The sequence below is a fragment of the Rhinolophus hipposideros genome (assembly GCF_964194185.1).
Source record: "Rhinolophus hipposideros genome assembly, chromosome: 22".
Lineage (NCBI taxonomy): Eukaryota > Metazoa > Chordata > Mammalia > Chiroptera > Rhinolophidae > Rhinolophus > Rhinolophus hipposideros.
Genome location: NC_138068.1, coordinates 6,108,144 through 6,396,501, shown reverse-complemented (window position 1 = coordinate 6,396,501; position 288,358 = coordinate 6,108,144). Strand labels below are relative to the sequence as shown.

At 40.8% G+C, this 288,358-nt stretch overlaps 1 protein-coding gene across 2 annotated transcripts; it reads left to right on the top strand.

The window, feature by feature from the left end:
- The first annotated feature begins 91,703 nt into the window (after nucleotides 1–91,703).
- DOK5 (docking protein 5) lies at nucleotides 91,704–214,580 on the top strand. 2 transcript variants are annotated; one of them, XM_081033671.1, is made up of 8 exons: nucleotides 91,704–92,231; nucleotides 151,289–151,396; nucleotides 172,904–173,018; nucleotides 173,103–173,222; nucleotides 176,002–176,191; nucleotides 186,647–186,782; nucleotides 206,271–206,391; nucleotides 214,087–214,580. In XM_081033671.1, the coding sequence occupies exons 1-8, from the start codon at nucleotides 92,166–92,168 to the stop codon at nucleotides 214,149–214,151; spliced, it is 921 nt and encodes a 306-aa protein (XP_080889797.1). In that variant the 5' UTR covers nucleotides 91,704–92,165; the 3' UTR covers nucleotides 214,152–214,580. The 2 variants fall into 2 exon arrangements, with proteins under 2 accessions (XP_080889797.1, XP_080889798.1); XM_081033672.1 differs by lacking the exon at nucleotides 91,704–92,231 and adding an exon at nucleotides 92,523–92,651.
- The last annotated feature ends 73,778 nt before the right edge of the window (nucleotides 214,581–288,358 follow it).

The following is a 288,358-nucleotide window of genomic DNA, read 5'->3' as shown; positions in this document are numbered from 1 at the left end:
AGTGCCTACTGCTTACCTGCTTTTTCCCAGATGGATGAAGCAGAGGATATCCCCGACCTTACAGAGCTTCCCTTACAGTGGTAAGGGGAAGACTAGAAAACAAGCATGCCTATAAATAACAGAATTTCAGGCAGTAATCAATGAGAGGGAGAAAAACAAAATAGCTTAAAGGGATTACATGGACCCAGGGCAGGACTTGGGGGAGCTCCTCTGGACACAGGGGGTTAGGGAGGATCTTTTTAAGGAGATGCCTTTAGAGCCAAGACCTCATGGTATGCTGGAAAGACCCAGTGGATCCTATGGAGGCAACATTCTTCTCAGCATAGGGAGCCAAAGTGAAAACAGGTTTGGAAAATTGGGGTGTCTCTCATTCATAATCATAGCCAGAATATCTGCAGCAACATAGGCTCATGGGTGTAATGGGTCGATTTAATATATATCTCTTGGGTCTCTTACAGTGCACAAAAAACTGTACTGAATGAGGAGATACAAAATGCATCCATAATGGTCACAATCAGAGGAACTGGCAATTTAACTGAGGTGATGAATATATGAGGTCAGACAATTAAGTTGGTAAACTCATCCTAGAGAATGTGCTACATACCTCATTGCTGAATATCACTATGGTCACCTTCGAAGTACTCCCCTTGGGAAGCTATTCATCCACGCTAGTGCCTAGTCCACACTTCAAAGCCATTTTGGAACTCTTTTTCTAGAATGGCCATCAGAACTGTCATCATATTACTCTTAATGTCCTGAATGTCATCCAAATGTCTTCCTTCCAATATTTCCTTTATCTTCCGGTAAAGACAGAAGTCATTGGGGGCCAGATCAGGTGAGTAGGGAGGGTGTTCCAATATAGTTATTTGTTTCCTGGCTCAAATCTCCCTCACAGGCAGTGCCATGTGAGCTGGTGCATTGTCGTGATGCAAGAGCCATGAATTGTTGGTGATAAGTTCAGGTCGTCTAACTTTTTCATATAACCTTTTCAGCACTTCCAAATAGTAAACTTGGTAAACTGTATGTCCAGTTGGTACAAATTCATAATGAATAATCCCTCTGATATCAAAAAAGGTTAGCAACATCATTGCAACAAGTTCGCAAAGTTGTCAGACCTTGTATATAGGTAATTGCAGTGAACTAATAAAGAGGTAGTTTGGGAAGAGTGAAATACACAGTATTTATTAATGTCAGGATTTCAAATACGAATGTTGTTTTCATGGAGTGAAAAAGTCACTTTTAAATCCTGTCCTGGGATGAGGTGGATGAAATAAGTTGCTCAAGGGTTTGAGGCCAACAAACTGGGTAGAGACAACCCTTTAAATACACTGTCCTCTCAGCACCCTCATGCATACATTAGGAATGGCTGGAAGGAGACAAAAGATTAATGTATTCCCCAAATGTAAATGCAAATATGTATGACCCAGACCTCAGTGGAACTCACTCTGTTTCTTAAAATAATTGTAAGATTGGTTGCAACATACCACATGACCATTCTGTGTCCTGGGGGCTGTCTATGGTGCTGCAATATTTCTGTAAATGAGGGGTCTTGTATTCTATGTTCACATCTGCATTTGACTACTTTTCCTCCTAAAGTTCCCAGCAGGACTTGTTTTTTTCAATACTTAAATCAGTCAGCATTCTCCAAAGAAATAGAACTAACAGGATGTATTTCTACTCCAACTGGTAGATATTTTCTAAATCCTGTGAATTATTTCTCCTTCTTCTTTTCCCTCCTACTCTCTGTTTATACATCTTCCTATGTATAATTTGTCACTCATCATTTGTAATAGAATAGCTAGCATTGTTTTTTGTGAAATTCAGAAAAACATGCGAAAAGTTGATTTTATAATAAAACCAGGGTGTTTGTGTTGCTGATTTTTATAAAATTACATAATATATATTAAAAGACAAAAACTTGAATATATCTGTACAGTCATACGTTGATTTATCTTTCATTTAAAAAAAATTTGGTGATCTGATGGCCTTTAGATTTTTTTATTTATTGAAGAAAACTGGATCATCCCAATATTAAAACTTGCATTTTCATCTTTTTGGTAAAACAAACAAAATGCAAATGCCATTCTTTGTTGAACTACAGATATAAATCTCAACTCCTATAAGATTCTGGAATTGGAGATGAATTTCAGAGGTTATTTGCTCCAGTAAACTTTTTTTGGAAATGCTATATGTAAATTTCTCCTCACCACAGATTCAAAAATTTACTGCTCCAAGAAATAAATAGGCTAGTTTTAAAAAGAAGATATAGCCCCCATAGTCAATAAGATTAGCAAATGAATTTACAGTTATCTTCTCAGAAAATTAATCAGAATGACTTTGCATTACCACACAGAACCTTCCTATTTGTAGGATCTAGACTCATTTTCAAATAAACATAATAAAAACATCGTCCCTTAGCCACACATTTTATTTTAAAGTAGCAGTTGCCAAGCACTGTATTTCTTTTTATACATATGTTTACTGCTGAAGGAGCCTAAACATCTTGTGTAATAACCTTTTTTTTAAAGGGGAAGTTCAATTATTACAGATCCTTCATCTCACTCCAAAACTTATCAGCATGGTAAGATCGATGTGTAGCAAAAATTTCTTCGACAGTCCCTGCATTGATTTTATTATTGTGTACTACATGTTTCTGAATATTTGCTCTAATTTGTGATAACAGAATTTAATTGTTAGACGTAGTGAGATATTTAATAGCTATAGTTACCTGCATTTAATGGCAAGAGACCATGTCTGTAAATGAGAAAACTCACTATTGTAAGTATGCTAATTCCCACAAATTAATCTATAAATTGACATTTTTGTTGGAATCACACTGAACAGGATTTTTCAATGAACCTGAAACCTGTAGTCTAAAATTCATTTGGAAGAATAAAAAGAAGGTCCCAAACTATTTAACACAAAACAAGATATCAATACTCATTAAAAGGTATAGTAATCAAATGCTTAAACCTGATAGCTTAATGGTTAAACTTTCCCAAATAGTTCTTGCATCTGATTTATGCCTTGGGTGTTATAGGAATAGGAAGAGCTGTATGAGGAATTGTGGACATGGAGAGAGCAGGAAGTGTCTAAAGGGAGCGGGCATTGACACATCCATTACCCTTCCGGTACCCATGGCATGAGTTCCTGGGTGTAACCTAAGCCTCTCAACATGGAGGAGTAGTGTTGATAGCACTTAGATTTGCTGTGAGTTGTCGGAAGTAGGGAAAAGACCCTGTTTCTTCCATTAGTCATTATTCCTGGTTTTGAACAGATAGGGATGTCCTTGTGCAAATGCTTACACCAGTGCGCCCCTTACCATTATCAATAGAAAATGACCCTTATTTGGCATCAGAGGTTTTTTTTCCCCCTAGGAGGGAGGCCGGCCTCCAAAAGTCCTCCAGGAGCTAAAGTACCCAACTGTGCGAGGCTTCTCAGACCCAGATCAGCAGCAGCCCTAACAGGTCTAGCATTTGAATTTGGCTGACAAGTCTGACGATGATGTGTTGTCGAGCAGAATGCAGTCCGGCGTGTTCCTGTACCGTTTTTATTGGCTCTGCAATTTTTAAAACTCATAAAAAATGTTTTGTCAGTAAAGAAGCCGGCACATGGGGAACAGATAATTGTGTAATAAGGCATTATTTCCCATGGTTGAGTAGCCATAATCTGTTTTAACGATTACACATTATAACATCAATAAAGCTTTGGTTATTTATTATCTATTTTTCAAATCTTCTTCTCCCAGTAAAGGTATTAGGAAAGGTCAGAGCTGCTGTCAGACCCCAGTGATAAAGAGTAGGGTGGCGCTTTGGAAAACGGCAGTTCTCACAGCGTTAAGGACGATAAACTTCTTAAATTAGATTGTAAAAGTTTATAACTAATAAAAAAAACTCTTTTAGATGATTTTAATGTTATTTGGTCGTTTGAAATATTCCACAGATAGAAACAGATGGTAAGGTCATGAAGTGGGTGTGTATTCAGCATCATCAAATGTAAAGGCATTTTCTCCATGTTTGAGACGCAGCAATGGAGTCACGAGAACATTATAGATCACTATCTAATTTCAATGAAGATCAGATACTTTAACATGACAATAAATAAGGAAGGGGCTGAGGCTTCTATGTGCAGAAAAGGGGCCGAGACCAGCCAACAGATCTCCTTTTGGTAAAATAAATATGTTATTTCTCATTTTCTTTTTCAGAAAATCTTACCAGTTCCATTCTTGTGATGGGTAAGGGACAGTTCACCCGAGAATTGACAATCATTATTAGCAAAGGGTAATTTTTAATAAAAGCATCCATTTCTAGGAGGACAAATGTATTAGACTGCAAATTTCTTGAAGGCAGACTCTTGGTCTTTCATTTTACAGTCATTTCTTCAGTCATTCAACCTATAGTTAGTCAATACCTACTGTGCGCCAGGCATTTTTCCAGACACTTAGCATGTATCAGTTAATAAAATTCAAAAAAATAGTCCTTTTTCTTATAGAATTGTCATTGAAGTAAGATAAGTCAGGCAAAGACCAATGAATACAATACATAAATAAATTAGTGTGTTATTGTAAGTAAAACGGTATGTTTAAAAATGACAGGTGCAACAGGAAAAAGAAAAGAAAACAGGTTAAGTGTGATCAAGAGTGCTGAGCTGAGCAGTGAAGTCCTCTAGAAAATAACTCCCATTATTTTAACATGAATCCTACAGATCTTTATTTTATGTTGCATACACATACACGTATTTTGAATAACGACAGAGTTGATGAATGCACAGTATTATTTACTTTCTTTTATTCAATTAGCAATATGCCATGAAAATGGTCTACGTCAATAACTGTGTTGCTAAAGTGTAAATAAATAAACACAGGGACGTCCTCATGGAGAAGCGGATGTTTGAGTAGTGACTTGAAGGGGATGAGCAATAGACGGGCATATCTGGATGAAGAGAATTCCCGGGAGAAGGAAGTTCCGGTGCAAAGACATGCAGATGGGTGGGCGTGTGCCTAGTGTATTTGAGGAGCAGCAAGGAGGCCGGGATGTCTGCAGAGGTGTGAGCAAGCCAGGAAGGAGGAGAGGAACGCAGAGAGCAAATGGGTGGGTGGTGCTGGCTCACGTAGGGCACTGAAGGTCATTGTCAGAGCTTTAGATTTTACTTTGAATGAAACGGGGTGCCTTGGAGGGTTTTACATAGAGAAGTGACATAATATGACTTATGATTCAAATGGAATCCTCTCGAAGAGATATCTGCACCCCACGTTCATTGCAACATTATTTGCAAAAGCTAAGATGTGGAAACAACCTAAATGTCCATCGACAGATGAATGGATGAAGAAGATGTGATAAATATATATATATATATATATATATATATATATATATAATATTTATGTGATATATGTATGTGTGTGTTATGCTTAGTGAAATAAGTCAGACAGAGACAAATGCTATATGGTGCTCTTACTTATATGTGAAATCTAAAAAATAGAACTCATAGAAACAGAGCAGATTGGTGGTTGCCAGAAAGCGGGGACTTGCAGGTGGGTGAAATGGGTGAAGGTGGTAGCAGGTACAGACTTGTAGTTATTAGATAAGTATGTTCTGGGGATGTAATGTACAGCATGGTTTCTGTAGTTAATGGCACTGTACAGTCAGCCCTCCATATCTGTGGGTTCTGCATCCACAGACTCAACTAACTGTGGATTGAAAATATTCAAAGAAGAAAATGTTACACTCTTACTACGTAGTTAGGCCTAGGATGGTTGCGTCTGGACTGAACATGTACAAACTTTTTTTTTTGTCCTTATTCCCTAAGCAATATGGTGTAACAGCTATTCACACAGCATTTACATTGTATTAGATATTATAAGTAATCTAGAGATGATTTAGATTGTATGCAAATACTACACCATTTTATACAAGGGACTCAAGCATCTGCAGATTTTAGTATCCACTGGGGGTCCTGGAACCAGTCCCCCTCGGATACCAATGAATGACTATGTCGTATATTTGAAAGTTGCTCAAAGAGTAGATCTTAAAAGCTTTCGTCACAAGAAAAAAAATTGTTAACTGTAAGGTGATGGATGTTAACTAATCTTTTGTGGTAATCATTTTGCTCTCTCTATATTTATCATGTCATTATGTTGCACATCTAAAACTTATACAGCTTTGTATGTCAGTTATATCTCAATAAAGCCAAGGGGAAAAGGAACCCCCTGGAAGCTGGTTAAACCTACACTGTTAGCAGACAAGTACCAAAGCAGAAAGACCCATTAGGAAACTGTTACAGCAATTCTGGAGAAACAAGGGTGCTTGGACAAAGCTGGGTATTGGAGATGGTGATAAGTGCTCACACTCGAGATATGTTTGACTATAGAGCCAACACAATTTTCTGCAGATTATATGTGGACTGTCACAGAAAGGAGGAGTCAGGAGTGACTCTAGGGTTTGGGGCCTGACCAATTGAAAGGTGAAGCCATCATTTCCTGAGATGGGGAAAGCTGCAGCAGGAAGTGGGTTCAGTTCCATTTGGGACAAGTCGAGTTTGAAATGTCTGTTAGCCATCCAGCTGGAGATGTCAAGTAGGAGTTGGATATTTGGGAGAGCCTAGAATTTGAGCGAGAGGTCTAGATTAGACATACAAATTTGGAAGTTATCAACACCTATGATATTTAAATCTAAATATCACGTGCTATATGGTATTTAAAGCTATGAAACTAGATAAGATCATTAAAGGTGTGAGTAGAGATAGAGAAGAGGTCTCAGAATTGACTTTGTGACTAGCTCCATAAAAGTTGAATTACTACACAAAATGAATGAGTCATAGTAGCAATTAGGTCACTCCTCCACGAAATGATAACTCAGATAAATAGCATTAACACGTACTTGATGAAAGCAGTAACATGGAGTTATTTATCATGTAAAATGTGTCTTCTTCTAGGTCCAGGATGGAAGTGGGGGACCTAATGAAGAAGGGTACAGTGAGAGGAGAACGTGATAATTGTGTCATGTTTGTTCATTTATTTATTCATTTCAACAGATACATTTTAAATGCCTCCACTAGTCTTTATATTGAACAGTTAACATCTTTTTTGCCACCCAGCATCAGCGTGTCCCTTCTGATCACCTCAGTTTTCTTGCAGGCATTGCTTGTCCCCAGTTGTATGCAAGTCTGGAGGGGTAATAAACCCAGAAACCAGTACTGCCTGGGTACTGCCAGGAGATCAGACACGTTTCCTAAGCTTGGCCAGCTGGATTCTTTATAACTGGGCTATTCAGCTTTATCGATGGGCTATTCAGCAAGGAAAGAAGAAATCGTTAGTGCACATGGTCCAATAGAGTATAATTCAAGTCACCAATGCAAGCTCCACATACCATTTAAAATTTCCTAATAGCCCCCCCCCAAAAAAAAGTTAAAAGAAGTAGGTTGAACTCATTTAAATTATATATTTTATTTAGCCCCAAATAAAAATATTATCCTTTCAACATGTAATCATTATCAGAATTATTCACGAAGCGTTTTACATTATTTTTCTTGCACTAATTCTTTGAAATCTGGTGTGTATCATATGCTTCGAGCACCTCTGTCTTTGGACTAGCCACATTTCAATGCTTAGTCGCCACATGTGGCTAGTGTTACTGTATGGAAGAGCAAACGATTGAGTTTATTCATTTCCACATCAGCTCCCGGATCAAACAATACCTTCTAAAGGGTCGTTTCAGCAGTTCCTGCCTTATGGGCCTTCGGATCTCCCTCAGTTCTCGCAAAATCCTATCCAAGGTGTCCAGACTGCTGAGAGGAGTGAGTCAGTAAGATTCCAATAGCTTTGAATATAGCATCTTTTCTTAGGTTGCCAGACTAATTTCCTGTTACTTGTACTCCAGAAACCTGTTACTCAACATGCTGTTGTCAAAAGGGAATCCTAAAGAAGAAAACTAACGTGAAATTTCTCTTAGATGGTAACTGATTTGTTTATTCCACAGTGTAAAAGTTATCTGACCAGTGGCAGTGTTCTCTAAGAAAATCATGCGTCGTGATCTTCTTAAGGGCAGAGTTGGATTTATAGTTTTCTTGTATGGCATCCAAGATGACGAGTAATTAATAGGTGCCTAGAGCTCTAGCGCAAAATAAATTCCATTACATTTTGCCTGGAAAGCTTTCTTTTTACTGGTTATATCAGCCCCTTCCAAGGTTTTGCTTCTTACTGTAAATTTGGCCTACTTTTTTAAAATGGTGGTTACGGTGTTGATCAGATTTTGCTTTATTCCCCAGGTAATTGAAAAACCTAACACCCTCATCAGTGGAAAAAATAGATTGTTAGAATCCCTTTCTCCCATCTATGTATTTATAGACCCACAGAAGGTTTGTGGTAATACCGTTATAATGTAAACTTTAGAAACAAATGTCTTAAAGTTTAAAATTAAGTTATCCAAAGGTATATATAGTTATGGCCCAGACACTTGATTTTATTGACTCCAATGGAGTATTCCACTGATGGTCATGAAATTACTAGTTGGTTTTTACCTAATGAAAATAGAAAATGAAAACGTTGAAGCGAGGGTCTGGATTTTAGTTCTATTCCTCAAAAGCGACTTTGGTTGAGATTTGATAATGTAGTAAAAAGAATGTGAGCTTCTGGAGTCCTGCAGATCTGTGTATCCTCATTATAAAATCAGTTACCATTCCAGGTGTGAAATAGGCATCAGATGAGGACTGATGTGTGCAAACCTTCTGGCAGAGAACAGATAGCAAGCATTAAACACATGGCAGTCCCCTGTCATCCATGCCCTCCATGTGAATGTCTGTGGTTGGCACAAGAGAATGGCAAGACAGTTGCAAGAGTATGATTTAAACGGAGACCTGACTTCAAACCTGAAATCTGCCACATCCTAGCTATGTGATTGCAGGCAAATTGCTTGAATTCTCAAAGAGTCTCAGGTTCTTCATCTATCAAACAGGACTAAAAATATCAATTTCTTACTGTTACCCTTAGGATCAGATAAGACACTTGATATGTCTATTTCCTGCACATAGTACTCAGTAAATGGTAACTATTATGATTTGGCAACTAACATGTTTACATGACTCTGACTCATTTCTATTCATGAGAGCAAATACTCGATAACACATTTAAAACAGAGTAATAATTATCTGTTTGTTTAATCTGTCCTGATCTATTCAGTTCATATGAATACAGTAGTTGTGATCTGAAACCAGAGCAAATCACGTAACCCATAATTTCCTAAAATGTTTCTAGAGCACACTCCTGCCATAAACTATAACAAGATGGGTCATCAGGAAAATATTTTGTGTTCCAACAGGATTGGGGAAATCTTGATTAACAAGAGTCAAATTACTGTCATATTTATTGCAGGACTTTTCAGAGCCTTTAACAGATAAGCATGCATTGTGGCTTTCCAGAGGCAAACAGTGTAGTAGGGAGAGTTTTCTAACTTATTTGATCGATAAACAAACACGTTATCAGAGGGTTAGATTTATTCAGAAAACATGTGACGATGTGTTTACCAACCACTTGCCAAATGGCACAAGAAGTGATCACAGCAGACAATCCAACTTGCCCAGGGCAGCGATGATGAATTCAATCTGACCATGTGCACTAACCTTTTGAAAGCTGGACTTCCCTCCCCCGCCCAAATTGAGTTGCAGCCTATGAAGGAGAAACAAATTGCATCCCCACTGTTCACACTTCTGCTCTGTCTGTAAATGTTAGGAAATACCATAAAAGAATTTGAATTCCTGCAGTAATAAATATGCAAATACACATTCTCTCTAAATATGGCTAGGGTATCATTCCCCCTTTTACCACCTCAGAGTCCCTAAACAGGTTTGAATCTGTTGACAAAGCTTTTTAAAGCCATCTAGCTGAGTTTTCTTTTTGTACGCTAGCAATCTGTTAACCGTATTCCCAGGGAAGATGGATAAAGAGCACTCTCCTCTCTTCCTTCCCCCTCCTCTTGCACACACACACACACACACACACACACACACCCTCTCTCCCTCCCTCCTTCTCTACTTCCCTGGCTCCTTACTCTCTCTCCTTTTCCCTATTTCTTACTGCTTGGCAGTCTTGCCACTGGATGGGCAAATCGAAACTTACACAGTTGTCTGCCTTCTAAGCAGCAGAGGTTAGTCAACCACATTCTGTGCCATTGGCTAAGTCATTACTTGAAATTTGTTATGTACAGTTTATTCCTTTGTTCTCAGCCTACCACTGATATCAAAGGAGGTGCACACAGAGGAACAAGGTCCACCTGTTTGTGTATGAAATGCTCGAGTTCACTCCAGGCTTCTGTCTCCTAGTGAAGCAGGCAAAACACATTCCGGACGTTCACCGTCATTCAGAAGTGCAGCGGTGTTCCCGTCCAAAGCTGTGCCTGGAGGCCGGACAGCACAAAAAAGACTTATGGAGTATAGACAAACTTATTGCTCAAAGCTTTCACTTCAGGTCAGAGAGGACCTTTTCCTAAGGTTTGCATGATGCTACTTGGGTAAAATTTTCTTTAGACTCTGGTACACTCATGAGGTGAAATGATCATAAGCAGATTTGCAGGATCTGAATGGTGATGGTTATTAAGGCGACATGTCCTGTCTTCATGCGTATGGGAATAATGTGAGGTTTGCAACACTGAGGCAGAGTTGAGGTACAGAGTAGACAAGGGAGCCAATAGGAAAAAACTGCACCGTAGCTGGTGCTTCCCTTGGCATTGCCTAGCCCCCCCCCCCGCCCCCACCCCCCAGGGACTTCCCGTGTCTATGAGAGTGGCTGGCACATAGGAAGTCCTCCATAACTACTTGCATAAGGAACAAATAGATATCTTCAGAGAGGCTGCTTCCACGATGAACACTTGTCCCCTCTGTCTGGAGTTCCATGTCATGGCTGAGTTGTGTGATGGCTCAGGAGCATAGCATAGTAGCTTACATTGGTCTTGGAGGCAGAGAGTCTCGAGGGTTCGGCTCACGGCCCATCTGTATGTGTGGCTTTGTGTAAGTTACTGAATTGCTCTAAGCCTCACGTTCCTCATCTCTGCAGTGGAGATGGCGAGAGCGATGACAGATTCAATACAATAATGGAGTAAGATGATGTGTGTAAAATACCTTTGCACAGTACCTGGGATACAGCAAGACTTCAGTACATGTGCATATGACCAATGACCAATTTGACTCACATTGATTCAAATTGGATAACTCCCAGGTAGGACAGTATATAACAGGATGCTATGTAATTCAGATGTTGTATAAAAAATTGATAAATGCAGGTATTGGGTCCAAAATGAAAATGTACCACTGCATTATGTTGGCAATAACTCACCATCCCTCACCCTCACTCCCACGCCCACCCATCATCAGGGTAATAGTTGATAGCTTGTCTCATAGAATGCCTTATAAATAATTATTTCAAAACATGGCTCTGGGTTCATAGTTCTCAACCAGGGACAATCCCCAGGTCCCCAGGACATTCAATAGTATCTGGAATTATTTTTGGTGGTCCACCTGAGTGTGGGGGGATGCTGCTGGCATCATGTGGGTCGGGGCCAGGAATGCTGGTAAATATCCTGCAGTGCACAGGACGCCCCCCCACCCCCCGCCCCACAGACAATGATCAATAGTGCCCAAATCGAGAAACCCTGCTCTGGATTTTTGGTTTTAAAAATATGTAACTTTTTTTAGACTCAGAGTCAGAGTCAACAATTCTCAAAGATAAGTGATTTATAAAATTATTTTCAGTGTTTGAAAAGGGGTTAAGTGGGTCAGTTTGGCTGTGAGGACTGGGTAACGAGATCATTTGGGGGTGACCCGAACCTGTTTCCTTTCCTGGAGTGCACTTGCTGGTCTGCAGGATCAGTCTGCTGAAAATGCCTAAAGCAAATCTCCTGCTTTGGAATGTTTTTAATGAGTGGTTTTCAAAAACTCGAAGACACTGGCTAGCGACAAAGATCCTAATTAACCCAGATTCCACTAAAAATAGGAAGAGCTCATTGCATTTATGCAGAATTTTTTCATTAGGTGGTAAAAGAATGTGGCGAGGTAGGCAGGTCGAAAAGATAAACTCCGAATAATAGGAACTGTTGTTTAGTGAGCAGGGGTACTGTATTAAGTACCACTGTAGAGCAAAGTGAAGTTAGGTCACAAGTACCGTTCCTAGCCCTGTCACTTAGCACGTAGTTGTGAGTCTGGGCACTTGTTTTCTGCATCTTATGTTTTACTATAAGATAATGTGATGAATATAATTATGTAACGTAATAGTATCTGTCTCATGGCATTGTTGTGAGAATTCAAAAGGAGAAAACCTGCAAAACACCCAGCACAGTGACCAGTGCGTGTGCTTCCAGCAAATGTGATTATAACTAGAATAATCCTCACAACACTGTGTGGAAGGGAGACGTTTAAAGATGAGAACACTTCGAAATGAGAAAACTGTGTCAGAAAGAGCTGAAGCAAGTTGTCCGAATTCCCACAGGTAGGGAGTAGCTAAACTGGGTCGAGTGCCAAAGCCCATGTGGTAACCCAGGCCCCGAGAAGAGGTCTGACACGTCCTAGGACACAATACCTGTCCGCTGAATGAAGAAAGCTCTCCTTGCCGCGTCTTAGGTAATCCAGGTGTTCCGCTGGTGGGGCCCCATTTATTGCACTTCCAGTCTTGCTGACATCACAAGAATGGGTTCTCGGGTCTCCAGTGGGTGCATTAGATTGTTCAGATAACACACATGGCCCATACCACGCTGGGAAAAAGGCCCAGGGAGCAACAGTGAAAAGTGTGTCAATGTTTTCACCAGGCACTAACTCTCACAGAAGACAGGACATCATCCTAAGAAACCCCTCTGCTCAGATCACACTGCCCAGATGTTATCATTGCAGCTTTTTTCGCATGTTCACTAGAAGAGGCCTTGGGAGAGATGCAAATTGTAGGCTGTCCAGGGAGTTTATATGTGTGTGCGTGTGCTCATATATGTGTGTATGTGTGTGACCCCTCCTGGTGGTTTGTGTGTGTGTGTGTGTGTGTGTGTGTGTGTGTGTGTGTGTCCACCGTGGGTCTATGTGAGTGTATGTGTGTCCTGTGTGGGTATATATAAATGTGTGTGTGTATATATATGTGCCCTCCATGGGTGTGTGTGGGGGGGTCCTCTCTGGGTATATGTATGTGTGTGTCCTCTGTGGGTATATGTAAATGTGTGTGTGTTCTCCGTGTGTGTGTGTGTGTGCTCCATGGGTGTATGTGATTGTGTGTGTATGCCTATGTGTGAGTGCTTGTACCTGTCTGTGGGTGTGTGCTTTGGTCGTAGGCCCGAAGCACCCTTCGTTATGTAATTACACTGACAAATGCAATGGTATCTGATGAGTTTGACATTGGCATTGCGGGAATGGCTTGGGGTTGAGCTCCTCCTGATTATGTTTAATTGCATGGCCCTGTATTTGACACTGAGTCCAGTTTGAAATGGATGGTGTGATGCTTTTTCTCAGCTTGACGGGACTGAGATGGAAACAGTGGCCAATGAGCCTGGCCTCCCCCACAGCCATGAGGACTTTCTGTTAAACCGCCCTGAGTACTTCAGGGTCAAAAATTACAGCAACCCTGGGCTGTGAGAGCTCTGGACTCAGGACCATGCAGACCTGTGTTTCCCTCACTGCTTACACTGTTGTTCCCATTTGATTGCTTCTGGTTTATTTTTTGGCCCAGCCATCTGATGATGTATGAATCGAGGGACATAAACAGCTGAAATGACTCCAGTTGTTAAATTAATCAGTGTCCTCATTGTGGCACAAATTCTGCTGCTTCATTGGATGCAATTGCCTAACACTGAATATAGCTCAGAGCCCTCCCAACAACCATTCTTCACGTTGTCTAATACTAAAACCATTTTCTACATTCACCTTATTTTAAATATTTTAGCTACCTCTGAAATTGAGTCCTTCATAGTCTATAAACATGTAACTGCCCTTTGAACTAATAATTCCTTTCCTGAGAATCTATTTTACAGATTTATTTTTGCCTGAGTAGGACTGTAAAAATGTCCATATCGCACTTATTGGTAGCTTTTGAATTCATTCCATACATAGTTTTGAGTACTCACTATGTTCAAGACTTTAGGGAATTTAAACAAACATTTAAATTTGTTTTTCTTTCTCTTATAGAACTTGTGTTTTTTTGGCGGGGGGAGAGGAGGAGCACAATAAACAGAATAAATAATGTAAATAGACAATATTAAATTGTGAGAAGGAACTGGGACATTTGCATGGGTATATGTGTGATTTTTAAATGTGGTTGCAGGAAAGGCCTTACTGAGAATTGTCGTTTGAGTCAAGACCAGAAGGAGGTGGGGGAGGGATCACGTGGACGTCTGGAGGGAAAGTGATCGTGGCAGAGGGAATGTGATCGTAGCAGGTAGGGCAATGCCTGGCACGTTCTAGGAACAGCAGGGGGGCACATGTGGCTGGAACAGAGAAAACGAGGGAAAACTGGGAAGGAGGTGAGGTCAGAAGAGTGACAGGTGTGGGAGCAGGAACAGAGAGCATGGGGACTGGTGGCCATTGGGAAGACCTGAGCTTTTACTTGGAGTGAGATGCGAGGGAACGAGAGGGTTCTGAGCAGAGGAGTGACAAGATCTGACTTACATTTAATCAGATCCCTTTGGCTGCTGCGTGGAGATTACATGGCATGGAGGTAACAGTCACAGCTTGGAGGCCATGGAGGAGGCCATCGTACACGTCCGGCAGAGACAGAATGGAGGATTGCACCAGGACAGAAGAAGTGGTCAGAACTAGATATACCTGCAGGAAGAGACAACAGGATGTACAAGGTACCTAAATATCTATCAGGAGGGTAATAGTTTCACAAATATTACTGCGTACCCATTCGGTAAAATAATGAGAGAGAGCTATAAGAATATTTCTATGTTATATAGTTGCATGAAAGCATCAGGAGGAATAGCAATAGGATAGTAAAATTCCTGGGCTATAAAAATGCATATGTGCTATTTTTATTTTTTAAAAAATCTGAATACACCAAACTTGAATAGTGGTTTCCTATGAAAAGGGTAACAGCAGTTGGTGTGTGAAAGGTAAGTTTCAAACTTTACTATGGTTAGTGGTTAGTTTTTACAGATCCCCCCCCTCACACCCCCCGGAGCATTCCACTCATTGCCTTTTATTACTATTTTTTATATAAATGGAAAAAATATTCAGGAGAGGAAGCTTCACTTTTTAAAGATCATAAAGACATTTTTATAAAGAACCTTAACAAACCCCATGAACCATAAAGCAGGCATATGTTTTCAGAAGGGTCATGCCAAGGTTTGGTTCAAAATTGGGTTTACTGTTGCCAATTATAAAATGCTTAGGTGGATGTAATCTTTTATCTCTGGATTTGATCCCCAAATTTTCCCTTTTCTGTGGCCACTGAGAATAAAATGGGGTGCTGTTGATTTGCAGTTCGTCTAGTTGTTCAGGGGAGGAAATCCTAGTAACTCCCCAGCTCTTCTGCAGTTGGAACTGAGGTGGAAATACTTTCAGGAACTCGGCACTGCTCTCCAATTCAGAAATTGCTTTTCTAGTATATATTGGAGGCCCTGTGAAATGAAACTAGTTTTTCCAATGTATTTAAACCTTCTGGTTTACACATTTCATCTCTTTTAAGGATTTGGGGAGACCCAGTGACAGCACTGTCAATGGAGTGATGAAATGTGACTAAGAATAAATGGCGGGGTCAGAGGTCCAATCTCATCTAATCTGATCAAATCTATAAAATCTCCCCCATATCAAGAAGATAGGCATTTGACAATAAAGAGAGTTTTATAATTTCAGGGAAATCTGTAAGGTCCAACTACCAAAGCCCAATTCTGGGCTTTATCTTTGACTTTTTCTAAATGTGAAATCGACAAAAATAGCCACCATCCTACTCTATGTAGTTCTTAAGTAGTCAAAGATAAGCCACATAATGGAAGTTGTCATATTTTTCAGGAGTAGCAACAGTTACCATATAATTATTGGCTCACGCTGTATCCACTGTGACGGAATCATTTTTTAAAATACATGAACTCAAACATGCTAGAGGCTGTCACCAAATGCCACCAGTCTAAATTTTCTTTTGCTTAAGGGCACTAGTGACGAGGCATGGCACAACATATGGATTTCTTTGGAAGTCTGCCACGAGCAAGGACAGGGCTACCCGTGGTCTTGCTGTACTTGGTTGGAAAAAATTGAATTATAAAGAACAATCGTTCTCAAGTTGCACCTTCCATTGAAATGGGGACAGCTCAAAACTTGTCATAGCTGTCAGTCCTTTAATTTTTTAAAAAAAGTCATTTGCAAATTTTATAGGTTGGCATATCAAAGAGCATGAGTTAGCTCCAAGAACTGATGTTCCCCAAATGAGTGGTACCAGGAAAGCTTCTAGATTAGAGTCTCAACCCAGGACAATTTTTACCACCCAAGGGACATATGGCAATGGATGGGGACATTGTTGTTTGTCACAACGTGGGGAGGGTGTATTACTGGTATATAATAGTGAGAGACCATGGGTGCTGCTAAATATCCTACAATGCACAAGGCAGCCCTCTCCCTTGCCCCCAACAAAGCGGTATCCTTCCCCTAGTATCAGTGGTGCCGAGGTTGAGAAACCTTGATTTAGAGTAAACTTGGGCAGCTTCTTAATCCTTTTGATCCTTAATTAACCATACATACCAGAAATGCCAATAGTGATCCGTATTCACGTAGCTAACTTAAGATCAAATAAAATAATGTAAGGTGCCTTAGTCAGCTTGGGGCTGCTATAACAAAATACCATACACTGGGTGGCTTAAACCACAGGCATTTATTTCTCTCACAGTTCTGGAAGCTGGAAATCTGAGATCAGAGTATCAGTATGGTCTCATGCTGTTGAAAGCTCTCTTCCTGGCTTGTAGATGGTCATCTTCTCTCTGTGTATTCCCATAGCCTTTCCTAGGTGTGCGCATTCAGAGAAAGAGAAAGAGAGAGAGAGAGAGACTCTTCCTATAAGGGCACTAATCTCATCATAAGGACTGCACCCTGTGAACTCATCTAACTCTGCCACCCAAAGGTCTCCATCTCCAAATATCATCATACTAGGGATCATGTTTTCCCGAAAATAAAACCTAGCTGGACAATCAGCTCTAATGTCTCTTTTGGAGCAAAAATTAATACCCAGCCTTATTTTATTATAATATAAGACCAGGTCTTATATAATGTAATACAATACAGTACAATACAATACAATACAATACAATACAATACAATATAATTAATATAATGTAATACTGGGTCTTATATTAATTTTTGCTCCAAAAGACGCATTAGAGCTGATTGTCTGGCTAGGTCTTATTTTCGGGGAAACATGGGATTAAGGCTTTGCTATGGTCTGAATGCTTGTGTCCCTTCAAGATTTGTATGTTGAAATCCCAACCCCCAAAATGATGGTATTAGGACCTGGGGCCTTTGGAGAGTGATTAGGTCATGAGGGTGGAGCCCTCATGAATAGGATTAGTGCCCTTATAAAAGGGACCCCGGAGAGCTGTCTAGTGCCTCCCATCCTGTTAGGACACAGCGAGAAGGTGCCAGCTATGAAGCAGGAAGATGCCTCACCAGAGAATGTGACTCTGCAGGTGCCTTGGTCTTGGACTTTCAGCATTGTGAGCAGTAAGTTTCTGTGGTTTATTAGCTACTAAGTCTGTGAGATTTTGTTACAGCCGCTTGAAAGGACTAAGACAGGCTTTAACATATGAATTTGATTCAGTCCACAGCATACAGGAAATCTACACAAATGCTGATTATCATTATTGTCAGTCTCGTGATTGTCACTGTATGATGACCACTCAGGGGTATGATGAGAACACTTCACAGTAAACAGAGAAAGATTGCAGGGGTCTGTTGAGAGTGACCTCTGTGATCAGAACATCAGCAAGTGGTGGATGTTGAGACACGAGCCAGCAGCAAGAAGCAATGTTTCAGTCCCTTAATTATAATCAAAAACCCATTCCTCAGAGAATGGTATTGAATAAAGGAGTTGGGACTCTGCTCTGAAATAGCACTTTAAGAATTTTGTGGATAGAGAGATGTTTTCTTGATTTATATGTATGAAAACTTGAAACTGAGGTTTTTCTGTTTCCTTTTCTAAATACTAACTTATGGCCTGGCCCGAGTCACAGGCAGCTCTTTTTTGATATTTGTGGACTCTTTGTAAAAAATTGTTGAACTCAACAAATAGATATTGGGTTTCTGTTTTAGTAAAGTCTTTACTCCATACTGAGTGGGGAATAAGGAATGAATTATAAGTCTCCGCTGACAAACACGTTCACATATAAATATATTTCATGGTATCATATCCCAAGTGCCATGGCAGGAACTGAGCACGATCTATGAGGGTTTAAGAAAGAGCAACTTGCCAAAGGTGGAAGAGAGCAACTCATTAGGGAACCATGTCCAGGGAGCAGAACTGGGTCCTGATCAAGGAACACGCCTGACTTCTGAGTGGGGACCCTTACAACAGTGAACATCTGGATTCTAGAATCGTCACTAACTGGAAAATGGTGTGTGCCCTTTGTTCCTCCATTTTTTTTTTTTTGAATGGAAACGTCTACTTCAGTTATCTTGTCCTTGTCTGTGAAAAGTGTGAATGTTTTCCAAAAGATTGAAGGGTACTTAGCAGAGGAATGGCATGCTCTGACTGGCATTTTAAAGAGGTTTCTTTGATTTTTCTGTGGAAAAATGCATTGTAGATGGGCAAGAATGAAAACCCTGAGAATTAGAAGACTATTGCCATAATCTGGTTGAGAAACGACGATGGTTTGAATTAGAAAGTAGCATTGGAGAGGGAGAGAAGGAGAAGGATTTCGAATATGTCTTTACAAAGGAAGGTTATTTGAGATGGATAATAGAAAGGAATCAAGAATGACGGAAATGTAAGGCTTGAGCTGGTGTGAATGTGAATGGAAGTGTCATTTAATAAGATGATAAAGTCTGGAGAAGAAACAGTTTTGAGTGTACATGTGATGTGGGATGGGTGAGGGCTAGGATCAGAAACTCTGCACTAGATACAGTGAGTGTAAGATGGTAGTTGGATGTCAAATAGGCAACTGGATCTATGGATATATCCGGAGCTCAGGGAAGTGACCTGGGCAGGAGATCAAGATGTGAGAATCCTATATTGATAATATTTAGGGATAAGAACTGGATGAGACATTTCTGGCTATAAAACTGAAGAAGAGGGTTGATGATGACTTTTTTTGTACACTGCCATGTTTGGAGGTCAGGTAGAGGAAAACAACTGAGGAAGGGTTACTAGAAATGTAGCAAGAAACCGGAAGTGACCAAAGGAGAAAATCTTGGGAAGGATGGAGTGTGTCCCCTGTGTCAACTGCCACTGACACCAGAGAAGGTCTTCCATGCGTTAGCAACATGAAAATCATCAGGGAAGGTAACAAAACAATTTCCATGGAGTTTCAGAGCAAGAACCTAGATTGGCATCATTTGAAGAGAAAATGAAAGGTGAGGAAAATTTACTTGGGAATGAATATTCTTCTTTTGTCATCCATCAGTGCCCTAGACTTTTTTTCATGTCAGTAGTGTTTGATGCTTATGGATTTGAGACACTAACAGTCAAAAAGTTTAAGAAAAACAAAATCAACAATACAATTTTATTTAAATTAATTTTAAAAATTTTGTCCCGCTGATTTCATACACACAGCAAAGCCACCAGGAAATAACTCCCACGTGATCATTTATCCGACGATTCTTTTCAACAAGTATATACAGGGCATCTGCTACACAGTTTTCATGGTTGGTGCTTAGGGTTACAGAAGTGAAAAAGATCCATAATTTCCCTATCCTCGTGGGACTTAAATTCTATTGTTCAAGAGGAAAAAAAAGGGAAGTAAGTAAACAAATAACTGTAAGCTGTGTAAGTGCCGGGGAGGAAACAAACATGGTGCCTGGACAGCACACAATGGGGGCATCGGTTTTAGGTGGGTTGGCTGCAGAGGGGCTCTTTGAGGAGGCGATGTTTGAGCTGAGATTTGAATGCTGCAGGGTCCACCATGGTTGCTGGAGTGTAGCAGAGCAAAAAGCATAACCCAGCCATGCGTAGAGTCTGCAAAGGCCCTCAGTGGGAAGCAGCTACCATATTTATGAAGCATAGTGCTGTAGGGGGCAACTGCTTGGCCTGGAAAAGTGGGCAGGGGCCAGATTTTACAGGGACTTGTAAACTCATTTTGAACGTCTTTCCAAAGTTGCCTTAACTATTTCCAAAAAGAAAATATTTTCGAGTACCATAGGAATCAGCAGTAGTTTCTAGTGTAGCATTTCTAGACAGCATTTCTAGCAATTTATATTTAAAAAACTCTTAAACACTTTAGAACAATGACTCCGTTTCTAGGGATTTATGCTAAAGAAATAATTTTCCACATGCACAAATTTGTATATATGAAAATATTCGCTTATATTTCTAAAAACTCCTTAATTTCTACACTTAAAACTGCAGTAGTGGATTTTATGACATGTAAATTATATCTCAAGAGATTTAAGGTGTTTTTTTAAAGAAAAGTATGCCTGATATAGAAAAATATTGAAAAACAATCTAGTGTTGATCAATATGAAATTGGTTAATACATTTTGGTCCATACATACACTTCAGTTACACAACCATAACAGTTACTGATATGGTTATTTTATTGACATGAAAAGTATCCATCCTATTTAGTACTAAGTAAAAATAAGGAAGAAATAATTGTGATTTTGTTTTTAAGTTAGAAAGAGAAACATATCCTATAGATACATACGTAAAACGGAACATAATAGTCAATTTTTATGAGTGTTGAGATTATGGGTAATTTTTACTCATTTGTTTATCCTTGCCTTGTTATCGGATTTTAAAAATTATAATCATGGAGTACTTTGTGATTAGTAAAACACTAACATTATTACCATATTTAAAAGAAACAAATATTAGCAGCAACAGGGAAAGACCTTTTCATGAGTGAAGTGCCGGAGCTTAAGTACGTTGTTGGAGACCATTGAATGCAGGCTCCACCTCATTTCAGAAGACAGGAACGTTAAAATTGACATCAGATGTGATGACCAACTGTTTTGGAAAGCAGGCCAGATGGTATTCATCCCCGCTCTCTGGTATGCTGTAAGAGAATAGTGTTGGACTTCTGCCCCATAGAATAAATTACAGAACATCTTTGTAGCTAGGTAATTCCAAAGATCTTCCAGCAAAGATGCAAGATATTGTAAATATTTCTTGTGATCCCACCATTTGTCTTTGTAATACAGAATACATTTGTCCAAAGGAGTTCATGTTCCTACCCTTTGATTGTTCTTGAGTAGAATGCTTTCAACTGTGCAACCACATTCTCCGGCAGTTGAGTAGCTGATCAGGGAGGGGACAGAGCACGAGTCACCTGCAATTTGCACAGGTGACTCTTGTGCTTCCCTATGTCCACAGGCAATTTAGCCACATGGTTCGATGGCACAGCTGGGGAAGAGTAGTACCATGTTTCCCCGAAAATAAGACCGAACCGGAAAATACGCCCTCGCATAATTTTTCAAGATGCCATCCCCTGAACATAAGCCCTAATGCGTCTTTTGGAGCAAAAATTAATATAAGACCTGGTCTTATTTTCGAGGAAACACGGTAAAGAAAATGGCATTGCAAGGCAAATGGCATTTCCAAGGTTTCCTAAGAAACCAAGGTAGTGAAGGTGCATCACATATTCCCACTTTCAGTTGGCCAAACTTGAGCAATCATTTTTATTTTTATAGCAAAAATGAAAAGTCCATAGTAAAGACCTCAGTCCAACACCTATTACCTTCCATTTTTATTGTAAATGTGAAAACAAACCCAAGCCAATGTGGATTGGTAGTCCTTTGCTCAATGCTTCATCTTCCAGGCACAGATTATTCTTATTCTGGAATTTTCATGCTTCAGATTTTCTGAATTTTGGAGTCTTAGAGGTGCTAAGTGGCTAAAATTATCCATGGGATTTTTTATTTGTTTGTTTGATTTTTATTTTTTTAATTGGCAACAATTCAACAAGTGTATTTTGAATACCGCTTAAAGTGGTCTTCAATTGTTTGAGTTCAACGCATGCTTTTCCAAATGCTGGAATTTGGTGTGGTGTATATGCAAGGTGTGTGTTACATGCCACTGATTTGACTTCGGCCATCCTATGGGTGAGTGACGTCCATAGTGTCCTGTCCTCAACAGCCCTGCTCAGCTCCTGTAGACTCATGCCCGTGGCTTCTTCTATGGAGTCCATCCATCTCTTATTTAGTCTTCCTCTTGTTCTGTTGCCCTCTATTTTCCCAGCATTACTCTCTTTTCCAAAGAACCTTACCTTCTCATGACATGCCAGAAATAGGACAGCTGCAGTTTGGTCATTTTTGCCTCCAGCCATGTTTCAGGTTTAATTTGCTCAAGAACCCACTTATTTGTCTTCTTGGTGGTCCCCGTACAGCGCTCCTGCATCATCAGATTTCAAATGAATTGATTTTTTCCCTGTGAGTCTCCTTCACGCTCCAACTTTCTCATCTGTACGTAATAATTGAGAACAAGAGGGTGTGGATGGTCTTAGCCTTGGTCTCTAATGGCACGTCAAGAGTTAAATTCTAGTTCATCTTTAAAGGAAGTTTCAGGGCATTTTCTAACAGTGGATTCAAATCTTCGTTGGGGAAACTTTTCTGAAGCCTATGACTAAGATAAAAATTGGTTTTTGAGGCTCAGCTTCTTTCTTCTCTGTGATCCCACAAATCTTCCTGAGGGGCAGGGTGCAAGACTTTTAGTCAGGGATCTCTGAAGTCAACCTTCTCCTTGGTTCCTCTTTAATTTCTCGCTTTCTCCAACCTAAAGAAGTGTTTTGTATTCTGAGGGGAAGGAAAGCAGTGCTTTTACTCATCACATATTTCCCCAAGTTTGTGGCTCATATTCTGAGTCATTTATGTTCCCCAAGGGGTTACGTTTTTGAAATTCCAATGGCAGGAAGGAACCTCATTTTCTCGGCTGTCTGCCATCATATCCCTTCCCTGAACAAACTAGCCTGGTTCGGTGGTCTCTGCAGGGAGGGGTACATAGATCCCAATGGGAGCTCAGGAGAGCTAGGCCCGTGGAGAGGAAAACCATACAGCTTTTATTTCAACTCATGTTTCTGTGAAATAGGAAGGAAATTGATCTGTACCAATAATTATTATATAAATCAACATTGGCATCTTTACCCTGTTCTTATGCTTGGCAGTCATTCCTCAGGCACACTGTGCGTGGAAAGGAAGCCAGAGGGAGAGGACGGTGGAATTTGTCACTGCAGGGTCCATAGCAGCCCCTGGGCTCCTTGAGTCACTGCTGGTGGAATGTAGCTCATTGTAGATTCCCTATGTACCACGAAGTGAAGTGGATTTACAGACAAAGCTTCCTCATTTTAATGAAACTTACCCTCCCCAAATTGCAAAACAATAATACTCTTGCAAAGCAAATGCACATTGATAATGGCAATAATAATATAAGCACAAGTACATGGTAAGACAAAGCCAACGTAAAGCCATGCCTACTTCTAGGATCTTCCCCACTCATATGTCATGATTAAAAGAAATCTGATAGAATTGTCTACCTGGCTTTAAGTGTTGTAGGTTTGACGGAAGTTTAAATGGACCATTTAAGGTAATGGTCATGTTTAACAGTGAGAAGCAATGTGCTTTTCAAAAGAAACTTGAGGCAAAAGCCTTTTAAAAATGGATCTTTGGATGGGTAGGTGGGACTTTAAAAATAAAAATAAAAACATGGAAATAGAATTTCTATCTTGTAAAAAAAATATTTCTGATGAAGGTTTTTATTAGGATTATGAGCCCATAACTTAAATAAATAGGTGTCTGCTCTTTAATTTATAAGAATAATCAGTTGACATCAGGGAAGTTGGAAATTTGCCAGTTTAAAAAGAATTTACAAAATTGGCAATTGTGCCTGAAAATGACTATCAAGATTTAGGATAGGTGGCTACTGGTGTCCTTCTTTCATTTGAATCCAGTACCTTTCTGAGATGTCTTTGTAACCCATGACTATTGAGAAAAGCCAACATTTAACGTAGGCCCTTAAACCACTGTTCAACATGCATTTTAAAAATAACAAAGCATATTGAATCATGTTGTTCCCCATAAAATATTAATAATTTTTAGTTGGAACAAAAAACGTATTTTACTATAAATACATGAAAGTATGTTTACAACTATTAAGATACTTATTCTTTGGTCTTTATCAAAGAGTTTAAAATTTTCCATTTTTAATTTAGTCAGACAACATACATACGTAATGTAGTGTCACATGAATATAATATATAATAAATGATTGTATATGTACTGAAAGGTGTGTTCAAAATATTTTAACTAAGAGGAGTGCATGGAATTTTTGTTTTTAATAGGGTTGGGCTTGGCGACCAATGACATAGTAATTAAATTTGGAGAAGAGTCAAGGTATAAAATGAAAACTGGTGTGGGAGGCGGGGATAGGGTTTAATATTTCTAACATATTTTCTAGCCCCTGATACAATATCTGCCCTTGAAGGATTTATAAATTCCAGGCAATCAGTCCCCCACCCCCCGCTGGCCTGCCCATTTCCATAGCCTAGGCCCACAGAGGGTACCCGATGGCCTGGCCCTGTGCTCCTCCTCTGTGCCCACGTCCATCATTGTCTTTGCTCAGGTCACGCTACCTGACTGTCTCCCTTATTCCTCTCTCCTTGCCATATTTCTCAAGACCCTCCCTTGATCCAATCTTACCTACAAAGACCTTCTTGACCATTGCTGATGGAAGCGACAATCTTCCTCGTCTGTAGTTCCAGAACAATGGTTCACGGACTGAGGCAAGTCTAGATGGCTCATGGTGATCTGGTAGCTCTTAAAAAATGTGATTTCCTGCTCTTCCCTCCAGGGAGTTTGAGTCAGTAGATTTGGGGAAGGGGAGATGTTGGGAGTCGCTTCGGACTCTAGTCCCAGAAGCTCTCCAGCTGATGCCAATGATAAGTCATGCTCAGAAATCCACATCTGAGAGGTCTTGTTTAGGCGCTTAGCACTGCCCCTTTGGGACATCCATGATCCTTTTAGCAATTGTCTCATTTTTCTAATTAGCCTGTAAATAACTCAGAGTAGGGGTTATTGTTGTTGTTTTACTATAGTAGGTAATCAAGAAATCATTTATTCATTATAAGGATTTATAGGTAGATGGGTCTTAATTCACTGAAGTCTTTTTAGAATGGCTCTAGAAGCCAGTGTAAAATGCTAATGGAATTAATGGAGTCCTGAGGAAAAAGCAGATAACAACCATAATTGAACCACTTACATGTCAATAGGTAGGTTTTCATTTTCATCCTTGAATTTTATTTTTTTAAAAAGGATAATCTGAAATGCTTCCATGTGTTTCTTTTAATCAACGTAAATGAGCTTTAAAAACTTAAACTATTTTTATAAATTCTCTCAAGTTATCTCTAGCCAAAGAGTGTTCAAAGGATTTTATTTTTAATGAGTGGAGCTGTGAATCGGAAAAAAAAACAAATATGCAGAAACCTATTAACAGGCCAGTACATTAGAAGAAAAAGAAAGACATTTTCTACTATTAAAAGAGGGCTCTAATTTACATGCAAATGTGTGGAGGAAAAAAAAATGTAGGCTGGAATTTATTTTTAATGGACAGCAGATCTAGATAAGAGACAAGAGGTACAAATTGATGGCCTCTCAAACCCACTGCTGGTTGGAACTGCAAAGAAATGGACCAGTGCCCTTAAGGATGAACTGTTTCAATAATAATCTTGCCACATGAGAAAAATTATTAATTCATCCAATTAACGTTAGTATGTAAATTATTCATTAGCGCAACTACCGGAATAAAATTAGAATTTCAAGGTTCATCAGTTGTCCATGCTTCTGTCTTCCATAGAAATGCTGTATTTTGGAAGAATAGCAACTACTTTAGTGAACTATAATTACAGACGGCCTAGGAAAATATGGGCATTGAGTGCTATTATAAATTTATTCTTAGCAAAAATTATGTCTTGTTATTTTGACACCAACAGAGGGCTCAGCCTATTGACTATTTATTTGAGATTTTAAAAAGTCTCCCTAGTGCATGGATGGAAGCTGGTGGTTTTGATATTTGTAAATTAGGGAATTTTGTATTTTTTGTCTCATAAATGTAACTCCACTAGCCCTCTTTTTCCCAAAAGCTCAGATTCCAGCCTTCCTTTAGGCAACCAAATAGTGTCACATGAACGGAATCAAAAGATTTCTCATCTTTGTTCTTCCTCAATTTGTCATCACCCCTTCCTCTTTATCTATCAACAATTTTACATTTTGCTGTCAGTTAAGTAAGAAGCACTTCAGCAGGCAGTATTTATGAAAGCCTAACCAGGAATAATTTTCACTGAAAATCTCTTGCTCCAAAGCAGGTTCACTTCTCATGGCATGGAAATTGTACCCCCAAACCATTTATCAACCTGATTATCTCAAACTAACAAATCAATTTGATTTCTCGGAAAAACCAAACAAAACTCTTGTTTGGGCAAAGGAAGCTTAAAAATTATATACATAAATAATTTTTATATTTATATATATAAATATAAATATATATATATAAATAAATACATGCCATATACACAGGCATGCCATATACACATGCATATACACATTATACATGCAATTTATATTCATTAGATGCATCAAGTTCTTTGTCTAGGGTTTTCAGCCCATGCTGTTCCCCTACTCAAAACTCTTCATGGCATATTATCTCTTTGAGAATCAAATCCAAAGTGCACACTGTGGCCTATAAGGTCAGAAAAGAGGTTTTCTTCTTTATCTCTCAAATCCAGTGATCCACTTCAGCTTTTATGTGCTCTACTTCAGACACAGGGGCCTTTTTCCACCCTTGAACTCAACAAGCTTGTTTCTGTCTTGGGATTTGCACTATTTGGTTCCTCTACCTGGAATGCTCTCCCCACAATCTTTCCATGGCTCTTCTCTCTCTCTCTCTCTCTCTGTCTCTCTCTCTGTCTCTCTCTCTGTCTCTCTCTCTCTCTCTCTCTCCCCTGCCCCTCCCCAGTCCAGCGCTCACCTTAAATATCACCTCCTAGGGAGATCTTCACTGGTCTGTCTAAGGGAGCTATCCTGGAGCTCTCCATCTCAGTGGTCCTCAAACATGAACACATGTCACAGTCACCTAGAAGGCTTGTTAGAGACTGCTGGTCCCCATGCCCAGAGTTCTGACTCAGTAGGTCTGAGTGAAGCACAACAATTATTAGCATTTCTAAGAAGCTCCCAGGTCATACTGATGCTACTGATCTGAAGATCTCTCTTGGAGAACCACTGCTCTACTCCGTTGTCTGATTTTAATTGTCAGCCTGACACTGATCACTATCTGATGTTTTTTTCTTGCTTTACTTATTTGTCTTTAGTTTGTCATCCCCACTAGAATGTAGGCTTGATGAGAGCAGGGAACCTGTTTCTTTTCTTCATTACTATCTTCTCAGTGCTTAGAACGATGCCTAATGCATTAATGAAAACTCAAATATTGACTCTTTCATTCACATTCTATGCCGGGTGCTAGGTGAGGAGCTGGGGGACCAAAATTAATTAACATGATACTTTCTCTGAAGGACTCATAAACTGTTGAGGAACCCAATGCACAACATACACAAATCTCTAACATAGTGTGACAATCTCCATAACAAACCCGTTGTCACCTGACAACACAGAAGATATTGGTTGAAGTATGGTTTTCCAGCATTCGGGTGGAAATGAATGAGTTCACGAAAGAGTGACCTGGATTGGTAGTTTTATAACCTATTAAAGTTATCTGTGCCTCTGGACACCAAAAGGGGTTTGGTAACTGGGAAATGCTAAAGAGTTATTTGATTGGCCATCTCTCACAGAGATCATTAAGAATTTGCTGTTTTAAAATAACTTCGGATGGGAAAAATAAGTGAAAATTTTTTCCTATTTGCGCTTACAAAGCCAAGCAGAAAGAGTCTCTTGGGTGGTTCATCGTTAGCAATGGATCTTTCCATTAATTTAGAAAAACAACATAACAAAACCAAAAAACCGCTCTGTCTGAGACAAATAGAAAAAAAAAAAAAGAAATTTGGAGTCTTCACATGTGACCCAGGAAAATAGATGTTTAGATACAATAAACTTCTGATACCTGTATCTGGTTGGTTCAGTTTCCTCAATTTCAAGGGAAAATATCAACAGTGAGTTAAATCCGTCTTGCCCTTTGTTCTTAAAGATCAACTGAAGATTGGGGACATACCTTGTTTTCCCGAAAATAAGATCTATCTGGACAATCAGTTCTAATGAGTCTTTTGGAGCAAAAATTAATAGAAGACCTGGTATCATTAATTATACTATATTATATTATACTATACCTGATCTTATGTTATAGTAAAATAAGACTGGATATTACATTATATTATATTTATATTATATTATATTATATTATATTATATTATATTATATTATACCCGGTCTTATAGTAAAATAAGATGGGGTCTTATATTAATTTTTGCTTCAAAAGACTCATTAGAGCTGGTGGTCTGGCTAGGTCTTCTTTTCGGGGAAACACGGTATCTCCATTGGGTAGGACAGGTGTCCTCCTTACATTAGAGATTACCTACCTTCTTTCTTCCTGTGAATGAGCATTTTATTTGCTGCTCAGGAAAGGAAGACAGATTATTTTGTAAACAAGCCAAAAGAAGTCTGGTTCTCCAGTTCCCAAATTAAGACTCTGTTTATCATTAATTTTCATAAAAATAAACACGTTGTAATGTTTTGAGTGCATCAGAGGTAAATAAAACCAAACCATATTACAAAATAAATCGGTGGAAAGATGCCTTTTATATTTCACAGCAATTAGCTGCGTGATTGGTTATTGCTTTGCCTTGAGTTTCACATTGGAAAATCAAATTTGAAAATTAGGTTGGGAATAATGCAAAGCATTTGCTACCCTTATTACCAATTACTTTTTTTTTGAAAGCTGTAGTTATGCATAAAACTATTTGAATTTCAATGTCGTGAGCAAAATTCTTGAGGTGGAAAGTTTCATTTAAAATACGAAGTTGAGAAAGAAATTCATTAGTTGACTATTACCTTATGACTTTGGGCTGTTGTAATGAGCCAGTAGCATTAAAAATTATTTGTTGAGCAACTGCTTTTCGGGGCCTTTGGTGTTTACAAAGCATAAAAGACGCATATGTTTATGAAAGATGGTTCGTTGGAGATCAATTTCGGCACTTACATATTCATAGACTCTGTGTTTTGAAAATTCTAATTGCTAACACCAAATTAAAGTCATTGCTGTTTTAAAAAATGTTCCTACATTTTATTATTGCCATGTTCTGCACATTGGGTTATAAATATTTATATACATAAGTGGAATTGTGTCTCTTAGCGGCTCTCTAAGGTAGATACACAGAAAAGAAGAATGTTTTCAGCAAAACAAAGAAACAAACCAAAAACCCAACAACAACAACAACAATTACCGAGAATTAGTCCTTTGAACTCTGTTTTTACTTCCTAGCATTACCTTTGCAGAGCGCCGTGAAGCCCCCAGAAGGGAGATATAGACAAAGCAAATTTTAAGAAAGCAGTGAAGTGGAAGCCTTCGACAGCCGTGGCTTTGCTCACGGAGAAAGTGTGCAGTGTGATGGGGATCTGATTTAAAAACAAACTTTCAGACACATCAAAAGGACTGCTATGCTTCCTGTGTAATTCCTAGGGCTAGTATTTCCACTCCTGTAATGATTATTGCTTATGAATGTTGCATATTAATTATCTGCCTTGACTCACTCCTCTCATTAAGCACCTCAGAAAACTACCAGATTTCCACCTCAGTCTGGGCCAGATTGATCCATTGGGGGCAAATCTAGGTGATGTGTTTCTTGGGGGTAAGGGTACGGGTTCATCCATTGGAAAGCTGTTGTCCCAGTTCATGCAAGGAAAAGCCCACTGAGAGGCTTTATTCCTTTCTGAGACTTGTAAGGATAACTGCAGCCATTGATGTGGTACCCACAACATGCCAGGGACCACATCTGTCATCGTCTTTAATCCTTGCCTCATCCTGAGGTAGATTCTCTGTTGATACCCCCGTTTTGAGAAGGAGGAAATTCGTGCTCAGAGAGGTTGTAAAACTCATTCAAGTTTCCAGAGTTAGTAAGTGGTGGTGCCAGTATTTAAAGACAGGTTTTAACTTCAGACCTTGAGCTTTGAACACTACACAACCTGTGACCTTATACTGTACAATCAAACAGGGATTTTCAGTGTATCCAGGTGATTTTAGTCGGGTGACTTTGAGTCATTTTCTAACAAGTTACATGGAATGTCTCAACTTGTATAAAGTTCAGGTACCATTTATAGGAAACATATTTTTTTAATCAAGTGTATTACAGTGACATTGGTTAGTAAAATCACATAGGTTTCAGGTGTACAATTCTGTATTACATCATCTGTATATCACATTGTGTGCTCCCCACCCAGAGTCAGTTCTTCCTTCACCATATATTTGACCCCCTTTACACTCTTCTACCACCCGCTCTTCCCCTTTACCCTCTGGTAACCATTGAACTCTTGTCTGTGTCTATGAGTTTTTGTTTATTTGTTTGTTTGTCTTGCTCCTTTGTTGCCTTCCATATTATATCCCATCTATGAGTGAAGTCATATGGTTCTCGACTTTTTCTGTCTGACCTATTTCCTTAGCATGATAATCTCAAGATCCATCCATGTTGTTGCCAATGGTACTATTTCATCTTTTCTTATGCTGAGTAATATTCCATTATGTATATATACCACATTATCGAAGGACACTCTGGTTGTTTCCATGTCATGGGCACCATAAATAATGCTGCAGTGAATATTGGAATACATATGTCTTTATGGATAAATATTTTCAGATTTTTTTTGGTAGATACCCAGAAGAGGCATTGCTGGGTCGTATGGTAATTCTAGTTGTAATTTTTTGAGGAATCTCCATACTGTTTGCCATTGTGGCTGTACCAATTTACATTCCCACCAGTAGTATATGAGGGTTATAGGAAACATATTTTTGTAGGACCCTTTGTGGGTATAAATTGCTTATATTATAAAGTTACTTAGTAACCAAGAAAAACTATGACAATCTTATTTTTTATTTCTCATCTACAGCTATAAAGCCACAGCAATTTTTGAGTTAATTTCAAATAAAACTCTAAAACGAGCAAAGCTAAAGTTGAAAACATCACCTTAACGTAATAGATGTCATTTTGTTGCTAAATCTGGATTTCTGCTCACAAAGTGAAAATGTGCTGAATGACAGAACCAAGGGTTTCTGAGTTTAGCATGGTCCTAGCAGTTCAGGCCTGGTAGTGACTCCGTTCTCCCATCATTTCTTTTCTCCATCTGAACTGCTTGTTGCTTCAGTGTACTACGGCCTTTTACACCATCCACTGGTATGAATGGATCACCTACATATTAGGCGCACATCAATCCTTCTCTTTGTAAAGCAGTAATTAAAGTATAGTAACATCATTTGACCTCAACTCAATCGTACATTCATACTTTGGGACTGAAAAGGCGTGATGGTATGTAGATATACGGTAACTATTATAGACATTACTCCCACCTTTTCACTTCCTGACCCCGTCCTGAAACATACAGGATGATTCCATGTTCCCGCCAGCATGAAGTTAGGTGTAGCGATGGACATTGGCCTGTGAAGTACAAGTGGAAGCAGTAAGAACAAGCGCACATACTCCACGTGCTCTTTCCCTACTTCAGTCATTGGGGAACACGTTTTGACAACATTTCCCTACGATTGAAGGAGCCTGCATCCCTGTCAATCCAGGGCCCTGCTGTGCAAAATAAACTTTGGTTGCGTTAATCGCTGAGATTTAGAAGTTGTTTGTTATAGTGGCATAGCTTAATCTTACCTGACTAATGCAGAAATCATCCACACAATGAAGAATAGCCTCATGTTAATTTGGAGGGGTGTTATTATTTAAATGAAACCGTGAAATTAAAAGGGTCACTTGGGACATCGTTAGAATCCCAATATAGTCTTAAGACTTTTACAGAGCCCTCAGTCTGCAGTCTGTAAATGGTTCATCTCCGTCAAGTTTTGCTCCTTCTCTTGGAAATGACATTTTCTGATACCACCTAGCTATAGTTGCCTTTTTCATTTAAAATTCTCTGAGCAGTTATGCTCAGTCCCAGGACATTGCTGACTGATCCTAAATTGATTGGGTCAAAGGAAAAGCAATTTTTTGGTCTCTGTTAGCCAACTTCACCTAGAAAATCCTTTTGTGTCTAGAACTTTAGGAGAGCACAAAGAAACAGATAGTCCATGATTGAGATACATGTTTGTTGTTGACATTCTAGCTTGGTGGATTCAGCATGTATTTCAACCCATTTCTCTTTCGAGTCTGGGAAATCTAGGTACCTACATTTATAGCCTCGCCTACAGCTAGCTGTGACCCAGGGATGCACTGTGGCCTATAAAACCTAATCTGCAATCATTTCGGGTGGGTCCTGGAACAGCTGTTACTTTACCAATAAAAGTGGTAGCTTAATCTGGCTGTTCCCTACTTCTTGCTGTGAACACAGGTGTAATAGCTGGAACCACAGCAGCTGTGTTTTGATTCTGAGGAAAAAGCCAAGAGACCTTCCCATATGGGGTCCCTGAAATAACACCAGCAACTGTCTACTTCCAGACTTCTTGTGCCCTGAGAACAATAAACTTCAAAGTAGGCTTTCTGTTACTTATCGCTAAATGCAATCCCAACTGGCATTTACATTCATTCCCTTCCTGAAACCTCACATCATGCAGAGGTGGCAATAGTAAGACGATACCCATTCTAGAGGTCAGAAAATGAAAATCCAGATAGGTAAGTTTGCTGCCTTCCTAGCAAGCATTGCATTCTGTGATGTGTAGTGTAAACTCTATGAAGAAAGGGCCTTGTTCACCATGGTCTCATCATAGTTCATCATAATTCTTTACCATTGTATCTGCTGATATGTCTGCAATATGCTCCAAAAACCTGTTACATGAATTAATAAAGGTAATACAGAGTTAAGGAAGAATCCCTGTTCACCACGATTCCCAGCTCTTAATTAACCCTAGATCTTGCCGACATGAATATCTGGCTCCCTGTCACAAGCCCACTCCTAATTCCGTTTTTGCAGAAATGAGAGTTCTACAGATATATAACATGAGATTGTCCCTTCAGGGAGGAAAAAAAACACCTCTTAGGAAAAAATCGATTCTACAAAGGGTCTCTCAAAATTACAAAAGCCATCACCAAACACTAAGATATTCTAATTAGCAAATTCCTCCTGGCATCATGCAGACACCCAAAGGAAAGACAACAGCCAGATCTGTTTGGAAAATTTTCCTAGGGGAAGAGGTTAGGGAGGAGGAGGAATCTCAGTCTGCTAATTAAAAGAATGAACTTGAGCTAAAGAGCCATGAGGGACTGTTGTCGTAGTAACACAGTCCAAGTAAGAAAGCATGTCTCAGAGTTGCTATTCAGAGAAAAACCTCTTGGTCTAGAAAGTGTGGCTTGTGATTCAAGAGACCAAATTTCAGGCCTAAACTTGGAAGACTTTGGAGCATTTATGTCATGTCAGTCACTCTAATCCCCAGACACAAGGAAGATTACTTTTAATGTTATGCAGAGAGCCAGCCGGGAGAGAAACACAAGATAATTCCCAAGCATCATTTGTTAATGTTATTAAATGTCATTGAAAAGAAAATAATTGGGAAGATTCAGTCTGTCATGTCTTCTCTCGTTTATTGTGAGTAGCTAAGAAAAGTTTACATTTAAGTAAATATGTCATATTAAAAAGCATGTCATTAAAATGCATTAACTATCAGTGAGGTTGTATATCAATATATCAGTTAGTTGTTGCTGGGTAACAACACGCCTCCCATGAATGGAATGACTCAGTAAGCATTTATTATTGGTTAGGAGTCTGTGGGTCAGCTGGGTGGGTCTGCTCATCATTAGATGGGCTCTCCCACATGCACAGGGGTTTGTTGGCTGTTTGTCACCCAGAATGGCCTTGGCTCTCTCCCATGTGGTGTCTCATCTCTCAGGCTTGTTCACGAAATGGAGTCAGGGGTCCTAGAAAGAGCAGAGGTGATGGGGCTCTTAAGTGCATTGCTCAGAACTCACACACGGTCAATTCTGCTGCATCCTATTGGCCAACGTAAGCCTCAACGATTAGCCCTGGGTCACGGGGTGAAGAAGGAGACTCCATCTCTTGTAAGGTTAATTGCAAATAGCGTGGAAATGAGGGTGGAAGAATTGGGGACTTTGAAAAAAAAAATCAACCTACCTCGTAGGATGCTCTTTTTGTTTCTCAATTTGAAAAATGATTTATCCGTGTTCATCACAAACGGTAGCGAGTTGTTCCTGCGCTGGAAACAGCTGTAGCACCTCAGATGAAAAATGTATGATTGGATGATAAGACATCATCTTCCAGCGGGGGCAAGACCGAAATTAACTCAAGTTAATAGACAATTGTAGATTAGTGCTTTGTGCTCAGTACTGACTTAGGCCCGTGAGGGCTGCCATGGAAAGATGAGATGCAGGCTCCATAGAAGCAGACAGAGCTCTGGACTACCTTGATGTCTTTTGTGGGGACACTTGATATGTGTCACATATATGATACTGTATCCGGCAAAGCTGATGTATTGAAAAAAATATGCTAAAACAGGGTAATGTAAAGCAAGATGTCTTTTAAATATCTATAGTCTACAAATTAACTTGCATCCCCCATATAGAATGCAATGTACTAGTGCTTGCTACAATGTATTTACAGGACAACATTTAACATGCCACTTCTTGGTGCAGTACCATGTGGTTGTAATTATTTTCTCCTTGGTAGGTGTAATTTTCTCTTAATGCCATCCAGTATTATTCATTTTAGAAGTTCCATTTGGTTTGGATTTTTGGGGTTTTTGCTTTTGTATTTTATTTGTCTCCATATTATATCCACATTCTCCTTTAAAAATAGTTGAGTATATTTACAATAACAGTTTTACTGTCTGTCAGCTAATTTTGTCTTTTCTGGTTCTGTTCATATTGACTTATTTTTCTCCTGATTATGAATCATGTTTTTCTGCTTCTGGGCCTAGTAATACTTGATTGGATTCAGGACATTGTGCCTTTCCCATTGCTGAATATCTGGATTTTGTTGTCTTTTATGAAATGTTAAGCTCGATAATGGCAAACAGTTGAAAAAACTGCACATTGGTTTACTCTATTCAAGTATTTTGTAAAGTGTCACTATCATGGATATAGGACAAGTGTAGCCCCCCACAAAGGCAGAGCCCTTCTGGGGACTCTACTCCAAATTCCAGGAAGTGAACAAAGACTGTCCACTCTGGCTGGTGAGTACTCGGATGAACCTCAGCCTTATTTGGTAAAAGCATGGTTCACCTTACAGCTTCTAGTCATTCTTTGCTCAGCCTTGTCGAGTTTCACGCTACACTTGCACAGCATATTAGTCAGAAGAGAGCTCCGCAAATAGGTAACTGGAGTTCTTTTTCTGTTAGCTCCCCCTTCTCTGGAACTCTACCCTGTATCTTTCAGTAGCCTTAGCCTCCATGACCTCCAGTCTCTGTCTTCTCAGCTCAGTGAGGTCACCACGTTCTTCTTTGCCTTCTCCCTTCTTTCTCTCGTCCTTTTCTTTCTTTCTTTCTTTCTTTCTTTCTCTCTCTCTCTCTCTTTCTCTCTCTCTCCCCCTTCCCCCTCCCTCTTTTTCCCTCCCTCTCCCCCTCTCCTTCCCTCCGTCTCTCCTTCTCTCCCTCCCTCTCTCCTGCCCCCTCTCTCCCTCCCCCCCCTCCTTTGCCTTTACCCTCCTTGAGATCCGTCTAGAGTCACCTGTAAGCATAGAGTTGAGACAACAACAGGGCTCATTTTCTGTGTCTGTCTTCCTTGGGGATTACAGTTGTCAGTGTCGGAAACAGCTTTTGTTCTGTGTTTTATCCAGTTTTCTAGTTTACAGGTGGAAGGTAATCCCAATGCCAGTTATTTCACTAAGACCAGAGTTAGGTACCATTTTGAACCAGCAGCTTCACCCAATGAGTTATCTACACCAAGTGTCTTCCCCTGGGGTGTTTTCAGCCAGACTGCTCCTTACCATCTCTCCCAAGTAACTACCGTGTTTCCCCGAAAATAAGACCTGGTCGGACAATCAGCTCTAATGCGTCTTTTGGAGCAAAAATTAATATAAGATCTGGTATTATGTTATATATCATATATCATATCATATTATAATATTATATTATACCTGGTCTTATAGTAAAATAAGACCCGGTATTATATTATGTTACATTACATTACATTATATTATATTATATTATATTATATTATATTATATTATATTATATTATATTATATTATATTATATTATATTATATACAACCCAGTCTTACTTTGCTTCTATAGCAAAATAAGACTGGGTCTTATATTAATTTTGGCTCCAAAAGACACATTAGAGCTGATTGTCTGGCTAGGTCTTATTTTCCGGGAAACACGGTAGCCAGCTTGTGGTAGGAAAAGGATGCTCATTTTAATATTTTATTAAGCTTATTAAATAGCTAAAATGTTATTACAAAAAGAAACCTGACTGAAATCCAACCTCTCCAAAAACCAGACATTCTGTTCTCTTTTGAACCAGAATATTCTTACTGCTCTAATTGGCACAGATGATCGAGATGAGATTCTTTTCAGGAAATATCCTGGACTAGAATCACACACTCATTTCTGTATCACTGAGAAGTTCAGATGCACAGCATTTTTCAAAGTCAGAGTTCACAGTGGTACAAACAAACATGTAACTGCATCTTATTATTTATTGTTGTCGTTATTTCTATCCTATTCCAACAAGGAAACTGGTTTACCTTGGACATTTTTTTCCTCATGAATTTTCTTGCGTTTGGATTAGAAATATAGTTAAGTTTGACATTTCCTCGGATGCATGCACACCCTTACCAATTTATTCTTTGCTGTAGTGCTTGCTGTGGGGATTATGGCTCTAAGACATTCAATAATAGTGGGAAGATGATAGGTTTTTCTGGCTCATCATTCCTAAAAGAGCACCACATACAAAAATTAGAAATAGGAGGAGGGCGAAAAAGCTGTGTCTGCTTTTCTTAATTTTGTATTTGAGTTAAGCCTTTAATATAAGTCCTTATTAATTAAGTTCTTAATGGAAGTAAGCATATTTAGACAAAATATTTGATTTTTTTTCTTAACTCACAGTGGATTTCAAAATTATGTTCATGACCCCAGGCTCAATTTTTATGAGTATTTTTCAATTCTTGGTCCAATAGAACAAATAAATCATTTGCCACATCAGTGCACTAATGAAATGTTGCATCACTAAGTTGCCCGGCAACGTCCCCAGGGTCATTTGTGGAACATTACACACACACACACACACACACACACACACACACACACACACACACACACCCGTATACACTAGGTGCAAACCTTCAGCTGGTCACATTTCCCTGTTCTGAAGAAGACATCTTGGTTCCTATGAACACACAAAGCAAGTGATGCTTGTGGTGGCAACAATTTCAGATTAATGGCCTACTCGAGTGTGAAGACAAAAAGAAATGATAGCCAGTTCCCAGTATTAATCATTTCTTGACAGCCTGCCCTAATAGCACCATTTTTAGAGTGGTAAATTCTGTTTTCAGACTGAAATCATTCAGTTATATATCACCCATGTTTGTAACAGCTTTTCTAGTTTTCAATACAAAATCCCAATCAGGAAGGTGCTCAGGAGACAGGAGGTGGCGGGGTGATGCATTTTCAATGAATCGGAAGCTTTGTGTCAGCTCTGATGCTGAATTGAATGCAAACACGGTGATATTAATACCATGACCAGAGAGCATTGCTGTGAAGCCGCAGATAAAAAGCACATGCAAAACAAGCGATAAGCTCCCTTTCTTAATGACAACTCATTCTCACTGTCATGAAATATAAATATAAACGGCACAGTTGCCCTGCAGCTTGTTTGATCTATCGATATGTTTCTAGACGGCACACATCTACTTTAAACACTGCAATAACAGGTTGAAATCATAAGGGCTCGTTGTCCATTAGTGGAAATTGCAAATATCTGTTTGAAATTACAAGTGGTCATTCCAACCACAACAACCTTAATGGAAAATAGAACTGATATTTGTGTATCAATCCTCTTTACAAGTCTCTGTGCTTCAGTCACTTCTTTCGTCCCTTATCCCTTTGTCCCCTACTCTCAATACAAAAGGCAGAGCCATTCGGCTCCAATCTAAGTCAGACCTTGCTGCTCCTCTCCCCACAGCGTCCCCAATCCTTCCCACCACAGGGCATAAGCCAAAGCTTTAGTAACACCCACGAGGCCCTAATATAGGGGTCGGTCAGCTATGGCCCCAGAGCCAAATCTAGCCCATAGCCTATTTGTACAGCCAGTGAGCTCAACAAATATATTTTTTACATTTTTAAGTGGTTGGAAAAAATGAAAACAAGAATAACACTTTGTGGCATGTGAAAAGTACGTGAAATTCGAAATTTGAAGTCTGTAAATAAAGATTTATTTGAACACAGCCATGCCCATTTGTTTACAGAGTTTCTGTGGTACAGTAGCAGTGAATTGTTGTAATAGAGACTGGATAGCATGGGGCCACTCAGCGGTCACCCTGCCATTGTCCCCAACAACTAAGAAGCTTCAGCCACATTCTCCTCATCTGTCGTCCTGTGAACACGGTGGCTTTCGCATCACTCCTCCTTGGGCTTAAAATGGTTTTTTTCTGTAAATGTCTTTATAGCTTTTCTCCTCACTTGCTTCAGGTCTTTATTCAGGTATTTTCTCGCTAAGACCTTCCGAATCACCTTTTTCTATCTTTCTTTTTTTTAAGTGCAACCTTTCTCTTTCCCGCTCTCCTTTCCTTTGTCTCCAAAACTTGTCTTCATCTGATATTGTCCAATTTTTGCTTACTTATCTTGATGGTTGTTTGTTCCCGCATTCTAGAATGCAAGTTCTGTGAGGTCTGAGGTCAGGGCTGTGTTATGGTTTCCTTTTTCTTTTCTTTTCTTTAATTGCTAAATTCTCAGGACCAGGCCACTACCTGGCCCATAGTAGAAGCTGAATCAATATTTGTTTCAATGTCTGAATAGACACACATGCACGTATTGTGACTGTGTCATCTATTTAGTATGTACAGTGAAAGAGACTGTTGGTAGAGACTTTCCTCACAAGGGACTGAAATGCTGAGGGTCAAGTCTTCGGTATTGAATGTGCCTTCCCAGAGATTCTTACAGATTCTGCCTTTTTGAATGGTTCCTCACCTCCCTTCCAAGCCCAGCACTATTTTCAGTCTCTATGGGCAAGGTCATTTCTGTCTCAGATTTGGTCAAACCCGGTATAGGCCGTTTACTGACAAAAGGACCTGGAAATTCTTTAGATTCTGTTTCCTGAACCAGCGCTGAACAAGGCTCTCCTCTCTCTGGCCTCAGAATCCCGAGCGCAGTTCTCTACATTCTGCTCACCCCATAAGGATACTTATAAACCCCATCCTGACGGAATGCTTTCTTGCACCAGGCTCTCTGCACAGCCACAGACTTATTGACGCCTGAGGAGAGCCGTGAGTGTAAGCAGTTCCTTTGGGATCCATCCCGGAAAGCACCACAGGGGAGTGGAGACATGCGAGCTGGAAGGCAGGGCAGGCTGTAAAATGTGCACTGAAGGGCGGGTACCCCTCAGGCAGCGGGGGCTCCATCCTGCTGGGACCCCGTGGCACACTGTGTGGAACACCATCCAGGGCTTTCCCCTGCAGGTGAGGAAGCAGAGGTACTGTCTGAGGCTTGTTCCTGGGGGGTTTCTCCCTTGTCCCGATTCTTCTGATCTGTCACACGTGCAGCTAAAGTCATCCCCTGGCCAGAGACTTCCATCAGGCAGAGAGGAGGAAATCAGCTGTCACGTGTGTTGCAGTAGCCTTACAGTGGCCTGTGAAGTAGCCCGGGTGGTGTGGTGGGGCAGGGAGGGCCTCCACTCAGGCCCTTTCCATCATGACCTTAATCTTCCCAGTGACTAGATGAGGTCGGTCGGAGTGCCCCCATTTTATAGACCAGCACACGGGGACTCTCAGAAATGATGTTTTTTGCACAAGAGTGGCAGAGCCACAGCTCAGATTTGAGGCTGTCAGACCCCAAACCCCTGTTTATAATTGTTTGGCTATACGACCACCTCGAAGGCCACGTGGCCAAATGGTCAGCTCTTCAACCTGTCCATCCCACTGCGGGCACGCACATACAAATATGTGCTTTCTGCCCCTCAGCCTCACCAAAGTCCCCCCAGATTTCCAGACTTCGTCCTTAGACGAGCACTGTCTGAGGACCTCTTCCATTTCCTCCGCATAGCTCAGTGGCTCTTCCCTTCACTTGCTTCATATAGATACCACCTCCTCAGTAAGGCCTTCAGAACCATCCTGTTTAAATGCACAAACCCCCTGCCTCCACCCCTTTGCCTGGACCTTCGGTCAGAAGTGGCTGGACTATAAGCATGGGTTTGGGGCTGGATTCGCTAGGGTTAGGGGGTACAGTCAGCCCCTTCCCCAGACTGTTTCCTGTCATTCTGAGAATGATTACATTTCTTAACATGGCCTCAAAGCTCCACCTGTCCTGCTCCCCACTTCCCAAAACCCCAACTACACCTCTTGTCACAAATCCCGTGTGCCCTAGGTGTTTTTCTTTAAGTTCTTCAAATGCTGTATGCTCCCTTCTAGCACAGGGTGTTCACACACACTCTCCCTTCTGTCTGTCATACTCTTCCCCTTCCGGGCCCTTCAGTTGTCCCCTCAAGCATCACTTTCTCGAGGGAATCATTCCTGATACCTCTATCCCCTCCCCTCCTGTGATGGGTCAGGTTCCATGTTCACAGACTGTGTTTCTTGTCTACGTGGAGCTTCTCTCACTTTGATCCCAAACTTTCATTCACATAGTTGTATGATTCCTGTATCTGTTCTTCCTGAACTGCAGGCTGGCATCATCGTCATTGTAACCAGTCATTATTGCCGCTTTTCCCTCCTGGCAGATGCCCAGCCTGGTACCCATGTCTCAGTCACACGTCTCTCAGTGGTGTCAGCATGACCTGAGATGGGTTAGCACATCCATACACACATTTTTCAGTGTCGTTTAGGTCACCCCGGGATGTTCCTACCCAACCCACACAAGATTTGTGGGACAGTTTCTGTCTTGTTTTCAGTGAGCTATTTCCTCTCTCAGCAGAACTGAGCTAATTTGTTTGAGCATGACCTCAACTGCACCCGTCAGTGGTTAAGTGAAGGATCTCACGAACTTGCATCTTTGGGTTCTCTTTTTAATTCCTCAAGGGGAAAGTCAAATAAAAGTCACTTATCCTTCAAAGCTGAGTTTCAAAGGGACTTTGAATGAGCATCTACAAGATGGCCAAGACAAATAATGTATTTGGGGAGGGGTGGCAATTGGATTCACCTCCCAGATGGTATTTAATGCGTTTACCTTCTTACAGGACAAAATATGAGGTGAAAAGTAATTCAACCTTCGGACATGAGATGCTGTCATAAAGTGAATAGTTTTTCATCCAGGCTTTATCTGACTTTATTTTAAAAAGAGCCGCAGTAGTCAAGATAAGCTATGTTATGTTACAATGACGAATACTGCCCATCACAAGTCTCAGTGATGTCACACAATACAGGTTTACGTGTTACTTATGTCACAGTCCAATGCGGTTAGGCCGCCTTCCTCCATCTGGATCGTGGAGTCTACAGAGTTGTTGGGGCAGAGATAGAGGGGACACAAAGTCTCTGAATTGCATTGGCCTAGAAGATGTATACATCATTTCTACTTTTGTCTGAACCAACTCCAAGGTTCACGTCTTAGGTTTTAACAGGATCACGCATGCTGCTGTAGGGGACACGGATGGAAGAGGGAGATTAGCTAGGAAGCTATTGCAGTCATTTGGTGGTAGAGGGCGTACTCTGCAGTCAGTGCCCCACACAGCTCCTTGGCTGGTTGGTTTCCTTACCAGAGACCGCATTCTCACTTCTGCCTGAGATGATACTAATGGTCCTTCCTTGGCTTCATTCCCTGCCTCTTCCCCGCTACCCAACCCCTAACATGCAACGTGGGCTCTGTGTTTGTCCCTTACTGAGGGCCTCCTGGTCAGGTCTTATTTTGCATCTGCAGAATGGACTGTAAGCACATATTCCATATTTACATGTAATGCCCTAGATACTCTTCGTTAGCAATCAGCATTACCCGTGTGCATGATGGGATGCATTGCATTGACCACGTAAGCTGACTGGCATTTGCAGAGCTGTAGGTTTACATGTCATGAATGAAGTCAAGCTGTTCTCATTTTTATTATAGCTCAAAATGATCTGGCATTAAATCGGTCCTCCCATATGTTTCTGGTAATAAAACTTTCTTGGAATCATGTAATATTTAGGTTTCAGCCATGAAGAACACCTGCTGTGGTCTGCTGGGCACTGCGAGCGAGAAACGTGTCTTGTTTATACCTGCTCCCAAAGCAGAGTTTTGCCTTTCACTGCACAACTCGATGAATGTCCAGCTTTTGTTTGTGTTGGGAGCCAAATCAATAGTTACAACAAGTGATGCCAGCCATGGGTCAATTCTTTCAAGAGCAAGCACAGGGGAAGAAGGCAGCTTTAGAATAATACAAAGACAGCATTAGTGGGAGAATAAAGAGACCAGGATTCTAATTCCTTTTGTGCTGCTAAATGACTCCGTGACTTACTGCCTCTACTCTTCCCTTTTCTCATCTGTATTATACGGAGATTAATTTGTCATATCCTCAAGCCCCTTTCATCAGTAAGATTCTGTTATTATATACTGTTTACAGAATATATTGGGAGATTAACCAGGTCTTCTGAATGCATCTTAAAATAAAGAGATGGAATTACCTTTGATGAAGTGTTATGCAGCCACGGAAAGTGATGTTTTAAAAGAATAATGAAGGATCATCATGTAAGGAAGCATTCCCAAGACAATACAATCCCAACTTTTTCTTTTTTTAAAGAAAATATACGTAGATATGAAAAAAAAGAAACAAAAAATTTAACAAGTGCTTGTTTCTGGATGATTCACACCTGTATGATTCTGGTTTTATTCCTACTATTTTTTCTGTATTTTTCAAAATTTCTAAAATCTGTCAAAACTCGTTCGATCCCTTCTCATTGCCTCTCAGATGTGAGTCTTTGTCAGATGCCCAAAACTCAATTTCAACCACACAGACCCCTGCCCGTCCCCACCTTTTATCAGAAATATTTGTAAAATCCCTTTAGTTAAGACATTAAATTCACAAATAATCTAATCTAACTGTACCTCAGATATAATGCTGTAACTATAATAAAGGGGAAATAAAAGCAAAGTAAATCGTGACAAAACAATATGCATTTTCAAACATAAATGCTTGAAATGAACTGCATTGGCTAGAACAGTGAAATCTCCTGACGCTTATACCAATGATGGAAGCGTTGTGGGTTTGGCAGCCTATATGTAGGCTGATCTAGGAATAGAGACAGAAATTCAAATACCATGATCCACATGGTTGTCGGGGACAGGGTTTTGCAAAAGAGGAAAAGATGGTCAAGTTTCAACGAAACAAAGCATAGGTTTCTCTTGAAATTACACGGTAGTTTCATAGTTGTAAAAGTCTCTGAATAATAGAATTCCTGCAAGAATACATCGTGCCCCTAGTATAAGGAGTTTAGGTTCTAATCTCAGTTCCTTGTAAACAGGGTTTTTCACGTGTGAAGGACCTTTGAATGTTAGGCAGAAGGTGAGATCATTGGGCAGGACCGTTGCACGCATTAGAAGCTTAAGTTGCCTCGTGTCTTCACTAAATGCTTATAGAACCCCACACTAAATGCTTATAGGACAACCAAGAAATGCCCATGCGTTTGCACAATTCCCCTTCAGGGAAGCAAGAAGCCCTATTGTAGCCCAGTCCTGCATTTGTGGCCTCTCCTGTGCAGGTACCCACCAATTCCCTATATCAATTCCTTGTTGCCTGAGGACGGCGTGCCAACTCATGCCTCTGTACTTCCGTAAATGCTGGTTCATCCATCTGGCACGTCCCACCACCTTAACTTCCTGCCAAAATGTCGTCACACTGCATCCAATCTGAGACGTCTTTGATATCTGTGATGTACCATTATTTATATGCCACCAGCAAAGAAGAAAGTGCTGCCAAGACACCTGTGGCATGCCACTGAATGTAAGATGCTTCCCAATTCCTGAGATATAAAATGTGGGGGAAAAAAGCGAATTTTTTTCAAATTTGTGAAATCTGGCCTTTGCCCTTCAAAGTCAGGCTGCCTTAGGGAGGCTGTTTACCCAAGTAAATACGAGTCCAGCCTCAGAACCAGTGACCTAGCTCTAATGCTGGCTCCCTCGCAATGAGCAGTGCTGCCTCCCTGTTCTTTACTCTTAACGTAGGGAGAATGATTACGCTTTTGGAGAATTAAATCAGATAACTCATGTAAAGCACCAAGCTTGAGATCTGGCACAATAGTAAGCCTCAATAATTTCATTTATTATTATTAATAATAATGGGCAGTTGTAATGTCACCTCCACTGTGAATTTGCCCGGGATTCTCTCTATCAGAAGCATCCCTTTTCCTGAAGGTCCTGGGAACCTCACATCCACCATACATCATCCCCCCAACTGTGGTAGCCATTAGGAAGTTCAGCAGGGTCTCTAGAAGTCTTCAAGGTACCTTTGGAAAATAATATTGACATTGATGTGCTCTCTCTCTCTCTCTTTCTCTCTCTCTCCAGCCCTGAAAGGAGAAATAACTTGCTTCATTCCTAGAAAGTGGTTAATGTGTACTCAGTGTGGACTCTGGGCTAGGCGCTGTACAAGAAATTCCCAGGCATGATCTTCTTTAATCCTTGTGAAAATCTATGTAACTTTACTAACAATTGTCACCCCAATAAACTTTAATTAAAAAAAAGAAGAAAATCCTATGAGGTAGGCATAGCATAGTCTTAATTCATAGAGGAAGAAATTACAGATTAGCTATCATCCCAGGGTCTCTGATTCCAGAGCCCCAAATCTGAACCTATGACATATCTTTGGTTCATTAAATCAGGGTCAGAACCAAATCTCTATAACCAGCTGGCTGGTCTTTCAAGTTCCTGTGTCTTTTCTGCCATTACCCTACCAAAATGTTTATGTAATGATCTTTCACATTTAGCCTTTGGATATAATTATATTGGATCGTTTTTCAGCAGCCTCTTAGTACTGAGTAAAGCTGTATTAGAAAGAAAGGATTTTATTTTATTTTTTTATCTGTAATTTCAATCCCAAATAGTGAGCCAAGTTGAGAAGAGAGAGGGCCAGGAGATGGGATTCTATTAATGCGTCCAGCCTGGCTCTATCCTGGGATGAATTTCTGAAAAGGAAAATGAACTAGCAGTCTGATGAAGCAAGCATCATTACAGTAGACATGTGGCTTCTCCAGATAAACAGCTTCGGTCTGATTTCTCTCCGGGGAACACTACAATGGTGTAGTTTTGCATTTGATGGCTGGAAGTCAGAAAACCAAATGCTAGATTTTTGTTGGGGCTTTGAGGATTCAGCCCCTTCATTCTCTTCTCTCCCCAGTAATTCATGGTTCTGAAGACAGAGCAAAGATGATGAAAATTGTAACTAACAGCTTAGTAAATACGCAGGTCATTTTTCCTTCTTATTTTCTTTGAAAAGATGGCATTGCAAATTTGCCAACTCTTATTTTTTTTTTTCTTTTTTTTTTTTTTTTTCTGCCCAAGGCAGTGAAGGCAGAGCTATCTGTTAAGAAATGTGTGGAGCTGCCAAAATCCTGCTGCGCAGCCCCCAACATCTGGAATTCAAACTGTTGCAAATATGGGGAGTAAGAAATCTATTCTCCTGCTGCTCTCAGCAGATAAAGTAACGCTCATTAAGTCTCAGAATGATGTCCAGGGTTGCAATTTGACGATTAGGATGCTTATCATCTTGTAGAAGTCTTGCCTCATGTTACTGAAGTCACATAAAAGAGCCCCAGATGCTGCCGAAAATAGGGGGGATGTTTTCCTCTGTATATACTTTCTCAATTTTAGTTACACACACAGCCATTCGATATTCAATAAATATTTGCTTCCTGAGAACTCAACCAAACACTTTTAGTGGATCCAACCATGGGTGTTCAGAATGATAAGCCTATTGTCTTATAAAATCTTTAAGGTTGTTTTCAATCATCAAAGAAAGATTAAATTCGATTGAGTGTATTTTTAGTATTTTGCACTTGTATTTGAATTGTTTCGTAGGTTTTATCTATTTCAGTCCATTAGCAATTAAAGTTGATGGCAATTTGTGTCATACAGGATGGTTTTAGCAGCCTTTTAGGTCCCCCCCCACCTCAAGTTTTCTGTTTTGCTGTGGGTGTGCCAGGCTGTTTCACCACAGTGGGCATGGGCTCCTGTCTTTCAGTGGTGAGTGGGCCCCGGCTGGTGCCTGTGCCTGCTGCATAATCGCACTTCCGTTCAGACGTCGTAAACACTTCATGTGTTCACCATGGACCGGCCCACAGAGAAACGCACAGGCCAGGAGGGCTCCGTGCCTGAGGACTCCGTACCCCGCTCTGAACACTTACATGCTCCCCACAGGGCAGGCAGGGAGAGGGGTGCCTCCCACTCCAGGCTCTGGGTCAAAATAACTGCCATGAATGCTACTAAACTTATGACGTTATCTCCTAGTTTGGGGTAGGCTGGTTCATTCAGAAAATGGAATGTTTGGCGAATGAATTTTCAGCCTATTGACCTACAGTTGTTGCCTTTTCCCACTCTGGCACATGCCATTTCCTGGGTCATTCCATGTGCTGCTCCTCCTATTAAATCTCTTCTCTCCATGTTGCTGACCTTCCAGGTCCACTGTGTCCCACGCCATGTGGAAGCAGGGGAGTCCCCCTTCCAACTGTCATGCTCTTGTGATTAGCATCCAAACAATTCCTTCCAATGGGTGGTCTATGCTTGCAACTATTGTGTGACAGCCATAGTTCCTCGACACACACACAGCCCCAAGCGAATTCAAGGTTGGCTTTTCTGATTTGCCCAGTTCTTCGGAGACCTGACTTTTATCACTCTCAGAGTTTTCTATTACATATATTATTACACATGTAATGACTTTGACCAACATTTCCTCCTAGAGAGTACCCCCAAACCAACAGGCGTTCTCAGCTTATCTCTGTTTGCAAATCTACTTATTTTTCTCCAGCCATCGTGATAGGGTGTTTCAACAGGTATTTGGAACTAAAGAAATTGACTTATAAATATGTATGAAAGTCAGAGGACAGATTACCTGCAGGTGAGAATGCACACATGTACATGTTGTGTAAAAGGGAGAATGCAGACCGAGCAAAAAGGCAACCATTTAAAATCAGGGCTTGAAATATTTCACAGAAATTGAATTTTGCAACTATTGAAATTTCATTACACCAATAAATCAGCTACTTTTTCAGTAAAGGGCCAGTTGGAAATATTTTAGAGTTTGCAGGCCGCCTGGTTTCTGTCCCAACTACTATAGTCTGCCATTTATGGCAGGAAAGTAGCCATAGACAGTATGTCGAGGAAGGAACCTGGCGGTGTTCCAATAAAACTTTATTTACAAGAGGGAGTGCTAGGCCAGATTGATCCACAGGCCATACTTTGCTGGTGCCCGATTTATTTGATTTCATGTAGAGCAGAAGATATTTATGTTATCCCACAACCTGTAAAATGTATACCTTCTATATCTACTTGCTCTTAATTGGATCAGTAGCCGTGTCATTGTGTCTTTGAATACCATCTTTTAAAGTAATTCAGCAGGTTATACTATTTTGAAATTGCCAAGTTTGCTTTGATTTTTCTGGGCATGCAATCCCTCCATATTTCTGAGAGCTGTCAACCTCCCTATGAAGAATTATTTAATTAGACATCAATCATAAAATAGTTACTAAATTCTCACTTGGCAAAATGCTGCAGTGAATTAAGGAAAACTTAGCTGAGGCATCAAATGTTAGAAAGATTAAAACCTTAGTTGCAGCAATGATAATGGTATTTAGCATTTATGTGACTGGCTCTGCTAAACCTTTATACCTTAAAAGAGATGGATGTTATTATCCCCATTACACATTTGAGGGGACTCAGTCTCTCAGGTTTTAAGTGATGTATGTCGTGACCAGATATGTCTGAACGCTACATGGATCATGTTGGTTATGAAGTTGACTTTGGGTGTTCCCAAACAAGCAAGTCAACAACTCATACACTTTCTACATGAGTAAGTAAAGGGTTGACCTTTAATATCCCTTCAAATATCCTTATTGGAAATAATATTGAGTTACTCAAAAAATATGCCTTGAGCATATCTCAGACATTGCTAGATTTTGGTGACACGGGTATTTTCCCATGGTGTTTGCTCTCTAGAAATAAGAAACTGTATTTCTTATAGAGCAGAAGATATACTTTACTGTAGTAAAGAAAAGAACAATTCCATAAAGGACAAGGATAGTCCTAAGGTTTGAATGTAACACTTAGGGCTTGTCCGCAGTAATGTAGCTAATGAAAATAAATCACCTAAAATTTGGGTGCGGTTATTTCATTTAAAAGGAAAAAGGCTATGGAAGGCTTGAAATTTTTCAATTTAAATGTGAGAGTTGGAAACAAAATTCCAGCTAATGACAGACATGAACCTGGCAAGAAGAGTCAGTGATAAGAGAGGTATTTGCACTATAGCCAGTATACCCAGGAGTTTTATGAATGCAAGCCACGGAAACCAAATATAGCAAGTGTAAACCGAAGAGAATGTATTAGAACAGTCCAGGGCCATAGAGTTGGAAGATGCACAGAAGGAAAGGGAAACTGGTCCACCAGACTTGGGAATGACCCAGAAGCAAGGAATCAGGAAGGTTAGCATTTATCTTATATCTGCTGTGACCGGATTCAAGAGGCCAGAAACATTTTCTCTCTTTTGATCAGTTGTTAAAATCATGGGAGGGAGCCCTTGATTTTATTCACAACCAAATCCCTTTCCCCTGTAAAGAAAAGAAAGTACCTTTCCCACACTAGTTTCCATAGGAAGAAACAACCCTTAGGATTATCTTCCTACCAACACTACATAAGAATGGGGAGAGAGCATCCCCTAAAGGAGATGGGAATAGAATAGGCAGGCAAAAAAAAAAAAAAAAAAAGTCCCTACTAAGCATATTCCCTAAAGACAATCAATTTATGAATGAGTCCACACCCGATTCTTGGATTTATTCAGATAAATGCCAGAGTTTATTTTCAAGTGATAACCAGTGTATTCCATTTGGCCAAATCCGAGCTCAGATAATTAGCTTTCATGTTTCCAAATTATTCCTAAAATGCAAATTGGATTCCTCATTTCTCTATCCCAAATGGTTGTAAGATATAATTATGCACTATTAAACACCTGTTCAATTAAAATGAGGTGGGTGGGGAAACAAGAATTATGGAGTAATTGAATATTGCTGTTGTGGGGATGTGAAATTGATTTTCACGATAGGAAAACGCCTATTACAGAGGTGGCAGAGACCTCTGTTAGGTCTATGCCTCTCTTCCAGGAAAACGACAATCGGAGAGATGTAATGTCGTGTCGGGCATTTTTATTCTCTTCACTGCACGTGCCTCTCTGATTGAGCTCAGGAAGTTCACTGCGTTTAGTGCATGCAAGTGAGGTAATAGTTGATAACGAATCAAGAACTTCCTTGACAGCTTCTATCTCTAGGTGGGAATCTTCCATTCAGCCAACATTTTATGAGAGCCTCCTGTGTGTCCGTAGGCTAGGCTAACCTTGGAGTATTATAGGAATGAAAAACATCATGGTGTCGATACTAGAGAAGAGTTCGGTCTAGGTGGGGAAACAGACAAACGTGCTAATGTTGTGGTGGGAACACAAGCTAAGTGTATATTAGGTGCTACGGAAGCCTTGAATAGGATCACACCTAACTTGGGATTCTAACACAGAGTTCCTGCAAGATGCGGCATCCTTGTCTCTTACCGAAAATATAGCACAGTGGTCTGCAAAATATGGTACCCCGACTAGCAGCGTAAGCCTCACCTAGGAACTTGGTATAAATGCAAGGTCTGAGGTCCCTCTCTGGATCTACTGAATCAGAAATTCTGAGGATAATAAGCCCTCCACTAAGTAGTTCTGATGTGCCTCGAGTTTAAGAGCCGCTGATACCTCAAAATGGCTAAGAATACAGACTTCCCTATCAGACTGATGGTTCTGGACTGCAGCTACCTGTTAGAACCACCTGGGGAATTTTTTAAGTTCTTGATGCTCAGACTAAACCATCTAAATCAACTCTCAAGGGTTGGGGCACGGGCCTCTCTGGCTACATGGATGCCTGTAAATACATATTTTAAGTTTTTCCAGGTGACTTCAATGTTAGGCCAAAGTTTGCTAAATCCAATCTTCTGTTTTGAATACCTTCTGAGTGATGAACCAGTAGGTTGAGAGCGGATGTGAACAAGGAAAAGAATGGAGAGAAATAACTTCTTTTTTCAATATTGCAGGCCAGACACTGAACAAGGGGCTACAATGCAAAGAATGAATAGAAAGCAATAACAAAGGAAATGGAAAGAGGGGGCAAAGGAAACAAAGCTAGTGAACTATGTGCTACACACTCTACAAACATTACTTTATTCAGTTCTCATGACAACCCTTCCAAGAGGTTGATATTAGACCCATTTTAAAGTTGGGAAAACTGAGGCTCAAAATAGTAATTTCTCAAGGCTATGAGACTAGTAAGAAGCAGAGTCAGTAGTTAAACCCACAGTTATCTACCGCTAGTTCCTAGGCCCTTTCTTTGCTTCCTGGAAGGTGGTGTAGCCCAGTGGATGGGCATGTGGGCTCAGGCCAGACTCTTCACTCTCAAATCCTGGACCTTTCACTTTTAAACTGTGTAACCTTCAACAAATCATGAGCCTCTGTCTCATTTTCCTTCTCTGTAAACCAGAAACGTTAATGGCACATAGATTGTCGTAAGGTCAGATGAGTTGATGGAAATAAAGCTTTTAGAACAGCATCTGGGCTGTTAAGTGTAGACGCATTTGCTAGCACAATAAACATAATTTTCAGAATCACAGGACTGTTATAGGAGGCCCCTGTTATCATAAAAATCATTCAGTAAAAGGAGATATTAATACAAATATAAACAAATACATTGACTACAATGTGACCACTTTCACAAAGGAACAAAAAAACTTCAGATGAATTAACAATTGTGTATATTGACATTAAAATTTAAAGTATGCGCTTGTCCTGGAGGTTCCACTTTTGTGAATCTTTTCTACGGAAGTGAGAAAACTCCAGTGGAAACTAAAGTACAAATGAGTTTTTTGCGCTTTGCTTTGAGGGTGACCAAAATGAAAAAGAAGAATCAGAGAAAGAGGAGGAGGAAGAGGAAATGAGAAAGGAGAAGAGAGGAGAAAAATCACTAGAGGGAAAAAAAAATAACCCAAATGTCTACCAATTATGGGGTAGTACAATAAAAGTGTGGTATATCCGTAAATAAACTATTATGCAGTTGTTTAAAAAGTTGGATTTCTCCATACATGCTTAAAGGAATATCCATGATATGGCTAATGAAACAAACAAAAGAAGCAAGTTGCAGTGCACATTACGTAGTATGAGCCCCTTTAGAAAATAAACACAAAAGCCTACATTGGTTTATATTAGTTTACACAAGCATAAAAAAAAGTGGTGGGGAAGGTTTTGTATCAATTTTGTTCATATTATTGTTTCCAGGTTTAGAAGTAGATGAGTAGATGAGGGTTGCTAGCTTTTTATTCATTTGGATTTGTTTTTATTTTTGTTTATTAAATAAACAAAGATAAATAGTGCTTGTGATAGTAGCAAAACTAGTATGTTTAACTCTTTGTCTCTCCCATCAAACTAAGAACCCCTGGAGGCAGGAGTCCCAGTGCATTCATCTTTCCATTTCCAGGTGTACTATGGATGGGGGCACATGGATATTGAGAAACCCCATATGTTGTGTTGAGCTGCACTGTTGAGAAATCTCTAAGTGAAGAGTTGATATGTGGCTTGAAGGAGAGGGGTTGCTTGGTAATGACTCCCACAACAAACAGGTTTAGTTTCCTTTTCTACTTCAGGGTCTTTGACACCCAGCGGTAAGGGAGAAAATCAATATTGTCTTGACAATTTAGATTTTGTGTGTGAATACCCTGGGGAAAATGAATTCAACTTTTTGTGCTGTGAGGTCTTCATTTGCAAAACATGATGATTTGGGTCAGGTTTGCCAATCACTCCTGTCTGTTCTCCACCCAGGGAAATTATGGAGATAAATGAGGTTAAAATGTGAATGTTCTCTGCTTCCTTAGAAATAAATACATGCAAATTACAGAGGTTGCAAATAAAATGCTGGGATTGAATAAATCAAATGTTGTTATTTGACTGAAATCAGAGTTCAGGAACTTCCGACTGTATATTTCCTTGAACCTTCCTACTACGAAAACATTGTGCAGTGCTCTATGCTTTGGCAGAGAATGTGTTTGCAGTCTCCAACATGGTCACCTGATGATTTGATCAGTAATCAGCTAGGGTGAAGATGATGTGAGTAACTTATTACAGGGCAATGAAGCATGCTTAGAATTCATTGCCTTATGTCCTAGCAAATGTGAAATATAGGCGAGCTCATTCCCTAGCACCTTGAAATCGTTTCAGAGGTAATAGATTAGTCAGCTTCGCTTAGCAAGCAAGCCGTGTGGATTATTTGTCATTTGTAGGTGGGCTTTTTCTTCCCTTTCCCTCTTTGTCCCCAAAATGGGGGTGACTTATGGAGAGATGCGCTTCTGGGTTCATTTTCACCCTTGCAGACTCTGTACCGTGTCCACAACTGGGATCCAGACAACTTTGTGCAAAGCAATCACATTTCATTCGCCACAGATGGTGCTTTGGCCACGAGGGCAAAAAGTTGGCTCTCCCATCTGTGTGCTAAGTCAATATTCCAGTCTGGTCTTCTGGCAAAGTTGACTTGAACCTGCAGCAGAAATTGGGGTGGGGTGGGGGGGGGAAGGCAAAGAAAATAAATATGTAGAATTGAATATGGACTGGATCCATTGACAACGTCTGCTTCTAGACTTATATTTTACATTTTTTCTTGAAAGTCCATCAAGAATGTAACAGAAGGAAAATAGACAATGTCCTTTAGATCTTTCTTGTAAAAGTAGAGCTTTCTAATAAAGATTAAGTTCTTAATGGATTTTCCCGAAAAATCCCTTGGCTCTGGGTGAACATCAAGAAAATCCTCGTTTAGAGCAGGCACTTAAAGCGAGAATTGCTTGGCCTATTCCTTGATTCCCAAATCCGGGCCAGTGACAACCATGTTTATATTTGTCAATGTGCTGGCAGTCCCAAAAGACAAAGATATGAGTCCAATTATCTTCAGTAATAATTTATTGGCTAATGTAATAGAAAAGTTCAGAGTAATCTTCAGGCCTGGCTGAATCCAGGTGCTCAGAATCTGTCCTTAGGGATCTAACTGTATCTCTTCTCTTTGCTTTCTTCTATTGTGGCTTTAGTCAGGCTCTTGATTCCTTATAACAAAATGGCCTCCAGCAGTTCTAAATATACATCCTATCAGAATAGCAACCCCACTATAAAGAGAATTTTTTTTTATAGTGATTTCACCATAATCTTAAGGTTGTGTGTTATTGGTTTGGCTCGTGTACATTTCTGAACCAAATGTGCTATCCAGGTGGAAGAAATGCTCTGCTTGGTCATGGCTTAGTCATCTGACTACTGTGGGAGCAAAATGAGTAGATTCAATCCTACAAAAACTGTATGGACTAAACTACGGAGGATTTCTTTCTGAAAGACAAAAATGATAGACTATTATCAAAGAACAGAGAATGGATGTTGGGCAGTAAAAAATAAACCAACCAACAAACAAAAATGTATGTCTGTCAGGGATGGAGATGACATCAAAAATCATTCACATCCCCAGTGTTTTCTTTAGTGTGGTCTCTAGTAGAATAACCAAACTATGACCACTGTGAAAGTCAAGCCTTGGGAAAGAGCATTAGTGAGCCACTTTACGTTCCCTTACCATCTCTTCCTTATGCTTTTCTTCAGAAGAGGTTCATACAACTCAATGGAGTATGTACCCTACACTGAAAATCATTACAAGGTCCTTGCATTTTTATTCTTGATGACAAAATTAAAATGCACCAATGCCCTCAATATTCTAAAGGAAAAAGTTCTAGGGCTCACGTAAAGCATTTTGAAACTGGAAAGGATTGTTTAAAGAGAGCTTTTGAATCTAAGAGTGCTTACATTTTTAAACACCAAATTGAAAAGAACAGAAATGCTTGTATTAAATTTTAATGTTAGGGAAATAGGCTCTGTCAGGAGCTACAAGGCTGTGGAGCTTGTAAAGTAATGTGAGTGCATTCAGACTTTAAATTCTTCCTAAATGCCATAGGAACCATTTTACATTAGTCACATCTGAACAAAAGAGGGAGGTAGTTGAAGTTCCAGGAGGAAAACTGTAGCTAGAAGCCATGCTCCCCCACCCTATGTGGACTCTATATTATATGGTGGCCCTCAGAAACCAAAGGGTTTATTCTAAAAAAAACAAAAGATTTGTGTCCATGTTGTAGAGCTGGAATTTTAATTCTCTCTCTTGGAAGATGAATACAAATGTAGGACAGGTTTGAGGAAGATGAAAAGACCAATTTGAGTGTCAAAGGAGAGGATAACCCTACAATTTAATACCATGGCTCATCTTCTAATTAAGTGAGGATCCAGATATATGCCTATTGTCAGTGAGGACATTTCAAAGAGAGAAGCTTCTTCCTTCAAACAGGGTAGATTAGATTTAAAAATAGTCTCTGTAATCTATGTTTGGCAGTTCCTTTGATGGGCTTAAATGGGGACTTATATAAAAATGAACCCCTCAGTGTTCTCCTAGCACTTTGTCCATACCCCTGTCATAGAAATTCATTCATTTCTTCACTCACTCACTTACTCATTTAAGAGGTATCTACTGAGTATCAGTTATATCCCAAGCACTATGGACTCATCAAAGAACAAGACAGACAAAGCCAGTAATCCCTTTGGAGTTGATAGCCCAAGACTCAAATCAAACTCAAGTAACAAGCAAATACACAAAATAATTATGCAACAACTCATCCAATCTCTTTAATGTTATTTTAAAAAGGAGAGGAGGGGCTTCTGTTTAAGATTTAAAGTGACATCATCAAATGCAAATTGTGGAGCTTGATTTGATTCAAGCTTTAACCTATCAATTGAAAAAGAAGACTTTGAAACCACTGGGGAAATTTGAACACAAAATGGCCCCGGATAACACAGAAATAAATGAGTGTGGCTGTGTTCTAATAAAATGTTATTTATAAGAATGGGGGAATTGGGAACTCAGCTGATATAAGCATTGTGCACTAAGTTTGAAAGGAAACGTGCTGAGGTAGTCAGGGCAGGCTGCCCGTAGGAGGTGAGCCTTGGTGTGGACCTTGGATGATGGAGTTGGGCTTTCGGTTCAGAATAGATAGGATTTCATATTAAGTTTAGGGGAAAGAGAATCTCAAAGACATGGATTAACTTACACATTGTACTTTTTTTTTTTTAACTGTTACTTTGGTTTTGAATACAAACTTGGCAGAATACCTGGGATGCAGTAGATGGTCTGCTGAGTTTGTGGAATAAATGACTGCATGAAAAAAGATAGTATCGTTGGACCACTGTAGCTTTTCTTCATCAGAGCTCTGTACTTTATTCAGCAAAAAACTTTCCTAAATAAATCATTAAATCCAAGTGTATTCAAAAGTTAACATTAAGTGCCAATGTTGGAAAAAATTGAATAATAGCGTTTGTATGTTCAAGATGGGCTACATGAATATCAGACCAAAATGTGGCTGTCACAGCTACATGAAGGTCCTAATTTCATACCAATGCTTTGCATATTTGCTTTATTGAATCGCTTAATTCTAAATCATTTTTTGAAACAGAACAGGGTATGACTAATTAAAAATATTTCATGCAACAAAGCTCTATTGGGCAACTGTTGGTCAAAAAGTCTGTTATGATCTGGAGATTTAAAAAGAGATAGGACATAATCCGTATCTTCAAATTTTTTTATTTTAACATGTTTGTAATTTACGTAGTGGTTAATCACTCCCTTACTAGTTATGCGATTTGGGGGAAGTTGGGTAACATCTTTGTACCTGTTCCTCTCTGTGTGTGTGTGTGTGTGTGTGTGTGTACTCGTATATTACGGAAAATTTCAAACATACACAAAAGTACAGAGAATAGTATAATGAAACCCTATGCATCTTTCAACGAGATCCAACAATTTTCAACCCATGGCCAAATGTGTTTTTCATCTAAATGTCCTCCCCTTCCCACCTCACCCCTCAACTATTGGATTATTTTGAAACCAATTTGGTACCTCTAAATCTTAACGTAACCACAACACCATCATCATCTACAAAAAATAACAATAAATTTTTAAAAATTTTATAAAGTATCCAATCAGTATTCAAGCTTTCCTGATTATATTATACACATTTTCTTTTTAGATAATTTTTCTTTTTTTAAATAAGGATTCAAACAAAGTCCGTACATTGTCTTTGACTGATATGTCTTTTAATGTATAAGTTCAGCCTCCCTCTTCTTCTCTTCCCTTGCCATTTATTTGTTGGAGAAACGAGATTGTTCTGTAAAATTGCCATGTGGATTTTGTTGATTGCACCCTGTGGTATCATTTAAGGAGTTACTCTGTTGTTTGTTTTATAAGTTAAGTTGAGTTCCCTTCCCCCACCCCACGGATATTCCACAGGTGGGAGGTGGGTGATGCTGTGTGCTTCTCCTTACCTCCCATTAGGATGTCTAGTGCTGTTCTTGTGATGTCTTGATTGACCAGTGGGGTGAAGAGCTGGCAGCCTGACCCATCCATTATAGCGTTCCTTTTCAGCTTTTCACCTAATGGCTTTAGACCCATTATTATTTCAATAGGCATTTGAAAGTGGAAAATTGTCTAGTCTTACCAGTCCTTGTAGGTATATTACCTGGAACTCTTCTGTGATGAAAACGTTTTCCCTGGTGGTTATGCTGAGGTGCAGTTCACTCAGGGCTGGCAGGAAAAATGCTTGATTTCCACCCTATAATAATCAGAGTTCCACCAAGATGACCAGTAAGGGTTTCTTGATTTTTCGTACTATTTTTCAGTATTATTATAAATGTACAGAGGGTACCAAAAAATGTATAGACATTTTAAGAAAGGAAAAAAAAAACTATTAAAGTTGTAATAATATATACCGATAACAAAAGACGAATACAAGTCACGTGTGACTTCTGCAATGACAAGAGGTGTTCAAAGTGGTTCCCATCAGCATCCAGACACCTCTGATGATGGTGAACTACTGCTTGAGCAACGTTGACCATCTCTTAAAATGTGGATACAGTTTTTGGCACCCTTGGTATTTGTAACACATTTGTTTTTCCTTCCATCATCTTTTTTGAAGCCCCAATTCTTTTTATCTTGGGTGGGAGTTCCTTCAGAATGCTCCTGGGTCCCTTTAACATAATTTCAGGAGTCTTTCATAACTTCCTTGGTGACTGCCACAGCAAGATGCTCCTTGCTCATTGTGTGCTTTGGCTGCCCAGACCTGAAATTTGCCATTTTCCGAAAAGCGATGGTTCTTGTCACGGAAAACGGAATCTGAAGAGCACAGTCTAGGGGCTGGGGTAGTTTGTCATCTTAGGCTGGTCTTTTGTCTCTCAGCCTTCTCAGGGACAGAGATAAAATATATGCTTGTTTCTTAAGAAAAAAATAAAACAAACCATGATTTCATATTGCTATTACCCGTTTAAATTTATGGTTACAAGATTTTTATTTTATATTTGAATCTCTTTACTTTTGTGCTGAAAAATGTTGGTTCCTAATGATGAAAACATAATTACCTATTTGCCTTAATTTAATCATGTCTATAAATGTGTGTCAGAATAATCCCAAGATAATCATTTGTATATGTATGATTAATCAAGTATATCTTTTTGTGTGTGTGTGTGAAAAATAATATCACCATTATTATTAAAGCAGTTTTGTTCTTATATATCCCACTAAGTTAAATTTCTGTGTTTTAAAGTCACATAAAATAATTTCTATTTGGTTAAGCCACCAATAAATACTCATTAGGTTCCTTTGTTTTATTTTAAGGGTTGTTTTGATGGGGGTTGAAATCACTTTATTTTTTAATTAAATTTATTGGGGTGACATTGGTTAGTAAAATTATATAGGTTTTCAGTGCACAGTTCTATCATACATCATCTATATATTGCATTGTGTGTCACCACCTGGAATCAGTTCTCTTTCCGTTACCATATATTTGACCCCGTTTTCCCTCTTCTACCACTCCCCTGTCTTCTTCCCCTCTGTAACCACTAAACTGTTGTCTGTGTCTAAGAGTTTTTGTTTGTCTTGTTTGTTTGTTGCTTTCACTTTTATATCCCTTCACTCATATGTGGGATATAAAACTGAATGCTTTTTTAAAAAAATGTTTTATAACTGTGTACAAATTAAACCAATAAATCAAGAAATATCCAGAGAACTTTAGCTTCTTGACCTAGTTTCTCCTTCACCATGTAGATAACTGTTTATTTTTAACATTTCTGGTTTATCCTCTCATTGTTTATTTATAATATAAGCCAATGTGTATATAATGCTCATTTCTTAGATTTAATGTACATACAACATGTATTGGTATCTCCCTTTTCACTTCACACTGTATTCTGGAATCCACTCCACAGCAGCCTATTCGTACCAAGATATTCCTTATTTTTTCAACACTTGCAAAGTACTCCATGTGCGGACGTTCTGTTGCTTATTAAATCAATGTTCTGCATTTGACTTGTTCCCAGACTTCTGTTTCAAACAGGGCTGCAATTAATAGTCATGTACATATGCGGGTTTTGTTCGACTTTTGTTGTTTCCATTTTGCTTTGTTGCCGGGCGTATCTTTAGGACAAGTTCCTAGAAGAGGGAATGCTAGATCAAAAAGTAGAACGCTATGTAATTGTGGTGTCCATTGCTAAATTCCATGTCGTATTTTGTTTTCCTGCCAGCCACGTGTAAACATGCTTCTTTGCCCCACACCTACCCCTACAGATTATTTTTGTCACTCTAATAGGTCAGTGACAGTGACTTCTTCACTGCAAAATGTCAAATTGTCAGAGCCGACTAGGCAAAATCATAGATCCTACCTAACACCAGACTTTACTAGTAATTCAAACTATAAAGCGAGTAGAAGCAAAGACGCAGCGTGCTTCTCTGGAGGGACCCAAACCATCAGACGTGTGTTCCAAAATTATTCCTCTCGTCCACAATGGAACGTGCTTCAGTGTCAGAGGAAGACTAACACTGGCGATCTAGGTGTGTGTGTGTGTGTGTGTCGCCAGTCACCCATCAGCTCAGAGGAAGCTGTCAATGTTTGGGGAGTCTTAGTTTATAGACTCTGTTAGGTGGGCAGAGGGGCAGTCTGTGCAACTGAACTTCTATTTTCCAGCTATCCCTGCTCCTCCCATTAATAAATTCCAGGGGTTAGTTTAAGACAGGCAATCTAGACTAACTGGTGTATCCTGATGAAAGTGTTAGCATGTTTACAGGGAAGCCTATTTGACGACGAGAGGGAGGGAGTCCCAGATGCACTGTTTAACTTCCCATTATCTCGGTGAGTTTACCTAGGATTCATCTTCTGAGTCAGGGTTGAGCCCCTTTTCTTATGTTCAAGGTACATTTGCACTTTCTTGTCTGTTCCACCTGTTCATATTTATTGCTTATTTTTCTACAAAGAGTATTAGACTCTCTTTTTGTTTTGTTTTAGAAGCTCCTTATGTCTTAGGATTATCAATCTTTTGTTATAAGTGCACATATTTGTTTCTCCATTTTGTAATTTATATTTTTACGTTACTTATGGTGCAAAAGTTTTTTTATTTTTAAGTAGTCAAATTCACCAGGCTTTTTCTTTATTGCATCTGGACTTTGGATTATAATTAGGAAAGCGTTCTGTATACTCAAATCATAGAGGTATTCATCAATTTTTTCCTAATATTTGTATTATTTTGTTTTTTCTTTACATCTAAAATCTTTGACCATTTGGGAATCGTTGTGTACATTGCGAGGATTATACCAACTTTCTCTTCTACCATGTAGCAGTCCTGTTATTTGAGCATCGCTTGTTCAAACGTCCATCTTTACCCAATTGAGTAGCAGTTCTGAATTTATTGCATACGAAATTTGCGTATACAGTTGGGTCTATCTCTAGATTTCTTTTTCATTAATTGTTCTCTATGTCCATTCATGCACCAATATTCCACCATTTTAATTTTAGTGGCTTTAAATAAGTGTTAATATCTGGTAGGGCTAGCTATTCTCCACTTTACCATTATTCTACCTTTTCAGGGTTTCCTGACTTTTTTGCCTCTTTGTTCTGCCAAATAAGCTTTATAATAAACTTGTACAACTCAAAAAATGCTTTTTTATTTTTACTGGGATGAGGTTGAATTTATAAATTAAGTTCCAGAGTATTGACATTTTTATGATGCCATATCTTCTTATCATGTTGCATCTTCCCTTTTGTTCATGTTAATTTTTGTGTCCCTCAGGAGTATTTTATAGTTTTCTTCATAGTTCTTGAACATTTCTTGTTATGTTTATACCTAGGTGTTTTATTCATTCATTTTTATTTCCTTTCTCTCCCATATATCTTCTACAGTTTATCATCTTATATATATATATATATTATATATATATATATAATATATATATATATATAAAGGCTATTTATTTTAGTATGTTGATTTTATATCTCTTACTTTATTAGCTTATCTTATTGTTTGTAGTAATTTTCCACTGATTTTTTAAATGTTTTTCCAGATATATAAATGTCATGTGAAAATACGGATAGTTTTACTTCTTTTTTTCTAATTCTTATATCTCAAATTACTTTTTCATACTGTTCCTTAAACTGTAAGCTGAAACACTAATTTTATCTATCTCACAATTTTGTTGTATATATTAAATAACATAAAATATGTAAATTGCTTAGAGCAGTGCCTGAAATGTAGAAACCCACAATCAACATTATTGCTATTCCACAATTAGTTATCTGATTATGTATGTCTATGTGTGTTTATGTGTATATATATATATATATAAATTCGTATGTTTGATGAAACATTATAGAGTTACGTATTTCTTTTTAATATCAAGCATTTGCACATCTGCAATTAGGAATTAACTGGGTTAAAATCACTTTCTGAAGCGGTTAGTGTTTGCAAAACTTTGGTCATGAGTCTCCTTTACAATTTTTTGCCACATCGTATATTATACCCTTTCCATTTTTATTTATTTGTTATTTTTCTTTAAATGGAAAATCTCTCTTTTTTCTTTAAATATGTGTAAATATATATGCATGTAATCTACAAATAAATAAATATTATATGTAATGTCTTTTCACATGTCTTTGTACATATTATATATTATATATTACATATATAAAATATGTCACTTGCTTAAATGGAGAAACAGTATTTCTCTGATATATATTAAAATAAAAGCATTACCAGGTTAAAAAAAAAATTAACACCTGAGTTCATTTCAAACCCAACATTTTGGGAAACGTAAATGAATTTATACTTTGGGCAGGAGTGCTCTTTTCATTGTCTCAGATCTTTGCCACGCTTACTTTTAAAGACCTCTTGAGTAGTTTTCATAATCACTCTTAATTACAACTTGAATATAAACTCTATAAAGATGAGATCCTTGGTCTTTTTCACTGCTTCATAAATATTGTGGAGCTAATTAATTAATTCAGTGATTTGCTCTCTTTCTTCCTGTGGGTGTAGTGGGAATTGCCACAATATTTTTTTCTACTGTGGTTTCTGGTTAGCATATGAGAACATTCTAGAAGAAATGGTAGAACTGGGAACGTTGTCTCACTTCTAGAAAATTCATCAAAAAATCAAGAATCACGTTGGTTGGTGGTAACTTGTTCCTCAGGATATTTGGTTTTGATACCAGGCCATGTTCTCATTCACGTTTGTCCCTTGCTTCTGCAAGTTTCTCTGTAGATTAGTTTTGAATCATGAGGTTTTAAACTTTTGCAGAGGGTAGTGTTGATGCTATAGCAATATAATTAGAAATTTGGAAAGGTGGGGTACAATCCAGCAAGGGGATATTTGGTTTTAGTTAGATCTGCAACTTATATAAGCAGCTATAACTTAGTCTCAAATGCTAAAAGTTGCCTGTAATTAGAATAATTATTCATAATAATTGATGGTTAAAATTATTGTAACTGGTGCTTAATGGGCTTACTTTACGTATTCTTATAATCAAGAATGTGTAAGCAGCCTGTTTATGCCTTTCCAAGGAAGCTTCGCAAAAACTGTCCCTTTAAAAAAAATAAGGTTGCTTTATAAAGCATGGTTGTTTCATGTTCTGCTTTGTAAAATGACATAGTTTCTAAATTTTCAAAGTACCATCTGCATTTTATAATTAGAGCAGTATATTTTTCTTCCAAACATTTGACAAATTAAGGATCCCAAGGTCTCAAACATAATTTTTCACAGCGTGTGTATAATGCTGGAAGCTTCTGTATATATCAATTCAAGATGAGGATAGGCCATTAGCAGGAAAAACAAGATTAAAAGAAAAAAAAAAGAACTACAACGTGGGATAAAAATATGTGAGTTAATAAAGTCATGGTTCAGGCATTCACGAGCTTGGGGGATTCTCTAACTTCCTCTGGGCCTCTGTTCTTCTCTGAAAAATGGGGATAGTAGGGAACGTAGGAAAGGGGTCTGAAAGGGAGGAGGGTTCAGTTCAACAAATACTTTCCAGAATCTCTATCACACGTCAGGTCCTTCCTAAGTATGTGTGAGACAGAAAAATAAAATGAAGCCCTGCCTTTAGGGAACTTGTAGTCTATTCTGCAAGACAGGAAAAGAGAAATAATTACATTATTATATAATATATCATATTATATATAATACATATATAATATTATATAATATAATGCAATTATCTCCCCCTGATATATATATATATATCACTAGATTGGGGGATATATACCAGGGGTGCCAAAAAAATGTATACAAGATAAGTAGATTTTCTTCCTTCCTTCATTCATTCAACCGATATTGACAAAGTGCTTTTTATGTGTCAAAGACTAAAGATGCTGGATTTTCACCATTGAACAAAACAAAACAATGCCTCTACCTTCATGGATGCCTGCCCTTTTGTACGTGCCCTGAGAGCAGTATGAGGCTATGAAGAAGAACAAAGCAGGGATAGAAAATTGGGGTAGGATACCCACCACTACTTTAGCTATGTTGTTGGAGAGGCTTCTGTAATAAGCCAAGACTGCAGGCAGATGGAGGTGTGACCTACAAGCCCCAAGGTGGGAGTGTACTTGGAGAACAGCAAGAAATGAAGATGGAGCACAGATATTTTAGGGCGTTAGAGACCATGGTAAGATTCCAGATTTTACTCTGTGTGTGTTAGGAACCACTAGGTCATTTTGGGCAAAGAATGATGTGATCTGACTGATGTATTTTCAAAAACATCACTCTGGCTGCTGTGTGAGGTAAGGGTCGAAGTGGGGAGAGATGGTGAGAAAGTTGGACAGACAGCAAGATACTGTGCTGCCCAGAGGAGAGGGTGTTTTTACACCAGGATGTAATGCAGTGGCTCAGGAGAGGCAGTCAGAAACTAGGAGAATGCTGAGCCATCCTTCGCCCTGTGGAAACTGGGGCATGGAGGAAAGTGCAACCCAACATCTACAGAAAAGCAATGCTTTCAGAGGATAGTACGTGCTCAATTGATTCCAAAGGATTGGAAGCATAAAGACGAGGAGATACGTTGAAGAACCAGAGGGGAGTCTGGTAGGCATGAAATGTGTTTCCAAAGGAGCAAAAGGTTTTGAAAGTAGATAGTGGAGAAATACAGAACAGCATGTGGATGAGAAACATTTGCAGGAGGAGAACTGGCTGGAGGGGCTTCCGTTTTTGGGTACTAACAATATATGAGGTCTAACAGTTAAGTTCGTGAACTCATCCTAGAAAAAGTGCTACATCCCTTATTGCTGAATATCAGTGTGGTCACCTTCGAAGTACTCCCCTTGGGAAACTATGCACTGACGCCAGCGCCTAGTCCACCCTTGAAAGCAATTTTGGAACTCTTTTTCGGGAATGGCCATCAGAGCTGTCGTCGTATTACCCTTGATGTCCTGAATGTCATCGAAATGGCTTCCTTTCAACATTTCTTTTATCTTCGAGTGAAGAAAGAAGTCATTGGGGGCCAGATCAGGTGAGTAGGGAGGGTGTTCTAATACAGTTATTTGTTTACTGGCTAAAATCTCCCTCATAGACAGTGCCCTGTGAGCTGGTGCATTGTCGTGATGTAAGAGCCATGAATTGTTGGCAAAAAGTTCAGGTCGTCTAAGTTTTTCACGCAGCCTTTTCAGTGATTCCAAATAGCAAACTTGGTTAACTATTTGTCCCCAAATAGCAAACTTGGTTAACTATTTGTCCAGTTGGTACAAATTCATAATGAATAATCCCTCTGATATGGGAAAAGGTTCGCAGCATCGTTGTAACAAGTTTGCGCACTTAATTGTCAGACCTCGTATAGTTGGAATGGAACAACTAACGGGTGTAAAGTGGGTGTCAGGTTCCAATGCAGCCTCATGATATTCATGTGATGCTAAGGGAGGGAGCTGGTAAGGGCAACATGTTGGTGAATGCTAATGAAAAACTACTTATTTAAAATCTTTCCTACTATACTTGTATATAAATCCTTCAATGTGACAATCCCCTTTCTAGAAATTTATTCTCTCAAAGAGTGAAGGAGATGTGCAAATACTTAACTACAAACATATACAATGCAACATTATTAGTGTTTAGAGTCAAAGTGTCCCATAGTATGTGATATACTGGTCGATATAATATATCCCCACAATAGAATACGGTGTATTCATTTATAAGGATGTTGCACAAGGATATTTAATAATATGGGAAATATTCATGATACATTATTAAGTGAACCAAAGTAAGATAAAAACAGTTGTTTCATATTATCCCCTTTGCTTATGAGAGTCTTCATTATCTGAGATGGTCTTATCTGAACCCTGTGGTGTAGGAGAAAGTAAAAGTGCTTGTGATATAAAAGAATTAATTAATAATGTACCGCAAAAAGTAGTCCTGACCTACATATCCCTCCCTGGTCTATAGCAATATCTATCACAGTAGTGACCTAGTTAATAGTTGATTTGGGGATGTTGTAAATATCTAAACAGGATCAGAAAAGGACCAAATCTGTTTATTACTTATTGTAAACAATTAAAAAGAGTTCTATTCACCAGCTTCAGTCCCAGGACAAGATTCTGCATACATTCCTTCCTTTTAAGTGGGTATCTATTTCTAGTTCAGGATCACTTTCCTTCAGATTTTTTTAATTAAAGTTTATTGGGGTGACAATTGTTAGTAAAGTTACACAGGAGGGGATGAGATACACAGTTTAGACGTAAAAACATCAAACTTATCTTCCATGTACTAGTTCTTGGGAACTAGTGTCTTTCATGTACAAGTTCTTGGGAACTACATGAAGGCAAAGAACCTAGGCATCCATTACTGGAAAACAGCAGGGATGATGGCAGTGTACCATCAGTGAGGGTGGCAGCACGAAAAAAAAAAAAAGATTCTCCATACAATCATGATGTGTGTGGTTTTTGAAGGAGACCCTAATAAAGGTTCCTCCTGGATCTGACTCATTGTTCCAGAATCAGGGATATGCAGAGGAGTAGGGCAGGGCAGGTAGGCAGGACAAGATGGCAGAACAAGATGGCTATAAAGCCAAGGGCAGCAGCCTTGTTTTGTGATGAAGGTTCAGAGCTTCTGAGTCCTGCTGGACCTTCCAGAGAAGTGGCAGAATGTGAGAAGTAAGAGCCACCCTCTAGAGTCAGACTTCAATTTTTTTTTTAATTGGGGAATATTGGGGAACAGTGTGTTTCTCCAGAGCCCATCAACTCCAAGTCATTGTCCTTCAATGTAGTTGAGGGGGGCACAGCTCAGCTCTAAGTCCAGTCACTGTTTTTCAATCTTTAGTTGCAGGGGGCGCAGCCCACCATCCCATGCAGGAATTGAACCAGCAACCTTGTTGTTGAGAGCTCACACTCTAACCAACTGAGCCATCTGGCCACCCCTTCGGAAACTTAGTGGCATCTCATTGTCTTCAACTTAGTTGTGGAGGGCGCAGCTCACTGGCCCGTGTGGGAATCGAATCCGCAACCCTGTTACTCAGAGCTTGCGCTCTAACCAACTGAGCCATCCGGCTGCAACCAGACTTCAAATTTTTAATCAAGTACCCTTGGGCTGTCATTCTTTATGAGTTTAAAAATATTTAGCTGTTTTAGAGGATGAATTTTGCCGATGTTTTCAGGGACCTAGCCAGATTTCCCCCAGGATATTGTGGCTATTTATCTGCACTTGACCTCGGTGAGAGTCAAGCCTAAAATATGCTTCGACAGGACATCATGACTTAAAGAATTCCTTCCCCCACAAAAATCGCTATTTTCAAATGGTACAGAAAATAAGTGCACTTTAGATGATATTCCCAAAACTACTCATTTCCTCTGGAATATATTACTGTCCATAGGAAGTATCATTTTGATCCAAAGAAAAGTCCAAATTCTCAAAAACAAACTCACATATATGAAAGTCGAGAAAAGTCCAAATTCTCAAAAACAAACTCACATATATGAAAGTCGATAGCATGAATTTGTTTTTCTACATACTCTGTGGGCTTTTCTGAACCTGCAATGATGTTCTCCAATCCCTAGGATGTTTTAGCTTCCACAAGGAGCCTGTATTATTGTGGGTGTAGTGGTCCAGGGAGCATTTGTGATTCAAAACAACCCAGATCCGGGGAATTCCCAGCCAAATTCACAAGGGTTACCTTTAAAGTTGAAAGAATCCCCTCCATACTGTACTTTTCAAGTTCGAACATTGCAAAAAGATTAAGCTATAATGTTCACAAACCACATAATTTCCACAAATAAATGTGGGTTTGGGAAAGGCCTAAGGATTTTTATTTTTTATCACACAGTCCTGCCTTGAGATATTCAATGGCTATAGACCTTTGCCTTTTTAATATCCTGATGATATAAGCATAGTACTTATTCATTCATCCATTCAAGAGTATAGTTAGATTCTACGCACTCTTTTTGGTGCTAAAGTTATAGCAATTAACAAGATAGAGCTCACATCCTAGTCAAAGATGAACAATGAAAATAAAATTCCTAAGTAAACAAAACATAATAATTTCAGGTAGTTCTATGAAAACAAAGGGAATAAAGGAATGGAGTAATTTGTAGGGACAAATCTGGATAGAATAATAAGAGAAAGACTTTTCAAAGGAGTGTATTTGCATACAGATCTGAATGATGAGCAGTAGTGAGCTATGCAAAGGTCCCTACAGAGTGCATTTCCTTCTAGCAATAATAGCAAGTGCAAATGCCTGAAGGTTGAAACAAATTTGAATTGTTCAAGGAGCACAGTGAAATATGGAGAGATTGATGATTTGGGGTAGATAGGTACACAGGGATTGAAAGATGTAGGTAGGTTCTTAACAGCTACAGATAGAACTTGGTTTGTGATTCTGTTCTATTAGAGGGGTGAGGTGCAGGAAGACACAATCTGATTTCTGAAATGTTATTCTGGCTATGTGGAAAATTAATTGAAACAGGGCAAGAGTGCAAGCAGGGAAACTGGTTAAGGGACCGTTGTCATCATCTAGGAAAGAGATTGTGGTGGTTTGGACTGGGGGAAAGCTGTGAAGATTGTTTGCTTAAAAATGTGTTAGACATTACATTCAGACTTCAAGAATATTAAAACTAACAACATTTTGAAAAGGTGTGTTTTCCCCCCGGTGAAAAAAACAATATCCCAGAGAGGTAGAACTGTTGCATATATTCATGTAGTGGGTAAATGGCAGACACCAACTTAGTCAAGTTTCAAAGACTGTGCTCTTAAGGACTGTACCATGACTTCAAGGAAACAGTTGCTGTAGATTATTTTCATGGGAGGGTGATGGGAGTGAAAGCCAGAGTATCAGGATATGGGGGTATTTGACTCTCATCTAGGGGGACATTTTGCTCCATAGGTCTGTTGAGTACTGTAACAGGTCTGAGAGTATGTCCTGTTTGCAAGTGAACGGTATCATATATGCTGGCAGAAGACACAAGTTTCTTGGATCAGAGACAAAGGACTTTATTATGCCTCACAAGGAGCATTAGCTTTGGCTTGGCTTGGCTCCCATTGCCCTCCAGGTCCCACCAGAGGAGGGGAAAGGGAGAGTTGCTAGCACAGTAGGGTCCCTGAGTGGGTTTGCATAACAAGTGAGCAACACTGAGTTTGGGGACCATCACTGTTACAGAGAGCTTTAAGTAAGCCTGCTCACATTCAAAGTTGCTTGCTGTTAACAAGAGCCCCGAAAAGTGACCTCAGTAAAGGGCAGTCAGGGCCTTGCATTTTTGGCATACCCAGCACAAATATGCAGGGATGCTGGGGGAAGGGAAGATCCCATAGCAACTGCCTGTCTCCCCTCACCAGGCCTACAGCTTCCCCCAGTGAAAACAGAGACATTTTTGTAAGAGCTGCTTTCTCTGGATGGATACAGGAAGTTGTCCCAAATTTAACCCTCACACTGTTTTAGAAAGGGGCAAAGAGATGCAGAAGAAATCAGAGTACTGATAAAAGAGTTTTGAATGCTTTTGGCTGCATGTAAGGAATATTTCACTTTTCAGGATGTTAAAGAAGTGTTTCATTGTCACGTCAAATGAGTTCTGGAAGATGGTGATTTGTTAGTGATCGCTCAATGATTCAACAATATCAGGCCTCCAGGTCAGCCTACCTGCAATTCTCTAAACTTTCCACTTATAAGATGTGTCTGACTCTTCGGAGCATGCTGTCCCTACCCCAAATTTTCCAAAGCAAGGAAGAGGGTGCAGAGCATTTCTTTGCCAATGCCATCTTTATCTCGAGGTGAAAACTCACTTTCTCAGGAGTCTGCAGGGGACATTTCTGCTTATATCTTATTGGCCAAAACTACATCACATGACCATCTGGGTCACATGACCACACTTAGAATGGCATCTGCTCCTCTCTTTCCTAAGAGACCTCTGCCAGATATTTGAATAAACTTGAAGTTCTGTGGCTGAAGAAAAAAGGAGTTGACGGCCTTTGGCACACTTCTATCCCAGTTCCTTTCTGGCATCTAGACAAGGGCACTGGGCAAGAAAGATGAACCAGAATCCCATAATCACTAAAGCAAGTAGTGGCTTTGTAGATGCTTTCCCATGGGTAACAATGAGCCTGGTTTGACGAAGGATACAGAGCCTGCCAATTAATTTGGCAAAGAGCTCCACTTCAGTGAACTTTAAATAAAGAGCACAAAAGAGGACAAATGGGAATTATTTTGTAATCTGACTGAAGCCTTGCGTGTTCCTGAGTCACTGAACAGAGCCTGGAGAAGGTCTTCTTGGCATATGCTGTCAATGGGCCGAAAGCAGAAGGGTGTGGAGAGAAAGCTGTGTTTATTCCTGGAACCTGTCACAAAAATCCCAAACAAGCAAAATGAATGCTACGCTTCTCAGTGGGTAGCATAGCCCCGGATTCGGCACAGTCTGTTTGCTTGCAGGTTTAGTCAGCATTATTTTCCTCCTTTTATAATAGTCACCATATTGACAGTAATTTGCAGGTTTTTAAGTTCTGCATATGTTCCCCCTGAAAAACCACCCCCCCCTTTTTTTTTTGCTTCCCTGAGAACTTATTCAAAAAATACCTGAGGTTAAAAAAATAATAATAATTAAAAAAAAATTTGAACTATCGTGCATTAATCAGAAAACGTCTTTGGGAATTTCTCTCAGCTTTTGCATCTAACGCATTGCACGTGTTGACACGACAACGTCAACAGGACACTTATTGTTATGAATTGGATTCATAATCATGGAACATTTGCCATTGAGAATTATTTTGCACTGTTAGATCTATATTTTTTAAAGGTTTTAAAAAACCAACTTCCTTTTACTTGCAAATAGCACATTTACTGCTCTCAAAGTCTGTTATGTTACGTAATTTATTAGCGGTCCTGAGTGTACCTAGAACTATGACTGTGTTTTCATAGGGGCAGCTGTGTGCGTGTGTGTGTGTGTATTTCTATTTAGGAAATCTGAAAGGGCCATCAAGGATGATTCCTATAGTCAACTGGTTTGAATACTGGCCCAAATAATAATATATTTTCAACTAGATCATTATCACTGGAGACCTGGTGGAGTCTGGTGGTTCAAAGTATGGCTCTGAAGTCAGCCTCTGGGGATTCAATTCTCACCCTGACATCTGACCTTGGGAAAGTTACTTAATTGCTCTGAGCCTCAGCTTTCTCACTTATCGATAGAGTTAATAGCAGCTACAAGAGTAATATTAATAGCAACAGTAGCGACATGGTGGTGACGATACTATAGCTAATATTGAGAGAGAAGCACGTTCTAAGCCCTTCTCACGTATTCACTCATTTACTATGATTAATATTAATAATTATGGAGGTCTGTGAGGAGCAGATGCAATGTTATCTGCCTAACGCAGTGCTTCATATCTTGTAAATATTTTAAAACATGTCGTAGCCCAAATGTGATTAATTGAATGAATGAATTGGGCAAGTAAGTCAAAATGGAACAGAACAATTATGTATCTAGACCCGCCAAGGAGCCCTAAGCTGTGTTAGGTATTGAATTTCAGAGGCATCGCCATGGTGTTTTCAAAGTATATTCCCCCCCTGCCAGAATTCACAAAATACGTTAATCAGAGGAAGGATCCTTGGTCTAGATTCTTTTAAACCAGAGCCTGAAAGGTTTCCACATGTTTGCATGTCGATCTGGGTATTTCTAGCTAGAACTTCAAGAGTTTAATTAAATATTTGCACAACAGACATTTTCCAGTTCTACCACCTGCCACAATTCCAGATTGGCTCATCCCTTAGCTGGCGCCATTCCCTTTCTGGGTCTGGCACACAGCACCAGTGAGCACAGCCAAAGGCACCCAGCACTCACCACATGAAAGGCTCTGACCGGCTTTCGGTGGCTCCTGGGTTCAGCAGACCTCTGAAGCCCTCCCCTGCTGACTTTTTAATAACGAACACAGAAACCTGGCCCCCACCATTCATTCATTCATTCATTCATTCATTCATTCATTCATTCATTCATTTACTCATCCCTTCTCCAAGAGCACCCCGGGGGTAATCTCTGAAGAAAGTGAACCAGATCACAGGTATTAGAATGCTTACAAGCATCAGCAGTTTCTCATGAACCCCCCTCCCCCAAAAGCATGTCTCCTATAGCCCGTGACACCTGCAGGATCCCCACCTCGCCTGGCTCTGTCTTCCTTTTGCATTCCTCTCTGTCTCTCTGCTTCCGCCACACTTTCTTCCTGCCTTTCAGTGAATGAGCCAAACTCACCGAGCTTTACTCTGCCCAGCGCACTCTTCTCTATCTTTTCCATGACTGACTCAGCTCACACACTCCCACCCCATGAAGGCTTTCCACATCAACCCTACTTAAAGTAACTCTCCCTTCCCTACTGTCCAGTCACACACATTGTAGACAGGCACTAAATAGTTAGTTAATTTAAATAGCACAAATAATGCGTCTACCATATGCAAATTGTTCTCTTTTAAAGAAAGTGTTTAGGTGTGTAGGTATGACCAAGGAGGATTCATGAGACTTTAGGTGATGTTTTGGAACAAAGACAATCGTAGTAACAGCTAATATTTAGAATGGTGCACTCCAGTTAAATGACTCCAGGAGCCAGGTAGGGAAACAATGTGATTTTAGAGAAAGGAGAAAGGAGAAAGGGTTAGATTCATGGCCCAACTTGAGAGTCGTGCCCCGCCTAAAACAATGCACATGGAATTTAAAAAATAAACACAAAAACTGTTGCCTTTGCCACTGGTTCACTCACTGACGGGTTCCTAATTCTTGCTGGAGTATTTACTCTGCAAATGCTTTCCTACACACTCCATCTGCATTCTTACATTTAGCATTCACAGTAGCCCTGTGAAGGAGGTACTGTTACTGATGTCATTTATATACTGTGGTCCTTGGGTTTATTGAGCAGGGCAGACTTTTCTGTAGCGGGCCGGACAGTAAATATTTGAGGCTTGGTGAGCTACATGGTCTCTGTTGCAACTTCTAGTATTGAACTCTGCCCTTCCAGCTTAAAAGCAGCCACAGCCATGACACGAGCAAATGGGTGCGGCTGTGTTCTAATAAGATTTGTTTACAGACACAAGCAGTGGGCTGGATTTAGGCTGCTATAGTTTGCCAACCTCTCTTATAGAGGGTAGGTCATTTGCCTGCATTTAAATAGCTGTTCAGTGGTAACTAGGGCTTGAACTCAGGTTGTCCTGATTCCAGAATGCTAGAGTTTGAATACCTCATTTCTATCCCGCCTCTCCTTCCCATTGGCCCATCCAATAGGTCAGGGCCATCACAGTTGTCACTCACTATAAAGAACATTTTTTTGACTACTTACTGTACACGAGACAATGTCTAAGGGATCTGTGTGTGTATTCAATCATTTAATCCCCATGGTGTTGAAGGAAGAGACATCACTCGGTATCTGAAATAAAAACCTGAATCTCTCGCTTGCCAAGAAGTGAGAACTGCTCTGGTTAGGTCTCCCTCTGAACTGGCAAGGAGAGCTGCTGACGTTTTCATGTTTGCAGAAGTGTGGAGTTCCAGGGCTGGTGGGCTTCCAGAAGCTGGGAGTTGAGGTGGGGCTTGCGTTAGCTCTGGAATCTGGTTAGTTGCCTTAGGCTACTGTGGATTCCCTTGCACAAGGTGGTGGTGGGTGAGTTGTCATGGGTAGTTTGGGATGGATGTAAACCAAGGGGATTACTTTTCTCGGTATGAACTAGGGTCCAAGTACCATCCGCATTTTTCTCTCTTGAATTTGGATGCCAGGAATTCTTTATGCTTATAACAATTCTATACAGGAGAAAATTTGATTGGCCCCACTTTTGATGTTTGAGGAAATGAGGCCCATAGAAGTTACGTGACTTGCCCAGGATCTTAAGGCTGGTAAATCGTAGGGCCAGGATTTTAAAATTGAAAGTCAGATTCATACTCTGTGCTCCTCACAATGACCCTCTCTGCTTCCCATGTCACATGTTTGCTTTCCGTGAGAATCACAGTTGCTTACTTATGGGCATTCAAATTAATTCGTAGTTTGAATCCATACATGTTATTCATTTTAACTCATCATTTGTTCTCATCTCCGTTCCCTCTTTTAGGTAACAAATGGCCACTTGCAAAAGAACATCCACAAGGCTGAATTCCTTGATGTGAAATGCAGTGCCACTTAAGGTAATTGTTCTTCATATTGAACTTCTAACCAAAAAGTCAGGCTTGCTTTTACTGAAAGGTTAATAAGCAGAAATTTTGACTTCACAGTATATCAAGACAGATAAATGACTCTAGGAGAGATGATGCAAAATGATAGCCTTGTTTAACCCTACTGGGTTTGTTCTTGACTCGGAGATCAACCTTGCAAAAGGTTAAGTGGAAAATTAAGGGAGAGACAAGTTTATTTCTCTGCAAATTCGTGTTTCACCTTCTACAACTTACAGGACTCAACAGTCATGGCCAACATTCATGGCAGAGCTAAGAGAATTATAATTAGAGAGTTACAATTGTCTCCTATTTGACCGTGGGCTAACTCAGGGGACAGAAGATTTGGACTTAGCTCTATTTTAACCAATAACTTAGACGCAAAATCCTGGGAAATAGGTTGACTCTATCCATATGTATTAGTTTCCCAGGGCTGCTGTAACAAAGTACCACAAACTGGGTGTCTTAAAACAAAAGAAATGTGATGTCTCGTAGTTCTGGAGACCAGAAGTCCAAAGTCAAGTTGTCTAGTGTTTGTCAGTCGTCTTTAGCATTCCTTGACTTATACTCATCCATACATTGCTCTAATCTCTGCTTCTGTTGTCACATAGCTTTACCCCACATGTGTCTGTCTCCAAGTCTCTTCTCTTCTTCTTATAAAGCCCCAGTCATGTTGGATTAAGAGCCTAATCTACTTACTTTGATGAGTCAAAGTAAATCACTAATTATATCTACAATGACTTCATTTCCAAACAAGGTCCCATCTTAAGGTACCGGGGATTACAACTTTAGCATATATTTGGGGGGACACGATTCAACCATAACACCAGGATTTCATGTTCTCATTTGTTTTATGATGATAAGATTGCCTTCTTCATAGGGGATGCCAAAGGGAAGATAATGAGATTCAAGTCCTTTGAGGAAAAAGTACTCTGTAATTATTAAACATATCACCGCCAGACAAAGCCAAAAGATGAGGACATATTCATGGGCAGCTTTTATAAAGACTAGAATTCTTTTATTACAGGCTCAGCCAACTTCCTTTTTATAGGAGCTAAGCTCCCCGAGGCGTATTTTTGCCAAAATAATAAGTAACTTCAAAATAAGTGAGATATACACAAAAGGACAATAATTTCTGCCCTAGATGTGATTCTGCAGTAAGTTTCACAAATTGCTTCCTTTATATATAAACTGGACATTTCTTAAGAGAAAACCACTTTTTCCCCAGAGATGCAAAGGAGTGTTTCTTCTGTTTGTTCTGGAAGAAAAAGGAAGTTTTCATCAGCACAGACCATCCATATTTGGCTTTTTCACTGAGCTTGTAGAAAACAATGTCAATTCAGACAATAATTTCATGGAGGATGTAGGAAGTACTCTCGGGCCTCTCAAGAAGTAAAGTTTGCATGAAATGGAAAAAAAAAAAGTTCCCATAATCTTGTTCTGGGTTTTGCGTCTCATTCACTCATTTACTCAGCACATATAGAGACCACCAGATGTAGAGACATACGCTGGTACAAAGATATATAAGATGTGATCCCTGCCCTCAGAGAACCCACAGGTGAGTGGAGAAAACATAAAGAAATGGCCATAATGTGTCAAATTCCTAAGAGGTACTTCCAAAATGCTGTGGATACAAATGATGATGTTGAAAGAAATCAGGGAGGGTTTTCTTGAGGCAGAAACAACAAAAACAGGGAAAGGCCAAGGACTCTAGATTCCTTATTATTTTCTCTGTGTGGCTAGAGTATAGACTTTGAGGTCTGTGTGGAAAGTGGGACAATGAGAGGTAAGCTGGGGTCATATTGTAAACATATTTTTTATTTGTCACACTGAAGAATTTGGACTCCAGCATCATAGAGTAATTAATGTTTTTTCATTTCCTTAATACTAATCTTTTTCTTAATCTCAGCTTGTTATAGAAAACTTAAAATGTAGAGGAGTATAAATATAAAAATTAAAATCACCTTTAATCTCAACATCTAGAGATAGTTTGTCTTTTTTTATGTATATCCATCAGTCTTTTGTATAATTAAATACTTTCAATATACTGTGTTGATTTTAATTTTAGTTTATTATAATGTTAAAGTATTTATAATTTTGTCTCTTTCCCTTTGTCTCTTTTTTTCACTTAACATTCCACGGTGGACTTGGTCCTGAAGGAATTTTCCTGGATGGTATTGTGATATATCTATATTTTTAGGAAATTTAACTCAGGTAGCAAAGAGAGACTGTCGTCTAGCATGACATCAAGGTAGCTTAATGCCAAAATTTGAACTCCTACGATTCCTAGCTGTAGAATTTATTTCAACTTACCGTGCGATTCACAGAAATAAAATAAATGGCTACTTCTTTATGAAGGGGAGGTTTAAATGATAAATGAAAAAGAGAACGTAGATGAGGAAACATGGCAGGTTTTAAGCAGTGCATTTATTTTCTAAAAATAAGGATTTCTCTTTATTTAAATGTACAGTCTGAGCATAAGTATGTGATGCTTTAAGCCTAAGACTTTCAGAAACTGCACCATTATAAGACACATAAACTTTGTTGACAATATCACAACAATCGCAAATAATTTGTTGAGAACATATCTCAGATTAAAATGGCGTCTTAGCCTACATCAGATAGTTTTTTATTTACCTTTGAAATTTAAGGTGATTATAATACTAGGAGAATGGAACACAAAACGTCCAATGGGTGTGAAATAAAGGAACTGCACAGGAATGTAAGCTTGTACAATATCTCTCAGTCTTTGTCAAACTCAAAGAAGGTTTAATGCTTTTTATGTGAAAAATCAGTAGTTTTTGCAATTTCAGCACTATTTAGTAGCATCCAAAAATTGCACTAAACCAGAGAGTTCACAAACAGTTAAGACAAACAAAATGATTTTTATGTTACCTTGTCTTAAATTAGAGGTTGTCAACTATTCTTTTTAATTCACCATTCATCTGTGATGACATTTTATATCCTCAAGGATAAAGAAATGTAACTTAAGTATCCAGAGGGAAAAAAATCAAGTTATCTGTGAGGAAACATAAGTCATGCTAGTGCCAACCTTCCCTTCTGGGCGAGAGGGAATTAGACAGCCCTGACCATTATTGAAAGATAATTTTCAGGAAACAGTAAAATCATGACTTACATACAGATGCTAAAGGGAACATGATGATTTTATTTCACTCATATGAGGGGTCCAGACTGATGTTATAATCAGTTCAGAGGAAAAACCAAAATAGCACAAATTCATCTGGAATAAAGAAATGTCAAGATGAACTGCAAGCAAAGACAAAAACTGTTTTTCCTATAGTCAGTTTGAACCTCTACCATATAAGACAACTTTGCATATTTTACTATAAGACCAGGTCAACATAATGTAATTAATATAATGTAATGTAATGTAATATAATATAATGTAATATAATATAATATAATATAATATAATATAATATAATATAATATACCGTGTTTCCCCGAAAATAAGACCTAACATGACAATCAACTCTAAAGCGTCTTTTGGAGCAAAAATTAATATAAGACCCAGTCTTATATTATGTTAGATAAGACCCGGTCTTATAGTAAAATAAGACAGAGTCTTATATTAATTTTTGCTCCAAAAGACGCATTAGAGCTGATTGTCCAGCTAGGTCTTATTTTTAGGGAAACAGGGTATATATCCATCCCACTAAAACCAAAACCATTTTATCCTAAGTTCATTTTTTTTCTTTGCCAGAATCAAACAATGTCCACAATCACTTTATTACCACTTGATAAAAGGGAAGTATAAGAAGCAGGAAGTTGGCAGGAAGGAAGCATTTTAGCTTAATTGTGCTTAAAACATCTCACTCTTACACAAATACAAAAATATATGTCTGTAAATATATTGTAAGTAACCCTCCATCATTTCTCACTATATCCCCAGTGTCTTGTTCATTACATAGATTATAATAGATACTTAATAAATCTCTGTTTAATGATTAAATAAATGCTTGGTGAAACAATATGAAAGGAAGGATATATTTGTGTGAGGTTTTTGATGCCCTCACAGGATGCTTGTCTATAGAGAAAATACTATTCGGAAGATTTTTTTAAAAATTTGTATTTAATTTATTAAAGTTATAATTATTTTAAAAATGCTAGTTTTCTCTTAGGCAATTTAAGAGTGTAACTCACAAATCTCATATTCTATTTTTAAATTCAGCAGATGTTAGCAATCGCTTTTAAGGGATCTTTGACCAAAAAGTCTTCCTTCAAAAGCTTAAACACCACAAATATTTTAAACAGCTTTTATAAATTCAGTATATTTACTTTCTTTAAGTACCCCAAGAGACTGAATTAATAAAAACAACCTTCCTGAATATTTACCAAATCTTTTTAATTTACTAATGTTAAAATTTATAAAAATTTGAAGTTTTTATTTTCTTAAAATGTTTCAAATGCATAAGCATAAAGTATGAATAATTCATTATTTATAGAAAAATATTAATACTATTGTTTCGTTACTATCAAAATTTTTATACTTGATTTTAAAGTTTAAGAAATGTGTTCACATTTAAGGAATATAGTTATCATTCCAAGTAAGTGAATTTATTCATAACCAGAGCTTTCATCCACAAGATTTTTAGTGACTCCTGCTGGGACTCATTGAGCTGTATTTCAGTTTCCTTGTCATGTCTCCATAACTCCAAGATCTGGTCAAGTCGCCTATTTCCCCAAATTCGAGTTATACACATTTACTAATCCATATGTCTATTAACAGATTCTGTAACTCTCACCCAAGTCTGTCACTTGATTTAATTTTACTTATGCTTTTACCCCCATTATCTTAAAGCACATCACATTGACCCTTGCTAAATCAGACTTATGAATTTGATGGAGTTTTAAAGACGTATAGAACTATCATTTCTACCCAAGGATAAAGACTCGTCAATTTGATGAGCTCATTTTTAAAATATATTCTCAAATTTGTACAAGTGGTGGAGATGTTTATAGTGATATCCAGTTGGATTTTGTATATTTTGTCTGATTTTTATTTACACTCATGAGGTCATTCTCCTGGCAGGGAAATGTAAATATGTATTCTAAAAATAAAATCAAAGACACCATCCTGCTATTCATAAAAATGTATCAAAGAATTTCAGAGAAGGAAAATGACTGTAAAATGATGGCAATGATCAAAAGAGATGCAATTTAATAGGAGGGTTTTGTTAAATGTAATCGTAATAGTAAATACAAGTTTCAAAAATAATTCTTGAGAGAGATGGCAAAGAAAAATAAATATTAGATGTGTGGATTAAAAATCTCAGATTATATGGATACTATATAATAAATACTAGAAGAGGTAAGATGGAGCTCATAGAAAACAAAGTGTGCTTAATTTTCCATCGTAGGTGTTTATGTACTTAGAAAACCTACAACAGATGTCAAAACTAATTATTGTAAGAGAGCGTGATACAAAATCATCATCCTCTTTATCATTGTAATCCTCTATTGTAATATCAACAAAAGCTAGGAAAGGGGGTAGGGTCTAGGGTAAATAAAAAATTGCTTAGTTTTTTATCTTCTACAAAAAGTTAGACTTTAAAAAATGTTGACATGAACATGGACAATAGATTTAAATATATTCATAAACTTATGAAATTGACTGCCCAGGAAAATAAAACTAAGATGGTGTTGGGGAGCTGACTCCCAAAAGAGATCTTCAAAATAACCTTCAGATCAAGCAAAGCGAAGTTTATTGTTTATTGCAGTAATGGAGGGCAGTGTGTCAGGAGCGTCTCTGAAGGGGAGAGCCAAAAATAGGATATCTGGGAGGTTTTTTGTGTCTTGGTTTAAGGCAGGTTTTTCAATGCAGGAACCTGATTGGGATTTGGCAAAGTTTGTAATATAATAGTTGAGGTTTGATGGATGTGGAGAGTGAAGATTTTGAAGTGAATCTTTAAAGAATAAACAATAGTTTGATGAATCCACTTGAGCAATCTGTTGTTTAATATGAAGAAGGGACTATTGTTCTTTGTACTGAGGAGAACAAGGTGAATAGTCTATTGTTCAGATAAATAGATTTTTCAGCAAGTTCCTGCAACAAACAATACAGTTTCTGGCAACTTTCTCTTTCTGGGCAAGAATTTCCTGGCATAATAAAGTCATGTTAACGTAGAGAGTAAGTTGTATTGTTATATGGTATCAATTGTCACCAATATTTTTTTAAAATATCGGAATTATTAAAAGTGAAAAAGAAAGTACAACTTGTAAAGGAAAGGAGGAAGATGAATCACAAAATGAACATAATATCAGAAAACAAAAATTAAGAGGGCAGGAAGAAAACCAAACACATCAATAAATGTTAAAAATGAAAATTATATATTTGATCCCCTTTACCCTCATCTACCAATAGGATTTATAGATGACGTAATACAGAATTGTACACCTGAAATCTATGTAACTTTACTAACAATTGTCACCACAATAAACTTTGATCAAAATAAAAGAAAATTAAACTATCCAGTGAAAACATGCATTCAATTATATACTAATCAAAGATGAACACGCTTTACAATGATACTTATAGATTGAAAACAAAGTACAGGTAGTGATATCTCAGTTTATCACAAAAAACAGTAAGAGGGGGTGTTATATTAACACAAGAAATTAGATTTCCAAGTAAAATGTATTAATGTCGTAAAGGAAATTCATTATTTTAGGTTTGTACTATTTGTTCAACATCTCAGGACATGTGTAATATCAGATAATAGTCTGCAGGCACTGTCTGTGTTGCTTTAATTTCATTCACTCATTCATTCATTCATTCATTCATTCATCAATGCTGGGCACCGAGACTCATGATGGGCAAGTCAGAAAGGTTTCTACTCAAGCTCAGTCTAAAGAGGGGTGGGGAACAGACAGGAGAACTGTTAATGCATCATCAAACAACATAATTTCAATGTGTGATAAGTCTTTTGAAAAAAATAAAACAGAATTTTCTGAGGGCAAGTGATTTGGTTGGAAGGAGGCGACTTTTTGGATTCAGAGATCAAGGAAGGCTTCTTGGAGGAAGTGACACAAGCTGAGACCCAAATGGCAAGAAAGAATCAGTCATGTGAAAATCTGAAGGAAGGGAAGAATGAGTGAATGCTAAAAGGCAGAGCGGGGAGTGAGTTTGGTGTACTTCAGGAACAGAAAGAAGGCTTTGTGGATGGTGAGGGGTCTGGGGGCAAGAGGTGCATGATGTCAGGGAGGTACAGGAGGGCCCCGGGGTCTATCGGAGTTGGAGGCCAAAGCAGGGGTGTGGGTTTTGGTCTATGCACAGATAAAACATGATTTTGTCCAAGTCATTTCGAAAGGAAGACCAAATGTTGTCTTTGAGCTAAAAAAAAGCTAATGCAATGTCCTACATCTTCTGGCTTCTATCATTCATGGATGTATGTTTGCACTTACTTAAATCAACTGATGTGAGAGTTAAATTTAAAGCTTACAAGGGAAATCAAAGAAATATTTAAAATATATTAGTTTAGCTTTGATTCTCCCTACAGTGTTTCAGCAAAACAGACTTTTTTATTGCACTGGCTCCTTAGAAGCTCTCTTGAGTTATTTGCTTTCATTTCAAAAAGCCCACAAGCACCTAGATTCTTTAAGAATTCTGATATTGTCAATGACTGACAGTGATGTCAGATATTTTTTAGGAAGACATTATCACAATGATGATCTTATTTCATATTTTAGGCATAACAATTTAATGTCTATTGCTTGTAATGGGATAAAATGGAAATAATTTCAATTTCTATCAATGGAGAAGGGAGAAATAAAATGCGCTTTTGTCATATGATGGAATATGATTCAGCCGTTTAATGGACTAGATCTATGTGTATCAGTCTGTACAGGTCTCCTCAAAGTGAGGAAGGGGAAAGTAAGTGGTATTAAAATAGCTATAGAAAAATACAACGGTTTCCCTGAGAGCTATTGGCATATAAGTGACACGTGTGTGAGTTTAAAGGGTACAAGTATTGATCTGATACAGTTTACATGTTGCAAAATGATGACCCCTACCGCATGGTGGCATGAGATTGCAGGAGCGTGAGAAAATTTTTTTGGGGGGGAAGGATAATTTCACTATTTTTAAAAATATTATTATTAAAATATAGCTAACATACAACATCATATTAGTTTCAGGGGTACACCATAGTTATTCAACATTTATATTCTGAAAGAAGTGATCACCAGGAGAAGTCCAGCAACCATCTGACACCGTACCACACTCTCACAATATTATTGGCTATAGTCCCCATGCTGTACATTATATCCCCAGGACTTATTTGTTTTATACCTGGAAATCTGGACCTCTTATTCCCCTTCACGTTTGTCTCTCCCTTTTTACATTTTTCAAGTACAGGTGACTTTCAATATTATTCTATGTTAATTTCAGGTGTATGGCATAGTGTTTAGATATGTATATAATCTAAGAAGTGATCCCCCTGACTAGTCTGGTACCTACCTGGCACTATACATAGTTATTACCATATCATTGGCTATATTCCCTGTGCTTTACTTTACATCCTCATGACTATTTTGTAACTACCAATCTCTACTTTTTAATCCCTTCAACTTTTTCACCATCCCATCTATCCCCCACCCCCAATAAATCTAGTACTCACCTGACACTATACATAGTTTCACTATCTTGATTCTGGTGACGATTTCACGGGTGTAAACATATGTCGGAACTCATGAAATTTTACACTTTGTATATGTGCAGTTTGTTGGATGACAATTGCTCCTCCATAAAATGGTTGTAGTTGGTCATTGGCATAAAAAAAGTGAAGTTGTAGTGATTTTTCTTCCTTACCAGTGCATAAAATGGTAGTGCACCTTAAAATTAATGACATCCTAGATTTTACAAACTATACCAATAAATGCCTCTGGTCTGAGATTCTGGTGGCTGAACTTTACGCTATTTTCAGCTAAAAACATGCTAACCAATATCATAGGAAATATCAGAGTAGGATAATGTGGGGATGACTAGGAATTTGTTTTCAGCCATGCTAAGATTAGGATGTTTTGTGAGAGGTTGCTGTCTGTCCGCCAGTAACTTTCTAACGGGTCATTACATCCTCTCAATTTCTCTCTGACCCATTCCACGCATAGCAGCCCTTCTGCCTTTGCCATAGACTCCCACACTTAGCCTAACTCATGGCTGCCTTAAATAAAACCTACCTTTTCCCACTTCCCCATCTCTCAGGGAAGCCAAGGTCCTGGGACTAAACGCTGGCCAATGACATTAGAGTGAAGGTGGTGTGTGCAGCTAATTATAGGTACCAGTCTCAGGAAGGTATCCCTAAAATGGTAAATGTATCTGCCTCTCGTGTTTTATTGTAAATATGTCTGGTTTTTTCCTGCCTCATAATTCATTGACACAGAAACTATGTTTTCAAAATAAAAGCCCTCCAGACACAGTGTAATTATATTTGGAGTGAAGTGAAAATGCTTTTACTCTGGGTGCCAATGCTGTCGACTGCTAATCCCCATTCTGCATCAGGCTCGTTCTGTGTCTTTGGACAACTTATTTAGTCTTTCGGCTTCAGGTCCCTCTGCTGTGAAATGTGGATAATATTACAGGGCTTGGGGGTGCTGTGAGGATTAATTAACACGGACAGAGCACTTTGAACAGAAGACTTTGCCCTCTTTACACATTTTATCCAGAGATTTCAACAGACTGTACCAGTAAGGCTGGTCCCATTTATCTCTGTTTTCCAGACCAGGTTATGAAGCGGGAGAAATTAATGGCTTGCCCAAAGTCACTCAGTAAACCAGGGGGACAACCCTGAGGAGACCTCTGGAATATTGACTTCTAATCTTCTTGTAACAGCCACTGGATACTTGCTTCATTTTGAAAAAGGGCTCTATAGATGCCAAATGCCTTTGTCACCTAGTTACTTCTTGCTGGTCTGTTACTTGTGTGTTGGCCTAGATTTTCCTGGGTTGGTTTGCACTGACCTTGAGGGCTCTTCTCATTAGAAAGGAAACTCGAATTTCTGGGAGAGCCTAATGAGCACAACACTCTAAAATCTGTATTCCAATCGAGTTCACTAGAGGTTTATGTTTGCTTTTGTGTCTTTGGTTATAAAACTTAAGACACGAGGGTCACCCGTGCAGAAAAAGTCATTCTGTTTTTCGTTTTTTTTAAATTGCATTGGGAATTGATTTTTTTTTTTAACGTACATAGGACAAAATTAACATTTCCAATACTCCTGCCAACAAATAATAACAACTGCTAATATTTTAGCTTAGATATATTTAGCCCGGGTTTTTTTTTTTTAATATGTATAAAAAAATCGCTTTAAAAAAAAAAACTGGACCATACTGAATAGATCATTTATTACACACTGATCAGTGTAAGCAAAAACCTTTTTATTCTCTCTGGCCTCATCTCCCACTACTCTGTCCTCATTCTCTAAATTCTGATCACCCTGATCTTTTTTTCTGTTGTATGTACCGTATGCTGTCCTGTCTGAGACATTCATACATGTTGTCCCTGTCCCCTCACCACCTTCTCTCTACCTTCACCTAGGTCATAGCACCTACCTTCTACTTTCTATCTCGTCTCCCTAATTTCTTCATCCACCCTTCCCTTCCAAAGGGGTCAGGTCCTCTCTCCATGCTCTAACGTCACGTAACTTTCTTTTGTGCATAACTTTATACTTGTTTGAGTGTTTCATTAATGTCTTACACTAGCAGTGGGCCGGCAACTCCACAAGTGGCTGCATGAGGGCAGAACCCGGTCTTTTTCCATCTGCTCCGTTGACCTCGCCGCCTAGCAGCCTTGTACAAATACTATCTGTTGAATGAACAGGTAAGAAGTGACACCTCTTACATCCGTTTTAATGGTTTTGATATGGATTTGTAACAGAATGGTATGTGTGAGTCTTTCTGGTGACTCAATTTTAGCAGAAGCCTCTAAATCCCCGGGCGGGAAAACATTTAGAAAACGTACTAAAGCAAGGTGCTGGACCATCTGTGCAGAACTTGCAAACAGAGTAGTTCAAAACCATCCTGTCTGCATTACTTGATCCTGGAACTTGGGCCTAAATAAGACTTCGTGGTTCAAGAGATTCAAGAAGGAAGGTTCTTTGGCTGAGAGTTGGTTTCCTCCTCCCCACGAGGCAGTGAGGGCGGAGCTACCGCGTCAGCAGAGGAGCAATATTCCAGAGACTCCCTCCAGAGGCTGATGTGAGTCCCTGCCAGCGTGGATAACACAGGGACTGGTGCCCGACCCACTCCTTAATAGTCTAAAGGTGGAGGCGTGGGGTCAACTCGTTGCCTTGACTTGTGGCTGCCCAGGAATGAGCTGACTGTCCTCTGATGGAGGCAACATTGAGTGAGCTTTTCCTCTGGCCAGTTGAACATGCAGGGAACAAGCAGGGGTTGTCTTAGAACAGATCCATCAAGAGGACCACCTGGACAAGGGCAAAAGGAACCCAACGTACCCTGGAGCTCTGGGATCCCAGGGCGCTCCGGGGAGTAAGGAGTAGCCAGACTGAGAGGACAGTGAAAGTGGAGCTCTCAGCGCACGTCTCTCAGGAACTCACAAAATCTCCTAGACAGGAAGAGCGAACACTGATACACCTGCTGCCCAGAGGGCATCCGCTTCAAGGCAAAACTGGGAGCAAGCAAACCTTTCCTGGCTTCTAGCCTCTCCTTCCCCTCTGACCTCCCGCCCTGGGGAGCCCAGAGACAGTAGTGATTAGGTGGAAGAGAAGGCAGAGCAGACCTTTGGTAAGGAAGCCATCCCCAATCCCCACCACAGTCCCATGCCTGAACTGGGGTAGGGGGTAAACTGTAAATGGAATGGTATTCAGTGTTATACGGCTGTGAAGCTGAAAGGCACTCTCTGTTACCTAGTAGGCAAAAAAGCCAGGGTCCTTATGGAGACTTCATTCAGGTTTAGAGGGAGAACTTTTCAATCAGCCAAGCTTAACAGGGAATGATTGCACCCCATTGATCCCATTTCCTTCAGAAATTTGTTTCCACAGATGTACACAATTCCATGTGAAAAAATATGTTGAGATGTATGTATTATATTAAGATATATACATATATTAAGATATGTGTATTATATTGAGATACATACATATATTAAGCTATATGTATTATATTAAGATAAGTATGCATATTATACCACTGCAGTGAATATTCTTATAACTAAACATTTGTGCCCTTGGGTACATTTCCAGAAGGGGAGTTGTTGAGGACCAATGACAAGCAGTTATCAAAGTTTTATAATTTTGCAATAGACATAATCACTTATGCTCTACAACAGTTGTATCCATTGATATTGACTTACATTCTCATCAGAAGCTTCATTTCTATTTCCTTAAGGATATATGTGTGAGGGCCTTTAGAAGTAGATTTTCATATGGTCTCGCCATTTCCAGTCCCGTCTAATCTATTTTTCATTCATCATACAGATAATATTTTGGAAAAAAAGTCAGGTGTCCCTCTATGATTTCCGCCTTTTAAATAGAATGCAGTCCCCTTGCTGTGGCCTGCTAGGACATGGATTGCGTTGTCTCACACTATCTCTAGGACTACTTTTCATACCACTCCCTCCTCTGGACTTAAGACATACTGCCCTTCTCTCAGCCCCTTGAACTTGCGAAGCTCCTTCCTGTATCCTGGCTTTTTCAAGTGCTCTTCCCTCCAGCTGGAATGTATTTCCCCTGAGGTTTCACATAGCTTCTCATCTTTCCTGTCTTAGCTCAAATGTCACCTCCTTAGGGAAGCCCTCCCTGACTCGCTCTCTTATTTAGGGTAGGGCTGTTTTTCACTTCCTATGCCGCACATTACTCATTTCCTTTCTATCACCCTCTGTAGCTATTTGAATTGTTTATTTACTTGTTTATTTTTTCTGTCTCCTACTGGGACATAAGCTCCATGGGGACAGCTTATTGTGGACAGTCTCTGCCCCTAGAAGGTGTTCAATCACTATTTGTTGAAAGCAGGAAGGAAAAGCAATGGTTAACCAAAGCAGACCTGTTCCCCGAGGGTCTTCTCCCACCTGACGATGATGCCGTCTCCTAGGTCATCCTCATTTAGCTGGCTGAGGACAGGTGGAGGGAGACCTGGCCGTGAAGCAAACAACCTCTGTCCTTAGTGATAGCCCAATCATTTTCATTAGCGCTGTCTCACCTTGCCAGACGAGAGGCTGCATATGTTTCTGTGACTCTCCCACTGAGAGCAGCAGGGAGCCGGGCCAAAGCTCAAGTTATTTTGGGTAAAGATGTTGGACTAGTGCCATTTGAACCTCAGCCTTGGTATGTTGTGGTACTTGGTGAAAATACAATCTCCTTTGGCAAAGCTAGGGAGCCCATCATCTGCTCTGGAAAAGTGCAGAAGCCTCTGGATTTCTGCACATAATTTTCTGTCCTGAAGAGCTAAATAACAACAACAACAACAACAACAACAACAACAACAATTGGCTGGATGACCTGCAGAAGGAAAGTCACAAGTCTTTCATATTTCAAGCCAGAGCAAATTCTTGCTTTCAATACTTCAGATGAGGAACCTTCGGATTAATTTCTGGCACTGCACTGCTATGGCTACAAAGTTCTATTTCACTTCATGGCGGAGTTTTGTTTCATATCCACAAGATGTCTGAATAGAAGGGTACTATACATGGCTTCCATTCTGAACTCACACTGATTTTATTTTAATTACTGTGTTTCTAATAAGGGTAGCATTGCGGACTGAACGTCTGTGTCGCTCCAAAATTCGTATGTGGAGGGCCTACCCGCCAGGGTGGATGGTATTTGGAAATGGGGCCTTTGGGAGGTGATTAGGTTTAGGTGAGGGCATGAGGGTGAGGCCCTGATGAATAGGATTAGTGTTCTTATAAGAGGAAGAGAGCAGAAACCTCTCTCTCTCTCTCTCTCTCTCTCTCTCTCTCTCTCTCTCTCTCTCTTCCCTCTCTCTTCCCTCTCTGACATGTGAGCACACAGCAAGAAGGTGGCTGTCTGCAAGCAAGAAAGAGGAATCTGCTGACATCTTGATCTTGGACTTCCCAGCTTCCAGAACTGTGAGAAATAACCCTGTGTGGATTAAGCTCCCCCAGGCTGTGGTATTTGTTATAGCAGCCCCGGATGAAGACAGGTGGTATCAGGGTGAGGAGGAAGGTGACACAAGGGGGCGCTTAGGGCGCAAAGAGTAAGGAAGTGCTACTCACTGCCAGGTTGTGCAGATGGAGGCTCAGCACTACCCCGCCTCCTTACATTTTGTACCCTCATTTGTCTCGCCCTAGTCCAGCCCTGGGGAGGATACTCTTTATAACCCAAATTAAATGGGCTCAAATACACAAGACAAAGAAAACCAGATTGTGTCACTGAGAAATGCAAGAGGTAGTTCTGGTTTCCGGGATGGTTGTGTCTCCAGCTCCATCTCCAGTCCCACTTTCTCCTTCCTTGGCTTGGTTGTCAGAGAAGCGCTCATTTCCGAAACGAGATGGCTGTGAGCAGTCGTGCACCTCAGTGTTTTCATCTCTTCCGGCCAGAGAAGACGTTGATTGGATTTTCTGGCTCATATGTGCCAATCCCTGTCCACGGAGGGCATGTGCTGATTGACCAAACATGATCAGGTGTCCAGCCCTGTGGTGGGCAAGATAGCGGCCCATCCCCACCCATTCCACCATAGTCACTCAGGCTGATGAGCAGTAAACCCCAAATAACAGAGATTGGACCAGTTGGCTGAGGTCACTTTCACCTCTGTCAGCCTCTAGTTTTATGGGAAAGTGCCACAGAAAAATTTGGAATTTTCTCAGGTAATCTGGGCCTTATGGGTGTATCTGTATACAGTTTTATTGAGACGCTTGAGGCTTTAAATGGTCGTGGTGCCTCCGACAGGACTCCTTTGGTTGCAAGTGATGGAAAACCTCAGTCTGAGCTGGTTTAAGCAAAAAGGGGAATTTTTTAGCTTGTGCAGTTAGTTGAAGAATGGCTCTGGTGAGGTAGAAAGTACACAATACCAATTCTATGTTGTTCTTTCAGAAATAGAGCCATGCCAGGATGGAGAATACATTCCCCACTGCCCATTGAAGATAGGTGGGGCCATATGACAAAGTATTAGTGGAATTCAAGAGAAAGAAAGGTGTGAAACACCTGGATGCCATTTTGATTTCAAGGCCGCTTTTCCTCCATGCTCTCCTCCCAGTTCCTGGGCAGAGGCAGTGACTAGACCCATCAGCTAGAGATTGAACTTCCTATCTTCCCAAGACAATCTGCCCACCTGGATTGTTTCATGAGCGAAAAACTCACATCCAACGGAAATCATTGCGTTTTGGGCTGTAATTGTTATACCCACTTCCCATGTGCTTCAATAACATAATAGGTCCCGTGGGTGCAGGATAAGGGGATTTGAACAGTGTCATCAGGATTTGGCTTTCTTCTCTTTATCTCTTTCTGCTTCTTCTATGTGGCCTCCACTCTCAAAGCTTCTGGGCTCCATCTATCTAGACTCCATTTCAGCCACATGCAATGTGAGTCTTTGCCCCGGGATTCAGCAAAAGTAATGCAATTAAGTCTTAATCAGACAGCTTAGGTCATGTGCCCACTGTCTGCGTCTGTCGGTACATCTAAAGGAAGGCAGTGGACAAGGCGGCACACCTGTACTGGAAGTAGAGGGGAGATACGTACAGTGGTTTTCGAACCTAATCCGTTCCAGAAAACGGAGTACTGAAGTGTTCAAAAACCAAGCCACGGTTTCCCCATAGAAAGTAATGCAAAATGGATTAATACATTCCAGACCTTTAAAATCAACCCCTAAAACTGCATATTTCGCATGAATTTTACTATCGAATGATACCGTAGATCCATAAAATTTATGGCGTTCGTAAACTGAAATGTTCGTCAATGCAGACGTTCGAAAACTAAAGCACCACTGTATACACAAAGTTCTAATGGTGACCACCGTTGAAAGAAGGGAATCTGGATGTTGCGGAAGCAAACAGAAATGCATATGACAAATAAGAAGTCCTACGGGTTGAAAAACAGGGACTGAATAATGATTTTTATGTGTGTGTCACACTTATCTCCAATGAAACTGAACTGTGTGTGATTGTATGTGTGGTTGGCAGGGTATGGTTGTACAGGTTGTGCACTGTGCAACTCTGAGCACTTCTTACACTCTGAATTATTTCATTCCTGTTCCACCACGGTATGTTTTGGACAAGTGTAAGTGGCTGTCCATCTTGTGAATAGTATAGCATAGTCTGAGTGTTTTGAATGTATGGCAGTTTGACGTCACCAAAAACAGACAAATAAAACCATATACTGGATTCAATCTGGCAATTAAAAAAATCACTTATCTCTTCACATCTAGTTGGATATTTTCTAGTTTGATTTTAATTTCACTTCTAGCTTAATTATTTATGGATGTTGATTATATTCAACATTAACTATCAAGGGAAAGATTTCTCAGTCTGTTTTTTTCAGTAATTATCCCTGTTATCGTGAGCCATTTACTTCAAGCTCTTCAGGCCTAAATTCTTTTATTCTTTGTTTCTATGATACTATGGATTTGGTCTACAAATGACATGTTGGGCAAATGCCTTCCATGGACACATCTATTCATGGCAACCATGGACAGTTTTTTTGTTTTGTTTTGTTTTTAAGTTCTAAGCCTTCAAAGAGAATTCTTTAAATGATTTTTATCATTTCATCCTCTTTTGGTGAGAGATTTAAACTTAAAATATCATTTATATCAAATGACAACGTGATGACAGAGCTAATGGTTTACTCCACAGCAAAAAGAGTCCTTCCTGCCAGAATATTTGCTTTTTGATTGTCCCAATTTAGTCTCAGTTCTCCTATGATACATTCTTGGGTCTTTCTCTTCTTTAAGTGACACCCTTCAAACCAAGGTGACTCAGAGCTGGTGTTCCCAATGAGAAAGGAAAGATTCATATAATCTTAGAGTTGAAAGGCCTTCGAATGTCATGGGATCAAATACTCCACTAAGTAAATGAATCCTGTTCTCAATAGGTCAGACCAAAGGTCACACAGCCTTGGTTTGGTCACCTCCAGGGAACAAGAATGATCATATTTCCGATGCCATATTTGCTTTTGTGGATAGTGCAAATGATTACAGGTCTTCCTTGGAAAGCCAGCAGAAACGGCCATCCCACATGACAGCCGTTCTTCAGAAGGGGTATCGGACAGTGTGTTTACCTGGTAAATACACATACCTCCTTTCAATCCTAGCCCTGTGGGACCTGAGGCCAGTGTCTTAATTCTTCTGAGCTTCCCTTTCCTAAAATGTGGATGATGGTTTCTATCTCATTATTCCATTAACAGGATTAGCACAATGTCTAGCAGTCCGGTGCCCAATAAATGGTAGCGACTATCAACTCAAGCCTGCGTCGGGAAAGGAGTACAGTCAGGGGCAGGTGCGTGCAAAGTGCAGTCCTCCTTTCATTTCCTTCTACAGACAGCATTCCATGATGGTTATGAGGGTGAGCTCCATTGCCAGGCTCTGGAGAGGTAACTATGGACTTGGTATTTACTCGCACAAGGGGATACCTAACTCGTAAGGCACGGGGGAGTTGAAAGGGCCTAGAGCAGTACCTGGGACTAAGGATTTATGGAGCACCTGCTCAGGGCCAGCCTTGGGGGATACACATCTTAATGAAACCAAATCTTAGCCCCTGGGAAACATATTAAGGTGGGAAAGACAAACTCAAACAAGAAAACTGGGGTAAATGATGTCATGGACGGCTGGGGCCAGGATGCCCAGGAAACCCGAGGGAGCGCACAGCCGAAGCCCTGGCAGTATCCCTCTCCTCATAGGCCAAGGTCAAGGCAAACCGTGGCAACACCCACCCCCAACCCCAACACACACACGCACAACAGAGGCAACTATCAGCCCTTTTCAGGGAAGACATGAGGCTGAAGGGAAAGGCAGGGTAGGAGGAGGTGGGGAAAAGGTGAAATTTCCTCTCCTTCTAAAATAAGCCAACGGCGCTGAAAGAGAGGGAGCGTTATCTGGGTGGGCTGTCAGCGAGGTGACGGAGGGGTGCGGGTGGGGGTGGAGCAGGGCGCGCTCGGGGGTCCAGGAGCAGGGGAGTGACCGGAGGGGGACGCGGGCGGGGCCAGGTGGAGGAGGGGGCCAGGGGAGGGTGCGAGCCTGCGGGTGGCCTCCGTCGGGCGCTGGGGCCCGCGCGGCCCCTCCCCTCGGACCCGGCTCCTTCCTCCTCCTCTTCTTCCTCCTCCTGGGCGGGGGGCGGGGGCAGGGCCGGATCCCTGAGCAGCCGCCGCTCCTCCTCCGGGCAGGCGGGCTGATGAGTCAGCTGACGCCGGCGCCCCAGCCTCGCCTCGCGCGCCGCGCTCTCTGCGCTCCCCCAAAGTGGCTGCCAGCCGGCCGCCCACTCTCAGGGTGGGGGGGGGCAGAGAAAGTGATGTGCGCCTGCTAAAGCCACGCCGAGCAGCAGCCGAAGCAGCTTCACCTCTTCACCTTTCCCCCCGCCCCCACGCCTTCTCGTGACCCTGCCCTCCGCGCTCCCCCAAGCCCCGCCGGGTGCGTGCGCTCGGGTGAGGGGGTCGCCGGCTGTCCGGGATGGCTTCCAATTTTAATGATATAGTGAAGCAGGGGTACGTGAGGATCCGGAGCAGACGCCTGGGGGTACGTATCAATCCTGGTTATTTGTGTCTTTTTCTGGTCGCGGGTCCGATTGTCTTTCTCCGGAGCCAGCATCCTCGCAGGGAGGAGGCAGCGTCCCCGGCCGCGCGCTGGAGGGCTGCGCCCGGGTTGTCTCCGCCGGAATCCGCACCTCCGGGGGCCGCCGCGGGCAGGCCACCTCCCGGTATGTAATGGATCTATCTTTATCTCTCGGATGACTTGGCTTTCTGATGGTGGCCGCGTGTTCGGCTTCAGTAGCCACTGGAGCCCATGTACTCGCAATAAATATTTCTCGGTAGCCATGGGAGTTCGAGCTGAGAACCCGGGCGGGGTGCTGAGGGCGCCGGATGCCCCCGGTGCCCCTCTTCCCACTCGCCGCCAACTTAACTTTTCCATCGGATGGGTCGGCTGGCTGTGAACAAGGTCAGTGACCCATGTGACCCCAGGGAGAGGTTTGTGCCCAGGGAAAGGTCTCTTCAGGATCCGGGAATGGCACAGTGACCCACCTCCGTCGCAGGTGTTGGCAAAGGAGATGTGGGTGGCCTCGGCTCAGGCCGACTTGGGGCAGATAGCCGAATCCGAATGGGCCCCTGTCCTTAGCCTGGGTGGCGGATATCTGCTGCTGGAATACACAGTGGAACCCCTGGAAGATTATTTAGGGTGGAACCTGATACCGGGTCCTGAACAAGTGCTCCTGAAATAAGTACTAAAAGAATGAATGAATTAATCGAAGGGTACTTGTAGGGGACAGATGTTGGCACATGGATGGCTGCTCTCTTAAAACTCCCTCTCTTTTCCCCTTTCATTGATGGAACTTCAGAGGGCACTCATTCTGCTCATCTTTGGGCTGGAGTGACGGTGAAGGAATTCCTGAGGGCGGGGGAGGATCCTGGAATAATTCTTTTTTTTTTTTTTTTTTTTTTTTTAGTTTCAAACTACCCCATTTCTCTTTGCCTTGTGTCAAGTATTGTTCTGTCTTTGTTTGATAATGTCAGTAATGGTCTGGAATGGCCCTCAGTGGGAGTAGACTTATAGTGATAAATGTCTTTCTCTACAGATATATGTCACTGGCACCCTTTCTCTTATTTGGTCTTTGGATTTTTTTTTTTTTTGCGTGCCAGATAATTTTACTGAAAATTCAAAGGAAATTTTACCGTGGTAAACAGCTAGAAAGGAAAACCTGATGGGAAACATGTGTAGCTATTAAAAACTCTTCCCTGATTTGTTTTAGTCCCTTTTCTTCCTTCTTTCTTTCCTTCCTTCCTTCCTTCCTTCTTTCCTTCCTTCTTTCCTTCCTTCCTTCCTTCCTTCCTTTCTTCCTTCCTTCCTTCCTTCCTTCCTTCCTTCCTTTCTTTTCTTTCTCTGCTGGTTACCATCTTTTAGTAATTGTGTCCCTTGTTATTGTGAATATATAAATATATAATTAGGGAGAAATGTAACAGAACTAATCAAACCCTATCTCCCCCGCTTAAGTTTCCTTGATTTTCTTTTTTGCTATGCAAATATTCTTATCAGCAGGAGCAACTATTGTTGGGGTACTTAACTGAGTGACTCTCATGCAAATGGCAAGAAATAATAGGAACTTTATATTTTTGATAACCTTATGGGCCAACCAGAGTATTACGATATGAAAGGCAGTGTTCAAAAACACCATTCTGATTTTAGATTTACTGTCATGTTGGTTGAGGAAATTGTTAAGAGATATCCATTCTGTGGTTGGGAGCATTCCGATAGGAAGAGGATATGCATTATTAATGCACAAAATGTGAATTATTCATAAGGATCGGGGTTTATGCCAAATTGTGACACATGGTGATTTATTTGAAAGACGAGGTACCATAACTTTCTAGCTTATGGTAATTGAGATTATTTTTCTACATTATTACAACTGACACAATATAGTCCTATGTGTGTGCCAATGTTTATGGACAGATATTTGAAGCAGAAGGAAAGGAAATATAGTTTAATTTGCATTCATTTTATATTTTACAGTATTTTGGATGCCCACGAGCAGCATACTTTCTCAGGATTTATTCCTTTCGTCTGTGTTAATACTCAAATACATTTTGAATATCTGTTGAATGATGGTATATTGCTCATGGAGAGAAAAGGTCAAAACTATAATCAAAGAAATCTGGTCTTACTTGTTCACATTGGTTTTATCACTAGTTCATGTTTTAAAAAAATGTTCTTATGATATGATGTATGTACGTAAACCAAGGAGGCTGGTTACAGAGTTGTCAGAAAGTGGTACAAACTAAAGTTTTAAATGGTGGCTGCTAGTAATGGTAAAGAATGCTTTGGAACAATGGTATAGGGAGCCTCTGTCCAAAGTGAGAAATGTTAATGGTATTTAGCTAGGCTGTGTACAGCCTAAAACGGCATGCAACACGTGTAAGTCTCCAGGAGAGGGAGGGCATTGCGTCTGTACAGGGTGGGCACTCGGGACGTGCACATTGAAATCGGCACTGAACTACAGCGTGAAGGCATGACTGTGCAATTCATAAGCCTCTTTAGGAACTAATATGACATAGTGGTTTTATTAATGGAATCCAGACAAGTGTCTGCGGATTAGAACCGTGTTTAGGAGGGTTTATAATTAAACAAGAAAACAGCATTTCATGGTCAGCAGCTGTCGTGCCAAGAAATGCTCCCTTGGATTTGGAAAAAGAAGAGAACAACTTCTGTTTCTATTACTCATTAGCTCTATGACCCTTGACCGCGCTTGGCCTCAGTTTTCTAACCTGTACAGTGAACACTATTGAGTTATGTTGGGAGCGTTAATGAGGTAATACCTGAGAAAATGCAGTGAAAGCACACAGCACTGATTCTGGTTGTATTATTTCTTTTATATAAACAAAGATGAGTTAGGATTGGTGGAAGGATATAGGGATTATTGATTTCCTTATCCTTATATCTAGGAGTGTCCTAAAGCATAAATGTTTCCGAAGCTGAAGACATTCTCATTGTATGAAGCTTTTACATCATGTACGTTTATTTATTTTTTTAATGGGGCAGGAAGCATTCTAAGACCATCCCCATTCAAACGGGTCGTGGACAAGTGATCATCTTTAGTTGAGATCCTAAACAGTTCAAGTGGCTGAGCAATTGAAAATGTGTTGACGTTTGTCTTTGAACATAGAAAAGCTTAATGAAATTCAACATATGTAACTCAGTATCTGAGTATCTTCAGGATCTTCACATCTTCATTCTCTAGCTTAATCTCCATTGGTTCTTGGAGGTTTCAAGCTGTGCCCTGGTATAGCATTTGTTCAGGAATGTCCATGTTACTATTTGGGGGGCTGTCGGGAGGGAAGGGGAGCAGCTGTCCACAATTACTTGGCTAGTCCACAAAAGGGCCTAAAAATTTATTCTTAGATGAATGGTGAATCGGGCGATTTGTACATCATTAACCTGACTGTGTGATTAAATGGCACATTTGAACTGTCCTCATTGGGTTTCTTCCTTTACCACTGAGAGGATTTCCCGAGCAATAATTGCTATGACTTGTCCACCATCCAAGCCTCAGAGTTTAAATTCAGACTTATTCTCTTTCTCTGCACTCAACCCCTCCATTGCTCATCTCTAACTACGCCTGTGTGCTCTGTCTACCAAGGAGCTCCTCTCCTGTGTAGCCCACTTCTCCACCCGGAGGTCTGACAGATGCCTCAGACTTATTGAGTCCACACCCTTGATTGATTTCTCCAAACCGGCTTCTACAGGAGTCTGCATCTCAGCCACTAGAGGTCCCAACATTTTAGTTGCCCTGGTAAAAATCAAGTAAGCAAGCAAGCAAACCTTCATGTCATTTCTCTTGCCTTCCCTTCTCTCTCACTCCCACAACCCATCATCAGGAGATTCTGTGGACTCTATCTTTGAAACAGATCTAGAATCCGACTATCTCTCACACCATCTACTCTTACCACCCTGGCCCAAGGCCCCATCATCTCCTCCTTGTAATATTGCAGGAACCTCCTAATTTGTCTCTCTAGCTCAAACCACCAGTGTCTTTGCTTGCAAATCACAGTAAAAGCTTTGGCAGGAGCTCTGAGACTCCATGCTGACTTGGATCCTTTTCTATTGCTGTTCCCTCTGCTTGGAATGCTGTTCCCCCAGGCTCCCTCCCTTACCCCCTTCATCCTTTCCTCAAATGCCACCTTCTCGTTGAAGCCTTCTGGACACAGTTTTATTTCTTCCCTCCTCCTCCCCTTGTATCTCTTCCTGTTTTTCTTTCTAGACTTATCATCCCCATCATATACTGGTCTGTATATTTTCCTTGTTGATTGCCTGTATCTCTCAAATACCATGTGAGACTCCACAAAGGCTGGAATTCTCTTTTAATTATATTATAGCTGAACCCCCCTGCCTGGGACAGGGCCCAACAGAGAGCAGGCACTCGAGGAAGGTGTGTTGGGTGAATGAATGAATCCATCACTATGTACTGGTTTAAAAGCATATTCTCTAACATGAGACTGTCAAAATTCCAATTCTGTGGCCGGTTATGTGACGTTTAATGAGTTATTAAACATTTGTAAGCCTCAGCCTTCTGTGAAAATAGGGAGACTCGTAATACCCACCTAATAAATGACCCTCATAAAAGGGCTTAACACAATGCTGGATGTGGTGGAAACCCAATTAATGTTTATTACTGCTCTCACTCTTACCACTCCCGTACTGTTAGAGGACAGTGACACTGAGCTGGTTATTATTTCCACTGCTTCTACTGCATAGCTCTCATCCACAAGGAACTAGATGATTAGGTAGGAAAACAAACTTAATATCCATAAATAGCATACAAGCACAGACACTGTTTACCCGTGATGCTAGCTATAGAAGGAATATGTACCATTGTAAGGTTTTTCATGATCCTTAGATAAATGGCAGAGATATCAAGGAGAGAAAGAAAAAAAATCGTCTCCATGGAACTTTGGTTTGAGTGAGCTCATCAGACTGAGAGGCATTTCTGTTCATTTGGGGTTTTTCTGGGTGGCAGAGAATGAATTTGAAAAATTGGTTAGTGAATGGCCAGATTTTGGGAAGACAGATTTCTGACCCCTCTGTTGCTTTGTTTCACCTGACCCCAGTATGCCAAAGGGGCTCTACTATTTCATTTGGAGGTTTTGGATTTATAGATGATCAGGAATCTGCATTTTTATGGCACCGTGACAAAGTTATAATAAATATAACATGAAAATCATAGAAGTAGAATAAATTCATCATATACTCTTGGTGCACACGTATCTGTACACACGCATGCACACACCAACACACATGGGCATGCAGTAAGATATATGAAGTGTGGTTTTTCTTTCTCAGGAGAAAGAGACCTTGGAGATAACTTTATCAGGAGTGAGATTTTTATGGTCAGATAGAATACACAGGCCAAAGTCAATACTACGCAGGAGTTGGACCCCATTTGAGTCAACTTCACCGGTTTCCATGCTGGGAGTACTTTCCAGCTGGTATTTTAGCCACTGTCATTCAGTGGTCCATGTGGATGGTGTGATTAATTATGCATAAAATCAGCTTTTAATCATCAGCCCCAAAACTGATTTAAGCAAAGAATGGCCAATTCAGGGCCTTTGTGTGTAGATATAAACCAAATTACTGATGTGATGACTTTCCCCACATCTGCCAATGTATTTTTTTAAATCATATTCATTAGGTGACTAGAAATACTTATTTTAAAGCAGTTTTGTAATTTTGTTGGGGAATCGTTAACTTTGGTATTTTAAGAATTCAAGTTTCACTGGGGATATATTTGCTGCCATTTACTGTATCACTCGCCAACTATTCATTGAGTGCCTACCGTGTTTCCCCGAAAATAAGCCCTAACTAGAAAATAAGCTCTAGGGTGATTTTTCAGAATGACATCCCCTGAACATAAGCCCTTCTGCATCTTTTGGAGCAAAAATTAATATAAGGCCCGGTCTTATTTTCGGGGAAACACGGTACTACTGTGAAGCTCAGGATAAACCATCTTAAATGAGACAGGTGCAGTCAAACATCCTCAAGGAATTAACATTCTAATTCTGGACTTACATTGTTAACTTGAAATTAATATATTCACTCTAATTTAAGGTGAACTAATCTGAGTAACAGGTCAACCGTTGAAGAGAAAAGATGTCTTCCAATCTCTCCCTGCTCCCTGTTTGCGAAATGAGGATGGACAATTTTGATTTTCCTCTTACTCCAGGAATGTGATTCCAGTCAGTTAGCAAGAAATCTTTGGAGAGTCTAAGCCAGGAAGAGATTCTGATGCCCTCCTCCTGCCACCCCCTGTTTCTGTGAATTTCAAAGCGAAATTGCGAGTTTAGAAATGCCACAGATACAGGCGAACGTTGAAGTTAAAATAGCTTCTTTCTAGAAGGCAGATGGCTACAGTTTGGATAAGTATTTGGATGCTGATTTTTACCGAGCAGGTGGGGAGGGGACTATCTTTATTTTCCTAGTGTTCTGAGCCTCTGCTTATGCCCTGGATCCCGGAGAACACAAGTGTTAGCTCTGCGTATTATGTTCTTTAGTGGAGTGCTTGAACAGGCTCTCGAGGGAGGATGCAGGAGATTTTTGTTCTCAGGTGATGCTTCAGAGCTTCTATCAGATTTTCAGAGTTTGGACCTCCCTGGCCCAGACCCTCTCACCCCCTACCCTCTGCATCTTCCAAAAGGTTAAGAACCCCTGTCTCATTTTTTAAATTATTATTATTTTTATTTTTAGATAATAGTAAGTTCATGTGCAATTGTAAATAATAATACAGAAAGATATCCCCTGTCCTCTATCCAGCTTCCCCCACAGACATCTTTCAAGTCTGTAGTGCAGTTTCACAGCCGGTTTACTGACATTGCTACAGTCAAGATACAGATGGGACATTCCCTCACGGTGGGGTCCTTCTGTGGGGGTGAAACTCGGTGAATCAATAATTAGTTTGCAGTTAGATCCACCCTGATAGTCCACTGTTTTCTTTTTGTTTCTCCCCTCACTCACTAATTGATTTAAAAGTCTGTTTTGTTCCCTTTCCTAAGTCTACATATGCCTCGTTAATCCATTTTATCAACAAAATCCTAACCCGAAAAGAGCAATTTGTTAATCCTCAGGACACTGGAATGGGTTTTGCAACTCCCTTGAGTTTTCACTTATGACACACAAAGCCCCAGACCTCGGTGGCCGAGTCCAGAGATAACATTATCTTAAAACGGGCCAGACCCCGGGACAGCCCTTGGACCTGCCTGACCGACTCCCCCTTTCCTTTGTTTTTCTTGTGTACCTATAAAACCTGTCCATTCTAGGAAGGGGAGATGGACTTTAGACAGGACTCTGCTATCCTCCTGGAAAGTTGGCATTCTGAATCAGCCTGCTTTTCTTTCCACCAACCTTGGCTCTTGATTTTTAACTTCGTGAAGTAGCAGGAAGCCAGATCTTTGCATGGTACCACTTCCTCCTTTTACAGCTGCCCCTTGGGCTCCCCAATCCCACAGCCCTAACGCCCTGACAACCACTAATCTGTTTTCCATTTCTGCAATTTTATCATTTCAAGAATATCATATAAATGGAACCATATAGTACGTAACCTTTTGTGCTTGCCTTTTTCATGGTGTGGACGCAGCATAATTTGTTATAGCCGTTTCACTTGTTGAAGGTGAATCGCATTTTGGAGTGGTGGTTTGCAGTTTGGGGCTGTCATGAATAAATCTGATAGAAACACTGTGTATGGGTTTTTGCATGAACGTAAGTTTTCATACCTCTAGATAAATACCCAGGAGAGCAGTTGGTGGGTTCTATTGATAGCTGCCTGTTTAGTTTTTTTAAGAAATGGCCAAATTGTTTTTCACGATGGTTTTGCCATTTCACATTCACACCAGCAATTCATGAGTGATTCAGTCTGCATCCTTGCCAGAATTTGATGTCACCATTTTTCGGTGTTGTCTCTAGTTTTTATTTTAGACCTGCTGATATATGTGCATTGGTATCTTGTTGTGGTTTCAATTTGCATTTCCCTAATGGGCAGTGATATTGAGCGTCTTTTCACCTGCTTATTTGCCATCTGTATTTACATTTTGGTGAAATGCCTATTCCTGTTTTGTGTCCATTTTTTTAAATTGGATTTATTTTTTAACTATTGAGTTTTGACAGTTTTTAAAATAGATTCTGAATGTTAATCCTTTTCAGACATGTGGGTCCTAAGAAAAAATATCCCATGTATTCAATACCATCCTCTAAAGGAACTCCCATCTGATGTTACCATAGGTGTGTCACTTCTCACCCCAATACCCCCCTACAAACTTATCTCAAATTTGTCTAAACCTTTATCTTATCTACCTTTCATTCATATATACAATGAATACTTTAGTGGTTAATAGAAAGAGAAATTAGCCTGTTTTATGAATGGACTAACTCAAATTAAATTAAAACACTACTTTGAGTCCAAAGTTTTACTTAATATAATTTTCTCTGTTTAGCAAAGCAATTAAAGTCTTAAAAAATGCATTTTATTATCTTAGTGCCACACATTAACTCAACCAAAGAAATTTGTTTAAAAAAATCTTTAAGAAATCATACCTCTTTGAATCCTCTAGCAAAATTTACTCTTCATATGAACAATTCCTTGGGGTTTCCAGGGATTTTTTTCTGCCAATATGCAGATATTTGGGCTAATTTGCAAAACCACTTTTGAGCCTGGGTTGTATTTCACCAACAGTGGCCCCCAAATCTACAAGTTAGGAAACTAGTCAGGTCTTCTATACATAGCTGTTAATTCAGATGCAAAATGTGGTGTGAAGGGAGCTTTGAAAGGAACATTTCCCTGCGAGTTTGCCACTGGAGAGGTCTTTGTTCTTTGAATCTGTCCTTCTCCACTAATGGTGGATCTTCTCTGATTTTCTCCTGGCTGGTGGTTCCCTCTTGGAATCGATTTTTGCTTTTTACTTCCTGCCTCAAAATGGTCTGCCCTGACCACCACATCTAAAGTCTTCTACTTATAGCCCTTTGGAACATTGCTCTAATTTAAGCATATGCCTAGGCTATCTTAAGATTCATTTTCTTATTTTTGTGCCAGATAATTTCTTCTCCTTCTCCTTCTCCTTGCCCTCCTCCTCCTCCTACTTCTTTTTTTGGTTACGTTTTCTCCCACTAGGATGTAAGTTCTGTAAGACGTTGGCTATCTTGTTCACTGCTGTATCCCAGCTTTTAACCCATAGTAAATGCTTGATATTTGCTGATTGAATGAATGAATGATCTCACTGGCAGTTCAGAAAAATACAATGGGGTATTCAAATATAAGAAGACAAATAGAAAGCTGTGCCTATGTCCATCCCCACCTGCATTGGTTGTAGATTCTATTCTCGAGTGGTAGAATGTTCTAGAATTTCTCATAAATATTGTTAGTATATAACCTGCAAATTCAGTATCGGGGATACAGCAGTTAACAGTGGAAGTTTGGATTGACCTTCTTAAAATTAAGTTTTATTTGATGCTTTTGTGAATGAGTAATATGTACACTTGGGAAACAATTTAAACAAGGTTTATAGCATTGAACGATAAGATTTCCTTTCATCCTTGGCCCCAGGAGTCATATAGTTCCCTTCCCCAGAAGCAATCACTGTGATAGTGTCTTCCAGAATAGTCTATGTATCAAAAGTTTGTGTGTGTGTGTATGTGCATAATATATAATTACATACTCTTCAACATGATGGTTTTCTTACTTAGCAACATACCGTGTTTCCCCCAAAATAAGACCTAGCCAGACAATCAGCTCTAATGCGTCTTTTGGAGCAAAAATTAATATAAGACCCGGTCTTATTTTATTATAATAAAAGACCAGGTCTATAATATGATATGATATAATATAATATAATAAATACCAGGTCTTGTATTAATTTTTGCTCCAAAAGACACATTAGAGCTGATTGTCCAGGTCTGTCTTATTTTCAAGGAAACAGGATATCATGCTTTTCAAGAATTAGATAGGATTTCAGTATATGGATACATCGAATATATTTATTTGCTTATTTTTCCTTCCTTCTCTCCTTGCTTCCTTGCTTCCTTCCTTCCTTCCTTCCTTCCTTCCTTCCTTCCTTTCTTCCTTCCTTCCTTCCTTTCTTTCTTCCTTCCTTCTTTTTTTCCTTCCGTTCATTATTGAATATGTACATGAAGTAGGTGTTATTTTTATGCCCATTTTACAGATCATTCCCAAGAAGTTAAGTTTTTGTCCTAGTTACACAGCATGGCAGAGCCTGGATTTGAATTCAAGCTGCATCTCTTTTGGAGCGTTGAGTAATTCCTTTTCTTCCTCTGTTATAAACATTGCTGCAGACCACCCCTCATCTCACCCAGTGATGACCATATTGGTGAAGCAATTCTTAGAAGTGGGACTCATTGGCCAAACATCTTCATATGTAAAGTTTTATCCAAGTTGTGTTGGAGGGTGTGCCCCAGCATGCTATGAGAATGCCCCTTTCCTCTCATCTTGCAAAAATGTGCTTTTTCCCAAGGGCCTGCTAGTCAAATAGGTGAGAAATGGACCCATTTGTATATAGATTTTCTCAAGTATTAGACTGGACTGGGTTCTTGGCAATTTTGTGATTTGAATCTTTTTCAAATCATAATAAAATCATAGTTTTGTAATCTTTTTTTCTTTGAAGAGTGATATTTACTCAACTACTAAAAAGTAGTTATTAAGTAAGGGTTTAGAAACCCATAAAAGATGGTTACTTTCTTAGAAAAGCACCTTCCTGGGAAATGCTATATAAAAGTGACCTAGAAGATATGATACATGATATGTTAACTGAGATATGTTAACTATTTGTTATTTTTAATCTAAAAATAAGTATGAAATTGAAAATTTGATCAATATATATTGGGTAAAAGGATATATCTATTGACTCAAATAAATACATATTGACTAATATAGCCTAACCAATACTTTTCTTAGCTTGGTTAGTCTTATAAGATGCTTCCAGTGGGTCTAGCTGGGAGGGAAGATGTTCATATTTTTCCTGATAGAATATATAATTTCTGAATATTCCATATATATCAAGAACCACAAAGCCTTGCTTAATTCTGAGTCTTGAGCCTCTCTTTTCTCTCTAAGCTCCAGTCACGTGAGCTCCCTTCTGGCCTTCACAGGGCACGCTCTTTTTCCTTCACATCCTTTGCACTTGATGCCTCTGTTTATCTGTAACGCTCTTCCTTGGCTGGCTTTTCAGTTATAAGCCTGGAAGTCACCTCTCAGAGAATTGTTTGACCATCCAATTGCGGGTGGCCTCGCTCAGACATTCTCTATCTTGCCCCCTTTTTGTTTGTTTCGGGCTCGTTCCTCACCATTGTAATAGTTTTTTAAATTATTCATTTCTTTAGTGTTCGTTTCTTCTATTTGCCTCTGAGCATGGAGAGGGCAAGATCTTTTTTCTGTTTTGTTCATGGCTGAATTCTCAGTGGCTAGAATAGTGTCTGGGCAAATATTAGGTGCTCAATACACAGTTAAGTAAATGACTGAAACCCTAAGATAACATTTTGCATATTAAATTATGAAACCGACAGAAACCCTAGCATATGATGTGTACATATGTTCGGAAATCCCAAGAAATTCCAAGAGTTTTGTGGGATTCTCTTGGGTGATTTTGTTTGTAGCCTTTTTGCAGTCTCCCACCTGCAGTGCTCAGTGCAGGGCAAACACATGGAGAAGAGAAACCTGGCTGGAATGAGAAGGGCCTGATTTTGACCCTGTCCTGCTGCTGGCCATCTGCTGTGACCAGAGCATGTCACTGAACTTCTCATACCTCGGCTTCCATTGCGGCAAAATGGAGACATAAATGTCTGACCTTCCTCTCTCACTAGGGGGCCGCCTCCAAGGCCGAAGTGTGATTGTGGGTGTAAAGAGCATGCCAAGCACCCAAAACAGTCTCCTTAGTCCCCAGTTGGTCTCCCCAGTGGCCCATCGTTGGCCTCCTGAGTGGAAAATAGCACAGAAAACTTTGGGTGCCACCCTGCTGCTGTGACATGTGTTAGGCCCAAAACAAGAGCAGAAAGCTTTTCAAATGTATGACTTTGGATTTCAAACGGCAGAATTGAATTTCTGGCAAAGAAAAAAAAAAAAAAGGAAAAAAGGTCCATTCTACCATGAACAAAAGATGGTATATTTGCCAATTCTTTTTAAGTAGTGTTTTACATTATATGCACATGGTAAAGAAATAAAATAATGCAAAAAAAAGTATAGAATGAAGAGGAAATTTCCCTCCTACTTCAGACGTAGCCATTCTAGGAAGACTCTTGTATATATGTCTGGAGATATTTATGCACAGGCATACGTGAAAATGCATGTGTTTGTGTGTATATAATTTGTTTTACATATATGCATTCATATTCTTTAATATTATTACGTATATACACTGTCCTTTTACTTTTAACTTATGTTGGGGCACTTTACAAAACTTTTTGTGGATGCCCAACATTTATTTATTTGGCTGTTCCACATTTCTTTAATTAGCTCAGACCAATAATGGACATTTTCCGCTAACTTCTAATTTTTGCTACTTAAACAACGAAGTAGTACCATCTTTGTGCACACACTTACACATCCATGATTCTATGTTTCTAAGAGAAACCCTAAAAAGGAAGTTGCTCTTGTAAAGTGGTATACAAACATTTACAGTTTTGATAAATAGAGCCAGATTTCCTTCCAAGGGGTTGCACCAGGTATTCTCCCACTCAGAGAGCTCAGAGACCTTGTTTCTGCCAGCCCTAACGTGTGTGTTTGTGTTTGTGTGTGAGTGTGTCCTTTCAAGGATGTTCTCCTGCCTCCTTCCTTGGCTCAAGCCCCACTCCCAAACCTATTCTGTTTACAGCAAATTAGGTCACCTGAAAAATCAGACCCAACCCTATCCTCCCTTTGCATTAAAACTCTCGAATGCCTTCTCCTTACACATAAATATTCTGCAATGTACTAAGTCCACTGTGATCTGGACCCTGCCCTATCTCATACCACTCAAATCATTGTTCGAATCATGGTGCCCCCAAATCAGGGCTCAAATCACCACACCCCGCAATCAGTACTCAAGCCAACATACTTCCTTTAGTTCCTCTTGTGGCCAAGCTCTCTTTCCTTTGTTACTGCCTTCACATACGCTTTTTTTTTTTTTAATTGGGGTATATTAGGGGACAGTGTGTTTCTCCAGGGACCATCAGCTTCAAGTCAAGTCATTGTCCTTCAATCTAGCTGTGGAGGGCACAGCTCAGCTCCAAGTCCAGTCGCTGTTTTCAATCTTAGTTGCGGGGGGGCACAACCCACCATCCGCTGCGGGAATCGAACCGGCAACCTTGTTGTTGAGAGCTCGAGCTCTAATCAACTGAGCCATCCAGCCGCCCCCACATACGCTTTTTCATTGATTAGAAAATTCTTCCTTTTACTTTCTCTACTGCCTTCTCATCCTGAAAATCACAGCTGGTATGTCATTCGTTGTGTTGGAGATGCTCTCCTAGCGCCATCCCCCATCTAAATGCTGGGAGGAGCCACTTGCCCCATGTGGACCTTGAAATTTAAATTAATTAAAATTAAATAAAATTCAAAACATTCAGTTCCTCATTCACACTAGCTGTATTTCAAGTGCTTCAATAGCCACATTGCATTAGTGGCTCTTGAATTGGGCAGCACACATACACAGTATTTCCATCGTTGTGGGGAATTCCATTGGATCCTGCTGCTCTGTTTCTTCATTACACTCATAGCCGTTTTAAAATACCTGTCTTGAGAGTAAAGTGTCGATCCTTTCACCCTCACTAGTCGATGAGCTCCACAAGGGCTCAACTTGTTCTCATCACGCTTCTTGCTTTTTCCCGGGTGGTGGGGGTGGGGGAGGTTCAGTAACTTTATTCAATGAGTAGATGAATGATTGGAAGAATTCCTCCCCCGTTCTTAGCTTTATTGTTGTGCCTCACTGATTACTAGACCTTCTGGGAAGAGGGTGGAGACTCCGTGTACTTACCCAAGTCCCCATCAACATTCCAGTTGGATTCCTTAGCAGGACCCCAATTCTTTCACCATCATCATCTCGGATTATTTACCCGTTCCCATTGGGCTTGACATTTCAGCATCCCTTGCCTAACTGTGGAATGGGGACTGGGGTTGGGCGAGACCTTTGGAGTGGGCATTGGATGTGCCCCCCTAGATCTCTACCCCACCCTTCCAGGACTGAAACAGTTCTCTTCCCAGCGGGAGTGATAGGGAGTGTTATGTAAAATGACATCTTGCTGCTGATGCTGAAAAAAGCTACCTGGCCAAAAGCAAAGCCACTTTCCTTAGGCACAGCCCACACGCAGTGACTACCCCAGCTTGGGACAACTCTACAGACATCCAGGTTCGTGCGTGTGTGGGGGGAATCTTCAGAGGACATTGTGGAGAGTACGTCACAGCTGACGTGTCCCCTGGACTCCATCCGAAGTGTTGTTCTTGTGATCGCCCCACTAAACTTCTGAATGCAAATCTCCTTAGATTCTGCTTCCTGGCAAACTCAACTTGCAGCAACCAGATTTATAATTGAAAATCTGCAGCTTTAGCTCAGCCTTCCAAAAAGGGATCCAAGACCATTTCTAAGAATACGTTTTTTTCACTTGACTTGTTGGCCCATGGTATCTTCCTGTATTTCAGCCAGTGTTCTCAAAACTAAAATGGTTCTTTAGGTTTATTTTCGTAAAATGAAAGTTTGGTGGCTTATTCCATTTACTATTGTTGTTAAAATGCTCCAATCTCTTCAATAGCTTCATCTAATGAATGCATGAAGGAAATACTTCCATTGGTTCATCACATTGAATTTGGACATTATTTTTTATTTTATTTTATTTTTTAAATTTTTTGGGGTGACAATTGTTAGTAAAATCACATAGATTTCTGGTGTACAATTCTGTATTACATCATCTATAAATCCCATTGTGTGTTCAGCACCCAGAGTCAGTTCTCCTTCCATCACCATATATTTGATGAATTTGAACATTATTGGTATCAACCATGTTTTTCTCTGGGTGGAAGAAGCTCCGAGTAAAGAGGAGGCAAGATTTACATGCGTATTAATTTAGCTTTTATTACTTGAAAGGCCTAGGTGCAGTTCTTTTTCCTGAGTACTTGTTTACACCAACCACGAAAGAATTCTGGTTAAAGCTTGTTACAGCCAGAGGAAAGGAAGATGCGTTTGTCTGTGGATTTGATTCCACTTTAATCATGAACAGGCTGTGGGGTCATTAAGTAGACCACTCACTGAGAGGAGACAGTTTGGTTTTTTTCAGAGCTGTCAGTTTCATTGGGCGATTGCGATTTCTGGGGAACATTCGTAAAATGTTGGAGTTACAGAAGGTATGCTGACTGGCAGATGTTTCGAGATTGATTAAAGATTTAGAAAGAGAAGTACGTTTCCCCGGGCTGCTGGACTACCTTTTAATGAGATTGACAGATTTACACATGGGATTGAAAAAGTTCTTCATCATACAGAAATAAATTTGTAAAGTTAAATTCGTTGGAGAGAGATGGGTACAGGATAAAGTGTGTGTGAAGGAGATTGGGCATTCTACTGGTGTTTAACTTTGAAACTTATTTTTCAGAGATAGATGGACTTGAATATGTCAAAGATGAAAAAATCCTTTTGTTAGACTAATTGCTCAAATATTCACTCAAATAATGGGTCAGCTTCCCGCAAGTTAAGGTCATTCTATCCAGGGATTTTGTAATTGTGATTTGAGATGGGCATTAGGCATACAGAATTAGAAATTAGCAATTTTTCATTTTACTTTCTAAAGATTCAAACTGAGCGAAAAATTAGCATGTTAGTTAGAGAATTGACTAACAAGGAGAATATAGGGGTTATTAAAACTATACATATTTTTTACTATTCTTTGACCTGGAGAGGTATGCAAGTGAATATTACCGTGTTTCCCCGAAAATAAGACCTAGCTGGACAATCAGCTCTAATGCATCTTTTGGAGCAAAAAATAATATAATTATAATATAACATAACATAAAATAACATAACATAACATAACACCAGGTCTTATATTAATTTTTGCTCCAAAAGACGCATTAGAGCTGATTGTCCGGCTAGGTCTTATTTTCAGAGAAACACGGTATGTTACATTTAAGGTATAACATATAAAAAGAATAACATCAGTTCAAGAAAAGGGCCAGAATAAATAGACATTCATAGTGGTATTAACTCGTCTGATCCCTGTATTTTACAGATGGGGCAACTGAGGCCAAGAGCGATTCCATGCCTTCTCCAAGGCTCTAACCCCTTAGAAATCATGTTTTTAAGCAATAAAGTCTACAAGCTGGTGACTAAGAGTATAAACCTCAATGAGAGGTGGCAGACAGATGTTTTTATGCCACTGACTCACTGTGATTTGGGGCACATTACTTACCCTCTCCTAATTTGTTTCCTCAGTTAAATGGCGTCAATCATTACGGTTCTTCTCTCATAGGAATGTTGTGAAAATTAAATACAAGAATTGCCGTAGTGCATTTCGTAGCCTCTAGGTTGCCTCTGCATTTGGAGCCTCTGGCTGGTGGTTTACTGGATTCTTTAGCCAAGCTTGCCTCTAGGAACATGGTGGGCCCCTCATGAATCAATGAATGAATGCCACAAACCAAAAGGTGGAGGAACTGCCTCAGTGTGTTACTGAGGCTACAATTGTTATCAATTAAAAGTGTCAATTTAGTCTTCATTGGAAGACATACTGGTATTTCATTCTTTGAATGTCTATTTCCAAACTCTTGTAACTGAAGTGTTGGTGAAGGGCATCTTCTAAAGGGGGGAGCGGAAGTTTGGAAGGTGGTCTAGTCTGTTGTAAGGTGAAAAATCACCCCCTAATGAATGTGCAGCCTTCAGGATTGCTTTCTTCTACTTTACTCCATTGCTGTATCTTCTGGTAAATTGTCCCGATATATTGTGAAGTGTGAAAAAAAGCAAGTGTCAGAACAAAGAGAAATGTTGGCACAAATGTGTGCATATATATGTATTTCTGCATGAGCATAGAAAAATGGAAAAAGGAATGGTTTCTGGTAGAAACTATTGTAAACTAACAGCTTTCTTCTAAGAAGTGGAACTGATGGAGGGAAGATGAGGTGCCTGGTCCTTTACTTTTTTTAATGCTTTTGTATTTATGTTTGTTTATTTATTTTACAATGAACATTCATACCTTTTGTACAACAAAACAAAACAAAAATATATGATCCTCATTGGCCAGAGACAAAGAAGTTGGGAGAGAAGACTTTTTAGTGAATTCATTTTATTTAATATACATTGAAAATCCATTCTCTCTCTGATATGGGCATATACTCATATATTGTGTTATTCTGAAAACTGTCATCTAATAACGTCACTGATCTTTTCTCTTATGCGTCTGTTGGGACTTTGGAGAGGAACAGCTCATATTCATTCATATGTAAAGTTATCCATTTGTTACTTTCACTTTATATGTCCCTTTGCAGGAGAGGTAGCTAGACTGGTGACTTTCTGAACATTAACAAAATTATTTTGGCTTTGTCAAAAAACATTATAAGACATACTCACAATTAGAATGAACTATTCCTTTAGTGATCATTATAATGTCGTTTCAGTTAAGAACATCAGTAGCTCAACATCTCTCTCACTGTCATAAATTAGAAGATTACGTTTTGTTTTTCTACATATCCTATTACGTTTATCAAGAAAACAAGAGCAGCTCCAGTTTGTCAAGAGAACATTAACAATGGTTAAATCTGGGTTTGAATCCAGCCTCAGCCCCTTATGGTGTACTTACTGTCCTTGTCCTCATTTTAGAGATGATGGGTTTGGGGCTTAGAGAGGCTGCATAACTCAGGGTTACCCAGCTAGTAACAGGAGGGGCTACGGGTCCCCATCATGGCTTTCTCTGCTTTGTCCTGATTACACTGACGCAGGTCCCTGTAGCCAGGCCTTGTAATTTTAATGTGAACAGAACTAAGTGAGTGCCTTCAATTACTACTGCAGGATGGCCTCTTGATATTTTTTGAACTACTTTATTTACCCAATTCTCTGAAAAACAAACTTCAAAGAATTACTAATGAGGAAAAGAACTAAAAACTGGATTTGAAGGAAACCACAGTGAATGTCATCCAACTAACTTGAAAACAATGGAAGGACAGTGCAGCGGGAGTGACTGAGCAGTGTTTGTGAGTTTATTCCTTCCAGAAAGTAGACTGCAGATAGGTTCCATAAATAGAATCTTCAGAACAATTTTAATAACCAAGATCATCTCATTCAGTACAGTGAACTAAATTTGAACCCTGTGCACAGAGAATAGGAAAGACCACATGGACGTCAGTAAGTGACATTGATGTCTGTATTTATTTTAATATCTCGCTTTCCATTTTTCCCCCTCTCTAAAATTTCATGTTTGCAATTTTTACAGATTTACAATGTCCTAGCCTGCGTTTTAAAATCTATTGTGTTGCATTGTGAACATTTTCCCCAATGGTAACATAATCTTTAAAACCATAATTTTGAAGTCTATGATATCCATTGAGGAAGTGCAGAATTTATTTGACAATGAAAACAGGTAAGGTGTTTCTAATTACAAATAACACTCAGGTTTACAACTCTGCCAGTATTTTTGGATTGTTCCCTTACAATGGATGTGATCACGGTGCTAGAGAGTTGAATATTTTTATGACCGTTGATGTACATCTTGAATTAACTTCCTTAAGGGACATAACAATTTACACCACTGTCAGCACGATCAGAGGGGACAAAGACGAGTTTTTCAGATGAGAAATCTGGCAGCATGCCACAGACGAAGCCGAGTTCTGTTTGTTTGGCAGCCATCCATTCACTGATTCTAGAGCCTGGCTTCACATCCCCAACTAACTTATTCCTACAGTGTATAGTTCAGCGCTTTGCATGAAGATACATACAGTGCTTTGCGACTTCCATGATTTAGACCCTCTGTAAATTCTTTTACTCATTTAGAAATTTCATGATAAGTAAAGTTAAATACACGCTTTGCAATGGTGAGCTGTGCTGTCTTCAGTACATTAATAACGACTGCCAAATGATTGCATTCTGGTTTTTGTTGTCCTGGAACTGGAAAAAGGACACATGATATCTGTTTCTGAAATTTTAGCAAATTTTAGTTCCTCAGGTAATACTCTGAATGCAATTTACTTGCTATGCTTGCTAGCAGTGGAGAACACTGAATTAGGTTTTGTGGCTTATGCCCTTTATTGAGTATGTACTCCATTGATAAAAGTAGCTACTATGCCTCCTGTAAAGCTGGGAAAGTTAATAAAGAGGGCTTGTGCTCTTTTTACTAAGTTCTGTCTTGAGTGAATGTGCACCTCTGACTCAGTGGTATATACATGCAGTTCTCAGAAACCACATTAAGAGTTGAGACGTATTTAATCATCATGATGCCCTGACCTAATCATTCTTGTGGTTTCACATAGTTAATACACTTACAATCATTTGTGGGTCGAGGCATTTCATACATTCGTTCACTTATTTAGCACCTTTTTATTGAGTACCTACTACCGTGTTTCCCCAAAAATAAGACCGGGTTTTATATTAATTTTTGCTCCAAAAGACGCATTAGGGCTTACGTTCAGGGGATGTCATCCTGAAAAATCATGGTAGGACTTATTTTCTGCTTAGGTCTTATTTTCAGGGAAACACAGTGTGTGCAAGACTCAGTTCTGGACACTAACAGGTAACTGATGAATCAAAATAAGCCAGAAAACATATTAATGATAAATGCAGCCATTTAATCAGTTATTTTGTATTACTGTAATGATTTTATGCTATTTGATTTAAAAATTGTAGAGGTATTCGCATAGCTCAAAATTTAAGAATTAGAAGGTAAAAAGGGTACACAGCAAAAATTCGCTTATCCCTCTCCCTATAGCCATCTAATATTACCTAAATAGGCAATCGTGTTTTATTTTTTATGTATTTTTTTCAGCTATATTTCAGGCACATATCACCTTATACATCTACATATGCATATATGTGTACGTATGTGTTACATGTGTACCCTATTTTCCCCCACATATACTCTTATACAACGAGCCAAAGGAGGTGGGGGATGGAGCCACGTGGACACATGAGGAGCTTTCCAGGCAGGACGAACATGGCACAAAAGGACAAAAGGTCCAGGGTGGGAGTGTGTCAGGAGTGTTCAAGGACCAACAGAGAGGCCCGTGGCCCTGTCGCAGACTGAGCATTGGGAGAGGAGTAGAAGATGTGGTGAGGTCAGGGCGAACACGGGTAGTAACTAATTCCCTGGAGGTACATAGGGCTCTGCCTAACATTGCCAGCCATGAAGCACCCTCCTACTCTCACGTCCAAAGTCAGTCTACTGATTCAAACAGCCCATGATTTCTGTCAATGCTTCTGTTATTTCCACATCCATATTACAACCAGCCACATTGACATGTTGAATAAATGGCTTGATTCTTCTACAGAAAAATCCTAATTTGGCTGACGCGCTAAAACCTATAAAAACGCTAGCTTTTGGAAACCAACCTTTATAAAATCAGCTTAAAGAGGCATGGTCCTCTGTCTCTCCCTATCTTGTATTATGGTCCTCAACAAAATCTGTTAATTATACAATGTACAAGGTCGACAATTAAGTTCATGAACTTGCAATGATGTTGCTAACCTTTTTTGATATGAGAGGCATTATTCATGATGAATTTGTACCAACTGGACAAACAGGTAACCAAGTTTACTATTTGGAAGTGCTGAAAAGGCTGTGGGGAAAAGTTAGACGCCCTGAACTTATCACTAACAATTCATGGCTCTTGCATCACGACAATGCACCAGCTCACACGGCTCTGTCTGTGAGGGAGTTTTTAGCCAGTAAACAAATAACTGTACTGGAACACCCTCCCTACTCACCTGATCTGGCCTCCAATGACTTTTTTCTTTACCTGAAAATAAAGGAAAGATTGAAAGGAACATATTTGGATGATATTCAGGACATCACGGGTAATACAACAGCTCTATGACCATTCCAGAAAAAGAGTTCCAAAATTGCTTTGAAGGGTGGACTAGGTGCTGGCATCGGTGCATAGCTTCCCAAGGGGAGGACTTCGAAGGTGACCGTAGTGATATTCAGCAGTGAGGTATGTAGCACTTTCCCTAGGATGAGTTTGTGAACTTCATTTTCGTACCTTCGTATACAGATTACCAGGACCATAGCTATTAAACATTTAATGTAATTTTGTCACATAAGAGCAAGCCCCACCACTTGCAAAGTGATACAGAAAAGTGGAAGTGGACAAATTATCAAGGTAAATGGTAATTCCAAATCCGCTTGATTTGCTCTGAAAATGTGACCCGACTTCCTTCTCCACTTGCTCAGTCTGACCACTATTTCCTAGAACTATGCCTGCCACCTAGTAAATAGTCAATGATGTTAATTGGCATTATTACCATCCTCGATGTTATAAGGACTCATTCTTAGTGTATATTTAATACCTACTACGTGTCAGCAGTAGAGAAACAGCAGTCACTGAGTTCCCATCCCTGTCTTCATGGTGCGGATGTCGAGACAGATAAATACTCCTATATTATATGTGCAGTGACTGGTCTAGGTCAGTACAGCTTTGGGGAGATCGCACAGACTCTGCCTGGCTCCAAATCGTGGTTTCTGGGAAACTTGTCATTCTCTCTCTATATCCTTCTCCTCATCTATAAAATAGAGGCACCAATTTTATTTTTAAAATGCATCTAAGAGCTCAGTAAACATTAGTTTAGGATAAAAGGTGCTCTAAAACGGTTTGTTTGTTTCACAACTATTTGTTGAGCGTTTGCCAAGTGCCAGGAGCTTAGATGGCAGTGATGGTGTAGTGTGAATAAGACAGATGCGGACTCCGCCTTCTAGGTGATCCGACAGGGGCTGGGGTAGGGAACAGATGGCAAAGAAATAAAAGTGGTAGGTTGAGCTAACAAGTCCATGGGAAATTTAAATCAATACATTCCACAGCTACACTGTTCCATAGAAATAAAATGTGAGCTGCACATAAGAGCCACGCGTTGAATTTTAAATTTTCTAGAAGGCACGTTTAAAAAGTAAAATGAAACAGTTGAAAGTAACTTTCATAATAGGTTTTATTTAATCTAATATATCCAAAATGCCATCATTTTAACATATAATAAATATAAAAATTATTAATGAGATATTTTACATTTTTTTCTACTAAGTCTTCAAAATCTGGCATTTTATTTATTACAGCCCATTTCATATTAAACTAGCCACATTTCAAGTGCTCTTAAGCTGCTTGTGGCTGATGGCTGCCATGTTGGACAGCACAGGTGTGGAGTGACTAGGTGTGTGCTTTACACTGTGTGGTCAGGAAAAGCTAAGACTTTATGACAGGAAGTCCCCAGCCATGCAAAGACGTGTGGGAAACCCTTCAGGGTAGAAGCTAGAACTTGGCAAAGAGCCTAGGGCAAGAATGGGTTTCCTGTGGTAACTGAGAGCAGATCAAGAAAGCCAGTGGACCCAGAACACACAGGACAAAGCGGGTAATGGTATGAGGTTGGAGAGCCACCAGGGGCCAGATCTTGTAGGAATGTTGACTTCCTAGTGAGGAGTGTGGGTGAATTCTACGTGTGTTGAGAATCATTGGGAGGGTTTAAGTATGTAGTGATATGGATGAGCCGTCAGTGCTGCTGTGATGAGAGTGAAACATTAAGAGGCAAGAATGGAAGCCGAAAGCGTTGGAGATACTTTCAGACCAGCTTTGGAAGGCCAAGGATGGCTTGGAGGCAGTGTGTCACAAAGAGAACTTACCCAGGCAAAGTTCAGTTGCGGTGGGATACCATGTTTCCCCGAAAATAAGACCTAGATGAACAATGAGTTCTAATGTGTCTTTTGGAGCAAAAATTAATATAAGACCCGGTCTCATTTTACTGTAGCATAAGACCGGGTCTTTAATATAATATAACATATTATATAAGATCAGGTCTTATACTGTGTTAATTTTTGCTCCAGAAGACGCATTAGAGCAGATTGTCCAGCTAGATCTTATTTTTGGGGAAGCAGGGTAGTAAGACACAGATGGTATTTTAGACCCATAGGCCTCAAACTTTTTAGTTATATAATTCATTCAATTTAAAAAAAGTGACTCCCAATAGCTGTATATTCAGTTATTCATTGTACATGTGCTCTACGGCCAGTCCATATGTTACAATATTATATTTTAGCAAAATTTGTGCTCTTATTTATTACTCTCCCCCTCCACACACACACACACAAACCACACGCACAGGTTTTAACATTTTCTTCACTTCACTGCACCCTAGTTTGGAAGTGACTGTTTTAGGCAGAGGGAATTGAACAAAGGTCTGAAGATGGAACGAACTGTGACCCATGTGGGGAATGGCAGTAGTTCAACACATCTGGAGGCAAGACTGTCAGTAGGAAGGTGAGTGGGGACATAGGGAGGGAGTGTTCAGAGCTGTTTCTACAGAGTTCGTGCAGGGCTAGGTCAGGAAGTGCTTCTAGGCTGTGGGAAGGATTTGGGTGGATTTGAAGTAAGATGGGAGGCCACTGGTGGGTTTTAAGCCACGAGAGAGGGTATCCGGCATTTTGGTAAGCACCTTGGTTTTGTTGTCTCATCTTAATTGTCTTTAACATGTACAAAGCGAGAACAAATGATGGGGCTTAAAGCGAGGTGGTGACAACAGCCTTTGTTACCGGCTGGAAAGTTCTTGTCCTCTTCCCCACTTTCTCTGGTTACATTCTATAAGTTGAAAACTCATGCTGGCAAAAACCAGAGCTTTGATCACAGAGTGAAATTTCGTTCTGGGACAGACTGCATGTCAGTTCACCCTGACCCCTACCACTGCTGCTCCAGAAGCAAAATGCAGCCTGGGGGTTAATCCAATAAAAACTCTCCAGGTATACTGAGACATAGAAATGTCCATCGGAAGCTTTTGGACAAGAGGATGGATGCTTCATAAAATACCAACTTCCCTTTTCTTTTGTTTGCATTCTTTGTTCGTGCATACAAAATTCCTGGGAAATGATGGTGCTTTAAGAAACAAGGCTGTTCCTTTTTCTTTGTCATGGGTTATTTTCTCCCTTCCTTGATTAGGCTGACTGGCCCTGGAAGGGGCTGTTTTCTGTATCCACAAATGTTCAGTACTTGTCACATTTTCTACTTAATCTTAAAATATACGTATGTGAACTAACATATAACATTTTTACAACAGCCAATTTTAAACTTTTCATTAGAATTAGAGAGACCAAGCCCTTTCATGTTAAATTTCTCGTCCTGGTTAAGACAGGCGTTTTACTGCTAATCTCTTGAAAACACTGCCAGAGATATCTATGGAGGCATTCACTTTATAATAATGGCTAATTGGAAAACCTGATGATATTGTTCGAACATTGAGAGACATATCGCGCGAGCTTTCCAAATGGATTTGGCCTAGGATCCCATGGCCTAGTTTGAGAGAGAACATTCCTCCTTCCTCATCTGCTGGAATCCAGTGAGCCCATCCCCCTCTGCTTTGCTCCAGTTCACTTCCCTTGCCCGGGGTCGTGTTGGCTTGGAAGGCTGCCTGGATTTGTGCGCTCCCTGGGCCAGAAATACTCTCCCTGCTCAGCCATTGGGAGCACACCCTGTCTACACATTTATCCACTTGACTTCACTCCTGGGCTTCTGCAGTTGAAAGAGCAGCCCGTTAGAATGGGAATGAGCTGGGGTGGGGAGCTCAGCAAGGCTGGCTTGGTTACCACTCTGCTCATTACACTCACCTCGACAGTACAGAGTAGCATCTGTGTCTGAGGAGAGGCAGAGCTACCAGACTCCTTCATCTCCTACAACAACAACAATAATTGTAATAGCTGCCATTTATTGGGTATTTTCCATGTGCTCGGTCCTGAACTAAACACTTTCACATACGTGTGTGTGAAGGCTCACCGTGACCTTGTGATCTAGGTGGCATCACTTTGGAGGATGAGAGTGCTTTTTCCGAAGTCACACGTTTCTTGGGTGTGAATGCTGACTTGACCACTTCCGACCTGTGCGACCTTGGGTGAATGGCCTAACTCCTAGAGGCTTAGGCTTCCCCATCTTTAACATGAGAATAACGTTCGTATCGCCTGTCTAGAACCGCTAAACGAAGCAGGATGCTATAATGTCTGGTATATGGCAGGGACGCAGTCAAAGTTAGGTGTTGATATTGCTTTGCTCATGAAGACATTTAGGTGTAGGGAAGTGAAGTAGCCTGTCTAGCTTGTTCACACTCACACAACCAGTCTTTCCTCTGGCCTTATTGAAGAATGAAGCCAAAGAAAGTGGAGTAGAAAAGGTGGTAGGTACCTGATAACTTAAAAAATGCTCATGGGTTATCCATAATTCCCGGGGAATTTAGCAAGCCATCGTCTTGGTCTTCATTAACTGTTAACCAAGACTAGGTAAAGATTCAAAACTGGAGTTTTTATCATTTATGGTGCAAATGGCAGAAAATCAAATTAAAAGAAAGGTGTTGACTCATAAAATTCAAAGGCCCCGCAGTGCACCTAGCTTGAGGGATGATTTGTCCCAAGAGGCCAGATGACGCTGATGGAAACTGATTCTCTCTTGGACAGTCTCTTTTTATTCTTGGGGCTGTAGGGTGACTGCAGCAGTTCCAAAATTTGCATCCTTTTTAGATTCTTAACCAGTGGGAGAGAAAAAGTGTCGTTCTTTCTCCTAAGAGTTGAAGAAACATTCTGAGCCTGGTTCTCACTGGCCAGAATTAGGACATATGTTCATCACGGGACCATTCATGTGGTTCAGATGATGGGGTAGACAAGTTGGCTCAGGCTGTATTCAGGCTATTTTCTTGAACTTGAGAATGCATCTACCTCACATATACCAACAAGAAGAGATGGTTTCACAAAGGATGTTTGGAGTGTTGTTTACCAGTGGGAGTGAATAGATACCAAGTGACACAAGCAGTAGAAATCCACTAGACTGCTGAATAAATAATGAGTAGTTCCGCCTATGAACCTTCAGAGGAGGTTCCTTCTTTATTGACTTTTCTCTGTTTCTTTAAACTTTTCTTCCTGCAAGATAATACTTAGAGAATGAAGGGGGGGGAATTATCACCCTCAAGGGACAACAGCCAACAGTAATGCAATATTTTGTATATTTTCTGCTGCTCCCCTGAATATTGTAGTACATCCATCAGTTCTACTCAGGTCATCATGACATTTGATGTTGAATAGCTGAAACTTGAAAGGAACTAACAGACCTGGACAACTAAAGTTTGTAAAAGATATGAACTGTGAATTTCCTCATTTTGGGGGTCAATTTGGGAAGTTGATTCTGCCATGTAGACACTGTTTATTTAACAATGTTAATACCAGCCAATGCTTTAAATACAGGCCCACTTAATTCTTCACTTTTGGGATCGTGAGAGCGGTACAAAGGGAGTTTGGTGAGAAAGTGTGGCATTTTTAATAGTATTTTTTATATCAAAATCCTACACTTTACTATTTGTATTTCAAAAATTACACACTTTTTAAAACAGAAATTTGCTAAAAAGAATAAACTCCATTTCAGTGATGTATTCATACCACAGTCTATTCCATAGCAAAGCATTTGCTGTTAAGAAGCTATAAGTTGATTTTTATAAGTACTTATGTTACATAGGTAGGTTAAAATGAATGATGTAAGAAGCTAAACAAACAAACAAGCAAAAACTCTGCCTCCTAGGCCATGTTCATAATTATACTCAATTTCAGGTAATATGGAAATCATATGTTCCATTTGACAAAGTGAAGAGCAGAGAAGTTAGTTAAATTCCTTTGTCCCAAATCTTAAAACTGGTCAGCATCTGTAGTCAAAAATGGGCTCCAGGGTTCGGGAAATCTAATCCTTGTTTCTACCACTGTTTAACTAGCTGAGGACTAATAAATTGGAAGTGGGAATGAACTAAACTGCTTCTTTTCATTGTTCATCATGACGTCTCTCTCCCTGACTTACCTTCTGAATCTTTTCACTTCCATATCCTTGACTTACTCGTTGTCAGAGAGATGGCTCAGTATAGAGCGAATACATGCTTCGGTTTCAGAAACGTACGTTCAGATCCCATCTGTGCCACTTCACTTTCTAATTGCGCCACCTAACCTCAGAATCTAGTTCTGTAAAGTGGGAATAACCATGAAACCTAGCCAATAGGGCTGATGTGAGAATTACAGGATTTATGGTCGCTTGACAGATAGTAGATGATCAGGAAATATTAATTCTAGATGATTAACACATACCGTGTTTCCCCGAAAATACGACCTAGCCGGACAATCAGCTCTAATGCGTCTTTTGGAGCAAAAATTAATATAAGACTCAGTCTTATTTTACTATAAGACCGGGTCTAATATGATATGATATGATATGATATGATATAATATAATGTAATACCGGCTATTGTATTAATTTTTACTCCAGAAGATGCATTAGAGCTGATTGTCCAGCTAGGTCTTATTTTCGGGGAAACAGGGTAGAAGGTGCTAAAAAATGAGCTATGATTATTGAAGATATTCTAGAGTCAAAAACTGAAATGCCTTTGCGACAAGTTGCCAACATAAATAAGTGAAGAAGCCTGGTTAGGAATTGGGGTAAATCACACTTGCCCTGTCTCATATCCAGCTTAGGTATCTTGTTTTGTTAGTTTTTCTCATTATTAAGGCAAAATTGGAAATCTGATTTTTGTAAAACTTGATGGTTAAGTATTGGTTCATTTGTTGTTTTTATTTTGCTTTTTTGTTTTTCTAATTAAATGCTCTGTGGGAAAAATCTCTTCCATATCCAACGGGCTGCCGTTTTGTCACCACTGATCATTCATTCATTTCGTTTATTCATTCAACAAACTGCGGGGAGGTTGAAGGTAATTCAGAAGTGCAAGTCACAGAAGCAGACTTTCAAAGGAAGAGAAAAGACACTGAGATTGTTGTGAGTTGGCTAATAAATAGTTTTCAAATGTATGAAGGGAATTTAAACCATGGCTGTTGACTAATTATTCTTTGTCTTTTAGAGACTGGTACAAAAAAGAAAATGGATTTATTTTTAAGGAGAATAATTATGAATAAATATGAAGGACATTTTCTGGATACTGGATTAAGTTTTAGATAGAACAGGAGAAAAGGACGTGGACCCTTATTTTATAAAGGCTTTTAAACCTAGGGCAAATTATCAGTGGGATTTGTTAATACAGTTTGGATGACCTTGGAACAACCCACCATCCCCACCCCCATCTGGAATTCTGGGGCTGTGATTACTTATTCTGAAAGGATTCAATAGTTGTGCCCACTGCTTTGCATTCACTGTTCCCTGCAGGGTGCAGTTCAAGGGAAGAGCTGAGAAGTCTGTAGTGATTTGGGGTTCTGATTGCTTAAGAGAATCTTTTGCCCCTCACATGCCATAACTGCTCCAGTTAATGGACACACGCTTTGAATCCAGGACTCCTTCCGGAGAGAGAGAAAGGAAGTTTCCCTCAGGGGACGTCACATCTTCCAGCTTGACAGATGCCAACTTGAATTTTGCTCCTCTTTCATTATTCTGAATAATTCTGCAAAGCCTCCTCACTCCAGGACTGCACTTAGTCGAGAATTTGCCTTTTCCACTTGTCAAAAGATGCCATGGTCCCTATTTCAGCTTTCAGGCAGAAGCGGGGTTCCAAGGGTTCCAGCAATGGCAGTGGGTCTTTTTTTTTTTTTTTTTTTTTGTACTGACTTTGCTTCAGGTGTGCTTTAAAAATTTGAAGCTTTAACAGGGTCTTAAATATTCTTTCCTTTTGCTGAAGAACTTCAAGTTATTTTAAAACATATGGAGGGTTGCCTAGTAACACTACAGTTTCACTCGCTGTGAAAAGAGGCTTTTGCTTTCTTTCTTTCTTTCTTTCTTTCTTTGTTTTATTTTTATTTATTTATTTATTTGGCCACAGAGAAGAGTAATGGAAGACTGGGTTCATTTAGAAATGAATGAAAAATATGGTTTCTCTTTGGGGCTTGAGGTCACATAAAAATGGTATTAGAAGGAATGTGTAACACCAGGTTTCTGTCTGAGGCAATCAATGACAAAAGTGCAAGGAGATAGGCCTGCACTTTATCTCTGTTACGCCGACTAGTTTGAGTGAAGTGTATTACATGGAGTTTAATTATGAGCATCTTCCATCCCTCTTTCTTTTCCTCCCTCCTTCCCTCCTTCCTTTCTTCTCAGGCTGTCAAAACAGAAAACTGAAGACTGGTTTAAACAGCAGAAAGTTATTTTCTCACAGTTCTGGAGGCTGGAAGTCCAAGGTCTTATAACCTCGTTTAACTTTAATCCCTTCCTTACAGGCCCTATGTCCAAATACGTCACATTGGGGGTTGGGGCTTCAACATGTGACTTTAGGGGTGCGGGGCACAATTCAGTCCACAATGAGCAGCATAGATAATCTTAGTGTTCTACGGACCTGACTGCAGGCTCTGAGACATGAGTTACTTATAATTGCTTTCACTCCTCTTCTTCATTCTGCTGCTTTTCTCCTAGTGGGAAATAATTAACCACTGATTAGGATGAAAATGGAGTTGGAGCCATTACCTGTTTTTACTGAGGAGGGCCAGGTTTGTGACTAACTTGTAAAACAAACTGAATGTTGAACTTGGCAGAGTTCTGTGGGGGGCGTGGGAGTCCTATGAACTTACAGTGGTCCTCAGTGCACCTTTCCACGGTCAAGGACAGGTGGTGTTTCCTCTGTCTCTTTCTCCCTCTCCTATACAGAAGAAAACTGAGAGAAAATGCAATTTAAATTAGTGGAACCATTAGTACTACATGATACAGGAAACCTAGGCTTGATTCCGTTGAAAACTCCTGATTAGTTGCCATCTCTGAGCCAGACACACGTCCTCAGAATAGTATGAGGAAGAAGACCAGCAAGATCCCTGTCTCTGGAACATTCTTTCCCAGTTGAGTCAATCTTAGGCTGCTAGAAGTTGAAGGGGACTGAAACTTGAGAGACGTGGTTTGTAGGGAAGGTAAAATGAATAGTATCCCAGAGGCTTGGGCTGACTCCCAACTACAGACGTAGGTGTGAGGCAGGCACAGTGTGTTTTGAGGAAAGCCAGCTACCCTCTAACCTTTCACAGAGATGTCGACGAAAAAACATCCAGCCTAAGAAGAAGTTTGTAAGAGTCTGTTTGACCCAAACTGATGACAATTGCCGGGAAGCAAAGTCTCAACGGATTGAGAAAATGCTCCAGTCAGTTAACTGTTTTGCAACGTATTTTATATGTTAGAATCAAAGGAGGAAGGCTACATGAAATCCATTGGTTGTAGATTAAGGGGGTGTGAGAAAGCAAAGTGGGGAAATCTCTGGGATTGGATAAAAAGTAAAATGGAGAGACACACACCTCTTTTACATTGGTGGGTACAGGATAGTGAATAGCATTTTACAGCACATAGAGATGGTATTTGGGGGACCAAAATAACAATGAGGGATTCTATAGCTTCCTGCTCTGGTCTAAAAAAAAGGGTTACTCTGACATTCCAAGGTTATGTTATCTTAGATGCAAAAAGACAACAGATAGGTTCACTTAAGGTAAAGATTGACCTTTGTCAAGGAGTGGTCAAATGACTGTGAATTATGTGTACTGTGGAGTTCTATAGTTTTAAGAAGAATGAAGGAGATATAGAATGAAGTATGTACCTTGTTTCCCTGAAAATAAGACCTAGCTGGACAATCAGCTCTAATGCGTCTTTTGGAGCAAAAACTACTATAAGACCCGATATTATATTATATTATATTATATTATATTATATTATATTATATTATATTATTATATTATTTTATACCTGGTCTTACAGTAAAATATACACATGTGACGTGGTGAGGTCTTCTCTGTACTCTGTATTATTTCCATATTTTCATGAAATGCTTTATGATCCAATACATAGGTTCCTCCTGTATTACACTGGGAGTGTTTGGTGGGTGGAAGTGGAAATTTTCATTTTTGTCTTTTGTCTACTTTGGGTCATGGTGGGCTTTCGATGAGGGCTGTTGAGCAAGGGAAAAGAAAATTGAATAAATGAATGTGTTATACTTGAACAAATAAACGAGGAAGAAATACCTAGTACCTTTTTAGGAATTAGCAAGAATGTTGTTGTTACAATAATTCTGGTTCAGTGTTCAAAATCATGAGTTACCCATGGGTTCAGTTTTCAAAAATGGAAATTCCAAAAACATTTGTCTCAAAGTATCCTTTTTTTTTTTAAGATAATACTTATGTTACTATATATTGCTTTTGAAACAAATTATCACACACTCAGTGGTCTGAAATAACAGAGATGTATGAGCTGACAATCTTAGAGGTCGGAAGTCTGAGTTGAATTTTACCGGCTACAATCAAGGTGTCAGCAGGGCTGGTTCCTTCTGGAGCCATTAAAGACAAATCCTTCCTGGCCTTTTCCGGCTTCTAGAGGCCACCTGCACTCCTTGACTCATGGCCCCTTCCTCCATCTTCAAAGCTCATCACTCCAACCTCTGTTTCCATGGTTTCTGATTTTGCCCGCCTGTCTGTCTCTTACAAGGATACATGTGATTACATTGTGCCCACCTGGATAATTCAGGATCATTCCTGCATATTAAGATCCTTAGCTTAGAATATAGCCAATAATATTGTAATAACTGTGTACGGTGTCAGATGGGCGCTAGATTTGTTGGGGTGATAGATGGGAGCGGGGTTGAGGCACAGGATGAAAAAGGTGAAATTGGTAGTTACAAAATAGTCATGGGGATGTAAAGTGAAGCATAGGGAATATAGTCAATAATATGGTAATAACGAAGCGTAGTGCCAGGTGGGGACTAGACTTATTAGGGGATCACTTTGTAAATTCAATAAATGTCTAACCACTATGCTGTCCACCTGACATTAATATAAAATGCTATTGAATGTCAAAATAAATAAAGTGTAAAAGAATCCTTAGCTTAATCACGTCTGCAGATTATGTGTTGTCATGTAAGGGCCACATCTTCACAAGTCCGGGCCTTAGGATGTGGGCATCTTTGGGGGGACATTTTTTCTTGGTTATCAACAAGAAACCTTGTGGCTATTGATTACTAAATCTTAACTTTGAGCTCCTATAAAGGGGAACATCCTACCAGTGTCACTTGAGATCCAAGTGTGTGGAGTTTTGAGCTTGTGTTCTCTCTTGCTTAACCCATCTCAGAAAGTTGGTTTGTTTACCAAGTATCCACATCATTTCTTATATCGGTTGCCAAGGAAAAGAGGCATGGTGCAACAGAGGAGAGCATGCTGTGATGGGATTTGTGCCTCGTGAGGAGATGCTAGCTGCCTAGAAATGTACATTAGTAATACAGAGAACTCAGACTGGCCACCCTCCAGGGTTGTCATGTGATGGCATGTGTGTCTAGAGTACGCTTTCATGTAATTCTTAATGCTGCTGTAATTGGGTGACGCATGAGCAGTCCCTGACACAATCCTTCTCTTTCTAGTTCTACTTACTTTTGACTCTTAAAGTGGACAGGGGAAGCCAAAAGAAAGGTGTGTGTAATAGTAAAATGTTCACTTGCCGTGTGTCACGCGCCCTCCGGCTAAAGATAGACAGCAGCTCAGCACCCAGCTCCAGTGTTCTCATTTCTCTGGATGTAATTCCTTAAGTGGGCAGAAGTGTGTCTGGTTATATAACCCTGGTACAGTGGGGAGAGGAGCTATATTTAAATACGCATGTGGAGAGCCCATTGTCAGCTGCGCATACATATTTAATAACTGTAAGAAAAAAAAAACATTCCACGAGTTTGACTATGAGGTGGGGGTTGATTTTATTCAAATTAGGGTTCTAATTCAGTCTAAAAAGAACTGAGCAGTACTGTTTAAATGATTGCCTCTTAGAAAAGAGTATGTGTTGTAGCTTTCGTCCTGCTTTATTTAAAGAGGCTTTTATAGCAGATGGGAAGACATGAGTGAGAGAAGAGAGATCATTGAAATTCAGCCCTTTGGAAACACTAAGGCTTTAGGGACATTTTGTTGTCTTCTTTGGGTCTGGGAAAGTATGCTGCTGTGTCTGAGCTGTATTTTCCCATTCCAACATCCAGCGCTAACATTTATCCTCACAAATGTTCTGGTCTCTCCAAGTGATAGAGATGGCATCCAACTCGGAGGGTTTGACCCCAAATGCGTGTTCTCTGCGGACCCCAGATCTAGCTTGGCAATACATGATGAAAAATTAACATAAGTATTCTCTCCTTCATTCATTTATTCGATTACTAAATAGGCACTTATTACTACCTGGGATCAGTTTCTACTCACAGAATACTTCTAACACCAAATGTGCGTGGGGTTTTTCCACACCATCCAATTAATTCTCCAAACTTTGGACGCCAATGGGAATCCCGCAATTCAATTCAGTTATGACACTACCGAATAGTGCAGACCCCACAATTTAAGAGCTCAACCACAGACTGCCCCCCCCCATTTCACATGCCAATCACAAGTAGTGGGTCCCCAAGGTTTCCCACACGTCTGTCCATCTTGGCTACAAATTGGGGATTACTCGAATTTCATAATTTGCAAAAACGGATCGCAGAACTCAAAGAAATATTTTACTTCCATTACTGGTTTATTATAAAGGATACAAATGAGCAGCTACCGGAAGAGGTGTACCTCCAACCAGGTCTGGGAGCGTCCTGAGTCCAGGAGTTGGGCGTGTGCCACCCTCTCGGCACCTGAAGATCCCTGAACCCCATTGTCTAGGGTTTTTGTGGAGGTTCTATTCTGTAGGCATGACTGATGAAGTCATTGCTCATTGGTGACTAATGCAACCTCTAGTCCTTCTCACCTCCCTGGAGGTCAGGGGTTGGGGCTGAAAGTTCCAACTCTAATCACTAGGTTGGTTCCTCTGGCAACTAGCCTTCATCCGGAGACTACTAGGAGCCCAATGGAGTCACCTCATTAGTCTAAACTCAGGTATGGTTGGAAGGGGCTTGTTATAAATAACAAAAGATGCTCTCTCACCTGACCACTCAGGAAATGACAAGGGTTTTAGGAGCTCTGTACTAGGGACAGAGACAAAGACCAAATATATATTTCTTGTTCTATTACAATATCATGATACTAAAGATCAAGATTTTTGCTTGGGAAATATAGAAATATAGAAATATGTAAGACTGGGAAATATAGAAATTAGATTTAGTTCCTGCCCTGGAAGAATTTACAAGGTGGGGGGAACTCACTTCTAAACCAGCAATTAAGTATAACATCTTTGCCTGTAGTCTGTAACACTGAATTTAAAAAACAGGTTTTTTCTCAGAAGCAATTCTATTTTTATAAACTGTCTCCTGGTTCGAAATTCCTCATCTTACCAAGTTTCTTGAAAGCTATGCATTCGCTTTTAAATACAACATATATCAAGATTCGTGTTTTTTGTTCCCTAATAATCTTTCAATTTCTTTTATTTGTGGATTTGAAAATATATGTTGCTGTGTACAAAATCCCTAAGGAATTAGCAGGCTGATTTGATTGAAATACAACTTCCCACACTCTGTGCAATGCTAAACCACTGAGTTTAATAGTTTTGAGTTCTAACCCCTTCTGTGTCTCTTATCAAGGTTTTATTTGCATTTGGTTAACTCACCTGGCTTAACGTGGCCTCAGTTTCTCCACCTGACTAATGGGCCTAAGTATGGATTGTTACAAGGATCAAATTCTATTGTGTCGGAATTCCATGAAACAAAGTAATGCTGTAACAGGTGTAAGTGGTGAAATAAATCGGAAGCATCATGACTTAGGTAACCTGGGATACCAAAAGAAGCCTAACGTCTGTGTGTGCTGGAGTCACACGACTTGAATTTGAATTGTCTAGTCATTGAAGTACATATGCCTAGTGTAAATGCTAGCTTTGACACTCCGAAGCTGTGTGGCTTTGGGTAATTTATGTAACATCTCTGAGCTTTAGTTTCCTTTCAGTAAAATAAGAGTAATAATAACAAGTTTACTCATAGGATTTATGATGATGAAGGTGCTTGTGGGGATGATAAAATGATGGTGATGATAACACTTCTCAGTTATTAAACCCTTCCTTGTTGCCAAGTAGTACTGAATATATGCATTACCTCACAGTATTCTTGAGGACCCTCTGTGGTAGGTAGTGTTATAATTCCATTCTTTTTTTTTTGAATTAAAGTTTATTGGGGTGATAATTGTTAGTAAAGTTACATAGATTTCAGGTGTACAATTCTGCATTACATCATCTATAATCCCATTATTTTTAACGAGGAAATTGAGGCGTAGTGAAGTTAATTAACATGTCCAGGTTCACCTAGGTAGAAATTAGCACATGTAGGACTCTGGTGTAGACTTGACTGATTTTTAATGTGTACTGTGTCTTATTTAATGTTTTTATTGTACTCTGGTAATTTTTATTGTACTCGGGCATTTTCTTGTGTGAAGATTGAAAGAGACGTAATATATGTTAAATGTTTAGCATTCATCCCGTAGTGAATTCTACAGAAGTCCCAGGTATGTAATTAACATTAGATCTATTTCTTTTTTACTTAGAAATTATAACCTTTATGCCATTTCTGTTATTCCCTTTACCATGTAAAACTGTCCTGAAATGATTAAATTATTTATTCTCTACAGAGGCGCAAAAGTTATCAGTGCCCGTATCACTGAAGTTGAGGGAATGACAAGGTTTCTGTAATATCTACTGAAAGGCAGGAACACATTCTTCTTTCAGGTCAAAGTGTCAAGTTTGAATATGACTTGCGCTCGTTTTATTTTCTTTTTCAAATAAATAGCTTGTATTTTAAACAAATACCATTAAGTCTATATGATCATCCTCTTGTGATGCAGTTAAGAAAAAGTAATGAGTTCTTTAAACATGATGTTTATACCAGTTCATTTGAAAGTGAATGATGCATTCATAACTGTTGTTTTTGAATTTGGCTCTATGCTATAAAATAACTGATTTGTCTGATTTTATCTTTGAGCTAATACTTGTTTTGGCTTCAGGGAGAAGTGATGCATTAGAAATTGCATATTATCTGTGGCAAATCTGACTTGTAGGCTTTTAGTAACACCTCATTTCAAATAGTCAAGGGAGAGAATTCTGTTTTCTGAGCATTTTGGTCTTTTAAAATCAAGTGTGTACACGTACTTGCCTACGCATGCTCCTTGATCTACAGTTTCTGCTGAACCTTGGCCTCTTGCAATGCCCATGGCATAGGGTCCCCCCCCTTCCAGTTGATTGGACCCTACGTATCTCAGTAAAGCTCCTAATCCAGCTCCCCATATATGCTCCTCGTAAAGTTCTTCCCATCTCGGTTAATGGCAACTCCATCTTTCCAGTTGCTTAGGCTGTCAACCTTCAGTCATCCTTGAGTCGTCTCGAGTCGTCTCTGTCTCTTTCATTTTATTGGTAGATTTTATTGGTAGCAAATTCTGCTAGCTCTCTGTTCAAAACACATCTAGGATTTACTTCTTAGTATGTCTTCTGTTATCACTCTAGGTCACAACTCCATGCTTTATCACCGGGACTCTTACAATGTCTTTCTAACTCACTTCCTTGCTTCTACCCTTGCCCCTATTTGGTTGAGATGATTTTTGAGATGAGAAGTTAGAGCATGCCACCACTATGCTCAAAATTCCCTAAGTCTCAGATCTCACTCAGAATGGAACCCAGAGTCATCACGGCCTCTGAAGTTTCACATGGTTGCACCTTGGGCTCCTTCTCTGGTCTTCCCTCCGACCACTTGTCCATTCACTCTATGGGCTGCTTTGCTTCCTTAAATTACGGCAAGCACACTGCCTCAGGGCCTTTGCACTTACTGTCTACTTGGAATGTTCTTTCCCTGCCTGTGGCTCCACTTACTCTCTTATGTCATCTGGCCCCCTGTTGAATGACACCTGTCAGAGGGACCTTGTGTGAGCAACCTCTGAAAGTAGCACTTGTCTTCTCCCATTGGCCATATCCTTCATTTTCTGGCTTCATGACCCTTGTTAGCAGCTGTGGTGTCTTTCATGACACAGTTTCTGACACCAAATATCCAATTCTCCAACACCAACTGGCTATCCAACAACTCTTCAATTCAATTCAACTCAACTCAACTCAACTCAACTCAACTCAACTCAACTCAACTCTGTTACAGATTCCTAGGGTTAGCATAGACCCCAGTGGTTAAGGGCTCAGTCCCACTAGACCACCCTGATTTCAGATCCCAACCACAAATGAGGTGCCCACACTACCCACACTTCTGCCTGGCAACTACAAATTGGGGGTTTCTATGACTCCTTCCTTAGTTTAATAACCTGCTAGAACAACTCACAGAACTCAGGAAAACACTTTACTTGCATGTACCACATTATATAAAAGGTACAACCCAGGAAGAGCCAAATGGAAGAGATGCGTAGAACAAGGTAGAGGGAGGAGAGTCTACATGGAACTTTCATGCCTGCCACTCTCCCAGCACCGTGATATGTTTACTAAACATGAAGCACCCTGACCCATTTCATTTAGGGCCTTCTATGGAGGTGTCATTACACTGGTAGGATTGATGAAATCATTGGCCATTAGCGATTAAACGCAGTCTCCAGCCCTACCTTCCTCCCCTGAGATTGGGGGTGGCAGCTCCAACCCTCTGGTCACATGGTTGGTCCCTGTGCCCATCAAGAATCACCTCATTCACATACACTCATGATTGAAAGGAGCTTGTTATGATAACGAAAGGTGCTCCTAAAACGCCTATCCTTCCCATCACTCACGAAATGCCAAAGGTTTTAGGAGCTCTGTGCTAGGAACCAGGGACAAAAATGAAATATGTATTTCTTATTATGCCACACCCGCCAACTTGCTTCATGCTGTACTTGGATGTTGACTATCTGTGTGCACCTGTTAGAATTCAACTCCAGGAGCAGCACGTTCCTTTTGCCAGTTTTGTCACTGAGTGTCAGAAGAGTGCCTGGTCCACCAGAGACACTCCATCAATACTTACTGAATGAGTTACTTAATTAAATTAAATTGTTCATTAATTCCGTAGTTAATGGAGGAAGACTACAGATAGAGGCAGAGACGAGTGAACGCACACCCCCTGAGAGTCAGCATCCAAGGAACAGAGAGAGAACAAAGTGGTTTTCTGAAGAGCTTTCTGGTTTGAGTTTTAGTCCTTTGTGACATTGTTTCATTTCTTTCTCTTGGAAAGTCCCTGAGCTTCACCTGTCTCCTGCAACTAAAAATCCTTTTTTTTTTTTTTAAATAAGGTTGAATGGGTTTTCCATTTGTTGTGAGCCAAAGTACCTCAGCTAATGCAACCCCTTATAAGCCTAGACGAGTAAAAGAAATGTGGCTGGCACTTAACAGGTGCTCAGTGAATATTTTCTGTGTGTTCACCAACCACTGACTCTTTGAGGGCACTTAACTTCAACACTCCAGCAAAATGTCACAACTATTCATGAAATACCTGTGTTTAAGGCCAGCATTAGGAACCATGTTTGTTCTGGCCCCGGAATCCAAGCATTTAGATGCAGTCTTGTTAATCTCCTGCATGCCGGGCTTGAAAAATTGTGCTGGCGAAGAAACGGGGTGAGGGGTGGTTCTCCCACTCACCTCTTAACATGTCCCCTGCACCTCCCAGGTCTAACCCAAAATGGTCCTCCCATTTTGAGGTGGTGGAGGGATGAGAGGAGGAAAGTACTGCGGTGGGAGAGGGGAGAAAATACTGTGAAAGGGAAGTATTAGGACTTGAGAAGGGACGTGGCCTTATCCTCAAGCAGGAGGAAGTGAAGGGGCAGCTTCCTGCAGGTAAAGATGCAACCTGGGGTTTTGTTCCTTTGGTCCCATGGATCAGTCTGGTCCACTTGCTAACATAAGCAAGTATGTGCTGATAAGTGTCCTCTTTATGATGCACTGAAACTTCACAAGCCTTGCTCTTTGAACCCTCTGCCGCTCCCAGAAACCCAAACTCAGCCTTTCTGACCACATGCTCTCCTTAAATGATCTGATTTGAGGAATATCTGTTCCAGTGACTAACACTGAAACAGACCATTGGTTGCTGTCGGGACCTCTTACCACGGTGCTGTGGCCTCGGAAGGAAGGTGCTGGCTGTGTTTTCTTCATTATTCAGTGAGGAAAACACACGCAGAGGATTTAGGAGATTTATTTGAAAGTATTTATGTAGTAAATAGTACTGTCAGATGAAGAATATTCCCTGAAATATCCCAAAAGGCAGGTAACACATTGTATTTTTGTTAGTTTTATTATTTTATTTCTTCAGGGCTTGTAATAACTGTGGGACACCTTTGTGCGGGGTGAGAGGGAATATGGAAAAATCTAGATGCAGATCGGGTTTTGAGATGTCAAACCCTATTATTTCACCCTTTGAGGTTTCTTCACCTTTAAATGGAGCCAGTAACCCTAGGCCTCTTATTGGGAGAGTTAAATAGGCGGCGTTTATGTAGAAACCTAGAGTCGAGGCTCTCATTAAATATTGACCATTATTATCCATTGGCACGTAGACCACATAAAAACTGTACTGCCTACTTTTACAACTTAAAATTATTATTATTATAATTTAGGCAATAATAAAAATAGAATATTTCAGGCAATCCTTTCATCTTTACTGAAATTATAGAGGGGTTTGTTAGAAGATGTATTCAGGTCTTCCCACTTGGTGATTCAATTTGGTTTGAAGATTTGCCTGCAGATTTGGGGCCAAACACTTAAGAAACTGTTTTTTCTTAAATGTGTGCACGATTTTTTAAAAAAAAATTTTTATGGCAATTCCCAGCCACAAGCTGCATTGTTTCCTTTCTGTTCTAACCACTTTCACTCACTAAGTTTTACTCTGACTTTGGCTGCTTCTCCCAGTTAAAGTTCAGTCTTCTCTGATCTCTAGCCGAGAAGCCGGCATAAAAGCAAATCAAGAATGTTTTCACCGTTTCCCACATTCCTCTCTTTTAGGTTTGATGAGGTCAGATTTCAGAATTGCCAACCTGACAGTTTTCTCCTTCTTCTCTTGATAATGTTGGATAAAAGCAGGCTGTTTAAAGAACACTTTCAATCTGAGGGTTGTCCTTTCTCTGCATTGTGAACGGTGAGCCCCCGAACCTGGAACGACAGCTTGGCGCCAGGATTCATGGAGTTCTAACTGGTGAATATTCAGGAAAGAAATGTATTTGTTCCCTTTGATCCATAGCTGCTAGGGATGGCTGGGAAGTGAAACAAAATGTAGAGGCTGACAACTCAGGTATTACGAATGTTAGAAATAATGATCGTCTCCTTAGAATTTGGACTTCCTTGCTGCGGACTCCTGGTTTGATTATAAACCAACCAAGTCAGTTATTTGGCACAAACCAAGTATGCTTGGTTAAAAAAAACAAAACAACAACAAAAAAACTTGATACATAAAAGATGTCCAATTGCTGGATGCCTCCTAGAGCCTTGTAATTAAATTAAACAGTGTTTTTCGGAAATATCTGGACCAACTCCATCTTTCAATAATAGATAGCTCTTCGTACACGTGGCTGAACTCCCAGAGAAAACAGTAGTAGTCTTATCAGAAAGCAGCGTATTTCTTTGGTTTTATTTTTTGTTGTTGTTGTTCTGAGCACCAGTGTGAAAGGCGAGTGTAATTTCTTATTCAGAAGTAGAGATGTTTTAAGATCAATTGCTTACCACAGAAAGTAATGTCTATGAAATAATGGGATTTTATTTATCATAGGCAAAATTTATTAAGGTGCAGCTCGCCTGGTCTTTTATTTTACTGAGAAGTGATTCAAAATAGTTGAGATTTCAGTAGAGGTCTGATAAGCACGCTGCAATAATTGTACTTGCAGCAGAAAGGGCAATATAGAGAATTTCTTTCATTAATATTTCTCTCCAAAGTTGAAAGCTTGAGCAACATGCCTGAAAGCATGGATCTGGCTTTTGAATGGCCAAATGGATTTGGCTATACCACTGCAATGGCAAACTTTAGGATCTGTGGTTAACAATTTGCCTTCTCTCTGGGAATGGTGGCTTTAAAAGTTTTTATTTCATTTGTTTTATTTTAGTCTCCAACAACTAATATCTATTTTGTGGTTTGAGGAGTGTGTAGATCCGTGGGCTTAGAATTTCATGAAGCTTCTTTATACTTGCAATTCCCTGGTTGTTCCCAGGAAAACAGCGTTTAGCTTGCTTCTTTCATGGAACCGTATGTTGTCATGGCTTCCACAGCTAACTTCAAATCCAAGAGCAGACCTCTCACGTTGGTGTTATTAGATGCTGTATGCTCCAGCACTGGCTAAGAAGGACGCTAAACCCAAAGGGCTTTTGGGGAGTTCCCCAGAATGGAAGCTAGGAAACAAAGTTGCTTCCCTAAGAACAAAATAAAACTCAGTACCATGGGAAGGAGGAACCCAGTATAAAATAGATCTTTTTTTTTTTTTTTTTTTTTCCCCCCGGAAAGAGAGAGCATTTAGAAAAGAATTTAACAAAGCAGCAAAGAGATACAGGAGAACAAGTTGAGGCTTTAAGATACGTAAGGATGTTAAGTGTCAACAATGGAAAGCTATGCATTCATTAAAAAGAGAGAGGGCTATACCTATTGAAATGGAAAGGTGCTTTTGATTTATTTTCAAGTGGAAAAGTAAAGGAGAAAGTTGGGCAGCATTATACTTGGTGTGGTGCTCTGTATTAAAACAAATGCATACAGGTTTAGATATAAATAGAAAGGCAGAATGGTCTCCCTGTTTCATTTAGGTTTGGCTGCATATAACTGAAGACTCAGAATCCTAGTGGTAGAAATTTCGTTTTCTTTCATGGAAAAGAAGTCAAAGTTAGTCTGATAATTCTACACTTCTCAGGAAATCAGATTTCCTCTATGTGTCTGCTCCATTTTCTAGAATGTGGGTTCCCGCCTAAATGTTACCTCACGGTCTGATATGGCTGCCGGAGCACCATGCATCATGTCTCTACAGGCCAGAAAAGGGAAGAGAGGCACGAGGGCAAATTCATTTTGTCTGTTCCCTTTTAAAGGTTTCCTGGAAAGCTCTCACAAAACCTCTTTTTCTATCTCCTTGCCCAGTATTTAGTCACCTGGCTTTGCCCAGAAGCCTAGAAGATACAGTGTCTCGGGGGCATGCAGCCCAATTTTGTTAGAATCGACTAAGGAGAGAGTGGTGATTGGGAGGCAATTTGCTGGAATTGCTGTAAGTGGCAATGTCCTGCACCAGGACTGGAGATGAGAAGCTGGAGGACTTCCTTTGTCTTCTCTATACATGTCCGTGTTGATTGTCTTAAATGAGTGTGTTTTTTTTTTCATTTTTTTGTTTTTCGTTTTGTTTTCTACTTAAAAAATTAAGGAATGCAGATGTTAAAGAAGTAAAAGGGGAGACATGGTCACTCATCAGTCCATGATTAGCAGCATAACAGAAATGATAGTTCTCTGTCTTGCTGGAACTGTTTTTTAATGTCAAAGCATCTTTGCCTCGTTGAATGGTCCTCGCTCGTGACCCGGTGCTGGGCCCTGAACAGGGTCAGACAGCAGGGTGCTCACACAGTGTGGATTTCATGGTTTTCTTATCTGTATTGAAATTGTCTGCAGAGATATAATGCTAAGGACAAGTACTAATTCTCAGCTGCCAGTTAGCCTCCTAATGCCTACATGCCGAAGGCTTTTGGGTGTTCAGGTCTGGAGACATAATAATAAGACTAAAAGAGACGGAATGTTTTAGTGAGGCAGTAGTCGCTAGTGGACACGGATGTGTGTTCTTGAATCAGGATGGCTCTTTAATTAACCTCAGTCTCTCACCTCTAAAATGGTAATGATAATCGTTCTCCCATATCATGGAACTGTCCTATCACTTAAAGAAGAGTACGCCAGTCTGGTGATTGGCCACTAGTAAACGCTCAATACGTGCAAGACGGATGTTCTTGTTGCTGGCACGTGGTGTGTCAGGCATCCTATAACTATTTTGCATTTTAGACCCTCTCTTACAAGTCTGTAAGGGTGATCATTCTTTATAACAGCTTTTTTGGAGATATAGTTTAGATACCATGAAATGGGCTCTTCAAAAAGCATACAATTCCGTGGGTTTTAGCCTATTCTCGGGGTTGTGTAACCATCACCACAATCCGCGTTTAGAATGCTTTCATCGCTTCATGGTGGCATGGAAGGCGGCAGGTGGGTCTGTGCCTCGCTTGGCAGAAAACTTCTAAGTCACATGTAGACTTGCGACTCTGTATGCCAGGCCTGCTGCTGCTCACAGCCTTAGTTGTGTTTCTTTTCCTAGTAATCAGTCCTTACCAGGCCCTTTTTCTTTTCTTTTCCATTTCGTGGTTGGCAGTAAGTTTTCTAGCCAGGCCTGGTCTGGGGCACGATTCCAGGAAGCTCTGAGCCCTGCAGTCTGAGTGGCATTTCCTCAGGCTTTGTCTAGACCTCCTGGTCCAAAACTAATTGCTCTCATGTGACTTTGAGAATCCTTTGAAGTTTTGACTATTTTGTCCTGGGACAATGGGCGTGTCTCCGCTTGTTGGGAAATCTGTGTCTACTGGACCCCAAAGCTTTCTGTCCCATTAACAGACATGTCCGTCATCTGGATATTTGGCTTCCAATGTGACACGTGCTGGGTTGTACTGCATTTTCAAACACTTTGGGTGTACACTGTCTTGTTAAACAGTCTTTGATCAAGTTCTTTCAAATCTGAGGTAAAGGTTTTAATTTTGAGAAGACTACTGTATCTAACGTCTTGTTTTTCTCAAATTCGACACTGTAGACATTTTGGGCCAGATGAATTTTTTGTAGGAGGGGCCTGTCCTGTGCATTTGAGGGTGTTTAACAGCATCCTGGCCTCCACCCATGGACACAGAAAGCGCCTCCCGAGTTGTGACAAGTAAATATTATTTTCGGATATTGTCTAATGTGCCCTGGGGAGCAAAATTTACCCCCCCTCCCGAGCACTGTTGATCTAACCATGCAGGAACAGTGTTCATCGTCTAGAGTCATCTGTCACTCAGAGGTCGACTGTTTTTATGAGGTTGGACAATTAAGTTCACAAACTCATCCTAGAAAAAGTGCCACATCCCTCATTGCTGAATATCACTGTGGTCACCTTCGAAGTCCTCCCCTTGGGAAGCTATGCACCAACACCAGCGCCTAGTCCACCCTTCAAAGCAATTGTGGAATTCTTTTTCTGGAATGGCCATCAGAGCTGTCGTCCTATTACCCTTGATGTCCTGCATGTCATTAAAATGTCTTCCTTTCAATATTTCCTTTATCTTCAGGTAAAGAAAGAAGTCATTGGGGGCCAGATCAGGTGAGTAGGGAGGGTGTTTCAATACAGTTATTTGTTTACTGGCTAAAAACTCCCTCACAGACAGTGCCGTGTGAGCTGGTGCAGTGTCGTGATGCAAGAGCCATGAATTGTGGCAAATAGTTCAGGTCCTCTATCTTTTCCACACTGCCGCAGCCTTTTCAGCACTTCCAAATAGTAAACTTGGTTAACTGTTTGTCCGGTTGATACAAATTCATAATGAACAATCCCTCTGATATTAAAAAAAAAAAGGTTAGCAACATTGTTGCAACAAGTTTGCGAACTTAATTGTCAGACCTTCTATAATCTGGATGATATGTAGCAAAAGGCTATTTCACAGTATTTTAATAATCGGGTTTATACATGTTTTTAACCTGTTAAATTAATATGAATAGTAATAGTAAAACATGCAGTTTGGAAAATAATGTATAAAAAGTAAAATAATTACTAGCTTTTATCAAGCACTTATTAACTGTTGGGTACCTTCCATACAAACCTGTGTCGTAAATACTATTATCCCCAGTTAACAGATGAAAACATTGAGGCTTCAAAGGATAAGTGATTTGCTGAAGTCAGACTGATGGTATTTTTATTAACCTTGATTTTATCCCAGGCTTCCCATTTTTAGAGCTTGGGGTGTACCTGTCTTAATATTAAATTTGTGATATAACAAACAATGTTTTTATTTTTTGATCATTGGTTTTGTTATTTGATTTATTTCACAAGATAAATTAGTACTTTTTTTCCTCAAGAAATGCCAAAATTAAAAGATGAAAATTATAGTTTTGGATTGAGTTTGTAATTTTAGAGAAAATATGTCCCCTAAATGCTGTTTTCAAACAGCAATGTCTGTGGTTAGCAACTGTATTATATAACTTCTTTTTTGGTAATCATCTCATTTTTGACTATTCTGCTAATAATGAGTTGGTAGACTGTCATTTTATTGTCAGGAATAAATTCAATTCCTGAAAAGTGAATTCAAAAAGGAAATGCCCAGTATGACTGGACCAAGAATCAAAAAAGAAAAAAAAAAAAAAAGGATAATCCTAAAGGTTTGCTTTTGTTCAAACATTGGTTATTTGAGCTCCAGTTAGAAATTACGGTCTGGGAGGCAGACAGACTGGATTCCAAGTATTGACTCCACAGTATGTTAGCTAATATATGAGTGTGATGTAATATATTTGTGTGGCTATGATCACATTGCTGAAGTCTCAGAACCTCTGTTTTTTCATCTGTATAATGGGAACATGAATAGGTCCTAGCGACACTTAAATGAGAAAATGTTTGTGAAATACTTAATCTAGTCAGCATTCAGTGAAGGGTGGTGAGAATGATGATGATGATGATATGTTATAAAGAGTTGCTATATTGACAGTGTGTAAATCTGCTCATCCTTCAAGAAAACTAAACAAAAACAGTTCCTCATTGCCCCCTCACCCCCTAAAAAAAACGGGCCAATCAACCTTGCAGGTGCTGTCAATTTTACATCTCTACATAACAAGAATAGTTTTTGAAACTATGTTTCTGTGTGGTAAATTGCCCATGCAAATATGCAACTGTTTCCTCCAGCTCACCCAGGTTTTTTTCTCTTGAATTCTTGGCTTAGATTTTTTGACAACATGGCTATTTATCACCCTCTGCCTTTTCTGGCAACATCTGTTCTCTGTGTGTGTGTGTTTTCAAGAGTGCTTTCTCAACCGTGGGATTCATTTCCTTTCTTTGAGAGTGCCACTCTCATTTTTTGTACTGAGCCCTCTTGTAAAATGACTTTTACTCATTGTCGCCGCCATTTGTGTGGACGTGTGAAGGACCGAGCCTTGCTGCAGTGTTTCCTTCTGAAATCCTAATAGTGACTCAACTTCAGAATAGGCATTTTTAATGAAAACTCCCTAATTTAGGATTTTCTCTTTTTTTTTTGCCATGGCAGATAGATGTCTTTCTAATTTGGTTAGAGCCTGTTTCTAATTATCGGCATATATTTATTTTAGTCTATAGGGAAATACTATCATCTTGAGGTTCTGTGGTTTTAGAATGAAACCCATTTATGTTTGAAAACAATGATGTGACAGATAGAGGCTGAAGCCTTTCTCCATGATATAGAAAATAGCATTTTTGTAGAATGCACCTTTTAAGAAAAAATGCGGTTATATAGTTTTATTTAAAAGCATGCCTCTCCACCTAATCTGAATGTTTGCGATCTATATATCTACGACTTTTTTTTTTTTTTTTAATCTTGTCTAAAGATGTTAAGGCTTGTTTGGAATGTTAGGTCCATTCTGAGGCACAGTGATATCCAAGGGCAAATTTATGAAATTCTGGAAATCTCATGAATACCATGTATGACTTTTTCCCATTTATTTATTTGCTCATTCATTTATTCACTATCATTTAAAAAATAAAGGAATGAGTATCTAATGCTCTCCTAGGCCTTAGGATTCAAGGAGGTTAAGATAAAATGTGATGGTTTTTTTTGTTTTTTATTACCTTCTAGGGAGAGAGAGAAAACATAAATACGCAGAAGACCAATGAGCAAACTAATTCAGATATTGATTTTAAGTTAGTGTGTGGGAGCTGGAGGTACTTTAGATTTGGTAGGTGGGACGGGGGTCTCTGAAGTGACTTCACGGTAGATTGTGAGTGCATGGATGGCCTCAATTACTTTCATGACCTTTCCTCAGAAACTGTATTGGCCTCATTCGCCGACTCTGGGCTTGACCCTGTGAGATGAATCTTAGCAAACTTGACGCGAGCCGAGGCTTAGAGAAGCATTTACAGACTTCTGATTCTGGGATGAGTGAGTAGACACACCTTCCCTTGTGCCTCCTGCTAAGTAAAGCTAAAAACCCTGGACATTACGTGTACATGATATAGAGCCAGGCATACATATCAACCCAACCTCAGGCTCTGCAAAGCGGAGAGTCTCCAGACTGCCTTGGGACCTCAGGATTGGAGGAACAACACAGCCATGAGTTCTCTGGCTTTCCTCTTGGCCTCATATATCTCAGACTTAGAGTTAAAGAAGCCAGCAACCGAGAAATGCCAAGGGGTACCAAAAAAATCTCAACAAAACCCCCCTTTTTTCCCTAGCCAAGAGACCAGGAAATGAGGCAGCCTAGCAATACAGAAAACGTTTTAGAAAATGACTGCTTTACATCAGCCAAACACCACAGAGTGGACTGTGTCTCCACCCCCACCCATCCGGTGACGGCTGTGTGAGGGGCCTGGGACTTCCATGCTGGAGAGTCTCTGTAGTCAGGAAAATATTCTCCTCTACCCTCTTAGGTGCTGTACCTTGGCATTGTGAATTAAACCAACAAGACCCAGATTGATAGGAAAAAGGTATACAGATTTCATCGATACTTTTACATTCATGGGGACTTCACGGAAAAGAAATAGAATCAAAGAGTGCTTAGGTTCTCAGTCATATACACCATTTTAACAAAGGGTGGAAAATGTGGAGAAGGGACTAGACAAAGGAAAGGGGATCTGAGCTCCTCAGGGTAGTAAATCATGGGAAGGTGACCAGGGAAGTTATAGTATTGTTGTTTAGTACAGTTTGTTACACACTTATCTTGGTGCCATCTCTGGTCTTCCCAGTATGAGAAAAAGAAACACCTTTACAAATATAAGTCGGTGTCACCTGGAAAAGAAAACTGATGCTTGACCTTGAGGCAGAAAGGGGGATGGAAGAGAGCTCTTCCTGTGTCTGCTGTCTCTCTGTTGCCTTCAGCTCAAAGTAATCCTTGTGCCAAAGTAGCATAGTTTGGGCTGGTATATTCTGGTCCCTTTCAGCTGTAACAAGGTGGTCCACCCACCACGGTGGTGTCTATGAAGGTCAAGTGGGAAGCCAGGACTTCCGTCCCTGCCAGTCAGTAGTTACCCTCCCCACTGCCGTGTCAGAAGAGTCCAGGGGAGCCCGGACTCCCACCCTCGCTCAGCCGTGATGAAATGCCCACCCTGGTCCCCACTGGGGGGCTGCCAGAGGAGACCTAGTGGAGAGTCAGGATTTTCACCACTGCCCAGGGGCAATGAGACCCCCACTGCGGTGTGAGTGCAGATGACATGAAGAGACTGACCTCCTACCTTTATCCACTGGTACTGTCGGTCCCCTCAGGTAGCAGTGATTTTTCCGCGTGCTCTCTCTTTGACCCCTGCTTCCTCCATGAGGATAAGCCCCAGCTAACCTGCTGGTGGCTCTGAGATGTGAAGCAGAACTGAGTCACCCCAGGCCAACTCAAGACAGCCCTGGCCTCACCTGCCCACGCGTGAATGAGCCCTGCCATGATTAATGAAGCCAGATCTGATCAGCAGAACTTCTTCATCAACTGTCATATTCACCAGAAGCGATACATGCTTGTTGTGTTACTGCTAAGCGCTGGGGTGGTTTGTTTTGCTGCAGTATCTAATCAGTAGAGAAGTTGCACCTATGACCTGAAGGATGAAACGGAGGCAGCCCTCTGAACAGCAAGGGGAAGACAGTTCTGGCACATTCTTTCATCCCTCCTCAGAGAGGAATATAACATTTTGGAGGCTGGTGCGTCATGAGCGAAAAAGAAAGTGCAGGAGATGAGGCCTGACAAGTAGGCAGGGGTCAGATTATACAGGGCCAGCCTATGAAATCGGAGCTGAGTCTTGGTGGTTTGGGTTTGATGATCACTCAGTGACCGCTTTGCATGTCCTTGTGGAAACCACAATGAGATCATTTCTTTTTAACTGCACCAAAGGCTAATTGAGTGCATACGACCAAATGGCAATCTACAAATACAGGCTGTAATCATTAACTCCACACGCCCGGCATTGTGCCAGGGGCTGGGAGAGCTACTTGTCTGTCTCTGCATACTAGAAAGTGAGTCTCTGGACTTCCCTTTGTACGTTGCTGTGTCTCCAGTGCTTGGAACAGGACCCAGCATGTAGTAGGTGCTTAGTAAATGTTTGCAAAATGAATGAGTACATGAAGGAACCAATACGTGTGCTGTCCTTGTCTGCATGCAAATCACCACCGTGTTGGATGGTGTGAGCTGCCAACTGCTATGGGTCACTTCCCAAGCAATAGACGTGCTCTAAATGCGTGAACTCATTCACGTCTTGCAACAACCCGGTAGGGAAGATAGTATTAGTAATTCATTTTAAAAGCACAATAAAATCTTCTACCTATAGGCTCACATATACAATATATACACAACTGCATAGTCATTATGCTTAGTAATACAATGCTTACATAAATTTAGGTGCCTAGTAGGCATGGCAAACTTATTACACGCATCCTCAAACTGCACATTCTCCCTATACATCTTGGTCCTGTCTCAGGCTTGCTCAGTTCATGGAAACTCCAGCCTTCCACTTGTTTGAACAAAAACATCTTGGAATCACCCTCGACTCTTTGCTCTCATCCCTACATCCCATCCCATCCGTGAAGCTTGTTGGTTCTTCTTTCAAAACATATCCCGATTCTGACCACTTCTCATCCCCTTCCCCACTTCCATCTGGGCAGTGCTCCCCACGGGGTTCATTGCAGCAGCCTCCGAACGAGTTTACCGGCTTCTGCCTTTCGCTCCCTGCAGTCTACTTAACACAACTTGGATTATATAACTTCCCATCTCATTCAGAGGAAAAGCCAAAGTCTTTACAAGAAGAGCCACACGTCCTGCCCAGTCCAATCCACTCTCACCACCATCTCTGTGTTCTCTGGACTTCTGCTGGCCTCTTCATTCTTCCTCCTGCACGCCAGGCATGTTTCTGGCTCAAGGTCCATTTGTGGTTTCTTTTGCCTGTAGCCCTCTTCCCCCATGTATCCACTCAATTTACCCCCATTTCTGTTCGTCCATTTCAGATATCACCTTGTCTGGCAGAACTTCCCTGATTACCTTACTTAAAATCAAAATACCCATCACTAGCAATTTCTACCGAGTTTCCTTGGTTTGTTTTCCTCCATGGTACTTAACACCATATGACATATTATCTGTGCACTATAACACACACACACACACACACACACACACACATATGTGCATAGAAGTCTGATTAACTCATCAAGGGCAAGCCCAGGAAAGGCAGTGGATTTTCCCCATTTTTATCGACAGCTATAGCACTATGACCTAAACAGTCCCTTGCACATGTTAGGCACCCAATAAATATTTGTTGAATGAATTAATGAGTGATATCAGCTCCCATATATTTTTGCTCATTCAGTAGTTAAATATTTATGACGTAATTGTTTTTTCTATAAGGTTAGTTAAAAATAGTAACAAACTAAATAATTATTACTGTGTATAGTTTTTTTAGGCAGTTCTGTTCCTCTCTCCTCCCCTCTTCCTCCTGCTTCGTAGGTATGGAGAACAGAGAGGAATTGGAGAGAGAAGGAAAACGATACGTAGCTTTCTCTTTTCGTGTTGGTACTCCCGACTGTGTACTGACAAGGGAAAGGTTTCTTTCCCATGTGTAGTGACCAAAACCCTGATGCTGCCTTTTCCCATGTGTAGTGACCAAAACCCTGATGCTGCCTTTTGGGACATTGATTTTAACTGGTTATTAAGACACAAAAGACTCAGAAAGAAGCTTTGACCCTCTCCCCTTTCCTGTCCAAGAGGTTCAGATGGCAAGATCTGCTCCAGGAAAGAAATCTTAGCTTATTCACCTCAGCCTAGTATGAATTCAGTATGGTAGTGTAGGTAGGAAGCCGCCACGCGGGGACCTGGTAGCCAGATCACCTCCCGTGTTCCAGTGAAGCTAGAATTTACCTGCCACATATGTTCTGCTTTCCCTCGACTCCCGATGCATTGCCTACTTCCCTTGAAATCCCATCACTGCCTCCTCCCCTTTCTCCTTTGTCCAAAATGACATATATACCCAATTTCACCTCACTATATTGGAATTTTCATGCTTATGTGAATTCCCTGTGCGCACATATTAAAATTTGATTTTCTCCTGCTACTCTCTCTCTCTCTTAGTTTGATTATTAGCCCAGCTAGAAGAACTGAGAAGGTGGGAGGAAGCGTATTTTTTTTTAAGCCCCCATAGAAGCAAGAGTGTTACCGGGGTAGGGTCTCACTGTTCATCACTCGAAAACCAATAATTGAGAGAAAAGGTTGGTGAAAAGAAAAGCAGGTTTGCTCAGAAGGCCCGCATTCCAGCAGGATGGTGGACTCCTGTACAAAGGTCATCTCCCCCTTCCTGGAATGGTCAGAGGTTGTATCGGTACACAAGCAGAAGCAGAACAAAGGAAAGGGGGAGTTAGTCATGCGACTCATCCTGGAAAACATCTCCTGGGGTCTGGTTTGTTCCTCGATGGTTATCTCTGACCTGCTTTTATGGGTGACTCACACGTCATCTGACAGAAAACCGCAGTCCAGAATTGCAGCCTGGTTGCCTGGTGTCTGGAGGGCTGACTCAGTTTCTTGCAAGTTCTGCTGATTAACTAGATTAATGAGGTATGCATGTAGCCTTGGGAAAGCAGAGCAATTAAATCGGGCAGAGAGGGAGAGAAACAAAGAAGAGGAAAAGAAATAATAAACTACAAAATAAATCAAACCATAATTCCGTAGACCGTGCTAGACTGATAAATCCTTAAAGGTATACCATCATCCTTACAAGAACAGTCTGTGACACATACTGATTCCATGAGAATTTTTCAAATTAACGTGTTCCTTGTTTGATCATTACTAAAAGATGCCTATTTTTATATTTATAAGTGAAGAATATGTAAATTAAGAAAGCTGTAAAATAAGGCTAAGATGGTGGGGAGAGGCTAGTTCTTGCAGGTTATGGAATGTCTTGCCAAGACTTTGGTTTTTACCCTAAAGTTTAATATAAAACAGCCACAGAAATGTTTTAAGCAGTGGATTGACGTGGTCAGACTAGTATTTTCAAGAGGACTCCAGATACAGGACGGATTGAAATGTGGATGGATTGAAATGTGGCAAGAATGAAAGCAGGAAAACTCTCTGAAACTCAGGAGAAGGTGGCTTAGATTGGGCTGACAGTCCCCAGCAAAGAAATAATGATGCGTGAGGTTCAGCTAGAAGGTGAGACACACAGGATTCGGTGATTGATGGATTGTGTTAAAAGATAATTTTCAAAAACGGGTAAAATCATGACTGCCATAGAGATGCCGAATGAACTCGTTAAAGAGTCTACTTAACGTGTTCATTAAAGGAGAGAACAAAGCAGAGCATTATAGCCGGTTCAAAAGGCAATTCTAAGGAAGCCACACATTTATTGATCCTGCATGGTGAAAGAAGCCTCCCACAGGAGGCAGAATTAGCTTCATCCACAGTGGGGGAGGGAGGTCAGTGGCACTTCTACTGAAAGGGACAGAATTTGCATCTTTGTGGCATAGAATCCTTTTGCACTTCTATGAGTTATCTACAATCTAGAGCTGAGAATAGTTCCTACGGATCAGAGGCCCATCTCCCTGGGAAGTGTGTGTGCTTAGAGAATGCAAAGCTTTCCATTAAAGCACAGATTTTCCTCTATAAGTGTGAGAGAGAAAGAATGAATGAGGCAGGTGGGGAAGGGTCCAATATAACTCACAATCTTTCTATGAGCAGCTGAGCCCTATCCACTGAATGAGGACCTCACTGGTGTAGAAACAGATTAAAAAGCAGGGATAGCCTACTTTTTATACTTAATTTACTAATAGCATTTTCTGTGATATAAGAATTATTTTTAATGATGGCAATTTCCAGTTTACAGATCTGCCATAATTAATTAAACCAATCCCCTGAAACATTTTTTTAGAGCATTTCCAGTTTTTATGTTGAAGAACCCTATTCCCATATGTTTGCATATTTCCCTAATTATTTCCTCAGGGAGGGGGAATGTTCCTAGAATTAATATTTCCGGGTCACCGGGCAGGCATAATTTTGCCTCTAGAAAGGTTGTGCTAATTTACTTCACCATCAGCGAAAGAGTGACATAGCCAATTTATTGCCTGTGGGTGCTTTTAAGTATTTTGAATCCTCTTTATAAAATTTTTATTTCATGATTCATCATCCCGTTTTTCTGTTTTTTTTTCCCCCCAGTGAATTTAAAATGTACCTTGCTCCCCACTGTGCAACTTCTCCAAATTAGCATTTCTTTCCTTGCAAATGAGAGGTATACTATATAAATGATAGGCATGGAATTGTGCTGTTTACTCATTAAAATGATTTTTTTCCTTCATACAATACATGATTCTGAACCAGCTCATTTTTTCCGTAAGTGGAGTTGGTAGCAGCCCGCGAGTTATGATTCAAGGATGTCACCGAACCCTCCTGTTTCAGTCTTCATCTGTCACCTTCTGAAATCCCATAATGACAGAGTCATTTCAAGAACTAGAAAGTGTAACCATCTTGGTCTCAGCGATGGACCAGGTCAAATTCTGAAATTGTGAAAGGAGAAATTGGCAGGCCATAGCAGATGGCGGAGGAGTTACTTTCTGGGGTCCTTCGTATCTCCTGTTTCTCTTTGGCTAGAGTCTCCGCCCCTTTACTGCCAGATTGCATCTTTCAGGGCAATTTCCTGTAGCTGCTGGGTTCTGCTTGGATGGTGGCGGTTGCTTCCTCAGTCTCAAAGCAGCAGAGGGACCCAAGACTCTGAGAGGACAGCTGGGGCCTCTGGCCAGACATCAGCAGCCGAAGTGGACGGCTGGGTATTTCTGGAGAAGTGACTGGTTAGCCCAGGTAGGAGACTGCCCCCGCAGCACAGAGACAGCCAGGGCTATAGTTTACTGCAATCACAGCTAACAAGAACAAGATGCTGAAGAGATACAAGGCAGGCCAAGAAAAACTGAGAAGGTGCATGAGATACTTCCAGTGTAGTTAGAAATCCTTAGCACATTTGGGTTCCTGAACTTCTGTGAAGGATACCAAATACTTTGTCACTTAAGGAGACAGAGTGGAATTCTTTTAAAAGCAAACACTTCTTGCAGACGGCTAGGATACCATGGAGTCCTGGACTAGGTAGGGTGTGAAGACCTCAGTTTCTGAAATACTCCATTAAAAACTGTCACTGTAGGTGAACTCTTAGTGCCAGCGAACTTAAAATCACGAATGCAAATGTCTGACATCACTAAGCTATAAAGTTATTGTCCAGACGAAAGAGCCTACAGTTACCACTGAATGTCTCTTGTTAGATGACGTTAAGTGTGAAAATAAACTTCTTACAGACGGCTCAACCCTCCACGTAGGTTTGTATACCCCCTGGAGTCCAACTTTTCTGGGAAAATCCTAAGGTGATGGTTAAGAATTTCTTCTCCAGAGTCAGGCAAACCGAGGTGGGAATCTGGCTAATTTCTATTAGCTTCATGCTGGTGAGTAATACCTAGTGAGTAACCTCACTATGGTGTTTCCTCCTTGGAAACTGGGGATAATGACAACACCTGCATCCAAGAGCTCTTGGAAGGGTTAACTGAGGTCACGCATGTGACAGGCTTAGCATTCTGCATGGCACAGAGGGTCGCCAATGCTGGCTGTTGATGTGAGCATTCTGCATGAGAAGAATATTTGATTTGTTTAGGAGAGTAGGTGAAAATAAGGTCAGAGTATGAGAAATGCGGCTAACTTAGCGCTATGCGGCTGAGGATATGTCTTTAGAGTAGGGGAGAATGCTCAGACAAGAAGAGAAAGTCGATGTGATAACAGAAAAGGATGCTGGCAAAATGGAAAACAATCCTCATCTCCGTGTGTGTGTGTGTGTGTGTGTGTGTGTGTGTGTGTGTCTGTGTGTGTATGTCCCAAATTCACCTTGACCTTGTAGAATAAGATAACTAAAAAGTTAACTCTATCCCAAGGACAGAGAGGGGATCCTAATGTCTCTGCATGGAAATGTGCCCTCCAGGATAGTGTGCATTTATTGTGGAGCCATGAATCCCAGCAGTGGACAGAAGTGTGGTGGGGGGGGCGGAAAAAGCATCACGTCAACACTTGAATTTTATGGAAGCAAAATTTTGCCTTGCGGGGAGGTGTGGAATATATGGGGATTCTCACCGCCTATTTCCCCCACGAGGAGGATGTGTTAAACAGACTTCTATGTTCATCAAAAAGTGACCTGAGTTTAAACTGTTGAGAAATACTACCATAGACCAGAGGTTGGCAAACTGTGGCCACATTTGGCCCATGGCCTGAATTTTAAATGAAGTTTTATTGGAAGATAGCCACACCATTCACTTATGTGCGTTTATCCTATCGTTGCTTTCCTGCTACAGCTGCAGAGTTCAGTAGTTGCAACAAAGACCTACGACGTCAAAGACTGAAATATTTACCATCTGGCCCTCTACAGAAAAAGTTCGCCGACTCTTGCAATGGACTATAAAGAGCAAAAATGGTCACATCTTACTTAAAGCTTTCCTCTCTTCTTGAGCTTACACGTTGGCTGTATATAATTTCCTCTCAACAGGAATTTTTTGATCAAAATTTGCTTTCTATTATCTTCATAACTGTCCGTGCGCCTTCTGGAAGTTTCATTTGTGCCTCTGTTGTTCCAAGCATTGTGAGGGCCTGCTAATAAGTTTAGGAACTCTAAACAAATCGGTAGTTGTTTCAGCTGCTTCTTGGCACTGGAAATCTTGGTGAATTTACCAGAATATTCCTTGTTAGGGAAAGAAGCTAGTAAAAATGTCAGGGATTTGAAACCAGAGCTAAGCACTTATGAAGGATATCAAGTTTTAAAGAAAGGAATGACAATGAAAAGATAGTAGAAATCATATAAGGGTTGGTGACAGTTTAAGCCTGGAAATGAGGTACAGTAAAATCACCACCACCACCACCATCACCAAAATACACACGGAAGGAGATTTTCATGGAGACCAGTTAGACTAGTGTCCACATTACCATATTCACTGAATCTTCCTGTTTCATTTTCTCTAAACAAAACTGAGATATTTCGGATATGATTTTAATCCTTTAGTACCATGTGTATTTTCTAGGGTTCTTAGGAGACGAAGGGTATGGCAGTTGAAATTGGGGTTTTACTGAGTAGATGTAAGGTTTATCTTCAGTGCTTCTGCCAAACCCAAGATGACATCACACATGGCCACTTGTCAATAGACTTTTTTGGACACAAGCCAGGCAAATAGCAGTTCACTTGTGAGGAAAATGAACACAGTTTTTAAAAAGTTAGAAATGCTATCATCCAAGGTTGGATTTGAAAGTTGAGGCATAATTAGGATAGTTAAAATATCCTAACTCAGTGAAAATATTTGTTTTTTTCCAGTAGTGGGCATGTTTCTTGCATACCCTTAGTGTCCTCAATTTCTAACGTTTTCAGGGACGCATACAAAAGAAAGTGGTTGCCAAGAGAAGAATGACAGTGAGAAAACTATTTCCCACACCTTTTATTTGAACAATCAGAGTGACAGTCATTTCCACTATAATTACAGTCCTCTCTCTGGTGGTGGTCAAATTTTAAGGGAGGGAGCCGTTTGTCTCATCCGTTATTCAGACAAGTGAGAGGATGGTAAGGCTTCTTTGTACTGACAGTGTTAATTGTCTCAGTACTGACAATGTTAATTTTCATGACTGGGTCTCCATCCTGAAAAGGATTTTGTGCTTGAACTCTTAACTATGGTTCTCGTAACTCGACTTCTTCAAGTTACTTGGCGTATAGTTACTTGGCCTAGTGCTTAATTAGACTGTGGTCTGACAGCAGAAGAAATAGGATTGGTGAAGAGTGTAGATAACTGTTATTAGAGTAGGCTGTAATTTTAAGATCTTGGCTAAATAGCTCTACATTTTACCATTTAAAAATTTTAAGCATTTTATTTTGAGATAATTCTAGATTCACTTCCAGTTGTAAGAAATATCACACAGGGTGTCAGATGGGCACTTGTCTTATTAGGGAGACCACTGCCTGGATTGTGTAGATGCCTGACCACACCTGAAGCTGAGGCTGAATAATATTGAATGTCAACTATAATTTAATATATATATATATATAGTCATGGGATGTGGAATAGAGCATAGGGAATAGCGTCATTGGAATCGTAATAGCTATGTACAATGTTAGAGGGGTAGTAAATTGGGGGTGGGGGTTATCACTTCATGAGGGGTTTAAATGTCTAACTATTACATTGTGTTGTACACCTGACAACTAATAATAAAGAAAAAAGAAAAGAAATATCACACAAAGATCCTGAACCTTTACCCAGTTTCCTTGGTGATAGCGTCTTCAAAACTACAGTGCAATATTATAACCAATTAACATTACAGTCAAGATATAGGACAATTCCATTGGGTTTGGCTCCCCCCCCCCCAGCCCCACTCAGCATAATTCTCTGAAGACTCATTCAAATTGTTTCAGTATTGTAGTTCATTGGTTTTTAAAGTGAAGTAGTATTCTGTGGTACGGGTGTAGTACAGCTGGTTTAACCACTCACCCATTGAAGGATATTTGGGTTGTTTCCAGTTTGGCACTGGGAACAAATAAAGCGGCTGTGAACATTCACGTACAGATTTTTTGTGTATGTGTGGGACGTTTGTATTTCTCTGAGATTGGTTCCTAAGAATGCAACTGCTGGTCGTATGTTGCTTATGCAGTTTTTTAACAAACTGCCAGACTGTGTTACAGGGTGGCTGTACCATTTTATATGTCCACCAGCCACGTCTGAGGGACCCAATGTCTCTGCAGCCCTGGTCAGTGTTTGATGGCGTTATGGTTATTATTTTTATTTCAGCCAGTCTCATAGGTGTGTTGTGATATCTCGTTGTGGTTTCCATTGACATTTCCCTGACGGCTGATGCTCTTGAACATCTTTTCATATGCTGTTTGGTCACCTGGGTACCCTCTTTGGTGAAATGTCTGTTCCTTTCTTTTTGTCCACTTGTAATTGCATTGTTGGGTTCTTTACTGTTGAGATGTGAGATATCCTTATATACTCTAGATACTAATCCTTGTCAGAATATGTGGTTTGCCAATATTTTCTCCCAGTCTGTATCTTGTCCTTTCACGCTCTTAACAGGGTTTTTTCACATAGCACATGTTTTAAGTTTTGATGAGATACAATTGGCACGTTTTTCCTTTATGGATTGTGCTTTTGGTATGAAGTGTAAGAACTCTTTGTCTAGACTATCATCCCAAACATTTTCTCCTTTTTTTTTCCTAAAAGTTTTATACTTTTGTTTTATATTTAAGTCCGTTTGGAGTTAATTTTTGTATAAGGTGAGTCGTTTTAGGTTCAAGTGTTTGTTTTTTCCCTAATGATACTCAATTGTTTCAGCATTGTTTGTTAAAAAGGCTACCCTTTCTCCACTGAATTACTTTTCTACTTTTGTCTGCATGTTATAGCCCTTGATAAATTCAATGACCGTGTGAGATGCAAACCAATAGAGTTGATTTTAATTACTATATTGTTTTACTGATAACTCTGGATATTTAAGAAATGATAAATGGGCTATTTCTCATACTAGTAAGGAAGTCTTTAGAATATCTCAGATAGATAGTTTCCATATTTAATTGCATTTGAAATCAGAGCATGTGCCGTATGTACCTATATTATTTGTACTGAGTTGGGATTTTTATCTCTGGAAGTTTTTCTCAAATGTTCCTCCTGATATTGTTATCAAAACATGAAGAAATTTGCTTTCAAATACTTATTTTTTTTTTTTTTGATTCCAGTAATTGTCTGAACAATATAATACACCCATTGTGGAAACAATTTTTTTTTTAAATTTTATTTTCCAAAGCAATATCACATTTATGGCTTGTGAATATTTTACAGGTGAAAACATCAAAAAGAAAACATTTAAATGCAAATGTCAGTACATAATATCTGAGTCGGTAGAGATGCTGAGTGAAGTCTTTGTATATCCTTCCAGATTTATCAACGATGCTGGTTAGTATTCAAGAAAGCCTCAAGCAAAGGTCCAAAGAGACTAGAGAAATTTTCCGATGAACGTGCTGCGTATTTTAGGTGTTATCACAAGGTAAGCCTCGATTGCTGTTGCTTTCTGGAACTCTGTTCACAAGTAGGTAACTCCAGTTCGTTGAGTCTGAAAACTCATGTAGATTAGTTGACACAGGTACAAATAATACTTTTGCCGAGGACAAACATCTCTCTAAAATAACATCTGCTTGCCAATTGTTTAAAATAATTGACAAATGTAAAGTTACTCTTCTGGTTTCCTACTGTTTGTTGTCTTTCCGCTCTCTAGTGTAGAACTTACCATGCTTTTTTGTAAATTTTTAATTTGCATAATAGACCCCACTTCCAACCTCAAAGCCCTTGAGAGTAAGACTTGGATCTCAAGTGTCTAGCACTGTGACTGGTGCAGACTAGACCCTCATCAGAGTTTGTAATGTGTGTGGGGGGGAGAGGACATGGGAAGAAGCTAGAAAACTGGTGATTGATGGAGGAAGTGCCACCCATTAGCTTATTTCTTTAAGCTTTGTGACTAAATGTAATTCATACTTTCCCTTTTCTTAGTAGTAGTGAGATTTCTTCACTAAAAATATAGTAATTGTGTATTAAAATACAGGATTCGGGAGTGGAAAGCTAAGGTAAATACGAGGTATACTTACTAATGAAATTCACAAATTTGGCCCATCTTTCCCTCCACATGGCAATATGTTTTTCATGGTTTTTGGTATTGGGCAGTCCATGTATTTTCTCTTTTCACAAACATGTGTAAAAGCACATGGTTAACACTTCTTTTTCCCCAAGGCTCTAGCTCTTCTCATAGTGGGAAAGCACTACTCTTTTGACTATGGAGAAGAAAGAGGACAAGCGATGAATACTTTCTAAAACTCCCCAAATCCAGTTCATGAGCAGATGGTGTTGGCTCCGTGTTCAATGCATAGAGACTCCGAATACACTGCACAACTTCTGTTGGTTCCGCTGTGGTCCTGGCCACTGGGCTACGCAATTCTCAGTCCTCTAGAGTCTACTCAAAACACCTATCTCACATCGTGATACTCCAGCTCAAAACCCTCAGCCAAGTCCTTATGTTGGCCTACACACTCCCATGATTGGCCTGTTTAACCTCATCTGCTCAATCCCTCCCTCCCGCCCCCGCCCCCCATTACTCTGCTGCAGGCACCCTGGGCTCACTTTCCTGAGGACATGTCAAGCACATTCCTACCTTTGAACTTGTTTTTCCCTTTCCTTGGAATGCTCTCCCCCTAAATATCCACATAGCTCAGGTCATTGCTTAACTACCTCCCCTGAGGCCATTTCTTGACCCCAGTATTTAAAATGGAATCTTTGACACCCACCCCACCCCACCCAACTCCCTTTGTTTTTCTCTTTAGCATTTATCACTAAGTACATATTTACTTGGTTTCTTATAGTCTTTGCCACGCAATCACCATAAAATAAGGTCCACAAGGGCAGAGATTTTTTTTTTCGGGGGGAGGCACTATGGTTCACTATTAGCTATCAGTGCCTAACACGTAGTAGACACTTCTTACACTATTGATTGAAAAGCAATACATATTATCAACAGAAGACATGGAATACATGTAGATGTCTTTTATATGTCATATTTTTATTTACTTACCAGAAGAAATATGTCCTTGAGACATCTGAAGCCAGGAAAAGGAATTTTGATTTGGAGGCACTGGGGGAGGGGGTGATGATGGGGCAGAGAAATCCAGGACTGGGAAGTTTTATGAGGACTAGACTCCAGTGTAAAAACCAAAGTGAACTGAAAGGTTTCCCCCTTGAATGTTAAACAAGTGAGGGGACATCGAGGACAAACTTGTCCCTTCCAGACTTCTACCTGATGGCTTTGGTATTTAATATGCAAATCTTTAAGGAACGTGGTTAAGCCACATTCTCTTTCATCTCTAATAATCATTAACCAAAGTTCAAAGCATTAAAACGGGAGAATTGTCTACAGTAAGCCTCCAAGCCTTTGATGCGTTCCTGTAACTGATTCATTCCCCTTCCTCTTCTAGATCTGATACATTTAGTATTAATCTCCTGGGGGCGTATAAAAAACGAGACTCACTAGGAGATATGCACTTTTTATCTAAATGCTGTGTAATTTATGAATCTTGATAATAAAATAACTGAGGTTATAAGTAGGACATCGTGACCAGATTTCAGTGTTTCGACTATAAATCCATTTCCAGAAGAAATGAGGACCTGTCCATTATGCTTTTTGGTCAATATGGAGATGATGGGACATATGCAGACATATATCTCCTGTGGGAAATCCGCAGCATTTATGAGCATACAGTGCTGCTTTCATTTAATTTTTAAAGATATTTTTAAAAGAAAAATGCCGGTTTTGCACAGCTAATTCTTTTTCAAGGTTTTAAAACCAGACACCGGCTGTAGAATTTTACAACTTCCTCACTGCAAATGGAGCGAAAGGTGCTCTCAGGCAAAACTTGGAAGATAAATATAGGAATAATGCACATACAGAACAATTCAGTTTTCAGGAAGCACCCCTCAAGGACCCACAGCTGTCAGAAACGGCTGTGAATTTGATTAACATTAACTGCAGCAATATTAAGACTCCAGTGATTTTAAGTATAGTTCCTCACCTTCTTGTTAAACATAAGTTCACTGTTTTCATTCAGGAAATCAAAGTTGCTCACACTCGCCAGGAGGGGTTGGGCATTTTTATGTGTAGTTTTACTTTTTTGGAAATGAGTAACCATTGGGAGGAAATCTAAGAGGAAGAAGACTTCCTGTGGCTTGAGGCCTAGGTAAATGGGGGTGCAGAAGCACGTATGCTGGACCGGAAGTTGGGAAACCAACTTTCTAACCCTGGTGTTGCCACTATATGTGTCCTGCAAGTGGCTTAACTTCTGGGTGAAGGTGACCTCCAAGGCAAGTCATGTCTTAGCTTCTCCATCATCACACAGTGCTGAGTCCGTAGGATTCAGTTCACCTTGGACCAGAAAGACGGCTCCAACAAGTTCTCGAATAATAGCGTTTCCCAAAATATGCGCTAGGGAGTGTGGGAAAGGAAAGTTCTGGGCGGACCAGGGTTCTGTGGTCAAGGAAGTTTGGGAACTGCAACCTTTTCATCCTCAATCTTGAGATTCCTAACTCACGGTAGCTCATCATAGCTTGGAGTCCTGTAGTTCAGAAACCTGAGTCACTTTAAGTCCCCGTTTCCAAAACTGACTGGGCCACAGAGCTATCATTTTTTTTTTTTTTAAATCACATATTCCATGGGTAACTAAATTTAATTCTAAGGAACACAGTTTTGTATATGCTGCTTTTGTATGTCACCTTGTTCATGAAATGTGCACTTGCCCCACTGTGATTTCAACAGTGAGCAACTAGGATGGATTAATCATTCCTATTTCACTGAAATCATAGAGTCAACTTGTGTATCGTATGAATAAATGTGAATGTATTTGAAAAATGGGAGACTCTGTAACTGCAAGAGTCTGCCGTTATTATTTTTGTCATTCTGCCAAGCTCCTTTAGGCTTATTTGTTCTGTCATTCTATCCTTTCTTAGTGACTAGGTCACTCTTGCATCTCCCAAGCTCAGTAACAGACCTTGTTCTTGGTTTCTGCAAAAATAGGATTCCAGGTTCCTCATAATGAGCTAATGTCCTAAAAATTATTTCTCTGGAATTTCTGCCAACTTATCTAGTGTGTGTGTGTGTGTGTGTGTGTGTGTGTGTGTGTGTGATAACTTTTTCCAGTGATGCACTCTTTTTTATGTAGTTTCTCCCTCATCTAGAACATTTCCTCTTCTGGTGTGGCTGTCTACAATATGTCTTTTCAAAATCTTAAAATATGTCATAGTCTCTTCTTTCGGTACTTTCAGTACTTTGAAGTCATCCTCTCCAAGAAACTGTCCACCAGGCCCTGTTCCAGAAGTTGCCCTCCCATATGCCCATGAGGACATGACTCTTCACATCTCCATGAATTAAATTATAGCTATTACTCAGATGCTTTTCCCAAATGCTAAATGCTCCATGCTTATATTTCTAAGGCAGAGGTAGAGTGGGGAGAAGGCGTGAACGCAGGCCAGATTTTCCTGATCTAAGTACTTTTACTAATAAGGAGGCATATTGGTATGCACCAGTGTGCCAGAGGCTCCTGAAATACGCTCAAGACTGAATTAACTATTTTTCCTACCCAAGCTTGGTTCTGTGCTGGGGTTCTCTGCCTCAGTGTCCGGCACCAGCATCCATTCTCTTCTTCCACTCAGCAGCCAAGGTGTTGTCCTTGCTGCTCCCTCTTCCTTAGCCCCTCCCCTGATCAGTCCATCACCAGGTTTACGCATGTTCTCCCTTCATGGATACCCTTTTTTCTCTGGTCCATGTGGCAGACCTTTTCCGATCCCTCAAAATCTCTGCTGTGTCTTCACCTTCCATGTGATTCTTTCCGACTTAGCCAGAGTTAGTCCATTTGCTGGACCCCTTCTGCACAGATGCACTGGTCATGCTGCAGGTAGTGATTTCCTTTCACGTTGGTGGCTGATTCTGTGTGATTGGTACTGACCCCTTAATAATACCCCTTCTTCCTTGGTGATGGACAGCTGATTTTTAGTTGGACACAAGGTTACCTGTGTAGTGGATAGGTCATTGTGATTTTAATTTGCATTCCTTAAGGGCTTATGATATTGAATATATTCATGCACTTATTTGCCATCTCTGTCTTTTTCTATGAAATAGCTCCATGTATTTTACCCATTTTTTTAACCGGATTTTTTTTTTCTTTAACTATTGAGTTTGGTGGGTTTTTTTTTTTTGTTGTTGTTGTTATTTGTTTGTTTTTTAATGTAGTCAAGATAGTCATCCTTTGTCAGATAATGTGGTTGCAAATATTTTCTTCCATTCCATAGCTTATCTTTTCATCCCCGTAACAGGGGTTTTTTGTTTGTTTGTTTGTTTTTTCAGAATAAAAGTTTTAATTGTGATGTGGTCCAGTGTTTGAATTTTTACTTTTATGGGTCATGCTTTTAGTATCAAGTCTCTGCCTGGCCTTGGATCCTGCATATTTTCTCCTTGTTTTGTTATTATTTTTTATTTCTAAACGTTTTATAGTTTTAAGTTTTACATTTAAGTCACTTCATGATTCATTCTGAATTTCCTTTTTGTATAAGGTGTGAGATATGGGTTGAATTTCATTTTTTTCTTTTTTTAACCTATGGATGTCCAATACCATTTGTTGAACAAAGTTATTCTTTCCTGATTGAATTGCTTTTGCACTTTTGTCAAAAATTATTTAGGTATAGAAGCATCGGTCCATTTCTAGATTCTCTATTCTTTTCCATTGAGCTATGTATGTCTCTGCTACTACTAGGCTGTCTTGGTGACTGTAGACACAATCCTTAATATTAGGATGAATGATACCTTCCACTTTATTCTCTTTATTCTCGACTAAGGTTGTCTTAGTTAGTCTTGTGCCTTTCCAGAAAATTCTAAAATAAGCTTGTCTATGTCTACAAAGCCTGTGTTAGGATTTTGAAAAGAATTACATGAAACCTATAGATCAACTTGTTGGAGAACTGACATCTTTTCTATGTTGAGTCTTTCAGTTCATGAACATGGTATGTCCCTCCATTTATTTCAAATCTTCTTTGATTTCTTCTGTCAGCATTTGTAATGTTTAACCTCCATCTCCTACATGTTTTGTTAAGGTTACACCTAATTATTTCATTTAATTTGGATTAAATTTAAAGCCCTTTTGAAGTAAGTACTTGCATAAGTCGTTTTTGGCCTATAGCCTAATAAAGCAGCCATCTAGTTTAAACGATTTTTTTCTACCCCATAATTATTTGACTAATCATTTGAAATGATTAGTTTCCCTTGTGTTTTGGAAGGAGCTTCAGTTTTTTTTAGAGGTTTCTGAAAATTTCATCTGTTTGCTGTCGCTGGTCTATTTGTTTGACAAGGTTATATTTTTAAGAAACATACATGTAGCAAAATAAGAACAAGACAAAAACAAACTTGACTCACAAAGTTCATTGATTGCAAATACCTCTTTTTCCCCATTCACACTTATTTCTTCCACGAATTTCTTACGAACATGTACGTTTAGGACGTGGTCTATGTGATTTCACATTTGTGTGTATGTGGAAACACTTCATTATCATCCAAGCACACACAGAAGTTCTCTGTAAATGATGTCAAAAGAAAAAGGGTGGGTTTTCTTAAGTTAGTGAAAAATCAGTCAGTGGTTTTGAGTGCGAGTGAAATCACAGAATATTGTTCGCCAAGTGAGTTACTGGGCAAAGCATTGATGAAGGTTGGAGATCACTCACCTCACTTGAAATTATTTTGCAGATTTCTTCCTCTTTTTCCTTCACTCTTCTTAATGTTTAAATTATGAACATCGTATATGTTTCACGTAGCCTATTTAAGCAATTCAGACGTATAAGAAGTAAAATGAAAGAAAATAATCCTATCTTGGGCCTTTGTCCTGGTCCTCAGAAAAAAATGCTAATAAATTAATGTGTACTTTTCAGACGCTTTTCTCTGTCTATACAAATAGAAACATGTATATAGATCCTATTTTTAGAGCAAGGATGGAGTAATTAATTACATATTGTACGTACTGTGTTAGAGGAGGCCATAATTACAGATTTCCCCAGGACACTCTTGGTGAATCTGTAGTTCTTGCATAACTTTTAGTAGCAATTGCTTTCATATTCAGAATATTATGGTTTATGAGATAAACTAAATGGTTACATTAATTATACCAGTCCCCTTTCCAGTCACATTTTGACTGTAATTCTGAGTCAATAATTAGTGGCTCATTAATCACACCTTATTAATTTAACAGTTCTAGAGTACTCTTTAATATTGACATACGTGTAATCTGTTTAAAAATACCCAAATTGGTAGACAAAAAGGTCTCCTTTTTTTTTTTTTAAGGTTTCCTTTTTTTTTTTTGCTAACACAAATTTTATTATGGTGAGAAATGTGTACATCTGTCTTTATGTGCTCATGTTAATCTTTTTGGAAGAAAAAGTCTTAGAAGTGAGATTGTCAGGTAATACCCCACACCTTTCAAATTTTTGTAACTACTGCCAAACTGTGTCCAGATAGATTATGCAAAATCACACCCCCACTGACAGCTTAGGAAAGAACCCTTCACCCCAGATTCCATGCTCTGTATAAGTTTCAGATGCAAACTTCTCAGTTTAAGCACTTTTTTTTTGGTGCGTGTGGCTTTTTATTTTTAAGGAAGACACAATGAATAGATTGTTTAAGTTATTTTCCATGTATAAATAAGGATCCAATTTTCAGGGAGACAGTTTAGATTTATAACTCAGACAGGCACTTGTCCAGTTTATTTTAAGTGACCACGGGCATGTAGATATTTTTGGAAAGAATGAAACCATCTACATGGGGGTTGGGATATAACCGTCTAGACTGGTTCTTTCTTAAGAAATCTTTCATAAAATGTTTGCTTAACCTGCTGTGTTCAGGGTACTGAAGGGACACTTGTGGAGAGAGATGTTTTGTGCTGACAGTATTTGATTAGAACTGAGCGTGTCTCTTATGTGCACTGTGTCTTAAAACCGTTGGTGCTTTTCTTAGGAAACAGTATGAAAAAGTTGAAAAGTTTGGAACGTGTTATAAGAAGTCTTGGCACTTTTTAATAGACATGTTTATTGGTATATTTAGGATATTCTGAAATTTCAACACACAATAATAATAATGTACAAACAAGTGTTACCACAAAAACAATAGTAATAGGAATAGTGTAATTGATTATTTTATTAACACTTGAGAAAACATGATGGACCCCAAAAGGAATTGCTTTCATATTACTTTTATTTTCAAAGACACCTACAAAAGTCAAAGGGGCTTATGCCTCTTCATTTTCAGTAGGATAATGGCTTTAATTTTTTTTTTTTTTTTTTTTAAGAATAAAGCAATTTGAAGCTTCTGCAGAGGTTTGTGATTTGCATATACAAAGTGAATTGCTCACTTAATTCATTCAGTCCCACAGGGGGAAAAATAATTAGGATACAGCCTACGAAAGCAACGCGGCAAATTGCATTTTAGGTAGCTGTCTCATTTTCACTCTGTAAACATAAATAAATCATCACTTGCACATTACTAACAGCAAAAGAAATGGAAACATTGGAAATCAAATCCTTGTTTTCCTAAATGGATTCTGACGTTGCACTACACCCGAATATAGTTAAAATCCTCACGCAATGCCTACTAATTGCATCATTTTGACAGGACTATACCAGTTCCTCAAGGGAATGTACTTTTAAAAATCCGATTTTATTTATCTTCTCTTGAAACACCAGAAGAAATTTGAACAGTCTTCCCATCTAGTGACAAAATAATCCATTTGGAAAATTGAGTGGTGTAATTTGTAATTGTTTTCCAAGTTGTTAATGCAAAACTCTATAGGTAGGAAATTAAACTTTTAAGGTATGGCCACTTTGTTAATCTCTGGCTATTAAACATTTATTTCAGTGAATATTATCACGTATGAGGAATAAGACATCTGGAATATGGCTTTAAAAGCCAAAATAATTTGGCAGTCCTTATTTGGGAATTCCTAATTGGAGAGCATACTTAAAGATTTATCAGGAGTTTAGGAGAGTGGTGAATGTTTTTTTTTTCCTTTGATGGAGTCATAATACTTGGTGTTGTTGACAATTAACAACTAGAAAGCAGGAACTGCATAGTAATTAAGTAACTCTTAAGTTTCTCCCTGTCTTTTCACTTCCATTCTAACCTAAGTTTAAGTCCTAATCGGTTTATTGCCTGGTTGTCTCTTTGCCCCTCTAAACCCCATCTCCATCCTCAGGTCATGCTCACCTCCTTCCCACAGTTAACGCCACCATGTATGGCCAAGCCTGCTTCTCGCTGCTCAAGCCAGAGGGCGCCATTCTCATCCATTCCATGTAAATGGCACACTGTAGTTGCAGGACACATCCACCTTCTTCATTCTCTACTTTTACTGGAACAAGGTTTCTCAGCCTAAGCACTGCTTTGGTTGTGGGGGGCTGTCCTGTGCCTTGTGGGATGTTTAGCAGTATTTCTGGCCTCCACCCACTAGATGCCAGTAGTACCCTCCCAGTTTGGACAACGGAAAATGCCTCCAGACATTGCTCAATGTTTTCCCAATGGGGAGGAGAAGAGTGCGGAAATCTCTCCCAGATTGCGAACCACTGGCCTACAAAATAGTTTTTCCACTATACAGCTCTGACCCTTGCATTCATCTGCTTAGAATCTTTTAATACACGCTTTTCAGACTTCCTGATTCACACCAGCCCTTTATTAGGAGCTAAGCCCTGGTCCAGCTGCTCCAGCTTCATGCTTTGTGTTTTCCCCTGCCGCCCTCCTCACCATCAGTCTTCCCCGTGTTTCTATCATACCAAATTGTGGTTTCATGAATGTACATATGTAGTTTCTTTTGCCTACAAATTCGTTCTTCCTTTCTTTGTCTCATAAACCCTTGCTCATCCATCATGATCCCCCTTAGGAAAACAAGGCCTCCCTCGAGAATGATGGCCTCTCCAGTCCTTTGCTGTGTATCATTTGGTGGCATTTGGTGGGTTAGTAAAGAGCAGTCAGGCTATCTGTGTTTGGATCCAGGCTCACTGTTTGCCAGGTGTGTAAACAAATGAACCCCTAGAGGCCTCAGCACTCTTACGTGTCCAATGGGAATAGAATGGAGCCAGCTAGTTAGAAATGTTGTGAAAAAAATTCAATAACACAATTGATATGGGGAGTATGGAACCCAATATCTGGTACCTGATGAAGAGTCCACCTGCCTGGAGTCAAATCCTACCTCTGCCTCCATTTGGAAATGGTCCACCCCTGGTCATGTTAATGACTTGCCTGCAGTCCATCTCCTTGTCATTACGATGGAGGTGATAATAATGTTTGCGGCAGGAGGTAGAGTTTCCACTTAGCATGTGCTTATTGGGAATGTGCCTTCATGGCTCCAGAGATATAGCAGAGACCAAAGCAGGTGACTCCCGGTCCCATCCCTGCTCTAACGGGGAGGAGACAGACAGAAAGGAAATATGTAAGTAAAGTATATAGAGTGTTGGTGTGACTGATAAATGCCAAGGAGAAAATTAAAGCAGGGAAAAGGGGAAGGGAGTACGGAATGGGAGTGTTGCAATTTTAAACAATCAGGGACAGTGTCACAGAGGAGGGATTATGTGCATAGCTAAGGACAGGGCCGTCTAGAGGGAGAGTGTTTCTGGGCAAAATGGAGCAAGCTTAGTGTTCTTGCTTGGTCGCACCAAAGAGACCTCATACATGAAATGGACTTCAGTTGGGCTTTGAAGATGAGGAAGAAAATAAGCTGTACACTGCCTTTCTTTCAGTAGAGTTGTGTCTGCTCAATGTAATGATCTCCTGTATCACAATAGGCTGTATTTGCAGAGAGGTGTATAGGAAGACTCTGGAAGTTCCAAAGAACTGTCCACTAGATCAGCTATCCACTGTCCTCTCTGGAGACGTGAGTGTGTAGCTTGTTTTCTTCCCATTACGGAAAGAAATCCGTTTCCCTTAGAGGAACTCAGGGTGTGTGGGAGGAAAACACACAGTTGGACTAGATCTTGAGAAAAGTGAATCAAAGTTTGTTAAGACTGATTTTTTGGGCAGTGCCATCCAACATCACTGTGCTTTTTGGAGCCAAAAAGCACACCCCCAGTAAGGTAGCCTCCTGGCATTTCCGCATTGGTACAGGAAGGTCGCCCCCATCATCTGTCTCGAGTCTCTGTTGAAGGAAGGATGCCTTCTGCAAGGGGAGGATTTGAGGCCCTGATAAGATACCATGCAGGTGCCTCCACCCTTCTCAACAGGCTCTACAAGTGTAACCTAAGTGGACCCCTGAAGTCACCAATGCGTGGTTTTCTTCAGATCCTAAATAACTACAATTAGAACTTGGAGTTGTGATAACAGCTAGCTGGCTGTCCCTGCTGAAAAGCCCATGAAGAGACTGATGATGGTGTCAAGTCACAAATGGCACGGTTCCCTTCTAGAGTGAACTGCCCGACGGTGTACAACAGCTCACTAATTGACGAATCTAAGTTCAACACTGAGAATAAGGACGCCCGAATTGATAAGGAGTGTATGGTGGGTGCTGTATCAGCTAAACGTACAGAGTGAATTCACGGTAGTTGGACTTCCTCACCTGATTAAATGCAGTAGTTGTACATTATGAACTAATAAATGAATAAGAATGGTAATACCATGATCTGTGTTCCCAGATGACTTTAGTAAAAAGTAATGTAGGGATGGGAATAGTAAAAGCAAACTCCGTCAATATTTATCTTCACTCTGGTTATCATAGATATATATATGGGCTTAGGTTGACAAAGCAGTTGGATTAAAGAGAATAGTATTTTAGAGAATATTAAAGAGAATAGTATTTTAGAGAATAGTATTTTAGAGAACAGTATTTTAGAGAATAGTATTTTAGAGTATTTTAGAGAATAGTATTTTAGAGAATAGCACATAAACGGTCCTCAGTGGATGCTGAGACAATTCCCTGGAAAGTAGCTGGGGAACAGGACGTTCACATGATGTCCAAGTATCACCCAACTATAAATACAAATAGAACACTTGCTGTTTTACTCTAGAGAGAAGTGGCGGCTGCCTCCAAGCGATCAGACTGAACCTCATCAATGGAGGGATTTTCTGACATTATGTGCCTTCTGCTAAGATGCAGTGTGAAGCCCACGAAATGTTATCTGAATCTTATCAAGGCTTTAGACCTGACTTCCATTTCAGAAGACGTATAGGGGATAGAAAAACCAAGGGCACCATGGGAAAACAAACACATCTAGAACATGGAACATTTTACAAGAAAACAGACATGATCCTTTCAAAATTATAGTCTCATTTACATAATGTGGGGTATCTTCTGAATGAAAAGAGCCTCAGGTATAAGGAGAAATACAGTGCATACACTTTCCTTGGATCCTGGATTGGGTGATGGTAGAGAGGGTGTGGGCACAGCTCTGAAAGACATTTTGGGGATCTTTAGGGACCTTTGAATATGGGGTAGAAATTTGATGATACAAGGAGTTCTTGCATATTTTCTTAGTTGTGAAAATACCATTAAGGTGATGTGGGAGACCCTTGCTGTTTATAAGAAATATTTGCTAACGTTGTAGGGATGATTTGTGTCTATGCCTGACATTTTCTTTCAAATAATTCAATCAAAACCAAGTGTGTACGCACGTGTACATACCTGGATACCCACACAAGCACTCATACGCTGGGGGTGCCAAAAAGTTAAAAAAGAAAAAAAAAGAAAAGATAAAAATGTATACACATGACTTGTATTCATCTTTTGTTATTGATCGTATATTGAGTATTACAATTTAAATACAATTTTTTCCATTCTTAAAATGTGTGTACATTTTTGGCACCCTTTGTATTTATATGCATAGAGAGATAAGGCCAATGAAATAAAGGTGATAAAATGTTAATAATGGTCGATTTGAGGTGCTTGGTGTACTTTGTAAGGTCATCCCTCAGGGGATTCCTTCCAACCCCCCACCCCCACGCCAAAATCCATGTAAGTCCCTTACGTAAAACGATGTAGTAAGGTATTACACTTTCAGCTTTTCTGTGGTTGAAAATCTTCAAAATAAAATTTCAGAAAAGAAAATGATGAACACAGAATTCCTGGAGCAAAAGGCAGAAGGCAGAAAAAACAAAACAAACAAACAAAAAAAACCTAACTTTTTTTTTAAAAATGATACCTAAAGGAATTAGGAAAAATAAGAGGACTGAAGTAATTCCCAAATGTGAAGCATCAGAATTAATTTAGATTGATTTAACACCTCTATCAAGACAGTGGCTTAGATTGGACAATGTAGTAGTCCAACTCTCTGTTTCTTAACATCAAATCATGTTTCTACAAGAGATATATCTAAAATGAAAGCAAATAAAAAATTAAAAAACAAAGTGGTCGCCCACACAACAGACTACTACACCGAACCCCAAACTTCTTATATACGCTACGGCGTGGGTGAATCTCAGACTTGGTACTGGGTGAAAGAATTGACACAGAAAAATACATGCAATGTGATTCAATTTATACAAAGGTTTTTTTGTTGTTTTTAAGTGTTTTTCCCGGACCCATCAGCTCCAAGTCAAGTAGTTGTTTCAATCTAGTGGTGGAGGGCGCAGCTCACAGTGGCCCATGTGGCGATCCACCTGGCAACCTTGTTGTTAAGAGCACCGCGCTCCAACCAACTGAGCTAACTGGCTGTCCCTATACAAAGGTTATTAAAAGAACTAGCCACTGGTGATGAATGTCAGAGTAGTGGTTCTATATGTGGGCCTATTGACCCAGTAAGTGGTGGTATTAACAGAGATTTCTTATTTGGATGGTGGCTACATAGGCATGTACCCAGATAATGTGTACATGTTCACTGGACTGTAGTCTTGAGATTTCTTTCCTTTCCTGTATGTTCTTGATCCTGATGACCTGATATTTAGATTCCTGTGCTGAGTGTCCCAAGAAGAATTTCACTACAGCAGCAGCCTGGGATGTAAACCAGGTGCCATAGTGTGTACCCACCTCAGCAAATGGTTTTTGAAAAGATGAGTTTTTCTGCATTTTTTTTTTTAAGGATACAAATATTTTTAAAGTTCTTTTTTTTTTTTTTTTTTAAGATTTTATTGGGGAAGGGGAACAGGACTTTATTGGGGAACAGTGTGTACTTCCAGGACTTTTTTTCAAGTCAAGTTGTTGTCCTTTCAATCTTAGTTGTGGAGGGTGCTGTTCAGCTTCAAGTTGTTGTCCTTTCAGTCTTAGTTGTGGAGGGCGCAGCTCAGCTCCAGGTCCAGTTGCCGTTTTCTAGTTGCAGGGGGCACTGCCCTGCAACCCCTGCAGGAGTCGAACCGGTAACCTTGTGGTTGAGAGGACGTGCTCCAACTAACTGAGCCATCCGGGTGGTCAGCGGCAGCTCAGCTCAAAGTGCCGTGTTCAATCTTAGTTGCAGGGGGCACTGCCCACCATCCCTTGCGGGACTTGAGAAATCGAACTGGCAACCTTGTGGTTGAGAGCCCACTGGGCCATGTGGGAATCGAACCGGCAGCCTTGGGAGTTAGGAGCATGGAGCTCTAACCGCCTGAGCCACCGGGCCGGCTCTCTTCAGCATTTTAAGGTCCAAGTAGCAATGATGATTTTAGTTCAGATTGCCTTCTTTTGATTTGACAGATACTTTATTTTAATTTAGGAATTAAGATTGGCATTCCTTATTTTTACCCTCTCCCAGAAATAGCTTTTTATGTGTTTGCCTCCAAAACTCTTGTCATCTTTAGTCTTACTCGTCTGTTCATCTATTCAGCCAGTCATTTATTCATTGATTTATTTTTGGTATGTTCTAAGGAGGACATGTTATGGAGAGTAGTATTAGGGCAACATACATATATAAAAGCCAGAAGTTCTTGTGCTGATTGCGGCCCCACCCTCTATTCCATCTGTGAAATCATAATTAAGTTTCTTCTCTGCCTCTCACTATTCATTCTTGTTTAATAATAATAATAATTAATAATTCTGGTTTAATAATATACCAAGGATGCTTGGTACCTGAGAATTTAGTATCGCATTGTAACTATTCAGCAGTCTGTGGTTTACTGAAGTGGGTGGGCTTCCTTCTGGAGAAGTGGATTTATACCTGTTACCATTGAGAAGACAAGTGGGGTGGGATTCATTTCCTCCTGTAATTAGTCTAGCTCAGGGGTGTCCAAACTGTGGCCCGCAATCCATTTTTAATTGGCCTGCAGCAAATTCCAAAAATATATTTAGTTTACTTAAATAAACCAGGTGAAACAATATGTACTTCACCTCGAGTGAGTGGCCCGGCTGTTTGTGTATTTTACCACATATGGCCCTTGGTAAAAAACATTGAAAAAAGTTTGGACACCCTTGGTCTAGCTTTACCTTAATATAATGAAACACTGTGTGAGACTTCCTTTGAAAAAATTAAAAAACAAAAACAAACGATTCAACTACTACAATAAAACTGATGACCAATATTCCAGTGTGTTATGTATTTGACTAGGAAATCTGGTCTCTTTTGTACTAGAAGCAATATTATTGTCATGCAGGGTGTTATGCAGGGTCTCAGCTCCAGTTCCCCACATAAGAACGCAGGATATGGTGAGGCCAAAAAGGAACACCCACGGAGCCATAAGTAGGGGAGTCATACCTCTATAGTCTCACTGGCGGCTGAGTTGGAGACACAGGAAGCAGGAGCCACACTATCCGCAACCTGCCGTCCACTTCTCTCTGCCAACCAACCAACCCCACTTGCTAACTGCACGCCACCATTCTAACTGCAATTCGCTCTCGCTAGCTCAGCCACCATCTTCTTGCTAGCCTCCATTTGCTGCTAGCGTAGCCACGTCAGTTATGTTAGTGGCCAATGGCTCACTGGTTACAGCTGACGGCCAACTAGCCACAGCTGATGGCTATCCAATCACAGTTGATGGCCATTTACTACCCCAGTGAGCACCTTTCCACATGAGGCCGAGAGCCTGTAAACTGTATTCCTGTCTCTGTCCCCACACTTGTTATACAGCAGGAGTTGAGAGAAAAGCTATGAAAATTCTTGGCCAAAAGGAAATCAAACAGAGGGTGTATTAATTAGCCAGCTTCTGCTGTAGCAGCAATTCCACAATCTCAGGACCTTATAGCAACACATTGATCTCCTGTCTTTGTTACATGGAGGGACCTGGGTTGGACGTGAGTGTATTGAGCACAGCTGGATTAGTTTGACTCAGATGAGATCCATCTGTCTGTGCATTCAGAGATCTAAGAAGAAAGAGGGGAATGTTGTTCTAGATACAACGCTGAAGGAGAGAGTAACTGACCTAATTATCCATGCACTGAAGTCATCTTCATGGGCACAGCAGATCAGCGCCCATTCTACTGGCTAAAGCAAGTTGCATGACCAAGTTCAAACTCATCAGGAAAGAGTCACGGGGCTGGAAGGCAATGGATGATGGTGAACAAATAATTCAGTCTAGAATAGGAAGGGAAGTTTGCTGTGAGGTGCGGAATTTGCCTTTGGTTTGATTTCAAATAACTCCGAATCCTAGCAGGAGAATCATTTTTGCCACACCTGATCTTTCCCTAATCTTTTCCAACCTCCATGCTCAAAAACATAACTTTATGCATCACAGAATTTCTTATTTAATGGTCATTATCATTTTACCAGTGGAATTTTCAAGGAGCCACTATCTTCCGTGAGTTTTGAATGAATCCAAAGATTGAATTGGCCCCAGGATGTACGGAATCAGATTAAACCTGAAGCTAACCTGGCCTTTGGAAAGTAAACACACATTTTCTAGAGAAAATGAAGCATTTCAAAGGTCCTCATATTGACATTTTCAGTAAGCCACACGTTTCTGGCCTTTGATAGTGTAGCTGGATTCAGTAGGCTTAAATATATCTCAAAAAAGGAAAAGGAAGGTAAGAAACTGAAGGATCACAGATTAATTTGAAAAAGTAACCAGCAGCCTAGAAAATAAACAGAAGTTATTTTGCTTATCTATCCTGGTTTGCTATTGTTTTAGGATGAAGATTATATACAAGGGTAGGTAAAAATATTGAAATGCTTTAAGTAGCATTTTTAATCACAAAAGAACTTTCTCTTCTGCTAACTACCAGAACTCTTCTGTTAGTACTGAAAATTTATAACTGGATCTCATTTAAGATCTCCCTTGCATTCAACCGTTCCTTTATCTCTTACGTCATAATTCTCAGACATATTTTAGATTTTGGTTTGAAATGCTGTACTGTCTTTCTTAGGAAATGCATTTGTGAATTGGGCAATAAAGGCGAAAGGAAAACCAATGGTCCTATGCAGATGGATGAGCTTTGGGGTGTCAAGTGGGAACCAAATCTTGACTAAGTTTCTATGGAAATCAAATGAGAGTGGTTCTGGATGACTGTATGACCTTCACGGCCATTGGTTGTCAGCGGGATTGGTTTTCTTGCACATTTAATTGAAAATTTTGATGAATGAAGGAATGCATGCAAGGGAGAGTCTTGGAGAGGGAATATGGTTCTACTACAGTTGTGTTTAAGTAGTTCTTTCCTTGAAGCTGTTTCACCTTGAAGACATTTTTATGTTTCATTTCTGAATCTATTATGTATACAAAAACATCATAATACATGTAGGTTATGGTGTGTCCGTTCTCTTGCACTGTGAGAAAAACACGGTCTTTAACTACAGAGGCTCAGGAGGGAGCTTTCCTAAAAAGTTCTGAGCTTGGCAAAAAATAACTTCTAGCTGATCTGGACATAAGGAAAAGACAAGAAATTCCAACAGGAGGTGAACTGAAAGAGTTATTGCATGCGTATGGTCCTGAATGCTCATCCTTTTGAGGTAGGACCCCAAACAGTCACTTTTGATGGTCCCATACACTTAGGTAGCCCCCACTTCAAACAACACTCATGTTAAATGACAATCTGAGACCTTCTCAAAATTTGTGTTTGCGTCAAAAGTGATTCTTTCAGGGAAAATCATTTCTTTGCAAAAGGAATATTAAAAAACATGTTTTGCTTTTCTCATTTACAACATGGAGTGATGGTGGAAATAAATATATCTTGTAAATGTTTCATGTGACTTGTACATATATCTGCAAATGTTAGTTCTGTAGTTATCACTTCAGCATGTGTTTTGAAGAACACACATGGATTAGCATGGATTGCAATTCTGAAAGTAAGGAGTGGGGGTGGGGGTGGGGGGTTGTGGGTATGTGCACACAGGTGCTCACTGAGGTACAGCTCTGCGCTGGGGGCAGAAACTGTTGCTTTAGACACTGATGGCCGTCCTTGGACGTCTAAAACCTAACCTTGCTTTTCTGTGAACACTCGCTCACCTCCCCTGAATGGGGGTGTCAGATTGTTATTACCTAAACTAATTTCCAAAATGGGTAATTGTGTTCTGACTCATGCAATTCTCCCTACATTTCCTGACTTTTCAGGTGACTTATTCCTTCCCCTTTGCCCTTAATGGATGTGTAATGAAATGACATATTTCAGAGTCATTGCTATGTTTCAGACTGGGGTAGACTACTCTTATATAATGTCTCAGTAAAGGGTCAGAATAAAGCTTCGGGCACTCAGGCCCTACTTGTACCCCACCCCACTCCCCGCACCCCACATAAGCATTTCATTCTGAGGGGGGAAGAGCACAGGATTCATTGTTTGCCTCGTTCAAAACTTGGTTCTGCCCGATTTTAGCTGTGAACTTGGGCACATGACTTTGACCTTTCTTAGCTTCAGTTTCTTCATCTGGAAAATATTGATAATAATATCTATCGCATTTGGTTTTTATGAAGATCAAATGAGACATACTGTATAAGAATAGTCTCAGCACAGAGTGAGGTGTGTGGTGCAGGTTCACTAAAGGTTGACTCTCAAATGATTGTTATTCATTGATTCAGTCTATAAGTAATCATTAATAGGTGACTCATGTCTAGCTGGGAGGGAGCTGGAGAGATAAATGGATTAATTATAACAACAGATGATAGAATAAAGCTTCATGCAGCATATACAGGAGCACAAAGAAGGGAACAATCAATTTACACTAATGTCAGGGCGAGTTTCCCATAGAGAGTGGACCTTAAAGGAAAAGGGTCATTTCTCTGGAGAAAAGAGGCAGGAGAGAAAGGCATTCAGCTTGGAGAAGCACCATGCTGGTGAATTCGTGGGTGAGTTTGTTCTTTTGTTTGTCAAGTCTACATATATTTATTGAGTGCCCATTTTGTGGCAGGCTCAGTGTTAGGTTCAGGGCACACAGTGGTGAGCAAAAACTAAGCTGTACCACCTTATGGAACTTTCACCCTAGAGGCAAGACAGACACGAAGAATAACTCATATAGCCATCAGAGGGCTGTGAGGGCAAGGATGTCCTCGGGTGGTAGAGCCTTGAGACTGATTAGATTGGGGGATGGGACTGAAGTAAAGAGAGAGTGGGGAAAGCTCTGTGCCAGGAGAATTATGGTCTCTTCTGGGAACTGAATAAAGGCCAGTGTGGCTGGGACATAGGACACGTGGTAAAGGTATCAGAGAGGAGGCTGGTGAGATAGCTATGGGGAAGGTCATTCCAAGGATTTGGGCTTTTGTCCCAAGTCCAATGGGAAGTCATTGAAGTGTTGTGTTTTATGCATAAAAATGCTGAAATCAGACATGTGATTTGAAAAGATGGTCTGGATATTGTGTTTACCGTGAATTAATGGAGTTAAGATATAAGTGGAACGACCAATGAGTAGTTACAGCAAGATGATAGTGGCTTCTATTGGAGTAGTGGCACAAAAATAAATAAAATCTAAACAGCTCCATCTGGTAAACTATAATGGACCTAGTGTAGTTGGAGTATAAGATAGATTGTGTAAAAACACTAAAGAGATTGGTTTGGTTGGCCAATGGAAAATACTGGTGTTTTAGTCCATTTGGGCTGTTAATACGAAAATACCATAAACTGGGTAGTTCATAAACAACAGAAATTTACGTCTCACTGTTCTGGAGGCTGGAAAGTCCAAGGTCATAACAACAGCAGATTCAGTGTCTGGTGAGAACTTGCTTTCTGGTTCATAGAAAGCATCTTCTTGCTGTGTCCTCACAAGACAGAAGGGACATGGGAGCTCCCTAGGGTCTCTTTTAGCACTAATCCCATTCATGAGCATGGAACCTCCCTCGCAAAGACCTGAACACCTCCCAAAGGTCCTACCTCTTAATATAGTCATCTTGGGACGGAGAGGATTTTGACATATGAGGACGGACAATTAAGTTTGTGAACTTGTTACAGCAACATTGCTAATGTTTTTTTTTTTTATATCAGAGGGATTATTCATTATGAATTTGTACCAACTGGACAAACAGTTAACCAAGTTTACTACTTGGAAGTGCTGGAAAGGCTGTGTGAAAAATTTAGACGACCTGAACTTTTCACCAACAATTCATGGCTCTTGCATCACGACAATGCACCAGCTCATACGGCACTGTCTGAGAGGGAGTTTTTAGCCAGTAAACAAATACCTGTAGTAGAACACCTCCTTACTCACCTGATCTGGCCCCAATGACTTCTTTCTTTACCTGAAGATAAAGGAAAGATTGAAAGGAAGACATTTTGATGATAGGACATCAAGGGTAATACGACGACAGCTCTGATGGCCATAGAAAAAGAATTCCAGAATTGCTTTGAAGGGTGGACTAGGCACTGGCATCTGTGCATAGCTTTCCGAGGGGAGTACTTCGAAGGTGACCACAGTGATATTCAGCAGTGAGGTATGGAGCACTTTTTGTAGGATGAGTTGGAGAACCTAATTGCCCTACCTCGTATGAATCATGGGGGTGAGGGGCGGGGGTACCAACTGTTGGTCTATAGCAATTTTTATGATATTTCATGCTAAGAAATTTGTGTTTATAGCTAATGGAGGTTAAGAAGTAGGGAAATGAAATAACTAGGTGAGTGTGCTCATGGAATATATGTCTCTCCTCACCTACTCCTTGTGCCAGGCTTTTATTGAATTTAGAGAATAGATGGGAGAAATGGCAGGACATTACTGAAGGCCCAGATCAGTGGGAGGCACATTCGTTTGTCTAACATAAAGGAGACACAGGAAGGGGAGGTTAAACTTGTCAGGGGAGAGAGTTATTTATCTTGTAAATACTCTACCCTGAAGCCACCTCGGCCTTTTCTCATAGAGGACCCAATTATCACACCCCTCAAATGCAGCAGAGGATCTGGACATAACTGAAAGAGGGACAGCCATTATGGAAACAGAACAAGCCAATATCCTGTGTGGGAGGGGAGGGGTTTATAAAAGTGTTAAAGGGACCAAGAAATTGTGGGAGAGGAGAAGGAGAGACAGAATGACGAATGGGGAAATCTTGTCATACTAAGCATTGGAACCAGGCAACACCATGCAATGTCCTCAGGCTCTAAAACAGAGGTTCCATAACCATTGAGAAGCTCGGAAGTCAGAGAGAGTGGGGCAGTGTCTCCCAAACCATCTCTCTGTGTTGGAATATAGGACTTGAACCCTGAATAGAGGGCATTTTTGAGAGTCCTGATACTCCATCTCTGGCTGGCAGAGGGTGAGATCGTTTAGTTTTGAACTGGACCACCTTTCCCTTCCCTTCCTTGGGGTTAGGGTGTGTAAGATACACTAGTTGCATTCTGAAGAGATGGAGCATTTGAAAGGCTGACCACAGTGATGGAGACACATAGGAGACCTGCTGAGAATCTAGAGTCTTTGGTGGGTAAAAAAACCTCTAAAACACGCTTTTTACCTCTGTGAAGTAGAGCCTGTGCTTAATATGCTTCAGGAAGTTGCAAAAGGAAAGGTAATTTGTTAACCTTCCTTGCTATGTAGTAAGGATAACACTGAAGTAATTCATAGCTGTGGCATACACACTTTTCTGTCAAGCTGTGTTCATCTGCGATGTGCCTCCTACTTTCCATGCCTGCCCTTAGTTTGGTGTTGCTCAGTGGAAGCATTCATTCGCGGAGTGTGAGCAAACTTCTAATTGTCCATGTTTCAGGTCACGGAACTCAACAGTGTGAAGAATGTAGTTCGATTGCCAAGGAGCACCAAGAAACACGCTGTAGGGATTTATTTCAGCGATGACACCTCGAAGACCTTTGCTTGTGAATCAGGTCGGTGTGAGGCAGGGCGGGCTTTTGCTTTCAGCTTTTAAGTGGATGCCGGGCTTACAGGTGATGCTTTGGACATTCCCACAGATCTTGAGGCTGATGAATGGTGCAAAGTACTCCAGATGGAGTGTGTGGGGACACGGGTCAATGACATCAGCCTCGGAGAGCCCGACTTACTGGCTACTGGGGTTGAGAGAGAACAGAGTGGTATGTAAAGAAAATTCTCTCCTTTGTTCTTCCATAGAGCTGTGTTGTCCCTGTGTCATAAAACATAAGATATCGTCCTTGTGTAAAATTTTCGAAATTATACAAAAATGTATAAAGTAAAAGTAACCTTTTATTTCACCTAAAACCGTGTGTTAATATTTCAGTGTATTTCTTTGTTTAAGATGTTTTCAATGCATAATATGAATATACTTACATTAACAACATCAGCTAGAAAGTTTGGGGAACCTGCTTTGTGCCAGTTTCTGTGGAAGATGCATTAGATTATTTAATTTCCCCAGCCGTGCTATGATACAGAACTGTTAACTTTCCCATTTTACAGATGAGGAAACTGAAGCTTTGAAGAGTAAAGATCTTCCTCCAATTCCAATAACTACTGTTTGATTCCTGAGGGTCCTCTTGGGCCTGTGTTTAGAATGTGCAGATTTTACAGCATAATGGGTTGTTGTCTCACTTTTTTCACTTAAACATTTCATTGAAAGTTTTCCAATGTTTTTAATAGAATCCAAACTTCATGAATGTTTCAAGTCAAAGCCCACCTAAATCTGTGATCGCTTTTTTTCTTTTCACTGAAACACTTGAGCCAACTCTTTTTGAGCTCAACACTCAACCTGGGAATAATACATAATTTCAAGTAATAATGACCAAAATATTCATGAACACCAGCAAAAATCCATGTTGGTTTACGGCACGAAGCTGGAGGTGAGGAAATCATTTCTTTGTCTCCAAATAACTGAGCCTTGTCACAGGGCAGGTTGGATGCCAGAGTTCTGCTTTAGCCTATGGATTTGACCCATGAGTATAGATTATAACCGAGAGGTCGTGATTGGCTTGTCTACAAACATGGCAGAGGCGGAACTGGACTGATCCTTTCCACAGACACATACTCTGTTGGTTAAAAAGTCCCTCGCTCCCCATGGAGCTATGTCTTCATGACATATTTACAGTTTGAATCTCTTTTGGATACACTGGTGAGCCCGACTCTGTCTTCATGGCAGTGTGATTGACAGAGACCTAGAAGTGCTGACTAATTTGAAGGAGCTTCTTTGTAGACTGGGAAATTCAGGTACAGAGAGGTCAAGCCATGGACCAGGGCCACACAGTCAGATGCCAGGCTCCTCCTTCTGTGGTTCACTAACTCAGGCTGTGCCCGGGCTGAAGGACACACCCATTATGCTAATTCGTGGTCAGATGCACTTGAACCCACGTATAAGAGGAAATCATGACAGGGCTTGATTTTTTTTTTTTTTTTTTTTAAATCTAAAGTACTCACGGTCAGCACTTATTTTTCACCAGTTAATATTTGTGAAGCTGCATCCCGGCAGGGCTACCCACTGCATTCAAGAATTGGCTATGGGGAGGACTTACCTTTCCTATGGCTCAGTTTCCTCTCCTGTCAAATAGGAACAAGAATACCTCTGGTATATAAGTACTAGGGGTTATTATGAAACTCTTTTAAGGCACTTGACAATATTCATTTGTCTGACTTCAAGTAATTGTAATGAAAGTGGTCACTCTCATCACTACTGCAGTTGTCATTCTTGAGCTCGGTGAGAATAAGAGAACTTTTAAGCATATAAACTGCTAACGGTCTCTTACTTTTTACTTAAAGATCACAGACTTTTGTAGTTGTTCCAGAACTCTCCAGGGGGAAATTTGCTCCATTAGAAAACACTTTCAAAATAATAGTGACTTTCTAGCAACAAATATTTGATTAAAAGGAGTTGGAAATAACTTAGAAAACTTGAATCACAGAACGCCATGAATACATTTCATAAACACAGTCTAGACACTCCTATTTACTAAATTCAACTAAAAAGAAAATCTGTGAAAATTCTAATGACTTCTTTACTATAAAACAATTAAGTTAGAATGGCAGTATTATAAGTGCCACACTCTTTTGTCAGATGTAGGCAATCCCCCATAATGACAGATGTGTTTGCCATAGTAATAATATTTTTGTTCATATTTCACTTAAAGATTTTTGACTCTTTAACTTCTTAAATGGATGAATTTTCTAAAAATGTAATCGAAATACCGTGATTGTCTCTGTAAGGATGAAAATTTGATTGCAGTCATAAGCCAAGAGCTTTGTTCAGAGTACTTAGTAAAATTTGAATCATCATCCAAACAAGCAAATTAATATTTTTTTCTGGTATTTGGCTGAAGACAGCTCATTCTTAAAACTAGTGCAAATATATCCGTTGGCATTTTCCCAAACTGTTGGTCTGTTAAATGCATGGTATAAATGTCGAGTTTTATTTAAATAATTTGGGAAATAGTTGTATTCATCTAGTTATGAACATTATAAGGTGATCAATATATCGTTTAATATTATTAAACCACGTGACCATTATTTTGCACCTGAATTTTGTGTGAACACAAAAGTGTGGGTGTAATTAATTTGTACGTGGCAGGAAAAAAATTGTTTTTAATGATTTCATTGCTTTAGTTTTTTATTGCCATACAGATTTTTTTATTATGCAAATTTTAAAATTCTGAAAATGGTCTTTGCTCATGTAAAGAGTGTGAAGTGTATGTTGACAGCCAGATTGTATCACTATGCTGTGATTTAATATGGTCTTCATTTGAAAAATCATTTTCTGGAACTATTAATTTATGAGAAAGTTTTATCTTCCTGAATACTCAACCAAAAGCTAGAATATGAGCTTGAATTATTTTGAAATGCCTCTTTGTTCCTACGATGTCTTTGCTGTTCTATTCCTGGGGATTTTAGACTAACCTTTTGTTTTTCTCCCAGAGAGATTCAATGTGTATTTGATGCCATCTCCTAACTTAGATGTACATGGCGAATGTGCCTTGCAGATTACATATGAGCACATCTGTCTTTGGGACATCCAGAATCCCAGAGTCAAACTCATCTCTTGGCCGCTAAGCGCCCTGCGGCGATATGGACGAGATGCTGCTTGGTTCACTTTTGAGGCAGGGAGGTGAGTTCCATGACTGTTTTTCCACGTTTTTTGTTGTGTTTTGTTTTTTGTTTTCCCCAGGTGCTCATCGTTTTGAGGTCTGGGTTTACATATGAGATCCCCCTCGCGGCACACTTCAGGAAATGTATAGCGTTGTGACTGTACAATGTTAGACGCATTGTAAAAATACTCAAACATTAGACATGGCTTTCTTTCCCATGGACAATTCGAATGTTTCATGAATACGATACGAATTTTCATTACATGCTTTGATTTTATACCACTACCTGAAGCGAAATGAGGTAAAAATGAATCATTTACTGGGTTGCGCTGAACACAGAGGCTAGCTTCTTGGTTCTGGGACAACGTCCACCCCATTATTCTACTTCTGTTTCCTCATCGGAGCTGATGGTGGATGGTCATCAGTATGAGGGGCACTGACATTTTTTGAAGTTGCAGTTGGATGAGTTCCACCTACTTTTCTCACAGTGTAATGAAAGGCACTAAATCCTGGAAGTTAATTCTAAAACATGCTCATTGCAATACCCAGTGAGCCCTTTTAGGGTTTCCTTGTCTCCTTTTGGAAGTTAATCTGGGAGAGAGAAGATGGCACCAGTGATATTTGGGTTGATCATTACCTACAAAGAGAGTAGTCTAACCAGATCTCATTTTCCTTCTCCCCTACCCTTCCTCCCTTGGATTTAGGCTCTCTTTTTGGAAACACTGTGGATAAATTCTGTATGTTAGAAATTTAAATGACTAAATTTTAAGAAATCCAAGTCCTTCTGTATATGGCCTGACATTATATTAAAATTGAAAATATTCAACTTGTGACTTAAATATTTTTGTTTTTGTAAAAGTGGACAGAAATAGGATATTTGTTATGAAGAGAGTAAAAACAGAAGCTCTAAACACCTAGGACCCTAATTCACCTGAATACATGACAGTAATCCTTCACTCAAGTTTATTTATTCCATTTTAAACAAAGCCCAGTTATTGAAAATTTGCTTTTCAGAAATCTGATGATTTTTTATGTTCTTACAACCATGCTAGAAAGTTTTAAAATTCTTTTTTCCCATACAAGTGTCCTAGGACTGGTCTATCTATTTTCAGGCACTGAAAATATAATTTCAAGTGTAGCATAATTTCAAGTGTGGCGTTGAAGTGCTGCAAACAGGTCAGTTTATCTCCCAGAGAGTGCGGAAGTCGTCATGTTAGAAAATACATTCTTAATCTTCAGAGCAAGTGTCTCTTTCATCAGACTTATTTATTATCCTTATGGGAAAATCTCTATATAGAAAATTAAGAATGTGTTTGGAAAGGTGAATATATTTCCCTGTTTAGGTCTCGGGAATTATTTATGTATTAATTGTAACCAGTGAAATCAAGGTATTAAAAATGTTTTATGATAGAAAGATTTTTCTATTGACCATAAAACCGTATCAGTCCCCACTTGTATTTCATATTGATGCCCAGGAGAATTCTGCATTGATCAGGACATTTTGGGCCCATTTCAGGCAGCACTCATTCAAGCATGAATATTTTTCAGTTGTTCTTTGATTCACTATTTATAGGAAATAGTAATTGGAAAAGAGTGTGGCTTTATATCGTAATTTCTGAAGGCTAAAACCTTAGTAAACTTTTGTAGTATCTCATGACTACTTGAAACGTTTTTCTGAAATGATCTTAATCTTCCAGGTTTTACTACGACTCACATCTTGCACAAGTTTAATTTATTTGTATTGAAATCTAGTAGAATTGCTAAGGATGTAAGATTATTTTAAAGAGTTTGATATTTCTCCTACGTCATGTAGGAAACCATAGAGATTTTAAAGCATGTATATTTTAGGGTGTGTTGGTGTGTGTGTGTGTGTGTGTGTGTGTGTGTGTGTGTGTAATGTAATGTAATGTAATGTAATAATGTTCCTGATTTGTAAACAACAGGATAGAAGGGCAGACGGGGGTGTGGAGAGATACTAAAGTAGCTCAGGTAAAAGGAATGGTGGATCAAAAGTATGGATGTACTGAAGACATAAATTTCAGAAATGGTCTTTGACCAAAAGCCATGAAGTGCTGACTTGGAAAATGAGTTTTATTCCATGACTTTGGTTTCCTTATAGTCTGACCTTTTGGGTATTTCATTTGAGAACTCCAGCAGTTAGATGATTATAATACTTACAACCTATGCTATACAGTCTTGTGCCTCAAATATTGTAGGGACTTATCAATATTGATTGATTCTGAACAGCATTCTTATTCAGTGTCATGCTTTGTGGGGCTGTTGCAAACTTGAGATCGAATGATCAGAAAGTCAAGTATTGAGTGGTGTTCTTAGGATCTTACTCCTTTCTCAAATAACATGGTATAGTGTAAGGAGCACTGGTTCGAGAGTCAAAGAGACCCTGGGTTCTAATGTTGGTTCTTTGTTCGCTGCTGACTCGGACAAAGTGTTTACGCGCCCTTGTAAGTTTATCCAAGTAATAACTTCCTTGCAGGATTGTTGTAGGTAAAAACAGGAGTGCATGAAGAAGGATACCAGGGTTCAACTAAATAGTGTCGTTGGTATCTTATTATGATTCCTTTTGGAGCTGGACTGGGGTTCGCGGGATACAGGCAGTGTTAAACACAAGGTAATATTACTATTTTATACTTTGCCTGAAACGGAAATAAAGATGAATTTTTGTAGTTACCATCAAGATGTTCAGGATAATAAGATCATTCTTGTTCCCTCAAGCGTGAAGGTTTCATATCTGCCTTGCTTTATTAGTGAAGATAATTTTTTCCTTGGCTGTGTCCAAAACAAGGCAGTTTCATTTTAACTAATAGAATTTTCTCCCTGTCTCACATCGATAAATGAATAAGAGTTAAGTCTCTCTGGGCGAATGGTTTTCACATACCCAACATGCATTTGCCAAGATCTGACAGTATTTCCCCTCCAGGACACAGGGCATCTACCTAAAGACCTCGGGCACGATTCTGCTCATTGTTAGCCTCTCTCAGAGATGGACTCGAATGCTGTTCCCTCTCAGTGGCTCTATTTCACCCACCAAGGCTGACAGTGGGGTATGTGTAATAAACCGGACGGGGAGTTGGACAAAACTAAATTAAATTACAGTTCTACCGCATGCTGACCATGGGAACTTGAATGTGCCATCTAATGCCCTCAGCTTCCATTGGACACCTGTAACATGGGTGTAATACATTACTCACCTTACAAGATCGCATTAGTAAAGGTACACATACCAACACCTGTCGTAATGCCGGGCACATAGTAGGCAGTCGTTATCAACCCAAACTGACACAAGCAGGAAAGAAATTCATTGGCTCACATAACCCAAGGTCCAGGGAGTAGGGATGGCTTCAGGCGTGGCTTTATTCAGAGTCAGTGATGACCCTAGGTGTCATCTCTTACGTCATCCTGTTTCTTCTAGCATGGCTACCCTCTGGCTCCGCATGATGGCTTCCAGGAGCTCTGGGACCTTCTCACACTTCAGCCAATAGAAGAGAAGAGAGGTGAATTCAGGCCATATGTGGACCGTTACATTTATAATGTGTCAGGCGCTGTCCAGAGCACTTTGCACAAGGCACACAGGGAACGCATGGAATAGGGATGGTTCTCCCAAAGCAGGAAGGAGTACTGATGTCCTCAAAAGGGGAACCAATGTGAAGTTTAAAAAACAAAACTAACAAAATGTGTCCAATTGAGCATTTAACAATTGCTCAGAGCAAATGGGGGTGGGCGATTATTGGACTGTAATCAGCATCACTCATAATGGTGCTCAGGTTCAGAACACCGGGTCTCAGCTCAGGGAGGTTTTGCTCCCAGGGACGTTTGCAATGCCTGGAGACATTTTTGCTTGTCACAGCAGGCAGGGGTCCTCCTGACGTCTACTGGGCACAAGGGCCACAGACGCCACTAAACGTACACTCACAGAGCAGTCCTCCACAGCAGTGAACTACCAGGTCCAGTTATTCGGCTGAGAAACTGCCCTCTAGCAGACCTATCCACTATGGAAAATAATCGCTACTAGTTCTTGAGCCCTTACTATATAGAAGTCATTATACTAAGCATTTTCCACGCACTGTCTCAGTAGAGCCACTCAGTGATCACATAAACCAGAGGATATTACTATTCCCACCTTAAAAAGAAACTCAGGCATCTGTGTGACACGTCCAAAGGCACAGGGCTAGTAAACAGTGGATTCAGGAATCACACTTGGATCTTCCTTCCAAACCCTATAGATTTCTAAAAAGGGTAATTACCATTCCACGGGCAGTTAGCCTAGTTTTTAATAAACTTCTATTGAGCTACAAAAGAGAAGGCATACTTACATAAGCAGAGCTCCCTAAGACTGTTTGAGATGATATTATCAGAATATTACCTTTGTTATTTAAGCTGCTCACCAGGAGGTAGGGTATCCATCAATGAGCGACAGACTTACCGAGCTATTGGTAATTAGCATGTGCCTCCTGAGACATGCTCTACTGTATAACATTTTCAAGTTTACTTTAATTCTGGAACCTTTCATTTGTTATTTCAGTGTGCAGCGCTAGCACGTACAGCTACGGCTAGGACTGTTTATCTCTCCTGGGTGGCAGTATCATGATCAGAGGTCAGTAGGGTCTTCTAGATGCCGTTCCTAGTCTGACCCTATCTTTGTCTTTTCCTTCAAGATATTCAGAGTTGAAACATAAACCTTCCATCAGGTGCGACTGCACAATTAATTGCCATTCAGTGCCCCTGGAGATAACAATTCGTTTATTTGGGAGACCGAGCTTATTTCTTTTGAGGTTTTTCTAGTCTTTTGTTTGTTTCTTTTCACTTTGGAACTCTGAAACGTCAGTGAAGCACGTCAGACTGGCAGGGGCTCTGATTTTTAGGGGAGCATCTAGTTGACAGGAAGCGCTGACTGTGGCCACATCCCCCATGGAACCGTTCCTGAAATGTTTATTGTTTGAAGAAAGGTGGCAGGTGTCCGGTAGGTTTCTGTTAATTTTACAGCTGGCTGCTGAGTTAGCATGCTTCAGTGTCAGGTTTCACCTTCCCCTCTGACTGATTTAAATTAATGCTCTGGGTTTAGCACCTGCAGGAGTGGGAGCGGCTCAGGTGACATTTGGCAGAATGTACTGAATAATTACCTCACATGAGTGCCTCTCTTTACCAGCTGGAGAGAGTCTCTTTCTTCCTTTTGACATTGTTTTAAGAGAAACCTGTAGGGATGCCAAGAATATGTGAAAATTGACATTGCATATATATATATATATACATATATATATATATATATATATATATATATACATATATATATATATATATATATATATATGTATATATATATATATATATATATATATATATATATAAATTCTGTTCCTTAAAGGGAGTGCACAAATTTGTGAAAAAGCTTCTCTTGGATGTAAAAGACATCTGAACAGCCTTGAGAAAGAAACCATTTTGTTCCTGTGTATATCACTCTAAAAACAAATCTAACTGGTGAAATACCTTCTCATTGGAAAAGAAAGTTGTTTTGCCCTCTAAACGGTGAATCTATAGGTAAAAGGACAATTATTCTGATACAAGTCTTCGAATTTTCTCCATTTGTCTACTTGATTCTAAGGTACTTAATAATTCCTTATGTCTGAATATTTTATTGGGCATATACTCATTCTCATTAAAGAACTGAAAACAAATTAACAAATGAAATGTACTCAGTTCTCCCTACTATTAGATTGGTGCAAAAGTTACTGCGGTTTAAAAAGTTGAAAATAATTGCAAAAACCGCAATTACTTTTGCACCAACCTACTACATATGTTGAGTAGATAATTGAAGGAAAATGCACTGGATCTCTTACACAGGCTTGCTCAGGAGAAGTAAACCTCTCTCCTTTTAGCAGAAACTATCATTGTGCCATTTAGATGGCCATTTGTTCGTGGTTGGCATTTATCCAAAAAATTAACTTTAATTATAAAGGTAGCACACATTTATTATAAATATGCCATTAGTGGAGGCATGCATGAGCTCAGAAGGAAGACTCCCCTTTCTATTCCAGAATAAGCTCTTTGATAATCATCCTTCACAGCTCTTTCATTACTGTGTGCCTATTCTTTGTCAGACACCGTGCTAAGTATGGGCGTGTGAAGACAGATAAGACAAGCCACCATTGTAAGAAGCGCAGCGAGGTCCCCTCTATCTCTGAGCTTCTGTGATGATAGCAGGAGAAATCCCTACAGGAAAGGATGACTTTCCTCTGACCTTTGGGAAAAAATTAGATGCTCATCCATGCGTCCTGTCTTGAGGTCTTCTTTTTTTATTTTAATGTGTCCCTTTTACTTTATTTATTTTTCCAGCTTCATTGAGATGTAATTGACATATAACGTCGTTTAAGGTTAAGGTGTACAACGTGATGATTTGATACATGTGTAATATTGTGAAATGATGACTACAAAAAGGTTAGTTAATACCTTCATTACCTCACGTAATTACCACTTTTGTTGTGTGGTGAGAACATTTAAGATTTCCTCTCTTAGCAACTTTCAAGTATATAATACAGTATTTTTAACTATGGTCACCATGCTTTACATTAGATGCCCAGAACTTACTCATCTTCTAACTGAAAGTTTGTACTCCTTGACCAACACGTCTCCATTTCTCCCACTTCTCCAATGTCTGGCAGCCACCAATCTACTCTCTGTTTCTCTGAGTTTGGCTTTTTCACATTCCACATGTCAATGAGATCATACAGTGTTTGTCTTTTTCTGTCTGTCTTATTTCACTTACCATAATGCCCGTAAGTTCCATTCATGTTTGACAAATGGTAGAATTTCCTTCCTTCTTTTTATGGCTGAATAATATTCCATTGCAAATATGTATATATCACATTTTCTTTAGGGATTCATCCATCACTAGACACTTAGGTTGTTTCCATGTCTTGGCTATTGTGAATAATGCTGCAATGAACATGGGGGTTCCGATATCTCTTTGAGATAGTGATTTTATTTCCTTTGGATATTTATGCAGAAGTAGGATTGCTGGATCATATGGTAGTCCTATTTTTAAATTTTTGAAGAAACGCCATATATTTTCCATAGTGGCTGTACCAATTAGCATTCCTACTAACAGTGTATAAAGGTTTCCTTTTCTCCTCACCCTCATCAATACTTGTTGTTTCTTGTCATTTTGATAATAGCCATTCTAACAGGTGAGGTGATATGTGGCATTTGGCACTGCTTTGGATGCTGGAATAGTGTCCAAGGGAAAAGTTAGTGGGTAAAAAGAAAGAAAGGAGTCCGGACCATTTAAAGTCCTAATGTGTATTTGCAACCATGCTATGGAGGTTAGAACATCTTTGTTCTGTTGTGTTTTCTGTGGCGAGGAGAACAGATATGCTGTCTGAGATTATGTAAGACCGTTAGCCTGTTTGATGTGCTTTTCTTTTTACTTCCTTTCCTTTTTCCTTTTTTTCCTATTCTCATTTGTCTTGGGGAGTTTCCCATTATATTATTTTGACGAAGGCTTGCAGTAACATTTTTAATGGATTTAAAGCTGCTTATACAATAGAAGCAAACAGAGCTATTGGGAGAGGGTGAAGGAGATAAAAGAAGTCGTGGCTTGAAGTTAGGAGAGACCTTGTAGAAGAGCATGTGAAGGTCCGTTTTCGTTCATTATCACCTTCCTGGGTCATGCTGTCCTACTGAAGAACACACCGTGGAGCAGTACGGACAAAAGTCCCAACAATCCAAACTAAAGGCCTAAGTGCTGCCCCATTTAGAGCTCTTTAGCGCATTGCTGTCTCTTTAATGTAAACCGCTGGCCTGGCCAGATCCGATTACTAGGGGCATTTTGCTCCCCACAGTTTAAAAAAATGGAGCAAGTTGCCAACATTAAAAAGTCAGGTGATTTCACACAAAAAATCAAGTTTTCTGGGTTCTCTTAAACAATCAGAAGCTGTGACACACTGGGCTGACGTGTCCCCATGTGACTACCTGACTAGGGCTGACTGGGGGCTGCTGTCTCGGAGCCACTCTCCCTCTGCTCTGCGTTGTAGTGTCTGAGCCACTTTAGCCATTCACCTTCGTCTACACGCTGATGGGATAGGGTGTGAGATGGTGACTCCTGGTTCTTTCTGTCAGTGGTAAATGGGGTGTGTGTGTGTGTGTTTATGCGCGTGTATATGCGCGTGTGTGTGAGTGTGTGTACGTGTGTGCATGTGTGCTTGTGGGTGTGGGTCTGTGTGCATGTGTGCGTGCATGTATGTGTGTGTGAGGGTATGTATGTGTGTCTTTCAGATCCTCAGGTGGAGGCAAGGGGAGTGTGTGGTCTGTGTACTGTAAAGAATACTTGATACCACAATGGTTTTGATTTCATTTGTGTTTTTTTATCACAATGATTATTTAGCAATTGCTATGTCATTGAAAGAAGGTTATAGATTCATTTTGTTTATCAAAAGAAGACATTTTGTAAAAGAGTGACTGTCAAATAGTAGGGCTGGCCAATTAGTGGGTCATGATATAGATTAAGCATTTCACTACCAGTGTTAAAAAATAAACTAGAACAGAAAATATCAGCAAGTTATATGCGTAAATCAATGATAGGTAAATAGGTAGCTAGATAGCCTGACATACTGGCTCATAATGTAAACTACATTTATTACTGTGGATTGCAGTTGCAAAAAGTTTAAAAGCCACTGGGTTGTCAAATTTGAGAAATGCAGTTGCAGGGTTTGATATTAAGCAATCATCCTATCACTGTTTCTGAGTAACAGGTATCTTCATCCTTCCTAGAACCAGGGTTGGCATATAAATAAGTAAATAAATAATGACCTCAACCCTAGGGGATACAGAAGGCCACTTCTTCCTTTTAAAGAATTGATAAAGGTTACATCCTCCTCTTAACACATTACATTTCCATATTTAATGGGAAAAAAGAAGTAGGAAAATCATAAAACCTTGCAGAATTAGGTGCCAACTGGTAGAATCAAATTTGAATGGTGCCGTAAATAAGGCGGGGAGTAAATAAGGTGGGGATAGCAGTAAGCTCTGAAGTACTTGAGTGAGTCTTCAGGAAGGAAATGGGAGTTGAGTGAAAATGCTTTTGTTCTTAGTTTTTAATTCTTCATTGGATTAGAATGACTTAATAATAAAATCACATGATCAGTCTCATGAGATAGTTCTTTATATTAGCTTACTGAAATAGCCATCTGTTTTTTTCTTTTTTTCTTCTCACATAGCCCGTATTAGTGAGATTCAAGCTAGGCAGGTTTCGACCAATTACATACACCATGCTGTATGTGCTGAAAACTGTCATATGGCTGTGGTATTGGGCCAACTGCGGAAAATTAGATAGGGATGAATGTTTCTATTTTTATTGCATTAATTGCATAGACTGGAATAGATAAAATAATCAACGGTGCTTTGGGTTGAAAATTTGCTTGGTTTCCATGTTGTGTTAAACAGTTCTTTAGATGTGAGTAAAACTCAGGCACTAAAGCTAGTTGTCAGTTTTTCAACAAGAGATTCTGAGATGGAAGGAGTGGAATTGTCTTAGAATAATTAGGTTGCTTAAAACAAACAAAAACAAACTCTTAGTTTACTGTTGATACATGTTCCTATCAAAATTAGAACTTTAAAAATACCCTTGCATGTAATTTTGCCCATGTTCTTTAAAAATATTTAGAGTAATAAAATATATTTAGTAATTATATATTATATATACAAACACTAGACTATATTTAGAATTAAAAACCATTTATTTGGTTCTTGCCTAATTATGTGTACCAATCTCCCCTTATTAATGGGATTCATTTCTGTTTTAACCGTCTCAGGTGGAGATGATTTTCCTCTCAATCCTTAACATTGATAATCAAACCCATATAACTTTCCTCCAGAAACTTCTCTTATGTTCCACACATTGCCTCAGCACAGTCACAATCATTAAAAAAAAAAATTCTTAGCTGTGTTTGATCCATTATGTTGAGTGGAAGCTGGAGTGAAATTTGATGTCTGATTTTGGAAATGAAAGCCTCCTGAAAGCATTGTCTGTAAGGAAGCTCAAACAGAATCTGAGCACCACAGAATCCTTCTTTCACCTGTGAGCTGAATGCCAGTTCCCTGCGAGTCTGATTCCTGGACTGTAAGGGGAAGGCAATCGCAGGGGTCCCCTCTTTGAGAGTGGCAAGGTAAAGTACAAGGATTATACTGAAAATCAAGAAACGGCTTTTTTATTAACCTCCCACTTTGCTTCTTAACATCAACAACAAAATCAGCCCCATGTCAGCCTAGAGTGATTGGTTCCTTCCCCATATTAATAATTAATCGGAAACTTGGATTCTCAGTAACTTTGTTTTTAGCAGATGGGAACAAGAATCCTTATGTCATACAAAACAAGTGGTTCCAGTTTCAAGGAGTACGTTCGGCTCTCAGTGTGTGGAATGGCTAGGGGCTGGACTCTCAGACGCTTTTTGTTTTTGTTTTCACAGGATGTGTGAGACTGGCGAAGGGCTGTTTATCTTTCAGACGCGCGATGGGGAGGCCATATACCAGAAAGTCCACTCTGCTGCCTTGGCAATCGCCGAGCAGCACGAGCGCTTGCTACAGAGCGTGAAAAATTCCATGGTACGTTTGGGATTTCTTCCTTCTGACCTGGTGTGTACCACTGTCGGATGCCATCTTGAAATCTGTGCTGAAAAATATGGCCAGCATTATTGGAGCACGTGGTTGAGTCTTATCCTCACCCATGTAGTACTTGGATTAAATGCCATGCTGGGAAAGCCCAAAGCAGCCCATTGGTAACGCAGAAAGCATGTAGCTTTACTGTGTGCCTCAATTGTTATATGTGTGTCGTAATCAGTTCGAGCTCCTACAGCCAATACCATAGACGGGGCAGCTTATAAACAACAGAAATTTCTTTCTCACCCGGAGGCTGGAAGTCCAAGATCCAGGTGCTGGCAGAATCAGTGTCTGGTGGGATCCACTTCCTGGTTCATCAATGGCGGTGTTCTGTGTCTCACTTGATGGAAGGGGTGAGGTATCTCTCTGGGGTCTCTTTATAAGGGTATTAATCCCATTCATGACTAAACACCTCCCAAGGGCCCTGCCTCCTCATACCATCAACTTTGGGGTTAAGATTTCAACCCAAGAATCGGATGGGGGGGAATAATCATTCAGTCCATTTCAGTGAATGTATACATTGAAACCAATCTGGATGTGTATGGACATCTATAGACAAAAGTGTGTGGGTTATCTACCTATAGATAATATATTTACAGCTATACCAGAAGTTATCATTTCAAATGTGGGCAGGGGTCAGTGAGAAAATACAAGTGAGAGAAGAGGGTTCAGGGGAAACTGGAGTGAAATGTCAAAAGCCCAAGACCCAACACTGTTGACATCAGACTGTGGGCTCCACGTAGGAGATCTCTTGGTTTTTTTTCCAGAGAAGCCAAGGATTTGAGTCTGTATATAATATCTTCCAGCCTGTAACTGTTGGAAATTAATTCTAGTTAAAACCAACAAGACTGTCACACTTTGTGGCCCAAAGAAAACCTTTGCACAGACTGCGTCCTGCCCATAGGCATGCATTTGGCATGTCTGGCTGATAAACCTTCATAGCCATCGATGTACAGAGACACCACAAACACACCTGACCATCCACAGCACCCTCTCAGAACACCTACACTGTTCATTGCATTGTGCTAGGATCTGTGAATTGCACAGAGAATTATGGTTCTTGAGTTTCTTCTTTAAGAAGAATAAATTTAAAAAAATATAAACGCACGTTCTCTAGATGGAATGCAGAAGAATTAAATAATGCAAATCATGCATTGTGTCTGCAAACACACGCAGAGAGCTACCTGCACATCTGGAAAGAAATCTGCAAAACCAAAAGGACCTGGGTTGGCATGGTGAGATTAGGATAGTATGAAGATTTATGGTTTAAACCTGTGGGGTGCTTAGATTTGGGGTGGGGGGGGTAAAGCATACCAGTAATATGACCTGTCCCAAAGCAGCCCCAGATTATTCCCAAGTGACTTGTGCATGCAGGGCTCTGGGACTTTAGAGAAAGGATCAGCAAAAGTTCCTGTGCATGGCCAGAGAGTAAATACGTTGGATGTTATGGACTAAGACGGTCTCTGTTGCAATGCCTTAACTCTGCTATCATGGTGCAAAAACAATCATAGATAAAGCGTCATCAAATGGGTGTTCCTGTATTTATTAACGGACAGTGAAATTCAGATTTCATGGAATTCTCACATATCATGAAATACTCTTTTTATTATTTTTCCCCCCGATCATTTAGAAATGTTCTTTTTGAACTAATGCAATCTCAGTGTCGATTCCCCCATATGCTTACCAATTCTGGATATTGTAATAGAGATAGGTAAATGGATGGACAAATGGACAGGTGGGTGGGTGGGTGGATGGATGGATGAATGGATGGATGGATGGATACATAGATATTAGGTAGCTAGCTGTAAAGTAGAATTCAAGGCACTTTGAATGTATAGGGCAACATGTGATTACATTAAAGTTGTGTAGCTATCCCATTAGATGCCTTTGAACATCTGAAGAAGTTTTTCCAAGACTACCTTATTTGTAAAGCTATCAATTAGCATAAATTGTTATGTGCTTGAAAGGCAGGTTCTGCACACACATGTTTTTTTCCATTTACAACCTTCTCATTACTTCCGCTAAAAATTAATCAGGATTATGAGTAATTCGTTCAGATCATCCCCTTGCAAATTTAACTGGAAAATAATGTTTGCTCTTTCATTCGCTATATACTTAACGAGTTCTCTAAAATGACTGTGATGTTTAAAGCAACAACATCCTGTTTTAGATGGAAATGAGTAAGCTTCCAATTGGGGTCTGAATCTCAAGGAAGTTAAAGTAGGGATTGTGAAACGTTATTAAAAGCAACGTTCTTGAATTAATTTGTGGTCAGGGGAGAAAAGAGCTACCATGCTAAAATGAAATGAGTGATACAGCACTATTGGCCACCCACCCTAGGTTACAGTGTTGAGTTGTCTGGTAATTATTAATGGATCCAGACAGATCTGGCTATATGAGGGCGGACAATTAAGTTCGCGAACTCATCCTAGAAAAAGTGCTACATCCCTCATTGCTGAATATCAGTATGGTCACCTTAGAAGTACTCCCCTTGGGAAGCTATGCACGGATGCCAGTGCTTAGTCCACCCTTCAAAGCAGTTTTGGAATTCTTTTTCTGGAATGGCCATCAGAGCTATTGTTATATTACCCTTGATGTCCTGACTGTCATCAAAATGTCTTCCTTTCGATATTTCCTTTATCTTTGGGTAAAGAAAGAAGTCACTGGAGGCCAGATCAGGTGAGTAGGGAAGGTATTCAAATACAGTTCTTTGTTTACTGGCTAAAAACTCCCTCACAGACAGTGCTGTGTGAGCTGGTGCATTGTCGTGATGCAAGAGCCATGAATTGTTGGCGAAAAATTCAGGTTGTCTAACTTTTTCACGCAGGCTTTTCAGCACTTCCAAATAGTAAACTTGGTTAATTGTTTCTCCAGTTGGTACAAATTCATAATGAATAATCCCTCTGATATCAAAAAAAGGTTAGCAACATTGTTCCAACAAGGTTGCGAACTTAATTGTCAGACCTCCTATTCTCAGCTAGGAAGTGCCTTTATGCCACTACTGACTTGCCTCTCTGAGACAGCCAAGGTCATAAATGGAGAAAGACGGTGAAGCTAACCTCTGGGCTGAGCCTCATTATTAGGAAGCCCTAACCGCCCGTTAGCTGCCACTGTTGTAAAACTTCCCCGACTTAATGTACAGACAGAATGCTTCCCGGGGGACCATGCCAGTTTGAAGTTGCAGCCTTAAGTGAATTCGTGTGGAGCAGACCTGTGACCCTGAGTCCCAGAGGTCATAAAGAGGAGACTTGTGGGTTGGATAATAATTGTAATTATTATTATTATTATTATTATTATTATTATTGTGATAAGCTGAATAATGGCTCCCCAAAGATGTCCAACCCCAATCTCTGGAGCCTGCAAATGTGGCCTTATGTGGCGAAAGGAACTCTGCGAATGTGATGAAGTTAAGGCTCCTGAGATAGGGTGATTATCCTGGATTATCCAGATGGGCCCCATGTAATCACAAGGGTCCTCATTAGAAAGAAACAGGAGGAGTCAGAGTTAGACAGAAGGTGATGTGACGCTGGGAGCAGAGCGACAGAGAGAGAGAGATTTGACGATACAATGCTGGTGGCTTTCAAGGTGGAAGAATGTGACCCAAAGGATGTTGCTGGCCTCTAGAAGTTGGAAAAGGCAGGGAAATGGATTCTCCTCTAGGACCTCCAGAAGGGGACACCCCAGGGACACCTTGACTTTATCCCCATGAAACTGATTTGGGACTTCTGGCCTCCAGAATTGTGAGAGAACAAATCTGTGTTGTTTGAAGCTACCACGTGATAGCAATTTGGCTACATGGGTCAACACAGCCATTTCCTTCATGAATGCCAGCAAGAGAGAGTGTCTGCTTGCAAGGTGGGGGGTCACAATCCTATTTATCATAATCATGGAAGTGATATCCCGTCATCCTGACATAGTCTATTGATTAAAAGCACAGTCTACAAACGGAACCACAAAAAAACTTAAACACCTAGAGGAGAAGATCTTGGGGGCCACCAAGTGTCCCCACACCATGCAGACTTCTGGTGTAATGTTTATTTAGTGCCTTGATTCTATCTTTTGAATACTTTTCCTACTTTATGGTGTTTTGCTAATAATATCATTTTTTTATTGAACATCTGCTGTATGCTGGGCTATTTACCATGTTTCCCCGAAAAGACCTAGCCAGACCATCAACTCTAATGCGTCTCTTAGAGCAAAAATTAATATAAGACCCGGTCTTATTTTAATATAATATAAGACTGGGTCTTACATAATATAATAATAATATAATAAATATAATATAATATAATATAATATAATATAATATAATATAATATAATATGATATGTTTTTATAATATAAGACCGAGTCTTATATTAATATTTTTGCTTCAAAAGACACATTAGAGCTGATGGACCAGCGAGGTCTTATTTTTGGGGAAACACGGTAGTAATAACAGCCACTACCATTTATCAAGCCTCGTACAATATGCCAGACATACTTTACTTGCTTTCTCTCTAATCACCACAATATCTTGATGAGGTAAATTCATTCATTCTCATCATTTGTTCATTCAGAAATGTTTATTGAGGACCTACGATGCTCTGTTATGTGCTCTAGAATATAGTGATAATTGACAGGTGATACCCAGGTTCCCCTAGGGCTTACAATTCCAGAGACTATTAGTCATGATCTTTGACCTGGAAGGAACCCCTGCCCCTGTCTTATAGATGAGAGAACTGAAGCTCTGAGTGGCTGAGTCTACTTGCCTACAGCCATAGAGCTCATTACTGTTGGCATCAGGAATGCAGGATCTTTTTATCCAGTTCCAAAACCTCTACCCTCTGGCCATAAGGCCTCACTCCCTTGAACAGTTTGAAAGCTCTTATGTCCCTCTGTATCTCCCCTGATAACTGTCTTAGCGTTTTCAAGTTACCCTGCACATCAGAGAACCGTTAGACATATCAATCAACTTAGAGTTTATCTTTAACAAAACTGTGTCCTGTTTGTTTGGGTTGTTTTGGCACCAGAAAGCAATCTTATATCTCATTAATTCTTCCCCTGGCTTCTTGCTTTTTAAATTCAATGTATTATTATTATTCCTATAAAGGAGGAGCCAGATGAGGGCTGGGGTGGGTATGGAGTACTAGGAAGGACTAAGTGTTGGATGAGATGGGGTGGCAAGAACTTATTTGCTCACCAGCTGCCAGCTGCCTTGGGGGAGAAGCTGCAGGGAAACTCCGTTGGGAGACTCTGCTGGGGCAACTCGGGCTCCCTTGAGCAGACGCTATTTTTGCCATCTTGGAGATCAGTGTCTATGACAAGGTCTAATTTTGGAATAAGGAGTGGCAGGCGATGTGTGGGATGGTCCTCATTCCACCGTGGGGCCTGTCAGTTTTAAAATTTCCTGAGGGTGAGAGTGATAAGGTGGAGAATGACTGAAATTTAGCAGGTTCTCTCAGAGGCTGCAGGGTGGGACTCCACTGAGGGTGACATCTCTGCCCCAGGGTGACTTCTCCCCTGTACTCTGGAACCCTGACTGCACCCAGGTTTGAGAATGAAATCTGAACAACAGGTTTTCACTGTTTGCACTTTGTCACCTCTTTTTTGTTGGTTGGTTTAATTGACAGATTTACTTCAAAACTTGGTTTTGCGTCTAAAATTTGCTAATGAATTTGTAGAATTCAAGTGAAATTCTTCCGTAATTCTGGAAACCAAAGTAATTTATATTCAACCTAATTTAAAAAGCAATGTGCTGTACAGTTTTATTTTGTTATAAAATACAGATGGCATCAAAGAAATCATAGAATATATATATATACACACACACACACACACACACACACACACACACTCTTTAGCCTTCTCACAAGTCAGCATCGCACACTGTCCCCCACTTATCCTACAAAAAACCCTAATTTTTATCTTCTGTTTACAGGCTCTGATTGATTGGGTTAATGTACAGATTACTATTTTTAAAGCAATTACCAGCTCTGTCAAAAATCTTTTATCAAGCATGTACCTACTACTTGCAAAGCAATGTGGTGGGTCTTGTGGGGAATACAAGATAAAATGTAAAAGAACCTTCGCATCTCTAAAGGAGCTTAAAATTGAGATAAGGAGTTATGATTCCTACTCCTCAAAACAGGCAACGATAGAGTCCTGTAAAGTCAATGTGCTGCGATCTCTTTGGATGGAACTTGGTCCTTATTTACCAAAATGAAATCCCTGCATCTCTTTGCCCAGCAATACTACGTCCAGGAATTTAAAGCCCTGCTCCCAGAAGCAGTGGTGGTGTGGACGCGAGTGTTCATGGAGGGAGTCATGCCTTTGTTCTTACGTTCCGCTGTTTGGCAAATATTTGCTGAGTCCTGCTAACCACCGGGTCCTGGGAAAAGAGTCTAAAGACAATAATGTTCCCATTCTTGGGGCGCTTATTTGTAATAACAGCTTACGTGCCGGCCAAAAGGGGATAATGAAATAAACCATGGCACATGCAGTCACAGGAATTGTGTGAGGCAGTTAAAGAGCAGCAGGAGGGTCACACATAGAAATATCAAAGGTGTGTGAAGGAGAGGAATGAGGAAGAGGCAGGACCATAGGCAGATCGGGTCATGCATGCTTTGTACACACACAAGGTGATCTTCGGTGGGTACAAATATGTGTGGTAATGTTGGTTATCTTTGGGGAGCAGATGATGGTTTGAGGGTCTGGGAAGGGACTTTGATATTTCACTATAAGTCTGTCTCTTCCATTTAAATTTTTTGAAAACCATGGCTACAGGTTTATATTTATAGGAACAGAAATAGTAGTTGAATGTCTGGCATATGGCAAACTGAACTGATACCAGTGGTGGGGAAGAGAGATGTTTCTCCCACTGTGAGTGCATAAAAATGCATGACGAGAGACGGAGTTTAAAAGCTTGATAGGTAATCTGTCCACAACATGGAAAATAAATTGGATTTTCAGGGGAAAAAAAAAAAGCTTGATGGATAAATTTTCAGGTGCTAGCAATGGGGTCTCCATCAAGGTTGACCATCTGTTGGGAGAAGGTTATGCCTGAGCTGAGTTTTAGGGTTAACAAGCGTGAGCTACACGCTACTACTGATGGTGATATAATATATCTGACATTTATTGAGAATTTACTTTGTGCCCGGCACTCGTACAAGCGCCAGACATGCATTCACATTTAATCTTCGACATGATTCTATTGGCATGGGCACTGCCATCCCATTTTTATAGCTAAGGCGTTTGAAGTGTGGACACCCAGCTAGAAGTGAGGGAGCCAAGGTTTCAATCCAGGCATGGCTGGTACTGGTGTCCTCACCTTGGCCGCTATGCCCTCCTTACTCCGCGAAAATCAAATTCACCGAATTAAGTCACAAAGCACTCCTCCTAAATTCATCAGAAATTAAAAGAGGCTAAGAGGGATTAACCTATTGTGTTTAGTAATAAACATTCAAGACAGAAGAAACTGTTTCTTCAGACAGGATAGACACAGATACAACTTCGGCTTCTTCCATTAATATGTAGTGATTTTTGTTCCTGTATGTTAGGGGAAAATGTAATTTTCTGAGCATGTCCTTTTAGTCTCTTATAACAATGTAATAACAGCATGCCGGGGTGGGTTTTAAAAACTCCTGTCACCTGATTATTAGATGCTGCCCTCCTTTATATAATTCTTCCCCAGAGCTGTAAGCTCCTGTAACCTGGCCATGTTTAGCTGTTGGCTGCCCTTCTATAGGAAAAGGAAACAGATTGAACGTTGCTAACAGGTTGTGGCTTTGTTTATAAAGTCTAAAACTAATTGCAATGTTTAAGGTGGGGGCTCCGTAAGTAGACAGTAAACTGAGAGCTTGGTGGTGGCAAGACAGCAGGTCGTGACGTGAACCGAAGGTGTGCGTACATGAAAGCAGGCGGTGGATCTGGTTGACCAGATGGGCAATGATGAGTAATCGGCTTTCTAGTGTCAAAAATCATGGCAGAGTGGATGGCGATGGGAATCGTGATGAGGATTGAGAGAGGAATGGACTCAGTTTGATGCCATTTTTAAATCTATTTTGAGAAGTTAGAAAATAAGTGATTTATCCAACTCCGCCGAGGGCTGGCAAACGTTTTCTGAAAAGGGCCAGATGGTAAATATTTTAGGCTTTATGGGCCACGTATGGTTGCTGCTGATGCTTCTTCTTCTCTTCTTCCTCCTCTTCCTTTTTACTTTAGAAATGTAAAAACCTTTCTTAGTTCTGGGCCATTCCACAGCAGGCCACCAGGATTTGGCCTGCAGGCTCTCGTTCCCTCACTTCCCTTACTCTATACCCTGGATTTTAGGCATTAGATACAAATGCACTTATTTAACCAGTCCCTCCCCTCCAAGCCAGGAGGATTCCCTTTTTCTCCTAAGAGTTTGCCAAAGGCAAGAGCAATCATCCCAAATACCTACCGGCAAAATCAGAGGCCACTGACGGCTTTGACCAGCATCAGTCATATTTAGAAATGCCATAAATCATTCACAGGGGTTCCAGCTTTTGGTTGCTTTTTGGTGGCTCGCTTTCTTTCTTTTTTTCCCCATGATATTAAAGTACTGGGCATGACCAGAATCTGACAACCAAAATATAGCATGGAGAAGCCCTAGAGGTGACACCAGAATGGATGGTTGTCACCCACTATGAAGGCTTCAACATTTCGGGGAGACACGGTCAATTGTTTCTGTAGAATTAGAAATTGACTTCTGGAGGGGAAAGACTAGGCGCCATGTGTCTGTAAGAAGCTCAAGGCCAGACACGGGGCTTTCTAAAGGTTTGCTGAGTGAAAGAAACAGGGATGGGTGAGATAATTTTATGAGCTAGAGAAAAAGAAACATGAAGCCAGAATACCAAACCTGGTTCCCTCCCAGTGCCGAAACCCTGTCTAGGTTCCAAGCAAGTCTGCTTCAAGAGGCCATGGAAGGCAGGCCCTGTGGATGTCAATTTTGATGTATAGGTCGGGAAAGGATTTCCGTAGTGAGGAGACATAAAAAGTTACCAGAAGCAAAGGGAGCAATGATTTTGTGTGATGCATGTGGCTGAGAGTTCAGATGGCTTTGAATAAATAGATGCAAATCACTTTCATTCCCCATGAAAATAGCTGTTTGAGTGCATCTGGTGCTCAGCAAAATGCTGCACTTGGAAATTTGGCCCCAAATGGTCGATTTCACGAAACAGTCTGCTTTATCAAAGCTGCAGGTGACAATGGAGGCATTGTTTTAGCCGAAGTTCTGTACAACTACTGGCTCTGTATCTTCTCCTTAGAAGGAAAGCAATCTTCTCTCTCTCTCTCTCTCTCTCTCTCTCATTCATAAAGTAAGCCTCTGCTTGCTGTATTTCCTTGACAGTTCAGTAACGTTCTGTGATTCCTCCGTAACATTTTGATGATAGGAACACCCATCATTTTTCCTGCAAAAGTCAGAACAAGGGAGAGGAGTCGGAGAAAGTAAAGACAGCTCTTTGTGTGGTTTATGCCCAATATGTCAGAGCTGGAATCAGGACTGGGCAGCCCATGGGAACACGTTTCAGTAGGAAGCCAAGAATCGACCAGAGCCTGGCCGAACCTCTGTTTGATTCTGTTCCTCAGGGTGCCGGGGGCATTCTCATCTCCTTGTAGCCTAGTGTTTGGCCAGTTGCCATTTCTCTATGCTTTAGAAATAAAATTTGGGGGCTTTTTATCGTTATGAACAGGACATGCGCCCATGCTTAAGGTCTTCATAGCACCCTTAGTCCTTTCTATGAGAAACACACAGGGCTGTGACATGCACGTTAGTTCTGGAGTACGAGGCCAGGGCTTCCATCTTGCCTGGGCTTCATTCCCAGCTCCGTGTCCTCGGGCAAGTCCCTGCGCCACCTTCGTATTGGTTGCCCCCTCTATACAGGGGGTTTATTGATACAGACTTTGCCAGGCAAGATAACATAAAGGGGAGTGCAGCGGTCCCGCAGATGAAGGAAAGGCAGGCACAAGAGCTGCTCTGTGGACTGCTTCCACCTTCACGACTACCTCCCACAGCGATTACAAAACATGTTCAACCGCATTTGCACTGCTGTTCCAGAGGAATTGGTGACTGCCACTTAGCGTAGCAATTAGCATGTTAAGCAGTTTGTATGGATTAAATGAGCCTGCTTCATCAAGCAGAAAGAACCTCAAAGAATGCTGCAAACGTGGTTATCGTCATAAATTACTCCCAGTACCAAACTGTATGAGACATACAGACGGTGCCCAAAAAAATGTGTGTACGTTTTAAGAAAGGAAAAAACTGTACGAAAATTGTACTCCTCAATATACACCGATAACAAAAGATGAATACAAGTCGTGTGTATGTTTTTTTGGCGGGCACTCCCAGTATTTGCTAGAACTTTACAAGGGTGTTCGATAACCCTCAGAAGTATAGATTTGACAGATTTGGTAAACAGAATGCATGTTCCACAAACACAGGCTTGATTTTTATGTCTTTTTTAAAAAGTATTGTCTTTGACGACTGTTCTCTTTCGAGGGAGACATTTGGACTGGCTTTTGTAGAAATAAACCTCACAGGTTAAGGTTCAGTTGAAAACACATTTACTACTCATGAGGTATTTGGAGTACTTCTCTCTAGTTAGAGATTTGAAATTATGTTGAAGCTTCTTTGAAAACTCTTTTCTGGTCTCTTTTTGACTTCCCTGGTTTTCATTTTCTAGCAGCTGTCATTTGCAGGAGACCAGTGGGGTAGGGCTGGGAGGGGAGGACCAATGAAACTCCAGTGTCGGATAAAAGGTGAGACATGCTGGTTTTGCTTTGGAAAGGATCGCTCTGGCAGCTGTTCCAAAAAGGCTGGGAGTGGGTCAGGCAAGAGGATAAGTAAGAAGGCGAGTTAGGGAGGGCTGTTTTGTCATCCAGGCATCTAGGTGGGTGCTAGTAATGCAGACCAGATGGCAGGGAGGGGGGTGTTGAAAAGCGGGTTCTAGATACATTTTGAAGATTGGAACGACAGGATTTGCTGATGAAGGAGCGAGTAAACAATGTAGTCTCAAAGGTTTTTGTTGTTTTTCACCTTTCTTAAACAGATTAACAGGTAGAATGGAAGACCCAATTACCTAGAAGGGGAACAATAGGATTGTGCAGCCTGAGAAACAATAGTTCAGGTTTGTACTTGTTAAATGAGAGCTGCGCACTCGGCATCTAGGTGGAAGCGTGAAGTGGGTTGAGTACACAAGTCTGAGATTTGGGGAGAGGCTGGAGTTACAGATGTGTCTCTGAGAATCATGGAAGTGTGGGTACTTGGTATTTAAACCTACCCCAGTGAGGGGTCCTGTCCGTGAGCATGTGTACATAAGCAATTGTGGCCCTTTGATTTTAGAATTGTTTTATGTCACTTCATAGAGGCCTACCTTTCTCTTTTTAACAGCTAAGAATTCGTTTGTTGTATAGATGAACAGTAATGTGAAGATAAGACTGCTTTGTTCACGAACAAAAATGCAATTACCAACTCATCTACTTTTCTGATGCAGTAACATTTAAAAGTAATTTCTGAGTCAGTCTAAAATCCAGTTTGACATGTACAGTAAAATTAAATTTAAACATTTATTTAAAAACTGGTCTTTGGAATAGTTGTCGATAGATTGGGTCCCAGAATAAAAATTGTGGTTAACGGGATAAAATGTGATAAAGGAGATTGGGTCCAAATTTAATTCCATTATGTCATTTGGTAAATTAAAAATGGTTAGGGAAATGAACAGATAAGGTGTGGTACAGCCAAAGGACGGGTTATGGTGCAGACATGAAAATGACATTGTAGAAGGTGGCAGTATTTAGGGACATTAAGATATGTTGTATTCATCATATACTTGGGGTGCCAAACAATTTATACACATTTGAAGAGATATTATCTATGTATTAATTTTGGAAGTTGAATTGAATTACGGTAGCAATGTGTAGCATGACGTTTGCTTAAACGATGGCGTTAATCAAATGAATGCTAGCGTCGCCATGCAACAGGCAGGACAGTCAAAGAAAATGGCGGAAGCATGATTGTCATTCCAGGAGTGCAGGATGATTTTGAAGTGGTATTTGAAATTCGAGAACGTTGTGGAAGTAGGACGACAGTGGAGGCGTGAGTGTGCAACAGAATCTCCAACACGCCTCACAATTGCATGCATTTGTGATAAATTTGAGACGCATGGTACTGTGTGCAGAAACGGAAATGGCATGCATGGCAACACAAGTGGACACTTGGATCAACGTTGCTCAAGCAGTAGTTCGCTGTAATCAGAAGTGTCTGGACGCTGATGGGAACCACTTTGAGCACCTCTTGTCATTGCAGAAGTCAAACGTGACTTGTACTCATCTTTTGTTATCGATATATATTGAGTATTACAATTTTAATACAGTTTTCCTTTCTTAAAATTATTGATATAAGGCTAAATATAAATACTGTTAACATTTATGGAACCCCACGATGAGTCTTGTATCTTCTTAGAATTAGCTGCTGATTAGGAATTCTTTTTCTCTGATTTTAAAGAGTAAAGGAGGTTAAATAACTAGCCTAGGGTCATGCAATTATTAATGGCAGGTTCCAGACTTTAACCCAATTTTCAGCCAACTTTGGGCCCTTACCACGGTGGAAAACTTTATCCCAGAACAACTGATCCAAAGGTGATAACTAACATAGGACAGTACTTCTCAAAGTGTGGTCCCTGGACCAGTAAGGTTGGAATCATCTGGAAACATGGTAGAAATGAAATTTCCTGGCCCCCGCCCCCATGGTTGGGGTGGGGGGGGCAGGAATCTGCATTTTAATGTGTCTTTTGAGAGGTGATTCTTATGCTTGCTAAAGTTGGATAAGCACTGACCCAGGGTCCAGAAAGCATGGGTAGAGTATATATGCAAATATTATTTTCACAGGAGAATAAGTAGGCAGAAGGCATACTTCACGAAGCCATAGTTCAGGAAGCCACATGGAGAAAGAACGTCAATGAAATTGGAGGGTAGTGTGAATGAGACAGCGGGGTGTTTGATGGAATGAGAGAGACACTGAGACGCTGGTTTCTTTTGAAACCATTTTACTTTTTCTCTCTTGGACTGAATTGTCCCTTCTGACTCAACTTGCCCACATTTTGTGCTTAAAATACCCATAGAAAGAAAGCCGGTTTATATAATACTTTCTGAAACTGAGGGCACCGTCAGACCTGAATGAGCTTTGCAAGTCTCTTGGGTTGAGCAGACATCCGGGCTTAGATGCAGCTCTGACTCACAGCTCAACCCTATTGTCACAACTTTGTCCTCCTTCAGTCAGGTCAGGGCTCAGCTGGTAGAATGAATGGAAACGGACAAGGTGATTTGCATATGCAAAGTTGCCATGGCTGAAGCCCCACTTGAGTTCCTTGAAGGAACAGCCTGGTGGAAGTTTGAGTCTAACAGGATAGAATTAGGTGTGGAAGTATCACTCTGTTTGCCATCGGGATGATTTATGCTTGTTTCTGAATGGGTCCAGACCGATGTCACAAACACTGCATATGGCACTCACGATTGACTGTAGCAGCGAACAATTACATCCTGCCGTGCGGTTCAGTTTCGCAAAACACAATTCTCCACCGTAAAAACAGTTGGATTCCAGAGAAGGACGATACAGTGTGATAGTGTGACCAAGACTCACCCCTGCTCTGCACTGCTGGTCTCAGACTCATAAAAGAAGTGCGTAAGCAGTAAGGACGCATCAGCCAAACCAAATGGAGACCACGGAAACCAACAGTGCAGTCAGCGAGTGGAGGACAGTTGATTTTGTCTCACTGAGGAGCCCTGGGTAGTGTTCATTAGAATTGTTTCTCTCTCAAGAGGGTGGAAATGATTCACCCATTATTATGAGGGGAGGGTCTTTGCAACCGGCACTTCCCTCCCTGTGAGTACAGGGAGGCTTTGAAAAGGGCCTGTCTGCTCTGTTGAGGATGATAAGGATGGGGGTGCATGCTTTGGCCAGCTGTCACTCAAGGTGAAATGTTACTTCCCCTGGGACTGATAGCCACCCACTAACTCATTATGTCATGTTTTTCCTACTAGACTGCATAGCACAGAGGACTATCTGCTTTTGTATTTTTGACGACAGCTTTATTGAGATGTAATTCACATATCATACAACGCACCCTTTAAATGGTACAATGCAATGGTTAATAGGTTCACAGAGTTGGGAAACCATCTCCTTTATCCATCAATTGCCCAGCCTTAGGCAACCCCTGACTTACCTTCTGTCTCTCTGGCTTTGCCTATTCTGGGCATTTCATATAAATAGAATCCTACAATGTGTGGCCTTCTGTGACTGGCTTCCTTCACTTAGCACGATGTTTTCAGGTTCATCCACGAGGGAGCAGGTATCAGGACCCCATTCCTTGTGATGGTAACCTGATTACTTTTTATTTGTTTAATTTTGTAAGCTGTCTCATTAGAAGGGAAGTTCCTTGAGGAAGGAGACTTTGAGATTCAAACGAGGGTAGGGGTGTGTCCCCTATCACACAGCTCATAAGGACAAGAACCTAAACTGGTATGTGGGTCCCTGATTCCATGGGCAGCTTCCCTCCTTGGCAACGCAATGATTTTTGTACCTTTGAAACCACACCAGTTAAGAGCCACGGATTAGTTCAGGCCACTGGGCAGTATCAGAACTCACTTAGGCTGGGTTAGGAAGAGACCTGGGGGCATCCCTGCTGTTCGGTGGGACAGTTTGAGTGTTGGAAGGGCAAGAAGGTGCTTGTTTGACTTTCACGAAGCCTCACCTTTCTTCCCTGGGGGGGCCTTGCGCTAACACTGCTAATGGAGGGAATAAATGTGTGGGCTGAACTCCCTGCTGTCACCTTTCCTCGCTGACTGTGCAAATGCGCAGAGGCAGATCCTCCCCCGAGGCTCTGCCTCAGTGCATCACTTGAATGGCAAAGCAGAATGAAGCAGTCTTATTACCACATCCCCACAGGCAGGGACAGCCACCTAACGCTGTGGCAGGAATTCAGCCTTGGGCTGACAGGGCTTCTAATTTGCTGGGTTGATTAGGATTTCTTTCTGAAAAGTATCCCCTGTTCCCTGGACAAAGGCTGGGTTCATTTGATCATCCAGCCATCGTCCATCATCCATCCATCCATTCTCTATTTGTTAAGCCTCTGGAGGCCCTCGCCAGGTGATGGGGATACAGAGATAAAAGAAATGAGCCCGCTTTCCAGGAGTTCATGGTCTTCAATAGGAGGCAGGCTAGTTTGGTGGCTTTCACAAAACAATGCAACGATCAGAGTAAGAACAGAACTTACTATTTTTTTTTACTTAAGGGAGAAGAGATGTCAGGAAATGTCCAGGGGAGGTGATACCTGAGCCTACTCCTGAAGGGAAGGTGGGCATTAACCAGGGGACAAGTGGGGACAGCTCTCAGCTTAGGGAGTAGCATTTGCAATGGCATAGAGGTGTGAGAGTGGGCACCACAGGTGGCTAGAAATAGCTGCACTGAGGGGTGTGGTTTGAGCCACAGTACAACATGAGACGGGAGGGGGTAGGAAGATCAGAGGGCTGTAGGCTGAGAGAACTGAGACAGGATTTGTAGACAACATGTTTCTGTTTCTGTTTCAGTCTTGGGGAGTCCTAAAACTCAGCTCCTAACTTTTGGTCAGCTGATTGAGAATTCTCTGCCTTACTTTCCTTTTCTGTAAAGTGGGGGAATTGGATTAGAGGAAGAATTGCAAACTCGTATGCCTACAGAGGCCAGGCAGATTGATGTAACTGATGAATGTCAGGGTGTGAGACAGTAGAGATAGATGGGAGGGGGCAGTGGTAGACGGAAAAGCACATGCAGACCACAATCAGCATAACCACCTCAGGAGCATAGATTATAGTGAAATAATTAGGAAGGGCAGAGTTTTGTGTATATATACATATATATACACATGCACACATATACATGTATGTATAAGTTAACTATAAGTTTATATAATTTAATATTTAATGGTGGCTATATTTAACAACCAGCTCACAAAATTCCTGAGCATGTAACAACTGGTCTTTGCAAGCTGGTTCAATCCAGCTCTCCTACACCATTGGCTGGGTTCATGCTTTCATTCAACACATATTTACTGAGCATCTTCTGTTTACCAGGCACTGTTGTGAGAGCTGAGAACACATCAGTGAGGGAAACAGATAACAACATTCTCTTCTGGTTCTAAAATCCGATGGCTTTTAGCGCCTTCCCTTCTACCAGTCTTGTCCCTACATATTTATGTTGACGTCTGCAATTCATACACTAATGTGCTTCTGTGGACCACACTCATGGTTCCCTGTGCATGGGTCACACGATCTCTGCATCTGTGAATGCTGCGGACATCCGGTAACCTGAGTTGTCCAACATTTAGAAGTGGCAACTAAGGACAGCTGGTGTGACCTCAAACATCCTGCAGCCTTCCTGGGGACGAGAGGTAATCTGGGGGATCTAGGAAGGATATGGAACTCCTGGAATTCAGTGGACCAAGGGGGAGAGTTTGGGATCAGACTGTGGGGCGTTCCTCTGGGGAGTCCTCTCTGACTGTGAACTCCCTTCTTCCCTCCCCCCACTCCGATTTGGAGGCCCCTTTCCTTTTGTCCCAGGGCACCTAGACTTCCTCTGTCTTAGCTTGTACTTACTGTCTTGTAATTGACTCTACTTCTCTGTCTCTCCCAGGACAAAAGCTTCTTGATCCATAGACTATGCTTTGAAATCCAAATCAACAAGTATGTGATAACTAGCTGAGAAAATACACTTCCCGTTGATTGGTCAGGTGGCCAACTCTGGTCAGTTCGTCCTCTCTGGAAAAAATCAAGGTTTGGAATGTGTCTCAGCACGTGTAAAGATTGTCCCCCCCACCCCCCACAAATACGGCAATCAGGGCTTTAAGATATAATTTGAATTTAACTGAACTTGAACTTAACTAAGCATGGAGAACAAAATAGGTGCCCCTCACTAGGTTCTGAGAGACTGGACGTTGTCACCCCCTTGCTGCATGAACTTGAACCTTGATTTTCTGTCTTGCTCACTCAGGTGACTGACTACATGTTTCCTATAGTTCTTCCAACTCTGATGTTCCATGATTCTATTACGTTTCCCTGATACGTGCAGGATACTAAATGGATGACTTGGGATAATTTTTCTGTTCTTTACAGAGTTCCAGGATGTGTATTTAATGGAAATACGGGGACAAGAGTGTGGCTCAGATATGGCACACGTTTTCACTGTAACACCATTTCGATATTCACCTTGGGCTCAGGGGCATTTGATAAACTGAACTGGAGAGTGATTCATTGTAAGATTGAAGTGTGTTGGTTCATAAACACTTTTTTTCTAAGACAGGAGTGGAATTGTATCTTTTAGCAGGAAGGGGGAAAGCCCTCAAAAAACTTCTGCACAGACGAAGCCTCGTGCAGCTCATTTGAGAAGATGAGAAACGAGCGGAGACATGGCAGGCTCCCTCAGCCCCTTCAGAGATGCGTCTCGGCCAGTACAGCTGTTGCCCAGGTCTTGTTTGTGTGACTACATGGCACCAGCACCCACTTTTTTGGGGAAGAACCCCTCCTTCATCTCTATAGCCTGGACTTCTCAAGCCAGCATTTCCCACCAAATGTTTTTCAGCATTTTTTTTATAACCCCTGTGCAATTTCCAGCCTCCAAGCTATTTCCCAAAGTAACAATGACTCTGGTTATAAATGGGTGTGTGTTCTGTGTGATAGTCCCATAAAACGATTTTTCCAACAACTTTGCAGAATGAGAGGTTTTTCTGGAAGGTCTCTATCACATTATAGCAGAAATACCTCTACTTAAAAACTCGATGGTTGGGGTCATTTTCACTTTTACTTTTGAATGTGAAAGTACTGTTTATTATAAGAGTAAAAACAAAACTATATAAAAGTGTATAAGGTTTAAAAAAAAAGGGGGGGAGGAAGAATGCAATCTTCTCTCCTGATACCCCAGGTTACCCAGTTTTAACTCCTCCAAAAATAGTGTTAATTTCTCTTTCCACCAGTGGCAGGTGGAAGCACCCATTCAGTTCCCTCTTCTCTAGTTGATATCAAGCATCAGAGGTACTTGCAACAGTGAAGAAAAATAAGGGTGGACACTTGCCTCTTACACTTTTCACCCAATCACTTCCTAAGCCTTCTCACCCATAGAGAATTCAGATAGTTTTGCACGAAATGATTTTTCATCATTTTTCTCCAAAGACAATTAAAATGCTCCTTTCTTAAAACGAGGTATTCTTTCAAAGGATTGAGAAAGAAAGAGAGAGCCAGGCCTTGTAATGTTCTCTGTGAAACGTGACATTGGTGTTATTGCATCCTTGTTCCTAAATAAGCTTTCTAAAAATATAGTCAAAGCACGCTGGCCTGTAGGAATATATTCAGTCATGTCGTGAATAATTTGAAGTGATGGCTATTTACCAAATGTTCTCCTTATATTAAACGTTTTATTGTATTAAATATAATCTCTTTATGTTAAGAAAATCAAATACTCAGTACCTTGAAAATTCAGTTCTCTTCCTCCCTTTATTTTCTTGCATTCAGGTAAGTGAGGTTGAATGTCACCAGACGTCACTGGTAGTAAATAGGTTTTCTTTTGGGGGTTTGCTCTCAAACTTGGAGACTTTCGTGTCTACAGAAATAGGGAAATAGACACAGAACTTTTCTACTAGCTTTGTTCTCAGCCTTTTGCCCTTTTGATCTGAGAGGATATGTTTAGAAAAATAAAAAAGGTCCCCGTGAAACCTAGTGCTATATAATATAATTTGGTAATTGTGCTATTGTGATAAGGACTGAAAATTCAGTCATCACATGTAAATGCAACACATATAAATTAAATTATCTTTGGAAGAAATGGTTATAATTTTTTCAACCTGAGGGTGTCATCAGCTGCAATGATTTTGGGTCTCCAGGGTATGAAGACCCTCATATTATTTTGGCTTTATTGAGTGAATGTACTGGTATTATGCCAGGAACTACCATGCTGATGAGATACGTAGAGTGGAGAGTTTTCTTTTAACAACCACCACAACAAAGAATCTTTAAGTGGGTGTTGCAATGAATAGTAAATAGTGATGACATCCTCCATTTTTTCGGTACCTAGTGTGTGCTAGGCGGGGGCTAATCAGGCATGCCACTGAACTTTCATACAGCCCAAATGGGTAGGTAGGTATTTAGTGCTACCAGGTGTCATATGAGAAATTGAAATGGCATTCCTCCGGATACAGTGGTCTGCCATTCACTGTTCTTAACGATACAATGAGTAGAGGTTTCCTTTTTAATTCCTGTAAATCTACCTTCCTCTGGTGTGTAGTTGGCTTTGTGCAGTTAACTAGGTTCTGAGTAAAAGGCGACCCGGCGTGCCGTCCATCGGTCCGGCTGTTCGTCCGCCCTCTTCCAGCCCCGGGGTGGCTGACACAGCCCTTTCTTCCTTTGACACAGCTCCAGATGAAGATGAGTGAGCGGGCCGCCTCGCTGAGCGCCATGGTGCCCCTGCCACGCAGCGCCTACTGGCAGCACATCACCAGGCAGCACAGCACCGGCCAGCTCTACCGCCTGCAAGGTAAGCCCGGCGGGCAGGTGGGTGGGCCAGCGCCTGGCAGCCCTGGGAGGGGCCTCAGCTCCCAAGTCAGTCTGCCTCTTCGCCTTCCGCCCCACTCAGAATCAGAGCCCCCATCAAGGTGTCACCCCCCCCCCCAGACCCTTACTGTATCAGTGTCCTGGGGGGAATTGTTTCCAATGAAGATTCCTGGGCCCTCAACCCCAACAATTCTACCCCTTAAGAGCCTAGGATGTGGTTGAACAAACAGTTCTTTCAACAAACGCCTACACAGGATCTGGGCAAGAGGTCTGGGGTCCACTCTTCAGAGAAATAGTCGAGTGGATTGATGTCTAATGGCATCGGCATTGCTTGGGAAGTTGCTAAAAGGGCAGACTTTCGGGCCACTCCAGAGACCTAGGAATCAGCTGTGGGGCCCAGCCATCCTTGTGTCAAGCCTCCAGATGATTTCTCAAGCTTAGGAACCTTGCCTGAGGGTGCCCTGGATGTGGGGGTGTGGGGGGGACATGGGGGTATCTTCTGTGACTCTAGCAAATCCTCTGGAAGACACCTGTCTTCCAGAAAAGTGGTCTGTGCAGCAGAGAATGGCCCATGGGCAGACAACAGAAACTATGAGAAATTCTATGCAAACACTTTCTTATCCTTTCAAATGCAGCATTTTAAAACAATGTTTTATAGTCTCTAAGAGCAGCTTGTGCATATATAATTTATAAATACATCGGCCTGTGGGGGAACCTTGCTGAAGATCTCGTCACCAAGAGGGTGAAAGATCCCAGAACTTCGATAGAGCATGCCCGAGATGGCACTGGCATGCCTGAGATGTGCACATTTGCGGAGTAAATAAGTGACTGACAATGGAAAACAGTGGTCTCAGCCACAGATGCCTGCTCGCTGTGCCCCAGTCACCCAGCCTTCCATTTAGCCTTTCCTGCTGCTCATTTCCCCCCAGAGAGCTTTTCCTGTTCTTTCTCCCTGCAATGCCCTGGCTTTCCTCCTCTCCGACCTAGTTAACCCTTTCTCAGCTCCAGGTCTCACCTCCACTGTCTCCCGGACTGTATTAGAACTAGTGTGGGCATCTCTGATGACGGGTAGTCATAATGTGTAGGTGAGGGCACTCTCTTTTATAGCCCTCATCACAGATTTCATTTCGTATTTAATTGCAAGGCCACTTGACTTATGACTAGCTCCTCCAAGAAGCAATAATGCCAAGGCGGGCAGGAGAGTGTTTTTTTTTTTTTTTTTTTAATCCTCATCCTGTTACCTTCCTGTGCCAGGCTTGGAGTAGCTGTTCCCTGAATACTTGGTGAATGAATATGTAATGTTAAGAGGGCACTGAAGACACGTACGTTCTATTCTTTATGACGAGTCTCTGTTTGCTAGCAGAGAGCACGGCACATTGTAGATGCTCAAAAAATATACCCTGAGTGACTGCATTGCTAAATAATTGATAGATACGTTTACAGTCTAAGACAAATCCACAGAGAGAGGGAGAAGGTTGGGTGACATCAGGTTGTCACAAATGCCATTTGTTCCATATCATCTTCTGAACTGTTTGCAATGTTTCAATTATGTCATCACAGTTCTTGTCATATCCGTACCACTTACACTATCATTCAATTTAAATACATTTATTTTCTTAAAAAGAATGCATATTTAATTTCACTACCTCTAAATTGTTGTAAAAACTGGCCACATTGTTTCCTAACCTACAGTACGATGAGTAATAATTATTGCAGCATGTGAATTTCCACTCACATCAAGCTATTGAACTGCTTTATAACTTCACTTTCTACACATACCAAGATAACCTTTACAAAAGGGGGTAGATTCTGTGCGTCTGGAATGCAAAAGAAAGTTGAGAACTAAAGTAAGGTAGGCATCACAGAGAAGAAATTGATAAATTGTACCTTGATTCCCCGAGGGACAGAGTGGTAATTTGAGCATAGTCCACTTGCACCAACATGGGCAAATCGCCGTATTTCCCTAGAATACCATATTTGCAAAGATGCCCCGAGAGTGAGGAAGTCCTGAGCACATAGGATAAGTTGCAGTTTCAGAATTTATTACCCAAGACCCTGGAGCTTTAAAATCTTCAGGACACTTGGGACAGAGAATGTCACATGGAGGACACACACATCTTACAATCCTTGACTAAACTATATGCTTAACCAAGATAAGTATACATTCATCAGAATAATTTAAGGCGAAGGGGGTCTCATCAGAGCCCTGATTGTATAATAATACATATTTTTTAAATCTTACGTTGTAAGTGCGTATGTTAAGATGCTGTTAGCCTACGGTTTGTCTGCCCCTAGGGTATCTGAGACTTCCCCTGACAAGGTTTACATCTGGATACTAAGAAGAAAACAACTATTTTCTAGCACACAGATACAGATTTTTTCATTTTGTTTTTGTTTTGTTTTGTTTTTGAGCAACAGCAACACCTGCACATTTACCTGCAAGCAGAAAGCCCATATTCCGGTTGGAAGTCCATAGATAGCTGACAGGTCTGGGATGATCCTTCAATACTAGTAATCCATGACATTCCAAAATAACGGGAGTGATGGTGTCCCTTGGGGCAGAGTGACACACGACATCACAGCCAACCCCAAAATTCATGTTCTTTGAGAAGTTCTCATCATTTTTTATCAAAAATAGCAAGCCATAAATCAAGCCACCCCTCCACATTACACTTACGTGTAACCCCTCTAGATTTAGGTGTATTATTTTTTGTCCTTATCGTCCATCACTCAGAAGTCACAAGGTATCCCCGGAAAATCAGGTTCAAGTTTATCAGGATAGATTTTTCAAATGAACTCAATAGTAGTACTTACAAGAGTATTTTGAAGAAAGTGATGGTTTCATTTCTAATGAAATAAATGGTGGTGCGCACAAGAAAAGGCGCCTCAGAATTCCCGCAGAGATGACAGCTTATCAAGCTTTGTGATGGATAATTATAGGGCTTCAAAGATGACCATGTCCAGGCTTGAGAGATGATAATTAAAGCTTTCATTGTTTGCTTTTTTCTACATACCATGATCTTCATTGAACATAAATTTTTTATTAAGAATTCTTTCATTTTTCCTGTTTGGGCTGCATACTAATAGGCCATGAAATATCCTGTTATCTTTGATTGAAAAATGGCCTTGAAATTGCTTCAAATTCTTTTTGTGCTTTGTACCCATTATTTCATCCAGTTATTTGTTCTCATGTACTTCTGTTACCTGTGTAGGAATTTATGTAAATGTATTTCATTTTGATACGCTGTATTAGTGTTTGCTGAGATGTTTCGTTACGTAGATTTCTCCACGTTTATTTCATCTTGTGGATTGCTTTTTTGCCTGAGCCAATGTTCCTTGAGATACAGTGCCAATATGTGGTCCATGTGACGGATGGGACACAATTTACCAGTAATTTGTTACGTTATAAAAATGTTGTTCACAGACTTCCTAGAATTATCTTGCTTATCGGGGTGGTCATATACATGACAAATAAATGGAATAAATTGATCTATTGTTTCTCCTTTCCTTCCCCTATCTCAGGGGAAAACACTGAAATTGGGAAAAATTCATGACATCATGACCCCATGTGTGCCACGTGATAAAGCTGCATGGCACAACATTTCTTCTTGTTTTGCTGGTGTTTATGAGTTGTCATCTCTCTGGCTGATTCACCTACCTTGATGTATTTCAGGATGACTAACCCTAAAGATCTGGAGGTTAATCTTGGAAATCACACACACCCTTATGAAGGAATTTATCTAACTGGGTTGAAAAAATTTTTCATTGCCTCCCCAAATTTAGTCCCAGAGTACCACCTGGTGGTTGGTTTTGGAGTTGTCATTTTCTTATTACTCTTTTTGGCGGGGAGAGGAAGGGGCTGGTTCTGAGGCGTGCCACATATACCAAGGCATATTTAATCCACTTTCACTGTGTCTCCCGTCCCATTTTCGAGTTTTCATATGGCAATTCTCTTTTATGGTTAGGCATATGCAGAATTAACGGTTAGGCATATGCAGAAGGAGGTTTATCCTGAAAGCTGGAAGACATTTATGAAGGGGAAGCATTCAACAAGTATATCTTGAGCACTGTTACATGATTCCTTTAGGAATGCACTGCATGAAATAAGCACAGAGTCCTCTTTTCCCGTCGGTGTTCTGTGTCGTCCTAACCTCAGTAGCTATCACCCTAACCCCCAAAAGTACTATGGGTCCAATCCGTTTGGGGAAAATGCTGCATGTTAATTCTCCTTTTCGAGACTCAGAATGCCAGTCAATATTTTCAAGGCTCTGGATGCAGTAAATAATCGGTTTAACCCAGATACCTACCCATTTATTGAACATGAAACCTCTTCTTTTCCTTTTTATATAAATAAACAGTAACTTTATCACTATCGACGTGCCAGGTTGGTTCCTTACTAGGGAGATAAAACATACTCAGTGAGATAAGACATACTCTTTATAAAAGCTACCCTTTTCTGAAGCCCTACTGGGTGCAGACTCTGCACCAGGTACTTAACATACACGCTCTCATTTAGCCCTTAAAACAGCCACCTAAGAGCATGTCATTCTCATTTGCACTGAAGGAGCTGAGAATTTGAAGGGCTAGTAATGTGTCCAAGGTCACCTAGCTAGTAAGCAGTTGAGGTTTGGGTCTCTCCATGTATCCATGCACTCGTTCGTTCGTCGGTAAATGTTTACTGAGCATCTCCTTTGTGTCAAGTGATGTGCCAGTGATGGAGGGGCTACTAGACACATTCTGTCCCAGAACTTAAAGGTGAAAGAAGAGCCCCAGTCAATAATTAAGCGAACGTGGACAGGTCAAATTGAAAAGAGAGTGTTTGTACTGGAGAATAGTGAGGCCGAGTTGCTGGTTTGGGGAGAATGATGACCAAAGGACTTCTTTAGTTGGGGTGGTCACAAGAGGCTGTGGCCTTTATCCCAAGAGCTGAAGTCTGAGAAGAGGCAGCTCTCCTGAGAGTGAGGGAAAATCAATCTCCATAGAGACATTAGCAAGTGCAAAGACCCTGAGACAGAAACGATGGGGTGGGGGGGATGAAAGAAGAGAAAGGAGGCAGTGTGGCTGGTGCATAAGGGGCGTGGGGCATAGCTTGATGTTGTTTGGTTCCCCTGGTAACAGTGTGAGTTGGCAAGAGGGACTGTCTTCTCCATTTCAATGAAGGCAGAAATGGAGGCCGTTGGAGGAGAAGTACTCGCTCACCATCACATAGCTAGTGGGTGAGGGACTGGCTTGGGAACTGCAGTGTTCTGACTCCTAATCCAGGGCTGCTTCTGTCTTCTATCAGATGGTCTTGTCTGTGGGAGGAAACCCTATCACAGGCACGCACCCTGCTGTGGAGAGAACGCCTCCAGGGAACTTCCAGCCCACATGGTTTACTTATGTGTTTTAAACATGATAGATTCTTGGAGCAAGTGGCTACTTTGGAGAAGTTAACGTTGGTTGTTCAATATTAATTCGAACACAGTCACATACATTGCATGTGCAGCAGTTACGGGAGAAGTAATAGATAAAGATCTGAGCAAATGTGAAAAGATGACAAATAAACCAGTGTCTCAAATTCATATGTCGGTAGGGGCCCAGGGCGGGCATGCTGAGTGAAACAGGACAGGTATGGGCATGGTGGGTCCCTGGTGAATCACAGACTTCATTTGCAAAGGGCATTCTGCAGCTACCTCTAGGTGGTCACTGGAGCAGGATATAGGCCAGGGTTACCTTCGGTTTCATAGGGCAATCAGCGCCTTTATGGGAAGCCTACAGTTATTTAAATAGTGACAAGCTAGTCCAAACGTGTGATGGCCTGTGCAGACCAGTGAACAGGTCTGGGGCCCGAAGGGGCTACAGGCCACTGCCAGCTTGTGACCTTTCTGTGAGCTGCAAAAATGGAAGAATATCTCTCAGTCCATTTCCTGGCTTTAAGCTAAACACTGCATTCAAACCCAGCTGGAGAGACTCGATTGGCCAGCATGATAGAAGCTGCAGGTGTCTTCATTTCGGCTTGACCCCAAATGCGTGCTATCAGTCACTTTCCTGGCAAACTCAGAGTCTCCAGTTGATGGGACCACCAAGGGTGTTGCATGTGACCAAAGATTTGGATTTTGCATTAATATTGTTTACACGCTGTCTGCTTCCTGTGGGAAATGTTAACTAAAAGATATACCTGGATGTTTACTTGTAGTTAATACGTTAATACAATATCTCTATGTTATGGCATGGGTACGTGTGTGTGTTACAAAGAGACTAGGATTTGTGTTCAACATGGCTGAGAGGCTGCAAGAAATGATTTCTAGTGACTTAAGATATTTGAATATTCAAGATTTCTCTAATAATCACTGCTGTTGTGTGCCAGTGACTAGACAACTGGAGATATATATATATATATTATGGTGTAGATTTAAGGCATGCAAATATCTGAATCTGTGATTTTTGTTTTTGTTTTGGTGTTGTGACCTCAGTAATTTACGTGGGACTTCACAGTTCGGGATATCCTCTGTGCTTTCTTTCATCCTCAACAGTATCGTGAGGAGAGCAAAAACAAATGTCTCCCCATTTTGTTGAAGTGGAAAATGGCTGAAAAGTTACGCTTCTGGTTGGAAGGTCAGATGGGCTCAGACAGGTCAGATGGAGGTCAGGATGGTTTGTCATCATGCAACAGAGCACAAACTTAAGGCCACAAGCCACCATCAACCTTTTTGCTTGGTTCGGTGTTTAAAATCAGCATGGTTTTGAATGTGCTTCAGTGGGGCAGGCATGTGCCACTTAAGTGTGGTCCCATCTCTCTCTGAATGACGCCGGCTTGGCCGCTCTGGCTCTGGGGGTGCTGTACTCCCTCAGGTTTCGGTCATTCTCAGTTCTGAGAGCTCTTCACAGGCCAACAGTGTACATTGCTCAGCTCCTGGTAACCCTCAGCCAGCAGATGGCAGTCAAACCTCTTGTTTGTATAAAATCAAGAGCTCTCTCTACAGGGACTGGCAGACTGTGGCCTGTGTGTGGCCTGTTCTCGCCTGCTGTGTTTTTGTGAGCAAAGTTGTATTGGAACGTCCACGCCCATTGGATGCGTAGTAACTGTGGTTGCTTTTGTGCCACAGGCAGAATTGCGATGAGACCACAGGGTCTGCAAAGTGGAAAACATTTAGTGTCTGGCCCTTTACAGAAAAAGCTTGCCCAGCTCCTGTCCTACTGTGTCACAGAGGGGGCGAACAGTGGTCTTGTGTGTTGCCTTCCTGACTTCTTCACTTTCTCCGTTTGGAAACGACACCTGAAATAATAAAGGCTAAATGGATTTTAAGGAGTCCTCCTCAACAGCAAGATTTCTTAGGTAGAAGTCTAAAATTGTCTTATTTCTGGTCAGATTTTCAGTGTCCTAGCTGAAAGTTTTCACAGTCCTAAGATTCCATCCCATTTTTCCTAAATACCCGAGGGAGAGGAGCTGATGAAGATGAAAAATTAAGGAGGAAAATAACTGCTGGTGGTCTGATTATAGCTCAGTGCAAAGGCCACATGCAAATAATATGTTAATCGCACCATCTCTCCAGACTTTTATTTGCATATCACTGTGAGTGGCCTCTGGGAAAAATCCTGGGTCATATCTTATTTCTGTTATATAGAAACGTGTTACTAGCTAATTTGATGGTGGGCTTTCTTGACATATAACTGCTGTTTTACAATTCTTTTGGAAAAGATGTCACCAGCCCACTGAAGCTCCATCGAACAGAGACTTTTCCCGCCTACCGCTCCGAGTACTGACAGTAAACTGCCAAGAATGGTCGTGTGACACGCTTGTGATGTGTCAGCCACAGGTCCATCAGGAGGTCACAGGATGGCAGCGAGAGAAGGATGAAGAAAAGAAGCTAAGAATCCTGGCTAATTGTGTGGTCGTTGGGAAACTGCAATACAATACCTGTGTTTCTTTTTTCCTTTCTTTTCTTTCCATTCTTTACAAAAAAAAAATCTTAGCGTAATTGAAACCTGCTCTATATACATTGATTTTTTTGGTTCCCCTTTTACAGCTGGACAAAAAGGAGTCAATGCCACAAAATGATTTTCTATTGTAGATACCATGTCCCTTGAACTTCTCAGAATCTGTTCTTTGTGGGTTCTTGTGATTTTCCTTCTGAGTGTTTTAATTGTATGACAGTCAGTATTGACAATAAAATGGTTCTTAATTATTGGTTATTTGTTTATACCATATTCCTCAGTGATTAATATTATGGTCCTGGTTAACTATTAGAAATCGTGTTTTATTGTATTGCCAGTTAGTTAAATCAGGGCTTAACTCACTCGTAACTACTCTGTTGAGAACCAACTTTTCAAAGGACCCTTTGTTATTCTTCACATGGTCGCAGTTTCTCTCTCACACAATCTCTCACCCCTACCCTTTGTTTTAAAGCCTTTATTATGTTTGAAATACCTTCATAAAATGTTTTAAGACAAAAGATTGTTCTTTACCCATGTGTATGGTCTTTGGGTTCTGGCAACATGGTTTACTCTGTATCTTCAGTATTTCTGAAGGTTTGTGAATATTTTCCTTATGGGCCATGAGCATGGTTTGGCATTGAGTTTCCTATAAGTCCAACCACAGTTGCCCACTTATTCATTAAACCGGTCTATACTGAGTATCTGCTAGTCCCAGGTACTATGCTAGCTAGAGCCCAGGGATAGAGAGATAAAAAGACACCCCTGTCACCAAGAACCTTAAATGCAGAGGAGTATGACAGCTGCTAAATGGGCCCCCAGTGGTAATGTACTTCTCAGAAGACAGTCACTCTGTTCCCCCAGGCTTTCCTATGGGGAACTGCCAGGTGGAAATTCAGTCTCGTGAGCTGCCAGCGCTGGAGTTGCAACAAACCTGTTGGAGAGAGCAGGTAGGCTATCTGTCGAGATCACCACTCTATTTCCAGTAGTGTTGCCAGGTAAAATACAGGACACCTGGTGAAATTTAAATTTTAATTACACAATGAATAATTTTTTAGTATATGTATGTTGCATGGACATAATTATACTTCTTAAAAATGTTCATTGTAGATCTTAGATTCAAAGTTGACAGGATGGTCTATATTTTTCTTGGCTAAATCTGGCAGTCCTATTTCCCAAGCCCTAGAACTGTGCCTGATACATAGCTTATGCTTGAAAAATAAGTGGTGAATGAATGGATAGACACATAAACCCCTGTCCTTGGGCTAGAATTCTTTCTGGGGGAGGCACATTAGCATAGATGGTATAGTTTTTCAGTGCCAGGCATGGGGCTAGGCCCTTCCAAAATGATTCTTTTCACTAGAAAATACTATCTTGTGTTTTCTAGGGAAAAAAATAAATTTAAAGCCCCAAGAAAGGGCCATAGAAAGGTTTATTTTCATTCATCCTCTTCCAAAAAGTGCATAATTTCCCCAAATAGAGATTGACCAATGAAACCCAAAGGCCCTGATAAAATCCCACTGAATCTGAGCTTTAGTTGGGATTTCCAAGGAGACTGACCGCTGATTAGGATGTGATTTTCTCAGGGGTGGAGAAATATTGAGGGAAGAAGGGTTAAATTCAGCTAAGAATTAATTAGTGAGTGGGTTAGGGACACAGAAGTGATTTAATAGTGATACTATTTATACTGGTATGCATTTGTGCTCTGTCTGTGTCCACACCATTTTAGCTCATCAAATGTCTCCGAGGTGCATGCCTATTTGTCTTAAAAATTTGGTCCGCCACGCACATTTGATCGTTCTCTCAGCTGTTTATTTTCCTGATTCTCTCTGGCTCGGCTCTTATTTTCTTTCTCTTCTAAAACCTCTCATCAGAGGTTCTCCTGAGTCCCAGGGCTTGGGCAGCCCACACGGGGGATTAAGTGGAAAAACCAGATAAAGGAAATGGAATTAAAGAAATAATTATAATGTGAATGAAGTCAAGATTGCTGAAGCAAGTTTAAAGCTAATGAACGTGTAAAGAAATGTTGCTGAGTGGAGTTAACTCCAAGTCAGAACCTCTTTTAGGACTCTTTAAAAAGGAAACGTATTCAGAGGGTACGTGGGGAGAAGGGTGGTAGAAGAGGGTAAAGGGGGTCAAATATATGGTGATGGAAGAAGCACTGACTCTGGGTGGTGAGCACACAATGTGAGATATAGATGATGGGTTATAGAAGTGTACACTGGAAACCGATGTCATTTTATTCACCATTGTCATCCCAATAAATTTAATTTAAAAAAAAGAAAGAAAAAAGAAACGTGTTGCCAAGAAAAGAGTTTGAGTCCTGTTAGGTCATCCTAACAGCTTTTATGTATCTTCAAGCACAATTGTAAGTGTTTCACTCATCTTAGGTCATCCCACAGCAGCTCTTTCAGGTAAGCATAATTATTATTCCCACCTGTACAGATGGGGAAACTAAGCCTTAAGGAATCTTAAATCATCTGAATAATATGTCCAAAATCTCTTGGTTCTGTGAAATGGTAGACTGAGGGACATCAGAGTTTTTAAGAGTTGATTTGAATATACGATTACATCGATTTGAATTGGGCAGCGCCAACTAAAGGTGGTTAGAAGGAGGCATTTTTATAGAGAAGATGCAGAAGGAAAGCAAAGAAATGGACTGACCACTGCTTAAGTGGGTTCCTTACTGGCAAAGCCTAATTGGCTGTTGGTGACAGGTTGTTCTTACCTTTCCTTTTCTGAGAGGCCAGTGCCCTGACACTCTGCCTTTCCATTTGGTGTGCTTACCCAGGCATGAGCACCACCCTGGTCTAATGGCCTCCGGGTTTAATTACTTTAACAGCTACTAAAAGGTAGGCTCCCATTTGGACCCATGAATTCTGATTGCTGTATGAATCCCTAACACATGTTACCTCAGTGGGCAGCAAACTTTTTTTTAAGGGCCAGAATATCAATATTTTAGGCTTTGGCGGCCATCTGGCCTCTGTTCCTATTGTAATGCAAGAGCGGCCATAGATAACACATTGGCCCATAGGCATGGCTGTCTGCCAATAAAACTTTATTTATAAAGAGGCAGGCTGGATGTACCCTCTGTCAATCCCTGCTGTCAATCGCTAGCCCTACTATCAATCATAAGAACTTCAGATACTATTTTTTATTCGTTTCAGGTTTTTGGTAGAAACCATGAGAAACTTAAACACTTTAGCCTCGGGCCCCAACTGAGGGGAATAGTGACTTGACACGATTTTGTCATTCTTTTCCTAATCCCTCATCTAAGTGGTAAATATACATGTGTGAGAAAGGGGATTTTTCAAATCTGTGGTGGATTTGTACATAACTCAAACTAAATTAGAAAACACTTAGGCCAACATTGCAAGTAAATGGAAATCTGGAGATTAAACTACAGAATTTGTGTTAGACATAGTTGTTTCTGTTTCAAAGATATACTGAGAAAACTGACAAGTTTTGATTGGAGGCGGGGTGGGAGAGAAGGGGGAGTACATTTCCTATTCCCCATTGCATGCTCGGCCAGTGCTAAAAAGATATTTACCCAGTTTATGGCAGAGTTATGTGGTAGTTATTCAAATGCTTGGGCTTCTGAAATGCATTTGTCTTTTACCAGGTGTCTTTTCAGTGTCATCTCTGGGTATGCCAGGCTGTGTGGTAGTTACTGGAAATACAGTGTGAATAAAGCAAGAGCAGTATGCTTGTCTTCCCACTGCCTGGTTCACAGACACGAAGAATTGAAGCCAATTGCGCAGGAAACAGAAAAAAACTAAAGAGAACATACATTTTGTAAAAAATAGACATTTTATGATTTCTTTTTGGGACCCTCTTGATTTTGACGGGAATACTGTCCCAATTCCTAACAAAATCTTCTTCCCTTTAATTCCAGAAAAAGCTACCTCCATTTTTAGATTTCCATTGAGACAACAAACTCAACACTTTCTACTCTATAGAGGTTTTAAGTTCCTTTGGTTAAACATTGGAGGTAAGGCTGCCCATCTTCTGATGAAAGTCAACAGCTGATTTTAAAGTAGCTTTGGGCTCAGTCTCTCTGGATTCAGCCAAAGCAGGACCCGGTGATAACCATTTGCCTACATCTTTGCTAAATAAAATATTGCCGCCCACATTCTACTCTCTGAGCTTGTAGTTATCGAATGTTGGCAAAAGACGCTCATCCAGTAGATTTGGGATGGAGTCCATGAATCTATGTTTTTCAATCGGTGTCTCTGGGCATTTCCAATGCAGGTGGTATAAAATCCCATTTTAAGAAAGCTTGAGGAGCTAGACACGGAGACAGTTCCCATTAGGTGAGAGCTGGCACCTGAAGGCAATCAGCAAGGTATTCTTAAGCAAGAACGCTTCCGGAAGTCAGCAGGAGGAGGCGGGATGCCAGGAGACGCGGAACTTTGGGCACACAGGTACAAAGGCCGTTCTGCGCGTGGGTTACACAGTGGAAGGGGAAATGCGAGTGGGCTCCCCAGCGGCGTTTCCAGTGCCTCTGCACTCCTTCCTTTGTTGCCATAACAACTAATAAGGAGACACAGTTTGACCTCCTTTGTTTCTGAGATGCCTGAAGTGCAAGGGCTGCCTGCGCGGCTTTTTTCAACAGGAAAAAGCCAGCCAGGAGCTGTTTGTGGAAGCAAAGCCTAGGCTGCAAATGACCTGCGGGGGGGTGGGTGGGGGGGTGGAGTGGCGGTGGGGTGCAGTGTCCAGTTGCCCTTGTTAGTCAGTCGGCACTGAGCCAGCCGCTAGCCCACCTGTCTCCCACCCCTCCAGCTTCCCCGGAGTTCTCCCATCCTTACTGCAATTGCCACGTTATTTTCTTTGGCCTCTGGCAGTACGGCATTCCCCTCCCCGACTGAAAAGCAAAGCTGGCTCAGTGGGTTTAAGGTTGGTTGTGGGCACAGAGCCAGGAGTGCAGTTTCCAGGCTCTCGGCCTCACGTGGAAGCGTGCTGGCTCAGGTAGTAAATGGCCATCAACTGTGATTGGATGGCCATCGGCTGTGGCTAGTTGGCCGTCAGCTGTAACCAGTGAGCCATTGGCCACTAATATAACTGCCGTGGCTACGCTAGCAAGAAAATGGGACTAGCAAGAAGATGGTGGCTGAGCTAGCAAGAGCGGACTGCTGTTAGCAAGTGAGGTTGGTTGGCAGAGACAAGTGGACGGTGGGTTCTGGATCGTGTGGCTCCTGCTTCCTGTGTCACCAACCCAGCCACCAGTGAGACTATAGTGGTGTGACTCCCTTACCTATGGCTCCGTGGGTGTTCCTTTTCGGCCTCACCATGTCCTGTGTTCTTATGTGGGGAGCAGGACCAGAGACCCCACATGACACCCTACATGACAATAGTGGAGCTGGGTGAGGATGAGTATTTTTTTTCTGAGTTTTGACAGACCGTGAATACTCCCCTTTGTGCCTCTATGTTGTGCGTGGTTATTTGCTGGTTTGCTTGGGAAACTAGGAGGCCAAGGACCAGGTTTAATCATTTGGTTTGTCAGTAGGTAGTGACCTCCTCTCGGCCCAACCACTGAGGCACACGTGGAAACCCTCTGTCGTAAGGGTCTGCAAACTGGCCAAAGCAGGTGTGCTCCCTGCTTTTGTAAATAAAGTTTTATTGGAGCGCAGTTGTTTACGTTTTATCAGCAGCCGCTTTGGTGGGACAACTGCAGCGCTGAGTGGTGGTGACAGGGCCAGAATCCCCCCTACAGGAAAGGTGTGCGGAGTCCTGCGCTGTAGGGTCCCAGCCCTCAAGAAGCAGCTGATTTTCTAGACTCCCTGCCAGCGCAGGCATCTGTCAGCAGCATTACCTGTGACCTTAACGTTCTCCCTAAAAGGGAACACGCAGCCCTCCTGAGCAGGCTCCTTTGTTTCTGCTCTTTCCTTTGTCTCAAAAAAAAAAAAATCTTTTCTTCCTCCCTTCTAGCAAAACTGGCCCTTCCTTCAGACTTAAACACCAGGCTCTCAGAGAGACCCGCTGAGACTGAGACCTCCCTTCCCCCCTGCCATACACACCCTAGGCTGCCAGTCATAAGCATTTAAAGTTCTCACAATGGTTCACTCCCCGGCACTCATTTCTGTTTGTGAGGACATTGTCATATGTTTGTGGATTGTCGTCCTTCTCAGTGCTTCTCAAGCTCCCTGAGGGTGGATATTGTATCCGTTCCTTCCGCTAAGCTTTGTATCCACAGCACCAAACAAAATACCTGGTTAACTTGGATGCTCATCAAATAATCCTTTAATAAAGAAAGAAATGGAAAGTGAGATGGCAACAAATGCACCATTAAGTCACGGTGTCAGCATGCAGAGAGAAGGGCCAGGAAGGCTTAACTTTTCTGGAACTCCTGCCGTGTGCCAAGCATAACCCTTACATCATCCCAGGGAGAGTGATGACTTCTGAAACCCCACTCTTACTTCTGTACTTGTGGTTCCCAAACTGTGTGCCAAGGTGCCCTACGGTGCCACAGTGAACCCACAAGAGGGGTTGTGGGATATATCAAAGTTTTGCAGGAATTAGTGACGCTCGACATCTAGTGGTCCCTTGGGAACTACTGGCTGGAGGCTCTTCAGCTTCAACATTAGATCACGCTACATTCACTCCTGTGATGTCATTTTTGCAAAGCTGCGTTGTTGGCGGTTGCTCTGAGAAAAAGCAGAAATACTGCGTGAAAAATTAGTGTGGACCAGGAAGTGAGGGAGATGTTGGGTATCCAGTCTGATTCCCAGGTTCAAGGACCTTCAGTGCCTACAGAAGCACACATCCCTTTATCGAGGAATTGTGGTTATCGAAGATAACAGAAACATAGTGCTTTCTTTTGATTTAGGTGTATCTTCTTAATGGTGCCTCATTTGTCAGGACATAAATTTTTATTGAATGGTTGGGACCTAACAACTGGCTAAATGGAACTGCTGGTATTTTTTTCTGGCCTAAGGGTGCTGTGAAAAAAATTACTGAGTTACTAAGAGCACTGTGATCAGAGACAGTGTGAGAAACCTCTGTTCCACCTTCCGTTCTGCCTCGCAGCTGCCCTGAGATGTAGGCTCCGGGGTTAAGCCCCAAGCCCTGCGTCTAGTACTCACAGCAGGGCTGGTTTCGTGAGTGCAACCTGTGCAGTCCCACAGGCTCCACGCTCGCAAGGCTCCCCACCTGGTTTCATGCTGTCTCCATCTTGAAATTCGTAGTATTTTTATCTTTGAACCTGGATGCGTTAAGTCAAGTCTGATGGGGCAATGGGGCATGTGTGTGAGCACAGGAAGTTCCTGCAGGGTGTGGGTCCACTCCGTGTTCCTCGATGACTTGTTTGCATGTACCATTCATGATGCCCCGGGAACAGATTTCCAGAAGACCCAAGATGGGTGGGAGTTCGGTGAGGACAAGGCCAAATACGTCATACAGACCACTAGTGAGCAGGGGTCTTGGCAGCCTGACAGGCTTACCCTTTGAATCAGAACTTGTTTTAGATGCAGGAAGAAGGCAACGGCATTCTAGAAAGCCCATCGTATCCTTTCTTACTCACCTTACTTCCTCTTACTCTCATTACTTTCGTTTTATAACATAAATAAAAGGAAAGATAGGACTACCCAAAGCTCCTTTTCCTTTCCGTCCTGCCTTCTTTATCAGTAAGCCCAAGCTAGAGTGTGTTGGTAGATCGTATGCATATCAAGAAGTAAAATAAGAACAATTGTGTTTATTGTGTGCAGCATTTCTCTTCTTCTGGCAAGAACAAAATACATATGCACACAGGCGCTACAAGATACAACTTGTGTAATTTTGGTGAAACAGCATGTGAATTAAATGTTCTCATGTTAACATTTACAATGGACATCGCACAATATCAAGGTGACCAGTAAAATTCATGCCAATAATTAAAAATTTTAATTTTTGTTTCCTTACACCGCCATCAATAGTCAATAAGGAAAGCAACGACAGGTTGAAAGAGTAAGGAAGAAAAGGAAACACTTTATACTTCAGTTGCTTTAAAGGCACTTCTTTCTGTACACGGAGCCCTGCATTTTAATATGATGCTGGATCTCACAAAGTCTATGGGCTGGTCTGTGCAGAAGGTGTTCCTTACGGAGCCCAAGCTCAGTGAGACTGGGGATTGTGAGTTAGCTGACTCTTTTTTCCTGCCTCTTTCCTGCTTCTGTTGCTGAAAAACGGATTCTTGGTATTGTCACTGAGAAGGCTTCAAGTATGCAGCAGAGAAGCCAAGCAAGCAGTGGATTTATTAAAAGAAAGGAAGAGCCTACACTTCCAAAATAGCGGAATTGGGCAGGCCAGGAGAAGGGCAACTGCCCCAAAGAACAAAGAGGCGTGGGGTTTTATTTGAAGGAGGGCGCGAAATAGTCAAGATTGAGGGGTGGCATTAAAGGCCTTTCCGGGTGGGTCCTTGCTGACCACTGCTTTCCTGTGGGAGGTGGGATTCCCTGGTTGGAACTGTCATGGCAACAACGTGGGGTGGAGATTTTCCCTGCCTGCAAGGCCAAGAGGATTGTGATGCTAAAGTTTGCCTTGAGGGGCGAGATGGTGTCCTGAATCACCAAAATCTGATTCTGGCCAGTCTGCTAGCTGCACCTTTTCTAAGAATGATCTCCTTGCCTCTTGCCGTCTTCGCTCCTGTCTCCCCTTCTTCCCTGCCTCCGTGCCTTCCTCCCCCGTGGCCCTCTTCTTTCTGCCTACTGAACACTTCCACATGTGGCTCCCAGCTAGGACTGTTTGCTCATCTTTTGACTTCTCCAGTCCAGACATTTAACAACTGACCTCTATTGGACACCAGCCATACAGTTCCTACTTGAAGCAACCGCCCCAAACCAGCTGGTGACTGCACAGAGCTAAAGACTGTAGAATTATTTTCCTCCTCACTGAATTCCTTTTAAAGTTGTACCTTCAGAACAAAGGAAGAAAGAGAAGCATTTGGTTATCAAAGGAAGCCAGCCCCCAAATTTACTTTCCTTTAGCTGTCATGCAAATTTCAAGCCAGAGGCCTCGCTGGATGGCTTTGAAGATAGAGATCACAGTGCAGTTCTAGAGAGGCTTCAATCGGGTTTCTGATGATCCTGTGATTTACTTGGGGAAGGAAGAAAAGAGCAGAGAACAATAGGAAGAACTCAGCTCTGATGGCAGAAAAGCCCAGTGTCTAATTCTGGTCCTGTGTTGCCTGAAGGAGATGTCAATTAATGGGGGGGGGGAGGGAGAGAGGGGTGGAGGGAGGAATAAGGGAGGGTCAGGCAGGCCTAGACCGGCTCCCCCAGGTGCAACCCATGAGATGCCAATTCAGATGGGGGGGCAGTTTTGTCCTTGAGTGAATGTTTGGTAAACGTTGAGTCAACACGCTGCTTTCCTTGGAGGACTTTTCGGAGCCTTACATATAGTAAACATAATGTAATCACCAAGCGTGGGCTGTAGGATGCAGACTTCTTATTGCAACCTGATATAAGGCAATTTGGCTGCTGCTGGTGGTTGTTGACTCAGTAGCCTCCAGTGATTGAAAGTAGGTAGGTGCAGGCAGTTCTCCTCACCCTCAAGCAGGCTCTTGGACAGTTGTTTACAATTCAGTTACACCGAGTTTCCCGACACTTGTTAACAATTATTAGCCGGCATTATCAGCCAGCAGGTACAAAAACAGAATCAAGCCCTCATACGTCCAGGTGATCGGATTGTGTTATATGGTAAAGGTTTCCGTGAGGCAGACGGGGCAGTATTCTAGCAGCAAGATTGAGCTCAGGTTCAAGGGGGAGGTAGGGGAGTCTCCAATTGAAAAGAGGGAACGACCAACTGTAAAGGGAACAGTCCGCAAGGGACCCAAAGCCCGTGAGGAGGTCATTTTGCTGAATGGAGGTTCTTGGGCTCTCAGGACTCTTTGCTCCTGTGCGGACAGAGCCAGGAGTGCAGTTTCCAGGCTCTCGGCCTCACGTAGGAAGATGCTGGTTCGGGTAGTAGATGGCCATCAGCTGTGGCTAGTTGGCCGTCAGCTCTAGCCAGTTAGCCATTAGCCACTGATATAACTGCCGCGGCTGCGCTAGTTGGTGAGTCGCGTTGGTCGGTCAGTAGCAAAGCGGACAGCAGGACGCACGTCGTGTGAATCCAGCCTCCAGGGAGACCATAGTGGTGAGACTCCCCTACCTATGGCCCCATGGGTGTTCCTTTTTGGCCTCGCCACATCCCGCGCTCTTATGTGGGGAGCGGGAGCTGAGACCCACAGGCTGCCCTGCATGACAACTCCCTAACCCTGAAAGGGATGGGAATGTCAGCAGTCTTTCTAACTACTCCATATATTCTTGGGCACCACTTTATTTACCAAGAAAAACCACTTCTAACATCCATTATGCTAATTAACAAAGCTTTTGGTGTTGACCAGTCGTAAAGGGAGCAGAAGGCACGTCTGGAGAGAGGGAGGTTGACTGAGTGTCTTTTTATTCTCTTTTCTTTCTCTCTCTCTCTGTTCGTTCTTTCTTTCTTTCTTTCTTTCTTTCTTTCTTTCTTTCTTTCTTTCTTTCTTTCTTTCTTTCTTTCTTTCTTTCTTTCTTTCTCTCTTTCTTCTTTCTTTTTTTCTTTCCTTCCTTCCTTCCTTCCTTCCTTCCTTCCTTCCTTCCTTCCTTCCTTCAGATGTCAATTCACAGCTCCTGGAATGTAGATGTCCAATTAGGGTATTACAAGTATTCTAAGTGTAGATTAAAATGACCATACTTATATATTTCACTCTTGGCTGTCTCTACTATTTGAAAGTAAATTATAGATACTACAGTAGTTTCTGAAATTTAGGAGAACTCTTCTCCCTGGAACATGTGTTAGGACTGGGGTTCCAAGGAACCCACTTTACGAACTGATGGGTGGGAGGAAAGAGTTTTGATCTGGGAGTCCTGTCTCTGTTGTTGTGTAGTTGTATTACTCTGCAAAAATCATATGACCTCTCTGTGCTCTCATTGTTGAAGTAAGGATAATAATAAAAATAATTTTTAAAGATGCCTTGTAGACTACTGTAAAAGAGAATAAGAACTGGGAAAGTTCCGGAGATAGCTGGAGTACAGAGTTGATTCAATATCCTTATCTATATAATAACAGCAACAATTCTATCATGTGCTTAAAACCAAATGAAGTCATAGGCATGGGAGTTCTTTGGAAATTGTAAAATTGATTCAAATGTGAGGTGCTTTTATAGTTCTTCCTAAATCAAATGTCTCTCCCCCAAGATGGCATGAAAACTAAAATGCAAGAGTGTGTGTAAAATGAAAGATACTTCTGGTATAATAAATAAAGATACACCACAACTACCACCTTGGAGAAGGATGAAGGACAAAGGGAAGTAATCCTTCGTGAGAAATGACTATGTCCCAGAGATTTCCAATAAATTACCTTGTTTGATCCTTGCCTACACATGCATGGGTGTTACCTTTATTTTAGGAAGAAGACACTGACATGCAGAGGGAGACCATAATTACATTCTCACAGCGAGTGAGTAGGAATGACACTGAATGCAGCCAGCCAGAGTTCCCCAACAGGCCCCGTTCTCACTATCCTGAGTGATCACGGTGCTGTACTTGGTCTTGCTGTTCCTGGCTGTACAAGGGGGCAATGGCAGCTGCTTGTCCAGGCCGTGCCAGTGACAAACACAAGAGCTTTCCATTATGCCAAGTCTGTCTGTTGTTAAGGGAAACCACGTAAGCTGAGCAAGTCTGTCTGAAGAAATAAGAGGCAGAGGGAGTTTTTAATCCTAAGAAAGTTTATCATGATCATATTTAAATGGGGGGGGGGGTCCTGTGGGCACCGGGAAGGGAAGATCAGTAAGTGAGGTGCCAAGTTTAGGGAGTGGCGGAGACCAAGGGAACTGAGAACCCCTGTCGGATGGGACCCCTTTAACTCAATTTTAGCCAGCTGTTCCCACACAGAAACATGGGCCCAAGGGGCGCTAAAACTTCAGGGGTTTTGTTTTTGTGTGTTTGGTTAATTAAACGCTGGAACCCTGGATTTGTGAAATTTTTCACTTTTTAAATATGGGAGAGTGATTTAAAGTGAGGCAAAAAAGAATCTGGTTTGTTAACGCCTTGTAGATCAAAGGATAGAACTGAAGGTCTGGGGGCAAAAATCAGTAGGCCTTCCACTTAACTCCCAGATTACATTGGGTTGCCATTGATATTATTTAATAGCTATTAGCAATGTCATTTTACAAGTGGGGAACGAGGTCAAGTGGTGAAATGGGTGAGGACATGGTACCTCCTGGTGGTTTGAGTCTCAGGATAGGATGACGGGACCTTTCATTAGTTCTCCCCATTTGCTATGTTCTCTCCTGTTTTCCCTTGAGCCACTCTGAGGCTTTAAAGCTTTGATCCCTTGATTCAGCTTCTTTGACAGCGAGGGAAGTTTTATTGTAGACACGACAGTGCTGCAGATACCTTTGTCCAAATGTGATTCCTGAAGTGTTCCTTGTGATGAAACTTGACCACAGTTATCTGGAAAGACCGAAAATTCTGTGACCTTGGTCTTGGCATGAAGGTCCCTTAAATTGTCTCCAAACAAATATGTATCTTTTGTTACTCATCAGCCTTCTTACAGCAAACCAAACGGATATAATATTGCTTTTGTGCTATAGTATTATTTGGTATGGAACATCTAACATCCGTCAAAGCATGTGAGATCTATTTCTCCAAGCGGCAGCAGCAGATTGGATCCAACATTTAAGCAATGACAAATAGTCATTGAAGCCAAAAGACTCAGAGAGAACTTAAAGCGAAATAGAAAATAAAGAGTTTCCTCAGAATGGGAGGTGAGGCTGCAGAGGGTTAAAACTACGGGCCATAGAATCAGACTGTCTGCATTATTTTCATTCACAACACTTCTGACACCAAATGCATGGATGTTTTTCTACATCAACAACCATTTTGACACCAGCTGGGGGTCCTACAATGCAACACAATTCTGATGCTAACTACCCCGAGGTAGTGCAGCCCCGCAGGGGAAGGGCTCAATCCCATAAGATGCCCCCACATCAGGTTGCCACCTGGACTGACCAGCTGGCTATGAATTTGGGGTTCCCACGAGCCTCTCCTCAGGTTCGATCATTTGCTAGGACAGGTCCCAGAACTCAGGAGGGCCCAGAACTCACTTTTCCCACTATTACCAGTTTATTTTAAAGGATGCAGCTCAGGGAGCGTCAAGCAGAAGAGATGCACACGGCAAGGAAAGAGGGAAGGGCGTGAAGCTTCCATGCGCTCTCTGGCCACGTCCCCCTCCCAGCACTTCAGTATGTCCACGGTTCCTTTCCAAATGCTGTCATCTCGGGATTTCTATGGAGGTTCCATTGCATAGGCAGGATTGATTAAGTAACTGGCCATAGGTGATTGAATTCAGTCTCCAACCCCTTGCCCCTTCCCAGAGGTCAGGGTGCGGCTGAAAGTTCCAACCTTAGAATCATGCCTTGGGTTTTCTGGCCACCAGCCCCTGTTCTGAAGCCATCTAATCACACAAGACACTCTTATCACTCTGGACATTCCAAGGTTTTCAGGAGCTGGGTGCCAGGAACCTGCACAAAGACCAATTAGATACTTCTTATTATATATCACAGACAATCCTAGGATTGCATCTCACCTTCTGCCTTATTAACGTAATATCCACCCTTTTTATTTGTACAGTTTGGTGAATTTTGACTAATGTCCAGTGCAGTGTGGGATGTTTAACAGCACCCCTGACCTCTGTCCATTCTATGCCAGTAGCACCGCCCCCCTCCTCCACCAAAAATGTCTCTAGTTGTTGCCAGATGTCCCAGGGGGACGCAAATTATCTCCAGTGGAAAGCATGGATAGAACGCCCTGCCCATGACTCCCTTCTTCCTCCCCCAGTTACAAAATGAAAGTCCTCATGCGTATCAGCAACACAACAGGTTGGGGACATGGCAGATACCTGCCTGCGCAGCAAACGTGACTTGCCTCACATGGTCCCACGTCAGCAGAGGGACCTCAGTGAGCGGTTAGTGAGCTGTGGGCAAGAGCTTGGGTTTCAGAGCCAGGCTACTGGGCTCCAGTGCAGACGTGGCTTTTTGTAACTATACAGTAGGTCTGAGAATTAAGCCTGCGAACTTGTTGCAACGATGCTGCTCACCTTTTTTGATATCAGAGGGATTATTCGTTATGAATTTGTACCAACTGGACAAATAGTGAACCAAGTTTACTATTTGGAAGTGCTGAAAAGAGTGAAAAAGTTAGATGACCCAAACTTCGCCAACAATTCATGGCCCTTGCATCACAACAATACACCAGCTCACAAGGCACTGTCTGTGAGGGAGTTTTTAGCCAGTCAACAAATAACTGTATTGGAACACCCTTCCTGCTCACCTGATCTGGCCCCCAATGACTTCTTTCTTTATGCAAAGATAAAGGAAATACTGAAAGTAAGATATTTTGATGCCATTCAGGACATCAAGCGTAATAGTACGACAGCTCTGATGGCCATTCCAGAAAAAGAGTTCCAAAACTGCTTTGAAGGGTGGACTAGGCGCTGGCATCGGTGCATAGTTTCCCAAGGGAAGGACTTCGAAGGTGACCGTGGTGATATTCAGCAAGCAGTGAGGTGCTAGCACTTTTTCTAGGATGAGTTTAAGAACTTAATTGTCAGACCTTCCGTTTCCCCCCGAAAATAAGACCTAGCTGGACCATCAGCTCTCATGCGTCTTGAAACACGGTTGTATATCCTTAGGGCCGTTATTTAAATGGTTTGCACCTCCATTTTCTCATTTCTAAGCTGGGAATAACTATAGTCCCCTCCTCTTAGAGTTCTTGGAAGAGTAAAATAATGTAATACTAGTAAAGTGCTTAAGAGAGGGCCGGGTACAGAGGTATCACTCGATAAATCTTAGTTTTTTAAATAGTGATGGTATTATTTTGTTAGTAGTGATGGTAAATCGCTTCTCAGCCAGTATGGCTCAGGCATGGAGTCCCCCGTGGCAACCTTGTCCCGGCTTGCTCCGATTTTCCTGGTGTTAACCCAGAAAGTACCGCGCCCTAGGGAGCTTCTGAGCCCCTGGCAAACCCGGGCAGTTGGTCACACCAGTTGGACCCCAGCAGAATTGCTGAGTATTTTGTTGAATCCTGTTCACCACTCAAAGCAAAGGTGTGGACTGTGTGCTTTAATTACTAAGATTAGTGCTCAATAGCGAGGGTTCAAGGCAGCTCACCAGCGGTAGGAGAGGCACTGATAAGCTGGGTTTGGGGTGACTGGGCCAGGAGAGCAGGGAGAGAGGGGTCGTCAGCTGGCTGGGGGCTAGGGTGTGTGCAGTGATGTTTTCACTGTGAGAATCACACTTGAAGTGAAAACTAGCGAGCAGGTAAGATTTATCCAGGCAGAAATAGATACGAATGACATGCCTATTTTTATTGGCCTAGAAAGACAACTCCCATACTTTGTACTAGGAAACAAGTGCTTTATAAAAATAAATCCAGCCTGGGGAAGTGGCTACTGCAGACATGTTAGAAGTAGCATGACGTTACGTCTATTTCTCAGTTTGCCCAGGTGCCAACATTGGGCAGAGTGACCTGGATTGTCTGGTGAAAAGCTAAGAATTCTCCCAGTTGTCTGCGAGGCTGAAACTTCCCTGAACTAAATAGTAGTTTCAAAGCATGCATGCCTTAGGCCTGGGAGTCGTTTTGCTTTATAAAAATTATGACTGTTGAAGCAGACACAGCAGATTGCCTATTCAGTCTCCTTTTTTTTTTTTTTTTTCTTTTTCCTTACTAACAACCCTGGTTTTGTTTGAGGGAAGCAGATTCTGCTTTTCCAGATTCTCTGGAATGTCATGGCACCCAGTTCTGGCCAACAAGATGTAGGCAGAGAAGTCCTGCAGAAGGTTTCTTTTCCCCAATAAAACAAAGCTTCTAGAGGTGAAGGCTTTTATCCTTCACCCTTGGCACTTTCCCTTCATCTTGCCTGGAATGCTGAAGTGATGGCTGGAGGTGGAGGCGTGATCTTGCTTCCATGAGGAGCAAAGACACTTGGTGAGGAGTCAGAGAGGAGGCTAGGAGCCTGGGGCCTTAGCACCCCCAACAAGTACCTGTACCAAGCCTGGCCTGCCCACGTCTGGACTTAATTCATATGAAAAATTCCAGTTTGGGTACACGACTGTAGATGGGTCTCCGGTGTGTGCAGGCCAACACAATCCTAATTGACCTGTTAGGTATTTATTTCAATAGTGTTTGGCAAATGTTGTGAGCCTCAAAACCTTGCAGACATTTGAACTTATGACAACATTCTTTGTGTGTGCACTGTTTGCAGTTGATGGAACTTTTACAAGCTACTGTCAGGGCCACCATCTCCCTGAGGCACAGTGGTCGCAGCACATGTGACCCGGGATACTTTTAGAGGCCCATAAAAGTACTTTACTTTCTTTTAAAATCAGCAGAAAAACGTAACGCGGATTGTATTGGTCTTCACACAAACTCAGTCGTATAACGTAATTTTTAATACCATGTGATGGAGCAAGGGGCCAGGAAGGCAAAAGTATTTACGGCCCGTGAAAGACGTGATGTGGCCCAGGATACCTCCTCATCTCAAAAAAGAATTGGTCTCATTTCTTCTTGCTCGTTTTCCATTCCAGCGTCTTCCTCGTGGGCACAGGAGAACTCACCCTTTCATTTAGCAGAGGAAGCGAGGGGCACTGGGAAAGCTTCCTTCCGCGTCCAACACAGCTGGGTTTCGACCCCAGTGCCACTGGAGGCAAGTTTAATTTCTCTCAGTTTCAGTTTTGTAAAATCGATGGATTTGTTTGTGTATTTATTCAGTGACCATTTGAATGCCCACGGGAGAGTAGGCAGTATTTGTAGGGTAGCGATCTTTTGAGGATAGAAACCGACACGTATGAAGCCCAGCATCTGACACTCAGTACTGCTTGTAATTCCCTTCCACTCGGCTGCGAGCTCCCAGCCTGTTGCATAGCCCACTGTTACCTTCCGTCCTGCTGTGTGTGACACTGGAATCAAGAGAGTGGCTTCTTCGGAAAATGGGCTCCTTCTACCTTTGGCACAGGCGCAGTGCTTTTCACCTGAATTTAATGAAGGGCCCATGGTCCTCCCTACAATCGTTCAGATCAGGGTGCCGCGTCTCTTCTCTAATGATTTTGTTCTAAGTGTAAAACTCCTTCTCGGAGCACAGCAATCAGACAGTTATAACAGAGCCTCAGCTCATTCCAAGGCCCGTTTCACCACCTTTCCCTGGAAGAAGCCGTCAATTTCAGACCTGGTTTGTTTTGTTGTTGTTGTGGGGATTTTTCTTCCTCTTTTTGTTTGCCTTTATTATGACTCCCTTACAGACTCGTCTGTTAAAAGAAAGCAATTGGTTATTAGAAAAATGTGTCTGTCCCCATTATAATACACCGTGCCACATCAGAGTGCATTGCAGATGGTGTAGTGTGCTATAAAAGTGCCAACTATAATTTGTATGCAAATAGCTGATGGGATTATTTGGGGGTTATAGTTTTTTGAGGGCCTGCAGAAAAATATGTGAAGTGAATTTGAGACACATATAGGCGAGGTCCTGCTGTGAAAAGGAAGCGTCCTAATGCAAAGCTGACTGTAGAGAAAAGGAAATTCCCTTTGCATCAAATTACTCATCTGCATAAGAAAGAGCAGTGCTGCTTTTCGCCAGGATTTCTCGAGATTTCACTCCCTCTGCTAGCAAATGTGCCCTTTTTTAATCCTTCTGCCCCATGCCTGGTTCAGGAGTTTCAAAGACAACTCCGAACCGAACGAGTGCGCCAGATATATTCCCCCCTGGGGCCTGTTGACTGAAGCAAATTAACCCAGTGAGTGCCAGAGCTCCTCCCCTCTCCTGCTGTGTGGAGAGGCAGTGGCCTGGGATATGTCCCCCAGTCCCACTCTGGTGACTGAGTTCTCCTTTCCTCGCTTGATCCCTGATGGCGTGATGCTTACGATATGCCCAGCAGTGTGCAGGGCACTGCACTAAGGAATAGGATAGTTGGAAGTTCCAAACATGGTCAACATATTACTTAACTAGGTATACAAACAGGGAAGTGAAGACTGCCCAAACCCCCCAAATGCGCTCCCAGTTATGTCTCCCTGTCATCTTTTCTCAGTGTACTCTTTTGCTTAAGCTGGTTTCCCAGGCGGAGTAAGGAGTAACCATGCAGTAAATGGTCATGTTCTCTTAGTCAGTGAAAACCCAGCGTAACACGTATGCGTACATTCATTCACTGATTCATTCCTCAGATGTGACTAGCCACCTTGAGGTGTGCCAAACATCATGAAGAGGTCTAGGGAGTATGAACTATACACCCAAGTGATTTTGCTCAAGAGCTTGAGAGGCTAGAAGTATAAGTTCACTGTGGTCGTAGGGCTGTGATGACAGGTGAGTCCTGAGTGTTTGGAAGCCCAGAGGAGGGGGACCCAATCCTAACTGGAATGGGCATGGAAGGCTTCCTGGAGGAGGTGATGCCTGAAGAATGACTGAAGAAGAGTATACATGCTTAAGCAGGCATTGCCCACTGAGCAGGCACGTACAGTAGAGGGAGAAGGAGCAACCTGTAGGAAGATGGGAACACCCTGGAGCATTTTGGAGGCTTGGAGTAGGACAAGGCCATGAAAGAGAAGGAAAATGTTGGAAAGGAAAAGGAGGTGAAAAAGACAATGTGGGAAACAGCTGATTTGTCATAGGGTGGGAGAACCCAGCGTGCCGGACAGTGGTGTCTGGTTCCTCATTGCCGAGCCTCTGGAGTTAGCATGCTGGGTGCCTGCCTGCCTGTTTCATCTCCTTGCATAGAAGCCCCTCCTGCTTCCATTTCAAATGACTATCGAACAGTCCTCTGTGATTTTCTTTTTTTTTTTTTGCCAGCAAGCCGATGCTGTGATAGGGCATGAAAGAGACACACGTGTATAATGCATTGCCCGTTACAGCCATTCATTCATTCATCCATTCAACGCATGTATATTGGGCACCTGTTATGTGCTTTAGACATTGGAGACACAGTGGTGAATACAACCGATACAATTCTCTGCTCTCCTGGTATGCGTACCCTGTATTTTCAATCGAGGGACTTAAGAGTAGGTAACATTTGCGTTACCCAGCTGTTAATAGTTGCTGTTGAGAAGACCAAGCAGGGATGGGTGTAGGGAGTTTTGGGTGGGGTGTTGTGATTATACATAGGGTGGTCAAGGAGAGTTGCGATGAGAAGGTGATTTTGAGCAAAGGCCTGAAGTGGGTTGGTCGGCCTCGTAGTACCTGGGGCATTCCAAGAAGGGGCACAGTGGGGGCGAAAGCCAAAAGGCACCAATGCTAAGAAATAGCAAGTGAGGGGTGCAGAATAGCTGGCAAGGAGTGAGTTTCCTGGGGACAATGGTGAGAGAGCAGGTCAGGGTGCAAAGGACCCTCCAGGTTTGGGAATGGCACGGGCAGGGACTTGGGGAGGGAAGAACGGAGGGCATCTTGTTTGTCCTTGACTTGGCCTAGAACTGCAGAGCAGAGAGCAACTGTGGAAGACTTTGACCTCCAGCCCCTAACTGCTAAAGGATTTACACTCCCTGGGAAAACATTCGTGCCAGGCAGCTTATCTCCGACACTTGTGTTGTATCCAGAGGAACCTTCTTCCCCTCCATCCTTAGAAATTATGGAAATCCAAATTTTTATGTGAAATCCCCCAGTGTTGAAACAATGGCTTTTGTTTTGTTTCCCAAATGTGCATGCAGAACCAAACCCTTCTCCAGGCTGAATGGTCTCCGTGGCCTCCAGTGGGAGCCATGTCACAGACCAGGAGATCAGACGTTAGTTGAGGAAAAGTTTCAAATAGCTCAGGGACAATCAGCTCATTGTTTTATTGGCTTGTGTATCTTGTGTCACAAAAGATGCATTGGGAAGCCAGAGGAGGCAGAAATCTAAGCTGGTTGGAGTGGTCTGGAAACACTCTTCTAGAATACTGTATAATCTATTAAATAATGAATACAATCTGACTGAGCTTTAAGTAGCAGCGAAGCGGGCGGGAAGACCTGGAAAAGCAGATTCAGGAAAGACAAGGGCCGTCGAGGACAAAGAAGGATGTGTAAGAGATTTGGTCTCCTGGGAACAAGTCATATATAAAGGACTCGAAAAGGTCGGCAAGTAATTTGAAATCTGTGCTCCTTCTATTATCTACACTTCTTTCTGCCGGTGCCTGACCTCTGGGGTCAGGTTTGGGTTTAAATTTTGTCTCTGCATTGTTTCCGAAATTGCGATTCAGAAGAGTCCCATCAGGTGGCGATGTTCTCATTTGGAAAAAAGGACCGCAGCATCAAAGAAAGAACAACTTTTTGTTTAATGAGATCTGCTGGGTTCCCTGATCCCTGCCTGAGACTGGGTTTATAGCAAATAAAGTAAAAACAGCTTACATGCTTTTCCAGTTTTTATTTTTCTTATGGCACTTTCTGTAGACCCTGCCACGCCACGCCCACAACATGCATTTCTGCATATTATGCAAGGGGGATATCTGTGTCTTTCCCCAATTCCCTCTCGAAGCAGAGCCGCAGATGAGAAAGAGCAGAACAGAAGTGCGTGTGATTAGGTGGTGAGAAGACTGTCTCCAGGGTAAGGGCAGCAAAAAACAATCAGTGGTGTGTCCCACTTCAGCTTTCCAAGACGCGATTTAGACCTGTGTAAGAAACAATGTGGAACCATTTCTGAAAGATCATTTAGCCTGTCCACCTGGAGAAATTCAGTGCAAGAATGCCCAACCAGACATGAATGGCTGTTTCTGAAGAACAGTCACAAGGAGCAAATACCAGAGCTGTGAAGGTGGGATGGGATAGGGGGAGGGGCCATCACTAGGCAGGGATTACATTTTTCATTTGTTTCTCTAATCCCATGGAGGGTGCCCCCCCACCATGGTGTAGATTTCCTCTGCCCCCAAATGACTGCGTTGAATCAGGATACTTTTTTAGGAGGGGTTCACTGTCAGCCCTCCCTGCAGAAACTGTTTCAGGGTCCGAATGGTGAGGAGGGGACAAGAGCTGGTTCACAAGCCAGAGGACAGAGGATAGGAAAGGCTTGTGAAGAGCTCATCTGAGGCCAGCGCTCAGGAAGAGCTCAGCCCCTGTTAGAAGGTCCTCCTCTGAGGTCAAGATGGCGTGTTAATATGATGTGGTCTGTTTATTCTACTCAGACTCACTTGGCTCGTCTTCTGCCCTGGGTGCTGGGGTTCCTGAGATCTTCCCCCTGCGCCACCATTCTGGTTCTTTCTTCCTTCCCTGTGAAGATTCTGTTTCTCATACTTGTTCTTTCAGAATCTGCTGCTCTTCCTCTGGGCACGTTTCTGTCCCTTCGCCATTGACTCCTTGCTGGCCGCCATCTCTCCATCCCTTCTTTGCTCCTCCTCCACTTTGTGTAAAGGTGATGCTGTGTGTTTGTTGCCTGCAAACCTGCTGGACCTCCTGAGAAGTGGGAGTATGAAGCCTGTTCCTTTTCTGTATGTGGAGGGCTGGACCCTGCTGGCAGGCTGGGGTGGGGTAGAAAAATGGGAAAGAGCAAGAGATACAGACTGGAGACCTGCCTTTCGCTCTGGGCTCAATGAAAACCTGCCTGCGATTCCCCTTCCCAACGGGTCCTGCTGGGCGGTCACAGGTGGGGCCCAGGTGTTCTCCTCTTGGCCACATTCCCGGGAACAGCACATGCAAAAGCCTGAGGGAGCAGTGAGAGGGGCGTGCTGCAGGAACCGTGAGGAATCCACAGCAGCTTTAAGACAGCGGGCGAGGGGAAATGGTAGAAGAGGGGGTGGTGAGATAAGGCTGGGGATCGTGAAGGTTATAGGACTCTGTAGGCCCTGGGGAGGCTTTTGAGTTTCATTTGGAGGGAAATGGGAAGTTTCCAGAGGGTTTTGAGCAGAGATGTCTAATATGGGCTTCTACATTTTAAAAGGCTCATTTGTTTCCCTTATTTTTCTAAAGAGAAATATGGGGTGTGTGTGTGTGTGCATACCCATGTATTCACATATACATACTCATATAGGTTGTGTATACACGTATATGTTATGCGTATAATTTGAAAATAACTGGAATCTACGCCTATAAGCCTCTCTTCCACACAATGCCCATGCATTGTGCACAGGTCTCTGATCCTCAATTCAGTTGACTCTAAAGTAGGAAACTCGTTGTGGAAGAGAAAATGGAAGCCCAGAAACCCGGTGGAGTTCTGACATGCCAGGTGCTACCCAATGAGCATATGCTCCCTGGGGAGCATCTACCAAAGAGTGGTGACGCACCCCCCACCCCTTTTCTAAGTTGTAGCTGGAAATGGAGATGTTTGAGATGGTGGGGGAAAGGCTGCAGAAGGAACAAGCGAGGGGAAATAATTTATAAGACGTCCTTGAGAAGTATATGGCTCTGGAAGACCATGCTGGGCAAGCTGGTGTTCTCTTCACACAGAACGCCTGTTTCTCCACAAATGTAAAATGAGCCGAGAGAGCGCCTCTGGTGTCAGTGAGTGCTGTATCTAGTTGTAGAAGAATGCAGAAGAAGAAAAGGTGGTTCACAACAAGACCGTGGGATGTTTCAGATAGAGTGCGTATGTGCACATGCGGGTGTAATGTTTTTAAAATGGAGACTTCCTCAGAAAAAAAGCTCCTATTGAGAATAGAGCTTCAGATTCTCCTGCAACTAAAGTAATCAGATTCTGTCTCCGCGTGAGAGTTTGTGGAGCACTTTTTGTCTCAATCCAGGATCTGCGTGGGTATCTTTGGCCAAAAAAGTTCTAAGACTTGGCTGCAAACAAACCGAGGTGCTCGTGCATCATTATCCATCCCCTTCTACTGAAAGTTGACTTACTGGTGATGTTGGATTCCTCTGAAAGTATTTGTATGGGTGCGGGAGAAATTTTAGGAAACTTTCTTTGAACTCCTTCAGGTAGGGAATGAACCCAAGCATTCTGCAGTCAAGGTCACCTGGATCAACTGTTTTATAAGTCACATTTGCAGAGCAGGACACTTTTCTGATTTCTTCCTAATGCGATCAGCGGTGTACAGGACACACTGGTCACTTAACGTTTCATTGGGGACTGTCTATAAACCCATCCCTGTGGGAGAAAACCAGGGCAACCTAAAAGCTGGATTAGAGAACAGCTTCCCCATTAGTCATACAGCAATTCTTGCCCAGCTGTGGACTCCAATGGCATTGTCCGCTCTGCAGCCATTGGTTGTGTCCCTAAGAGGCTTAAACGATTTAAGTTCCTAAAACGCCATTTGTGGTAGTCACCCCCTCCCCCACTTCCTTTCTCCAGCATCACCTCAAGTATCTGTCGGCAAAATCCCTGTTCCAGCCACACGGACGTCCCCCTTCCTCCCTCCCTCATTTCCTCAAACAGCCCACACTGCTTTGCTCATTCACATCCCAGGTGGTTGTGTGGCAGTCCTGGAAGGCTCCGTGAGTTAGGAACAAGGTCTCGTTAAACATTCCCCGGGCATGTTCCTTCTTGTTGTTCCTGTTTCTCCTTTTCTGTCTGTCTTCCTTCCTTCCTTCCTTCCTTCCTTCCTTCCTTCCTTCCTTCCTTCCTTTCTTTCTTTCTTTCTTTCTTTCTCTCTTTTAAATTTAAAACCACTACTCTTAAAAATATACATGTTTATCACAAATAGTGACATAAAACAAAGGACTCATTCGGAATCACAGAATTCTGTGTGTCAGGGAACGCACTGGCAACATTTGACTTGAATGCAATTCTCCCATTTTGAGGTGTGTGTTTCTCGGCAGCCCAATTTAATGGAATAATACATGGAAATTACTTAACCTAATGCTTGGCAAGTAGCTCTAAATTTACAGAATGGTTACGATGACTGTTGCTGGCCCATCATGCAGTATCATTACAAACAAACAGATAGCACCTTGACCAACGTTATGTGTCTGGTTCCCTTAGGCTTCAAATATCTAATGATGTGGACTGTGGATGGAGAGCTACACATATAATCTTACGTCTGTAAGATTATATCTCCCTTGAATGCAAATTGTACTCAGGAAGACTTACATGGTATTTTTAAGACTGGTTTTGAAATACTTTTTTATTGAGTGATATTGAGAAGCCCTTCTTTCCGTGAAAGGGTCTTGAATTTCTCAACACCCATTAAGCATTGTTTCTGTATTTTCATTTTTTTAACTCATTTCCCACCCCTCTGTTATGATAATTCCTGAGTCCCAGAGGAGTTATTTCGTGAGTTTGTGGAAGCCTCTTGCTTATTAATTGTCTGGAATACATGCCCTATATTGAATCAGGGAGGCAAACCTAACGTAGTTGGGTGGGCTTTTTAGTCTTTTGACAATGTATGATTCACTGATTTGGGTTTTATATGGGCAGGTGGTGAAAATGGCAATGGAAGAAATACATGTATTTCTTTCTCTCATTACACATAAATCTAGCTAGCTAGCTGAAGAGAGAGATGAAGACAACTGCCAAGTTCAATAGAGAACACAGATCTCTGGCCTTCTGAAATCTTGCTTCTCGATTGTTTTACAGCCGTATTTATGGCACACATAACCATGCACAGCAGTGGCAGGCCATGTTTGGAGAGAAAGTCTTTGTCTAGTTTGCAATTTAACACGTGGGCTGATGATGTCAGGCCCTGAGGCAGATGGACAAACTTGGACCCGAGACCTGCTCTGAGCACTACTACCTACTTGTGGCAAGTTACTATGCATTTCTGAGCTACAGGATCATGGATAAGAGCTGACAAATACTCGGAGAATGAAACAAGTCTATGACTTCAAGGAACTTAGATGTCACTGGCAGAGAGCAACGATAAAGAAGGAACAAGTATTCGTATCACACGGTGCCAGTTCGTGATAAGCGGGGGTGGACAAGTATGGCGGGAGCAGAGCTCTTTAGAAGGTACAGATAAAGGAGGTCTCTTGAAGGAGGTCAAACCAGGGGCAGAAAATGCCTTATCAGGTTGTTCTGAGGATTCATGGAGCATACAAAGCCTGTAGAATAGAACCTGACATGTACGCTCTTCTGTGTTTTTGAGTCCTTTCATAATTAATGCCACGAATCTATTCAAAACACTTGCATTTTGGAGCTAAGAAGAAGCAGGCTTGGGGACACTGAGAGATGAGCATGAGTCAAAACGTGGAAGTCAGGGATAGGAAAGTAGATTTCTGTAACTGGGCAGCATGACTCCAAGCAAATCACAGCCTCCTACCGTCCTCTCTGAGACTAAAGGGAAAGGATATACATGAATGTGTGATCGTGTGTTTGGAGGAGGGGAAAGTTGCTGTAGCCCTAAGTCTGTCCTTTTAAAATATTCCTTCCGTCACCATCAGTTTCTTGAGAAGCTGAGATCTGGTTCTCAAGGCCAACCTACCCAACCCTTCCTTGGCTGGGGGTGTCCCTATCCACAATTTGTGGATGTGGTCTTAATTAAGCAGCCATATGCAAGGCAAATTTCATTTAGACCTGGTTTGGGGAGGAGCCTGGCTGTTACTTGTGCCATTTGCTTCTCAAATGGATTATTTCATTTACTCGTTTACACAGTGAAACAAAATCAATCCAAAATCGTTTCCTTCCCCAGGACATGTGATTGTCCGGTCCCAGTGGAAGGGCTTAAATTGTGTGATCCATTGCTTAACGTGGGACCCAGCATTTAATTACAGCTTAATTATCTTGCAGATGGGGAGTCCAGCGGTGACAGGGTTGATCAGTGGGCATTTGCAGCGTCTGGGTTTCCTGCTGCCTTTTCTCAGAGCAAACTTGTTTGTAGCCCAATCAGGTTATCTGGTTATAGCTTCCCAGGTCCTAGCAACAGAGAATTTCATTGCTTTTAAATTGCAAGGCTTTTGTTATCACTACAACTGAACCCCACACAGCCAAGATCAAAGCAAAACGAAATGCTACCAGATGAGAAGGATTGAATCATTGCTGTGGTCTAACCCAAGTGACAGAGAATGCAACTTTCAGAAGATTATTTGCAACCTCAGTTCCTCCATGATGTCGTGTGTTACTTATTATGTGCAACTTCCAGATTATATCATTATCCTTACCTTAATTGTGCCCTTTTGCATTTTGGCTTCATAGGTGTCTTAAATTGTTAACACAATTTTTTTTTCTTCTTCACACAAAACCTGTTTTTCGTCACAAGTAGAGTTGAGAATAAAAGCAGCGTGTCGATGAGTTGGAGTATGTCTGCATCTGGCTAATAGGATAACAAACAGTTATTAGAGAGAAGAGCCAAAGAATAGAATGTCATTTCGCAGAACCTGGGCTGCACTTCTCTGTGTAATTGCAGCTTGGTATGCATTACAGCACAATTGAACCATTGGGGGAGAATAAACTTCGTGGCAAGAAAGTTTCAGCGGCTGTTTTTCAGCATTCACCAGATGTGAGTGTGTAGCTGCTAGAGGTGAGCTTGTCACTAATCTTTTGCTACTGGGGGACCTTAAATTGGAGGCAGGGACACAAAGCAATGAAATGTAAATGAGTCCTCTAGCGTCAGGACAGACATTTTAGGAGCAGAGGGTGCAGGAAGATTTTCAGCATGCTACAGTGGATACCTGCTGTCAACGTGGTGCCTTTTTCTAGCTTCAGCTTCCAAACCTGGCAATTGTGTCCCCCGGTAAGCCGCCTCATGTGCACCTGCTGAGTTATTTCCTGTTACTTTGCACAGAGGTAATGCTCAGCTGCCAATTTTTATGTGGCATTAATGTGCTCTTACATGCAATAACATGTTAGCTTCCGATGATTTTATTTGCACAAACCCATCTCCGACTTACACATATTGATGATACCTGCTTTAGGGTTGCCCAAATAAAAAAAATAAGAGGGTAGACTCCATCGAAATAGCTCCAATAAAGGAGACAAAATTCAGGAGTCTGTTATCTCCCCGTTCATTCCTTGCATTTGCACTAGAAACCCAGCCATAGAGAGGAAAAAAAAAAAAAGTTGCCTGGAGAGGCAGGAGACCTCTTCCTAATGACTGCTGACTGACAGGAAGATACGGGAGTGAACTTTGGTCTCATGCGTACCTTGTCATGCCGTGTTTCCCCCAAAATAAGACCTAGCTGAACAATTAGCTCTAATGTGTCTCTTATAGCAAAAATTAATACAAGACCCAATCTTATCTTACTATAATATAAGACCGGATCTAATATATAATATAATATAGTATAATATAGTATAATAAATATTGTCACGTCCCGCGCAATGAGGGTTGTGGGGAGAAACAGCGCAGGGTTAAGAAAAGACAGTAGACATGAATAGAGTTTAATCGGGCCAAGGGTCCTGCAGCCTCAAGGACTGGACGCGACATATGGTGCCTGACGTGGGTCCCCCCGATTCTGAGGTCCACTTTTGGGACTCACTTGTGGGGTTCGAGAAGGAAGGTTGACTTTGAGTTGGAATATAAAAAGGTTTCAAAGGGGTTTCACAGCTCAAGGCCCGGGAGAGGTCGTGACAGCTACTGAAAGAAAGTAGAGTAACTCCTAGAGAATTTAACCAAGGTCCTGAAGAAAAACCTTTGTGGATTCCTGGTCATACCATGAGCAACAGCCCCCGGAAGAGAAAACATCTATAGACACCCATCCACGCCCCTAGGGTATGGGAAGGCTCTCACTCCTCACAGGAGAGGAGACACTTTCCGCAGCTGCAGAAGAACTATCTCATTTGAATCCACTCACATGGGTGAAAACCCTAGGTGGAGGATTTGCTGGTGCTATTGCTATTCTGTTTATTGTTTTATGTTTATTTTGTTTACAACAAGCCCTCTGATGGGCCATAAGTGGAAGGAAAATCTACAGGGTCTGTGTTTCTCATACTTCAGAAACAAAAAGGGGGAGATGTGGCCACGCAGCAGCCTACCCGTCTGTCTCCTTGTACCTGCCCCCAAAGAAAGGAGAGTCTTTGAGATGGATCCTTTCAGGGACTTTGCTTCACCTTTGTGTTTGCACCTTATGTCTCCCTGTTTGGCCCCAGAAAGGTGGCTGATCAGCCAATGACGAGTAAGATTCCCCACGGGGTGGGGGGGGGGACAACTCAAGCCAGGCGCAGTCGAGTGGGGACCAACAGGAGAACCCATAGGGTTCATAGAGGTGGGCACAGCCCCCCATCTTCCCCTGGCTAAGGAAAGCCTCTGCCTCTGTGGCTGCATTCCTTCCCAAAACCTGCAAGGGAAGAGATTCAATGATGTGCTCTTCATCTATTCATATGCACATAGGTTGTGTCCCTTGGGGAAGTACAGACATCCTGAGACTTAGGGTTCTGCTGCCTGCAGGCAAGGGTGATTGGCTTGAATCAGTTTCCTATTATGATGTGTGGGATTCACAGATCTTGAGATTGACAAGCTTTATCCCCATCTAATAAGAGCTAATGCGTAGGCCCGATCAGGCACGTCCAGTCCTTGAGGCTGCAGGACACTTGGCCCTGCTTCAGCTTAAACTCTATAGTCATAACTACTGTCTTTTCTTAACCCTGCGCTGCCCTTCTCGCTCCCCACAATCCTCGTCACTCGGGACGCGGCATAATATAATAATATAATATAATATAATATAATATAATATAATATAATATAATATAATATATACTGGGTCTTATATTAATTTTTGTTCCAAAAGACGCATTAGAGCTGATGATCTGGCTGGGGCTTATTTTCGGAGAAACACGGTATTTCATCTATGTGTGAGGAGGAATATCTCCCCCATTTTAATGGAGGAAAAAATGGAGGATGAGAGAGGTTCAGGAGCTCACATAGCTGAAATGTATGACGAGGTCCATCAGTGTTCTTTTGCTGCTATAGACATCACCACAAATTTAGGGAGTTAAAACAACGCAGATTTATTATCTTGCATTCTGAAGTTGGAAGTCTTAAAATCAAGGTGTCCCCAGAGCTATGTTCCTTCGGGAGGCTCTAGGGGACAGTCTGGTCCCTTGCCTTGTTTCTAGAGGCCACCTGCCACCCTTGGCTTATCATCACTTCTTCCATCTTCAAAGCCAGCAACCTAGAACCTTCAAATCTCTCTACACATCTCTGACCTCTGCTTCTGTTGCACATCTTTGTTTCTGACCCACCATTGGACCCACCTGGATAATCCAGAATAGTCTTCCATCTCAAGACCATTAACTTCATCACATCTGCAAAGTCCCTTTTGCCACAGAAAGTCACAAACTCACAGGTTCTGGAAATTGGGACATTACGTCTCTGAGGGGGTCATTATTTAGCCTACTGTATCAGGGCTACAACAATTAGTGTTATGAGAAGACCTACCCTACTCTTGTGGATATCTCTGGACAGAAGAGTCTGTGGTCCCCAAACTTGTTGAGAATTTCTAGAACTATGCTGGATTATTCTAAAACTAAAAACAAGTCTCCGTCATCAGCTTTGTTTTTCTGTCTTGCCTACTCTACAAATTTCAGTGCCCATTTTCAAAGCCTTTCAGCTAAATTGGCTTTTAAAACTTGACCAATTAGACACAAGTTTCTGAGGACAGGAACAGTAAATGCCTGGGTCATTGGGACCTTCGTTTTGTGTAGACGTAGCCTTTGCTTAGAGGCACTGTCCCTGGTCCATGTTTTCTCTTCTGTCTTCAAATGCAGAAATAAATCCACTGCCTTTTCTGAGTTCTCTGCTCTCACTTCCTGGCTCTATCTGGCTCAAGAGGCCGTAATTGACCTTATTATTTCTGCAACTTCTTGCTACTACATTGTTTATATCTCCAGGAGGCCCCCAGAACAGAAAAAGTTGCAGAGTTAGACTGCTGCGGGTTTCAATTGGGGCTTCAAGCTTTATTAGTAGCATGACTTTGGGCAAGTGTCTTACCTGTTCTTATCCTTCATTTTCTTACTCTTAAGTGACAACATTAATGATAACCCCACAGCCTTCTTGCTGTAAGGGTTACAGATTGAATGAGACGGTGCTGCCACACACAGAACGCTCAGTAAATGTTGACTTACTGGCTTCACTGACAAACCACGGCCTGGTTTAGCAGAACACAAAGCAGAGAAATCTTTTTTAGTGAACACCTCTGTATTTCTCTTTTTAAGGCCAGTCTAAAAACTAAAATTAGACAGATAGATAGATAGATAGATAGATAGATAGATAGATAGATAATCTTCTGGTTTCTTTAAAGCTGCCTTTTATTATCATTAGGTTTTAGAAAATCCTTTTTACCTCATTATTTATGTCTTAGCAGCCCACTCTCCTTGATTCAAGTGGATGATTTCAGTCTCTACAAAGTCTCTGCCTCCTTCTTGGAGTGAGTGATTACGGCATAGGTGTTCCTTTAACCTTTCTCATCCTACCGCAATCTCCCTACATTTCTTTTTCTACTGGAATCTGATCCCTTATGCATTTTTAAAAAATAGTCTAGAGGAGAAGTAAAAGTGATGCATTTCTTTCTGGTTTTCTATGCATTTCAAAGTTTATCATCAATTCAGTGGGCTGGAAATTAGCATGACTCTTGAAGACCTGTACTCATGTATGTGTGTGTGTTGGGTGGGTGTGATAGGCACAGTTTTGGCCTCTGTGACCTCTGCCTGAGTCTCACCAGGCTGATGTCAAGATTCAGCCAATTTGGGATCTAATCTAGAGGTTCTGGGAGAGATTCCACGTGGAGACTCGTTCAGGTTGCCCCAGAACCCAGTTGCTTGTGGCTATAGGACCGAGGTCCCGGCTCCCTGCTGGCTGTTGGCCAGGAATACTTCTCAGCTTCTAGAGGCTTCCCACATTCCTCATCTCGTAGCCTCCTTCATCTTCAAAACCAGCAAGAGGATATCCAGTCCTTCCTTGCTTCCAATTTCTCCAAATTCTTCTCTTCTCAGGCAGGAGAAAACTCTGCGGTAAAGACTCACATGATTGCACTGCGCTCACCTTGATAATCCAAGGTCATCTCCCTATTTTCAGGTCAACTGATTAGTAATCTTGATGTCTGCAAAGACTCTTTAACCATGTAACATAACATATTCACACGCCTGTGAACGAGGGGTGCCTAAGCAGAGGATTCAGTTGTGGCTGCCTGGACCTCTCACCTACAAAACGGTGTGATGATAAATGTCTGCTGGGGTAAGCACACATTAAGTTGGCGGTACTTTGTTAGAGCAGCGATGCCAGACTGACAGGGGATTACTGAGAGTGGACATAGGACGTGAAAATGACCCCCAGTATGCCATTAGTGATGTCTTTGCTTTCACCTATGGCTCTCGAGTGACTGTAATATTTACATGTTTTCCTCACGTCTTTCCCATTGAATGACTGTCTTATTCCCACAAGTTGCTGGTCACTTACATCTTTAATTAAGCCAGTGATGCCTCAAAAGCACATGGCTGGCATTCTAGCATTTATTCAATAAATGAATAATAGACAGGAGTTTTCCTTGAACAGGGTCATAGGTAGAAACGACATAAGACACAGTGAGGAAGACATGCAAAGTTCTAGCTCCATTAGAAGTTACATTTTAGTAAATAACGAACTGATTTTTTTATGTCAGTTATTTTTCTAAAATATGTTTTTTTTAAAAGGGGTTCATTGAGGGTCTAGCCCATCATTAGCCTATTCTAGCGACATGTGAGTGCCTATTGTGCACGCACGGGTGATATGCATGGGAATAAGTCACTCCTATGTTGGCGCCCACAGAGCTGATGGGCCAGCCCATGAGGAAATAATGCATCACTTCCCAATTGTAATGCATCTTACACCTAGATGTTGTTTGTAGTATCTTGATTAATGGAGGTCCTGTGGTTATGTGTGGAAGAGATTCCATCTTCATCATGATGTCTTTAGGAATTCTATGTAGTTCAGACCAGCGTTCCCAAATTGAAGAGGGGGGTCTTGTGGGTGCACCTGCAAGTGACGGCCATTTCCTATGACTAATTCATAAAAGTGATGTATGTTTTCTCACCATATCCTTAAAAGAACTCTGGGGAGGGGTAGAGATTTGTACCCTCCGTTTTCAGGAAAATAACAAAAACTCAGATTAAATGCCTCGTTTGAAGTGACTCATCTAGTAAATGGTTTTTATTAATCACGAAGCTTTCGAATGGGACAGGGGGATACTCAATTTAGACTGAGAAATGAAAAGGAATTAGTTTGTGAAACTGAAAAGCTCAGGAATAGACCCAGGGACCATGTTACTGTATAATCTGTCTTTCTCTAGGTCTTGCTTCTTGTGGATTAGCTTGGTTCAGCACGCAGATGTCCTCAGAAGCCCCCATATCCAGCCCAGCCTCTCTGCATACCTAGAATAGACACAAACGGCCTATTTTACAGCAGTCCCAGGGGAAAGCCTTAGGATTCAGTCTTGTTGGAGTGGAATTCCAATTTCTGAACCAATGTCAGAGAAATGCAATATACTTATGTGACAAATGGTCTTTCCCCCAAACGGCCACAACCATTGGGTCTGGTATGCTCTTCTAGAACCTTGCTACTCCCCATTGAAAGGTAGAGTCTATCCCTCTCCTACAAACCAGGTGGGTTTCTGTTTTCATCTTAATGAAGAAAATGTATTGGAAGTGACGCTGGGGGACTTCTAAGACTAGGGCATGAAACGGAACCATTTTCGCCAAGGTCTCTGTCTCTTAAGACCCTCACCTTTGCAGCCCCCGCCATGTTGCGAGGAAGCCCAGACCACATGGAGGGGCTACATGTAGGTCTAGCTCTAGGCAGCAAAGTTAAGGTCTCAGCAGTCAGCAAGCACCAACTACCAGACACACGAGTAAGACTTCAGCTGATGCCAGGCCCTGCTTTCCAGCCACCCCAGCTGCCGCTCAGCGGGACAAATGTGAGCTATATTTGCTGAATCCTGCCTACATTGCATATTTGGCCAAAAGGGATGCTGCTGTAGTCTTGAGCCACCAAATTTGGGGGAGATTTGTTATGCAGATACCATCAAAGGAACATCGATCATATCTGTGTGTGACCATCCATGGAATTGGAGTTGGACAGGTGTAAAGGGAGAGTGGGCCTGAACCATCCGCAGGCACAGAGAGTAAAGGAGAGGTTGTTCATCGCGTGAAAAGTGGGCTGACGTCACCAGAAGAAGGATGATGAGAATTAGCAGACCCAGCAACAGATGCCCTTTGTCATGGCAAAGGACGTCTGTAAATGTGGTCTTCAAAATTCATGCCATTTTACTTCATGAAGATTTTCTTCCCAGACCATGGGCTCCCCACTGTCTAGTTGGGACAGAACGTAAAGATCGAAATTGCCGTATAATCCAGAAGGTGATTACCCTTTCTGCTAGAGCAGGTATTGAAGGTGGGCTGCATTACATAGCATGCGTATGGCTTCCCCATCGCAGCCGCAGTGGTCCAGGGCCGCAGGATTGGGGTGGCCTCGGAGAAAATTCCTGGCCCTAACGGGGACTGATAGTACCACGTCATCTTTTCTATTTAATTGCTTATTTATGGCAGTTTTCCTATTAAAAAACGTTTTATGTAAGTTTTCATTAAAAAAGCAATCTGGGTCTAGAGGCAAATGGGAAAGGTTAATTGAATTATTTTGAACTTATTTTCTGAATTGTTTTACATTTTCATGTACCATGTAATCATCAAAGGTAGAGTAAGTGGATGTTGTTCACATGAATTTTGCTGGAATTTGGGGAGGACGTGACTACCACAGGAGGCTGATATATCAGTAATTTGCTATGAGCCCCCAAATGAGAATATGGTTCAGAAATGCCTTCTGATGGCTGCACAGTGTCAGAATAATTTATAAATACCAGGGGTGCCAAAAAAATGTACACAAGTGGCCACTTTTGTCAACATCGCTCAAGCAGTAGTTCGCCATCATCAGAAGTGTCTGGACCCTGATGGGAACCCCTTTGAGCACCTCTCGTAATTGCAGAAGTCACAAGTGACTTGTAGTCATCTTTTGTTATTGGTATATATTGAGTATTACAATTTTAATACAGTTTTCCTTTCTTAGAATGTGTATACATTGTTTTGGCACCCTCTGTATAATCCATCATTTAATATTCATTTACTGATGACAAGGCGCATTAACACATTTTAGGAAAATTAAAATTCTTCCCAGGTTCTAAGTGGTTATCAGTTGTCTTGCCAGTGTTCAAGTGAGAATATATATCGGGAAATATTTTTACTCATTAAAGGAAATAACTGGTTTCCTGCGGCTAACCATTACATGCATATTTGCTGACTCATCTTCCCCCTTTCCAACCAAGTTATCTCTGCACAAAAATAACTGTGTCATGTCACCTGCTTATAAAACCAAAGCAAACCGGTAAAAAATACTAAACAGTATTAGTTCTCTGTTGCATCAAGCTGCATTGAGGACCCATGCAGCCCTTTGTGTCTTAACCCCGTCCTACCTACTAACCTTGTCTTCGTTCTACTTTATGGTTTTTCAAACTTCTCACTATTTCATGAACACAGGCTGTCTCGGGCACCTGTCATTTTTCCTATGCTAATTCCTCTTTCAGAAGTACCATCTCTGTATGATCCACATCCTGTGTGCCTCTTCAGTTTCCCAGACACAGTTTAAGACATTTCTTTTATGTCCTCTATATTCCAACACAACAAATAGAAATATATATATGTGTATATATATACATATATATATGTATATATATTTGTATATTATTTTTGTCCATGTTTAAAGCACCAATTAAACTGAGAATTCTTTGACAATTAGATCATGTGTAATTCTTCTTTGTGTAACCAATACCCAGTTCAGTACATAGATGATAAGAAATGATGGATGGGTGGATGGATGACTCAATGGCCAAGCAAATCATAATCAAGTAATGGTCTGTTGTCTACCCTTTGCCCATATAGTACTGTCTTGGTACTCTTGCTTTCTAGTAAGGCTTGAAGTCAGGTTGTGTAAGTTCTCAAACTTTGTTATTTTTTTAAGATTTCTTTGGGTATTCTAAGTTTTTTGAATTTCCATATAAAATTTAGAATCAGCTTCTCAATTTCTCCCATAAAAGCTTAATAGGGTTGGGTTTGGGATGTTGTAATACTTTTGAGTCATTCAACCCATTATTGTGGTATACCTGCCCATTGATTTAAATCTTCTTTGATTTATCTCAGTAATCTTTTATAGTTTTTAATGTACAGGTGTTACATTATATTACTGCCCTTTTATTTCAGGTCCTATTGAGGTTATGATTCATTTAGCCCCATTTCCTCTCTCCTTTCCTTTTTTTTTTGGTTCCTTTTCTGTTTCTCCCTCTAGAGATCTCTCTCTATATATCTTCCACCTAGCAGATACATTTAAATTGAAAAGCTCAGCACACACGTGATGTGACTTCATGTTAGTGGGGTTTTTCCAGGATCTCCTCCTAGTCCATCCCAGACAATATTCTCTTTCACAGAAGAGGAAAACTTTTCTAAGCCCTCTGTAGTTTACTCCATGTAGTTTCTCGCAGTAATTCCTGGGGACTCTGGGTATTTGGTTGACAAACTTCTTTATTTCCAATTCTGAAGCTGACTTTGGGTTGCTTGGCTCATTCTATGAAGATCAGGGAGAATGATCTTCATTCTCTGAAGGTCCGTTATCACTTTTTGAGACTATATCTCCAAGAACCTTAAACAGGGGCCCCCAAATAAACTTAAGTCTTTGTTGTTTTAAAAAACGGTTGTTTGGAATAATTGAACTGACAGAGTCAAGGGGTCTCTTTAATACTAATGAGAGAAGATGGGATTTTTGACAAATATTGGTAGCAAGCAAGGCTTCAAGGTTATTCTTTGCTGTAAAAAAATCTATTTCAGTATTGCTGTCATCAGGATTTCTTACTTTGAGCTCTGCTTATAATGATTTTAGGTTTGATTGTATTTCAAACTTGGGATTTTCCAGCTTTTATTTTTTTCTTTTTCTTAATTGAGATATAATCAACATACAAAACTTGGGCCATTCTCAAATGTTAGGTTTAAATATGTGAAATTACAGTTTGTGACAGTCAAAAATTGTCAAGTATCAGCAATTTTATATGTTCAACTAATCAATGTTTGCTATATGTACTTTTTAGTAAATGTATTACACAATCTACTTACAGCAGACACATTTAAAAAGGGAGAAAAGAAAGGTTTATCATTTGTTCTTTCCAGAATGTTGCAGAAGACTGATGGGACACTCCTCAGATAGGCAGCTAGGTGACTCCTTTCCTCAGGAATGACTTGACACTCTGGATCAATCCCTCCTCAAATGTCTTCTTTCTTCTTAACCAGCAAATGCATATGCAATCTGGAAGAAGACTCCAATCAGAATGCATTTTCTCACATTCCTACATTGAGAGATAAAGGTTTTATTTCTAACAAATCATATTTTGATTTTTAAAATTTCCACTGACCACATGGCGAATCCTGAGCAGACTTTCTGTATTCTAGCATGGTTGCATAACAAATCTCCACCCAATTTAGTGGCTTAATACAGCAGCACCCCTTTTTTGCCAAATATGCAGTTTAGACAGGATTCAGCTAGAATAGCTCAGGTGTGCTCCATTTGCTGTCAGCTGGGGTGGCTGGAAGGCAGGGCCTGGGATAACCTGATGTCTTTCTTACTCATGTGTCTGGCATTTTCTCTTTCTATTCTCTTTTATCTCTTGAGGATATAGATCATTAATGAACAAGATGTGTAATTCAGAAACTTTGCAACTTTCAATAATTAATATCAGTCTCTTTACAGAAGGAAGGGCTGGGTTTCAGTTTTGAATGAGGGATTCTGCTTCTCAGCCTATGAAATTATCCCAGGCGAGGTCCCAGACTCTGATTGGTCTCTTCATCTCTTAGTCAATCCAAGGTCTGAGGTCACATTGGGACTGGAGGAATAACACATTCATCTTTTATCAGTGTCTGCCATATAGGAAGAATTACAGAGAGAAGGGCTGGTGTCACAGACTTTCGAACCGACACTTGCCTTTACAAAATCAGATTAAACAAGAGTAAAAATAGTAAAATCACTTGAAAAGAGACTCTAAAACATACTGGCACTAAAAGAAGGTGATCAGTTATTTAAACTTACTATGTGATTATCTGGTCACGTGGTAATGGAATTCTGAAAAAGCCAAAGGGAGGTGAATTTCTGAGGTATTCACAAACATGAACAGAGGATGGGCATAGAAGAACATAACCAAGGCCAAATACAAAAGAAAAAAATGTCACAGACCTATAGGAATATTTTTAGGGAGGCTAAAGGTTACGATGCATTAAAGCCCGCGGAAATACTATCTGAAGGGAAAAGGCTTTATAGTCATATGTCAGACAAGGAGACAAACTGGAAAGCAGTGACACATCTGCTTGGGGCCTAGTAAGAAGTTAAAAGATGACTCGTGCATTTAATCCTCACTTTATCTTAATCTTCTTTACCAAGAAATCTGATCTCCAATCTGAAAGTGTTAAGCAAGCATCCTTAAGGGGAGAATTAAAGACACATTCCAACATTGAAATAAGAAGGGGTTGACAAACGTTTTTTGTCAAGGCCCCAACCTTTAAATAATTTTTGGCTTTGGGAGCGTTCTGGTCTCTGTGACAACTACTGAACTCTGCCATTGCCGCACAAAAGCCACCGTATACATTATGTAAGTGCACGGATGTGGCTGCATTCGAATAGAATTTAGTTTCTGGACTCTGAAATTTGAATTTCATATGTTATTCTACTTTTGATTATTTTAAACCATTTAAAAATACATGTTTTTAAATGTTAAGTTTTTGAGCCCTATTGAAATATGTGTGGGGCCAGAGTTGGCCTGTGGGCCATAGGTTGTCCACCTTGCAATTAGAGGTCACTTAGTGATGTTAAGTGTGATGATGACATTCTCTACTATTAAATGAAGTATACTAACGTACTGGAAAACTTGGAGATCTGACTAAAGAACCCCAGGCATCAATCCATAACAGATGGTATTGGCTGAGTGAAGGATCAAATTTGGAGGCATGCACTCTAATTTTCTCAAAAGTAGTAAATTATCACGTCTGGGAACCACAGGCCAGGACGTTGGAGATCAAGCACTGAAATGTATTGGAACACATTATTAATAGACAGGCACGCGAAGAACTGATTACTCCCTGGTAAGTGAGTTTACACTAATAAATATCACGCATACCAAGATGGTAGATCGAGTTATTAAAAGAGATGAATGGCACAGGTAGAGGATATACTGCGAGCACAGGAAAACGTTTAGCACAAATCAACACATTCTAATGGGAAGAGATAAGCTACACAACAGCACAGTTTCATAGGGTTGTGATAATTTGCACAATGGCTACGTGTATTAATTGATGAGTCCATATTGGGTTTACGGTGTAAGATAAAGCCTATTATGTTGCTAAATGCTAATGTGGACGCCTCCATGCCAGCTCAGCGTTCCAAACTGCCCTTTGCCTCTATGTCCACTTGAATACGAAAGGCATGCTCCTCAGATTTTCAAATGACCCAAGTTTAGCAAGGGCTTCCAATGGAATCACATTGAAAATACCTCTGATTATAAAACAACAGGTCAAAAACAAAAAGAATAGGTAGAATAGGCATAAAAGCAAAAGTTCAATTAGGTTGAAACAAACCCCTTTATTAACAAGTATAGATGACAAAGTGCTTTGCATAAGTGCTTTTGTTCTCTCTCTCTCTCTCTCTTTCTCTCTCTCTCTCTCTCTCTCTCTCTCTGATTTTTCAGGAACAACAACAACAAAAAATGGGATGACAAGGTTTGGGTTAATCCCAGTCTCACAATTAGCCAGTGGTCTGACATTTCTGCATAAAGATGTGTGGTGTGTCTCCTTTTCTCTTTCTAGCTCCTTGTGTTGCAATTTGGGAAATTACAAAGTAAAGGGAGACTTGTGGTCTGGGAATTTTCCTCATCAAGATAATGACTTGGAAGCATTCTGGGTAACCATTTTATCTAGTGAGATTATGTTTTGGACAGTTGGTTGGGTCAAATTTTCATAACTTACTACGTTGCTTATAATGGGCCATGTGCGGTCTTAAGTGTTCAATTGATTTCATGTTTGATCCAACTGTATATTAAATGTACCAGACCATCAGTGTTGGAGGCAATAGGGCTTGGCAACCAGTGTGATACAGATGATAGTAAGCATATCAAGAAGCTTAGCATCTAGTAATAGAGTTTCTAGTAATTTACTTTGCAGCATGGCACAAATTATTTAGCCTATCTGAAGATAATGGCTTCTGCTTTTTTATCTTTAACATAAATATGTGTGTAATTGGGGATAAAGTGGGGTATTACCTTCCCTGTATTCTTTTCTCCTGAGCCTCTCTGCCCCCCCAGTTCCTGACATAGGGCTCCTAAGCTTTGCAATCTGAGAGACAGAGATGCTAGGGTCATCTTTTGTTCTAATATTTGGACTTTGACCATGGTTCTTGACACAGAGCCCCCTAAAACCCTTGTAATTTCCTGAGTCATGGGTGGGGGGAGACATGGGACTATCTTACACAGAACTCCTAAATCTCTTAGCATTTCCTGGGTGACAGGAGCACCTTTTGTTTTAATCAGGTGATTTCTAAAGAGCTTCAGGATGATAAGAAGTTTGGGACATTCAGCCCCACCTCTCCTCTGGGGAAGGTAGAAGGCCTGGAGGCTGAGTTAATAGTTATGTCTACGTGATGAAGCTTCATAACAATGAAGAGCTTCCAACCTGGAAGCTCTCCGAATGCCTCCACGTGCCAGGAGGGTGACATAATCCAACTCCACAGGGACAAAAACTGTTCTTGGGACCACTCTCAACCTCGCCTTATGCACCTCTTCATCTGGCTATTCATCTCTATCTTTTATAATACCCTTTATTACACATTAAGCTGGTGGATATAAGTAAAGGTTTCCCTGAGTTTGGTCAGCTGTTATAGCAAATTATTGAACTCGAGGTGAAGGTCATGGGAACTCCTGATTTATAGCTGGTCCCTCAGAGGGAGTTAACATCTGAAGTGGGGGTGACCTTTTGGTTAGAGTAAGCCCTTAAATTGTGGGATCTAATGTTAACTCCAGGTAGACAATGTCAGAATTGCATTGAATTGTAGGACACCCAGCTGGTGTTGGAGAATTGGTTAGTGTGGGGGGAAAAACCCACAAGTTTGATGTCAGAAGTGGTGTGACTAAGGAAAAAACAGCTGTTGTTTTTTCCTTAGTGTTTTCCTAGGTGTTTTAAAAGGAAAAAACAACACCTGTTTTTTCCTTTTAGCCTCATAATCCTTCTCAACACAGATAATGACTTGGAATCAGATAGACTAGACATGAGACTTGAAGAATATTTGTCATGCTTGGGTGAGACGGCTTGTAGAGTCTCTTCCCACCTGCGTTGGTAGATGATTTCCAATTTTGGGGGTTGAATATTTTATCATTGCTATTTTGTTTGGGGTCTCCCTACCTATGTCACTCTTTATTAAATATTATGTATTAAATCCTTATAGTTTGTCAATGTTTTAATGTTACTACTGCTCAAAAATGCAAGGATAATCTCTGGGAGATTTGCAAAAACTGGACCCTTCAAATCTCGTCTTGTAATGTCCATTCTAAAATCTGAAGACTAATATCTAGGAAGTTGTTGCAACCAATGTTATATGAAAATCTTTCATGCAGAATTCCTCCTCCCAAAAGGTGTGAAGGTCAATCAATATATCTAGGGGATGGGGGTAATTCTGTTATCTTAGAATGATAAATTGGAACATTAATTTCCCACTCTAAAATCAATGTAACCTGTCCAATATTCAATACCTCTGCAATTCAATATGGAAGTCATTCATTAATTTCCACCCAATAGAGGTGGGTTTCTTATTTGGAGCCATGCCAAGTGACACCTAATAGAGCTTACTGATTACCTTGTCATTTTCCATCCATCTCCTTTTCTCAGAACTTCCATTCTCCGTGTATTTCTTTTTCACCTTGTTCCTTTATGTTCTTCTTCTTCCTGTCCCCACTCTTTTTTGTGTTCTCTGTGCTTTGCATTCAACTAGGCTGCTTTGTGGCATATATCACCATGGGGCATTCATGGAAGTAAAGACATATGCTGTGGCTGTCTGCCCAGATGTATGCAGATGTCTGTGTGTACAATATATGAGAGACATTTAGCAATATTTTGAAATTATACAGTAGCTTTGATTTTGGTTCTTGATCTTATTCCACAGAGGGTTTCCCTCCTCCATATATCAGGCGACTGGAGGCCCTTCTTTTCTCCTCAGCAGGCCTCTTTCCCTTGCAACACACTAGTGGTATTGGGTGCATGCTTTGTCTCTGCATGTGCCAAGGAAATTATGCTGGAGGGCAGGCCCAATGAATGGCACTCTTAATTTTAATTTGTTTAAGGCTTTCCCAAATAAAATGCCATGAACATCATTTACAGATAACGAAATCAATGCTCTAGGTTTGAGAAGGTGCCTAAATGACCAAGAGCTCGGGCAATCATATACAAAGTCCAGCTAGGAGCAAATATCACACGTGGATCCCCATTATTGAAGAACATAATATGTTCATTCAGGGTGTCATACTTCCCCGGTCACTCCCCAGATATCATCTTATTTCCCAAAAGTCAGTCAGGTTTCAGTTTGGGGGAAGAACTATATTACACCCAAGTCCCCCTTTGCGAACCAGACTATCCATGTAATATGTTTACTGATTGCTTGGAATTTCTTCCTTGGGAAGAAGTTATTCAATGGAAGAAGTCTGCATGATGTTGAAAGTCATCATTTACAATTTAGGCACGCAGTGAAAAGATTTACAATCTATTTTCTTTCTGACTCCTTCCAGCTGCCTGGAGCAAACATTTATCATCTGCTTCCTTTAATAGGATCTGACTTGTGACATCATGCTCTGACAGGCTGCAGTTTAGTGGGTGTGTTTTCTCTTTAACACACATACATTATGCAGAAACGCTAGGATTTCATTTTTTTATTTTAGTTTTTAAGCCTGTAGATGCCAAGTGCTTTAGGGTCTCTTTCTGCTAGAGACTCTGGCAGTGCCAGCGTAGCTGTCTGACAGGGTTGAAGTACATCATAAATAAACATCCTCTTCTAGTGTACACTGAGGGTATAAGGGTGGCTCGTCCTGCCAGGTGAGTGCAATATGGAGATCCATTGACATTTATCTTCATTAAGTTGCCAAAGCAACAGCTTAGGCATTTGTGCACAACACTGCATACTCATTTTTAAGGAGGTATCCTTGATTCTGAGGTTTCTGGAATGGTGGTATTTGAAGCACCCTGCCTGAAACGGTACCTTGGATGAGAGAATAATATGATGCTATGCTCTGTGAAGAATTGTAGAACTCTCCAGAGAGAATTACAGGAACATGACCATGAGGAGAGAGGGGGCAAAAATGGCCCTCAGAATGTCTTAATATCGGGAAGCATGAATGTCTTAATATTTGGTGAATGTTGCTACTTACTAGAAAGATGGGGGGCTTGGTCTCACCTGCCTTCAAAGAAGTCAAGGTGACTTTTATTTTGTAGTGAACCTTTTGCAGTACTTGTAATGCCTCAACTTGTTGGACATGTCATTAATTTTTCCCCCTCTGGTTTCTAAGAAAGGATATGTCAGTGCAATAACTGAGGAAGTTTCAATGTCTTCATAATATAGGGCATCTATTCCATTGCTTGGGATTTTTTTCAGCTGCACAAGAAAGAAACCAACCCAAATTTACATTAGAAAATAAACATAGTTGGAAAGTCTGAGGGTCATGTTGGTTTCAGGCACATGACTAGATTCAGGATTCACATGACCTCAGAACTTTCTTTTGTTCCAACTTTTGTTGCTTCCTTCAGTGGGATGGATACCATGTCACTGACTATGCTATGGCAGGGTTTTCCCCAGGGATGGTTGCAGTACAACCCCATGAATTAAAGTCGAGCCAAAACCAGAAAGCCCCCATTCTACTCATTCCTGTGGAATTTCTGAGACCTATTCGGATTGAATTAGTTCCTGAATCTATTACTGTGGCCTGGAGAATGGCGCGTGCTGAAACCAGTGTTGGACCTCCCCTCGATTCAGGTAGACCCAAGTAATCTCCAAACGAGAATCCATTCTTTCGCTGAAGAACCAGAGGCCAACAATATGTATTTAGTGTTTATATTGCACCCATCTGTTATGGGCTGAATTGTGTCTCCCTCCACTGAGATTCAAATGTTGAAGCCCTAAACCCCACTTACCTTAGAATGTGACTGTGTTTGAGATAAGGATTAAGTTAAAATGAGATCACTAGAATGGACCCTAATCTAATCTGACTCGTGTCCTTATAAGAAGAGGACATTTGGACACAAAAAGGGAGAAATAAATAACAAGTGTTTAAGCCACTGCAATTTGAGGTGTCTTTTTAGGAACTTAAATAATATCCCAAACAGCAATCATCTCTTTAAGCATTTTGCCTTCCATATTGATTTTGTCATTTTCTTTAGTTTCCCCCTCAAATGTAAGCTTGAATTCTCCAAGGCCTAGCCAATTAACACAGAAAAAGGCTGAATCTCAAAGTTGCAAGAAACATGGTGGAAAGTCAGTTTTTCTAATGCTTCCTATTTCGTTTCTGTTCACTTGAATGTAGATCATGTGAATGTACCAAAGAGTGCAATGTTCGGGCGAGAGTTTGAAAGCTAGACATCGCAATCAGACTTCTCCGTTCCGTCTGTCTTTGATTCTGTGAAGGACTGTTTTTGTGGTGGTGCTTGTTATTTTTCGGCAGTATGAAGAAAATGTTTTTAGCTGACACCATATAAAAAATACACCATTAAAAAAATAAATAATGCATAGAATTTTCAATACTTCTTTCAAGACACATAAAAATATCCTCTTTCAATTATTTTAGCAGCTCTTTTAGCCATGTGAATACTTGCTTCTAGAACTTGTTTATTCTCCCCCCACTCAGAAATTTGTCTGGTAGGTGAAATTCATTGCTGGTATAGGTGAACATGGCCATTGTGTGCTGTTAAATGTAGGCTATCATCATAGCATGTGTCAGTCAAAAGAGAAAAAGCTCCAAGACTCTATATGTGTACACCAGCTTAATAAATTCTAGACAACAGATGTAGATGCCAGTTCCTCCTTCTGCCACTTTCCCCAGTTCAGTAAAGAAGTACAGATGGTTCTGTTCACCCTGGTATCTTGAATCTTGGCATGAAGGTGCTGACTTTGCTGATCTTTCTCTGGAAACTTCCTTTGACCCAAAGGACCGTGGCAAGCTAAATAAGTGTCTGATGAGACTGCCTTACACAGCTCTGGCCATTTGGAATCCTGGAGCCCTTAGCAGTTGAAAAGCAATGCGAAGTACCTCTCAGCATTTTGCATGGAGAGACTGTCACGTTCAATTTTCTCCTCTGATTTTGATTTCTTATATGCTCAGTCTGTGGAAGCCCAGGGTTACACAAAGGTCATCTGGATCTTAGCTCTGCCTTAGAAAGAGCCGGAGCTAATCTAAGGCAAGAGAACCCAGCCATGGTTTATAGTTTTCTAGCTCAGCCAAGAGAAACCAAGGCAACCTATTTTATGTGCTAACAAAATAAGGTGAAGGGATTAAAAAACTGAAAGGTCCTAAATTATGCATTCTATGGGATTAAATGCAGTTTTGTTTCTTCTCTAGAGAAAATGCTTGTTCTTTGAGGATGGGTATGAGTGGTTTGTAGTGCTCACGGGTATCACAGAGATGTGGAGAGAGTCTGTTATACCCACGTAGTCCTTATCCACAAAGCAGCCAGCGGGGCGCCTGGTATAGAGCCAGCTAGAGTTAGAGCCACGGGACATGACATCAAGCCATCTCAATTTGAATTGGAGGTTGTCATCTGATCTAAAAGTAAATATCTAGAAGATGGGCATAGGTAGGATGCCTGCATCACTTATGGTCAAAACGATGACAGTGTTGAGTGGGAAAAGGGCTCTATTAATACTGTGACCCTGGGCAACCTGGGTATAGACACTCTATATGTGTCTGCCAGCTTAATAAATTCTAATAACAGCAGCACACAGCATCCGGACACTCCTACATACACCCCACACATCATTTCATTGAATGAAATACCCCCTAATAATGCCTCTTTTACATACAGGAAAACCGAGGCACATAGGGGTTAAATAACCTCCTAAATTCACGTGAACCTAGAAGTGGTCGAGTCAGGAGAGAGAGCAGTAAGTAGCTGCTGGGAGGTCCTGGCTAGAGATCTCCAGCTGGGAAGGCTGTTCTTTAGGAATTAGTGACCAGTCCAGATTCTTGTTCTCAGAGGGTTCGGCATGACAGAGAAGGACCTAGAACAACGGGGGTAGAATAAAAGTTGAGGCACATGGCACGAAGGCCTGAGGAAATGAGATGGGACAAGAGTAGCATGTCAGCAATCTACCAGGGGTGCCAAAATATGTCTACAAGTGGACATTGGGTCAACGTTGCTCAAGCAGTAATTCGCCATAGTCAGAAGTGTCTGGACGCCGATGGGAACCACTTTGAGCACCTCTTGTCATTGTAGAAGTCACACGCGACTTATATTCACCTTCTGTTATTGGTACATATTGAGTATTACAATTTTAATAGTTTTCTCCTTTCTTAAGATGTGTATACATGTTTTTGGCATTCTCTGTAGTTGTGAGATGACCCAGTTCCCGGGGAGGATGAAACTGGCCGACAGGGAGCATCTTAGGGATTCTGGGTGGCACTGGTCCTGGTGTCCCGGACTCCGTTGACTTGCTAAGTGAGTGGCTGCCTGCCTTCCATCCCTCAGGGCATCTGCTCTGCCTGAGGTAAGGTGATGTTGAGTCTCCACTTGGGAAGTTTCCCGCTGAAATTGGAACCTGGCCCTTGTACACGGAGGACAGGGCCGGAGACCAAGAAAGACACAGACGGTTCCAGGTTGGTAGGTGGCCCTTTAACACGCAAGGAACATACATTGGAGGCTTATCTTGGGCTCCGCAGACGAGCAGGTCTCCGCACCGGCCTCCAGAACCTCACAGGTTTACACAGAGGCCTTAACGGGGCTCAGTGACCATTCGGTCCCCACCGTCTCAACCACGCGTTGCTGTCTGTGTACATGCAAATGCTTCCGCCTGGGAACCAATGAGGGGCGGAACGGAACTTCCAAGGACTCGGCAGCGAGGGGGAGCCTCTACGGCTACAACCCAGCGCGCCATCGATGGCGGGTCTGTTGAAAGCAAGTGTCCTCAAGTGGGTTTTAACCAAAAATTGCCCCATTGGAGAACACCAGAGTCTTCGCTTCTGTGGCCAAATCGACTCTTCAGTTCAGAACGCAGAGTTTGGAGCCCCGGTCAGCACATCCTCAGCTGTACGACTTGGCGGGTTGCTTGCATTCTTTGTGATGCACGTTCTCATCTGTGAAATGGGTACAACAGTTAACACCTAACGCTCATGTGGCTACGTAAGAAGAGAATGAACTGAAATAGGTAAGGCACTTGGAACAGTTTGGCACATAGAAAGCACAAAGTAAATGTCAGTTCTTCTTCATTAATGCTGCTGCTGTGCAAAGCTCGGAATTAACCTTCTCCTGTCATCTCGTTCATCCATGTGACCTTATGAATGCGTCATTCATTTGGAAAGTTTGTAGCTCTGCCCATACTATATATTATCATTATTATTAGCTATTATGCAAGGATAGGCAATAACAAAGAAATATACAACATCATATTGGGATGTTATAAATCATTTTGGGGGTGTTTCCTGTTGTTTTTCATCTGATTATAACATATATATATATTTTTTTCTACTTTTTTTGAATTGTATATACAGAGGGTGCCAAAAAATGTATACACATTTTAAGAAAGGAAAAAAACTGTATTGAAATTGTAATACAATAAATGACGCTAGCATTCATTTGATTAACACTATCTTTTGAGCAAACATACTACACATTGCTTCCAGAATTCGATTCAACTTTGAAAAGTAATACATTGGTAACATCTCTTAAAATATGTACATACTTTTGGCGACCTCTGGTATTTATGGAATACGTTATATATTTTATATGTAAAATACCTTTCATAACTATATAAATACACATATTTTTTATATATTTATATATGAAGATCTATAACAGTTTTATAATATGCATTTATATCTTTAGATACATGTATTTTATATGTGTTTCTTATATAAAATATCATTTTTATGTCATAAAATATGTCAAAATAGAGAAAGGGACACATAACAGTATAATGAACACCTATATATCTATTACCCAGATATAATAGATACCAAGTTTTCAATTTTTATTTACCTTTTTAAAGATAAAACACACTATAGATGCAATTACCACTTTTTTGTTCCATTTCTTTTTCTCTCCATCACCTCTTATCCCCACCTCTGATTAATGCTATTCTGAAGCTGCTGTGTATCTTATATATCCATGATTTTAATATTTTAGCACAAATGTATGTTCCACAGGCCAATATTTAAAATGCAGTATAGTATTTTTGTTGCTAAAAATCAATATAAATAGTGATTTGCTGAGTATATCTGCAGCTTTCTCTATTCACTCAACTTCTTTTGTGAGATTTATTCATACTGATAAGAGATCCCATTTTCATTAATTTAGTTGCTGTGAAGTAACAGTATGGTAAGAATATATCACAATGAGTTTATCCATCTCTCGCTATATACATACATATATATGTATATGTGTGTGTATATATATATATAATAACTTTTCATTCTTGCAAAGGAGAGTGGTGCAGTATATATGGTTTGTGCAGACCGCGTCCTTATGCAAATGTGTGAGAGCTTCTCCAGGACATGCATATAAGATTGGAATTTCTGGGCTATAATTCCTTGTCTCACTTGTATATATATCAAGCATTCATTAGATATTCTTAATTTTCAACTCTGAAACAAATATAATTACTACCTCACTCCCACTTTTGAGTGAGTCAGTCGAAGACTAAAGTTTGCTAGGAAGATTGAAAAACGCGTAGCATTTGGACGTGCTTATCTCTCTGACCCAGCACTCAGTTGACGCTGTAGGGCATGCGATGCAAAAAACAGAAATAAATTGGATGATGAGGATCACAGGAGACGAGCGACCATTTCTAATCACCAGTGTGAATAAGGTGTGCTCTTCAAAGCAATTGCACCACGCGAATACTCAACCTTTTTACCTTAAATATGTCTGTATTGGATTTTTATTTTGATAATATATGATTACATTTGAAATATGTATAAAGGACGAAGAGAAAGACTCTTGAATTCCCCCCCCCCAACTCACTTTTAAACTACAGCGACCACCACATGTGACAGTTTGGTATATGTAATCTTCCAGGTGATTCCCTAAGTACTTACTAATGTGTGTGCATGCGTGTGTACTTTCTAACAAATAGCATTTCAGTATAGATTCAGTTCTGTAATTTGATGATTTGAATTTGCATTTCACTATGAGTTTATGTGTAAAATAATAATGTAGCTACTTAAAGTGTAGCAATTACAGTTGTTCTATTCAATACTACATCGTTTTGCATATTGAGGCATTGGCCCAGTTGTTAAGGGAGCGCAGAAACTAAGCTCTTACTCATTGTCAAGCTTTCCTAATTAATTCAAGGATACAAGTGATGGCCAGGTGTAGGCAAAGCAGGAAGGAGCCAAGGACTGCCCATATAGCGCCCCAGGTCCTTTCTTGCTGCATTTGGGCATGCTCCAACAAATTAACATGCAAGGTGTCTCAGAATTGTATGCAGATACCCGACATCGCCATTTTGTACTCGGATATTTACAGAGCTTATGAAGCATTTTCTAGAGAGCCACGTCCCATACAACCACAGAATCTAGATGACTTGACCACAACAGCCCCAGAAAGACCAGGTGCATCCTACTGAAAGCATTTCACAGATAAGGATTCTCCTACTAATGAATGCCATTTGTGAGTTTGCCGGTTGGTCTGTCATTATTAGCATATTTTCAAGGAGATTTGACTGGATCACTTTACTTTCTTTTCTGGGACATCCACAATAAAGAGGAGAAAAGATTATAGGCATACTATGCTGCAAACACTTTCTGTCCCATGCCCTATAGAAGGATCCACTGCAATTAAAAATAATAGAAACAATCAAGGTCCATGGTTAGAGCCACTTTAAAAATCTTGCCCTGTAAAGTTCAGTAGCAGCAACTATAAAACTATTGTGGGATTGTGTTTGGTACATACTTTCATTTTCTTCATGTCTGAGATAAAATTTCTATTCCTTTTTAATATTTCCAGGCAAGATTTAGTCCTAGCTTCCAGCTCCCATTCTTCATGGAACTTGTCACCCTAAATTCTGACCTTCTGTGAATCCTCTCAAATGACACACCAAACCTACTTATATTTTTTAAAGGTGTACCTTAACAGGGGTTACAGCGTTATCTTTCTGATTCCTGGAGGTAACCCTCCCATTTGTTTATTTTTCTGTGTAAACATAAACTGCTTCCAAATGGAAGTAGAACTTAGCTGTTTCCTATTTATGTCTAAATAGAAATGGAAGAGAGGGACGAGACACGTTAAGAAATTGGGTCATTTGTTTTTCAAAAATGGAATTATTCCACTGGAGCTCTACCCTACTTATGTTGGTCCATTTCTTCCTCCAGATAATTTCCCATCGTTCAGAAAGCACCTGAGATTAAACAGTTGCAGGCAGATGAATGCTGAATGGTGGGAACTACAAGGAGGTGGTATTAATATTTATGTAGCTTATAAACAGTGAAGCTTTCATATTGAGACTGCTACTTTTCCGAACCCAACAGATGAATTTTGTTTTGAAACAATATGAGAAGAAAAGGCAAATAGTTAATTCAAAAGAGATAAAGCAAATGCACTTTCAGAATAGATGTCTGAAATGATTATTACTGGTTTGCTTTAGAAAATATCCTGTCACGTACCAAATATTTCATGTTAATTACAGAATATGCTGGAGATTAAAGCAGCAAAATGTCATTGTAGTATAACTGCCACACGACCTCACACCTGGTTTTCAGAATAACAACTGAAACTATACAAGGATTAACCTCAGGCCATGAATAAATCACACTGGGAGAGGCAAGAGAGGTATTCTTTAACAATTTTGAACGTGGCCAACAACATTTGGAGGGTTACAGCCTCTATGAAATTATGTATTTTCTTTGCTCTGGAAGTTCCTGCCCTCAGGGCAGTTTTGTGGTCCCAAAAGCCACCGGAACCAAGTGAAGTTGTTTTAGGCTTCCTGCTTTCAGGTCTTGAACCTTGCACCTTATCATTCAGTATGTTTACCTGATTTGCTTAGGAGATGCGTTGTGGCCCATCAGCTCTCTTAATGGCAAGAGGCATTCTCAAAAGGAGACACAAGAAAGCTCTGTTTACTTCCACCTCAGTCCTTTAGGATTTCTTGACCTTTCAAGACTCAAATGGCTAGGAATGTAGGATGTGAGGGGGTAGGAAATAGAAGCTACAGAACGAGGGAACTGGTGTTAATCTGTTTGTATCCACTTACCTATACTGTAAATGACTTATTTAATAGGGAAAAAAGGAAGAAAGCCTTTGGTCTTAAATGTGTAGATTGAGAAAAGACAGGCTCATAACTTTGAAATAAATCACTTACAGTATAGGTAAGTGGATACAAATGGATTAACAGTAGGAAGGGGATAGTTTTTATTATCTTCCTCTAACAAGTTACAATGAAGAGTGGTAGAGACCTCCTAACAGGGCAGGTAGTGGTGATGAGGGCTTATTCTGTGCTCGGGCATCTCCAGGAACTTTCAAAGCATCATCTCGTTTAATCTTTACAACAAGCTGATGAAAGGGGTACCATTGCTGCGCTCATTTGACTGAGCCATGAGACTGAGGCTCAGAGAACTTGAGCTACTTACTGAGATTCGTGCAGCTACTAAGAAGCAGCATTTTATCAATAGCTCATCCACCTGGTTCCTACATCCTTACCCACAAGTTGTGGTTACCTTACACTTTATTGACACATTATCTGAAATGGAAGCAAATGTTCAAGGATCTGAACCATTTAATGACTCAAAGAACAACACATGGCTCCTAGGAGAAGTTTACATTTTTAGCTAGTAAAACGTGTGTCCCTCCTGAGACGTCCCTGGTCACCTGACAGTAACACTTTAGGAAGCACACACATACGGGGTCTCATAGGATGTTGGGTCACGGGACCCTAGTGGCCACCTTGGATCCTGATTTCAGATTTTTGATATATTGGCTCGTGGCCCTATGAGTTTTATGACTTACATGGTCTGCTAGACCCAGTGTCGTTTCCTCGTCCTACTCTGTAACTGTGAAGCCAAAGACCTTTGCCCCAGTGGACCAACGCAAGCAAAGCACAAGCATTTATCTAGTTCATGAAATAAGGGTCATGAACTAGACCCTTACTAGGATGTGTGTACCCATTAATGATAGGGTGTCTGATTTTTTTTTATGTCCTTTGTTGACTAAATTGATAGTACAGGAATGTTAACATTTTGTGATGAATAATCCCAACTGAGCAATTGGCTTTGTTGCAATTTTTATTATAATAATTTTGATTTTTTTTTTCCAGTAGTTTTTGGTTCCAAGTAACAGAAACTTAGTGAAACTTGATCAAGTTTTAGGAAAAAGTGTATGTGTGTGTGTGTGTGTGTGTGTAACTGTTGAGAAGAAGAGGGTGTCTTAAGAACTCAGGAGCAGGAAATATACACAGGTAGGAGGGACTAGAACCTGAAACTATAAATTAAACCACAAAGTTATTCTCTTTACGTATCAAGAGTCAGATGAGACTTCATTTCTCTTGTCTCTACAGTAGTTCGTTATTCCCTGTCTCTATAGCTAGGTCTTTGCTGTGTCTCCTTGAACATGGCAGAAAATGGCCACCCCAATCCATCTGTATGCCCCTTTTCAAGTTCAGAGCCTAAGTGAATATACCGAAGTCTCTGGGGTAGAGTCCGAGGAGCTTAATTTGGACCCTTGGTGGTCCTGGGACAGTGAGGTCAGATGGTCTTCTGTCTCCTCATCAGTCCGTGTTGGAAATAAACCCATGAGAGGGAGCAAGGGAGAGGGAGCAGTGGTTAGTGCAGGAGATTGTGGCAGCCTCTAGGCCACCTGTCTGGACTTTACCTTGAGTGAATTTGGTTTTCAGGTCACCTTGTGTATTCCCAGGGCTTGCTTTCTACATGATTCCCTGCCGTTTGATGCATAATGCTGTCTAGAATTTTCCTTTGCATTAGATTTGGGGCATTTAATATATGGAATGTAAGGTTTCTAACTAAGGGTGTGGATTTTGCAATTTGAAGTGCTTGGATTTACATCTCAACACTAATGCTTACCAGCTGGGAGACCTCAAGAGAGTGACTTAACCTCTCTGTGCCTCTCTGTCCTATTCCACAAAGCAATAATATTAGTGACTACCCGTGGAAGACTTTAAAGAAGTAATTATTTGACTACATGGATGCGCTTAGAACAGTTCCTGTCACGTAGGGTTCTCAACAGAGTCGTTGTTTAGCAAGAGATTTGATAAATTATGAGATTAAACGTGCTTTGGGGTTTTTGCGTATTAATTGATTGAAATAAAAATCAGGGAATTAAAGAGAACCTGTGTGATTTAGACACAGAGCAAAGCGAGCACAATGAAAAAGAGAAGGCTGCAGAATCATTAGTCTTGTGAGGACAAGGTAGTGTTTCAGCCAAGTGGGACAAAGTTCCAGTTAAACTTGGACAGTGCAGCCCACTGCCTGTTTGCCTCCATCATGGGATGCCCTTCTCCCATCCCTGCAGGTCAATATGATCACGAGAAAGTCACATGCAAATCAAGTAAATTATAATTTGGCACAGCAGTGGGTATTCTGGCTAACACTGTATTGGTGGAGTCTGAGAGAGATTTGAAAGAAGTTTGGGTGGAGGACACAGGATGAGATGAAGACGGAATGGGTTTTGTTGTAAGTAGAAGGGTTTGTTCAGAAGTGTAGCTTCATCTGTTCCAGGTGGGGGCTTTATTCCCCATGGGGGGGAAATCCTAGTGTGGAAGATGGTGCATGTCCATATCTTAGTGGCCTTTTAGAGTTGGCCTGAGCCCCTTGCAATGTGGCCACTTCTTCCTTAACGTATTATCTTCCCAGCTCTTGGCTGCTCCCAAGGACAGTCAAGTCCTGCCAAGGGTTATAGAAAATCCAGTTCTGTGAAAACAATGGATCATTTTAAATAAAAGTGTAGGCCAAACGTGTGGGGCATTTTACATACAAAGAGGTGGTCAACATTTTTGATCTACCAAGCAGTTTCCTTGATAAGGTCAGATAATATCTCTTGAGTCTGGTACAGGGCAGGTGTTTCTAGAGTGTGGCTCCTTCCATTCTTCCTTTCAGGAACACTCAGCCCAATTATACCATGTGTAATGTTGAGAGCAAAGTGAAGTATTTGAAATATGAGCATCTCTGTTCTGAATTTGAGTAGGCCATGCCATGCTTCTCTCTGTGTTGACTTCTCCAATTTGTTAAGAGAATTATTGAGGGAAAACTGATTTCTGGTCCTTGCAAGCAAATGATGTATTTTATCATATGCTTCATACCATCCTCAGTTACTTTTATTCTTTTATTATCATAGGTTGACCCCATGATAATGAAACCCTCAGTAAGTGCAAATGGCTCACTGAAAAATAACTTTGCGTAGGTCGTGTTTTTAAATAAGTACTAATTTTATTTTAACTAGTAGCAGAAATAAACTGAATTCTTTCTGTGAAATCAAATAATGGGCAAAATCACCTACAGATGTCCTTTTTGTAGTAGAATTTAATTCAGATATCAAGTTTTATTTCTTTTTAATCTGATAAAAGCAAACATATGAGCATCTAAAAATGTTTTTGTTCATTTGGCTTTAATGATTTTGAGAAGATAAGCTTTGATAACAGAATATGTGTAGTTTGTGCTTGGTAAAGCCTTGCTTAAAAACGCAACTAAGCAATTGTTTACTATTTGAATTAATCAGTAGTATTATACTGTTGTTATATGGCTAAATGTTATAGTAGTGTTTATTAAAAGACAGTCTTTCTGAAAGAGAAGAAGCTGGACATAATATGTACCATCAGGCCAGAAGTTTTTAAGAACACAGTGTTCAAGATAATCTTTCAGAAAACAGGCGTGTGTCATCTTGATGTTTGTATCCATATACCTAACATATTGTCTTGATGTTTGTATCCATATACCTAACATATCCATATACCTAACAACAAATATGTGTGGCATTTCAATGAATGGAATTGGAACATAGATTTTCCAATATACTGAAACTAAAGCATTAACTTTAGACATGCAGATACAGTGTTAAATTAGAGGAGTTCTATTTTAGTTAAGAAACAATGTAGTATTTGAAACTTTTTGATCTGGATTTGGAGACTTATTCTATGGGGTGACTGATGAAATGTTCAGAACATTCTTTAGGCTTTCTCATTGTTTTCACTGGACATGCAGAAGAGAAGTGATGTTGGCTCATGGGAAAATGGGTCCAAACATCAGACCAAACATTTCCTACTTTGCTACATTAATGAGGCAAGCTTTGCTTGAGGGCTTACTACATGCTAGACACGTTCCTTCTTGTAATGCTAAAGGCTTGTTAGGTTATGCACCATCTCCCTTACTCATCCCTGAAGACTCCTTAGGTGGTTCTCTGGTGCGAGTGCTCTCAGAGCCACACCCGTTCTCGTGGGCTTCCGCGGTTTGCCAGCAGTCCTGCGGGGAGCCATCTCCAGTCCCCTGCCAACTGCAGAAAGATGCCGCCCCCATGAGCACACAGCAGGCCCGCCGTGGCTGTAGTTTAACAGTCCAGATTAGCAGCCCTCAACTCTCCACACTCATGAGTTGGTGTCACATCTCCCAGCTCCCTGGCCCCTTTTCCGGGGTAATTGTGATGCGTGTGTTTTGCACCTGCACCGCTTCTTAGGGCATCAGCTCCCATTTCCCACGGTGGTAGCAGGTTTAACAGCACCCCCTCTCCTGGCCACTTTCCCTTCTCTGTACCACATTCCCACTCCCTCACTGGTGAGCCCGACTCTCTCCCTATACACTGACCCCAAAGGGTTGCTTCTGGGAGGACATGAAGGAAGATGTTATTACATGTCATGATTCGATTTTATCTTGCATTTTATTTTGTTTTATTAAGATATCTCTGCTGCCGAATAAACAATGGAGTGTAGGGAGCAAAAGTAGAATGGAGTCATTGAGCCAGATGGTCCCCGAGGCCACCAGGTTGTGGTTCTGTAACCTCTGTGTGACCAAACACCTATATGCTCACCTCATACAGCTGGTTTCTTCTTCTTGTGTTGCTGATCATGTAGCTTTCCATTCTTGATTTGGGGACTAGAAGTAACCAATTGCAGATCCTTTTCTAAGACGTCAGCTGATTGGCTGGTGCTATGTCTTCTGCCAATTTCCTTTTCATCAAATGAGATAGGACACTAGCCACTCTGGCTTTTAGGAAGTCGAGGCATGGAAGGAAGCACATTTCTCAGAGGACAAATCAGATTAGATGTAAGCTAGCACTGCCAGACTAGAAGGTAAGCTTTCAAGACCTATTAACAAAATTGCCCGTGTCCCTGCCAATTAAGAAAGCCATTCATCAATTACACACACACATGCACACACACACACACTCATATATATAAACATTTTTACACTTCAATTGACTTTTATGGAAGACTGCAAGAAATAAATGGATGTCAGCTGTATACTTCAAAACCCCTTACTTCCCGAGTGGCTTCAGAGCCCAGAAATATTAGAGCCAGTGTCCTCCTCCTTCTCTTCCACCTATGAGATTGAGAATTGATATCCTGTGTAAGACCCCAGCTTGTCAAGAAAAGCTTCCGCTACCTGTATTTATTATGGCATGGAAGTAGATTTCTTCATTTTAGGAATACTTTTAAAAAGGACAAAAGCTGAAATTATTTTTGGAGTTATTAATCAGAGCTCTTCTGCTTATGAGTGATCAGACTCCCTCCTTAATCTAGCCCCAGAAGAAAAATAAAAAGAAAAACAAAAGGAATATTAAGTATCCCTTATAACTTAAGAGACCCAGAGGTAGATACAACTTCAGGGGAATGTATGGGCTCAAATAGCATCACAGAAATTTTTCTCCTCTTCCCTTTGCTGTGTGCGTGTGTGTGTGTGTGTATGTGTGTTGGATACCTCTTCCTTAGGCAGTCAGTCACTTTCCATGTGGCAGCAAGATGACTACCAGCTGCTGCAGGGTCACATTGTACCACCCTATCAAGCAGCCACTTTTACAGAATTCCAGAAAAAGTCCTACAGTTGAGCATAATTGGCCTCACTTATGCCCATGGGTCATATGCCCATCTTGGAACCCATCAGTATGACTGATGGGATGGACAGTGCTGGTTGGCCAGGGCTGGGTCATGTGTTTCATCCTTCTTCACACACTAGGTCTCCAGGGTTGGGCCACATTTCCCCAAACCACATGTACTCAGAGAGGCAGAGCAGTGTGTCCTCAAAGGACAATGTTTTCAATAACCAGAAGAAGGAATAAAAGGAACAGGGTATAACAAGAGATGTCCTCTAGAAGGTCATCTCTGGGTCAGCAGAAACCTTATCTTTCTGGCTTCTTGTTAAATAGGACCTGGCATGTACGTTGGCTCTTTCTAAAAATGAATTGAATGCATGAGATTTCGCTTACACAAAATACAACTTTTTGCTTCTCCAATGCATTTTGTTTCACTGAAACTTGGTTATAGCAGACATTGAATGGGAAGTGATGTTGAGTCTTTTAGCCCTGCAGCCTAGCATAAGGAATTTTGTCTGATGTACCACAATATTAAACAAATAATGTGAATGATTAGTGAAAGGTCAGATAGCAGCGAACCAAATACAGTCTCTACTCCAGTGCAGTCAGAGTCTTTCCTCACTGCCCTTGACCTTCCCAGGCTTTCTCCAGTCAGTCCGGTTGGAACTTCTGATAAAAATCAGTATGTCACCACCAAGAAGACATTGAATTTGAAATGACCTTTTTTGAGTAAATAAATTAGAAAAGAAAACAAAATTAAGCAGCAACCTTGGAAGAGCCAACACAGACATCTGCACGAGGGATTCTGTGCCCTTTGGTTTCTGGCCTTTACTGCATTGTCCTCCAGCCACCAGATAATTTCCAGTTTCTGTTTCTCTGCTTTGTGAGGATTTCAAGCTTAATTCACATCTGAAGATTGGGAGCTTTGAGTTTAACTGTTGCCGGTCTTAGTGAATGTTTCTGGCTTCTGGTAGCATTGTGTGATAATGTCCATGGATCTGGGAATGGGAAAGGAGGTGAGAGGGGAAAGTGACTAAGAACCAAGGCTCTGGAGTCAGGCAGATGAGGGTTCAAGTCATGCCATTGACATTTTCTTCCTATATCTTTGGACAAGGGACTTGCCAGTTTTGAATCTGTTTCTTCCTTTGTAAAGTGAGGATATCTACAGTTCCCACCTTACAGTGTTGTTGTAAGTGTTATGTTACACAGTTCATTTTCCTAAAGCTTAGCAAAGTGTCTGGCACAGAGTAAATGCTCAGATGATACTCAGAAGATGAAAGTTGCTATAATTAGAGTGCTGTGTGCTGTTCTAATTAAGGGCATCATCAACTTGTCTTCGGTTAGAAACATAGATGGACAAGCCAAATACTGATTAACCTGTGAGCCATACACGCATAACACCGCAGTCGTAAAGGCATCTTCTTTTGCTTTTATTTCCCCTGGGAAAGAGGTGATGGAGAATGGAAGTCAGGAAAGGAAAACAAAAATGGTAAATCAGGTTATCAGGACCATGGACAGAGACATTCCCTCTGGATGTGCAACTACTTGAGTGTCTTTTTTTCCATGAACACCTAGAGTGGGAAGGGCAGATGTGAGAATTGAGTGCTTTATTCATCCATTTTCATGTAGACTCAAGTATAGAAATAAAATAGAATGTAGTTTTCATTTATGGTGCCAATAGACGGCAGCCGAGGGGCTTACATCATCTACTATAGTTGATATTCTGTCTTGGAATGCATTTTATACTTTGTGTTTGGTTTCAGCAGACTCACCTAATTATGGTTTGCCGAGTCTCATGCTGAAACAACTGTGAATTTCCTAAGTGTATCCCAATCAGCAGTGGGGAAAATTGGCCTAGAAAACTCTGCTTGGCAGAAGGATAATGGCAGACGGGATAACGAACACATCGGAAATTATTTGCACATGGATAATTGAGTCTTGACTGTAAGCAACAGTCATTTATGCTCTTTTGCTGGAATGCTCAAATAGTTAGTCATTTTAGCAAACAAAAAAGAGATTAGTGAAATCTCTGGGGGAACACCCTCCCGCCCCAAAAGGACAAAATTATTGCTTGATGAGGCATATAGATGGCAGCTGGTTATTAGATTGTACTGTTTTTCACTTGGAAAATCTTAGAGCATGACTCTACCTAAGAGTTTTTGATAAGACAAGTATATGACCAATTTCCAAATCTTCTGAAATTAAATTTATATGTGTGTATATATATAGGCGTGCATATTGATTAGCACTTAAATTTGAATCTTAAGTTTGTAATTCTGTTGACATTTTGTCTTTCTTTTAGCACTAACCAAGATCATTTTTACTGTTTTCCTATGTGTATGACACAATATTAGTGTTCTGATGTAAACCTTTTTTTCTCAGAAATAGGTACTTTTAGTGATGTCTTGTCTGAAGTTCCATGATTTGGTCCCCCAATTTTACCTAACTTCATTTTTACACTTGCAATACAATTTTGCATGCCTAGTATCTATCAGTATCCTCCCATCTCTGCAGATAAATAGACAGCTGTACAGTTAGATGTCTTTCTGTTTCTTTCTCTCTTTCTCTCTCTATATGTCTTTATTTCTGTTTTTATCTATCTGTATATGTCCATTGACATGGAATGATATAGATAGAAATGTATACTTAGAAATCTCTCTCTGTCACTCTTTGTATCTGTGTCTATATATACATATTTATGTATTCAAATAGATGATATAGATTTTGTATATATGACAGACAGAGATAAAGACATATAGAGAGACAGAGATAGAGGAGAGAGCAATAGACATCTTCTCACGAAAGTTTAACACAAAGAATTGTTAGTCATTTTATTGTAGAGCTGTAGTTTGAATCCAAGCCTTCCGGCTTCTATAGGTTGATTTCCCAAAATATGTCATTTACATATTTGGTAAATATGAGCTGCATTTTTCTGGAACTCAGACAGCATTAAATAATATTCAATGATGAGACATTGGTTTTCTTTTCTTCTGATTCCTTCATCTACATTGTGCCAAGCAGAAGCTTCTGGTTTCGTTCCCATATGTATCGATCCCTCCCTCACCCTTATTAATCTTCATTTTTAATGCCGATAGCAGATCTCAGGCAACCAACAAGGCCTGGGGAGAATTTAATTACACTGCTTTATTTCCGATTAAATTTTATCTCTACTTTCTATTTGTGTCAGGTGATACTGATTTTTTTTACTTGTTTGTAATATTTTTAAGGAAAACGTAAAAAATTGTTAAGAAAAAATGAATCAATTTAACAGAAGAAATTATTAAGTCAATGAAAGTGACTTGATATGCATATTTCATAACAGCAGTATGAGTGTGACCAGAACTGAGAAAGACAACTAAAAGACGTGATTTCCCTTTCTGACTTTGGATAAAGGCTGCTTTCCAGACTCATGCTTCCCTTTCTCCACAGGAACGGTAGCTTTCCAATCCCAATGCCTTAGCTTCCTGTTTCCTCTCTCTTGCCCGTGTCATCAGAACTAAATTCTAAACAGTCATAAAGGTCAAATTCACACCGTGTGTTCATAAAGTCATCCTTTATTGCATAACTGAAAATGTTCTTACACTGTTTTCCCAGGCAGCGTTCTGTCACTGAAGTCATCACCTGCTTTTTACATTTTCAGGTAGATATGTGTTTCTTTCCCCCTCCTGTTATACTTTTCACATCCTTAGGGCAGAACCTGTGTCTAGTACAGTTTTCTCTAAAGACCAGCCCCTGGAAAAGTGCTTTGGGTAAAGGAAGTCCAAGGTAGACATTTGTGGAATCAGTAAATTCACATGTGAATGAATAAAGGCAACTGAATAACTACTTGATTCATCAGACACTTCACCATTTTGCAATGGCTCATTCTCACCTTAGCACTGTTCAAACTTTGCCTTCCAGAACACAAACATGTTAATCTCCAAAGTAATGGAAATAAATAATCTGGGACCCGAGACACGAATCAAAAACCAGCAAAACCCTCAATCCATCTTATTTTTCTGTTATCATGTGGGAGAGTGATGCATCGTTTCTAAAAAGCAGAGAAACCAATTTAGCTGACGTGAGATTTCTGGTACCACCTTTTCTCTACCCGTCACTAGAAGCGTTGTCTTGTATAGATCAAACCTTCCTGGGTGTGATGGTCTCACTGTGCTCTCTGCAAGGGATGTAACTACGGAAGGAGAATGAAAGGGGTGCAGTTCAACTCTGTGCAATTGTAACTGCTGCTCTAGTCGATTAGCATTCCAGATGCTAAAGGCCACATAGCAGCATTTAACTGAATCCAGCTGTTCAGTGCGGCTGGAGTAGACATGGCTGCTGACTGCCGAGGATTCTGTTCCTTACTGGTCAACTGTTTTCTCTCGTAGCCTCTCGTCTTTGTTTCAGCACTGCTAAAATTCCTTCTCTGTTACTTTATCTCCTGTCTTGTCTGTCAGTAAGATGATTCCCCCGGTACCTTGGGGTGTAGTCACACTTCTGGATGGTCATTATCTCTAGATGCCCTCAGCTGCAGATATTTATTTCCTGCAGACCTCAGTCTGCAAGCAAAACAATAAACTCAACTGCTTGTTATGGGAGCAGAGCGATCGAAACGGTTTTTCTCTTTCTAAGGCAGTTCAGAGAACTTAGTGTCTGAATTTTTCCCTCTAGGTTCTCTGTTTCTCAAAAGTGAAATTATACGCTAGTGACCATTTTTCATGCCGCCTCTTCTCCCAAGTAATCTGGACCAATGGATTTCCGGATCTTCTTATCTTGCTGAACCACTTGCAAATGAAGAGTACATTTCTGAAAATGGCCGGTTTTGAGCCAAAGATGCTTGAAAAGTAATGAGTGGGTTTTCAGACAACTGAGCATATACTCCAGTGTGTTATCTTATGAAAACCTCACACTCCTTTTCGTAAAGAATGGATTTAAGTACCAGTTCAAGTTCTTTGAATTCAGATCAGATAGCTGAGATTTAGGTTGCACAATTGCATTTCATTCCATGGCTATTTCAGGGTACTCCCACCTCCATTTTTTATTTCTAGGGTCACCGTTGTTCCAAATTACCAATCAACAGCAAAAGTGCCTACATTCAAAATTCAACTTTTATTTCTCTAGCATCATTTGGTAAAATGTAATGAGTAGGGAAATAACCAGAAGAAGGAAGAGTGCTAGAAACAGCAGGGGAAGAAGTTTCTCAGTAATATTTTTTTTTTTTTGCATTTTATTACTTAAAATATGTATCTCAGGCTTTATTTAATACAATTTTGTCTGTGATAATATTTACTACCATGTTTCTCTGAAAATAAGACCTACCTGGACCATCAGTTCTAATGTGTCTTTTGGAGCAAAAATTAATATAAGACCCAGTATCATATTATATTAATTATATTAATTATATTAATTACATTAATTATATTATATTATGACCTGGTCTTATAGTAAAATAAGACCGGGCCTTATATTAATTTTTGCTCCAAAAGACACATTAGAGCTGATGGTCTGGCTAGATCTTATTTTCGGGAAAACCTGGTATGAATCGTTAATAGTTCTAGTGAGATGTTCACCAAGAATGAGGAAATAATGTCAATAATTTCCCTTTGAAAGTTAGTCTGTCGCTTATGATTGTTTTCAGGTGCATGAGACATAAACTTTACTTCAGTGGATTAACCAAATGAGTATTCATTTTTCTCAGATAGTAAATGAGCTTAAGGAGAAATCCAAGAATGAAATGGTAGCTCCAGGATGCTGGCATGGAACCAGGTAGCGTCTATAGTTCTGAGGAGCTTTCCTCAGCCAAGTGGCTCCCACCCATGGTCTCGGCATGCCTGTTGAAACTCTTGCCATCACTCGTGCATTCCAGGCAGGGAGAAGGGGAAGGGCCAAGGCCATGTGGTAAGTGCCAGGCAGGTCTATTACCTATTTCAGGAAAATGATAGCTTTCCATGCAGTAGGTTCCCACTTATGTTTTATAGATGAGAAGTTGGTCAAAGGGCCACCCGTGGTGCCAGGAAGTTGGGGAGCTGAAGCTTCTATCTGAGTATATTGCTACTTAGAACAAATTCAGTGAAAAGATACTTACACACACCGAGTAGTGCCTTCTTAACATATAAAATCAATATGTTGTTCGATGGGGCAGAAAAAAATGCAAACTCATTTTAGATTAGGTCCCTGATCTACTTTATTTAATAAAGAAAATGTCAACCAGCAGAGGAAGCATAGTAAAAGGCATGTTCCTTAGAAACTTTGGCAGTTCCTAATCCAAGTGCTGCCCAGGAGAGGAAATCTGCATGAAAATACTTTGTGCATTTATATGAAGATGATGCAGTGTGTGTGTGTGTGTGTGTGTGTCTGGGGTGGGGGAAGGGGAACCAAGAGATACGGTTCAAAAGCAACACAGATAGTGATTTCCTGGCTCTACTATCTACTGGCTGTGTGATATTAAGCTAATTACTCGACCACATTTTGCCTTGGTTTCCCCAGCTGTAAAATGGGGATTATAGTCATACCTACGGACAAAGATGATCTCCTTGGCTGAACTTCGGTCACACTCCTCTGAGCCCGTGCTCAACGAGGCCAAGCCTGAGCTTTAGTCTCTCTTCTTCTGGAGCCTGGTTTTGGCAAGAATCCTGCTGAGTCAGATTAGCCATCATTTCCCACCACTGATATGACCAATCTGGGTATCTGATCAAATTCCTCACCCCCCAGGTAATATCTTAATCCCTTATCACCCTGGCCTGCCCTCACCCTAACCCCTTAGTCATTTTCAATCCACCAATCCACCCACCTTCCCACTTTGGTCCTTGGCTAGAAATCCCCATTTTTTTTTTTTTATTCGAAATTGAGCCCAATCTCTCTCCCCTACTGCAAAGCCCTATTGTAGTAGACCCGCTGAATAAAAACCTGCCTTCCTGCTTTAACAAGTATCATGAATAACTTTTTCTTTTGCACCACCCCGTGGAATGGTGTGATAAACAAATTACCATTTGTGAAGCATTTAGTACAGTGTCTTGTACATAAGTGGTTGTTAAATAAGGAAAGCAGTCTGCGTTATGGAAGGGATTCATTAAGTTGTGTCTTTGTCAGACACCCAGTTACATCTGCATTGGATTTAGTGCGCCCTACTCACTGTTGTAGCCGGGGTCTCCGCATGTTGATGGAGTTCAGTCATTGCTCACTGAATTAACGAATCTTGGCCGAGGCCAAGGCACTTCTGCTTCAGCTCGCTCTCCTTGTGGGTTGTGTATTTATCAGCAATATTATAATTTCTCTGTCATCTGCTGAAGGACTCATCAAATGGACTTTGAGTCACCGCGGTTTATATGAGAGCAGTTTTCGTGGCATATTCATCAAACGTTTTCTGATTATGACTTGAGTTTGTTTTACAACATAGGAAACATACGCTTATCCTGCCAACCCATGTAGTCACCATTCGTTTGACAGATTTTTCTCTGAAATTAGTTTGTTGCAAAAGTAATTGCGGTGTTTGCAATTATTTTTCACCTTTTAAACCACAATTATATTTGCACCAACCTGATAATAAATTGGCATTCTGCTATTTACCTTGTTTTTTTTTAATTTTTTAAAAATTTTTAAATTTTATGTTTTTATTTTAAGTGTTCAGTATGTTTCAGGGCCTGATCATCTTTGAAACAAGAAAAGCAGATCTCTGGGAACTGTAGTGAGAATGCCTGGGCAGACCCCTTACGTGATTACACTAAACTTCATTTTCATTTTCTGTTTTCAACTCTTCTTAGCTGATTAACAAATTAAGTAAATAATTTCCTTGTAATTATTCTGTTTAGAATCTAATCGCAGCTTCACAATTTATTGGCTGTAAAATTTGGGCAAGTGGTTTAAGCTTCTCGGTTTCCTTGACAATAAAGTTGGGTTTATAATAGTGTCTGTTCTATAATAGGGTTACACTGCAGGTTAAATGAAATAATCCTCTGTAATATTAGAATAGTCCCTGGCAGATAGCAATTGCTCAGGAAAAAATGAGATGGTACTCACATTTTCCAGTTGATTCATCATTTGAGACAATTGTTTCTATTGTGTTATTTACCACAAGGGTAAATAAATGGTCATTCAGTGAGAAAAATGATCAGTCACTCTAAGTATTTTTGTTGTTGTTCCAGATCTAAGATGGAGTTTTGACTGAATTTTTCCATCAGGTGTTGTAAAACTTTACATAGAGAGACTGCATTTTGGGGGATTTATTTTGTTGAAGGTGTCACTTTAGTGACAGTATAGCATACCCTACTAGCTACATGTGATATATCCTGGGCTGCGTGTGCTATAACTACACTATTTATACTATATACGTCATGCCATATATCTATACTCTGGTTTTGCAGTGTGCACTGATCACTTGCTGGTGTTAGGCTTGTCATAGATACTGGATTCTATTAATTTGGAATCGATTCTTTTGAAAATGACCATGTTTCAGGCCTGTGGGGAAATATATCTTGGCATGATTTTAAAAAGGGAGGTTTGTAAAGGAGATTAATAATGAAAATAAGTTAAATAACCAAAAATCAAGTTTAATAAATGGCTTTATGTACTAAATTCCTTGAAGGTACTAAAACTTTTACAAGATTCACTTAAAATGTTTAGCTCTCTTTTCCCCATTTCCTTAGGAGTATTAATTAATAGAGACAGTTGAAAGTTATAAAATTGTAAAAAATCTTTCTGTTCTAAGAAACATAAATTTAAATTAATTCTTATTTATCTTTATATCTCTCTTAATTTAAGTAATTTGGTGAGATTTTAATATGTCCATTTTAAAATAATGTTCGCATTTTTTTCTATATAGTCTCTTAACAAATTCATTCATGGTTTTCTACTGGGGTGTGGACATGAAGAAATCTGAAACTTGTATCCCAAATGTACACAAAATGTTTGTTTTGTAAATGAGTTAAAATGTGTATAGAAAACTGAGTAAAAATGTATATGGAAAAGTAAACTGAGAAATCATTGTGTTAAGGGTGTTCTTACACACCCAGCTGATAATTTGTTATACTTTCCTGCCTTTATTATTATTTTTTTTACTGTGCATATACTTTTAGGCTTAGATGGGATTAATTCTTCATATATAAAACTATATCCAGTTTTCTTTACTTCTAAGCAAAATTATTTTAAAAAACAAGTTTTGAAGTTTACTTAAAAAAATCATTTAATAATACTTTGTTTCACGGAGTTCGTGTTACTGCAGATACTTCTAACCCAAGAGTGTTAGACCAGGGCTGTCTCCGGGGCCTGTGGAAATGCAGAATCTGAGCTTGTGAAGCAGCAGCCTGTCTAGAGAGGGCTGTCATTTGCAGGAGAATTGGCTCACACAGAGGACCAGATAATGTGTCTTATGCTTCTAAATAAACTGTGCAGCAGTAAGCTGGCGCTAGCTCTGACTTGAAAAACAGACCGACAAATCCCTTATATGTAATTCTCAACTCCAAAAAGTTCTGCACATCAACCTTTTTGTTTTTGGTAGAATCGTAGCCAAAATTAACGTGGTAGTAAAACATAACCAGGACTGAGTCGAGACAAGCAGTGACCCTCATTTGAATGTACATTTGACTGAAGAAATGGGGCAACTCTGTTGCCTTTCTAGACTTGGAAAATGCTCTGTGCAGAATTGCATTCTGCCCCTCGCCTTTCAGATAAAAGATTGGAGACTTGTATTTGCTTGGAAACACTTAAATTTTTAATAGGGAAGCACTATGGCATGGTTGTTAAAAGAGCTGGGTTCTAAAGGCAGAAAGCAGATTTACCATGTCCTGGGCAGGACTCCTTGAGAAGGCTACTGACTCCCTTTATGCTTGAAATTCCTCCTCTTTATGCTTGAAATTCCTCCCCTACGAATATGTAACAGTACATATTCGGCTCACACAGGGCTGTTATTTGAATATATACAGAGTGCTTACTTAGCACGATACATACAACTACTGGCCATATGCACACTCAGGCATATAGTGTTTTTACGCATTTGTTGAATTTTCGAACGAGAAGGGGGCAATTCAGACTAGTGCTTAATGTGGAATTTGCTCATCCAATAGTCAATAGTGTTTGACAGAAGAAAGGCTTCATCTCAAAACATGGACGTTTAAACATCTCAAAATATGGATGTGTAAAAGACATACCCTAGGACAATACCACGTTGCCTCTCTGAACAAATATTGAATCTCCAGGTCAGTAAATATCCAGCAATTCTCCCAGAATAATTACTCTGAAAATTGGTACTTTATCAGCTGATGTTGTTTCACTGTAATAATTTATTAATAACTATTTGAAGAGGAAAAAGCAAGGCAACGCAGAATAACATTTTATAATGTATCCAAATATGCTAGCTCTTTATTAAACAGACAACACCAAAAGCTCTTTGTTAAAATAAAATATTTCATTCAGCATCTTAGTGTATAACTTATTGATGGAATAATTTGAACAGTTTCCTAGTGGAATTTTAGGTGGTTTTCATTTTTAGGGCACAGTATCCTTCTAGATAAAACCATCTCCAGGTAGTGAATTCCTCCTAACTGTTGGCTTTTTTATATTGCTTACATAGGACTAACATCGGTTTAGCTCTGTATTTCCCAAGTACCACAGAAAGATGGGCTGCGATATTGTTTTTTCGTTGATGTTTCAAGATGATTCTTCTCAGGAAAAACAATTTTAAAGGCCAATTTTCTAAATGTGTTTTTAAACACCCACTTTCCGTTATTTTCAATGTTCATATTCTTAAATATATATTCTTTCCTAAGAATAAGTAAAGTATTTGAAATAGTAGTTTGTTACTCATTTGAAAAAGTAAATAGCATTGTCTCTGTAGAGACTTTCATAAATTGGACTTGAAATATAATTCTTTTTTATTGGTCAGGCATTCATTTCTGGTCTCTGTTCTTCCATTTCAGGATAAAATTTCAAATAATCTAGAACTGCAAGAGCTAAGAGTCTTGGCTGAATTAATTGAATATCTTGATGGGAGAAATGTGTTTTTTTTTCCACTCCAAACAAAGCTTTTTCAAAAGATGAATACTAAAAAGATTCTTGGTGTAATAAAGTTCAGGTTTTAATAAGAAAGTCTCAGTAGACTTCAGTTATAGCAAAAATATCGGTCTTCACTGCACCAGCTTGGTAGTATCCCAAATAGTCATGATTAGAAACACTTCTTATGGTCAACTTAGGAAGGTTGACATTTGAACTGGCTCAAACTTCATATTAATGATAATGAATGATATTAAATGATATTAAATTAAACTTTGGGATTTGTGTATATAAATAGTAGTGCCACCGATTTTATAATGAGGCCTAGCATGAATACTTTGATATGAATACTATTTATGACTGCTTCCTTTGGAACTGTATTTTCCCTTTATTTCCTACATCAACTTCATCCTGATTATGTGAAAAATACCTGTTTTCATTTGGGTTTATCTTTTCCAAATAGTTAACTTCTCAATTACGTATTTTCTCCTATTAAAATACCTGTGAATTTTATTAAAACGTTCAAAATGTTTGCCCTTCAAAGGACAAGCATTAAGAAAGTGAAGGAAAACAACCCACAGAAACTGGAAGAAACTATTTGCAAGTCCAAAGGGCTTGTATCCAGAATATGAAAAACTCTTATAACTCAATAATAAAAAGACAGATAACCCACTTAAAAAAGAAAAATGGGCAGATGATCTGAACAGATATTTCTCTACAGAAGACATCTGAATAACCAGGAAGCAATGACATGCTCAATCATTGGTCATAAGGAAAATGCAAATGAAAACCACAGTGAGATGCCACTTGCCTCACACTAGAATAGCTCAAGTCAAAAGACAGGCATTAAGTAGATTTGGTGAGGATTGGGAGAAATGGAAATGCTCAGACACTGCTGGTGGGATTGCAAAACAGGACTGTTACCTTGGAGAACAGTTTGGTAGTTTCTCAAAATGTTAAAAAAAAAATAAAATAGAGTTACCATCTGACCCAGCAATTCTACTCTTGGGTATATACCCAAGAGAATTAAAAAACATGCCCATGCAGACGTTCACGTGAATGTTTGTAGCAGCATTGTTTATAACAGCCAAAAGGGGGAAATAAGATGTGTAGGTGGCAGATAAGCAGGTGAAAGGTGTTCCGCCTTAGCTCTCAGGGAAATGCAAATTGAGACCACAACGAGCTAGTACTGTCCCCCTACTGTGTGTGTGAAGTGACCTAGTCTTTTGTGTGAAGGCATGTTCTCCATTTTAGACAGATACATATATAATCAGATAAGGTGAAGGCATTAGTTCTAATCAACTGTTTCCACACGCGTGTGGATCAGTTTATATGGGGGGCCATGGGCAGTGGGTACCTGGCAGGGAAGAGGTGATATTAGAAAGGAAAGTGAATTTTCAAAAATTTAACAATTGGTATCCATGGTTGATATATATGCATATCAATTTATCTAGTACATTAATTATAAATATGACAACTCTCAGGTGAATGAGATTTGAAGACTGACATTTTATTCATTTACATTAAGAGCATGCCAGACACTGTTCTATGGCTGCTCATAAATTATCCTGTTGTCGCTCTGTAATCCCCCTAGGAGGAAGCTACGTGGGCTGAAGCAGGGTTTGAATCCAGCTAGTCTGGCGACATCGACTGAGTTCTTAGCTCAGGCTGCATGGCTAATACATATCAGATGGAAGAAAGTCAGACTTGGGGTTAAGGAACTGCCCACAGAAAGTACTGCCTGCCATGCCTATCAGATGTAAAATTGGGGCTCTTTCTTTTGTTGTTTTGAGCCAAACAAACAAGGTAATTATCCATATTCACTTAACAAATCTCAGGGCCTGTCTCTTTTAACTCTCCTTTGGTGGCAAGTGTCAAAGTATTTATTTCAATGTATCCTCGGCAGAAAAAGATAAATTTACTGGTTCACACAATTGAACAGAACAGGGCAAGATCTTGCTTCTGGTCCAGTTGGAAGCAGAGCCTGTCAAAGGTGGCTTGTCTTTCCCCATCACTCCTCCACTCTGTATCTTCTCGGGTGAGTCCATTCCCAGAAGTTCCATTTCCTTTTGTATTTGCAACATGGCTGCTAGGTTAAATCCAGTGGAGAAGAGTGAGGCGTATCCCCCCAATGTTTCTAGCAAAAGCACCATGGTTCACTTTAATCGGTCCAGCTGAGGTAACATGCCCAGCCCTGAGCGGGCTCAGAGCCAGGTTTTGGCTGATTGGTTCAGTCCTAGGATTGAGCAGGTGTGCTGAGAATGGAAAATGAGAAGATGCTCTTAAAAAAAACATGGATGGCTGGGAAAAAAGGGGAAATGGATGCTGAGGAGGCAGGCTGCAAATAGTCATTGCCAGTTCTGAATTTGATTTCTGTGTGAAACTCGTCCAGCTCCCTCTTAAGTATTTCATCCCAGAGGAACAGTAGGGTTTACCGTGTTTCTCCAAAAATAATACCTGGCCAGAACAAATCAGCTCTAATGCATCTTTTGGAGCAAAAATTAATAGAAGACCCTGTCTCCAAAAGATGCATTAGAGCTGATGGTCCAGTTAGGTCTTATTTTCGGGCAAACACGGTAGTACCAAAATGTCCTCCTTTAATGAACTGCATCTAGGTTTACAAAATCAATAAACCACTGGATTGGTTTGAAGGCAGGTTCGAGAGACACCTGAATGAAGTTCCCCCATGTAACACCTGTAGATTCTTTCTCATCCTCCTGAAGAAGATACTTTACAGCACTGGGGTTGTGATTACGTGTCCAACTAGAGACAGGCAGTACTGCATCAATTAAGAACTCCAGTGGGTTATCGAGGACAGACACACTGCACCTTGGCAGAGCAGGTTCCTCAATTTTCCACCTCGGTGGGCCAGAACAGTAGAAAGAAATATTTCTGATATATATGAAACTCATGAGCAATGCATATGATCTGGACCAGACTCTCTTCCTACTCCAGTTCATAATCATTGTATTTTAATCTTTCTGACTTCAGTGGTTGGCATTTTTTTGTTCGTCTAAGTTCACAGTAATCTGTTTATTCAGATGCAAATAAAGGGTGGGGTGAAATGCTCAGAATTCCTCTTCCGTCTTTACATTAGGGAATTAGAGGGGGTGTAGCGGATGGAGGAGAGGAATCTCTTTATGGGAGACCACCTGTTTGTCACAAGGAAAAGTGAATCTTTCAACTGGAGTGCCCGATGACTCCAGTAACTTATATTTTGATATTTTGTAACTTAATTTTGAAGAGAATATCAGAGGAGCTAAACAGTGCCTAGAATTGAGAAGAAGCCCAACTCTCTCCCTTTAAAAAGAAAATAAATAAATAAATAAATAAAGTCCTAGGAATAAGGATAAACAAAATCGAAGCTCTCACAGCAGGGAAGTGCATATGTCAACATGTGTATGCACATGTGTGCATATGTGGGTACGGGTGTGTAGAAGGTAATGGCTTGAGTTAGGAAACAACAGTCTTTGTTTCCTATAATGTAAATGTACACTATACATTTAATGTGTGACTGGGCCCCTCCCCACAAAAGGGTTTTAGAGTCAGAGACTTAGGTTAAATTATGACTCAAGCGCAGACTAGCTAACTAACTGCCTTCAGGACTTCAATCTGCCTGCAACTTGTCAAATGGAGATGCTAGTATTACCCACCTTTGCAGATTTCTGTGCGCCTTAAATACCACGTGGTTAGCCCAGTGTCTGCCACATTAAGTGCCTAATAAGTAGGGAAGATGGGACAAGGAGAATTATCATTAAGCTTTATCTTGAGTTCTCTAATAGCAATACTCAACCATAGGGTATATTTGACTTGGCCCCAAATGGAGTGAATAAAACAATGAGTAAGATTCTTAGCAATGTTCCCAGGGTCACCCAGTATGCGGGAACTCTCCTTTAACGCAGATAGCACACCTGCAGAGATAACTTCTTGGACACGGTGACATTTCTTCTCCATTTCAAGCTTCGTAGAGCTTTTCCAATGGACATTCGCCACAAAAACCTTTGTACCACATGCAGGTCATTTTTTACTTTTATATGTACTATTTCTCCCCTGACAGTCTCATCTCCCACATTGAGTGCCATGGGCGATCGTTTGTTTACGGCAGCTCTCCCTCTGCCTTTCTAACGCACTTCTTGCCCTGGAAAGATCATAAAATACTTGACTGTGGTAGCTGGTTAAAGTTCTCCAAGAAGAAATAGTTTGTGAAGTTTAATTAAAGGTATCGGGAAACTTTTATCTGGTTGATATTTGTCCAGGATAATGGAGAGGTTACAGATGAATGACTCCTGAGCATTAAAAAGGAAAAAATGAATACAAAAAGCAAAGTGCTCCATCAGCCAGAGACTAAAAATAGTGTTCCGTTAGTGAACCGACCCTTTGAGCAAGTCCGATGGGAAGAGGAGGGAGGGTGGACGTGACCACGTGGAGGCGAAGGCTGCGTGAGGAGGCGGGCAGGAGGCCTATAGGAATGAACCAAGCTGTTTAGTCGGACCGTTTCCAGTGTAAGTGCCACACAGCCAACCCAAAGGTGACTGAGCCAAGAAACCGCACTGGCTCTTGTCTAGATGATTGGACCAAGGGTCCCTGTCTCTCTCTGTCTGTCTCTCTGTCTCTCTGTCTCTGTCTCTCTCTGTCTCTCTGTCTCTGTCTCTGTCTCTGTCTCTCTCTCTCTCTCTCTCTCTCTCTCTCTCTCTCTGTCTCTCTGTCTCTCTCTCTCTCTCTCTCTCTCTCTCTCTCTCTCTCTCTCTCTCTCTCGGCTCTTCTCATGCTGGTGTCATTTTCAGGCAGACTTTCCTGGAGGTGGTGACTATCAGGCTTCAGGCCTTTATGGGACCTGGTCAGCAGGCAGAGTGAGGGGGAGCAGGGAAGAGAGTCTCGGTCTTATTCAGTTTGTGTTGCTGTTAACAGGATACCTGAGACTGGTAGGGTTAAATGACAAACATTTATTTCTCACAGTTCTGGAGGCCAGAAGTCCAAGATCAAGGTGCCAGCACCTTTGGTGTCTGGTGAGAACCCACTTCGTGATTTGCAGGCAGCCACCTTCGAGATCTGTGCTCACAGAGACAAAGGGGACTCTGGTCTCTTTCCCTTCTCAAAAAGGCACCAGTCCCATCATGGAGCCCCACCATCATGACCTCATCTAAACTGAATCACCTCCCGAAGGCCCCACCCCTCCAAATACCATCCCATTGTGGGGGAAGAGGAGCAGGCTTCAACCTAGGAATTTGGGAGAGACACAGACATGCTCCTTAGAATGCTCTCTAGCTCACATAGTTCCTCACAAATCCGGGGCCTGGGTCTCTGGCCCTGGTGCGCGGATGTTGTGGGCAGGGTGAGTGAAAGGAGAGAAGCAGATGTAGGCCCTGCCTGGGTCTGGCCTCGGGGAAGGGAGAGCTGAAAGTTAGGGGGCCGGGACTGTTTGCCCAGTGATTTGGCTGGGCTGCATCTTGGCATAGACAGAATTACTCGGGGAATTTCAAGGCTGAAGTTCCCAGTTTCAAAGCAGGCTTTAAACTTAACTGGTTAGGCCCGCCACAGAGCATCAGTTAAAAAACTGGTCCTAGACCTGGGCGCTGGAGGTTCTGACTTCACAGAGCACATCTCAAAGCCTAGCACTTATTTTGGCCAGGATTCCCACCCAGGCATCCAGGCACCCAGAGAAGAAGAAGAGAATTTTCCCAGTTCAGCTGGAAATCAATTCGGTCCTTCATAGCGCCGTTTCCTCATGGGTGAAATGTGGAATATGACAGCATCTCTCTCATAGAATTAAATGTTTGTAAAGTTCCTTCCTCGTTGAGTTAGCGCCCAGAAAGTGCTATACCATGTTTTAAAAAAAGAATGTACCTACGATCATACTTATTTCTAAATGGCACTGGAGCCTGAGAAGATTCACATCATCCAGACAACCCGATGCTTCTCTCATTCTTCTGGGAGCTGCGAACTTCCATTCCTGCTGGTTCACTCCATAATTTGGAGAAGAAAGGGGTCAAATTCACCTGAGATGGAGTGGACTTAGTGGAATGCCAATTAACTGACACCTAGTATGAAGGGTTCCTAGGAGGCGCCGAACTCGATAAGTCACAAGCAGTTATTTCAACCTGTGAGTCCTGATCTGCTCATTTTCTTAGACAGGTGGCATGCTTTTCAATTGGTTTGTTCTTTATGTGGTATCACACCCATTAGAAGTATTTATGTCTGAGGAGCACACTCCATCGCAGTTATTTCCAGCCTCTTGACTCTGTAAGCAAAGCACCAACAGACACCCCCACTCCCCCCACCCCATCTTCATTATTTTGCTAATTAGCCACTTTATCCTACACTGTTCATAAATCTAATTCTGGGTTGAATATTTTGCCGAAAGAGAATATTTTATGCCAAATGTTTCACATAAAAGAGACTATTTGAAGCTTGGTTCCATTGTCACCGAGAAATGTTTGGGTTTTAACTAATTGTTTCAAACTTAGCTTTCATCAGTTTATGGCCTTTCAGCAAGGCACTGAAATGATAACTCAATTAAAGAAGTGTAGAAGGGAGAGGGTGGAGAGAAGAGTCTATTTAAAAAAATGAGTGTTTGTCAGCACTTCTGAAGGTGTGAAGTGTTTTCACACACACACAAGCACACACACACTATAGAAATGTACAAATTGGAAAGGCTTCTGCCCGCTCTTTGATATGGTGTGGGCTAGAAAGAGACTTAACTAATTATCACTGGTCTTTTTGAAAGTCTTGAGAAGTTGTCTGTAGAATTCACTGAGGAATTCTTTAGTTTTCAATAGAAGAGCTCTTGACCACAGGCTGAATCAGCAGAATTAGGGCTGTGGTAAAAGGAATGGCGTCTCTAGCTCTCCTTTTACTTCTGATTTAATTTTCTGTGTTAATTTTTCCAATTAGTTTTTCTCTGTCAGTAAGTTTTTCCGTCTGCTTTTAAGACATTGTTATATCTAGGCATTAGAGCTGGACTTATGAAGTGGTTGCTGAAAGAATGAGTTGGAACATTCTGTCATGTC

Excerpts from the sequence above, each read along its gene's own strand:
- DOK5 (XM_081033671.1), top strand. The coding sequence starts at position 92,166 with ATGGCTTCCAATTTTAATGATATAGTGAAGCAGGGGTACGTGAGGATC. Across the intron at positions 173,223-176,001 it reads GGTTGAGAGAGAACAGAGTG|AGAGATTCAATGTGTATTTG; the intron begins GTATGTAAAGAA and ends TTTTTCTCCCAG. Across the intron at positions 176,192-186,646 it reads TTCACTTTTGAGGCAGGGAG|GATGTGTGAGACTGGCGAAG; the intron begins GTGAGTTCCATG and ends TTGTTTTCACAG.